We start from the raw sequence: 258,643 nt of genomic DNA on the forward strand, positions 1-258,643 counted from the left end.
AAAATCTAAGTGAAAAGAGGCAGACAACTTTCATTGATCTCATATTTGCTGATGCACACAAACAAAGCTAATAGATTGGTTTTGCAAATGTTCTTCCAGAGTCCCTGTTTTATCTGAATCTTCCAGATATTTTGTCATTCCAGTTTTGTTTTCATCACAAGTGAGGAGCACACCCCGCTCTGCTCTCCCAAACACTCATCTCAGAGGGCTGCCCCCAATACTCCTTAGAGCTGATATCAGCTGGGCTGCATGCTTTCTCTATCATCTTAACAACTTCATTCTTCGTTTCCTTCAGACCATCAAATGTACTACATGACTTCTGTTGCATTGCTTAACTATTCTGTGTTGCTTCTCTTTTTTACCTTCTTTTTATAATAAGGTAATAGGAGTTATCTCCTTCACAGTGGTTTGAGGAAACTTTGTTCATTTTTGTAAAGTCCTTTGAGTCCTTCAGAGGGAAGTAGCTACAGAAGTGCAAAATACTATTATTCAAGAACTCAAACAGTGTTCCTAAATATGCATATTTAAGAAAATTTCAGTCCACCTTTAAAAGTGTGTCTGAATTCTGTATAAAATGCTTCTGTGATCAGCCCTATTCCTAATGTATTCCCATGACAATACACATAGGACAGAACTGTCTCTCTCTAGATGGATGCTCTAGATTTATTGTTTTATCCTATCTTTTCCCTGCATTCATTCCTCACATACTAATATGTAATAACGAAAGGATTATGATGCCAGGCCAGTTGTAACCTCTGGTTTCAGGTTTTCTTCATGTAATCTTCTTCACATATTTTTTTTTTTGTTTGTTTGTTACAGTACCATTTTTAATGCCTCTCCTCTTTTCTTCATTTCTGTTTGCTGAGTAGAATATGTGTTTTTTCCCTTCTGATTTTCCAATGAAGCTAAAACTAGAATATTATTTTTTGACTTTGCTTATTCCCGTTTTCACAGCAGCATCTGTGACAGCATCCCAGCTCTGGGAACAGAGCTTCCCCTGCCACTGCACACACTGCTTCTTGTCAAATAACCTTGGACCAAACAACCTCTCTTGCCTAGAATCTTCTCACATTTTCTTTTTGTTCCTTCGCTCCTAAATTCTTGTTCCAGTAATCCCTCTTTTGCATTTACTGATTGCCAGGCAGCTACCTTTTGACCCTCAAAGTGTTTCTTTATTTTCTGTTGTCATTTCAACCTCTCTGATAATTGCTGTGACATTTTTTTTTTTTCTGAAACACCTTCTTGCTGCATGGCAGAGATACCAGTGGCCATCAGGTCTGTGAAGCCAGAAATCCAGTTAACCAGATGAATGGGCCTGTTGTCATTTTCTGAGCCTCAGACAGGCACTGAGTCAGGACAGATTATTTACCATCCAGCTCCTCCCATCTCTGGGGTTTCTTCCAGGAGTCATTTTTTTTTTAAACTGTAAAATCAAAGGCTCATTTGCCTGAAGTCCACCCATTCTTCTTGGACTATCTCCCCAGCAAGACACCTGGCTGTCAGTGCCATTAAAATATGTTTAACTGTGCTTAACAAACTGTATCACTTCTGCTTCACTATGCAGCATTGCCCAAGACCAGATCAAGTTATAAGGATTTTGTTCCATCCTCAGTACTTACTTTGACCCTTGCTCCCACTGCAGCTCTGCACGTTCACCTTCCTCAGTGATCTGCAGCAACATCCCAAGAATATGTATTATTTAATATTGCTTCCCCTTGCTGGATAGGCAAGGATGTAGAATCATAGAATAGAATTGCAGAATTGTTGAGGTTGGAAAAGATCTCTAAGATCATCTCATCCAACCACCAACCTATCCCCACTCTGCCCACTAACTGTGTCCCTCAGTGCCACGTCTAACACGGTTCTTGAACATCTCCAGGGACAGTGACTGCACCACCTCTCTGGGCGGCCCATTCCAACACCTCACTGCTTTTTCTGAGATGAAATTGTTCCTACTATCCAACCTAAACCTTCCCACCATGACTTAAGGCCATCACCACTCATCCTATCACAGTTACCACAACTTCCTTTCAGGCAGCTGTAGAGCGTGATAAAGTCTCCCTTGAGCCTCCTCTTCTCCAGACTGAAAATCCTGGTTCCTTCAGCTGCTCCCTGTAAGACTTGTGCTCCAGACTCTTCACAGCTTCGTTACCCTTCTCTGGACACACAGATCTCTCTGCAGGTCATCCTTCAAGGGTTTATAATGTCCTCAGACGCTCGGTAGACAGACCAGGGACAGGGCAGCAGAAAGCCCCTCTGCAAAGCATGCTCCTGCTCACATCCAGCCGAGATGTGTCATTCTAGGGGACTGACTAGCATTAGTTCAGCAGTTGCCTTTCATAGCTTTTTCTGGTAACTCAGTAATTGATGACACAATCCAGGCTTCTCAAAGAGATGTTCTCTGCTGCATCTATCCCTCTAGCGAGAGGAATAGATGGGAGCAGGAAAAGCCAGGTGTCTGCAGCACCAAAGGGAATTTGTAAACTGTGGGCATTCTGTCTCATTACTTGAAAGCACAGAATTTGTCACTTGTGTGAGTAATTTACTTCTAATTATGAGCTTACAGTCTGCAGATAGGAAAATCAGAGCCAATGTGCATTTTCAGAGGAAAAGGAAAATTACCCCAACTACTATATAATTATACACTTAGCTGTGACTTGCTCTCAAACCTTTCAGAACATTGCTTTTCAACGTGAGCAAGTTTCCATACAATTGCATTAGTGTGTGCGTGGATAGGGAGGGTAACATGCATGAGGGAGAGTGAAAATCCAGAAGAGTAATGGCAGAAAGGAGGATGAAATCCAAGGTTAAACAGTTAAAATTTCCTTTCTAAAGCCCAGAAGAATGGTAACTATTGGCCAAACAGTGCAACATTTACACCTCTTTGTTGTAAGTCCTGGTCTTCCTCCTCTTATCCACATCAAAGCCTGTCTTTTCCCATCCTAGGCTCACAAATGCTTTTTGTTAAACTCAGACCCACAGGTCATATTTAGTAAAGTGAACACAAACAATAGAAAGGAAAACTTCATTTTCATTTCTGACTTAATGTAGCGTTGGAGCTAGGTCACCAGAGCTGCCAGGCAAGTGTACAAAGTTCCTGGAGCATACAACTGTATGCCCAGCAGCTGTGGGTAGAGATTTGCTAATGCAGTACTCTATACTTCCTTTTGTCTCCTTTGTGAGGCCATGAAAACACAAAATGTTTCAGAGGATTAAGTTGCACAGTTAGTGAGTTAATGGTGTAAAGGCAAAGAAATGGGAGCCAAAGAGGTAAGAGAAGATGTCAGCTGAGACCTGAAATGGGATGAAAAGTCAGTGAGGCAGGAAGCTGCAGTAAGGAAAATGTTAAATACTTAATCGAATTTGCATAAGTGATTTCTTAATGATAAACTAGGGATAGGTGAAGCAGAGAAATTAGAGATGGAAAAGACTTATTAGGTCATCTAACCCATAAAGCAGTCCAGATAAAACAACAATCTCCTGCTCACCAGCCTTCTATTTCTCATTCTTTCTTGCTCTTTCTCTCTTATGTATATACACATCAACTCCCTTGATTTCACTTGCATCCCAAACCTAAAGTAAATATTTGCAGGAGTTTTTATTATTTTTAATAAAAAAATATTTCTCCTCCTTTGTATGAGGAGAAAACAGTGCAGAATCAGTTAGGCTCTGGGTGTTCTTCTCTTGATCCTGCTACAGACAGAGCAGGAGTACTGCGCAGTTGTGTTGTCTTTGCTGACTGTCCCTTCTGCTGCCCAACAGCCTTCTCAAGATATGGAGCATAAGATGGCCATGGAGACTGAGCTGAGCCCTTAGGTTTCCTGCTCAGATCCCCAGCTTGGCAGGCACTCCAGCACCAAGCACAGCTTCTGTTTTCATTCCACAGGCTTTCATCTACCTGGGAATGAGCAGACACCCCAGAAAAAAATACATTAGGCACAGGCCTCTAACAGCCATAAAACAATGACAGTCAAGGCTTCCTACTGAGTCAGTGTCAGGAACAGCTTCTGGGCATCCAAGCTGTGCTCTTATACAGACATCATCATCCTGAGATCAGCACCCCCTCCTCTCACCAGAGAAATCTGGTTTACTTCTGCAGCTGGTTTTATCTAGGAGCCTGTGGGATGGGCTGCGCCAGTTCTGAGCATCTGTGATGAGTCAGTGTGTCTGGGAAGCTCTGGGGCTGTGGAGAAGAGCACGTCTGTTTGGGCACTTAGTAGGATCTACAGGGATTATTTGTTTTGCACATGACAATAATCAGCCCCTGGATAGAGCTTCATCTGTCAGGTTTCAGCACAGAATTATGAATGAATTAGGTAGTTCTTCTCCTTCCCACTCATCAGAAGGTTGGTCTGGATCAGTGCCAGATTCACTGGGGACAGGCTAGTGCAATTAACTAATTTTTCATGAATAATGATCTGAAATTTTTTAATGACTCTGCTTCATCTATTTTCACTCCCCTACTTTCTACCCACATTGAATGAGCTGGGTGAGCTGGCAGGTCTACCTGTGGAAGCAGAAATTTTAAGCAATTACTACAGGAGAAATGTTAGATTCATTGCAGAAGGTATTGGAGGAGCTGTTCTGAGATCAGAAACCCTCTGGGAGTTGACATCCCCATCCAAACCTGCTTCCTTTTAGTGCAATGACTACTGCAAGAAAGTGGCCACTGAAGGGGAGCCATGGACCAGATTTATTCCAGTGACTTCAGACTATAAGTGCATTTGCAAAAAGAGCAATCTGAGCATTAATGGCCTGAAAGAAAGGAGAGATTAATCAAATAAATGATTGAATATGAATAATTCTCCAAGTCCTTCAAATCTCCAGAGCGCAAGTCCCTTCTAACCTAACCTCTTCATTGAATCTTCTCCCTTCTAAAAAGCTGTTGTATTATTTGCCTAAATTATTCATATGCTGAAATAAACGTGTTGGCTGCGGAGTTGTCCCATCTCCCTTTCCTTTTGCTGAAAATGTTATTTAACTTAAAGGTGGCAGTTATATAATTTAATCTTGGTCTTCCATTATTGATGAATTTTAACATGAAATATGTAAGCATTTTCCCTATTCTGCCTTATGGACTGTTGGCCATAATTATGTCAAATGGAATTTTTTTCTCTTTTTTTTTTTTGAGGAAGTATTTATTAGAAACTGTCCTCTGTGGTGCTGACAGAGGAAGTTTAAATGGAAGAGTAATTTCTGCCTCTTTATTGTTAGTCTTCTCATGGGCCATTTTCAAAAATGGAGTTTTTCCAGTGCCTTGTGGCCTATTGGCTTGAATGCTTCAGTGCTTTCCTGTGTGATAGATCTCTGCCCTTGCAAGTAATTCTGATAAAATCAACAGATACAGTTAAAAAAATAAGCTTGGCCAGACCCATTTCTGAGTTTTCTTATAAATTTTCTCTCTTGGGAGAGTGGTATAGTTTCAGTTTTGCATGTCTGAAAACGGAGACAGAGTGCAAGGAAACGACCATTCATGAAGTGATTGTTGGTCACAGCATCCAGAGTTTTTCTTTACCAGCACCCCCTCTTCTCACAAAGCCAAAATCTTCCTATTGGCTGCCAGCCCCCCAGCACCCAGCACAGCCCCTGCTGGCAGCCCCCCTGGCTCCCTGCGCCTGGACCACAGAGCTGTCACTGTCTCTTCTGCTTTCTGGTGTGATTATTCTCACTCCTGTTTGCACACACAGATGGAGCTCAATGGATCCCTAATAGCATCCTTTACTTAATTAACATGCAATTAGCTTAATGAATATTTTAACCTCATTATGTAGTTACTCATCTTTATCTGTTGTGGGTAAGTCTAGTGCCCAGCTCTGGCCTGTTATAAAGACAAGCCAAATTAGTCTAGTTCTTCAATTATGTTCAAGGGGCTTATTTATACTGTTCTTTCTCCCTCTCTTTATTTGGAGCGTCTAGACTGTAGAAAGTGAGACTTATGCAAGCAAAACATGCTTTTTAACTCATCTTCCACTGACATGACTTCCTTAAAGATGAGAGAGATACAGGGAGTGGTGACATTAAATCCTCATGGGTGCATGGTCAGTGTATTCTGTTCACTTGATCAGAACAAATGCTATTTCTTTATGCATGGTACAGGATTTCAACAATATCTTGGCAGGGACATCTCCAGCTGTGTGTCTTTTCCAGCTTCAGCCTTCCATGCAATGTGGTGCTGTGGTAAATGCATCATAGCATGACAAATGCCCTTTTCCTTCATTCTCTTAGTTTTCTCAGCAGAAGTAATAACTGTACCTTGCAAGTATGGGATGGTGGTCTCTCAAGTCACTGGCCAGCTTGTGGACAACTCTCCTGAGAACAGTATTTGAGACTGATCAGTAAGCTGTGGTATTTTGTGCCAAAAAAGAGGAGGTACATGCTGGCCTAACAGTATGGTAAAGGCAAGGGCCTAAGGAAGGGTGTCTGCTTGCCTTGATGTGAAGTTACTGTTGCTTCCTTCTCTGGGCAATTAATTTGTGAATGCGGGGCCAGGGAAAGCAAGTGTTGGGGGTGAAGAAAATTCGCTTGAGTGAACTCCTGAGTGGACTGCAAAGCAAAATTAAAGAGAGCCTTGCTCAGCCTCACTAGACCAGCAGAGTGATGGCCTAATAGAACTCAACACAGCTCTATGGTTGGGATGTACACGTCAGAGATCTCACTCCCACCATTATCTGTGAAGAAAATCAACCACATCTCTGTGTTGACTTGTTTACTGCTGGCATCTAAGCAACCCCCGCACTGCCTTTTCCCTCTTGTTGTGACCTGGGGAATGCAGTCATGCTTCCTAGCCCGTGCCTGGGAAAGCAAGCTGGTAAGAGCCATTCAGTCTCAATGGGAATCCACACAAAAAGAGAGGAACAGACTTCAAAGATCTTGACAAAAATGAAATATCTCCTGTAAAATGCCATTGGAAAGTTAAGAAAGCAGTGAGCACTATTTCCTTCAGGCTATGCTTTTTGTTGTTTTGAGTCAGCAAGGTTAACCAGAGAAATAGAGCAGAAAGTTGAGATTATTGGGAACAGCTGAACTTGGGTTTTCAAAGCTTTCCTGCATACTTCAAAGGAAAACAACAAACTTTATTTACACAATTCATACTCCTGACTTCCCAATGCAGAGCCAGGCATGCAATGAAGGAGACAAGTGAAATACTGATGGGGTGTGAGCAAAGAGTAAGTGTGGAACTAATGAGGGATGTCTTAAAATCCATGCCCCTGTTTCTGCAAAGACAGGAGTCCCATCTGGTAGGGCTGCTTTGAGCTCTTCTTCAGCCTGTGTATTTCTGATGAGGCACACCTCCCTGCCAGACCAGGCCCAGAGCTTTCCGTCAGCAATTTCCAGTTCTGACTTAGCATGTCATGTTCAAATTCTGTCAAGGTATCACCCCGCTCCTGTCTTTATGGAAGAACAGCCATGTTCAATGAGGTAATGATCTGAGAAGATTCGTGGGTGTGCATATTGCAGCTGGGTCAGCCCATGCAATCCATGTAAAGAGCACTAAGTCTGCATCATTTCCCTTAATCTGGCACTCTTTCAGAAGGAGCTGTTACTGGGGCTGAATATTTATTGACAGGACAAATAAAGCTGGAGCAGCCATCCACCCCAAAGTCAAGTGGACATACTCCTGTCACTCAGTGCTGTGACTGCTTGAAGCCTAAGGAATAGAATTAACATTAATTAATACTCATCCTTGGGCTTGGCTGAAGCAGCCTCAGATGTTGGGGTAATCTATTGGTAGTTTACTCCCCATCCCATCCTGCAGCTGCTGTGAGTAGATCCCTGTGTTTCCTCAGCACTTGGGAGGGCCTTGCTTCTACTTGAGTTGGAAGAAAATCATCTTTCCAGACTCACAGGAGGCAAGTGATGAGATCAATGGGTTACAGAACTAAAAGACGACGATCTTTGGTCATCACTAATTTCTACACAGGGCTCCCAGAGAAACTTCTGCTAATGTTGGAATAGATAAGCCCAACTCATAGCCAGGGTAAAATTTAGTCAAGCCATTGATTCCCGTGGAGCCAAGCCACTCCAACTGTTGGTAGGTATTTTGCCTTGCCTTGGCACAAGGCAGGACTCTCTCTGACAGTCAGAAAAAGGACCCAACATGTTGCTGCTGGAGGCAGGGGTATATCTGACTGACAGCATATGCATATGTGCCGAGGAGAGCAAGTGACTTCACTCCTCTAGTTCAGCAGGGCAAAGGCTTTCATTTTGGACTTGGAGATCTCACAGTGTATACTTTCTTGTGATCCTTGGGTGTGACTTGAGAGCCTGCTAGGTACTGTGACATTTTGTGTGCTTGGAATGAATGTGAAGTTACCCCAAGAGACTGGCTGATCATTTTTAGAGGATTTTTGGTGGTCTTTTATAACGTTCACATGGATTCCATATGTACAACCTCCCTTTTCATTAGCTAGCAGGCTAAGAGGAGATCAAGGGCTGGCACCCTCACTGGTGGCCTAGGTTTAGGAATAATGGCACGGAAAGCTGTTTTTCTTGTGCTTCCTAGTTAGAAAGATGACTTTATTCACCAAGGCTGTCAATCCAAAACCTTTCAGCAGCAGCAGTTCTGTTTAGAATAAAACAATAGACCCAAAGTTGATAATCAGATGCAAATTAAACACCAGTATGCAGAAGGCAAAGATAAGATTTGCATAAAATGTTTGCATGACAGCAGCTAAGTATCCCTATTTTTTTCCCAGAAGGTATCAAAGCACGGTGAGTGATAAATCCTCCACCAGGTCATCTCCCCTCCTCCAGGCCAGCCCTCAGCCCTTAGTCTGGTTGGTGGGGCAGAGCAGATCACCAGAGGGATGTCCCTTCCCTATAGCTGCTGGGGCAGCAGCCTGCTGCTGGGGGCCCAGGGTGGGCTTGGGGGCAGATAAAGCTCTGCTTGTTTCTCCTCCTAGAAATCTCTTTTGCAGGAGGAGAAACTGCTAGCTATGAAGGTGAAGTGGATTTGCTGCTTCTTTTCTTCAACAGCAGAACTTGTTCCACAACTGCTCTGTATGGTGCTTAAAATAGTCTTATCAGGATAGGAAACTGCTTGCCTGCTTCAAACCAACAGCTACCTCTTGTGTAAAAGAGAGCAACCCAGGGTGCCATCTCTGTCTTAGTTCCTCTTTTGCAAGCAGCTGGCACTTTCTCCTGCGGTGGGACACACTGGATATGTGCTCACACCAATCTCCAATTCAAAATGCTATCTCGTTCTTCTGTCTGCTTGGGTGGGGGCCGGCATTGGTCAGTGGCTGTGATGTCTCCCAGAACTAGCAAAGACTTTTTGGCAGTGTGTAACCTGAGGTCTTAGGTGGATTTGCTAAATCTTTGCAAAAAACTGAAGCTTTGCAACACATCCATTACCCATCCCTGTGTTTGCAGGAGGAGCCTGCAGATATTCCTAAGAAAGGTGACCTTGTGCAAGCAAGGTGGCTCGCAGCAGTGTCCTCACCGACCACTTCTTCTCATCTGGGCCTAAGTTTGGGACTCTCTGTGAAAAACACTTGGAAGATTCTAATGGAACCCTTGGTTGGAGACTGGGTCAGGGACCCATCCTGCATGATCTGTGGGATGCTCACTGGGGCTGGCCATGGCTCAGCTTCTTGGGAAGGATGCTCGTAGTGTGTAGGAGCTGAGCAACTTACTTTAAACCCTGAAGCTGTGTGACATAAACGGATAAGGAAGAGGGGGTTCTCTGGAGACATCTGTGCAACACACGTGAGTCTGACTCAACCCTGGCTGCCCAGAGGCCCTTCTGTCAGATGGGAAAGAGCTGAACTGTGGCAGTTGCAGCAGCGGCTGCAACAGCAGCAGTGCCCTGTCCTCTTAATACACTGCCATCTGCTTCTCCCAGCTACAATTTATAGATATCTTCCCCCTCCTCACCCCGCCTCAGCCAGTAAAATAGCATGCCTTGGTTTTCATCTTCCATGGAGTATTTTGTTTCTGATGGCTCTGGACTGATCTCGGCTGCCATTCACTGAGAGAATTGTGGAGCAGACCCACCTTGCTCCAGCCCCAGCGCTGCGTATCAGCTATTTTTGGCAGCAGTCATTGAGATGTGCAGACGTGGTCTCTCTCTCTCTTTTTCTCCATCTTTCTCTCTTTCTCCCTCTGGATATGTGTTTGTACGTGATCCAGGACAAGGAAAAAAAAACCAAAAAAAAACCAAAAAAAAGAAAGCTGATTCTTGGATCAGATTAGTTTGCATTACACAGGCGATAGGCTTTCTTGGAGAAGGCAAGATGCTGGGAATTCAGTTTTTCCCCTTCATCGGTGATTGATTGTCTTTGAGTCTTGGAGGGATTAGAATTCTGCATTTTCAGTCACTCTTGGCAAGTTCAAAAGTATCAGAAATGCACCTGTGACAGGAAATCAGGCATAAGAAAACTTACTGTTTCTTTCCTGGCTTCGTAAGTGTGCCTCTCTCATCTCTGTTCTTGGCTACTTCATTTAAGCCGTACAGAAGCTGAACCCTGTTTCATTCCAAAGCACTGAATAAAGTACTTTAAAAGAGGTAAATGCAATGTTCGCCTGGGCTGGACAGATGAGCAGAGATTAAATCCTGCACTCACACGCCCAAGACTACAAACATCCCATTAAACGTTACTGTCTTCCAACAACTGCTGACAATGTTTCTGTGTTCTCTGTGCCATTCAAAATAATTTTAGATTGCTGCTAACCTCTCTGTGCTCATGTGGGTGGATGCATATGTGTGTGTATATTATCACCTTTAGTACTAACAAGTGAAAAATGTACCTGCTTGATTCGCTCTAAAAAAAAAAAGAAAAAATGACAACAACAAAACAGAAATTATTGAATATCAATATGCTTTGTGCTGAATATTGGATAGACTGTACACCTATGAGGAATTCCAGCTACAAGGAACGTGTAAGCTTTCATTCATGTTATTGCTTTTAAGATGTAAGAATAAGGTTACAATCTGTTTCTGTGTTAAAGACCCATTATAATTCCTTTACAGCTTTGTCTTGTGAAATGTATTTGACTTGAAAAAGACCAGAAAGTGAGTGAGTACAGCTGAAAACGTGAAGAAGAGTATATCAAATGATTCTGAGGCAGCAAAATCATTTTCCCTTGGACATTTGACTTTTTGTTTACTGTTCATATCCCCCTACCTTGCAAATACATTGATATCGTCCTTCATAATTTCCATATCATTAATTCTGGCTGGAAGCACCAGCAACAGCTATATTTGAAGAAAGAAGATTATAATTGAGAGAAATTTCTTAATGATTTTGTTGATGCTTTCTACCTTTCTTATTGATTTCACTGGAAATCATCAGCTTGCTTACATCACCACAGAGCACAAATGAGGAGCACGTATATGAATCTTATGCTTCCCTGAAGTCCAGATATAGAAGCTCATGGCACAGGAGACACTCTGTCTCAGCTTGGGATGGGTGATCTGCCCTTGTTCCCAACACCCTGTTGGCTCAGCCTTTCCCCTAAGCTGTGCAGTATCATGGACCTAGTAGGAAAGGAGAAGTGCATTCCAGGAGGTACACACCCTGCTGTCACATGGCTGAATTATGCCTGCCTGAGGATGAAGAAAAAATCCTTAGGCTGTGAAATTAAATTCTCCCTACCCTGCCGATAAACCTTGAACCAGTGCTGGTGATAGAGGTTTATTCTTGATAGGACGAGAAGTAATGATTTTAAGTTGTACTAGTGGAGGTTCAGGTTGGATATTAGGAAAAACTTCTCCTAAAGAGCAGTGAGGCACTGGCACAGGCTGCCCAGGGAGGTGGTGGAGTCCATGTTCCTGGAGGTGTTCAAGAACCATGTGGATGCGTCACGGAGGGTCATGATCAGTGGGCATGGTGCAGATGGATTAGTGGTTGGGCAAGATGACCTGAGAGATCTTTACAACCTTAATGATTCTATAATTAGATGATTCACCTCCTTCTGTTTTGGTTACAAAGATTCTGTAGGCTGATTTTGATCCCTGTTAAGAAAAATAAATAAATAAAGAGGGAAAAAGACAATAAAACTCCTTTCGCTTTCAGGATTTTAAATTTAAGTCTCAGTGACAACACAATATTTTCTGAAAGGGTGAAGTTACTTGAGGAGGAATATTTTGAATCTGAAATCATTTACATTACCTCCATCTCAATATGTTTGCAGCACTGTTGCTGTTTTTGTGACCCTCTCTGAGTTCAACATAAACACATTATCCTGAAAAGACTTAAATAAAGGTAGGTTAGACACCTCTCCTGCAAGAGGTAATTTACCAAATCAGGGATGATAAATGTAGAACTGTGGTTTGAAAATGAAATGTGATTCTCTACTGAGACAAGAAGGGCAAAAAAAGAAAGTGTTAATATGAGAAATTTCTATTGGTAATTTCTTGATCAGACAATGCTCATTTTCCAAAGAGACAGGCATCTCTTGTTTTCAGTAAAATGTTATTTCTCAGGCCTCTCCCATCAAAAGCTCCCTTTTCACAGACCTTTTTCCAGGTGTAGGAAATTGAGGAAGCGGATTTGGTAGGACAGCTCACACAGGGTTTGGAGCAGGGTAAGCCACTTCTCTGTCCTCTCAGGTTGACTCCATGCTGCCTATAAGGACAGCCATGCCTGGGTTTGTGGGCTGGCTATTCCTCCTTTGCTTTCCCATTGGAGCCTCCAGCCAATGGACAGGAGGGATAGGATGTGTCAGGGAAGCTGAACAGGATGCCAGAGGTGGCATGGAAAAATAGGGCAGAGTGAGCAGAAAGAAGAGTCAGAGCCACCAGGGCCCTGGACACTGCTAGCAGGGCTAGCTGGGTTCCCTAACCCTGCCTATGGCTCAGGACCCCATTTCAGCCCTCAGGGTTGTCATTCCCAGCCCCAGGGATTCCCTAGCAACACAGGCTCACATCCTGTCTTTCTCCAAGTTTAATTTTTCCATTCTTTGCAACCCCAAGATCCTTCCCACACCCCTTGCTTCTTGACCTACACTTCGCACTGCCCCACTGTCCCTTTTTCATCCCTTCCCAGCCAACTTCCTGCACCTTTTTTTATACCTGTCCTTTTTCATTCCTGCCCCCATGGCTTCTCCCTCCTTCCCGATTCTCACTGTTCCCCCCATCCCTCCTGGAGCTGGGAGCAGAGGTGGCTTCTCAGTGCCAGTGCTGTGACATGCCATGAACAGCCCTGGCAAGTCAGATAGTGTGGTCTACCTGTAAATGTGAGGACTACAGAAGAGCTGTAAATCCAATCCCCATTGCATATTGCTTCCTCAGAATACAGGTTGTGCATCCTGATGAAATATGGCACTACTCTGTATGAAATACAAATGAATGGTTTATTATTGGCTTCTTAGAAATCAGGACTGGAGGTTTCTCCTCACAATGCACTCTGATTAGACCACAGTAGTGTTTCCTTCTGCCTCTGTAACTTGTGAACGATTTGATCCATATAAAAATTGCACTATTTTCCACCAATTTTCCTGCTTCACTTTGCTAATAGGAAAGTCTGCTGCTGTTACTCAAAAACCTTACCCACTTTTTCTGTTTTTTTTTTGTTTGTTTGTTGTTGTTGTTGTTGTTGTTTTTTGGATCGAGGTATCAGTCTGGTAATGAGAATGGCTCCATCCTGGCACGGGAGTGCATCTGCCTGGAAAGCTGCATGGAGAAATGTCTTTGCTTGAGTGTGCCATGCTCAAATCATGAGGGAAGTGCATGAAAATATTCCAGAGCCTAATAAGCCCTCAGTGGGAAGCTGCAACAGCTGGAATTGCATTTCCAAGATTGAAAAAAAAGTGACTCATATACAACATTTGGCTTTACATCAGACTGACACTGTTCTACTCCCCCTTATCCTCGTGGCACAGTGCAAGGTCATGCATGCCCTACACATCACTCTGAGAATGGTAACAGACACAGCCATCAGCATCTATGGCTCTAGCAGCAAGATTAGCTCTTTTTCTCTTTCTTTTAGGGCCAAATGTATCCAAGAAATCAATCAAACTTCAGCCTCTGCCAGGCTATAAGGGGTGGAAGAGGTAGAGGTTCCCAGCAGGTCACACGATCTGTCGCTTCTTCTCTGGTCTGAAAGACAGAGAGAGAAGAAATGTCTTTGCTTTGTGTTCCCACTAACTTTCTTGGCATGGTGAGTTATCCAGCTAAGCAAGTAATTATACATAGGAATACACAGCTCAGTGACAGTGTTTGTCTGCCGTTGCACTTAGAAACAAGAGAAAGAAGCATTCCTTTCCGATTCTGTGCATCTCCACTTGGCTGCCTGGAGCTGCATGAGCTGCTCCTCACCCCTGCCTTCCTTTAGTGCCAGCCCCAGCTTTCTCACAGCAATGAAGACACCTCAAATGAGCAACAAGTAGATAAATGTGGTCAGTACCTCTTTAATTTCCTCCAACTAAGATTTTTCTTGTATGCACCATCTCATGTTATGTGGTTGTACAGTAATAGTACTTCTAACTCTGGCTTGCTAGAGAATTGGGTTATAAATAGTCATGGTCAATAGAAACAGAGCCTTTTGTCATGGATTTTCTAAAATACAACAATCTATCAAGTTACAGATGGAAGACATCTGGATTTAGATCCATATTCCGGATTTGCGCAAAGAATTGATTAAGATATTTTGGCTGTTAACAGGTGGCTTGTTAAAAATGTATCCATAGTGCATCATTGGACAGGAGAAGAAATGATAAGTGTGCTTGTATGTGCATAGAGATTCATGCAAGAACAAAAGTCACTGGATCCTTAAGTCAAGAGCACTCCAGCAATGGTCAACAACATTTGAAGATGAAAAGGCAAGAGTAACACGAAGGTAGGTCATGGCCTGTGTATAGCACCCAACAAGAAAACTACCTCTGTGCAAGTTACTCATATCGGCTTTGTTCTCATACACACTTAGAGGAGCTGAGCCTTATGGATGGCTTCTGCACCCTGGCTGGATTTGAGTCTCAGGAGGACAGTGGCTTTAGGATTAAGTCAGAGAGGCCAACTGCCCTAGGCTATGCATGCTCCACATGGCTCTTGACATTCTGACTTCAGACCTCCACATTTTTCTGAAACTTTCTACATGCAAACCACAGGTGCTCACCTTCCTGCAGCGACAGTGTCTCCGTCTGGGGACAAACAGGGACTGAAGAGCATCTTGTGTATAATTCTAAGTTGATGCATTGTAAACAGCTCGGCTCCCGTTGCAAAGATTCTCCCGAAAGAGTATGGTCCATCTGAGTGAGATGGTACCAGCTGGGGTGCTTTCTCACCAAGGAGTGGTCTCAGAGCATGTGAGACCACAGCCTTACCTGAGTTCTCCCATGCAAGAGACTTCAGGATGTCCTTCTCATCGTGTCAGGATACAGAAGATTCAGTGTGCTATCTGCAGCCAAAGGCTGCCTCCACCAAGGCCTTAATGGCATGGCTCCATCCAAGGTTGTCCTCTGTAGCATTTTACATTGGTCCCTGTCAACCCACCCCATGCTGTGAGCTGAGTTGACAACATCCAATGGGAATTGGAGTAGCGCAGACTTGTGGAGTGCTGCTTGAATACACGGCTTTGGCTGGAGGTGCCTTCAGGAGCAGCTCCTTTACCCTGTTGCTATTGCAGAGCACAGATCACACACTTCACATCATTTGCCCAGCACTGAAAAGAACAGCAACTGATGCACCCTTTGCTGGCGGTAGCAGCAAGCACCGGCAGGGGAGAATCATGACCCAAGCCTTTGTATCTGCTTTTGTTGAAAAGCATCTCTTTCCAGTGCACTCTGAGAGATGTGTGCTTGGAGAAGGGGGCTCAGGCAATGAAAGGAAGTGTAAGAAAGAGAGAACAAGCTCCTTTGACCAGCACCAGTTTGACATTTTTTCAGCTCACTTTTTATACATGAAAGGGAGGGTGGGAAAGAAGAAGAAAGCATGAATGCAGGAGGAGAAGAAGGCAGAGAGGGAGAAAAAAAAGATCAAAGAAAGGGCAAAAGAGGAAAAAGATGCTCCTGGTGATGCTGAGGCACTCATCTGTACCCCTGCACCAGCTCCATTCTATCCGAGAGCACAAGAGCAAAAAATCAGCAGGATCTCTGTCAAACTAAATGTACAGTCTAAAAGGCATAAAGATTGTTAGGAAATGTTGAGTTAAAAGCTTGTGGTTCCAATGCACAAGAAGTGGGATGTTGTGTGTGTGTCAGCACTTGAGCTGAGGGAAGAAAAGTGGCCCCACGTGGAGATCACAGAGGAAGGAACTGAGATGGGTTTTGGATAATCCTGCACCAGGAAATGGAAGTTTCTCAAAGTATAGCTAGGTAAAGGCAGGAAAAGCAAAATCCATTACAACATCAACCAGCCACCAGAAATCTTAACGTGCTGCAGAGACGGCTGCATCGCAAAGCATGGAGAGGGAGGGCAGTGAGACTCAGGCAGCATGAGCGCCTCAGGTGAGGGATAGAGGTGGAGTTCCTCTTCATCACTCCTTCCATCCCCAACACTGTGATGAGGAGGGCTAATCAAACAGTAGAGAATACACAGGAGGCTCAGATGTACTACTAATGCTGTAAAATGCATCTGAGAAGAAAGCAAACGCAGCATAGGTGTATTCCCTGGAGCAGCATACACTGGAGAGCTGAGAAAAGCAAAGCAGAGCCCTTGGGATTTATAGCCCTACCTCTGCATGCTTCATAAGGGGAGCAAGTGATACCCAGGAGGATCCAGGGCAGAAGCAGCACCAGCCTAGTGTTAAGGATGGCAGAAAGCATCGCTCCAGGCTTGGAGATTTTTTTCCCCAAAGAGATGCTGATTCCAGCACTTCAGGATGACAAAGTCACATTTCTTTATTATTATTTTTTCTACAGCTTTCCAGGGAAGGCCAATTAAACAGGGAGAAGACAGATGTTGGCCAGTTTGCCTCCTGGTGTCGTAGTTCGGCCTGTGCTTTCCTATATCCCAGTGGCTCTTGCTTTGCAGCATCCTTAGTGCTCTTCCCTGAACGCATTGATAGCAGCCCTACACAGCACCCCACCAGCTCACCCCTGCTGGCTCTGTTCTGCATCCCACACCTCAGACCAGGCCCTTGCATGGTGTCAGCTCTGCAGCTCCCTGGTTCAAACCTGATCCACAGCTACAGCTCCCCAGGTCTCCCGTCTCCCTGCTAGCATCCTTGGTGCAATGCTACAGAGTCCCCTGGCTTTCCCTTCCCCAATTCTTACCTCTCCTGAAGCATTTACCCATTGCCTTTAAGGTGCCCTAATGCTTTCCTCCTCCCTTCTGACAGTCTATTTCTGCTCCCTTTTAGTAAGCCGTAGAAAGAGAAGCTCTGCAGCAAAGCACCCAGCTGGGCTGCACTCACGTCCATATGCGTGCTTATGGAGGGAGAGAGGAGGAGGAGATCCCACTTGGAGGCATTCATGGATGCAGGGCTGAGAAGAAAATGAGCGGAAAGAAGCGACCAAAATGTCAGACCACAGGCTCAAGAGATCACTGAGAGCCACAAATGGTTGCATCATCCCAGAGAAGAAATAAATGACTGGCTGCACTGGATTAGAACAAGAAAACACTGACAACAAAGAGAATTAATGTCCTCGTCACCAGACTTTGGCCTCGCACGCTACTTCAGCCATCTCCTGCCTGGGGACATTGTGCTGTGCATGATTTGCTCTCCTTGAACACCACATCTGTCCCGGAGGCTTCCTACCTCAGTCTAGCAGTGAGCTATAAGTGCCGTAGCACATAGAGATATTTCAGACACAGGACCCATTTGACATGCAGTGGCTTGAGAAGGGACCAGAGACACTGACTCCCTGCTGGAGAGATAGGACAAATGCATTCTGCAGGAAAGACCTGTGGAGGGGAAAGCCATCCCTTATCTGTCCTTCTTGACAGGCAGAATCACTACAGGGCACAGTTTCCTTATGACAAGTAGATTGCTTTCAAGTGTGATGGGAGTGTCGGCTTACTGGTGTCCATTGGAAATACCATAATTCTGAGCGTTATGATTTATTAGGACTCAACAACCTTATTTAGCAAATGCAACCACGCACTGCGATTTTGGCAGCAGTTTTTCTCAGAATATCCACTGACAGGTGACAGTTCTTTCTCATTATTTATTATCCAGTTATTTTTTTGAGGGCAGTGAGGTGCTGGCACAGCTGCCCAGAGAAGCTGTGGGTGCCCCACCCCTGGAGGTGCCAAGGCCAGGTTGGATGTGGCCCTGGGCAGCCTGAGCTGGTGGAGGCAGCCGTCCACAGCAGAGGGGTTGGGGCTGGGTGGGCTTTAAGGTCCCTTCCAAGACAAGCCATTCTGAGATTCTATTTACCCTTCAATTTAATGGCCCACTCACATTCATTTACTGGTTTCTTAACTGTTCCCTAATTGGCTAAGTTCAAAGGTAACTCTGGCACACATGCTTTTTCTTTGCTAAGAAGAAGCTGGGTCGTTTCACATACTTTGGCATTTTACTTTGAAATTCAGTTTCCACAAGCCTTTATGCCAGTAAAACATGAGCACGTGCATTGGAAGTTAACACAAGAAATGGGTGTGAAGAACACATTTTCAGGATTGTTCTTTTTGTAAGACTCATTATGTAGATCTGAAATTCATAGTCATGCAAACTCTGAGGTGTTACTTCATAACCAAATGAAAATCCAGGAAAAAAAAAAGAAAGAAAAAAAAGTACTAGGAAGGCTACAAAATAAATATAACAAAATTAAGAGTAGAAAAAGCAGGAGTAGAAAAAGCAGGAATCGTATCTCACTGATTTTTATTTCTTTTTTTATCACCGTGGTTCTGCAAACATCTCCTCTCTTTGTTCCCTGTGCTGCTTTCAGCCTGCTTTGTGCAGATGCAGGCAGTCCTGCTCTGCTTTGCCCCATCGCTGCCGGCTCCTGCCCATGCCCACGCCCGAGCAGAGAGGGGCTGCTGTCGGTGCCGCCTCTCCTTCAACCTACACGCCATACTGCCACCACCCACCGGAGGAAGGATGGGATGAAGTCTTCCTCAACGATGGACTTACTGAAATCATAGCAATAGAAGAAAAGAAAAATGAAAAAAAAAAAAAGGAAAGGAAAGGAAGAAAAGAAAATTTGTTCACATCAGACAATTCATAAGCATCTTGCTCCGAGTCATCATCTTTGGAAAGGACACCTTGGAGTGTCTCAAATGTTCCCTCAGATTGCTTATAGGGAAGATGAGAGCTGAGATGGGTCCGTGGGAGCTCCGTGCCGCTGGTTGCAGTGCTGCTGCCCGGTCCCCAGCGCTGTTTCCCTCCGCCGCGTGGTGCTGCTTTTCCCTCCCACTAAGCACCACTTACAATAGGAATAACCGCTTAATTAGCGACGATATCTATTAACTGCTTGTTTGTTAGAGCGTGAATTAGCAACCAGCCGCATCTCTACATTCTTCTTCTTTAATTACATTTTTAGCCAGGCGGTGCCACGGTCACACGGCAAGCGGATGTCACCGGGGGTGTCCCTCCCCGCGGCGACGCGGGGCCGACAGCATCCCGAGCCCGGCCCACGCGTGATCGCGGCGTGTCTGGGGGGGAGGAAGACGCGAGCGGCCTTCGGCAGCCAACCTGCTGCGGGAGGGCAGCCCCCACCCCTCCCCATCGGGCTCCCCCGCACCCTGAGCGCAGGGGAGCCCCCCAGCCCGCCTGGAGGGGGGGGCACAAACTTCTCAGCACCGCGGCAACCTGCTCTGCCCCCCCCGCCGCCCCCACCCCCGGGAAACGCCGACCTTGCCGGAGGGATCCTGAGGATGGGGGAGGGGGCGGGGGACCCGCGGGCTGGCGACTGATTCCTGTGCCCGGAGCGAGACCCTTTTCTCCCAGCCCTGCGGCGCTGCCCGTAATTGGGCCGGGCCAGGAGGAGGTTCGGCGAATTGGGCAGGAGGCAGGGCTCTGCCGAGCGCGGCCGCTCTAATTGGCTCCTTATTTTTTTATTATTTTTTTTTTCCTTCTCCATAACCGTAGGGGAATGAAATGGTGAGGAGAGGAGGGAGAAAACCTGGAAAGCCGAAAGGGAAGGAAAAGACGGCACGTTCGGCAGAGCCAGCGAGAAGGGAGGGGTGAGCCAAGCCCCGGGGCGCCCTGCCCCCGGACGCACCGTCGGAGGTCGGCGGAGCGCAGCACAGCGGAGCGCCCGGAGCCGCTCCGGGCAACTTTGTTGCGGGCGCTCGCCGGCTCTTGGAAGGAGCAAATCAACTTCCTCAGGCTCCGTGACCCTCCTCGGCGGCTCTCTTTTAGCTGCAACCCCCGCGGCAGCCGTCGAGGGGGAGCGGCTCGGTGCCCTCTGCGGCTGCAGATCGTCTGCGCGGTGCGCGGAGGAGAAGCACCCGGCAGGGTCCAGCGCGCAACATCGCGGGGAAAGTTTGGAAGGGAGAAGGAGGCGGCGGGGAGAGCCGGGCTGAGCCGCGGGGCGCGTGGTGGGGCTGCTCCTCGCCCGCTGCTCCCTTCAGGCTGGCTGGGGCGATGCGGTACAGCTGGGAGAGCTCTTGGGAGACGCTTTAAAAATAAAATTGAAAAAGAGGGGGAAAAAAAAAAAAGGAAAGAAAAAAACACAATAACCAACCCTTTCTGGATTTGATTAACTACAACAATCCCCTCCCCAGAAGATTTGGAGAAGACGATACCTATTCCTCCCTCCCTCTTTCAGCAGCTGGCTCCTAGTCCCCCCTCTTCGCTCCCCCTCCTTTTTTTCCCTCCACCTCCTCTTCCCCCCCGTTCGCTCCTGGGGCTGCGGCCAGAGCCTCGTCGGGAGGAGGAGGGCGGGCGAGGCTCTCCTAAGTTGGCCCCAGTTGGCAGCACTCGGGGTAGCCCGGGACTCCGGCGGCTCCCGCTGAACAAAGGAATCCCCTTTCTGGGAACAGCGCTGGGCCGGCCCGGCTCCTGCTTCTGCTCTGCCCCTCCGGACCGGCCTCTCCCGTGCCCTGGGCATCGTTTTCCTGGACATCCTCGAGCAACCTGGCAAGGGAAAGAGGGAAGCAGCGCTCCGCTTTTCAGCTCTCCTCGCTTCCTTCCCTCGCTCTCTTCTCCGTCTCCTTTTTATTTTATTTTCTTCCCTCCCCCCCGCCTTTATTTCTTTTCCTCTTGTTTTTAAATTCCCTCCCGGCGGCCCCGCCGGGGGGGGTCCTTTCCTCCGCCCGAGGGGCGCCGGTGCCCGGCGGAGCGGGCGCATGGGGCGGCGTTCCTGGAGGCTCTCGCCCGCTCCCCCGCCGGATGCTGCCGGGGCTGCTTTGGCTGCCGTTCTTCGCCGGCGATGAAGGCGCTGCCTTGAAGATGGAGATGATCTGCGTTTTATTCCTCTCTCTGGTGCCGGCGTACAGCGGGGGACAAGGGGTTTACGGTAAGAGACGCGGCGGCTGAGAGGGAGGGAGGGAGGGAGGGAGGAGGCGAGGGCGCGGACGGCTGCGATGGGATCAAAGTTAAAAAGCACCTGCAGCAGAAAGTAAACGATGCCGGCGGAGCTCGCCGCGGCTCGAGCGGAGAGATTGATGCGGCAATAGGGCTCCTGGAGCTACTTCGTAATTCCTCGCCGTAACCCCTGGCCGCCACGGATTGACGAGCCCGCCGGGATGCTCGCCCAAAACGCCGCCTCCGAGCGGAGCGGGGCGAGCGCTGCCGCAGGGAGCGGGGGTCGCCCGGCCCGACCTCTCCCGCAGCCGTGGGGCCGCCCCTCGTGGGAGACGCGGCGCCCCCGAGGTGCGTTTCTTCGGGCAAAGCGGGGGGACGGAGGCGGCCCGGGCCCGACCCCCTCCATCCCCACGGCGCGCTCCCGGGAGGAGAGGGGTGATGCTGCCTGTGCACCCTACGGAACTTCGATGCTGAGGGGGTGGTGGTGGTCTGTAGCAGAGCTGGTGGAGAGCTGCTGGATTTTGATTTTTTTTGTTTTCCATTTCTTGTTTTTATTTTATTTATTTATTTTGGACAGTGATGCGTGCTTATTTTCTCCCCTCGTTGGTAGTCTACGTGGCAAAACCCGAGATCCTGCAGCCCCTCAGCCTCCCGGGGCAGCGTACCCGTACCCCTACTGAGCACCAGCCCTGGGAGACAGCCGGACTGTGCACCCCGGCCCTCTCCCCACCCCTTCCCCTCTCCCGGCTCTCTCAGTTCCCTCTTTACAAGCTCTGCATTTCCAATACACTGGGAAAAAAATAAAGAAAAGCAGCCCACAAGCCTTGCCTCTCACAACAAGCCGGCTTTATCTTGGCGTACAACTCAGTTGTGCGCTGCTGTAAAGTCCTTCTGGGAGGCACGGAGCTGCCTCTAACAAGCCCGGCTCTCTGCGCGCTGAAGAGAGACCCCAGTGAGAGCAGCCAGCCCCCTCCTCCCCCTTTTAGCAGTCCCTTGTGTGAGCCCTGGCAGAGCTTGGTTCAGTCTCGCTTACTATGGGTAAGTCTTTGTAGGTCACTTTTTAATGATGTATTTCTTCAATGGAAACAATTCCTCCTTTCTCCTTGAGGGCCGGGATGTTAATTTGAGCGTAGGTCTGGTTTATAAAATAACCATCTTAAATAAAGGGTGGATTGCTTCTTTTTTTTTTTTCCTTTTTTTTTTTTTCCCCTGTCTCATTCATCCTCCCAGATTGTAAGTCCAGAGGAAAATTGCAGGGAAATGAAGAGTGGAATGGGATTGCAGTGCAGAAGCCTGATGGGGATGGCTTGTTTGATTCTTCTAGCAGGCAGCACACTCTCAGCTGAACTTTCTTGGTTTTGTTTCAACATGTTTGCTGCTGAGTTGCAGTCTCTTGTGCAGAGTGGCCTCATAGTGAGAGGGACGGAGCATATACCTGTTCCTGCTCAAGTGTGCCTGAGGGGACTGTGTGTTCCTTCATTACAGTGAACCCACATTTGCTGGAGTTGTTGCAAAGTTAAGATTTCAAGAACAACTTACTGATGGCTTTGTCTTCTTCTCTCAGGAAGACTAGAGAAGCTGCTTGCAAATAAAACTCAGTCTGGTGCTGAGATGAAAACATCATCATTTTGAGTCAAAATGGTACTTCTCTCTGTTCTCATCCTTAGCTACACAAAGGAGGAATCCACTCCCTTCCCTGCACTCCCCTCCCCGTGTCTCCATCTATCTCTGAGACTGGGAGCAGCCCCTACCACTGCCAGGGCAACTAAAGCAGGATTAGGGAGTGGTGCTGCTGCCCCTCTGGTGGTGCTCCTGTGTGCCCTAAATGTGTGGCTCTCACCACAGCTCCGGGCTGGCTGCCGTTGGCTGTGCTGTGTTGTGAGCGATGCTCTTACCGTGGCAATTTTGGGAACTCAGGTGTCATACCTCAAGTCCATCTTTCTGCTTTTGAGCGTTTTATACTGATGGGGAGGGGGAGAAGCACGTATATTGGTCTATAAATATATTTTGCTTCAGTAAATCTGCTGAGATTAAATCAGATTAAAGCAGATAAAGTATCCATGTGATGTACTCTTTAAATAATACACCCACGTGGATGCACACAAAAGACTTCTGTCTGGGAGAGTGGAGTTGTTGGAGAGCTTTATTGAGGGGAACGGCATAAATAAAATGTGTGTAAAGGGGCTGCTGGGAGAGGAGCGATGGCACTGGAGGTACGATTTAATTAGGAGTCAAGGTGCTGTCAGCTGCCACCTGAAGAGGCTGTTGTACAAATTGGCATTTCTTGTGATGACTGAATTGTGTCTGATGCCCTTTTCTCATTAGCTGATCCCACCTGCCTCCTTGGTTGGAGCAGGATGGCACTGGCCTGGTGCAGAGAGGGCAGCTCACAGGCTGCCAAGAGGCAACTCCTGTAAGGCTTTTGCTGTGCCCTGTTCCCAAATGGTTTGTGCCCATTAGTGTTGCTGTTGGCATAGGACTCGAGCTGTGATGTGTGTATGGGAAATGCCACAGTTTGTAGAGAGGAAGAGGTAGCAGGGAAGGACTGCTGCCCTCCCATGCTTGAAGTTAACTGCTTCAACACTGAGTATTAGTGGAAGGGGAGGAAGGGAAGGCTTCCAAGGGGATGAGCATGCCTCTTGCCTCCTCTTGCAGCCTTCAGAACTTGCATAGCTCTGATGCAGCACACACAGGGCTGTGGCTTTGCTTACGGCATGTGTAGCATACAGCTAACGTTGCTGGGTGTCTGGCAGCCAGCACAGCCTGGCTGAGCAGCAGCAGGGCAAAAGAGGGCAGGGTGCTCTGCACCTGCCCACTGTAACTCACCTGCTAAAGGCCGCCTGAAGAATCCTTCAGTGCTTCCCATGCACTCTGAGATGGGGCAGCAGGTCTTGGGTAAGGCATAGCGGGGCTGGCTGCTGCCTCTTGGCTGGTCTTGCTTGGAAAAGGGATATGTGAGCAGGAGGATGAGGACAGCTTTCCCCCAGGCTGTTATATAGCTGTGTCATACATATGTTCACAATATAGTGTGTGTGTGTGTGTGTGTGTATATATATATATATATATATATACACATATACATGCATCCTTCTCTTTGTGCTAAGCCATTTCTCCTTGTTGTCCATCTCTTAAATCTATGTTGACTTAGCTGTACCCCTTGGTTCCAGGCATTTTATAACTGGAGGGCTACACCCAAGGACTGGGATTGTCCAGGAAGTGCATGTTTCTCCAGAAGCTCTTTGGGGTCAGGGCATTAAGTCTGTCCACCCCGTACTCCTCCTTGTAAGGCATTATCCTTCTGACAGGTTTGCTTGCAACTTGCTGGTAGGAGTCAAAATATTTCAGTATAGGTGTCATCAGAAACCACCATCCTATGCTAATTTTGGTGAGAACATGAAGACAGATGTTGGATAATTTGACATGAGCAGCGCAGCTTTTAAAATTATCACTGTGTCAGCTTTGCACTGGATTTATCTTTCTTTCTTTGTTTTCTTTTTATTATTATTATTATTTTAGATATAGATATATATAAATTTCAGATGATTTTAAGAGATGGAGTGGAAAATGCATTAAGCTCTCTGAGAGAAGCTGAGGGTAGCCTTGGAGGTTTACCAGACAGCAATTCAGCAGTGGCAGTGAGGGATGCTATGGTGCTGGGACTGCTGTTCTTATTTTAAATAAGAAGACAAAGAGACTGGAGAGATGGTGTGAGGCTTCCCTCCAGCCAGAAGCCTGAGTGTTTTCTTAGATTTGGATTGGAGTTGCTGTTATTCTGCTGTCTTGATGGGTGAGGTCTTGGTTTTCCAGTCCCTCCCTCCTCCTGTACTGTGTTTTTTTCGCTTTGTTACAGTTTATGCTGAAGAATTTTGCCTGCACAACAACTCATGGAAATGTTGAGGGGTGGGATTTGTGCCCCTGTCCCAGGCTAGACCAGGCTCTGAGCAACCTGATCTAGCTTAGGTCTCCTTGTTCATTGCAGGGGAGTAGGACTGGATAGCCTTTAGGGGTCCTTTCCAACTCAAAAGATTCCATGATCCCAGCCACCTTCTGCCAATCTCCAGCTGCTGGCTTTAATTCAGGCTGGGAAAATGTGTCAGCATCCCCCGGGTTTGTGGAAGACAGAGGGGGTTGTGATGCATCTGTGCTGTGCCCTGGGATGCACCAGAGTGATGCATGTGGGGAGAAGGGACCGTGTGTGTTTTGTGTCACTATGCTCACGTTTAAGTGGTGAGATTTCTTTGCTCTCGGGATCCAGAGTGCTTGCTTTGAAAGGAAAAGAGCTTTCATCTGCCCTTTGTGGAGGGGAAGGGGCTGGAGGAACAACAGAGGCTTATTTTTATAGCCAAGTGCTTGCTTAGTGTTCAAAAGAAGAAATTAAATGTGAGATACCCTGTGGAGTTGGTGATCAAAAAAACACCCCACCCCCCCCCCCCCAAAAAAAAAAAAAGAAAAGAAAAGAAAGAAAAAACACAGACAACGTGGTTTTAAAGATCTAGGAAATAAATTAAGGATCGGAGCCAAGAAATGGAAACCTGGGCATCTCTGATCTTGGCTCAACAAAAGTTGAGGCACAGAAGGGCTCAGCTGGGCCAAGACCTGTCTGAAAGCAGAGCGCCGAGACCCACGTCGCGGCTTTTCTCGGAACAGCGGCTCCAGCTGTGCCCGGCTGCCGGGGGAAGTCGCCCTGCCCTCGGGCTCCGGTTCCAGCTGTGGCACATCTGGGCGCGGGGCCGCGCCGCTCCGCCGCTGCCCGGCAGGGGGGGGTGTTGCAGCGCCCCAGGGCCGGGGGAGCAGCGGGACGGGCGGGGGGAGCGGTCCCGTTCCCCCCCCGCCCCCCGGAGTAAGGGAGGTGCGTGGGGGTCGGATGGGCAGAGCACTTCTGCCTCCCGGGCTATTGCTGTACTGCTAACATCTGCAGTAAGCTTTGTAGTCTAGTTGTGTTTAAACTCCTCTGTCGAGGACGTTTCCTCTGTACGTTCTGTAAAGCACACCGTGTTCCTAGCATTGTGCTCATCGTCAAGGGCAGTGCGGAGGCAGTTCGGTGTTTCAGTGGTTGAAAATAAGGCAGAAGTGGTGACGGAGTGGCCTGGTGATAGGGGGTCACCACTGCTGTCATGGGAGCAGGTTGCTGCACCGCTGGGCTGCAGGGATATGGACAGCATGGTTCCAGGTAACTCTCCATAACCTCTCTCTTTCTTGTCACTGTTCTTCCCTGTGCTGTGAGTTGCTCATGAGGTGTTGGCTGCTGTCCCTCTGCTTGGCCTTGCCCAAGGGAGAAAGAAGGGGCAGACTCTTTAGTAGGATTAGCTGTGATAGGACAAGGGGGAATGGTTTCAAACTTAAAGAGGGGTGATTTAGGTTGGACATAAGCAAAACGTCTTTTACGCCAAGGACAGTGAGGCACTGGCACAGACTGCCCAGGGAGGTGGTGGATTCCCTGTCTTTGGAGACACTCAAGGTCAGGCTGGACAGGGCATTGAGTACCTGATGGTGGCCCTGTTCATTGCAGGAGAGTTGGACCAGCTGATCCTAGGGTTCCCTTCCAACTCGAAACACTCTATGATCTTGCAGATGTAACAGAAATCTGGCTGTGATGTGTTGGCTCGTGGCTTCTCTCCACTGTGAGCATGGTGTAGGATAAATTGCATGCAGGCACTTTTGCTGGGTTTTGTGTAAATGGAAACGGTGGCAGGGTGAGGATAGCAATTGACAAAGGTGCTCTAAAGACTGTAATTTCCAAACAAATATTAGTGCATGTTGCATAAAGAAGAGCTTTCTTCACAACACTGAAAGCTAAAGTCAAGCTGTGAGGAAGGCTTTAGGACGTCTGCAGGTGGACATTTAATGTCAGAGGAGCTGCTTGCTCCTGTTTCAGAAGGAAATGGTCCTTCGCTAATTGGCATAAATTGTTTTAAGATAAATGTGGATGGGAATCTTGTGTGTCTCTTGCGTACCTCCATGATGGAATAAAAAGAAAAAATGAATGTGTGATTCACACAGATCTTTGAGAAACACAGCAAAACGCCTTTTGCTTACAGTTGCTATTTTATCTCCTGGTGCTTGTTTCAAGCCTTGTATGTTGGAAGAGTTGTCTGTAGAATTACACAGTGAACAGTGTCTGTCTCTTGCTAAGTTTAGTACACGGACCATTCCAACTCAGCACTGCTTGAAACAGTGTGGATGTGAGAAACGGAGGCTCACAAAGTAACTTGACTTTAGCTGGGGATGGGTGGCTGAGCTCCCCTACCAGTTGAGTGTGTATATCTGAGGTGTTCTCTCAGCTGCTCTGGAGCATCTACACCACAGTTGGTAGACCCTGAAAATCCTCTTGGGACACACAAGCAGGGTTGGTTCTCAGGGTTTCCCATCACTATAATAAATAGGAATATAAAGCCTACAGTTATTTGACTGTGCCTGGGAGAAAATGAGATGGAGATTGAGTGATTCACCCTATTCAGGATGGAGAATCGAACATCACTGAAGTTTTAACCATTCTTTTCTACCAGGTAGAGTGCAGTTGGTATTGAGTGCAACCCCTGCAGCTGACAGGTGCAAGATAAATACATTCTCAAGAAGAAATAAGTTTGTATATTAGGAAAAAAAACCTTCTCAGGAAGAGTGGTCAAGTGTTGGAATGGACTGCCCAGGGAGGTGGTGCAGTCACCATCCCTGGAGGTGTTCAAGAACCGTATGGATGTGGCACTGAGGGACATGGTGAATATTCTTATGTTTATTACAAGTGCAAAGATAGAGAGAAGAAATTGCCAACTCTTGTTTCACAAATGCTAAGAAGGGGTGAAAGGAACTGATGTTGCTCATTTTATTTTTCTTTAGAAAAAATGTTTTTCCTATTATATTCATAGCAATTAAAATTTCATGTGAGTTTGTGAGAAGGGGTAATCTTGATTTGTGATTAAAAGCAACTGCTGAATAAGAACACCTTATCTCTGAAAACATAATCAGAAGAGGGCAGTGGTGACAGCTGCTGCACATCGAGAAGAACCCCATGTAAAAGTGCAGTGATAGACAGCAGCTTGCATTTACAGGAGAGAAATGCTTGGATGCTGGATGGGAATAGGGGCTTTCCAGTGTTATGAGACAGTGGGATCAGTGGGTCTTTGCAAACAGGTTGACTTGAGGTGGACATACACTGTGCCTGCACAACGTGAGAATGTAACCTGTGCATGCTCCTGATCTGGCTTTTGGCTGTTGTGAAGGCAATGCTGCAGACAGCAGGCTTAAAATTAATCATTTTGATTTTTGACTTGAAAAGCTCTCCTTGCACAGCTCCCCACAAAGATGAGCCCTGCATTTAACTGCCACTGAGTTCCTAAATTGTTTTTTTTCAAAATGGGATAGTCGAGCTCCCAAACCACACAGCTGCATCTGAGACGTTACCCATAGAAACTAAGCTCTGCTTTTGGTTAAAATAGCACAATAATAGTTTGTTTTCTGGTCAGTCAAATGATTCAGCAGACCAGGACTTTCATCCTTATTCCTGCGGAAAAAGGAAATAGATGGTAGAGAACGCCTGTTTACTATGATGCACATGATTAATACCATAAATCTTTCATGTGGGGCTGCCGGGTGAAATGAATGAGTATTATCACAACAAATTGGAAGGAGCGGGTGGCTGCGTGCTCATGCTTGGTAATCAGGCAAAGTAAAAGGAGAAATTAGTCGAAGGTAACGGTGGTTATCAAAGCTCTCTGTGCCATTTGCTAAGCCTTGGCAGAGCTGACATGCTGCTTTTTGCAGATCACAATGAGCATATGTACCTACTTGTGGCTGGTGGTAGTTCCAAGTGGCCAGCAGCAGTGTGTGTGCACTACTTGACAAACAGTTCTGCTTCTCAGATTATTGTGGAGACATCTCCAAGTATGTTTGCAGCATATGGCTTGCTTAAGGAGATCACTTTGGATAAGAGACACCCGATAAGACACAGCAGATCAGCTGCATATCGTTCGGCTCCTGGGGGGTCAGCAGGGTACACAGTGCAGACATGGAAAAGAACAGTGAAGGGAAATGGGGAGCGAGCCCCACAGCGTGGCATTGCAGACTCCCTTGTGTTGCGTGGGTCAGCAGCACCCAGCGACGTGCGGGAAAGCCCCAGCACAGCTAATCATAAATGACGTTTTAATTTAGGAATCACACTTGATTATTTCAGAGCAAGTTTAGAAGAAGTGAGTGAGGAGGTGGGGGAAGGAAACCCCAGCACAAGTTCTTTGCTCGTTAGGCCTAAATAAAAGCTTTGCAGAAGGAGGAAGCAGAGGAAGGTGCTAAAAAGTACTATGATCTGCAATGTGCTTGGAGATACAGACAGGGAAATGAGAAGGAAATGTCTAGCTATTGCTAGATTTAAAAAGAGAGAAAAGAAATTGATGTCGTTGACAGCGTGTAAATTGTAGGAGGAAGTGTGTTTCTTTCTTTCATGGCGCTCCTGGTAATACCAGTGACATTGTTGCTGTTGGAAATGAGGGATTGAAGAGTGAGTGAGAGGCACCATCCTCAAAAGGCAGGAGCCTTGATGGAATGGAATCACACCTCTCCCAGAGTGCAAGAGCTAGAGCTGTAGGGCCATGGAAAGCAGGATACTCTTAGCACCCCCTTGCAAGAAACAGGAGGATATGATGTACCTCTTGCATATATATTCCTGTACTTTTTTTTTTTTTTTAAGCTTTGTGAGGAAGAATTGCTTTTGCCTGTAGAAAACAGCTGTAGTAACACCGAGGCTGAAGCATAAATCCCAGAATGCTATAGAATGGGCAGTAGCTTGTGCTTAAGGGGTTCTTTTACTGAACTAACACTTTGGATTTTTATTATTATTTTCTTTACCATGTTGTCTGATCTAGTTAAAGTCACTGAGATTAGCTTTTGCAGTATATTTGGCTGATTGCACATCTGTTGATAGAAGGTGTAACAGAAATGCTAAGTCACAGCCTGAACCAGTGATGGAGCACCTGGTGGGAAGGCAGGGCCAACCCAGGGGAGCTCAGCTGCATGCAATGTACCTGAATGACCAGAAGGGTTGCAGCCAGGATCCATCCCTTCCCAGACCTCATTTAAGGGCTGGCAGAGGAGGCAAGGGTATTTTGCTGGAGATCCCTGTGTACCTGAGGCCTTCTGAAGGTAAGCAGCTGCTTTCCTTTATTTCTGTGCCCGTGGCTGTTGCATTTGAGCAAATTCTCACTTGTTGTAGCCCAGGACCTTGCTGCTCTGATGTTATTGCTGTGCTTTCCATTGTGTGATATAGGATTTTTGTGGGTTTTTATTTGATATTTTGTCACACCTGCTCACCTTACTGGTACTGATGGCTTTCCACCCATTAGTCCAGAGGGAAATGATGCAGCTATGGGGGAACAAGCAGACAGCCATTGTGTCTATGCAGGAGACTGCAAGAAGCTGCTGTCCACAAGCTCACTGTAGCCTTTATTACTGCTTGGCTGGGAGGAATGGTTGTGTTTCTTCAGCTCCTCTGTGAAAGCAGAAGTTAAAAGGAAAAAAATTAAATACTGTTGGAGCAACTGATATCTATCCTGGCTACAGTCTTTGGCTCTGCTGTGGTACTTCTGTAGCTGGTACTTAAGTGAAGGGAATTTAATGTAGATGAACTGTTGCTCTGGTAAAATAGTTGGCCCGAAACGATACAGTGACTTGGATCCTGTCTTTGTTAGTCTTCATGGCTTTTTTGTTTGTTTTTAATTTTTACTTAGACTTCAGTGGAAGATGAGTATGTCAAAATAAATACAAAAAGCATTAAAACAAAACATAAAATATGTCATGCCTGCTTGCTTCTCCTGGTGTGAACGGAAGGTGATGCCATGTGTCTGCATCCAGTGTTTTGAAGGTAACGCTGGTGATTTCGGTGAGGGCATAGGATGCTACATAGAAACTGAAATTGCTCGTCTGTCTTAGTAGTTCAGAGGTTTCCAGGGATGTAATTTTATTTTTTTCCCCATTGGCACTAAATTTTGACTTGCAGTCTGGTAGCTGCTTCCACTTCTATGTGTTGGTGGGCATCACTTCATTGATGGCAGTCACTGAGCTGCTGCCACTCCCAAGCAGTCCCTGAGCTGCCTACAGCAAGGTGCTGCTGGAGAACCCATGTGTGATCAAAGTGCAGGAGTCCACATGTGTGAACCTGCTTTTTGAAGCAGTAGGGTGCTTGCTTTGCACAAATGGAGTGCAGTGCCTCAGGATTTGAGCTAACTACATGCAATGCTTTTATGCAGCCCCGATCTGTCTTCCTTGGTTCCTGGTGTTCCACCTTCAGGATCCTAGCTGTAGTCTCTTTGCCTAAAATAATATTTGTTTGAAAAGCAAAAGCTATGCTAAAAGGACACGTTATCAGCTTAGTTTAAATACACGTTGGCTCTGTAAGAGAGTGCTTTGCAAAGGAAGTCTGACTGTATGCTTTTGCACATAAAATGAGCATGCAATTAAAAGGTCTTAAACAGAAGAAAGCCCTTTTTCTTCATGACATGCAAATGCTGGCATGCTTCTGCTCTAGGATTTGTTGCAAGGGAAGACCAAGGAGCAGTGAAATCATGCTGGTATTACCTTTATACAGAGCTAAAAGACTAATGGCAAACAGCAGCTGGAAGCCTGGTTTTGATCTTCCTGTATCATTATGTTGGAGTATGGTGCTGGTGAGAGGTACTTTCCCAGGCTCCTTTCACAAAGGCTTTGAGCAGCCATCCATCTCCAGTGCTTAGGGCAGTTCTTCAGGACTGGCATTGTGGATTGCTTTGCTACAGTGTTTTCAAGAAGGCATGAGGCTGCTTGGTGCATGCTGTAGGTTCTTTCTCTGCTTCTTTCTTAGGTTCTTATTTTTGGAACACCTTGTGTGCTGTGGAAGCTGGCTCCAGGGCTCTGAAGTTGCTGAAGGTCTAGGCTGTGGTCTTTTCCAACCTTAACGATTCTATAATTACATTATGTAAACTGAGGCAGGGTTGGCAGTCTCCAAGTCTGCTTCTGTAGCTGCACTAACAATCTCGCTCTTGCATTTTCTCTTCTAATCTGAATAGTCATCACTGTTTCCATTTTTAAGAGCAGGAGTGTAAGAGTGACCTTTTTGGCTGTAGTGTTTTTCTTGTCAATTTGCTTTTCAGATTCCAAGTGCTTCCTTACTTTTCATTCTGTTCAGAGGTATCTTGATAACCTCTTCATCTTCTGTGTAGCTTCACACATGTGGAATCTGCCCTAAATGTCTTTAACTTCCTCAAAACAGAGGTTGAAGAACAGACCTTCTTTCCTTCTTTTTCTGTGTGTATTCTACCTTCTTGTATTCTTATCCTGAACAGCAGGATATCCTTTCAGCATTTCAACAGGTTTAGCTGAATGGACATCCCCATCTTCTCTGGTTGAGTAAGTGGTGCTTAGGGAAGCAGGTATGTTCTCAGATAATTTGTCCATCTTCCCATTGCCCTCTAGGAGAAAATCTAGTTCTAGCTGTTCCACTGCTTGTGTGTTCTGGGTTAGTGCATCTCCTGGAGCGATACTCTTCCTGATGTGAGCACCAGTTGGATCAAACTGCTTATCAGCCCAGTGTAGATGCTGAATTGACACCAAAATGCTACTTCCCCATGTTCCAAGATCAAATACCTCCAGGGAAGGAACTTCCCAAGATGGAAAAAGAAAGCTGTACACTCACGGTACTCCTGTGCTTAGTACACGTATCACTGCTGGATCATTGTTCTGTGGTTTCCTCAGTAGTGTAAAAATACAATGCTTCTACAGCACCTGGAGATGGTTAGGTTGAGAAGAGATGAGATCAGCCTCCTTTGTATCAAAGATGAGGACATCGTGCAATTTTTTTCTAGTTAAAATGTACAGTGACCTTTCTTCCCTTCCATTCTCTCAGGAACATGTCTCCTTCTAGAGCTGGTCTATTCATCCTCTCCAGTACCTATTGGCTCTTCCCCAGGAGTATGCATGCCCACAGACTCTGCAAGGAGATGTCTTAGGTGAGCGGTATGGTTGTAGGTATTACAACAAATCCATTGTTCATCCACCTAGGGAGAACTGCTTTCATATCCCCGATAATCTTAGATTCCCCTGGAATTCCTGCCTGGGGAAAGTTGTGACATTTTGCATTGTTCTGGGAGCTCTGCGGGCACTATCCAAGAAACACTTAATTTCTGCTTTTTATGGTATTCAGACAGAAATGGTAAAGATCAATGCAATATGCAGAGGTGAGAAGAAAATCCACATTTCTTTTAAGGGAAAAATGATACCCTATAGATCTGCTGGTTGAGAGGGGACCTCTGGAGTAATCTGATCCAGTTGTCTGCTGCAGGCAGGGTTAAGCCTGAGGTTAGAGCCAACTCTGAAGTTAAAACAGGTTGTTTAGGACATTCTAAAGCTATATTTTGAGCATCTCTAAGGATAAGGGTTTCATGAGCTCTTTGATTCCCTTTGCTGGTGTCTGACAAACCACAGGATGAATTTTTTTTTTATGCTAACGGAAATTTACTATGTTTCTAAAGTGCTTTGATTAACTCTGTTGTAATTAGCACAGTCCTGATGTAGCTTGTCACAAAGAGAAGCAGAGGAACCGGAAATGCACTAGGAGACATTCCTACAGTTTCCATGATGTGCAGCATACTCATAGAGCTCTCTCTCAGTCTGAATTATTCTAAGATCACCTAGTTCAGCTATCAGCCCATCTCCAACGTGGCCACTGACCATGTCCCTCAGTGCCATATCCACACTGTTCTTAGCATCATGGTGACACCACCACCTCCCTGGGCAGCCTTTTCCAATGCCTCACCACTCTTTCTGAGAAGTTTTTTCCTAACATCCAACCTGATCTATGGTAATAACAATATTTAGTATTCTTCTGTGGAAATAACAAAGAGATTAAACAAGCATGGGATTAGAGATGGTGCAAAATATCAACAAACCCATAGAATAAAAGCCACAGGGAGAAAATCCTTTATGTGTGTTTATAGAGGCGTGTGTTCATATGTAATATTATATTATACGCACACATTTTGCAGTGAGTTGACTGAGGTACCCAGTTCCAGTTTTCTTGATCAGAAAGCAGTGAATGTCCAGCAGGTGTCCTGCATTGTGTAACTTGTCAGCACAAGCTGGTTACGTCCCCAGGGCATAGCAACGAATGACTGGGTAGGAAGAAAGATGTGCAGTTTCTCAGAATGCTTTGCAAAGGGAACTTCAGGTCCTGTTCAGACTGCCTAGTTCAAAGACACTTGCGGTGTGCTAATGTGACAAGGGGACCTCGTCTCACGTTGGATGCCCTGGGGTTTCTTTACACTTCGAGTTCTCCATGGGTGCCCAGTTGGCAGCCTTGCTTCACAGCATGAAGTGTTGGAGCAGGAAACTGAAGATTCGGTTTTGCTTTCTCTTTTCATTTGACACAATTGTAGGTGGCATGGCGAGTGGGAAGCTGGGGTAGGAAGTAGGTTTTATTTTTACGCCCACTGGATTTTATCTGGGCAATGTGCCTTATCTGAACAGTTGGTTTGGTAGCATTTTATTTTCCTAATGTGCTTACTATCTGTTCTTTGTCTCTCCCTCTCTTGTAGAGCCATTTCCAGATTAGAATGAATAAGCTTGCAAAAAGGGACTTGGGGAAATGAAAGGTCTGTGTGTCCAGCTGTCAAAAACACAGCTCTGAATTGGGGTGAAAGGCATCCATGTTACTGGTTGCTTCCTAGAGAAGTCCCTCAAAGAAGAAGGATGACTTCTAGTGTATGTTTCACCCTCAGTGCATCTGATATCTGTCCCAGGTGTAGTTACATATCAGATATCTGAAGAAAACAATTCTTTTCCTTTTTTTTAATTGTTTTTGTTGTTTTTTTTTTAATTTCCAGCATAAAAACCTCATTGGTGACCTCTGGGGTTTTCTGAGAGGGAGTGCAATGCACAGCCAGCCCATGCTTTGCAGATCCCCTCAATTGCTTGCCTACGGGTTTTTTGAGAGTGTGGGGGGAATATGTATGTATGTGCAAATCTCAGTGCTGCTCCCAAGCTGTCTCCTCTGAGGGAGTGGCAGTGCTGCAGCTTCTGTAGAAAATATTAATGCATGTAAACATTTTTCTAAAGGCATTACATCTTCCTGCACGTACTTTATTATTTTCCCACAAATCTGACTAGATGTGATAGATAGGTAACCAGGGAGCAAGGCTGGGGAAGCGTGCTAGAGAGGGAAGGAGAGAAACAGGAGTGAAATAAACACAAGCCTGCTGTAATTCAAAACAAGGCAAAATCAGATTGTGTGCTTTGGCTAATTTTCTTATTCAGGTATTGATCCAATGGCTGCTCCAGAGTCTATTAGCAGTCAGCCAGTGAAAATATTTCCCATCGGGGGCTCTGACCTGAGACGGGGGTGAATCTATAGCAATTTGTTCAAACAGAGGAAAGCTTTTTCCTCTGATTTGTATTCCAATTTGCACAATATATGGGGGGGGGGCATTGTGGGGGTTTGCAGGTTGGTGCTTGTCAAGTGGGAATCGAGCTTGATCCAGGCAACTTGGCTGAACGAAATCCCTGATTAAACTCTGGGCTGGGTACCCTCTGTCTGACTCTTTGGGTTACCTGAGAGCTTTGCAGGCTGGCATGTCAAGGGGAGTGAGACAGCTATTTGCATCCCCTTGGTAGGGAGGAGTTCTTGTGCCATTACAGTATATTCATTTGCATGTGCATTTCCCTCTATATCTTACTGAATTTGCATGGGTTTCAGCCTGGACCAGCTGGGCTCACAGCTGGTTTGACCATCATTTCCCCGGCTGGGGAAGTTCAGTGTGGATGTTGCAACTCTCAAGTGAAAAATCCACTGCAGGAGTTCCTTGAATCCCAATGCTTTATTGGGGTGTGACAGAAGTTGCCTGATAACAAGCTTTGGGACCCACCTTCCATCCAAATGTTCCATGTCCCTGAAGACATAATGCTCACCTTCTTATCCTCCCTCCCTGTTATCTTCCTGTTGTTTCAGAAGCTTTCCAGACAAGGAAACTGTTTCAGGATCCCTTAAATCGGGGCTTGCAGCTATCAAGAGCTACTGAAAGTTTAAATGGCAATAGAAAAACCTGACAAGGTTAGCAAGGCTCATGGTTTCCATTGCCTGTTGAGTGACCAGCAGCTCTAGTGCCAATTGCTTCCTGACAGTTCCTGTCAGTCTGAAGACTTCCAGGTCTGGGGTTTAGACCATCTGTCTTGGTAACTAATTGTACAGCTGTAAAACTGTGGTTGGAGAGGTGGGGAGCTAATTTGGAAAGCCCCAATTTGCACATGGACTGCATTCTGTATCTAAGAAGACCATAAAATAAGTGGTTGACTTGATACACATCATTCTGAAATATATAAGAATTGGAGGAGGTGTCTGAACATCAGCTGATGTTGAACTTGCATACTAGTCTGTGATACCTTGCTGCCTGTTTTCCATTAGTTGCCCAAACATAGGAGCCTAATAGGGAAGAATTCTTCATGTAAAGAAGACAGGAGAGAAAAACCTTCCTTTGCATAAAAACACAAAGAGTAGGGAGAGTAATGGGATGAGTTTATTCTCTGTATGCTGTTTTTAGCCTTTGAAATTGGCTGGAATTCTCAGCCTTGCTATACTTGCTTTAATTTAGTAATGGTCACAGGAACTCTTACAGGGAGAGAAGAGGGGATAGGAAGGAATAAATAAACTAGCACCTTAAGTTTCAAGTCTGTTCAGTTTTTAGACCTCAAACTTATTTTTTGACTTGGTTGTAACCTTCAGGGAGCAGGCCTGGATCCTGAGGAGAGCAGTAACTTCAGCTTTGGGAAAGAGTGTGAAAGTTTATGGGATTTTTTAAAGCAGCCAAGCAGAGGTCCCTGCAGTCAATAGCATGAGTGGAGTCTGTGTGGGGATGATGACAACAGCATTTTATAATATTTAGGAGACTATTTAATGGTATCAGAGCTGTGAAGCATGCTGTTGCTGATTTTATGGTTAGCAGAGGGCTTGTTAAGAAGCTGGAGACAGGCAAGACACAGGGCAGGCTCCTCTGCTGGGGCACCAGCTGCTGGGGAAGGGATTCTTCAGTCCCCTGCCCACCTCCTTCCCAAGGGAAGGAAAGCCCCATTCCTCCAGCTTTCAGCATCACTTCTAGACAGCAGAGTGAGTCCTGTGCTGGGCTGCTGGAGCAATGCAGACTGGGGGGGGGCAATTAAAATCCAAGGTTCCTCTTCTTTGATATGTGCCATTGATTGGCTCCCATCAGGTGATGGATTTTAAGCCTTTTGCACCAGCTAATTGGTCCAATCCCTGCCTTAAGCACGAACGGTTCCCAGGGCTTTAGCAGGAAGAAGAATGAGTCATGAAACAGAGTTGCCAAGCTGTGGGTCCTTCCTATTGCTTCACATGTGCTGCCCTTTCATTCCGCTGCTTCCTCCTGGGGCTGTGGCTGTAGAAGGGAGCTGTACTGTTCCTGTTACGATTTTAACACTTCTGCCTGTCTTCTGCAGAGCTGTGTCCTGCAGCAAAGAAAGCAAGTTACTGTGCTGAGATGGATCTAAGCTGGTGTTGAGATGTGTGCTGCTTGCTCCCATGGGGATGCTATGCACAGCACTGAGTAGCAGCCCAGCAAGAGGAGACTGCTGGGGCAGAAGCACACAGGAGGGCTATTAGTGTTTCTCTGGTTTGCTTCTAGGTAGAGAATGCTGTGGGTAATTCTGTCCCACCCGGGGAAGCAGAGGGGAGGGATGTACAGTATCCATAAACTATCATAGAGAATGAGACAAGCTGTTTCATCCAATTGATGTTTAAAGTTTTATAGCATATATTGCAGGGGAACAGCTTGGAAAAGGATACTGAGAAAGTACACAAAGTATGTGTTGAAACCCAGCATGTCCCTGATGCGCGGCAGTCTGTGACAGGTCCCAGAACCATAGCCCACCATGCTGTTGCGCAAGACTGATACTGTGTGTTTCTCCCAGTGATTGTACCCAGCTCCTATCTGGTCCAGGACTCTGAAAAACAGCACCTGTTTCTCTCTGCCATCTTTGTTGATGTGTATTGTTGAGTTCCCTTTAGTATCTTGCAAAGTGTGTTTGTTTATTTTGTATTTTTTCCAAGGTAATGATGCTGGCAGGGTTAGTTCCCTTGAGATGTTAAGTCTATTCCTTGCAGAGCTCACTCATCTGCCTATGTGTGTGCCTCCTGCCTGTGTTTCTGTAGTTCAGTGTGACTCAGAAGGGGAGGAACTGCTCCATTCAGCATCTTCTGCAGCTGTGAATCTCATGCTTCACAAGCCTATGGGCATGGGCAAGCTCCAGGGGTAGTGTCTCCCCCTAATGTGAGGCTGATGCTGTGAAGAACGAGCAGCTCTCTTTGACCCTAGCTGGTGGTCCACTCTGAGCTAAGGATTTATTTGTGTGCAAAGTGGAGGGGACCAGTGGAAGTAGGTTTGCTGGGCAGATGTGCACTGTCTTAGCAGCAACACTGTGGTCACTGTACATTGCAAAGAACTGAAGCTTTTGGGCTCCCAGCTTTACTGCTTTCTCATTCTTCACAGCTTTGTACCTGCAGAGGAGGTACCACTGGCCCTTTCTCACAGTTGCAGAAAATCTGAGTGCTGGGGTCTCTAACTCGTGCCTTTCAGTAGGAACCAGTGTAAGCACATTTACTCAGCAGCGCTATTGCCACTGTCACATGTGCAGGGGCACTGTGAGCCCTCTGCCATTTACTGCTGCTTTCTACTCTCGTGAAGCAGGGCCATAAGCATCAAATGACAGCAGGGCTGTGGGGCCCAAGCAGAGGATACAGCAGATGATCCCTGTTTTGTGAACAGGTGGAAGCACCTATCAGTGCTGGAGTAACACTGATGGGAGGTAAATGGCAAAATGCTGTCTTGCTGCACTGGTGTCAGTATCTGGTATTATGGTAATTTTTGGACTTGCCTTGTTACCTAGAGACCACACCCTCCCCCCCAGGGGAGAAAAACAAACAACAAACAAACAAAAAACTACCATGGGCTTGTTGTTCTGTTGTGGGCTTTTTTATGATCGTGGAAGGTTTTAGTGTCTGGTGTGAGATCATATTTTATGTTCTTGTTTCTCTTGCCCTGCTCAAGTGATGCTTGATGCTGTAATGCGTCATTAAACTGGTACCAGGTTCTGTCCCCACATGGATGCATTTCTGTGGCAAGCAGACTGATTGTGGGAGAGACAGACCATGAAACAGCCTACATGTGCTTAGTTTTATGAGGAAGGAAGGAGCCTGTGAAGGGAGAAGTGGTGAATGGTAACCTCTACTGGGAGGGTTCTAGCTCAAGCAATGAGTAGGATATTATTGCAAATTGTATGTTCTGAAGCCTGAAACCTGTTATTGATGGTTATGTAGCAGTCCCTGTGCCTTCCCCATTGCAGGATCCAGCCTACCATATTCTGCCCTGTTTGGATAATGGGAGGGTGGTGCTGGCAGTTGCTGTAGTGCAAAGCCTCCCCAGCTGGTTTTCATGGCTGTGCTGGCCCCAGGTCTGCCATCCAGTGTTTGCTCTGCTGCTGGATCAGCCACATCCTACACTTCTAGCTTCCCTTTGTTTCCCTTCAGAAGACTGAGAAGCTTCACGCATTAGATAGTTTAAAAACAACAGACCTGCATCTGAGGAGGCAGCTGGTGAGGGAGATGACATTTGCGAGTGCTCCCAGTGCAAGAGGAGAGCAGAGGCTATTATGTTCTTCAAAGGAAACAGGTTTTAGATGCCAACACCTTATTTGAATTCTCTTAATTCATCTTTAGGACTCTGAGTCTGCCATAGGTATGGCTGTAGCTGGCAGTGCCAACACGGGGAGGATTCTCAATGCTGCTGGAAGATTATGAGGCCATGGGAGAAAAGGTGTCAATGTTTGTCCTCCTGTCTCAGGACTTTGTCCTTCCTTCTTCATCAGACTCTCCCAGCTGCCAGGCACCTGCTTACTCCAGCACAGCCCCTTGCCCTTGGAAGCTCAGCAAGAACACAGAGGAGAGCAAAGCCAAGGGAAGGCAGGAGCATCCCTGCTTCCCAGGGATGCTTGGATTGAGGTGCCAAGACCTACTAGCGAGATACATATCTGTGACCTTCTGTTGCTCCTGTCACGCACTTCACAGTCCTCAACATGACACCAACTAAGTTACAAAGCCATATCTCAGCAGGCGACAGCTGCTCCTGCTGTCTTTCTCACTCTTTCTGTCTGGCAACAGGATCTCCTTAAATACATCATTGCATTTGCACTGTGAGAAGCAAAGCTTGCAGAGTAAAGTCAAACAGCAAAGCTCGGGTTCAACTCTTAGATGGGGATTGTAGTGCTGTGTACACATCGTTCCCTTTACATTTTGCCCAGGAGCAATGGAGTAGCAATAAAAATATCCCTTAGGTAGCAATTCTTATGACATCAGTCTCTAGCCTGGCTGGAAATGTCCTGATCCGCAATGTTTCTGGCCCAAGGTAATTTAGCAAAAGCTCATGATTGCATTGAGCTATAGCCACCTCTGAGCTTTGCTCAGTAAGGGAGTGTTTGTGGAATCTCAAAGACTTCATTATCTTGGAGTTTGCAGGATTTTTATCTAAAGTTATGTGGGCTGGAAATCTTGCATGCCCAGACACCCGAGATCACAAAATCAATTCTGCCGTCTATTAAATAGGTGTAATTCCCATCGACTACAGTGGATGTTACAATTTTGCAGCGGACGGTGGAATTGGATCTATACGTATTAGAGACAGAAAACCCATCACCAGTTTCCTCTTTTTCCAAGGTCAATGGAAGACTCTTCTTAGGTGCTTGTGACCAGCACTTCCCCCAGTCTGCAGTGGACTTGGAGATGACTATATCTCCTACTGCAGTGCTTTACCATGCGTCCATTAAGGATGGACACATGACTGAGGGTGTAAAGCCAAGCCTGCTGCCAACTGTTTCCTATTTTTGTGGGTTTTTTTTTAAATGTTTTAGTCTGTGACACTTTTATTTTTGTGAAGACTTGGGGATTTTTGAAATTGGATTATAATAAGCACTAAAGACAATGAAATGAATTTCTCCTGGCAGACCTCCCCGTTGTTTTGCCTCTGTTTCTGGGCAGGCTGGAGCAGAAGGGCAGCAGTCTTGTGTTTATTTGTTCACAGGTGCTTGCTAGGTTGGAGGCGGAAAAGAGCCAGCCTGGTATTGCTGGCAGCATTCTATGAGTGATGTTTTAGCCATTACTTGTTCCCCATATGGATGTTGTGTGAGCTGCAGGCAGCTGTGTGGTGTTTCAGACCCAAGTGGGAGTCGGGCTGTCCTTTAATGCGAACCAGATTTGGCTTGGCTGCTTCTCACAGCTTGTGAAATACCACGGAAGCTTCAGCACAATGGTGTGCCAGAGCTAGTGAGATGAAAGGCTTTTACTGCTTTGGTGATTCACATGTTCATTCCTGATCTCTTGAAGCTGTGACACCAGGACTGTTTGGAATAGCATTGACATGGACTTTGGGGATGAAGCATTTTGAACTGAAAGTCAAAAGCTTCAGCCCTTCACATCCAGGTGCCTAATCTCAAACACTGTGCTGGTGCTCTTGGACTGAGACCTATCTGTTACTGAGAAGGGACCCAAGTCCTGTACTCTCTTCCAGGCAGAGATGGGACTCCATTTGATGCCCTGACCTACCCAGCACCTGGAGTGAAGGAGGGACAGTTTGTCCCAAGTAACTGTGGGCTGGAAAGCAAAGGAGCTGGTGCAGAGCTTTATTTGGCTCAGTAGAATTAGATCAAACCCTCTGCCACTGCCTAGGATAGGAGGACCGGAGCTGTGCATCAAACCTGCTGTTCATCCATGGGTGCTTTGTGAAGGGTTCTTGAGATGGCATGTATGGAATATTCTGAAAAACATTTGACTGCAGTTAGACAGTAGTCTATACTTTACTGAGAATCTTCTATGGGGATAGAAGTTGGGTGAAGTTCAAGGACTGAAGATCTGCATGTTCTAAAATTAGAGGTCATATGTATGATGTTAGACATTATGACCACTGTGGTCTCTTCAGCACAGTTCCACAATGCAGTTGACAGCTATGTTGCTGTAAATCCAGTGAGTCTTTCTTCAACTCAAAGCTGCTTCTCAAAGAGCAGCATTACTGTGAGTATCAAATGCACACCTGTATCCCTCTGAAAAGGCACAAAACTAAGTTGCCGGTTGCTTGTGAACATTAAAGTACACAGTAATTTTTTTTTTATTCCCCTCCACGAGCTCTGGCCAAATTCCAACTTGGGTAATTGTATTCTGTCTCTCTAATTCCCCCTGAAGCTGCAAATCAGTTTAGATTCCTTTTTGCTTTCTAGCCTGAGCCTTGTTAACCAGTTATGTTCCCCCTCTGAGGAAGATGCACTTCATTCCTTATAGAAGCAGTCCCTTCTCTCACTTGGGAATTTTATAAAGTCTTTTTGATGTGACAAATGACAGCGAAATGTGAGAAGTGACTTCTCACAACTGGGGTGTCTGATATGTCCCCCCTGCTGAGGGCACGCTGCAGAAGGTGCTGAATTCTCCCTTGTTCTGCAGCACGTGAAGCTGCCCGGGACACTTGAGTGAGAGCAGCACGCTGTGCAGCAGTGCAGAGGGGAAGGGAATGGTGCTCATGTTTCAGCAGTAGAAATGCTGCTTGGAGTAATGGGCTGCAGAGGAGATAAGATAAAGGCTGTGTTGCGAAGGTGAGTGTGGCGGGCATAATATGGAGAATTGTGAACAGCAGTGTGGGGAGGGGAGGTGTCTGAGACAGTTCATCCTAATGGCTCCACACTGAAGGTATGCATCCAGTGTTCTACCTTGCACTTCTCAGCGGAGCAGCTGGTGATATTAATCTTTGCTCTCATCAGTCTTGTGTAGCAAGCATTAGCAGAGTGTCCTCCAATGAAGTACATGCCTTCAACTCCTCCCTTGTAGAACTGAAGATAGGAGACATTTGGCTTGATTCTTTGTGCTGTGCAGAGGAGAGCAAAGAGATGTGACACTGCCACACAGTGCCACATAGATTTATTTTAGTTTTTATCCTTATTGAGTCTGAAATAACTGAGTGCGGAGGGAAGGTGGCTTTTGAGGACTCAAATTTGAGTAGTGTGGAGTCTTTTCCATAAACAAAGGTGTTTGTTCAGCTCCTCATGCTCCCACTCCATCCCACGGAGTCCTTGAGAAACTGTTGTCCTCGTGGTGGTGCAGTCAGATTTCCCCCCACCATGTGGAGCCCTCAGCTGAGAGTGGATGAGTCTCCTCTCTGCTGCGCTGGTATGTCAAGCCTGGTCAAGATTGTTAAAAATCACACCTATTACTGTGATATTTGATGTGAGCTCAGATTCCCTCGCTGGATGCTTTCAAGTGACAAGCAAAAGCAAACAGCCTGCTGCAAGACAGGCACTTTGGCTGCTGCTTTTCCACAGTCTTAACCTCCCTGTTTATGGACACAACTTGGGATGCACTTCAGGACACGCTGTTTGATTCTAAAATGAATGCAACTGTGGAAATGCTTCTCTGGGAACACTTTTAAAGTTTGATCAGGCTCAGTACTGTAAAATGGGCAGTAGGGAAGACTTGAAGATGACCTGGCAGGTACTGCAGGACTCCTGTCCTTAATGTGTGTGGTTGCTGGAGCTCTTCCAATTTTTGCTGCTGATCCATTTTCCTTTGGAAAGTGTATGCAGGGCAAAACCAGTAATGCTTTTATTTCTTTGTTGTAAACCAAACAATATGAGAAGTTATGTGGGCAAATGCACAGAGTAAAGTCCGATCAACAGGTTTTGCAAAAAGTCTGTATTCCTGTTGACAGCTGGCAACATCCTGTTGATTTCTGAGTCTGCCAGCAACTTGCCTTTATGCACACAGGTTTTAAGAGTAAGATAGCTTTGTGCCTTTACTGTCCAGTACCAGGGCACGTGACTGGGAACTCAGATATACAATGCATCTGGAGGGTTTTTATGTTCAGTGAGATAGGAGGTAGTTTCTGTGCAACTGCTGTGGTGTGCAGAAGGCTGGTATCCAAGAAGCTAAGGCAACTGCTCACCATTTCCCTTCTTTGATTGTAATTGTTATCCAAGAAACTCTCTGCAGGCCTTTCCATGTCTGTTGCCCGTGGGAAGTAGCTGCACTGCAAAACGCTTCTGTAGTCACGTTTCTGGGCTTCATCAGAAAGCTGGACTGGCTCCAGTGTTGAAGAACGAATCTTACTGTTTGGAGGGGTCTGTTGTTGCTTTGAAATTATCACATACTTGGTGCTTTCCAGCCCAGTTCTCATGTGTGCTTTCTCTCCTTACCCCTCATTTATTTGCTTGAAGAGATGCTGAGTGCTGATTTAGCCTTTAGCTTCCACACTCAGATTATCCTTGAGTGAAGCATCATCCATCCTGATATGATGGATACCATGTTCTTCAGCTTACAGTGCCTAAGCAGTGGCTCTGAGTCATTTTCCTAGAGAGTGGTAGACTTGATGGCTATTGGCCTAGGAGCTATTTGAGTATTATTAGACCTTGAGTGGCAGATTCCTTATTGCAGTCATGGAGGCAGTATGTAGTCTGGGCCTGGGCTAGAAACAAAACATACTCATTGTTGGACTTCTGTATCATTCAGTCACTGTAATTGGTTCTGTGACTTATTAGCTGACTGAAGGATAAGTGATCCCATTTTGGGCCAGAAGGCTGCTGTGGTCAGCACTGGAGAGACACAAAGCAGTAGTGCGCCTTCAAGAATTTACAGGAAGGAAAAAGGCACAGCTGATCCTATGGGAGGTTTGGGAGCATGAGCAGCCAACAGGTGATTTAAGCTGCTGAAAGAGACTATAGACTCAAGCATTTTCACATGGAAGAAACATTATGTGACTGGTATCTATCTCACACAGCTTTTGAGCTACTGGTTCTTGGTGTGCAAGATCACTAGCTGCCTGTGCACTTGGGGACCTTAATTTCTACGCAGTTGAAGGAGCTACTCCTTTATCTGAAGGAGTTAAGAGATGCTTTACTCTTTCATGCTAGTAAATGCAGACCAGGGACTTGGAATATTTGGGGCTGGGACCCTGCGGGTGAGTTTAGAGATTGTTGGTGTTCTTTTCCCCACTCTATTCCTGCCTGTTTGTGGGGGTCCTTAAAAATGAGTGCACCTGATTTGTCTCTATCCATTCAATTTCCAAGGCACCAGTTGCCACTGAAAGGGTTGTGGGGCTCAGAGCCATGCAGCTTCAAATGTTTGGTATTCCTAAATGCGCTGTGAGATTTTCTAGGGTGCTCAAGTGTATCAGATACCCCAAATCAGCTTTAATGTTAATGTAGCTATCACAAAGAAATAAGAAAGCACTTGGCATTCTCTTCTGGACTGATGGTATTTGGCTTAATTAACAGAGAGCAGGCTGTCCCCACATGCATTCAGCTCCACCTCCTCATCCTTCCTATCAGTATCAGCTTAGATTTGTTTTTAATTACATTTTATTAAGTGTTGCACAGAACAGTAAAACCGACATCAGATTACTAAGGATATTAATCCTCTGCACTTCTGTAGCACATTCCATCCAGTGACAGAGGATTGTTTTACAAACATCAATTACAAAGCTGCATAACCCCCCTGTGAGATAGGTAATAGCCACAATAATACTTAGCACTTATACTGTGCTTTGCATCTTCAAAAAGCTGTATAAACAAGCTTTAAAGTACCCTGGATGGCAAAGTAGAATAATCAGTCAAATGACACAAAGGGAGAGAAAGGTGTACCAAGAGGACAGCGTGCTTGCCCAGGGTCTCACATCAAATCAAATGCTGACTGCTACTGGCTGAAATAAATTCTCTGATTCTGAATTTCTTTTCTTTCTGTCTTTGTGTTGTAGTTGAGCAGCGATGTATGAGAATGGTAGAGGGTTGAAGACCAAGAGCTGAAGAGCATTAGGTGCATCTAAATGAGCATAAAAATATAGGATGCCATCTCCTGGGTGAAGTTGGGGTAGTTTGGCTGGTTAACTTTGTGGTTAACAGCATCCTGAAGAGCCATTTGCAATCAGTGCTCAGTGGTGACTGGTGGTTTGGAACATTTCAGCTATTGCAAATGAAAACCTTCTGTATTTAGCCATTAGCTCCCCAGACGTTTGAGTTGGTTCATTGTCCCTGTCCTTGGCAGGGAGCAACAGGGAAAACACTGCTAGGAATTGGACTTTCTGTTCCTCACCTATTTTAGGATTTGATCAAACAAGGAGAGAAGGCTGAAGCTTGGTGATTGTACTTTATGACTGAGGGTCTCATTTCTGCTTGGGTAGACATGCATGTGTTCATTGGCCTGGGCAAGAGCAGCTGCCTGGTTGCACCCATTGTGGGAGCAAGGCAGGGCTTCTCTTCCCTGCTGACAGGAGAGTTTGCTTTCCTCTTGTTCCCTGCAAAAACCAAGGGATTGTTGTGTTCTCCACGGGGAGGGCTGCGAAAGGCCTGGGAGTACTTTAAATAAAACAATGTTTCTTAGTTAAGAGAACATCAAGTGAAGCTGAGGGTTAGTGATTTCAAAATATGCTGAGGTCTTAGGCTGCTGCAGCCTCACCTAAATAGGCCAAAGCCTTTTCTCTTGTAGAGGAGTCTGAGAACAAAAGTCTTTAAAGAGCTTTCCTTTTCAGACACGCATCCTCTTGGAGGCTGATGTCTGTCAGCATTTCAGTCTCTCGGAGCTTTATTTCCTTGGTGTCAAAGATCATCTTGCTTCCTTTGCAAGGCTGTCAGCAAGGGCCTGGCTGCTTTGATATGGTTGTGTTCGTCCCTGAATTCCCTGTAGTACAAGCACTCAACAATGTTTGCACAAATGCAGGATCTCAGGCAGGGAATTAATCTCTGTCCTTACCACCAGTGCAGCCAGCCAGCTGAGAAATTGTTTTAAATACCGTCCCATGTGCATTAGTGCTTCCTCATTTCCCTCTGAAAATATCTGGTGTTTCAGATGATCTTTTGGCTTTGCACAGATGCGGAGCAATCAATTCATAACCTTGCATTGTGGAATTCCTGCTCCAAAGTTCATTGCTATCAGACTCTCACTAGGGAACAGCTATGCCAGCATCAGCCTGCCTTGCTTCTCATTGCCTGTAGTTGGTTTTTTTTTTTTTTTTCTGTGAAACTCCTTGCCAGTCTGTTTTCCATCAACTCCCTTCTTTTCTTATCCCCCCCCCCCCCCCCCCCTTGCAATAAGATAGAATTTGAGGGGGCACACAGTTGGGTGTGTGCCAAGATGTGGTAATGCCAGAGCTACTCTCATTTTGAAGGGGCTGGGGAATGATCCTGAGACCGACAGCTGGCACTTGTGGTCAAGGAGATCACATCCCCTTCCAAGGAACAGTGTATCAGTGCTCTGTTAGGCAACCTCATGCACATCCAGAGAGCACCCTGTCTGTGCAGAGAACAGGTGCAAAGAGGATGACAGAAGGGCAAAGCAGACAACTGCATGCTGAAGAAGCTTCATTTTATTGTTTCTGAACACTTCTGGAAATGCTACCCATCTGTGGGGCATCTACTCCTCCATCAGCTCCTAAGTCCCTTGCGTAACAATAGGCGGAACAGTGGGCTGAGGAGCGTCTGCCTAGGAGAAGCAGCATGGCCAGATGTGCTGCACAGCTGGAAAGGAGCGGATGGGTAATCCATTAAAGGGAAACAGCACAAACTGTTTTTGCGGTGTCAAGAATATTTCAGCATGTGGCAGATGTGGAGTGACAGAAAATGTTCCCTGCGTGCAGAGAGCCTGACAGAAGGGGGGGAGGAGTTCCCCCACGTTCTGCTAAAGTGGTTGGCAGGGGATGCCCTGAGTGTGAGACTCTCTTCTAGCACTTGCGTGTAAGGGGAGTAGCTGTTCCTATGTCAAAACTTCTGCACTTTAAAATCAGTCACAGAAGTGCCTTGGGCTGACTCTGCTTCGTGCACCACTGCCCTCTCCTGTGTGTGTGGGGGGATGTTGGCTGTGCAGTAGGCTGTGCTGCACACCTCTCTCCTTTCTGGGCAGCATCCTGCCCCTCCCATTGTCCTGGTATCCCCAGGTGCCACTGCAGGTGAGATGCCCCTCCCCACCGCTTTTCAGGTGGCAGCTCTGCTGCTGAGGATGAACGCATCTTTGTGCACAAATTAGGGATTTGAGCTCAGTTCTGTGGATAAAAAATGCTGCTTAGTTTCTACAGAATTGCAGCACTTAGTCTTTGCTGGGAGAGCAAATTTGCCGAGAATTTGCAAGTCAATTGGCCCAAATTAAGAATATTTTTTTCAAGTGTCCTCAGTAAGGAATTTAGCTTTTGTTAGTCTTTTTATTTGTCTGGAATTAACTTAATAATGTAGAAGCACACGCCCTTCAAACGTGGCATGTAATTGAAATTCATTGAAATCTTATACCTAGGCTAAATTTGAAGAAAATAGGTTCTGATTAAACTAAGTTATTAACAGTTACTATATCTAATTGTTGTGACGTTGTGGTTCTGCTATGGGTCAGGTGGGACATCATTATCCCAAACTCAAACAGATTCATTACTTAAAATGAGAGCTAATCAAGAGGGGAGGTCTGAGCACTTAAAGCACCCTAAATAGTACTAGTTCTTTCTGTGGCGATGCCATTAAACAGCATCATCATGACAAAGATGTATTGCTTTCACTGGCTGAAGATGAGGTGAAACTGAGGCTTAAAAATGTCATGGGTTTTTTTCCTCTCATTCTCAGCCCTTGGCATAATGAAGAGAGGAGGAATAAATGTGGAAACCTTTATTTTGCTGGTGTAATCTTCAATGAATTTTCTGGGGTATAACTTTTACCCCAAGGAATAATCATGAGATTCCTGTGCTGTCTGTATCTCTTCAATTCACAGTATGTGTTTTTTCCATTTAACTCTGTTTTCACCTGGCTGTGGGTCTTGCTGTGGTATGTAGAAGTGTTCAGACATCTATGTCTGCACTGTGTTACCCAGTGTGCTGCTGCTGGTAGTGACACTTCTTGCAGGGAAGAGCCTTCTGTCCCTCCTTTCCCTCCCTTCCCTCTTTATCACCGGAAGAGGGACAAAACAGAGGGACTAACAAAGATGATTCTGCTAATCAAATTCTCTGAAACACTGGTGTGGGTTAGTTACCTTCCTAGTGAGAGTGGGAGAAATTTTCCCTGAAATGTTCCTTCCCATTCCTTAGAAAAAATGCCAAAGAACTTGGACAGCAGCATTTTAAATTGCATCTCTCTAGGACTCCTCTGTTGCCTATTTTGCTTCATCTAATTAAAAGAGAAAAGTCTTTTAATATTTAAGCACCATTAACTTGGCTGAATTATTAAATGCCAATTTGCATTATGTGCATAAACGAATCAATAAGCAAAGAGAATAAAACAATGGATGTGGCTGGGGTTAGAGAGATGTCAGCTCCTCTTATCAGACCCAGTGGGAATCGCTGGCTTGTCTGCCAGGTTGTGGTTATTAATTATTGGTAGTTGAGAGGGAAAGAACAAGGGACTTTCTAGTCCTCTTCCCACCAAAGGCGCTGCAGGGATGTAGAGGATGCTGTCAAGATAAAACATCACTGGGCTTGATTTCCAGGGTGTCACGCAGACCCAGTTTCCCATGCTTCAGCTTTGCTGAAAATCTGCTGGTGTTTCTTTTCTGTTCTCACTCTCTTCTTTGGGCATGGAGCTGAGCTACCATACTTGATTTCCACTCTTTCTATGTTGTTTTGCTTGCTGGCGGTAGTCTTTGGCCTTGAATCCTCTGCTGACAAGAAGAAGGGATACAGGGGGAAAAAATCAAGTGCAAAGCAGTTTGTTTTAAATAAGCTCTTCTGAGTTGCGCAAGGTTTCCTTCCTCCTCTAGCAAGTGTAGACTTAGCACTGTGCTAGGCAACCATGGAAGCTTAGAGGCTGGCCTTGGCCTCACAAGGTGCCAGACTGGAATTAGAGATGGGACTCATAGGTGCCAAGTTTTGACCATTCCCTGGGGCCCTGGCTTCGCTGCCAGGGCAGAGCTGGGCTCTGTATGCAGCTGCCCATCCCCATGGGGTGGACTTTGCTTCTGATGGCCTGGGAAGACTGCGTGCTTGTACTCTCAGCACAGAGTTTCAGGCAGAGAGAAGTCCTTGTTGCCTACTACTGCTCTGTAGCAAAATTTGATTTTTTTTTTTTTTTTTTAGATAACTGAACTAAAGTTAGCCTTTGTACTTCCAGCTCTTTCTAACTATGTCAGGAACAAAGCTGTTTCTCAGTGAAATTGTATTTCATTCTTTCTCCTGCTGCTCTTATCACCTTCTCACTCCTGCAGTGATTTCCCCTAGCCCTTTTCTGTTCCTTTTGCTTTCCATGGAGACTGGGCACAGCAGCAGGTAAACACGGACATTTGTTGAATCCTTCCTCTTCTGTGTAGAGTCAGTGTTTGCACTGTCGTCGTGATGTGATTGCCCTCACGTCCCCAGCTCCCTTTGAGCAAGCTCATTGGGCTCTGGAGCAGCTCAGCCATGACAGGTGAAGATGTAGCACAGACTCAGGGCCTGAGTATTTACTCAGCTCCTCACATGGGCTTTGTGTCTGCACCAAGCTCTGTGTGTTGGCAGAAACTCTTCTGACAAAGATGGATCTGGCTGTCAGGAAAGCCCACAGGAGAGTCTGGACTCTGCCCTAGGTCCTAGCCATGAACCTGTCTGCTGGGGTCAGTGGCCCTGAGCATGAGATGACCCCTATGGCTCTCCATGTAGCAAGAAGTCATCTCTTCTGCCTGCCCTTCTGATGCTTACCACATCTCAGTTTTCACCTCAGCACTGCCTCTCCTTATTTTTCTGGTTCAGGAGCCACAGCTGTTGTCCATCTGATGCTTTTTTTTCCTTTTGATATGAAAAGGAGCCTGTAGTTACTCATTGATAAGAGGTCATGCACCTTTGCTCCCAATGTAGTTGACAGATTAGCAGATTGACATATTTTAGACCTTTGGAAGGGATGAGGAGTCTGCGTTGTGCTCTTCTTTCATCTCCTGTGTTAAATGGTCCAGTAATTAAACTGCAGCTGAGTTTCAAAATATGCTGGTTTATAGATCTGTGTATGTGAATCTCTGTTGTTGAAGAGTTACTATTGTACCAAGGTGACTTAGTATAAAAAGGGAAAGGATGTAGAGTAAGCAGTGTCAATGGTGACTTTGGGAGCGAGCTGATCTTGAATTCAGGGAAAAGAGGAGAGTGTCTAAACCCATTTTCTTGTGAAGTTTCTTACCAGCAGGTCCTGGGAGCATCACTCATGGGCTGTGCTGAGAAGCTGCAGCATCTCTATGGAAAGGCAGTTTTCCTGTCTCAATGGGGCTATGTAGCTTCAGAGCATGGGAAAAGAGAAATGAGAATAAAGAGCAGAAAGCACAAAATGCGTGGAGAGTAACTGAGTCCTGTCTGCACCCAGGCCAATCTTGGCTGTCTTGCTGTCTGGGTGCTCAGAAGCTGCCTGGAACACAGAGGGTGAGGGGTGTTCTGGAAGCTGAGAGCACGGGGGCTGTTTCTGCAGCTGTCTGTTTTCTAATGAGACTCCTTCATTTTTTTGAGTGTTCTACCAGCTGACAAACAAGTCAGTCTGTCCGTGATCCCTAGAAGAAGGGATGCTTGATTTCTCCTCTAAGCTGCTTGCCTTGCTTCTGTTTTACCCAAAAATGCTTATGAGCATTAAGTAGCAACCAGACAAGAAATGGGCTTCGAAAGTGCAATGCTCTGAGCACTCAGCCTGCCAGGATCACCTTGCCTGAGTGTGGCTCTGTGGCTCATTGGGTTTTGCAGCAAGATTTAGAGATATGGCACAGGCTTTGAAGCTGGTACTGCGGGAAGTGGGTTGGGAAAAATAGTCTCTTTTATGACTATCATGAGGCATGCTTATTTTATAAATTTCCTAACCAAAGCTGGAAGCTCCCAGGACAGTATCACTCAGGTACAGCACAGGCTCTGATTGCCACCATATCTGGAGCCCCATATGGTTTGAAGGCAACCTGCTGCCTATCGTTGACATTAAATCATCTGTACAAATTCCCCTCAGGCTCGAGTTAGGCAGTGATTCAGAGTTCATGATGGTGTAATGTTGTGTGTGAAACATCTATCACTTGATACTTATCAAACAAAACATTTTTGATCTTTGCTCTGCAGCTCAATACTTTGCAGTTAGGTAGACCAATATAAGAAACTTTGGGGAGCATCATGGAAAGTTAATGATCTGTTACAGGCAGGGGAGTTGGGAATGAAGAAGTTAGTGATGATCTGGTGGCTCTGAAGCTTCAAATAAAGCACACAATATCCTTCTTAGTTTTAGATGGAACAAGATCTCAGCAGCTGCTGCAGTCACTGGGGGGTGTACCTGTTATTCATAATATCTCACGTGGTTTTGTTGCTGATGTTTTACTAAAAGAAACAAAATTATACAGCTGCTTCAAGGAAGTGACACAAGATTTAGGAAAAAGTTATTTTAAGACCATGCAAATCATCTGGCTGAGCTTTATGACAGGGATCTCTGTTTTTTGATATGCGATCATCCGGAGTTGTAAAGACTGTCTTGGCCAAGTTTCACGTTCTGTGAATGTGTTCCCAAACTCTGTGATTTCTGTGTTCTTACCATGAAAAATTATATTCTTCCCTTTATACTCAGGAGTGCAGTGAATTGTTCTGTAGAGTTAGGCATGGTTGCTTTGCATATCTCAGAAGTGTTTGTGTTTTTGCTGTGGGTGGATTGATGTTTGCGTTCTAATCACAGTAAGGAGCCAGGCATTTTGCTGCTGAAATACGACAGGTTCCCTGCTGCAAATTTAGGCCATGAGTCCAGTAAGCAGATTTTTTATTTTTAAGTACGTATGCTTTGGACTGCTGTGAGAATGCTGATACACAGGGAGCAAGAGAGTCTCAGTGAAGATCTGTCTGGCTTGCAGCTGTAATCCTTAGTGCTAGCATGTCATTAGGGCTTCCTGAAGGCTTTTGCTTTAGGACAGCCCTTTGGTATGGCTGAGTCACCTGGGCAGCAAGCAATGTTAGCAGAGCTGACAGGAGGAGCTTCAAGGGAGAAGCATTAAGCTTGTGGAAGGCAGTGCTGGGGGCTAGGAGCAAGGAGTGGGAGACCTGAGAGCATGGGTGTGCTTTCCTCCTCACAACTATCTCTGGGGGCTTCTGTTTCAGCCTCCTAGGGCAGACTGTGTGGAGACATCAGGTATGTGAGCTCCTTTACACCTGTCTGCTGTCACTGCCTCTCCCTCTGCCACTGTGCTGGCCTGAACTGCTGATGAGTATGGGCGGTCTTTCTTCAGTCATTAATACACTATTGATCCACAGCCCTCCTGACAGTGTTAATGGACGCTGATTGTGTATTATTATTTCCATAATCAGCCTCAAACTAGAGTGAATTTTCCTTTTCAAATGGCCCATCAATATCACGACTAGCATTGTGGGATAGAGCAGGCTTGGTCAATTTGTATTGCTGGAAATTTTGTCAGAGCCTGTGGTCTTCATCCACAGCAGAGCAATCAATGAGACCAACTGAATAGCAATGGATCACACAACAGTATAGCTGCTATCCCTCCCCAGAGCAGGTATAGGCAGGATGTTTTGTCTAAATCTCAGGATCCTTGCATACCCTTCCCATCCTGCTAGGCTTTCCTCACTTTTGTGGGGAAAAAAACTAGGTCTCCTTCATACTCCATTCCATTCCTTCGTACCTTTCAACAAGATCTGGATGAGGTTTAACAAGAACAAATGTAGAGTCTTGCACCTGAGGTGGAATAACCACATGCACAGTACAGGTCAGAGGATGACCTGCTGGAGATGAGTTCTGTAGAGAAGGACCTGGGTGCCCTGGTGAATGATAGGTTGGCCATGAGCCAGCAGTGTGCCTTTGTGGCCAGGAAGGCCAATGGCATCATAGGGTGTATTAAAAAGAGAGTGCCCAGCAGGTTGAGGGAGGTGATCCTTCCTCGCTTCCCTGGTGAGGCCACATTTAGAATACTGTGTCCAGTTGTGGGCTCCCCAGTTTAAAAAAAGAGAGATCTCCTAGAAGGAGTCCAGCAGAAGGCTGCAAAGATGATAAAGGGTCTGGAGCATCTCCCCTGTGAGGAAAGGCTGAGTAACTGGGTCTGTTTAGCATGGGAAAAATAAAGACTAATGGGGGGATCTGATAAATGTTTATAAATATCTAAAGGGAGATTAAATGTTTATAAATATCTAAAGGGAGATGGGAGACAAATGGATGAGGCCAGGCTTTTCACAGTGGTGTGTAGCAGTAGACAAGGAGTAATGGCCTGAAACTTGAACACAGAAAGTTCCAGGCTAACATGTGGAAGAGCTTCTTCATGGTAAGGTTGATGGGGCACTGAAACAGATTGTTTGAAGAGGCTATGGAGTCTCCTTCTATGGAAATGCTCAAGAACCATCTGGATGCCTACCTGTGTGACTTATTGTAGGGTATCTGCTTGAGCAGAGGGATTGGACTCTGTGACCTCTTAAGGTCCCTTCCAACCCCTGCAATTCTCTGATTTTCAAAGGCCTTCATGTTTGTGTCTGCCTCCCCTTCAAGCAGAGAGTTGTGCATTGAATAAACAGAATGGATAAAACACTGAAGCAGTGACCTTGGGGCCCAAGGCATGCTCCTTTTGCACTGTAGTGCCTGTAACTAATGGTGTTACAGGGCAATGCCACATGTGGGTGGTCCTACTGTGAGAGTGGCTATTCAGCAACAAATGCCACACACAGATTTCACTAATGAGATTGGAGCACGTGGAATTGAATACCATAAACATGTTTTACCCCTTTCTGAAAACTCCGTTCAAGATGCATCTCTTACATGGCGCTTGCTTGGGACTGGAAAGGTGAGGGAAAATGCCTGCAGGTTCTTGACGGTTTTCAGCAGCATACTGGCAACCAGTGCCCCAGCTGTGCTCCACTGTAGCTGAGAAATGCAAGTCCATGGCTTCTTTGCCTAGAGCTTGCTTGGGCTTAGCTGGATTCTGTGAAACCTTGTCTGGAGGCAGCCAAGGGACTGAATTCCTGTGCAGATGAAGGCATTGTTGGATTACACAGGGATTACGAAGCCTTCTGATGTGGCCAGAGGGCTTGGCTACTGGGAACATGACTGTAGGAAGTCTGCAATGCTGGTAGACAGTCTGAGAAGAGGGTAAGAATTGAAACAGGACTTCAGCTATTTCATTTTTCTCTTTGTTCTGCTGCAGCAGATCTGTTCTCAAGGGACAGTCCTCTAATTTCCCTCCAAAATTTAGAGCATGTAATAAACTGATACAGACCTAAGAATGCCATTGCCTATTTGTCTTTTTGCTTTCTCCCTCTCTCTCTGCTCTTCTTGTGCTATAGATTTTCATTTGGCTCCTGGCAATGCAGAATCTGTCTCCTACCACCCTCTCTGTGAAGGCCTTCTCATTACTGTCAGAGATAGGGAATCTCAGGTTCAGAAAGATGAAGTGGCTAGACCTGTGAACCAAATACATGTTACTCAGTCCTCTCCAAGAAAGAGTTCTCTCCTTTTCTACTTTTTAATGATATTAGCAACCTCTAAGCACCAAGAGTGTCATAAACTTTCCAGATTATAGTAATAATAACATTGTACAGTACATTGCACTGGGAATAAAATTATTTTACCCACTCCAATTTCCTTTTGTTTTAATGTGTGAATATATCAAATGAAAGCATAGTAGGTAATCTTGATGCAAGGGCCAAATGTGTTATAAGCCAGCTCTTTTCAGTGGAAGGGCTTAATGCTTCTGGTCCAGAGCTTGAATTTTACATTGTAAAGCATCTGGCTTTGAATATTTGGCTCAGTTTCTCTGGAGCGCTTTGTGCAGTCCTGCTCCTGAAAAGTTTAGTAGGACATGCTGTATATGCAAGACTCATTCTTTGTAGGGCACCTCTGAGAATGGCTGAGATTCTTTCTCCATCTCCAGCACCTGGCCTGATGCTCCAGCCTTTCTTTTTGCTCCCAAGGGCCTTTTTGAAACTTGTTTCCTCTGAGAAACAGGTCTTGCACATTGCTGGGGCAACAGGATGGCAAACTGTCAGCATCCTGAAATCCTCCAGAAGACCTGGGCTGATGTCAAACAATAATATATTCCTTCTGTTCAGACACATTAGAAGTACAATTAATCCTCACCATGGAATGAAATGGCTTTCCTAGCCTCTGTGTGCTGTGACAGGCTGAGCTTGGAACCAAGACTTCTAGAGTCCCATCCTTTGATTTAACACAATCCTTTGGGAGCTGGATTCATCTCTTGCTCAACCCCCATGCCTTCACTGCTATCAGGTTGAATCTAAGGCTGTTTTCTCAGCCTCCTATGCCATCTACTTGAGCACTTTTCTCTCCAAAACAGCCCTAGGCTTTTTGGTCTCCCTTTTGAGAGATTTGGTTCATATGGGGTTTAAAACATGGCAAAATGATTGTTGGTCTTGTGGGAGACCTTGTGGTGTGATTGCAAGAGAGATGTTACAGCTTGAACAGTAGTGATTCAATTAAAGTGACATCCCTTTCCACTAAATGGAGCTTACTGTATTCCTGATGGTAACACAAAGCTGAATGTACATACCCTTGCTTCTAAGCTTTGTGACAGCCCAGGTGGCTCCAAGGGGAGAGAAGAACAAAACTGTGACACAACGTATATCTCCAGCACTGTCATTTTGCTGTAGGTTAGTGCCATATATTGCTTTGCACTGCAGAATAAGAATTAGTTTATATAATATTTCTATCAAACTTGGGCAACAATAATGACAATGAAGTATTTTGGCAGCACAGTGGCTGTGCAAAAAACCTCTTGTACGGTACAACTGTACTTAAAGTTTTGCTGTGGAAATTCCCTGTGTAGAAATGCCTTCAGGCAGGTGGCAGAGAGGTTACAGGAGACAGGTGAATGTATGGCAGTGGGATGGCCAAAGGCAGAAGCGTGCAGGTTGGAAGGCTTAAGGCTAAAGAGATTGTGCATCATGTGGGGCATAGCTGAGCAACTCAAAGCAACATTTAACTGTGAGCGAGAGCTGCAGATAAATATTCTAATTCTCCACGGGGTGGCTGGCAATTAGGTTTTGCAGTAAGGTCATGTTTGCAAAGGGAGAACAGAGCCACCAGCCGGCAAATGTAGCCCAGAGAATGGGAAGAGAGATTTCAAGAGCTTTACTGCTGCAGGATGTCAGGACTCCACTGAAACAGGAGTGGCATAGGTCAGGGGCAGAATGTGCTACAGGTTAGGAAGGGACAGAGTTTTTCTCTTTCATTCATTCATGGTGCAGGAGGCCTTCAGCATCATGGAGAACATTTTGCTATTGTGAGCAATGCTCTGCAGTGCATTTGGGTAGAAGTGTTACGGTATGTCTGCAGAGGGCTGGAGCAGTTGTGATAAGAGGTGATGTTTTGGATTAAAGTATACTGGCAAAGGTTACGTGGGCATCTGAATTGCTGCTCTACCATTGTTGAATTGACAAGCAATCATGCAGTCTTTTACTGATAAGTCACTGTTTTACTTAAGAAGAATTCAAGAATTTTCTGCCATCTGGGCAGGGGAAGGTTTCTCATCTGCTCAGTTCTATCAGTGGAACATTGACCTTTGGTTTCAGAGATGCCAGACAAGTTCATACAAGTCCAGCAGATGAAAGAGATTAAAGGAATTGTATATGTTTGTGCCATCATACTGTTCAAATAAATACATTGCTTCTCCTAGTCAATAGCTCAGGTAGTAATGAGCCCATCATGATTTTGCCAACCAAGTAACACCAAACTGGAAGGGCAGTGAGGCACCAGCACAGGTTGTGCAGAGGTGTAGTGGAAGCCCCATCCCTGGAGACATTAAAGGTCAGGCTGGACACAGCTCTGAACACTGATGTAGGTGTCCCTGTTTGTTGTAGGAGAGTTGGACTAGGGAAACTGCTAGGGTCCCTTCCAACTCAAACAGTTCTATGATTCTTAAAAAGAGGAAATAGCTTGCTGCCTGAGTTCTGGGTGACCATGATGTGCTGGAGAGCCCAGCAGCAAGAGCAGCTGGTGGCTGCCCACAGAACTGTGTCATATGCCACCCTTGTGTCATAGCTGCTCAGGGATCTGCTTTGCAGTGACACCACTTTGTACAGGTAGACCTCACAGGCAGATCTCTGCTGCCCAAGCCCAGCCTGCCCTAGGTCTGTGCTGCTATTAGATGAAACCAGCATAAATCTAAGCACTTCTGTTTCCCATCTGGATGGGTGTAGAGCATTTTGATTATGCTTGTAGCAGACTAAGAAACGGCTCCTAAAAATTAATAAATAAATAAAGTAGTAGTTCATCTAACCTTGAGAAAGATGTGGGTGCTCAGTTCAGCTGTAACATGTTGTACGAATCAGTGTTTGTTTCAGAAGGCTCACTAAGGCTCTTTGCTTTAAGCCTTTGGATTGCCTGTCTTGTAATGGCCTTGTTTGCATTGTATTTCACTAATGGCAGCTGTAGCTGTGACTCTGGAGTCACCTGGAAGTGTTGCAGCATGACAGGGCAGTGCATCCCAGGGGCACTCTCGTGGAGGTGGTGGTTCTTAGACACATGTGTGAGTTTCTCTGTTCCTTGAAGTGTGACTGGAGTTTTCCCCTCGAACAAGCACAGGTGTCTCATTGGGCTGCACAGTCACTTTCAATACATCTCAGCCGCTTCAGTGATCACACAGATGCTTTTGGAGTAGGGAACCAAGGGCTGCTCATACAGACCTCTAGAGTTAAGGTGGTTTTCTTATTAGATCCTGTGCTCTCGCTGTTTCTCTCTCCCTTTCGTTGATGAGAGTTACAATATTAACTGCTGGCTGGGGACTTGCAGTTTTCAAACTCTGCTCTGGGAACTTTCTTTCCATTAATTTTACCCCTGCACAACTTGCTTGTTTTCCTGTCTGGACTGCCAGTCACTGGTCTACTTCAGAGAAGAGTGAGAGAGTCCTAGAGGTAATGGGTTTTCTGGTCCCACAGAGTCTGCTTCCTCTGGCACAGGGCTGCAGTGGGTTGCTGTGTAATTTGGGAAAGACTTGTTTTTCCTGTAGCATGTACCGTGCATGTTCTAGCGATATGCTGAAAGCCATAAAGAGCTTCAAGGCCCTTTCTGACTCCACTCAGCAGTTATCCTAGCCCCCTGCATAGTAAATCATAGGCATCATGCCTGTTTTAGACAGACATAGAGCAGCTGTGATTTGACCAGATCCTTGCTTTAACCACTTGTGTATGCTCATTTTTGGGAAAATTTTTGGGAGTTCTTGGTCCTCAGCCCATTCACAAAGGTCTTAAAAATACTCCGTATTTTCCTTTCAGTGCCTAGAGCTACTAATTTCAACAGCACCTAAGGACTTAAAGTAGCAGCTGATACCAGGCTCCCAGGAAATAAGGGTAATTGCTTAATTCTCCATCTTCTGAGACTTTTGTGTCTCATACACAGCACTGTCTGGCTCTTCCCATCTATGGTTCAAGTGGTGGCACTTCCACCCTGCTGTGGGAACAGCTGTCAAGAGTGGAGTGGAGTCAGGAGATCGAAATGCTACTTGTTTCCTTCTTTACCTCTTCTTTCCTCTCTGCAGCTCCTGCTCAGGCCCAAATCATCCATGCTGGGCAAGCATGTGTGGTGAAGGAGGACAACATCAGTGAACGTGTGTACACGATTCGGGAAGGGGACACACTGGTCCTGCAGTGTCTGGTCACAGGACACCCCCGGCCACAGGTAAGACTTCAGTCTCACTTGTCAGCAGGATGCCCAGCTTTCTCCTGCATGTTGGAGCCAGGTAGTGATGTCCTTTAGCACAAATACTCACTTTTCAAACTGTGAAGAAGCCTTGTTTCCAAAGAACTTGGTCCAAACCGCTTTGCAGGAGCCTACCCAAAACTTCTAGTGGTATTCAGTATGTGAAGTTTCCAACAAAATGGGAGAACAACCCATTGTACAATCAACCCTTGAACTTCTTCCTGCAACAACCTGAACAAGAACTTTGTAATACACTCCACAGAGCTTTCAAGGAGTTCACTGGTCCTTGCTTTAGAGCTGCCAACAAGAGGCAAATTCAGACCTGCAATGCTGGAGATGTTCATGCTGGTGGTCAGTCACAGCTCAGTGAGGAGAACTGGAGGTGTGAATAAGGCTAACTGTTAGGGTCCCTGGAGGGCTGCATAGCCTCAAAAGTGCTGTGCAACCCCCTCCACACCCCTCAGGTACTCAAAGCAGGCTGTTTCTTCACTGATGTGAATGTGTTTATAAAGACCCTGAACCAGAGCGTGAGTCTGCCTGCTCTTGGACAGTGTGACAGGAATGGCAGCTGGTGTGTGCTGGAAGGCAGGGTGTACCAGAATACCCTCAAGGGATCCAAGTATAATACATGCACCTTCTTGGCCCTCATTTTCAATCTTGGAAGTCAAAGACATTTGTGCTCAGCAGCTCTACGTTAGCATATGCCAATCAACCCCTCCATGGATTTGCTTGTGAAGAGATGCTTGACTGAGAGGAGATGACGAAGGAGAAGGAGAGAGATTCAAACAGCAGGATTTGAAATGAATTGTCCATCAAAGCATATTCCTGGAAGCTCTACCTAAGGTTGTTGAACATGTGGGAAGATGCTGGCAGGTTGTGGAGATTTGAGCCTGAGAAGACAGATTTCTGTAGGACAGCCTGATGCACAGCATGCTTGTGGGCAACGCTGAGTTGTGATATTGCCCAGATGCACAAAAGGGATGCTGTAATGTAGAACGAGGAGTGATGAGGGAGGTTGGGACCTGTGTATATTAAACACGGCACATGTCCTATTTCTGCCCTGTCTCTTCACAGATAGATTTCTTCCCCAGCTAAGCTCTTCTTCTAACCTTTGTTTAATCTTTTCTTTTCTGTCCTATCAGCCAGTCATTAAAGTATGAAAATGTGGCCAAAATGCTTAAATGAGATTGAAATTGAAAAGATTAAAGAGCTGGCTGAAGTCTTCTTGCAAACAGGAGACTTGATGCCCTCAGACAATTTCATAATAAGCCTACAAAGGCCAAGTAAATCCTAGATCATTAGCTCCAAAAGTCTGCTCAGCCTGGTGCGCTGCAACTGTGATTTAGACATGCCTGTCATTTCTAGAGCAACAGCATCAATCAGGTGATAGCAGTGATCATTAGGTGAAGTCTGGGGTGGGGGTCCAGGTATCCAGTCCATCACCAAAGTTGACTGAAAGTCTCTCTCCTTTCTGTTGGCAGATCCTGTTGGATCCCAGCCCCAGAATCTAGATGGCTTAAGTGTGGGGACCATCAGAGTCATCAGCCCTCAGAAGGGTAGTTTCTGATATAGGCAGCCAAGGGACTGAACTAAGCCATCTTTCCCTTCTATTGTCTGGGCAAGCTTGTACCAGTATTGCTCAGACTGTACCTCATTACAGACTTTAAAATAACATTTCAGTCTTTAGAAGTATCGTCCTCTTGCCGCCATTCATTGTGAAATACCATGTTGCTACGTTGCACCCATCAGCCAGGACCTTAAGACATGTAACACATGGCCAGAAATGCAAGATGCCCTGTAATCTGAAGGGATTCTTGTTTCTTTTCTTTTTCTGTTGTTTTAAAATCAAATTTTGTATACTGCAGAAGGATGACTTATAAAAATAACATACATGGGGGTTTCCTGTGGGAAGGAGGTGAAAGCCAGATAGTAACAGCAGTTTCAGCTGTTGGAAAAGCAAACAGCAGAAATAACCTTGCTGTCCAGAAAAAGATGAAAGGGTGCTGACTGCAATAAAAGCTCTGTAGTTGTAAGTTGATGTGTTCTATAGCTTCATGGCCTGCTAGCCACGTGGGATCCTGAGGCTTAATGATGAAAGTCCTGTGCTCCTCATATAGTGATATTAAACCAAGCAAGTTAGAGGACTGTAGCAGGAGCGATGGGGGTATGCTGTGTCTGTGTGATCTGAAGGATTATCCCAGTTTCCAGAACATGGGAATTGGTGATGGCTGAGAATCGGCAGCTGTTCTCCAGAGACATACTGAGATCAGCAACTGAGCTTTGGTTAAGTCTAGTGGTACTCTAGGGCCTATTTCTGTGGATGACTGGGGAGGAAGGAGAAGGGAGAAAAGGGAGTGCTGCTGTCTGCTGAGATCTCTGGTTTGTGTCGCTGGTAGACTGTGTTTTTCTTGTGCAGGTGAGATGGACCAAAACAGCTGGCAGCGCGTCGGACAAATTCCAAGAGACGTCAGTGCTTAACGAGACCCTTCGGATTGAGAAGATTCAAAGGCTGCAGGGGGGTCGCTATTACTGTAAAGCAGAAAATGGGGTTGGGGTCCCTGCCATCAAGTCCATTCGAGTAGATGTGCAGTGTAAGTCGTTTAGCGGCAACCCAGATCTTCCCACAGTTCTACTGCTTGTCTCTGTCTTGCTGCGGGGCTGGTAGGTAGCTGCATTGCTCTAGGGCCATGTGCACCCAATTCAGAGGCAAAGGGACTATTGTACTGCCTGTTTTTCCTTACTGATCAGATCTGTGTGGGAAAAAGATGGCTCTACCTGTCCATGCCAGCACTCTCTTTTAGATAGTGTGATGTCTGTCACTGCCAGAGGTCCTAGCACTGTTGTGGGATATAGCATTTGTAGATGGCTTCCGCTTTGTCTTCATTATGAAGCTGGCTTGGTTTGTTTCTTTAAATCAGTAGTTCTTCAGATGTCTGTTTCTGAAACCCCACGTAGCTAACTGTAGCGTGGTGGAAACAGCAAAAGATTCTGGGATGCATCTGAAGAAGCTGAGTTGTGAGAGGGTAAATGTGAAGGAAACTATTGAGGATCCTTTGGTTTCAGAAGTAACTCAGTATTTCTCTGCTCTTTGCAATGCCTGACTGTCTAGTGTTCTGGAGGTGCTATTAAAAGCTCTCCACCTTTGAAGATTTCTCATGTTGATTCTTGGGCATTCTTATGTTTATTCTTGGGCAATTCTGTCAAAAGGGAAGGAAGTTAGACTTGTCCTGTACTCCTCATATAGGATGAATTGGAGATATAAGTTCTAAGCAACTTTTGAAGTGATTTGCCCTCTAGGGGAAAATTCTGTTCATTGCTCTTGGCTGTCCCCTATTCCAGATTCCTCCAATACTATTAACACCACATCTCTCTCCTCACCTCATCTGAGAAGGTCTAACCAGCAATGGACTGATGCAAAACATGCAAATATAAAGCAGCTGGAACTCTCATCTCCTGTTCACAAAGTCTTTCCAGCAGTGCAGTCTCTTGTGCTGATATGTACTGTGGCTGTCTGTCAGTGGAGCAACTCTCAGGCTTCAAAACCCCAGGACATACCTGAAGTCTGGGCAGAGACTTTGCTTGTAGGAAATGATGCCTGGCTGCATCCTTTTACTCCCACTATGCAGTCTTGAGATGAGTGCTAGTGTGTTCAAGCACTATGCTACTGTCTGTTTAGACTTTGTGACTCTTACAAAGCATGCTGCAGACTTGAAAATCCTTGGCTTTGGTAACCTTGTGATCCACAGTTGTATTATCTAGTTTGGAGTGGTTTTCATCTCCCTTTCTTCCTTGGTGTACCCTGTATTGGGTGTAACAGAGTGTGAGCACCATCCCACGGATTTGGAGTATATGCATGAGGTTCCAACCTTTTGGCTTGCCTGGGCCACACTGAGTGAAGAGGAATTGTCTTGAGCTATGTGTAAAATGTATAATACAGTTAAGGTGTGTAAGTAACAAAACCTTTTCTTCGTTTGTTTGTTTGGTTTTTGTATTTTTCATTAAATCATTTTATAAAAAAAAGGCAACAAAAACATAAAACTAGCAGTTAGGACACGTATGGCACATTGCTTCATCTGAGCCTCTTGCCACTTTGAATCGGATGAATGTTTCTTCATAGGCATTGCATAGCTTTGTTGGAGAAGTCCTGACACAAGCCAAGCGCTGCTTGGCTTCTCTGACCATTTCCTCTCATGCATACATACATACAATAACTCTCTGTATCAAAAGAGTCTTGCTCTTCTCAGTCCTCAGTATGGCACCTTGCCAGAGTCTTTGTCTCTAGGAACTGTGCTGTTGTGTGAGTCTCTCTTCATGGGCTATGGGCATTCCCTTTACTTCTGAGATGCAGACTGGAACTAGAGTGATGTAGTGTCCTGTAGTCCTTCATGCAGCTCTGACCTGTAGAACTGTGGGGCTAATGGGATGGCCAAGGGCTTTCTCATACTAACATCTACTCTGAAGATGGACTTGGTAATGCACCTCTGTTCTGTCCACTTGAATTCTGGGGAGGAGAACCTATTACCTGCTAGTATTTGCATTAGGTATAAGGGAACACATAGGAATAGCCACAGATTTTGTTGAACGCTCACTCAGGCAACCTTCATCTGAATGAACCAGAATTTGAAAACACAACCCTCTTTTCCCTACATTCCTGTTTGTAGTTAAAAGGTAAGTAATCACTCTCATTTGGACCTTGGTGCCCTTGACAGTGGGTGGTAGTCACTCATACTATTAGATAAAGGTTGTATGGAGAGCACCAATGCTACCAAGAGAATATCAAACTGGAAGCACTAACCTGTGCAGCAAGTTATTCCTTTGTCCCAAGCGTGTGTTGAGTGAGACTTTAAAGTGTTGTTCAGGTGCTGGCAGAGATGCAGCTGCAGTGTAGAGTATTTTTATGTGTGAGAGAGGGAAAGAAAAAGAAAAAAAGAATAGATGTTTACAAGCTTATATTGCACATGAAACATCCCATGTGATCTTCTCCATGAGCTGCCTTGGGCCAAATTTATCATTTGTGGAGCTCACTGACATCAGTGGCTTTACTCGTACATCAAGCACATGTGTATTGTCATAGGTCTTATTTTAGCTTTCCTCAAGAGGACTAAGCTTACAGCTGACTGCTATTAAAGAAGGATGGAAGATTTGAAGGAGGAAAGGTCTAGCAAGGAAAAGGAAGGTAATGTTTTCTATTTGGGGAGTAGCTGGGAACTGGCAGACTTGAATAGGGAGCGTTATCTTTGATGGGTAAGGGAAGTGTTTTGCCATGCATCCTGTGAGAAAATGGGGCCTCAGAGAGGTGGTAGCTACTGAGTTATTCATATAAAGTGTGAATGAATAAATGGGGATTAAGGAATGCAGAAGAGGAAAGACAGTGCCCGAAGTCCAGATTCAGGAGAATTTGATGTAAAATTGTTGTGGCCACATGGAGACAGCCCTTCATCGAGAGGGGCTGTTTTTCTCAACCTGTGCATGTTTTTCTTCAGTCTTGGATGGCTTTTCTGTGTGTTGTTTGTTTTCTCTTGCCTTGTCCACAGCTCTACTCATCTCTCTGAGCTGTGTTATGGTCAAACCAACAAGTCTCAGGTCTCATTTCTAGTGCTGTCTACCAAGCATACAGCTTACAAAAATATGCAAATCCAGCAGTTAACACTTGTGATTCAGTGGAGAACATACGTTATTTGGATGAGTCGTTAGCAGAAACTCATCTCTTCTCCCCCATTTCCTTCCTGGGAGCCAGACTTCCAAACTTGCAAATCTCTAAAATGATTTATCTTGAAAATTAGGTGACGCAAAAGAGCTGGAGGTGATGGGTGCATGTCCTCTTCCTCCCTGTTGTTAAAAGCAGGAGACAGCACTGGCAACAGAAGGGCATTCTGGATGAGTGTGCCTCAGTTATTTTTCAGTCGAAGATTGGTTCATAAAGTTTCTGAAAATACAGAAGTGCTTCACTGAGTTCAGTGGACTACTTAGAAGACATGCTTAAGGTCATGGGGCACGTTTCAGTTTTAGAGAGCCAAATTGTCCCAGCTTTTTCAAATGGGATTTTTACATTTAATTCTACTCAGTACTGAAGTTGTTCTGGAAGGGGAAAGATGCATCTAACAAGGTAAAGATCTCCTTTTTAGCAGGAAGGCAGCCAGTAGGGAGCAGTGTGGCCTGGGTGGAAGCAGGAAGTAACCTCCATGTACTCTCTCTGAAGGGCTGTTGCTTGTGTCCTTGCAAGTGAAGTTATTTATAACCATTGATGCAATGACGATAGTTGCCCGGTATGGATATGGTAAAGGAAGATTTGGAAGGACTATTTTGTGTAAAGGGAGAGAAAAAAAAATCCCATCAGTTTAGGAATGGGTGATAGAGATGCAGTGAGTAAAAATTACTGAAGTCAGTGCAGACATTGGGAAGGAGGAAATACAGGCAATATTTTAACTGGGAATAAGTTATACACGCCTATCACTATGTTTTGCCTCTCGTGTTCTTGTGGCCACCCTATCAAGACTTGCTGCTGTCTAGGACATTGATCTTGTCCTGGTGTCTGTTCTTACCCCTTCGCTTGTCAGCAACTCACAGCCACAAGCTTAGCCCTGTGATTTCAGAAGAGGACTGGAAAGTGGGAGCAAAGGAAATGAGGACACGGTAGAGTTTCCTGGAATCTTTCTGACTTCTCACTGAAGCTGATAATATTGATTTTGGGTTTGAGGTGTCATTGATGGTCAGATGACAGTCCTTCTGACAGACAGATGTGTGGCAAACACAGCTTACTGGGAGGCTGCACGGAATCTGCATACTGGAGGGTGCTTTATATTCTCTGAATGTTGTGTGATGAGCGGGAGAATTTTGGCTTCTCCTGTCTGTTCCCTTTAGATGCTGCTAGTGTTACCTGTCCTCAGATCAGCTCTGACTTCAGCAGTTGTCCTTGGCCAAATATGTGGGAACTTCCCCTCTCCCCTGCAGCCCCTGGAGCATCATCTGCTCTGCAGGCTGTACATGCAGACAATGCTTCACTAACAATTGCTGCGGCCCTCCTTACCTTCATTCCAGATCTAGATGAACCTGTGCTCACCGTTCACCAGACGATCAGTGATGTACGTGGCAGCTTCTACCAGGAGAAGACTGTCTTCCTCCGTTGCACCGTCAACTCCAACCCACCAGCTCGCTTCATATGGAAACGGGGAGCTGAGACACTTTCTCACAGTCAGGACAATGGTGTGGACATTTATGAACCCCTCTACACACAGGTGAAAAGAGACAAACCTCCATAAGCTTGTGATGAACACCTTGGTGTGTTGTAGTGCCCTCTGTAGTGGATGGTGTTTCTCTCTCTGTGTGGGTTACAGCTGTGGGGAGAGGGTGGTGGGCACTGCAAAGAGCACCAGCTCAAAAAGGGTTGGTAGGACATTCTTCTCTTTGCAAGTCCTTAGGGGGAAAGAGAAGCAGGAGAGCAGGAGGGAATGTGTCCTTGGCTTGCCATTTCTTCACGTTTTGGTACTGTCCCTGACAGCAGTGCACAGTTTTCCTAATAAGTTTACGTGGCTGTGGGGCAGCTGAGACTGTTCTCCTAGCAAAAAATTTGAAGATCAGGTCTCCTCTAAGTCTGTGTTGCTTTTTTCTTAAATGAGCACCCAAGTTTGATAAGTAGGAGAAAGTGCTTCCTATTTAGCAATGTGAGAGAATGGCAAGGATTGTAGTGGGCTTGGTGAGGTAAATCATTGAATTTTTTGGGCTTGAAGGGACCCTAAAAGACCATCTAGTCCAAGTCCCCTGCAATGAACAGGGATGCCTACAGCTAGTTCAGGGTGCTTAGAGGCCAGACCAGCCTCACCTTGAGCGTTTCCTAAAGATGCAGAGATTTTCCTAATGGCCACAAGGAACAGAGGCTGAGCACTTTCTGACTTTATGACAAGGTGTAGTTCCACATGTTCCTGTTCCCCTTGCTTGCCTGTGCCAGACTTGCTCCTGCACAGCCATGAATTCCACTTTCTTCACAGTCACTTTCCTGATGACTCAGTGGGTGATTGAGGGGATTTTTTTCTAGCTCTTAACATGCTTCAGATGTCAGTTAGCACTAGAGCTTATGGAGGATGGCTAGGAAGGGGAGGGCTAGGAGAACAGCTCCCGAGGGTACCCATTTCATCCCACATTCAGTTCTGCTCTCAGGCACTCCCAAAGCTGGGCCCTAAGCACATTGTGACTGAGTTTGATTTCTGAGCGATGCCCCAGGCGACCTTTCAGTTAATGCAGTCGTGTTCATATTTTATTGAAACACACTATTTCTGCAAGTTGTGGAAATGGCCAGTCAGATGGAAACACGCAGGAAGAGTAGGAGAGAGCACAGAGCTGTAGGTTCCCAAGATGATCTGCAGAAATACTGTAGGTCAGTGCTGGTGTTTGATCCTGAGGAGAGCTTTGTCTTGTCTGGTGCTCTGTGGCATCCAACCAGGATATCCTTGGCCTCAGTGAAAGCTAAACATGCAGATTTCATTAAGCTTACTATGGTTAACAGAATACGTTGCTTAGCAAGGAAATGTCCTAGGACTTGAGATGTTTTCTCTCCAGCCAGATGAGGTGTTTGATGGAAGTTCACCGCAGCACCGTACTAACATGTAAATGACCCTGTACCCTAGAACTCCATCAGGCAATGTTCCTGCCCAGATGGGAGCTGAAGTTAGGTGAAGTGCACCTCTACAGCACATCTGGAGAATAAAGCCTTCATGGAGCTCAAATAAATTGTGCTTAACAAAGCACACTTCACAGGGCTTGTAGAACTGTCTGAGACAGGCCAGATAAACTGCTATCAGTGTCAGGTTTGTGTAGCCCTTTGCACTAGAAAGGGGAGAAAGATTTTGCTGTTTAAGCTTTTATAAACTTATTTACACTGAAGGTTTGTACACATTTACTCAACATTTACTAATCAATAAACTGGATACGTATGACTGTATAAAGTCACAAGCTGACACACACGTTGTAAATGCCATCATTTGTGCAGCATAGCAACAAATCTCAGGGGACAGGGCTTCCATAGGGTTATTGGTCTCTTAGGTATTTATCTTCCTAATTTACTCAGTTCAGATCCTTGTTCTCTGCATATTAGCATGCCTGAGCTCATCGTCCAGTCCCTTGAGGTTGCCTCAAGAGGATTTGTCATGCTGACACCTTCTCACATTTACAGGCAATTACGGAATGGTTTCTCCAAAAGAGACTTAGACAAGCACAAGGAGCACAGCAGCAACAAGCTGTCGTGGGAAGACGTATGAGTTGCAGGGTGTGCAAACCACAGGATGCATCTCTGAGCTTTCTGCATTCCATAAATAAAAATTTACAGAACACATCTATTGTTAATTTAACAACTTTATTCTGCTTTTATAACATGATAGAGTGCCAGCAAGTGATTCTTGTGTTTGTTTGTTGCCATAGCATGAGATAAGGCTATCAAATTCAGTGTGGACACTCTGGATTTATGCCAGCATAAATGAGATAAGAATCTAGAGAAAGATCGAAAGGGTTGGGGAGGGATATTCGAGTATGACTCTGAATTACCTTTTTTTTTCCCCTGTACTGCAATTTTTTTTTGTGGCTTACCTATTGATCATGTCATATTTAGGCCAGCACCAGTCCTGGTTTACTTTGTTTTTGCAATGCTAGACCCCTCTGACTTTATTTAGGTTCCCACTGGCATCTCAGCATGAGCTCAGGAGCTATTCTTGGACATTTAAGACTTTTTCTTTTGCTTCCACAAGATGATTGTGACAGCAGCTGGCAAGAAATTATGCCTAGACCCATTCGGTACTGCTTCCAGGTTTTGTGGCAGTCATTTGCAGGGTGTTTTGAGAAATTCTGGATGTGGAGCTATCCCTGCAAATGCTTTGTGTCTCCATTGTGTGTAGCTAGGAGGGTGTGGAGTCTGCATGGCTTCCTGAGGTTTGAATGAATATTACTTGCAAGTCTGGGGCCTGGTGATGGACTTGCAGAGATGTGTTGTACTTCGTGCACATATGTGTTTGACCTCCTTTCTCCCTGACCCTCAGGGTGAAACCAAAGTCCTGAAACTGAAGAACCTGCGGCCCCAGGATTACGCCAGCTATACGTGCCAGGTGTCTGTCCGCAATGTCTGCAGCATCCCTGATAAATCAATCACCTTCCAGCTCACAAACACCACAGGTAATGCAGTGACCTGCTGAGCAGCCATGGCCTCTCCAGGCCTACAGCCTTTAGAGGACCACCTCCAGTTTGCATGCGTGGCTGATTGTTGTAAATCTGTACGGCAGGAGCTCTGTGGTCAGGGATGCTTTAATTTGTTGCAGCCAGTGCCTCAGCCAGGCCTGCTGTGTGATCATTAAAGCAGACAACGTGTAGGTGTTGAGGCACAATGGAGTTTTTAATCCAGATGCTGTTTTATTTATTTATAATTCTAAGTGATTTTAAAAATAAATTTAATACAGTCTGGAGCAAGGCAGCTGCTGCAGAGGTCCTTACAAATAATTCATCCACATGTGACTCTGGGCTGCTTTGCAGAGCTGCACTCAGAGCACTCCCAGCCCAGGGGTCCCATGGGTACAGATGTTTCTGGAAAGCAAATATCTCTGGTGCCTTCCCAATAAATAAATCCTAGAACTGCGCACATGCTGATATCCATGCTGGCAGGGTCTGAGTGCACCTCCAGTTGCAAGCAGAATCAATTTGGTGCCTCTTGCTTGACACACAAGAGCTGAAATCATGTACCAAATGCTTGCAAAGCCCTGACTGCAACCAGTCTGTTTAACAAGGAAAAAAAGGAAAAAGTATGACAGAGTCCCCACTTGTCTTGAATATTTTCAAATGATAAGTAAATGCCAGAAAATTGCTTCCAGCTCTGGGGTATTCCATGATCAGAAAGAAAGGCAATGTAGGTGTTTGAATTATTCACCTCTCTCTTATGTAGCACAAAGTAGTTTGTATCCCTGGTGTCATCTTTGTGCAGTGGAAGCAGAACTCTTTTGATGTTGACAACTGTTGATGGGATATTGTTGATACAGTATAATTTATGTTTATTGATCTGACTTGAGCCCAGGGTGCTGAACAATAGTGGCTTCATTTTATTTAGAAAGGAAAAGAGAAATAAGCTTAAGAAAGTGAACAATAGCTCATCTTGGAATAAAAATATTTTTGTGGTAAGGTCTCTGTGAATACATCTCAGGCAACTCAAGTTACTTCCCAAGATTGTCTCAGAATGAAACACAGTGAATGCAGGAAAAACCCTTTTAAAAACCTGTGCTCATAGTGAGGAAAGGGATCTCAGTCAGCTGCTCTTCCCTGGTGTGGCTTTACCTTTGAAAAGTTTTAAAAAAGGACATTTCTCTTCATGTCCTCTCCCTCTGGTAGCCCAGCCCTTCATTTTGGCCCAGTCCTTTTATTGAGTGAACAGGGAAACTGTGTTTTCAAGTTGTTGCCAACCACTACCATGCCTGCTAACCATGTCCCTCGGTGCCACATCCACATGATTCTTGCCCACTTCCAGGGCCAGTGACTGCACCACCTCCCTGGGCAGCCTGGGCCATTGCCTCACTGCTCTTTCTGAGATGCAATTTCTACTAATATCCAAACTGAACCTCTCCTGGCACACCTTAAAGCCATTACCTCTCATCCTATCAAACACCAGCTTCTTAGGTACTTACCAAACTCTGAACTTGGTTCACCACGTATCTTATGGTGATTTTTTTTTTCTTGTGTTTTAGCTGTAAATGCACGTTCATACATAGTTATAAAAGAGCCTTACACCACAAGCTCAAAGAGACTATGGGTAATGTGTTCCAATTAAATTGTTTCAAAAGCTACCCATGAAAATGAAGCTGACATTGCACTGATAGTAGGGTTTGTGTTAAAAAGCATAGGAATGTTTATTTGGCTTACTTACCCTGTAGGTAGTGTTGTGCACAGGTGAGAAAATATCGTAGAAAGAAATCATAATTCTCTCCTTGTTTTGCATATATCTTTTCTTTTCCTCTTCTGTTCATGCATTAGCAACCTCCATAGCCTCCTTCTCTCAGGATGCTTTTCCAACTGAGAAGGGTGCAGAGGTGCATGGAAATTGATCTTTCAAACGCTTACAGACCCAGCTGCAATTGACTTTGAGAGGAGCAAGTGAGTCAGGCCAAGGGAATCTGCTCTTCTCAGTTTGTTTGCTTCTCCTTGGGTAGTTCAATTGGGCTTTTTGGGCAGGCCACAGTGCCCAGTGTGAAGGTGTGCTTCTCCCTAGCCCATTATCAGAGACTTGACCTTCACAGCAGGCAGTGAGCTCTCAGTCTGCAGCCTTAGCTGGAAGGGGGCTTTCCCTGCTGCTATCCTGTGGCACTGGAGCAGCAGGTTGGATCCAGCAGAACCATTGGGCCAGCTCAGCACCAGGCTGTCATTGTCTGCTCCAGCAGGACAGGGGTGATGTTTTCCCTTTCCTTGATTTCTGCAAAATTAAGCAGCCCAGCTGGTTAATTCTCCTGCAGTTTTACTGCAGCAAATTGGACTTCAAAGGGAATTGAAAGCGACTCTTTGTTTTTAATGGTCCCCTTGCTTCTCTGCAGACTCCGCCAGCAGGTTTTCTGAGCCAAGAACAAAAGGAATTGCCACAGGTTACAAATAAATGAGATTCATCTCATGCATAACAATGTCTGCAGCTTGTTAACCCCTATCTGCTGATAGGAGGGTGAGTGGGAGCCCCTGCAGACTGCCACAGCCAGGGTTCCATTTTGGGACTATGGAAGCTCCCTGCCTCAAGCTGTGTGGGTGGCAGCTTTGCAGTCTCCCTGTTTCCAATCTTACCCGCACACACAACCTGCCCCAAGGCAGTGCTTGCCCAGCACATTACTTCATTTCCGTGCTTCCTTGCCCAGAACATGTTACAGCTTTGCAAGTTGTGTCGATCCTACCCTGCACATCAAGCAACCCAGGATCCCAAAGTCTTAACAAAAAGCTGCAGAAGTTCTGGATTATGCTCCCCAGCTCTGATATCTGCTTTCTGGATGTAAACACATTTTAACCTTTCTCTAGATCTGATGTAGGTGCAGGGATGTTCCCAGGCAAGATGCTGCATCTATCAGTTTGTCTTGACTGAGACCTGTTCAGTGTCAGAGGGCAGGAACATGGTATCAGCTATATTCCTTCTTGCCACAGGGTAGTGTCCTGCCTGAGCACAATCTGTTGAGTTATTTTGTCCCTAAGTTTTACAGTTTCATGAGGTCATCTGGAGCCCAGAGGGGACAAGTACTTGCTTTGCCACTCAGTGAGCGTTAACCTTTGGGCATGGGCTTCTCTCCTGGAATGCTGGAAGCAACCATATAGGCCCTGAGTGCAGGCTGTGGACTCACAAAATCCAAGGGCTCTAACCACAGGCCTCAAAAGGGCCAGGAGCGCAGGAGGCAGAGGAATCACCCTCATCCTTAAGCACAGCTAGCCACATCTGGCACAAAAAGCATAGTCCACAGCCAGGGAGAATGCACTGGAACTGGTGTGCTAACACAGTATTCCAGTGTAGCAGTAGTTGTGCTGCTAAATTACGGTGCAGGTGCTGAGGAGAGAGCACTCCTCCTCGCCTTGTTTGTACAGACTGTAATTCAGAGATCCAGCACCAACCCAGCACAGCTCATTAACACAGGGTCCAGGGAGAGGGAGACTGAAATAATGATGCTGTTAAATCAGGCTTCATGAATATGGAACAATGTCTTATTTTGCATTATTATGGCAGTTACTTAAAACATACTCCCCGCCTTTGTGCTGGGTACTGCTACTTTCTCAGTTCTGTCTGGATGGAGCCAGCAGTGATGCTGACAAGGGCTTTAGAAAGCTTGTCTTGGGATGAGGCAGAGAATACAAAGGAGATGATGCAATGAAACTGAGAATATAGAGAGAGGAGTTTGGGATTAGTTTGAGGAGAGAGGTGTAGTGAGAAGAGTGCAGAAATAAAATAAGCCTAAACCACGTGGTAGGTTACCCAAAGGATAAGTTGTCTAGGCATTTTGAATCATTCCCAATTGTTCAGTTGTGCGTGAAAAGAGTATCCCAGGATTTGGTTTATAGAGAAATCTATTTGGCACCTGTGTGATGGGTACAGAGTTGCAATTCATGGTCTCACTTTCCAGTTTTCTAAACTGACAAATTATGTCTTATTGTCTTTCCTACCTGCGCAAGGAGAGTTTGTTAGACTTTTCTTCTTAACTGAGCCCTAAGCCTAGAGAACTTGTAGTGAACAGTCTTAAAATACTATACCTAGCTGTGTCCCTCGTCTGAGCAATGGCTGTGGGGTTTAAGTATGACGTCTGGTCTGGGTTGTTTGAAGGTCTTGCTTGCAGTTTCCTAACCATAGAAAAGAATGCTTTAACTCAAAACAAAACAAAAAGTTAATGATACTGACTTTTATCTGTAATGAATTAATGGGTCCCTGCAGCTCTCCTTTCTCAAACACCTAACTTCAAGAAGAAATCCTAGAAAGCATAAAGCTGCGCGTGTGTGAGCAGACAGGTCCTTTTCAGGCTTAGAAGTGTCCCTCTTTGTCCTCTTCCAGCTCCACCTGCTCTGAAACTGTCAGTCAATGAAACATTGGTGGTCAACCCTGGTGACAATGTCACTATGCAGTGCTCTCTGATAGGCGGTGACCCACAACCAGAGGTGCTTTGGTCTCATTCTCCTGGCCCGTTGCCTCCTAACAGCCTTGTGCAAGGAGGCAACCTCACCATCTGGAGGATCCGTGTGGAGGACTCGGGCTACTACAACTGCACAGCCATCAATAACGTGGGGAACCCAGCAAAGAAGACGGTGAACCTACTGGTGCGATGTAAGTTGCTCTTTTTCTCAGAGCGTGGGTTTTCAAGGTGGAAGGGCTAGATTTGCATTCCCCCTGAGTGTTCTCATATAGCTAAGGGTGAATGGGATACTTAGAAGGAATAAATACTCAGGAGAAGCTGTCATGCAAGCTTCTGTGCTCCCAGATCAACAGCTATGCTTTGGCTGCCTGCAGCCTCATCCCAGGCTATATCACTGCCTTGGGCTAGACAGGGCTCCCAGACTGCCAGTCGTGAGGCCTTGGGGATCTCTTGTGGAGGGCTTAGCTAGGGAAGGTCTTGGGACATATATATTGTGCAGAGATGCTGCCCTCCAAAGGAACAAAGGGCTGCTGTCTTGTGCCATGCTCTAATGTCTACATTGCTCTACTGTCCCTAAATGGTTTTGCACTTGTCTTTATCCCAGCCATGAAGAATGCCACGTTCCAAATCACCCCTGATGTGATCAAAGAGAGTGAGACCATCCAGTTAGGGCAGGACTTGAAACTCTCATGCCACGTGGATGCTGTCCCCCAGGAGAAGGTTGTCTACTCTTGGTACAAGAATGGGAAACCAGCCAGGTTCTCAGACCGGTTACTCATCACCAGGAATGATCCTGAGCTCCCACCTGTGACCTGCAGCTTGGAGATTATCGACCTGAGATTCAGTGACTATGGCACCTACCTGTGTGTGGCCACCTTCCAGGGAGCACCCATTCCTGACCTCAGCGTGGAGGTGAACATCTCCTCAGAGACAGGTGAGCTTCTCTGTGAAATCTGGGGACCTTCTGAGCTTCATAAGTTGTCCTCTGCCTCCAGCCCACGGTTTTAGAGTAAGGCTGTTCAAAGAAGTCACTAATTGTGCAGAAAGGAAGGAGAGATGGTATTTCACCAAATTTCAAATTTTGCTTAGAAGTAAGTAAAAGAGAAAGAAAGCTGTACTTTACTTTCTTTGAGATTACTTATGAAGAATATCCCTCTTTTCAGAGCTATGACCAGAAGATTAGTATCACCTGTCATAACAAATTCTGTGAAAAGTTTTAATGTTTACTGGATTGTAATTTCAGTCTGTCATGGGCATTTTCTGCAGAACTCCATATGTTATGAATGCCTTTCTCCTTTAAAACCAGGGTCTAAACGTCACCCTATGGCTTGGTGAGTATGGCCCTAAGATATAGGTGAGTTTGTGTGTCTCCTTGGGAACTAAAATTCAGGGTCTCAGATCTGCAGTATTGCTTCTGGAGAAGTTGATGGATCCAGGTCTACCTTCCAACACATCTGTGTCAGCCTGCTGTCTTTCCAGCTCCTTGAGAGTATGGCACAACACAAGTAATCTGTTGAGGGCAGCCAGCTGCGTGTAGAGTTTGCCCTGACCCTTTATAAGAAGCTTATTCTCAGTTTCTGGTTTTGTGGAACCCATTATTTGGGCTGGTCCTGATGTTGTTTCTGGCCCTTTATTGCTTTAGCACCCCAGCTGAAAGTGTTATACTGCTTCTGCTGATTCAGGAATCTACCTCAGTAGAAATGCTGGGACCAGTCTGCTCCCAATGGGACTTAACTCACGTTCATTAGCAGTTTGGAGACTGAACCCTCACCTTACTATGGACCTAAAAGACACCAGTGGCTTGTGTTTCCACTCTGCTAGCAACCCTTCAGTCCTGGGGGTCTTTTGTGGGGGTCACCACCACTGGGAGTAATTATTTTTGTCTGAGAGCAGTAGACGGCAAAGTGATGTTGTGTTTAAGAATACGGAAGATGGGAGGTAGCAAAGAGCTGGGAGACCCTGGATGGTCCCAGCAAAGAGCTGGGCACATCTGTTGGCACAGGGGTTGGCTCAGGCTCCCAAAGGAGGAGTCTGCAACAGCTGCTCTGGGCTGGTGGGGCGAGAAAGCCATGCACTCACACAAGTACCAGTGGAGATGATCCTGCAGCGTTTTGAAGCCTCCCTTCAGCAACTTGGTCCAGCAAAGCCACTTTTGTGACCCAGGGAGTGAACAACAACGTCCCTCCTGGAGCAGCCCTCCACACAGCATGAGCCCGCTAACAGCAACCGAACTTCCAACACATGGTAACTGCATAAAATCATGGTGGGTTTTCCCTAGAGTGGAGTATCAGTGCAGAAAAGCAGCAGTGTCAGTTTCATGTTTCACCGAGAAAGGCTTGAGCTCTCCAAGGTGGCAGCTTCCACAGAGTGGCTCTGAGGAGACAGCTTTAATTAAAAAAATCTCCAAATGCAATTTTCAGCTTTTCCCCATGGAGAAAATTACCTCTCGCCAGGTGAGTGTCTGCTAGCACTGTTGGTGATGAGAGCGCTTTTGTCCATCGCACTACACAGGACAGGGTGTGATGAAGTTCCCCAGCCCATGGGAGACTTGCAAATTGAAAATATGGCCTCCTTGTTGCGTTAGGAGGTCACTACTGAGGAAGATAGAGCTGAAGCCATCCTGAATTGGCTTTAAAGCAGCTGTAGCCTATAATGCGTGCAGTTAGTTTAGTATGCTCTCCTTTACTGGATCTGAATTGAGCTAGTATTGGTCAGGCCTGCTTGTTACAGCATCTGTAGGCCTAAACTTTGCTTTAAATGGGAATGAGTTACGTAGTCCTTGTGGTTATGTATGTGTCAGTCTAAGTGTCACCACTGTCAGCTGGAAGGGCTGAAAGAGGAGCTTTCAGAAAACAATTGCTGCCCTTCCAACTCAAATGATTCTATATTTACTTCAGTTGAACAGTTAACTCAGAAGCCTAATACAAATTAAATGTCAACATTACATGGGTTTTAGCATGAGCTTTCCCTTCCTGGGCTTTTGGTGAATGTGGGGATGTGAACAACAATCTGCCCCTGAAACCTCTCCTCACTTCAGCTGGGATTTCTTTTGAGCTCTGTTTGTCAGCAGTTTTGTTTGCTGTCTGAGAGATGAGGTTTTCTTGAGCATTTCAGTGCCGTTAGCTCTAGCTCCAGCTAGGCAGCAGTTCTGCTGGGTGAGCTTGTGATGCACAGGAGTGATATTTGCTGAGACCCCTCCGGAGTGAGCTAGAGATAACCAGCACATTGTGAATCTCAATGTAAAGTAAACAAAGACACTTAACAGAGATGGCTCCTTCCTGTGGTTTAGCAGCAAACAGAAGTCCTGGGTGCCTGACAAGGTTGGAGGTCTACTAAGCACTAATCCTATAAATTTCAGTTTCAGTCTAACCTCTGTAAGAGAACTAGATGCCTTGGCAGAGACAGACATCTTCTATGTCTTGGTCAAAAGTTTGCTGTTTGATTTAGGAAATTTAACGGCCAGAGATAGACAAATAGATGGAAGAGGCTTTTGCAGTGAGAGATGGGAGCTAGCAAAATGTTCCAGGAGAGCTGGCAGTGGCCATTGACACTGGGGTAAGTTTTTGGAGAAGCTGGGATCTTCCTTGGTACCCTGTAGCTTCAGACTCTGCAGGATGGCTTACGTGGGCAGTGTGTTCCTGTAGGGAGGGTGTGGTGATATTGCCAGTGTCAAGTTGAGTTCAAGGTTGTTGGTGTGATGCAGACACAAGCATCTTGGGAATGCTCCTTGCTTGCTGGAAAACAAGTGTAAAAACAGTCCCTTCTTATCTCTCTTTTAGTGCCACCAACCATCAGTGTCCCCAAGGGGCAGTCTACCATCACCGTTCGGGAGGGCTCCAGGGCTGAGCTGCAGTGTGAGGTTCGAGGGAAGCCTAAGCCACCCATCATCTGGTCCCGAGTAGATAAGGAAACCCCCATGCCTTCAGGAACAATGATGGTGGAGACGTATGATGGGAAGCTGCGCCTGGACAGTGTCAGCCGAGAAATGAGTGGGACCTATAAGTGCCAGACAGCCAGGTACAATGGCTTTAACATCAGACCCCGGGAAGCCCTGGTGCAGCTCAACGTGCAGTGTGAGTATAACATAAGTGGGACGCTGGCCTGAATGCCTGCACGAATGCAAGCCTTTGGGCAAAGCATCTCTGACACAGAGTGCTGCCTTTCAGGCAGGACTGGCATTTTTTACTTGGCTGAGATGGCATCTCTTTTATCTGGGGGCCTCTGAACAGTTTGTTTTTAACTGGCCTGGCTGCAAAGGCAAGGGTAGAATTGTATGTGGGCAGTGTGTTGCAAGTGGAAGAGAAGGGTGTTGTCTGTGTTACTTTTCCACTTTTCCATTTCCCTGTCAGTGCATTGTTGCAAAACAGCAGCTTTGCAAGAAGTTCATGACATATGTGCGAAATACATTCTGGGCATGTTAAAAAGGCTGTGAAGTCAGAATTGTTCAAAAGATTGCAAATGAGTATCAGTTGCACTGTTTCTACCTCATAAACTTTTCTGGCTCTTAGTTTCCCCAGTCTGAACTGTTTTGCCTGAAAAGCAGCACTGGGCAGACCATCATATGGACTGCATAATCCCAAACAGCTTCCATGCAGAGCGTGTGAGCAACAGAAAAATGATTCTTAGCGTGTGGTGCATTGAGTGATTTCAGTGATGGGTTTTGACCGTGATACTTATGAATAAAGGGGAGTGCTGCCACACTCCTTCCTGGATCACTTTCCAGGGAAAGAAGCAGGATTGGATTAGTTAACCTGGATAAAGCCAAGCAGGCATGCTGTTGACAGATGTAAGCTGTAACAAAAGCATGCCACATCCTTCATGCACATGGAGTATTCAAAGATTCCCCTTTAAAAACAATCTGTCTGTCCATTTGGGAACGTCAGCAATTGAATTACAGGGATGGAGATGTGGAAACATGTGCAGGTTTTCATAAAGTGGAAATGCGTGTGTGGAGAAGCTTTCCCTGAGCAGGATGGTTATGGGTGCCTTGATTTAAGTTTCTTTGGAAAGCAAGCTGGGGCAGGCATATGGTTCATGGAAGGACACAGCTGGGGGAGTGACCCTCATCCCAAGAATGGATGGAGATGCAGCAAAATCTCTCTCTGGACTAAAAGAACAATCAGATCTGCTAGCATTCCCAGTTCTGTGTTGATGTTTGAAAGTGATGCAGTCTCCACTGCATGTCATTGCAGCCTGGGATGAATTCAGTCTTTATAGGTAGTCTGGAGGGGAATCACAGCCCTGTGTCTTGAGTTGGAGTGGATAAGCATGGCTCTCCATGCAATAGATGGTAGGTGGAAGCCTTAAGCTGTTGTGGGGCAGGGCCCATGATATGACTGACCCACAAGAAGACAAAAATTTGATGAACTTCCATGTAAAAAGTAACTCAACATACTCTTCCTATAACTTTTCCCAAAGCCAAGCAATGTTTTGTTATGATGTAGCTCAAGTAACAGCAGCATGATAAACAAACTGTGAAACAAGATAGTAGGGCAAGAATTGCCCCCATTGCTTTTATCTCTCCTTAAAAAAAGTGAGAAAAAAAAAGCCAACAGCAAACAGCACAGTCCCTGTTTATGCCTCTTGTCCTTGTTTGAGCATCTGGAAGGAGGTGGGCGTGGTGGTGGGGTCACAGTGGTTAATTGAAACGCTGCTCTGCAGTATGAGGAGTTCATTAGTCCAGTTGCTTGCTCTGGAATTCTAATCTTGTCGAAAATGGGGATCGTGTGGCTTCTGCAGCCTCCGTGATGAGTGCTTCCCACAAGAGGGCCCGGTTAGGTGATATGCACCCACAGAGCTGCGTGTGCCTGCCTATGTGTGTGCATGTGCATGCGAACGTGTCTCTCTGTGTGTCTGGGTGAGCTCCTTTTGAACCAGCTCGCTCAAGGGAAGAGCGAATTCTGAGTGATAATGTGGCTGTTTCTCTGATTTGCTCCAAAGCTAAAGTTGCAAAATCAATACAGCAGATCTGATTAGATGTCAGAACCTGTTTTTGTGTTTCTTTTTTCTTTTCCTTTTTCTCTTCTCACCCTCATGCATATAGTTATGTATTGTAGCAAACAGCCCAGAAATAAGCCTTGCCAACTGCACTGCAGTATTGGGAAAGAGAGAGCAAGAAGACAAAAAGAACGAGTCAGCTGTCAAAAAAAGAAGTGTTCTTATTATATTTTATGTTTTGCGAGCAGAAAAAGATGTTCTTTTATCTTATGAGCAGTAATTGTCTATCATCGACACTCTGACAGGCTGGCTAGTCTGCTCCCTGGACTTCTTGGTCTGAACTGTAGGGGGTTGGAAGATTAATAAGTTCATGAAAGTCCTTGCAGCCTCTTAGGTCTGTGGTTAGGATCAAGAAATGTTATATACTGGTTAGTGGGAGAGATTGGGCTCTGTGGAACTCCTGGGGATCTAGCTACCACTCAGAGTGATGATTTCTCCTATTTTCCCATTTCTTTAAAACAGGAATAAAACTGCCCTGTCTCTTCAAGGATTTGTGAGGCATAGTAAATATAGCACTTTGAAATCTTGGAACAAAAATAGCCATGGAAGGGCAGAGTGCTGTTGTTAATAATATCAACGCTATTGTTAATGCTGTTGTCAAGCCTTTTTCTAGGATTAGGTACTCGCTCAAGAAAATCCCAGCAGAAAAATGAATCCTCTGCAGAGATGGGTTTGAACTGAGGGCTGGGTCACTCTGCACAGATGAGATCAGCATAAGGCTGTAAAACACACTCTGGGCTTGAAATGTACAGCTCTCTGTGCATTTTGGATTAGAAAGTATAATTTGAGCCAATATGTATGGAAGGAGGAAAGAAAGTCTCTGTGTGGATCAGTGAAAAGGATGCTGCCTAGATGCAAATTTAGCAAGTACATAATAAAAAAGGAAAAAAGTAATAATAAAAGTCCATGCATTTTGCAAGCCTGGTCAAAATAGCATTTCCATAAGCTGCAAAGAACAGGAGTAATGCAAAGCTCTAGCTATTGCAAGAACTGCTTTTTGGGACAGCTTTCTCTTATTGTGGTGATGTTACATAACTGCCTCACATAACAGCATGGTGCAAATTGCAATCCCAATACATTATTCTGCTTGCATGCTAATGTGCCAGCCCTAATGCTTTGTCACTGCTGACTGTAGTGTCACATACCACTGGACAGCTTTGTCAATGTGCAGCTCAGTCCTACCCTCCTCTTTGCACCTGATCCTTGATTCATCTCCTTCAGGGAATATTTATGTAGTTCAGTCTGAACAGTGACGCTATTTCTCATCTTTGGGTCTGCAGATGATATCTTGGCAGAAAGAAACACTACAGAATGAGTAAGATGGCCTGAGAATTTGACCTGCTCTGGATCCAGAATAGTAGTCCACAGTCATCTGGGATTGATCTCCAAAGAACTAAGACTTATTGCTCTTAGGTAGTTTTGCCACATTAAGGAACAGGTGGATTGCTGTGTTTCATCTTCAAAGCACAGTTAACGTTAGGTGCAGTCAGGAAAGAAATCTGACAATCTCTTTGGAGAGGTGTCTACCATAGCTAACAGGACTTCAGGAGATTCTAGAATTCTAGAAATAGGCGTGGCCGTAAGGTTAGTGACAAGGATAGTGATAGGATGAGAGGCAGTGGTTTTAATTTGCACCAGGAGAGCTTCTGGTTGGATATTAGGAAAAATTTGTTCTCAGAACATGGTAATGCATTGAAACAGACTGCCCGACAAGGTGGTGGAGTCACTGTCCCCGGAGGTGTTCAAGAAATGTTTAAATGTGGCAATGAGGGATGTGATTAATGGGCATGATGGTGATGGGTTTGTGGCTAGACTAGGTGTTCTTAGAGGTCTTTTCTTAACTTAATGACTCTATGATTCTATGATAAGCAGACCTGGCTATGCCTCCACCTGAAAGGCAGCCAGGATACATCCTGGGGGGGCATCTGTTGCCCTTGTTACTGAAAGAAATATTCAGGTGCAGAAAAATGTTTACCCATCCAAGTCCACATGCTATTGACTCATATTTCTTTAAAATCTTCCTGAACCCATTGGCAGTGCTATACATCAGGCAGGCAATAGTCAGCATCAATTCTCCCTGTTATCTATGTAGCAAACAGAAGAACAGGGAGGAGAGGAGGGGGTGATTCTGTAAATAAGAAGCATTACTGGACCCATGCAAGTGGAAATGGAAATGCATTAAATGGTTTCAATCAATGTCAGTGCTCTTTGCGGGTGTCCTACTCTCTCTGAACATAAACATGGATATTAACTGCTGTATTAAAAGTGCTCTTGAGAAACGGTCTTGGCATGGAGATGGTTCCTTAGAGTGGTGATGGGGTTTTTGGCTTCTCAGAACTCCCTGCAGCTCTCCTTGCTAATGTGAAGGGAGTCTAAGAGAAATGAGACCATCCCTGACTAGTGCTGGCTCATATCTGTGACTGAGTTGGCTTATGCATCTTGCTGCTTGGGCCATGTGAGCTGGAGTGTGCAGCCATCTGCTAAAAGTTTTGGACTTGGCTGGTTTAATTTGTGAATTTATTAATAGTATCTGTTTTATTTTTTTTAATTGTTATTTTAATCAGGGAAGTCTCGTCTGATACTCTCCTCCAAGCTGTGAAGTGCAGTTCAGAAGCTATATTGGGAGCAGTAGGTAATTTTTCTACTCTTACAGTGGCTGGGACTTTCCTGCCTTTCCATTCACGTTCCAGTATTGTTGCACTACATCCCGCAGGTCTTGTTCCTAGGAGAGGGAAATCCTAGGTTCTTGTAGTAACCAGAGCTCTGGGATGCTCAGGGTGATCTTAAGGATTAACTGAGGTTCTTCTGAAGGTGTCTGTATTCAGAGTCTTGGGTAAACTCTGCCTACTGTGAATTCAGTGTTTGCCAACCTGGACACCTTCATTAGTGAGAAGAAAATTATTTGTGGCCACAAGCATGGCCTCAGCCCACCAGTATGAATGAACAAAGCCTGACTCTGTCACCTGGTCCCACTTCAATCAGAAACCGTCCTTATTTCCCTTCTAATTTGCTACACCAGGGTTTGTGTGACTAAGCCAAAAGCATATATTATTTCTGTTTTTCTATCAACATACAGAACCGTCCTCGTTAAGAGCTGAGAGTTTTGTTCCTGTTTGTCAACATGCTTTCAGCTAGCAGCACTGTGTCTAGGATTACGCTGCTCTGAGTTTGTGTTTGCGCATGCAGCTCTGTCCTCAGAGCTACAGCGTGAGGATTGCTCACTCTGCTGCCCAGTGCCTGGGCTGCTAACAGCTAATTAGAGTTGTCAGTCTAAGGACGGGCTGAAGAAGGAATCCATTTCACTCCGTCATGGCTGTAAACCCAAATGGCTATGGTTCAGAGCACAGTAATGACCACAGAGGATTAGCTGGCCTTGGATTTGTTTTAACAATTACCACTTCTTGGTCCCGAGACCTGGCAGACAGAGACTGTGACATCACTTACATTATCCCCAGATTGAATCTTAAGATGGGGCTGTACCAAATGCAGCCAAAGAGGAGAGGATGGCTCCTGTTTGTCTAGGTCCTGTCACTTATTCTCCTGCCAGCCTCATGGCATTGAGGGGCAACTAGTCTGACATGCCAAAGGATTCTTGGCCAAAACTGACTACTGCCTCTGTAGTCTTTATCTTCATGGATCAAAGCCTCAGGACACCTAGAGCTGAATTTTTGTAGCACTTGGTATATGCAGCTTTGAAGGGGAAAAAAAATATATTTCACAGAGTAAAGCTGTTGTATGTATTTTGACCTGCCAGAATTTTTTTCCCTTCAGCACATGGAATTTGTTCCGTAAGACCCTGGTCTACACTTGCTGCCTGACAGGGAAGATTCTTGTGTGCTGCAACTCACTGAGATTTTCTTGGGCAGTCTACCATGCATCTTGAGAGCTTTCCAGATTTACCTCTTTGATTTAAAATGGTCTGACAGAGCATATCTGCATGCTGTGGTGGCTCAGGAGGTGTATAAGACTTGAGACGTAAAGAAAAAGGCCTAGATGGTGGGGAGAATTCACTGGAGCAGTAGTGACTGAGGAGCAGATTTGGGTGCATGTTGGATGCAAAGCACCAAGAGGCCTGTACGCTACATCCTGGAGAAATGGCCATGAGAGAAAAGAAGGCAACATCCAGACATATGCTGCAGGAAGGGGGAAGCTCTGGGTCTGCTGCCTAGATTGCAGCCTGCTTGTGCTGTCATTTGGCCTTCCAGTGGCCCGTTGCTCATCTCTAGACACCTCCGTAGTTGTAATGGTAGGCTGAAGTAAAAGCCTATGTGAGAGCTCCTCATCTAGAGAGATGAATTAGTTTTTTCAGAAGAGAACTGGTTTAAATCAGCTAATCTGTTTCTCAGTTATTGTTGAGAGAAACAAATACACTTTCTATAACCTGCTGTTATCCCGTTTTTAGCCAGACTCTCCAGAAAGAGCAACTTAATTTTATCAAGTGAGAGTGATGTCCAAGCTATACAATTTTGGCAGGAAAGGAGAGACAAGTGCTGCATGCATACAGTGGATGGCAGACAGCCTTGGTTATCTCTCTTTGGGAAGAAATTGCTCACCTACTGTGGCCCTCCCAGGGCTGAACACATCTAGTGCTGTTTAAATTCAGATACTTCTTTTAAGATTTTCCTGCTCTGGCAGCTATTTTCCCTTTAGAACCTAGCTCTACATTAGCTTGTTAGGTTAAAAAAAATACATATCTCCAGAGTCCCCTCTTTGTGTTGGGCCTCTTGCAAGGCTGTGAATGTTCATGTCTGGTCTGGTTGTGCCGTTGTCTTTAAGCCATGGGAGTGTATATCCCCAAGTGTTCCTTTGGTTTTGAGCCCTGTTGTTGATTTTAGGCCATGGGTTAAACCATCTGTATCAGAGATCCCCAAGCTATGATGCAGCTGGTGGTACCCAGTCTATATTGAGGCAGCCTGGCTGGTGGGAGATAATGTCCAAGTTGTCTGATTTGCATGGGGATATAATGCAACTTCCTTCTGTATCAGACAGTGTGTTTACTTCTGCCACATGCTTATCACTAGTCAAGATTTATCTCTCAGTCTGCACAGCCCCGTAGGCCTGTGGATGAGTTCAGGATATGGGCACTTGTCCAAGGCAGTGAACCAAGAACCATGAATCCTGAAACATGAGTTGGGGGGATATTCTCTACCAGAGATGGAAGAGGGAGCTGGTACCTGTTTGTGTGAATTGAGTGTAGTGGGTACATTTGAAGGAGAGAAATCTTAAATTTGGAGACCTAAATTGGGGTTACAGTAGCTAAGAGAATGGGAAGGCTTGCATGTATATTCTAGCAAAACAGAGCTACTGCTAGCACTTGAGCAAAATAGATTCAGGGATGCACGTACTATACTGTGAGCTGTGTGGTACCACTGGCAACAGGAGACATGGAGTAAAGGAAGTGGTGGATGAAAGGAGTTAGAAAACTGCTGTAAGCTCAAATTTCAAGGCTGGGATCACAAGATGGGAAAAAAGGGAATGTCTTATCCCTATCAAATCCTGTTTCTTAGTGACAAGGGCACAAACATGTTGAGTGCCCAGCAGTGGGAAGAGATGCCATGGATCAGGGCTTACTGGGAGCAAGAAAGACATTGAGTACTCCAAAAAAATCAACTCACTTTCTTGCAATAATTCAGGCTCTGCAGAAACATCTGAGACATGGAGAGAGGTGGAAACAGCTGTCCATGCCTGCCAGGGAGCATACAACATCAAAACTAACACAGGACCCATGCCAGGGGAACTGAGATGTGCTGTCCCCAGCCTCTTTGACAGAGAGAAATGATGTGGTGTCATGGCACTGTGCCAGTGGCTTTGTTTTTTTTCCCATGATTTTTTGTCCATAAACTGCCTCAGGCTGCACCAGTGAGGGTACTATACCTCACCTCCTCTCTGTGCAGAGCTATGTCCTTCTAATTCACTGGAGGACTGCACCAGGCATGAGGAGGCAATGCACAGAACAGAGATGCTATGTTGAAGGAGGGATGTTGTGCAGGGAAAACCCCCCTGAGACCTCCATGGTATGAACAGAAACCATAACGGGAAACTGAGCATCCCAGGGAGGGGTCTGTATTTTAATTAGCTATGACCATACTGACCCTGAGCTCTGAAACAGCACCAATTACAGTCACTCCTGCAGGGAAACTGCTTGCATGTAAATTATATTTCAGAGGTTCTCAGACTTTCCTGCAGCTTAACAGGTCTTTCTGCCACCAGATTTGTTCTGGGACACTGAGGGTCACTCAGTGGGAGGCTGAGGGTTCCGTTTTTAGGAAGAGTGTGAGACTTTTTGGAGCTACCTGTGGGGAGAAAAATTCTCAGTTATTGTTTGTGCTTTTTCATTTGGTTCTATCTCTGAGAAATAATCTGTGTTTTCTTTGAAGCTAGAAAACTGTTTTCTCGTTGCACAGAGATCGTATTTCCAACATGCACCTCTCACCCTATTTCACTTCATATAGTTTCTGATTTCCATCCCTCTTTGCCTCTTTATTGCAAACACAAGAATGTGTGCACACACTCCTACCTTACCTCAGCTTTTGCTTGTGATTCAGACTTAATTGGTCTCCAGGACTGAGAAAAAAAAGTTTTATTTTATGAACTCAATGATGAACCTGTGAAACCTTTATTGGCCCCAGGAATTTACAGATGTGGTTAAATTTCCTAGTTGCATGCAGACTTGTTGCATTTTGCATGATTTTGGACTCTCTGTTTTCCGAGCTTGCATGCAATCACAGGAAACCATGGAAATTTTTCATTACTGTTGACTGTGAGGAAGCTGACTTCTGAGTGTTCACTTGCTTGATAAGATGCAAGGGGGTGAATGAAAAGCAGAAGAGATTGAAAATTACTGTTTCTGTGGGGAAGAGGTATCTGGGATAGATCCCTGCTGGTAAAGAAAGAATGCCAATTGAAGACCAGTTCAGCTGATCCTCTGTAGGCTTTTGATCTGTTGTGACCCACTCATGACTGATGAAATGAGTGCTGGAAATCTCATCTGTTGCAGATGTGCTGCAACTCTAGGCAAAACTCAGCCACGCATTTGATGGGAGGGATTTGCTGGTACACCAAAACTTACAGGTTCCTGATAGCGGCTAAGATTGAGGTCAAGAGAACAGTAAATAACAGTGGCATTTGCACAGAGTAGGGATTTTCCTTACCAAGTGCTGATTGCAAGGAGATATTTTACTGCCCTAATCATAAGCTAGAATGCTGTAGCTCATAACAACTTAATGCAATATAGATGGGCTTAATAGTGCTAGCTCTGCTGGGATTTTCTTAGCAGTTCATATCATATGCACAGAACAGACCCTTCAGCCAATTTCTTGCTATGCTGTAAAATGGGGAACTGGGGCTTGAGGGAAAGGGAGCAGTGCTCCATGTTAGGTAGATTGTTGGAAAGAATATAAAGTGTCTAAAGCCATGTTGTCTGTCAGCTATCACTTCCTCACTTTCCATGTGCCTCAGAGTAGTTTACAGGAGAATCTGTTCCATGGCCTTCCTGGCACAGAGGTGAGACTGACTGGTCTGTAGTTCCCCAGGTCTTCCTTTTCTCCATTTTTAAAAATGGAGATTATGTTTCCTCTTTTCCAGTCAGTCAGAACTTCCCCAGAATGACACAACTTCTGAAATATGATGGATAGTGGTTTAGCAACTTAAGTCAACTTAGTCCCTCAGGAAGTTGTTCCAATGAAATTTTACAGCCATGGTTCAGTTGTCATGACTTAATGTAAGCCTGTCTCTTTTCAGTTTCCAGATACAAGCTCTGTTTATGCCATTGTCTTCTGACATAAAGAACTATTTGATATTAGCAGTTTCTTGTGTAGTCTGAGATACCAGAACCGGTAATCTCTTCTTTTTTTTCTTTATACAGTCCAGAATCTTCTCTGCCATTCGCCACAATGCATGTTTTCCAGTCCTTTTATCATTTTATTGTCCTTTTTTTTTCCCAACATAATTCTGGTAGCATGTCACCCCTATTAAACAGATTTTCAAAAATGATCTCATTGATGCAGATACAGCAGTGCAGTAAAGCCCACTTCACAAAACTTTCAGTTATTCTTGACTTAATCATCCAACAATTTTGACACCTTTGATCTACAGAATTATGCAGCAAGTTGACATTCACTTGGTTATATTGACTCAGGCTCCCCCTGGAGTCATCATCTCTTCCTTGACAAGAGTGAAACATTCTCTTCCCAACAGCTTTTTTCCCCAAGTCTTTACATTTTCCAAGGAAATGAGTGTTCTCACTATAGGCCCATTCTATCAAGCAAACCAAGCTGTCCTTTATGAAGCATCTCTGAAATATTTTATTTACTACTACGTATTTTCCAGGCTGGATGGAGCTGTGAGCAACTTGGCCTAGGGGGAGGTGTCCCTGCCTGTAGCAGGGGGTTGGAATTAGATGATCTTGAAGGTCCCTTCCAACCTAAACCATTGTATGATTTTACATTATCCACAGACTGTAGTATCTTATTGTGAATAGGTGCTTACAGATGGTGATTGTGTTACTGCATGTGAAAATGCTGTATTTCTGTGGGAGGGAAGGAGTCCAAGTCCAATCCACATCCCAGAGCTGTGCCAAAATCTGCACCCAGCCACCCCAACCACAGATGGGTGCAAGGTCATTAAGACATCAGAGATGGTTATGTATGATACTGGATACACAGCCAGATCTGGGGAGTTTGTAATTGATATTCTCTAGCTATGCCAGCCTGCTTGCTGGCTCTTTGACCTTGGTGGTGATATGAAGTAGCGTAAGAGGTTCATATGGAATCTCACCAGGGATGTCTTTCTAGGGAAGATCTTTCCTATCACTACAGAGAGCTCAGTGGTGCGTGCACCAATGTAAAATCTCTTTTTGAACTTTTTCACTGAATGTGTTTTTAATCAGTTTAATGTGGGTTACATTTGAATAGTATTACATCTTCAATTAGTCTGTTGTGTGGAAGCAAGCCAGGATCCTTCCGATGCCTGAGGATGTTGTGACAAGATAGTTACTTTTCTTGTTGCCTTCTCAAACACTACCCAGTTTGTCTGCCAAGGACCCATAAAACCATATTAATCACCATTCATTTTTTAATTTGTAGAGTTGCATCCCACATTCATCTTCCATGAGCTCTTTTTCTGAAATCAATGAGGAATAAAATGGTTGATTGCTGTGTTTTTTCTGAGTTTTTCTCTGCTTACATTGACCCAATGGTCTCACATTTGTACTCTTATTAGGAACAAAATCATGGATGATATAAAATACTTTTATCCTCTGGTGTTTGCAGATTGCTATCACATACTTCCCCTTGAAGGCCTGGCTAGATAAGCTTTTCTCCCATGTTTTCCTGCTTTCTATGGCATTTTGGAGATTTTGCAATCGTTAGTCCATAATCCCACCATTTTTCCACAGTTGAATTCAGACCAGGATTTTCAGATCCAGCTACACTCTGAAAGCGAGAAGCCTGTCTTTCCTTCTTCTCTGGCTTTAGTCACAGTTTTAGCTACAGCTATTCCCAGATTTGAGTCCATGCAGATTTTTCTTGGGCCTCTACACGGAATTATACCCTTTCTCTGCCTATCACAGTGGGATGGCTTAACAACTACTGTTGAAACTTGTTTTAGATGTCCTTTGCATCTGGTTCTGAAAGATGCTGCTAGCTATCACAGAGAAGATGGAAGGAGCAGAATATGTTGCAGTGTATACCATCTCAGTTCTTCAGGCAGAAAACTGATGATGGACCAGCTCAGGACAGGATCCAGTTTCAACCCTTCATGCAACAGGTATGAATTGAGAATACAATGGCCTTTTTGTGCCCCAGAAAAGCTGGGAATGAAGGAAACCTTACGGAACAGATTTCAGGCATGTATCTGTTGGACCAAAATCCACTCTGACCTGAGGACTCACAGTTGATCTGCAGAAAATCTTCATGAATATCAAAATTCTCATCTGTCAACATGAAAAAGTAACTGTGTGAGATAGACATATGCCTGTTCTCCGAATGGTTCTTCTAGTGCTGGCCCAGAAGCAGCCTGGAAAATCAAATGTCAGAGCAGATTTATCCAGAGAGTGGGCTTGCTAATGTATTTCCTTCTCTTGCTCCAAGTCCAGAGGAGATAAAACAGAGCTGGTAGCCAGGTGGGGAAGTCAAGGAATCAGGCTGCTGTCCTTGACTGATTGCTCGTTTTACTGGCCTCTTTCCTATGCTCTCTGCTTCAAGAGGGGATCGTGAACCCTGGAGAGTGATTTCTGGGAGGCCACCTCCATGAGGGCTGTCAGGAATGATGGGTCTCGTTCTAATGCAAGGTTGAAGAGAAGAGATGCCAGGCTGTGCGTGTGTGCTTCTGCGGTGAGATGGGTGAGCTGCTGGTATGGAAATAAGGTGGCAACACAGAGATGACATCAGGTTTCCAGCGGAAGAACAGCTCCTCTGTAGCTTGAGCCTGGGCCCTTCTCTGGTTTTGCACTCTCTGTGCATTGGATACTTGGCTAACAGCAGAAGCAGATCTCTCTGTAGTTCAGCATCTCTTACTGTTAATGGTATGAGGTTGTTAAGTATGTATACGCTAGGCTCAGCATGTGAAACTGTAAGACTAAATTATTGAAAAAGCTGAGAAATAATTCTAAAATGTGAGACTAGATGGCTTAGAACCCATTTTTTTCTTAATCCATTTATGTCTGGGGACAATCCCAGAATCTTTTACTATCCTGCCATTGGTGTTATCCTAACTTAGAGGCAGAAAGCTGCCTTCACAGGGATATGGGTCATCATCACTTTTGGGAACGAGGTGCAGAGAGATTATTTTCTGTGACCAGCAGTCTGCTAAAGGTGCATTTGTGAGAAGAATGATGGTTACTGATATGACTGATAAAGTGTTGTGTGTTTTTTTCATTTCTTTTTTTTCCCAGTCTTTTGTTTTTCTTTATAATTGTTTAATAGAGCAGGAGTTGGTCACAGTAACTTAGGAAATTCACTCTTTAAAAGGCATGCAGTAAACAGTGTGAAGGACAGTAGGTGAATGCAAAACTTTTAGATGGCAGAGACTGGTTATTTGGCAGTGGATGTTTTGAAGATGATCACTGTTCAGAAAGACCCTAGCCATTTCCTCTGATGCACCACCTGAACCTGTCCCTTTTTCTTTAGCCTTCGTCTTTGATTGATCTGATCAATCGTGATTCATTTGAAGATGATGATGACAGTGATGAACAGCTAACCATCCAAAGAGAGATACAGTAAAAATGCTAAGTTAAAAATGTTCTTGCTTCTTCTTTCTTTATTCTACCTCTGCTGACCCTGTGTTTTTAAATTGTGTGCATTTCTTAAGTTCCTCTATGCACCACCCGCCTTGTTATATTAATTCTTGTGGGGAAAATTGCTTTGATATCTGTTGACCTCGGCTGCTTCATCTATGAGACTGAATGTCTGACATAAATCTTTTCATTTGAGCATCCTTTCAGCCTCCTTCTGAATGGTTACGTTTTCATTGTCGTCATCTTCCTCAGATGAATCAAGATCAATCAAGGGTGAAGGATGGAAAAATGGGATAATGATGACAGTTAGCGGAGCAGGATATTAAACAACTGGCAGCAGAACTCAGAAGCAGCAGATAAAGAAGTGATGGAGAACTCAGTGTTTTCTCTGTGCTGGGTTCTTCCCCCTTGATTCAGATCTCCTACTGGCCCTGAAGTCTGAGAAAGCGTCTGGTTTGTGTAGGCAGTTTCTCCACTCCATAGATGAAGAGCCATGGCATTGACTACTAGTCTAGCTTTGCCCCATGCATCCTTTTTTCTTAATAGCACAGACTGAAAATTTGAAGTAAACATATTAAGGAGTACTGGTTAATATTTGATTATCTTAATTGCCTTTGGTGGCCCTCTTTTCCTACCAGGCTCTTTCTGGTTTGGATCTTTTGCCCTTCCAGTTCTGACTCCACCTTTGCATTAAAGGACGTCTCATTTATTAATCAACACTTTTGCTCTTGGCTATGCTGCCTCTTGCTGTACCTGCCTGTTCTGAAGGCAGCTGTGGAGGGATCATCTAGCACTCCCAATTCAGCTTTCAAACTGAAAACAGAAGGTGAGGTAAGGCTTGTAGCCCAACTCTGAGCAGAAAGCTCTGACCACCTGTGGCTCTGACAATCCCTGCATTTCTAAAGAAGGAACTCTCTCCCCTTTTGACAGGATTGTAGTTCTCAGTGGCATTTTCTTCTGCAGCTTCCCTGCCCTTAACTTTCCAAACATATGGAGGTGATTGAATTGCTCCGGTAGCTTGTGATGGAATAGCAGCCTGTTGCTATTGGGCTGCTGCTTGGAGCCAGCAGTCAGCTCTGCCTGGTAGCAATTCTGGGTGTGGGTGAGATCTTCCCTAAGAGACAAGGGGAAACAGACAATTCCTTGCAGGCAGCTGCATATTCTGGACATGAGCCCTAGCAGTGGCGCTAATTGGAGGCTGTCTGGAGTCCAAAGATTTATCGCTTGATTTGCTATAGGGAAAAGTGCTGTCTGGTGTCTGCTCTGCTTTCCAGGGCAGCTCCGCTGTGACACAAAGCAGCTAAAGCACAGGAGGTGGCGCCTGTCCAACGGCAGGACATGCCGCCCAAGTTTCACATGCATGTTATGACTCAGCTTATGGATCAGCTTACTAAGCAAGGCGCTGAAAATTCACGGAGAGGCTCATATAGAGGGAAAGAGGCTGGACATTTTAGGGCAGCTGTCCCAGAGGCATTTACTTTGGTCTGGATTTATCTCACACAGCAGAGACGTGGGGGTTGTAAGCACCTTAGTCTCCCCGTGCAGTACTGGTAGGAGGGAGGTAATGTCAAATAGGGATTCCTACTGCTGGATTCTGGAGATGTACCTCACACTTGTTGGTTTTGGGAGAGGTGGCCTCTACGGAGAGGTGATGTTCACCTTGAGTGCCTCAAAGAAGAACCTGAAGTCAGATGAGATAAATTTGGCCTTTAAAGTCCTGCTCTATCTAGATCCAAGTTTGACAGTAAACTTGGGGGGATGATCAGTCCTTTTTTCAGTTTTTCCAGGAATGTGTAAGGCCTGCCCCGGGACAACAAACACCACAGATGGGCTGTTTTTCTTCTGTTTTCACTTCCTTATATTCTGGATGCAAGTATAGAGAATGTGTTCTGCTGAAATGAACCAGGCAGATCTGTTTCTGCTTACAAGGTTTTAAATGATACCAGTTGCTCTCTGCCCTATTATAGGTCTTTGTGCCCTGCTTGTTTTTTCCAGGCATATGAGCTGTATATTCAGATTTCTCTTATACTTTTCTCCTTCCCAGAATTGTTTGTCTGTGATTCCTCTGGCATTTAAAGTTCTCAGGCAGTGTTTCTGCCCAAAGAAAACAGAAATCTAAAAAGAAACCAAAGCTGTGCTACTGCCAACTGAAGAGCAGAGGATGGAGAGAATGGGAAAGCTTGTAGATATGTATATGTATCAAATGCCAACATCATTTGTCAAGGACTCCATGAGGAGGATTCGGTCAACATTTCTCTCCTTTTGGATATTAGTTCTGTTTGGGAACTACTGGTATAGGACAGAGCTGATTACTGGAATGAAAACAGCTATGGGGACAACTTGCAGTAGGCTTAAGCTGCAGCAAGGGAGTGAGGTTAGATGGTAACAAAAACTATTAACTAACCATTAAAAACCAAAAACTATTAACTAACAAACTCATTTTTGCTTCTTTTTCTTTCCCCCCTCTTTAGTTTGCACTGGCAATGAGTTTCTTTATTCCCAGAACTACCCAGTTGAGTAGCTCACCTATGAATTATTGATTAGTAAGATAACTGGTCTTCTGCCAGAAGTTAATGCATGTGGGATGCTTTTGGGGAGAGAGTATCATTGGCTGACTGTTAGTGAATGTTTGCATCTAAACTATTTATATGCTCTTGGGAGCAGGATGTCACTCTCAGCCCAATTTGTTAAACAGAAGCATGTATTAATGGATGCATGCATATGAGCTGGCATCTCATTATCTTTTAGGAGACAGAAGTATAAACCTGTGTAAAGAGTTGGTGGTCTGGCAGTGCTCCAAATGGGAGGACTTCCTCCTTGTGGGTATGTGAGTGGGCAGGAGAAAAACAAATCTGGCATAGCTGTCATCCTGTTCCACCATGCTACAACCAGCAAAATTGTGTGTGAGTTAAAGACAGTATTTTCTAGTATCTCTATAATAAAATACTTGACATGGTTTATGCCATTGGCTGGACAGTAATTGAAGACAGCTCTGAAACAAGCATGTTCACTGTCTTACTCTCTTTACTTCTGTGAATAACTTTTCTAACTGGGAGATGTGTGGGTGAAGAGAGGGTTAACAGCATGCCTTTCACATATGAATGTGTATGTGTTCTCTGTACATATACCATCCTTTCCCACTCATCTTTCTCAATTAGGGGAGCACACTGTTTTGAAAGCAGGCACTCGAAAGTAGTGAGGCATGGGAACGCTTGTCTTTGTAGTGTCTTGTTAGCACAAATTAATTGGGCTGTGACTCTGAGTGGAGTTGCAGCATGTCTGGGACAGATCTTTTTTGAGGAGTCATATATGTGAGGCAGAAGGCCTGCATATTCCCATCCAGGATGGACTTCCTTGAAACTGCTTTACAAAGTGAGCTAGGGAGATCTCATGTATTAGTCATCACAGCTCATCATGTAGGAGAGGAAATTCTTTAGCAAATCATTCTTTATTAGAACAAGGTGAAGATGACTTGAGCTAATTGGCTTGGAAAGTTCAGAGAAGAAGAAAGGAGAAAAGATGGTTGTGAATATATTTTGTTTGCTCTTCTTTTAGAACTAGTCAACCAGCACGCAGTTAAGCCTGCTCTGCTCAGAGCCCTGGTCTTCTGGTCCCTCCACCCACTTCTCTAGCAGAAAATGTACTCAAAGGTATTTGTTTTGTTTGAAATAACGATACTTGCAAGTTGGCTTTCAATCATTTTGCAGAAATAAATAATTTATCTCTTTATACATGGGGACACTGAAGTGCAAAGACAAAAGGCATAGAAGAAGGAAAGATACTCTGGCTTTTAGCTCAGATTGGTTGAGCAAGCTTTTCTCCATCCCTCTCTTCTATCTCGGAAAGAAGCAGAGGAAACTGAGCCTGCAAATGTTAGTTGGCTATTTGTCTCCAAATGGAAGTCTGCTTTGGTTGATGCCCAACATGCATTATTGGGTTGTGGATTATGGATGCTATTTTTGAGAACAGAATTGCTCAGCTGTGATTTCACAGTCTTGTGACAACAGAAAAGCTTCCTTCTTGCTTGAAGGGAGAGCTGTGGTCTCTCCTAGAACTCAGTGCATGGAGTTTTCTACTTTCTATGAAGACAGCATTGTGACATATTTAACATCCTAGATTATGAGACAAGTTGGATGAAGAAGGCACCCTCTGCAAGCATCTGGACAACTCTGGTATGACTTCAGGAGGGTACCTACCAGAATTTAAATAAATTTTGGCTGGAGTCATATATATCTCATAAGGCCTTGACACAGCCCACACTCACTTCCAGAGACAGATTGCTGACTAATATATTTAGCCACTTTGGATAACAAAATGCAGCTAATATTTATGACTAAACAGAAAGCACAGTTTCATACCAGATTTACTGTATGTCCTTTGCAGTTTTAATCCTGTAAATGAGCGGTCGATTATCAGCTCACACACACAGGGTGAGTTGAAGCCAATGAGCAGGAGTCCCACTGATGCTGTAATTGCGTGGATTGGCTTGAAGGGAGTTGTTCTGCAGAGTGGCTGGGAGCTGTAGAAACCTAACCTAGCAAGGCTGCTTGTGATACATGCTGCACTTTTTAGACTTAAGTAAGAAATGTAAATTTTTATTTAACTGGACTGGTGCTGGAGGACAGAGTAGAGCTTCTTAGTTCGCAGTTCATTGCTGCCTACCTGGCATGCTCTGACTTCATCAGGAAGAAAGCACCCCCAACAGCAGTAGGTGCCTTCTAGAGGCATATGAGCTCGATAGGAACATACAGCACTCAGTTGGCATCACAGAGATCACAGAATAGCCATCCCTGAGCTGTGCCTGAGCATAGTGACACCTCATTGTAACACTGCACGGAGATTGTGGTCTCTCCAGCAAGTACTTCAGATCTTGCGAGGAAGAACTATCCTCCCTTCCTCGAGACTAAAATGAGAACAGACTTTTTCAACAAGTATTTGCAGACTTGGCCAGAGCTCAACAGCCAGTGCTTTTCTCTCTCATCTGACAGAACAGTGCTTTTTAGTTCTGGTTATTCCCAATGAAACCAAGAAAACAAGAGGTTATTGGAGCACAAAGTAACACCCCCTGACACTTGACGTTTCTTTGTGGTGCTTCCCTCATCCCTGCTCTTCATCATCGTGAACACCATGCTAGTTTAGCAGCCCCATCAGTGCAGAGCATCTGCTCTGGCTCACAGGGAGCTGCTTGCAGCCTGGCTTTACTTTAGGGTGCCTGACATGCTGGAGTATGTTGCCTGTGTTGGGCTGATTTGATTTGTTCCTAACAAGCAGGTGAATGATTATGTTTTCTTCTGTTGCACAATAATTCTGCTGTGAAGCAGGCTGCCCTGCCTGTTGTCTCACAGCAGCCGCATCTTAACAAGGTTGTTGGAGGAGCCTTGCTCCTTCTTTGCTGCAGAAAGCAGCAGTGCTCTGCTCTCTTCACCCCCTTCATCTCTTCTCCTGCTGGCTGGCTCTTCTAGAGCTAAACTGAGTGCTGAGAGAAAACAGTAATTGTCTGTATTTGTTTGCCCTGTTTACTGGGAAATCCTGGTGCACTGTGTATGCAAAAAGGTTGGTTGTTTTTTTACCTTCCCCTTGAAGCATATCAGCCTGCCTTCTGGGATGTTACTGCTGTTTAACAGAGCACTGGAGATCAGGGAAACATGGGAAGGTGTTTGAGAAGCCTCTGTGCAAGGACCCTCCTTTGGAACCAGGGCAAAAATAAAGACCGATTCCCAAGCTCCCCAAAGAGCACTATGTCAGCATTGCGAGACAGATTCTGCCATGGAACAGATATCTCCCATGCAGCTAGAGTCATGTTGGAGGTCTCTCCTCACAGGCGGTCAGAATGCCAGCTCATTTAGACAAGCACTCTTTTGTGCTTAAGCTGGAGATGATAAAAGGCCATTTGTTGATCTGCTAGGATGTGCAGTCTGGATCCCTGCCTTGGTGGTGGGAGTCCCCTTTATGGATAGCCTACTTGCAGAAGCGTGGGCTCCCCAGCAGGTGTTGGAGGCCAGAACTGATATCTGGCACTGCAAATTGCTGTAGACCATTCTTTCCTATCCATCCCTCAGCACTGCCCCATGCCATGGTGCTGCATCCATTGTGCTGATGCAATGACCCACTTCAGCTCTCTACTGAGAACTCAGGAGCTTCAGTGCCATCAGCAGTCAGTGTTTTGTTGGCTGTTTCCTTGTGCCAGAGGGGAGAGAAAATGTAATCAGTGTTTACTGTATAGGCACTTTCAGACATTCTGTTCACAAGGTGATAGCATGGTAGCATAGGTCCTGAGCCTGTCCCAGTGCAAATCAAGCAATTCCCATTTCCCAGCTGAGGAAGATTGAATATTTTCCGTATCCTTGGCTGCTGTGCTGCTCCTGTGACCTAAGGAAGCAACTGGACTGTCTCAGCCCCAGGCCCTCCCATGGTGGAGCTCAGGACATATACTTGTGGGGAACTCTTTGTCCTCTTTCAGACTTTTTCTGTTCTTCTGTCCCAGTTCCATGCATGAGTGCTGCTCTCCCATTCCCCTCTCTTCCTCTTATAATGTGGATCATTTTGAGTATAACCAGAGCTGTTGTACCATAGTTTTTTTTTAAGCCTTCCCTTTTCTTTTTTTTCCCCCCTTCTTTTTTTTTCTTTTTTTTTTCCTCTATCACCATCTGGCTTTGATTATAATGTGAGACCCCACCATCTTCAATTAAGGAGCAGATGTGACCCAAAAAATGGGATAGCAGCTAGGGATACAGATGACACATTCATGGCACTAGGTCTAATCAAACAACTTCTCACATAATTCTCACTGTGAGGTGGGAGATGTGTGAGCCAAAGGCAAGTCAGTGCTTGGAGCACCCGCTGAGAAACATTGCTAGCAAAACCATCTGTAATGAGCTGACCACGCCACTCAGCACGGCAACGTGAGTTCAGACAAGGGTTGCTTTTAATCCACTTAAGCACAGTAAAGGGCCCAGAAGCTGAGAGATGAGAGCAGGTATCTAGAAAACAGTTGACCAGGGCTGCCAGGTGGAAGGGGTGTTTGTGTGCTTCATACTCACAGAATTGACTGTGTTTGTAGTAGAGAGAACAACTGTGCATGGCAGAACTATAGGGTGGTTGTGGTGAGGATGGAGAAATCACTTTTATTACAGAGCTGTAGGAGTGTCTTGCTGGGGTTGGGCTGCTGCGCTGGCTGGGCCTCCAGGCATGGCTGTCTCTGGACTGAAGGGATGCTGTAATACCTGCATGCAGCTGAATCTGTGGCATGGTGTGCTGCAAGTCTGGGGACCTGGCTGTGTTTGGCAGCTCTGTGTATGTTTAGAAGTGGCAGGTGTTTTTGTAGACCTGTACTGCAAAGAACTTGTCAGTGGAAGGGCAGGTACTTTGAACTTAGAGGTGAGTTGTGACGGTGCTGGAGCTGCTATAACCTGCTCTCCCCCTTCCATTTGGGCTAACAGCTGTTTTGTTTTCAGGTAGCTTTCCTTATTTTAGAGAGAGCTTCTGTTTATTCCCCTGTGTCAGCGTTTTAATTAAGAGTTTATTGCAAGTGAAACGTGTCCATAAGATGTCTGCTGAGACTGAAGTCTTCTGCTATTGCATTAAATAAGGGGTTGACCCAAGCAATACTAATTCAGACTTTCTCCTTGCTTTACCTCAACCATGCCCAAACTGTGAGATTCCTATAAATTTTTATAAGTGCCAAAGAACAAGACTTAACCTCCTTTGCTAAGGAGGTGTCCACATGTCATTTTCGTGTTACTGGCAGAGAAGCTGACGTAGAGAGAAATGACTTGCCTCAGGGCATTGTCGGCAGAGATGAGAGTAGGACTCAGAGTCCCTGTAGCCAGTTTCTGAGGTATTGTATTGATGTACTTGGGAGTGGCCCTCCAACTCCAGGGTGGCAGAGTCACCGTCCCTAGAGGTGTTCAAGAAATGTGTAGGTGTGGCACTGAGGGACATAGTTTACACAGAATACTGGTGGTAGGTGGATGGTTGGACTAGATGATTCTAGTGACCTTTTCCAACCTTACTGATTCTGTGATTTTATGATCCCTTGAGGTTTATGCTCTGTAAGGACAGGTAGTGTTCATCTCTCCATTTGAAAGTGGTGTCTGTTTGATAAGCCTGGTAGTTGAACGTGAGTGTAATTGCTTGGGAGCATGCTGAAGGGGTGCACCTTATGCTGGACGTGAGGAATAAGGACTATGGATGTTTTGATTAGGATCCCAGTGTTGAAGCCATGCTGTGGTGAGCAGTGTTGCACTTCTCACATGATAGAGCAGTGCTTGATAGCTCCCCCAAGCAGTGTCTCACTGTGGGATGAATATTTGCTCAAGACCACCCCTACCCAGTAAATGGGAAGGAAGGAGTAGGTGGCTACAGCCCAGTCAGAAGGAGATGCCTGATGCTTTTTATTCAGCAAAGCCTGTCTCCTGCTAGATAATAAATATCCTCAGAAACAACAGATTTCTTCAGAGACAGCACCGTGGTGACAGTGCTGAGCACTGTCAGCTGTTCCTGACGACATCGTTGTCTGTCTCTGTTTGGTCCCCAGTTCCGCCGGTGGTGGAGCCAGCCTTCCAGGACGTGCGCCAGGGCATGGGCCGCAGCGTCAGCCTGCGCTGCACCATGCTGAAGGGCAGCCCCATGAAGGTGGCCACCTCCGTCTGGCGCTTCAATGGGACCCTGCTGACGCAGCCCCCGGCAGAGCAGCAGGACTACTCAGAGCTAAAAGTGGACAGCGTGAGCCGGGAGACCAGCGGCAGCTACGAGTGCAGCATCTCTAATGATGTGGGGGTCTCCGCCTGCCTCTTCCAGGTGTCTGGTAAGTCACAGAGTGCACAGTGGAGTGAGCTGTTAGATGCAGTCATGGAGGAGGGAAGCTGGCTCCAAATAAACCAGGGCCACTACAAGCAACTTTGTCTGCTTGTACTGCTTCCCTAGCACTTGGCATTGGGTTCGAATGGGATGACTTTCTGTTAGCTAGAAGGCCATCTGCCTTCTATGCTTCTAGGCTGTATGGAGTGTACTAGTACTAGTAGATTTTCTGCCCAGTTTTCTTTTTCCAGCATGCAGTGGGACTGGTTCCTACACCTGCAACTGCAGTGAGGGGTGACACAGTTATAGCAACTAAAACAGCACATCTGCCCTAGCCTCTCTGGCTGATCATTACATCTTTTTCCTATGACCCCAGCATCAACTTGGGCACCAGATTCTAAACAAGCTCTCAGATGAGGTTCCCTTAATAAACAAAAAAATCAGCCTTAACAGAAACCAGTAGACGTCTCTATAGAGCCCTTGCCTGGGAAACTGCAAGCATTTGTTTTTCTGCATGTTTTTTCTCCTTCCAAGGAATTGATAGCTGGTGCTGCCTTTTCAGCTCCAGTCATCTCTGTTTTGTGTCCTGGGCAGCTGCAAATCAATTGGACCTCCTGAACCTGTAAAGCAACCAGAAAAATAACTCAGTGGCTAGACTACAGTGCTTAGGCTCAGATGTGAACTAAAACTCCAGCAGTTCTGCTACAGCCTTCCTCTGTGAGCTGGAGGAACCAGCACTGTTTCTTTTTGTTTCAGTTTCTTTCTTGTGAAAGATGGACTGTAAACCTTCCTATCTGATGGGCAGGCAGTGACTCATCTGTGACCATGAGGTGTTCAGATGTACTGGAAGCAGAATACATAACCATGCCCAAGATGGATAGGTCTGTGTTGTGAGATTAGTTTCTTCTGTGCATAGGAGATAAGCTTTTCTGTGATATTTTGGAGGGATGGTGAAACATCCAGTCCACACCTAGACCCTCCCATACTGCTCCCCACCTGCTCCCCACTATCTACTAGCACAGAAAAGCCCTAAAAGACTAAGTGAATAACCTTTAGCTCTTCCTGTCAGCTGGAGAAGAAAGACAAACTTTCTGGCAGTGGTAAAAGTTTCCAGAAAGGAAGTTCCAAAAGTATCTTGATGTGCTTCCTTTCTATTAAAAGGATTGCTTTTAGCTTCTATTTCTATTTTAGAGTCAATTAATAAGGAATTAATATCATGCAAGATTATGATTACAATCAGTTCTGATTTTATTTCTGAATCCATTATGAAGCTTGACTTCCACAGTCAATACAAGTTGAATAAGCAGCAATTAGTCTCTGAGGTGGTTCTGAACTTCTTGCTTGTGCAAAAATTCAAGTCAATAAAAATAATAAGGAAAAAAAGACTTGGAAATAAACATCAATATTATCCATCTGAGTTCATAAAAAATAAAACGTTGAATCCTTTCAAGCCTAATTATAACCATACTAAATGGCGGGGCCCAGGATTCAAGAGGCAAGGTGGACCACAATACTTAGGAAGATCATGGTGGGGCTTCTCTGCTCTCCTGTACCCCTCTCTGCTCATGAGTGTGCAGGCCTGGATTAGACCTGTAGTGGAGATAAGCATGCCTTGTGCATTAGTCCACTAGCCTTCGAGCCCTGATAGTTACTGGTTTAGGCCAGCAGTGGCTGGTGAAATGACAGAAAAACCCTTGTTCACTGAACCATCCAATTTCTCCCCAACCCTGGAAGTGTTCAAGGCCGGGCTGGACTGGGCTCTAAGCAGCCTGATTTAGCAGTCCTGTCCAAGGCAAGGAGTATGAAGATCTTTAAGGTCCCTTCCAGCATAAGCCATGCTATGATTCTACTACTCTCTCCAGTACGTTTTTCTTCTGTGTTTCTTTTCCTCCTGCTCCCTTCTGGTTTTTTAGAGATGTGGGTTTAGAAAAGCCAACTGTGTCCCTGCAAAAGCTCTTGCTTTTTTTCACCCCAGCTGAGGTCAACACCCCTTTTGCTGCAGAGTTGACAGCTATGCTACAAACAGGCTGGAGCACTGTGTTTTCAAGGTAGGGGAGATGCAGAAGAATCAAGGTCTCCTTTTGAATGCCATGGTCCCCTGTGTGATAAATAACACTTTTCCCATGACCTACTGGCCAAATGATCTTTCCTCAGGGATTGTTAGCAGGATCTCTATAAAGCTGCAGATGAAACAGGAGAAATGCCAGTTTAAAGTTACCTCAAATCTAAGCTACAAAAATCAAGGCACAAAAGATTAGAGCTGGTTCCAGCTGGAGAACCAAAGCTGTTTCCACCTTTTCTTGTGTCAGTTGTGCCCCACGGGTGCTGCAGGTCTGTGAACCCTCCCAGTAGGTTAAGCTGTGAAAGCAGAAGCAGTCCACAGAAAAAGATGCCATGAACTGTTTGACATGTCAGTGCAACAACAGCTGGAATATTGAAGGAATCTCTCATGACAAAGGCAGATGGTAAGTTGGGTGAGCAGAGCTCTTCCACTCTTGCCAGATATCTTTGTAATTTATATTCCCCTCCATCCCACCTTTACTTTCCTCCCTTTTCTTTTTCTTTTTTTTCCCTTCAGCAAAAGCTTACAGTCCAGAGTTTTACTATGACACTCCAAACCCCACTCTGAGCCAGAAGCAATCCAAGAATTACTCTTACATCTTGCAGTGGACGCAGAAGGAACCTGATGCTGTGGATCCTATCCTCAAATATCGCCTGGAAGTCAGGCAGGTAAGGTCTGCTCCCCTGGTGCATGATTTTGAGGAGAGGACCTTGAGGGCAGTTACATCAGTGTCTCCCTGCTGATTAAGAGCTGTAGTTGGTCTTGTGCCTTCCCAGCTGAATCAGATACATGGGCTGAGTACACAGCTCGGTGTTCATTAAATTAGGTGTTGGGTACAGCGGGGAGCTTTGAGAGCATTGCTGTCTCCTGTCAGATTGCTAGTGCTCAATGTTCTGGAGGGAAGTTAATATGAACAAAGGTCCACAGTCATTAGTAGGTTTTAGAGATTTCATAGGCCAAAGATTCAAGCAAGTAGGCTTCTACCCTCAACACTCATGAAATAACAGAATAAGCTGAAGAGCTCTCCAGGAAGGAACTGCAGGAAAGTCAGTGTCTGTTTGTGTTGCAAAAGGGCTTTCATACTGTCACAGTAATGAAGCTATTGGGACTACATAAAGTCTGCAGGGAAAGAGAAGTGCTGAATCTGAAGAGAAATCACACCAGAGTATGGAGAGTGGGCTGAGAGGAGAACTGAGGGAAAGCTGAAGAGGGTGCTGGTTGGAGAGGGATAGGGAAGAGTTTGATGTTTTTAAAGAGCACATTAACCAATAAGGATTGTAAGATACTTTCATCCAAGCTCAGCAAAGTGCCTGTGTTCAACACATTTTTAAAATGGGGGATGCTTAAAATTGATGGTTCTTGCCACTCAGTGGTAGCTTGGAAGCAAATGCGTTTTGTAAGAAGTTTGTTTACTGCAGATAGCAGATAAAATAATTTAAAAGATGCAAGCTTCTCTCTCCTGTAGTTCTGCACAGTAGGCTTTAGTTTTATATCTCTTTTTGCTGTGAGCTCTCTGGGGTGGGACAGCCTTTGTTTGTTCCTCATACAGTGCAGAGCGCATTGACAGTGCTTAATAATAATACAGGACGCAGGGGAGCCTCTAATAATGAAAGCAGTTTGTCACAGTACCCCTTCCCTGTTAGCCAAGTTTTGCTATTACCAGCACTGCAACTCAACAAACTAATATGTGATTTTTATCTTTCTCCAGTGATGTCGTGTTTTTTCCCTTTTGCACAGTGCCTAAAAGTAATCTTGGTTCTTGTCCTCATTGCACTCCTAGCAAAAGGGTTTAAGTGAAAGAAAAGCCAAATTTCTACTTTAAGTTCTAACATAAAGGAAGCTGACTGCCTGTGAAAGCGTAACCTTCTGGTTTTGTTCATATCCCATTTGTTACTGCTGCTAGTGTTTCTTGTATGGCATCACTATGTGGTATTGACTAGTGAGAGGTGTGTTTTGGAGTATTGTACCATGACCCTGTTGTAGTCCAATGTGATGTATGATCAGGCTCTTAGAAATCTCTACAGGTCCCATCTTGGTAGTCTGGGTCTGAATAATGAATGACAAGGCAAGGAGGCAGCAGGGGAGTGTTGTTCCCATCTGTCTAGCACAAACAGGAAAGCCTGGAAAGGATGTTCCCAGTATTGCCTGGCCCTCCTCCTGCGAAGCCTCTTGCATCACATGATGAGGTCTCCATACCTCCATGTGCTATGCTGAGGTTTCACTGAGCTCTCTTCCTTTCCATGCCGCAGAGGATCATTTCCTCCCTCACTTCCTGGAGTGCTGCTGTGCTGCTGTCTCCCTGGTGTTTTCCTTATGCCATCTCCCTCACGCTTCAAGTGCTCTTGTGGGTCCTCCTGCTCTTTCCCCTGCACTGTCACCCTCTTCCATGTCCTGCAGGATTTGCTCCTTTGTCACATGTTCTCCATACTGGGAGGTGTGAGCTGAGCTTTGTGTCCTGCTGATCAATTGTGAAACTGCAGAACATGGTGTTGTTACTGAATATAACTGTAAAAAGCTCAAAAGCTTAAAAGTGTTGGCGTCTGAAGAGCTCTTAAGAAAGGGGATTTGTCTGCCTGAATGAGGAGCTACTGGTTGCCTGGGCACCCTCCTCACAGGATGCACTGGCTTCCAGACTTTAGTTAAGGTGGCACAATAGTCCTCCTAGAGAGCTGCTGTTGAAGTGGTATATTCTCCTCAGATTAAAAAAAAAAACAACAACAGGCCTTACATGTGGCCAGTCATGATTGATTTATTGCCAGCATCGAACAGATGAGAGCTTACTCAGGCAATCAGCCCACTTCTTCCAGCCCTAGGAGCTCCCCCGCCTCCAGGGCTGAAGGCTCTTCAGCATCATAAGGACAAATGTGAGCAGGACAGCACACCACCTCGGTGCCTGCTGGGTGGTGAGGGGCTGTCTGGGAGAATTTTTAGCTCTTGTTTAGCTGAAGTCCAAAGGGCAGCCAGCTGGGATGCTCATTGGTTGCGACATGCTTTGCTGGTTTTCCTCTTGTTTCCCCAGTCTGCTTCAAGAGCTCTTAGCATATGTAATGTGAAGATTCCTAAATAGAAGGATGCTTTTCAAAGCATCTGGGAACTCTTGAATCCAATTTACTTGCTTCAGCTGCTGAAAATGGGGCTGGGTGAGGGTGAAAGTGTTGCTTATTAATTGGCTGTTGCTGTGACCCTTCCAGTTCTTCCTCTTCAGTGGCTTCCAAGGGCTGGTTGGGTATTCCTGGGGAGATTGCAAGCAGGCTGGGGGAATTTGTTTTCCTAAGCAATGCATGGGCTCCCAGCAAGACAGGCAGGTGCATTTCCATAGGAGCTGATTGTTTCCGGCCCTACAGCAGAGGCTGAATAGCACAGCAGACGTACCAGTTCCAGGAGAATAAGAATTAACCTTAAATTAAAACCCAATAAAACAGCCTGACAGCTTGGAGCCACTGACCCAGGCAAAGCACATACAATAGCATTGTGGAGCAAGTTTTTTATAAAGCCTTTGTCTTTGCAAACAGACTGTTATTTCCTGGAGTGTGTCGGCCAGGTGGGCTAGGCAGCAGCATTGCACTGAGTGCAAATTCAGTGGGGAAGACTTTAGTGGGAGACTCACAGATGTCTGTTCTGGAGGGCTGGGAGGTTTTTTCTTTCTTGCTCTAAGGCAGCTGACCTAAATGCCAGCCACCTTATCTCAGTGTGAGGTGGTGATCTTAATGAGTTTTCAGCCTTAGATCATTTGGTTGTGGGCAGATCCAGCAGGCTTCAAGGTGTTCACTTGGTCAGCTTTTCTCTTCTGCATGCTCTCGTAGCATAGAAAGGCACTGAGGCACTGTGCTTCAACTGAAAGTATTTTTCATTGCTTGGGGATTCAAAGCAGCATCCCCAAACCAGATCTTTGCTTAAAAAATAAAAAGCCTTTTAAGTTGCTTATTTCTCTCTGTGTATTTTATCCCCTCCCAGTGCTCTGCTCTAACATTAAAGAGAAATGAGAAGCCATCTAATATTGCAAGCAGGTCGCATCCTGGAGGAAAGATCTGAGCTGGGCTGGTGGTTGCAGGGGATAGCAGCAGAATTACTGTGCACGTAATGAGTTGGAACCCATCTGTGACCTGAGGCTGCAGGAGAAAGAGGAAGGAGAAAGTATTGGTGCAGAAGGGGAGTTTAATCTTTGTTGTACCCCTCAAGGAGACTCGAGGCTGCTGTTGCCTCTGTGCCGTCTGGTACTCAGACTCAGGCAGGGAAGGCCCAGCTTCACGCCTTCCTGCCTTCCCCCCAGCAGAGCAGACCCAGCCCCACCTGGCAGACAGGGTCCAGAGATTTGCACTGGGCCAAGCCCCAGACCCAATTGCTAAATTAGCTCACTGAGTTGTCATTTCAGATTAATTCCTGTCAGGGAGACTGTCTTTAATGAGAGTGGCCCTGTGCGATGCCTGAGTAATTGTGTGGCCTCTCTTTGTTTGTACTTTCATGCCCCCCATGCTGGATAAACATCCCCTGCTGTCTACAAACCTCATCTGGGCTGCAGAGCCGGCTGCCACTTGCCTCATCAACCAGCCAGAGCGGCATTAATGAGAGCCACGGCCGTGGGGAGCCAGCTCACCGTGCAGGGAGGTGGCAGATAACAGAGCTGTTTGGGCACACATAGGACAGGGACTTTAGCAGGGATTTAATGATTGTGATTAGAGCAGAAGGATAACTCTGCTGATGGCCATCGCAGCCCAGTGGGAGAGGTTTTACACTGAGGCCCATAGTCTGTGGATCCATGTCACTTCCTTTCTGCCTCTGAGTTATTTGTTTACTGTACTCTTGAGAGGAGCACACATAAAGCTGCACACGTCTCCAGGGCCTCATGGAGTGGGGCAGGGTGTCCTCATGCTCCAAGCAGGGATGGCGTGACTTAGAACAGAGAAGTGAGTCATATGCTTGGCCATATTCTTCTACATATATCGAAATCAGAATACTTAGCCCACACCACTGTCTTGCTTTCTTCGTGTACCACCACAGCTTGATGAACCCACATGCATGGCCCTTGGCACGTGCAGAATCCAACCTAATGAACCTAGATGCATCTTCCAGTGCATGCAAGCAACACTGTGATCTTATAAACTACTGGTGTGTGCAGTTAGGGCAGAACATGCTTCCAGAGCAAAGTCGTCCTCCCGGCCTTGTGCTCATGAGTGGCAAGAGCATCCATGTGGGGCCGAACCAAGAGGCTGACTCCTCCCATCTTCAGCAGTATCCAGTGCCTGTAGAAAACTATAGCATCAAGACAGATGCATACAGAATTGCTTTATCTGCATTATAAGCCCCACATCAGGAAAGGTTCTGAAGATGGCAGATGTCACTCTTGCAGCAGCCCAGCCCTGTGCTGCGGAGGGGAATGAAAAACCTCATCTTCTGCTGATGCAGCCGTGGCTTCAGGTGAAGCTGCTTGAGAGATAGAGCAGTCAGCACCTCAGGGGGTTGCCTGAGGGCTACAGAAGAGGGAAGCTCTGCATAAGGCAGACAGGAGTGACTGAACTCATTTTACAAACAAATGGGCTAGCGTTTACCAGCTCCCAGGGACTGCATGCTGTCTGGGCAACACTGCCATTACCACGGTAACGATGGAAGATGGGGTTGCAGATAAGTCTGTGCTCACAGCCCTCATCCCAAGGCCTATTGTGCCCTACGCTCCCATGCTCTTCATGGCCTGTCCTTTGTGTCCCCCCTACTAGTGCTAAGGAGGAGTTTTCAGTTGAGGGATTGATCAGAGGTGATGCACTGAGGTTTCAGGACAGCTGAACTTAAATAGCTCCTCGGAAGGTCCTTGTGATTCCTTTTCATTCTGAAAGATAAGATTAAGGGATGGAATTGTGGTTTGTGAACTGGGAAGGCTCCCATAGTACTCTGGATAAATCGTGAGCTGTGCAGCACTTACCTGGTGTTACCTGGAGGATGAGAAGGGCTTGCAGTCCATGGGCATGCTCAGGGCACATGGAAAAGAGATGTGTGAGCCCCTTTTCCTTTCTTCCTCTCTGCTACAGCATGACTGTCTCAGCCTGAGGGAGAGGAGTGTGCCTTCCCGTGATGCAGCAGATGGTGCCCCTGGCTGCTTGTGAGATGCTGCATGGATCAAAAGACTTGTGGGGTGGGACATGCAGCACATCCCTTTTCTGTTCATGTCACTCGATATGGGTTGTGCTGGTCCCATCTCGCTGGTGTTAGGACCGTGAACTGCAGTGACTTGGCCTTGCAGTGTTTGCCCAGGACTGAATTTCAAAGCAGACCTTCTATTGTGGGATGGCTTATAAGTCATGCCCGCTGGAAAGCTTCTGTAGTCCTCTTTTCTTTTTGCCTGCCCCGGCTGCCAGTTTGATGTCTGATCACAGACTGCTGTCATATGGGACAAAGTCAAATCAGCACAATTCCACCTACCTGCTGAGCTGTCCTCTATAGCAGGAGGAGGCTCTAACTCTCCTCTCTCCCCTACTGATGCAGGCTTTTTTCAACTTTTGTTCAGGCAGGGGGAATAGGCAGATTGCATGCGTGCTCTCATGTCAGTTGCCTTCAGTTATGCTAGTGGCGTGTATGATGCTGTGCAGAACTCAGCTCTGAGGGGAGTGGAAAAGGATACAGAAAGAGTGTGTCTGGGAGGTGTCTTTAGCAGATGGATCAAACAGCCATCAGCATGCAAAGCCAGGGAAATCAAGGGGAGGGAGAGGTGATGCTGCCTTTACAGGCTGTGACAGGGAGAGTTTTGGGACGTGTGGTGGGATTGAGTGACAGCCATGTGCTGGTGAAAGTTGATCAGTAGCATTTGATGGACAAGCTCTGCTTGAAGCTTAATTAGATTGTTGGGAGGGGCTTAGGGGGTAAAGCAGTAATGGTACCACAGGCATTTGGGAGCAGAGAGGGCAGTATCATGCCTCAGCTGTGCACCCTCCTGCCTGAAAATGGGACACAGCATCCATCCCTGAAGCTGACAGCAGATTGAGCCAACTCTCTCTTTGTCCCCAGCAATACAGTGTGGGGGGATAGTGTGTCCACGAGGCCAACTGCTGAAGCAAGATCCTCTTTACCTGTGCTGGAGAGAAGACTGCAGACCAGGTGGATGTTTGGTGGGGGTGGGAACCAGAGAGCCTTTTTTCTCATTTCTTGTATGTATTCTTTATTGACCAAGTCAGCAACAGCAGAGTTTCCTCCCAGTGCAAATGAGGCAGATTTTCTCCTGACCCTTGCTCACTGCAGGTGGAGGTGTCTGCCTGGCCATGAGTGTTGCTTGCTCTGACAGCCAAAGATCTGAGTGGTTCCTGGAGGGTATAACTAGCACAGATGGGTCAGCTGAGTTCAGTGGAATTGCCCAAAGCAATGGACAGTAGGATGAAGTTTCCCTTAGGTCCGCCTAATATCTTTCAGTTCTGTTACTGAGACTTCCCTTAGCCTAGAGGATCTTAGCAAACGATGCCTGACTAATGAATTAGCCTGACTAACTCTGTCTTACTGCATTCACACATCCCTTCTCAGTATGATTCGTGGTTTTCTTGAGCTGTTTATCCTTGGTCCAGATATCATTTGCAATCAGTTAATTGAGAAAATTAGCAATATGAGCAGTGGCAGGTTAATCATGCTTCAGTCTCTTGCTGCCATTTATCTTCTCTGATTATCTATAAAGTAACCTGCCCAAAACAGGGTAGCTGAAAGCATTACAATGTGGTTCACTCTTTAGAAGGTGCAGTGCAGATGAGACTGCACCTTAACATTCAATTTTCATGAACACTGCTCCTAATGCAATTCAGGCATTTGACTGAGCAAGAGAAAAAGCATGATTTTGTTTAGCTTTTCTGGTACAAGGGAATAATTATAACAGTTTTCTCACTCTTAGCTGTGCTTGGAGTAGTCACAGTGCCTGAGAAGAGCTGTACAAATAGTCTTGCTAGAAAGGCTCATATGCTTTTAAAGCACATCTAGTAAGAAAATCTCATCTATCTCTAGCTCCTAACACCACTGTTCAGTGCTCATTCAGAGTAAGGAGAATGTGAGAGAAGAGATAATCACATTCCCCCCGACCAATATACCCCTCATATCAGCCCTGCAGGCTTGAGATGTTGTTTTCACACCCTTGTGCTTGTTCGTATCCAGCAGGCTGTTGGCTTGTGTTTTACAAAGCTGAGCACAGGATGAAAAATGCTTGCCAGGTCTCAAAGATAAAAGTGAGTTCTTTATGCACATCTCTTATCCATACTCCTCCAGTGGCTTCAAGGGGTACATGTCAGTTATTGAGTCTTTCTGAGACTCTGTATCGATAGGCTGTGATGTAGCTTCCTGCCATTTACTCTGCTCATCTGTTGTTTTCAGTAGTCAGATCCAAGTTCCCTCTACTGCTTTTCTTTGTGAATCTTCTTCCCCTTCCTTTCCCCCCTCTCTATTTTCCTCCTCTTCATTCTTTTGTTTCTGTTTCCTTTTTTGGTTTTGTTTCCCTTGCTCTTGCTTCCTAGAACATGTTGAAAGTGTATGAAGGAGGAAGGATTTAGAAGGAAGGCACAGTCTCTTCTGTAGCTGGTAACAGAGGGATAGGAGTAGGCACTAGGAAGATGTTTTGACTGTGTTTCATGAAGGAATGAAGCCTGTGTAGTCTTGCTCCTAGCACAGGCAACATGGAGAAACAGGAAGGATTTTATGGCTCTCCCTGTACATGCTGACCTGTCTGCCCCTTCTTTATTAGAAGTAGGACTGCAAGTGTGGTGGAGTCAGAGGTGGCCCTTAGACTCTTGGATGATACTTGTACCTTCACTATGTAGACCAGATTGGGAAGTCCAGAGTCCCACACAAAGTAAGGAATTCCAGTAAGGGATATCCTCATCCTTTATCAACTGTTGTTTTAAGATTAAATGCCCTAACTGCATACTCTGCCAGAGTCTAAAAGAAGCCTGCGGAAAAGGGCCTGGAAGGTGACAATTCCTGTTGGTGGCACAGTCTCATTTAGTAAGTTTCAACCATATTGTAGACAAAATGACTCAGAGCTCAGTCAAACTGAAGCTGGAAAAGTTGGGCTGTGCAGAGCTGACCTGCATTTTCTTCTTGAGCCAGAATGGTGCGGGATGGTGCACTGTCATGTCTTGCTGAAGGTTGGATCCAGTTCAGGGAGCTGGGAAGAGGCACATGCACTCACTGAGGTGAGGGAGGGTAGAAGATAGGATCCAGGAAGGTTCTGAGTAGTGCCAGTTTTCATACGTGAGGCTCAAAAGTCATGGGAACCATTGCTCTGGGAAGGAGGAAGCAATATGAGGAATCTTGTCCTTCACTGACTTTATGCACATCATGCAGACAGGACAAAGAGGTAATCCTATGCTCTGCAGTGCACAGAAGAGTACAGCTAGGATCTTGCAGCAGCAGTGTAGAGCTCCTTTTCTAAAAAGAAGGATTCATATGCCTTCAAGATTTAAGGTATGGTTGTGAAACAGTAGGAGAGAGATAACAAGCAAAGCTAGGTATACATGTAACCCATCTAACTCAATACTAGCCACCGTGACACCAACACAGACTCCTTGCACAGGCTGGGGAGTACGTGGCTCTCCCTTCCTTTCCACTCATCACCAAATTCAGGTTCTGTTTCACTCCTTTCCTTCTGCACTCCTGGGTGCTTCTTCCTCAGGATGTGCAGCATTGCAGTGTGTACTACTAAGCCATGGATCATGAAGTTGCCAGTCATGCTGTGCCTCAGATAAGGCTTTTGCTTGACTGTCTCCCTGACAGAATGAAGATTAGATCTCTTCTTAGACTGGGGAACATATGCTAATAAAATACATATTGCTTTCTGATCAGCCCCTAATGAAAGACATTATTGAAGAGTGTGGAACAAGCACTTACAGTAATTCATGACAGCACCAATTTGGTTTCTCTAGGAAGCTGTAAACTGCTGCTCTCTGTACCTAATGAGGATGGGCAGCTGATTGCATGTGTGTGTGTGCGAGAGAGAGAGAGAGAGAGAGAGAGAGAGAGAGGTGCTCTCCTGGCTCCAGCTGTCCTCTGTAGCTACTGAAGGTCACAGTTGCTTCTCTCTTTAGAGATGGGGGTGCCTCAGCCTGAAAAGGGCTCCTCGTAAGAACAATTCAGGAGGAAAACCTTTCAGGACTCTTCATTTAGACTGAATAATGGATTTGCTTTGGCGACTCATGCTTGCTTAGCCTCAGGATCTGAACAAGCGTGCTTGATTGATGGACAACGTAGGCATGAATTTCAGTTCGCTGGTCTGCTTCTCTGGCAGATGACAATTTTATGTTTCCGATATGATTATTTGCTCTGAAAACCCCTAATAAGCAATGGTCATCAAACAAAGCAAAGGAAATGAATCCACCTAGCGCTTTAATTGATGCTGTTAAGGCTTGACATCATTTCTATTCAAGGTGGTGATAAAGCATAAACCCAGGAACCTGTTGCAATCCAACGTGACAGGCACAGGATGTCTGATGAGAAATTACAGAGAAATGTCTCAACTACTGTCTGTCTTCATATCCAAAGCAAATTTCTCTGCTACCCAAAGCTTACCCAAACGGCTTTTACAGATAGTAGCTACACTGCTGAGTGAGGAGGCACCTTCACTGAGGCTAATACCCTATGGTCAGATCAGAATCCCCTGTCAGGAGGATTCTTCTCAGAAAGAGTGGTGAAGTGTTGGAAGGGTCTGCCCAGGGAGGTTGTGGAGTCACAGCCCCTGGGGGTGTTCAAAAGCCATGTGGATGTGCCACTGACAGACACGGTCAGTGGGCATGGTGGCATGGGCTGGGGTTGGACCAGGTGATCTTTGAGGTCTTTTCCAAACTTAATGATTCTATGGGTGTGCTGCTGAATTGAGAAGGCAGTGCCATCACAGTGAAGGATTTGGATATTGTAAAGAAGATCCTGAGGGCTGAAAATGACTTCAGTGGGTCAAGTGGGATGAAATGCAGCAATACAAGTGGAGAGTGCTGACAGAGGAATCTGCTATAAGCTAGGAAAGCTTATAGCATATATATACGTGGGAAATGACAGGATTGGAGGCATGATGTGGGTGAAAGAGTTGACTGCAGGGAGCTGCTGATAAGAGGTAGGTGTGAGAAAGCAAATGTACTCTTGGTGAAGTCTGAGGTACTGCCAGAGGAGGTGGAGAGGACCTGCTGCATCCTATATGCCTACTCTAACAAGTGAGATCACGCAGGAAAGGATTATGAAATACATAGGGAAGGTGAGAGTGTTAGAAGAGGAGGCACAGAGTGCTCAGCTTGTTTAGCCTTGCAAAGCAAAGGCTGAAAGGAACATGATTGCTGTCTATAAAAACAATGGGGGGTCAAGCAGCAGGGAGGGAAAAGTTAAAGGATAATACTGGCACAAGATCAAGTGGGTGCAAGCTGCTTGTAAATAAATTCAGGCTGGAAATGAGAACATTAGGGTGGTTAGGTTCCAGAACAGCTGTCCAGCGGGAGGAGCAGGCCAAATGGGAATGACTTCTAAGACGTATATGGTGCATTCATAAAACAAATGAGCAGAAATAGCCCCTGCAGTGTCAAGGGTCTGGGCTCTGTGAGGCAAAGCTGTACCGCCCCTGCTTTATCCCTGGAGGCAGTCGTGCTTTCTCCTTAGATAGCAGGTTGTTGCCAGTGTGCAGAGGTGTCTCCCGAAATACAGAGAGCAGGAATCAAATCTGTGCAGTCCAAGTGCAACATCAAAGAAAAACTTATCTTCCTCTGCTCTGTCCTGTGGACCCAGGGTGAAATCAAGGACTAGAATCTCAGTCCACTGCTGTGTACAAGAAAGAGGATGGGGCAAGGTCACTGGGAAATACTGTAGCTTCATATGTTCAGGAGTGGTTCTTAAAATTCCGTATCCCCACCTTCCTCTTGCCTCTCTTTTGGAGCATTTTTTAATTTCTCTTTTCCCAAGGAATCATATCTTATTTTCAGTCATCTTCTGGACTCTCATTCTTCAACAGCAGCAAGTAGAGGATTAAATACCTGAGAAACCTTAGCAAGGCCGCAAGCAGTGTGAACAGCTCAATCCTAGTACCAGGAAGAGTGAGAGTGTAAGCCCTGTGTGGAGGCAACTCTGCTTGGTGCCCCAGCCTGACTTCCGCTCATTTCAAGGGGAGGGGGCACTTGCCAACCCCCTGTCGGTTGGGTCTTGGGTAATTTGCTGTCTTTGACACTGTGATCATAAATCCTGTCATCTCTTCTGTCCCCTCCTCTCCTTTCTTCTTCTGTCTTCTTTTTTCAAAATCTCGAGAAGTTCGTGGCATCTAAACTCTTGGAAGTTACATCTCTTCAAGGGATTCTGGAGCTTTGGAAGTGCAGTTGGTGCAAAAATTGAGGGCAAGACATGTCTGCTACATTAGTGAGGTGATTTGCGTTGCAGGGCCTCATGTTCATTCCATAATTTGCCACCAGTGCCATAAAAAAGCTCAGCACTTTCCAGTCCCAAGGATGGGGTGCTTGGGTACATCTTTCATGACTGTCACCAGTTTAAGGCCATAGATGCTGCCAATTGTTTCATATTGAGGGCAGTGGTGTGATTGTTCCTATTGAGGTCCTGGTCCCTGCAAGAAATGGTCTTTTTTTGGAAGGGAGTATCTCTATCTTAGCTGCATTTAGATTGGTTTCATTCATGGCAGTCTCAGCCACAGGGGAAATTCAACATGAGATGATGTCTGCAGCCCCCTAGGACAGTGCTATATAACATGCTCAAGACTCCCGGCAAATAGTCTGAATTGATAAAAATGGAAAGTTCTTTCATGTCCTAAGTAGTATTACCTGTCAGAGGAAAAGTGCCCTTCTACTGCTGTCACCTTCACCTGACCACTAGACCATGTTAAACTGGGACATATCTATGCCAGAAGATTAACCAGGTGGCTTGGCTGCAATTGGAGTGAGGCAGAGTAAAAAAGGGAGAGGGACAGAGCAAGTGCATGTAGAAGGAATTTTTAGAGAAGATGCTGGAGAGCAGAGCTAATGCTTGGCGCTGAGCAGAAAAGTTGTTGAAGAAGTGGGACAAATAAGGGGAGAGAGCAGCAGGAGTGAACAGCAGTGCTGGGAAGCAGGATACCCACTGAGCAGTTCCTTTGCTTGCTGGGGAATGTGTGGGACTTTAATGTATGTTTTCCTAGCTGGTGTTTGCAATGATTCCCCAGGGCTCAGTGCTGAAACAGGTTTTCATTCTGATTTCTCTTTCTCCCTTAAGCATGTAGCCGTGCAGTGTGCAGCTGGTTGTGAGAGCGTGTGCATGGCTGCTCAGGTCACACTGAGTCCCAGCACACATGGGTTATCATGCTCCTCTGAATCCCTTGTGAGGGTTGCTGTGCAGCACTGCAACAGTAACTATTGACAGATGCGTTTGTTAATAGGCTTTGGCTTTATTATACCTGATAGCTTATACACACCTGGCTTCAACATAATTCACTCTGCAAACAGCATCCCTTTTTATTCTGATAAACAAAAAGAGACATGGTGATGTCACACAGTGGTCCTTTTTGGAGAGATAGCATCCCAGCTGGGAACAAAATGTGGTGAAAGGTAGTGTGGCTCTTCTCTCTGAGTCTATCTTCCTGGGCCATGCACCAGTTGAGCCTGGTCACACTGGCACAAGCTCTCCGGGTGGACCACAAACCAGATTACATGATAAGTTGTGGGACTGGGTGGACAAGACCTGCCAGCAGGGTGTGAGGGTGAGAAATGAGAAAGGGCAGACCCAGTTTGCAACACTGGGAAACTTCATGGCTAAGTACACATGTAAGTATGTGTGCTCTCTCTCTCAATTGCTAATATTGCTTACAAGTGACAGACAAAAAAGAGACAGCTTGCCTACTGTGCGTGTGGATATATACATGCCACCTGGGGTGATTTTGTCCTTAGTAGGCTGTTTCTAGAAAAACCAATCTGCAAGAGCATTCCCACCTCTGCATCCTGTGTGATATCCACAGCCAGCTGGTAGAAATAGTGTGTTTGTTTGTCTTTTTTCTATTCCCATTCTCTCCCTGTCGTTATTTGAGATGGAAGGAGGTGAAGGCAGAAATGAGGCTGCGCATTGCTCTGTGCTCTTGTTCTGGCCCCACTGGCGGCATCCTGAGCCTGGTGATAAATGAGCTCAGTACCTGAGATCCTCCACAGAGGCTTCAGCAAATCAAATAAGGTGGCCAGTGTTTCACTGTCCTCTGTGCCTGCCTCTGCTTTAGAAACTTCACCGCAGCAGAGTTACGCTGGAGGACCACACCATACCCATGATCAGGAGGAGGTGGAGGGAAGAAGATGCCAGGGTAGCGTGGGAGAAGAACAAAAAAGGCATTAGTAGGAGACTGGAGCAAGAATTTAAAAATGAGTTCCTGCTGGACTGATGCATGCAGCTCTGCACAAAGCTGCTGCTGGCAGCTGGGGAAGCAAAGGATGCTTGGGGAGGGAGAGGTAGAGCCAGACCTTGGCTCTAATTTTGCTGTCTGCTGGACCTGTACTCATTGCTACAAGCCCACAGTAGCTGTGCACTCACAAGGTGAGCAGCCAGCTGGAGCCAGGCCATTGCATTGGTGTCACACCTTCTAAACTGTGCTGAACTCCATTCTGTTTTCTCTGTCCCTCTGCCTTCCCAAAACTTTTCTCCTATGGTGCAAGAGGAATTATGTCCAGCATAATTGGAATAATTATGAATTATTGAATAATGTCCAGCCTTGCCTATTGCCTACTGATAGAAGTTTAACCTAGAAGCAGGACAGTTGTGATCCACGGGACATAGGTGCTGTTCTTTTCTGATGTATAGACAAACAGAGGTGGTAGCCAATATTTATTTGCTTAAAGCCACGTGCCCCTGTGGATAGGTTTGACAGGGGCATCAGGAGTTTTGCAGTCTGGACTGGAAGCTGGTTTCTTGTCCTGGCTTAGGTGATGTGGGAGAATCCATAATTTCACATTGTTCCCAGAGGCTTTAGATACCCAAATTCCACACAGATCCCAGCTGAGGTGGAATTTGCACTGTCTGGACCTCACCTTCAGGCTTCTCTTCGATTCTCCATTTTGTTTCTCTTCTAAAGGTTATGTCTAGACAATGGAAATGGCTCCTGACCCCCTCCTATTTGCTGGCTGCCTTCCCATCACCCAAGCTCTGAGACAGCCTGTGAGGAGGAGCTGCCACCAGCACCCTGATCAAGCTGTACTTCCACAAAAAGCCTCATGCCAGGAGCCATGCCACCCCCAGCCCCCTGCTTCTGGCTTGTGCCTCCTCCTCTCCTTTCCAATAAATGGTGGTCTGGTGCTAATGATCCTCAGTGACATTACTGCCACCTGGATCTGGTTCCACTCTTGGCAGAAAAGTGATGCTGCAGACTGGCAGATGGAAGGGCTGAGTGATGCTGGTAGGCATGCCAGTCGGACCTGCACCCAGCTTGCATGCATCCATGCATGCAGATGGAGTGGTGTTTATGCAAAGGGAACCTGACAGCACACCAGTGCCAAGCGTGCTTTATTCCTAGAGTTACTGCCCTCATCCTGCCCATGGGGGGCTGCTCTCTGGGAGGCACAGGAATAGGAGAAGGCACTGGAGGCACAGAGGTCGCCAGTTCCTCAAGCAAGTTGCACCCTGATCCTTTTAAGGCAGCACATCTATTTGTTTACTGTGAAAACAGCATACAGCCACAGCTCTGCAAGGGACCCTGCACAGTACCATGGAGGGGTCTGGCCCAGCCCTGCCCTTTGTGTGGGAGCTCCATGCAACCTGTGGGTAGATCTGCTCAGTTGAGGAGGTGGGTCGTGGCCATGTTGGAAAAGAATGGGGCTCTGGCACTGGCAACCATAGCTTCTCAGCTGGAATTCAGAGTTGTGTATGCTAGGGTAGGAGGTGAGCAGAGGGGTTGCATGTGCTTGTTTTGCTCGGGTGCTCTGCCCACATCCCTCCTTTGCCTCACCTTTCTGCTGGCCTCTGCTCCTGCCATACCCTCAGTTTGTGCTCTTGCCCCACAATTTCCACACTGATGGATTTGCTGCAAACCTTCCCCCTGCATCCTTGTTTCAGTTCTGCAACTGCAGAATTCATGATGATCACTGAGCTATCAGGAGAATTTTCTTTGCAGTGAAACTTGTCAGCCTAGAGAATGTATCAAGGTGAGTTTGGTGTCTGGGACAGTGAACGTGGGGCCATAGAAACCTCTGTCAAAGGCCTTATTGCCAGGAACAGCATCCCCAATAACATATCAGGACCAAACCTTGCCACAGGGATCCAGACACTGCACAGCAACAGGCAGGAGGTTGTATCTTTACAGTATAATCCTTGTTCTTGTCCTTCCCCTGCCAAGCAAGCATGACTGTGGCAGTGAAGTTTCACTGACACGTAATTCATCATTTTTAGTGGTGGCGATTTTGACAACGATATTTTTCCCATCGTTTTCATGAAACTTCCCTGCTGCCTTAGTGTATGAAACTGTTCAGCTGATATGATTCAGATAGTATGGTTCACATCCTCAGTGGGCTTTAGAGAAAAAGGGAGCCAAGGGGTGACTGCAGAGGATCACTAACTTAAGCAAGGCACCTTGCCCTGGTCTGAAGAGGCAGTAATGGCTAGGCTTCAAGAGCAGATCCCATGAAAGGGTGCTGAGGAAGCATGGCAGCAGGTAAGTTCCACCAAGGCACCAAATGAAATGCTACAGGATATAGATGGTAAATGAATTCTGCAGCAGTGATTGTGAACTCTAGGGTATCTTGGCAAAATGCCATGCTGCAATGAGCACAGGGCTTTGGTGCACTGATGCGGGTGAATCAGGTTTATTTCTCCCATCTTGGAGCCATTGGTCTTGACATGGAGTTGCTCCAGGTGCACATTTCAGGTTGGACCCCTAATAAGGAGGACCTGACAGTTTTCCTTCAGTGAAAGCTCAGGGTCTTGATCACTGTTCTGTGATAGGGAATTTTTAGCCAACTCTGCATGATGATCTCACTGACAAACCAGGCATACTTGCCTATATAGGAAGGGAAAAAGCAAGGTGTTAGATAGTGAATAGGATCTCTCTGGTTTCTAATTTCAGGGTTTTCTTGACATTGTGGGTTCTCTTTTCATGCAGCTGGCTCAGCGAAACAGCATCCAAACCTTCATTCCTGTACAGAAAATGGAGAAAGGCCTGTTGCTGGAGCACATCCTGCCCAACCTGAAAGTGCCTCAGAGCTACGAAGTTCGCTTGACACCTATCACCAGCTTTGGGGCTGGCGATATGGCTGCCCGCATCATCCGGTACATGGAACGTAGGTGTCTCCTCCTCAGTCCTGGCTATGAGAGCAGGTCTCAGCCACCTTGGGTGCATCTCTCAGCTGCATACAATTTTGGTGGCATGGTATTATTTAATTTGGCCACTTTTTGGCTGCTACCATCAGTGCAGAGCATGAGATAGAGACCTACACAGCTCCAGCACACACTCTCCTCTGTATGGGAGCTCAAAACCCTAATCCTTAGTCAGGCCGTGCTGCAGTCACCTGTGGTTCAATGACTTATTTTAGAAGACAGCCAGTGAATTCTGCATTTTAGCCACATGCCCATAAATGCAAGAGGATTTCAAGAGACTTCATTCTTTCCAGAGCTGAATGCACAGTTCCTTTACCAACCAGCCATAATAAACCTGTAGCTCTGTCCAACACCCTGAATCCCAGAACATCCCATTGACAGACATAGACCATGCTTCTTTTTCCAGCATCCAAACAGCTCCCAGCTCATCCATTCTTATCACCTTATGATTCCATTACTCCCCTCAGCAGTTTGGACCCTGTATTTTAGCATAAAGTACAGAGCTCCTTCCTCCTGTGTTTGCATGATTTCAGACAACTTTCTCGACCTGGAAAGTGACACTGATGCTCTTCTTAGATACCAAGCTTTATCTCCTAGTGAGTGCTTCAAGAAAGAAACTGCTCAGGAGGCCCAAAGGGACTCCCTGTGCAGTTCCAGGATCACCCACTATTAAGATCTGTTGGTGTTTGGATCAGTGAATCAGCAGCTTGTTCTATCACCAAGGCAAACACTGAGCAGTGCTGTTTTGCAGCAATGCTGCTAGGAGACTTGTACAACTCTGACCTTTCTTGATGTGCTTGTTTTATTTTCAGACTTTGATTATGATTTGTGATTTGGTGGAGCACTAGCTGTTCTGACGTGTTGTTTTTCTATTTCCTTTTCCAGCAATCAACTATCCCAGCCCAACAGGTAAGCAACAAGACCTTTGTATTTATGTTTTGATTGTAATGCATGTAAGTCAAGTGCTCCAGGAGATCAAGCAAGCTGAAAAACAGCACTAACTTAACAAAACATTCTTCCCAAAAGAGCTTGAAATTGCATAGACTCATAATGATTTCATTAAGTAATGCCATTTTTTGTACCTTGAGTTATCAGCAGGGGGTATATGCCAATATGTGCCTCCCACTTACATCCAATATCTCTGACTGAGTAGGTTGATACAGAGTCTACCTTCCCCCTGTTAGCACTTTTTGTTAGATGCACAGTTAACTAACAACTAGCAGATTATTAAATGTTCTCCAAAATATCTCTATTTAAGGAGTGTATAACCCCCATATTCTTTTTGACACCTCTGCAGGCTGGTGTGGAGCAGTCTCTAGCTCTGATATGGTTCCTCTTGCAAGCTCCACAAGCACAGTTCCTTTCTTCTTTCCCTCTGGTGTCATCACTGTTTGCTTTCTCATCTATCTTCCAATCATTCCTGCTGATGTATCTTAATATTTAGATGCAGGCCCATCATTTCTAAGTACCCAGAGTTCCCACTGATTTTGAGATCACAATCATCACAAAAAGATTAAAAATATTAATAATAATCCCAGAATGGTGTTCTTTATCAAGAACACAACGATGTCCATTTAGCATAAAATGGGATTTCTAGCATACTAATCTCCCAGACATGAAACAAAGTCCCTTTGCTTTGGTTGTTGGATATGAGCCCAGGCAAAGCTCTTGGGCAGAGGTGGGCAAACTGGTTGCTGGTGGTACACGGAGAGCAGGCTGGTTCCATTTAGGTGTTTCTTTTTTTTCCTGTTTTCAACTAATGAGTAAAAATCAAAAAAAGCTGAAACAGTACTCAGTCATCTTAGATGTCACTCTTCATGTGGGCAGGCAAATGTTTCTGCTGCCCTGCAGGATACCAGTGGGATGGAGCTGCTAGGACTGGGCAACAAGCAGGAAGCAGAGAGCATGGGATTATCTTGTGAAGGCAGCCGTCAAGCATTCGGTTGTGCAGATTCACAGTCCAAGGATGATTAGGTTCATCACACTCTTCCCGATAACAGGAAATTCTCAGGGAGTCAGCAGAATTTTGTAGTTGTAACTCCTGATTCCTTCTTCTTTCCTCTTCTCCGCTTTTTGATCCTCTTTAAGCATCCTCCAAAGAGGACTCACTGGTCCATTGGGCTGATTTCCACCAGGAAACACTGAACATATTGCCAGGGACCTGCACCGGGATGTGTCCCTCCCTTGCTGGAGTAGGTGAGCATTCTGGCTTACAAGGGAAAGTGACAAAATCTGTCCTTTTGCCACTTGCTTTTACACCACACGTATCTCTGGTAATGACAGAGCAACTTTACTCTTAATTATGTCAGTCTCCTCAGAGTCTTTGTAAGCTGAGCCTTCAGACTGCTCACCTGGGATTGCTTTGGCAGCTTGACTGAGACCAGAATGAAATTTGCCTATATCAGAGAACTCGGCCACGCTTTTATTTCTGTGCAGTAAACCCAGCACTTAAGAGTTCTCCTTGTTATGATTCATCCAGACTGTGCTGAAAATTGGAACTGCTGAGCCAGCCATCAGGGTCCTGCCTCTTGAGTTCACGCCTTCAGATTGACTGCCTTATAACTTCAGCCACTACTCTTGCTTTCAGAGATCTCCCTTCCTTTCAGACCTGCTGCCATTACAAATATGAGCCCATTGCAAAAGTGAGCCCAAAGCCTCATAGCTCTCTCTCCGAGCCACAACTTGCTTCTGAGCCTCAGTTCAGCAGCGTGGAAATCTCTACTCCTACCTCTTTTTAGCCCCACTTCCCTTGCTACTACCACCTCCAGAAAAAAAAAAGTGTTGTGATTGCAAAGGTATCCTCACGCTAGACTGCCCAGCCAAATTCTGGGAGCAAACATTGAGAGCTCTCAAGTGAAAGGCAAAGATTGGATGATTAATGCCTCTGGCAGCCTGATCCAAGGGCATGCACAATGGTGATTAATTTACAAACTGTGAGAGTCACTTAATACAATTATTTCTTCATGCATTTTCTCTCTCAGCCTAATAAGATGTTAATGACATTGGGGCAGGCATGCATGTGCCGTGGTTACTGAGCCAGGTGCTGAGATTATAAGGCGAAAGGAAACTGAAAGCACAGGGAGTGAACAAAAGATATTGAATATTTCACTTATTTAGAAATTAGCAGTAAGACTGACTCTTAAAAATCAGTTAATCTTATTCTAGGTACTAGAATTTATCTTAAAAAGCTGTCTTTGAGTAATATTGATTCTAAGGTATAATTTTAAGTATCTCCTAAGACAACTGACCATTTTAATGTCATGACTAAAGTCCAGGGGAATCTGTTCTGTCCTTCTTACTTTCACCCTGCGATTTCATTTGGATATGACCTTCACTTTCCAACCCAAACCCTGCAGTGCTGCCCCTAAAACTTCCACATCTTATCCACCACGTTGTCAACGGTTTACGGGCAGGTTCGGCCCGGTTCCGTGACGATTGGTGCGGGGGACCCACGGACCCACGCCCCAGGAAAGGGGAAGGGGGAAAGGGAGAAGGGAAAAGGGAGATGGGCCTAGGAACAAAACAGCGGCAACGATCTGAGGAGGAAAGCTAATTTACTAAATAAGATATCAGAAAGCAAAATAACACAATATAATACAATATAATTGGAATTAAATCTAATAAATCAAATAAAATGAGCAAGAGAGAGTGTCCGATAAACCGAAGGCCTTACGCTAACGCTGAAGGCGGACGGCAGCGAGCACCCACTGCTGAGTCGATCCCAAAGGAAAGAGAGTGTCCCGTGACCGCAGACAGTTTTTATCTTTCCCTCTGAGCGTAAACACGTAAGAACGCAAAGCATCGCAAAGTCCTCTGGGGAATGGAGTTCTTCTTCTCTTCTGAGACAGGTATACCTGGAACTATCGATGATCCACAGAGCTGGAGCATTAACTCTTTAACTCTAAATGCACTACATGATGTTATGATGTGGAATACCAGTACCAAAAATCATAAAACCATGACACACGTGTGGTTTGGTTTCTCTGGTTCTAGCAGATGTAGCCTTGCAGCCTTGGTGATAAGGAAATTTAAAAACATATGAGATTGCTATTTTATTTTCTCACTTGTCCAATGTGTCTTGCCCCTCCAGAGCAGGAACATTATTCCTTGTGTGTCTGCAATCTGAATGGGATGGAGCTAAAATGTTTTGGTATTGTGGACATGTACGGTGGGTGGTGATCAGTTCCAGTTGCTGGTTGTTATAGATGAACCTGGCTCATTACTTACCATCCAGTGCTTGTGCGTCTTGTCTCTCTTAATGCCTCATAACACAGAGGGATCTGATCTTGATGACCCAGCATGAACATGAGGGAATGGGTTGTAATCCCAGTGTAGAACTGGATTTCTCAAATCTGTGCCCATCCCTCAGGCACGTGTGTAATGCAGAGCTCAAAGTAGGTGACATGATGGAAGAGGTGATTGGGCCATATTATCCCAGTGTCATAGATGGAGATATTAGAGCAGATGGTGCTCCAATATGACACAACAAGCTAGTATATTGTAAAGCTTTCTCCCATTACTGATTAGAGATGCTTTAGAAAATGATGGAAGATTTTGTTACGTGTTTCTTAAATCCCAGAGTACTTTGAGGTCACAATCCAGTTCGCATTGTCTTCATCTTTTACGTGGGGGAAGTGATCTCCAGTGACAGGCTGTGGGTCACACCATGGATCTGTAACAGAGTTGAGGCTTGGATTGTGGTCCCTTGTGCTCCAAGTCAGTTTCAGCTGTCACAGCACAGCTAAATGACGAAGGCAATTTTATTTGAATGTGCTTCCATCTGCTATTTGCCCATAGACTGCAGCTAGGATCATCTTATTATTTTTTGTATGCATTCATTTGGCAGCTAGAATTTCAGGGCCAGGGATGGCTTACCCCTGAGGACTTGAAATGAAAACCTCTATTATGTTTCTTGAGAAGGTGAAGCAACAAGAAATGCTAATAGGCACGGCTGAGGGTCTCTCCTCTGGGACTGCAGGGAGGTGTCTATAACCAGGAGCAAACATCTCTGCACTTCGAGCTGCTGCCACTGCAAACCCTGCCAAGGAAATCTGTTTGGTGAAGACAGCGCTAACTCCAGCCTTTGAGGAACCAGCTCCCCTGCTACTTCCACCTCGCCTCTAACAATCCAGAGAACAACTTCTGTGTTCAATATTTAAAGCTGCTGTTTAATTTTTCATCAGGAAGGTTCCTTTGCTCCACAGTGCTGAACCAGGATCCCAGGCAGATGGTGCAAGTCTGAAATAAGGTTTGCTTCACACCGCCAAGGTCAGCAGTGAGATCGCTGCCTGTGGCCTCTGAGACGCAGTGGGTCACTTAAAGGTTTGGTTTGCAGCTGGATCTGCCAGGTTTCTCTCAGTCAGCCTGATGATAATCACCCAGAGGTGACATGCTGGCTGTGTCCCAACTCTCTGAACATACCTGAGTTATTGTGGGCACCTCCACTTCCAGCTCAGAGGAGCAGCAGAGCTTCTCCCTTCCTGTGGTTTTCTTTAAACCAAACAACCAGCAGCCAGAACGCCAGGGTCCTGCTTCCAGCTTTGATGCTGCCTGCTGTGACCTTAGATGTGTCTGACTGTATTTTGGTGCATCTGATTCACCACGTGTAATGCAGGAGATGTATAAAGAGAAGTGTTGATGCTTCATGGAGGTATGATAAAGCCTTGTTCATTAGTTGTTGCAAAGTGCCTTGGGATCCCAAGTTAGGCAGAGGCAGCCTGCTGTAGACAAAATGGCACATCAAGTAGTGTTACATGTCAGCCTGACCCTGCTGTGCGGTGCCCAGGAACTTCCTCCAGTTTGTGCTCTCTGCTAGAAGCTCTGTCTTCTGGAAGCAACTGCACCACAGTGAGAGGAGAGGACAGAGGCAGGGCCCTTTTCTGACATGCAAAGACCCAGAAGGCTGCAGTGACCTGTGCCTTGTGCTGTAGCAGTACGAGCAGCCTCCTCATACAACCTTAAAGCTTTCAGGTCCTTTTCCAAGGGTGTGGGGGACTCCTCATGCAGCAATTTGTATGCCACCAGGACTGTGTCTCAGCTGTAAGCCAGGAATACTGTCCTCTTGTTTTGTATAGCTCCCTGTTTTCCCCTATCCCTGCACTGACCTCTCTGGTCTCCACCTGAGCTTGGGCTTTCTCCTCAGCCTCTGCCTTCTTTAGTTTCTGTGCCTTTTTCTTTGTGGATTTATTCCCTCTCAGTCAGTTGCCTGGCAGGACTTCGTGTTAGTTTTCAGCTTTGTTTTCTGTCTGATATTCCCAGTTAAGGGAATTTTGTGCTGGGGAAAAATGTTAGCTTTCTCCTCCAAAGGCACACAAGCACAGAAGAATCAGGGATACAAACCCTCCCTGTCCTGGTTAGTCCCTGTGATTGCGAAAGGATGGTCATAGTGGGTCCTGTTATGTGGGATAATGCCATTGCAAGAGAAAGCTTGTGTCTTCCATGTTTCAATGAGCAGCAGGTGACTTGTACAGCCACAAGCTACTCCTGTCAGCCAAAAGAGAAGAGAAGGACCCTGAGAGGCCTTTTTCTCTCTGTTTTTCTTTCCATCTCATGGTCCTGGGCCTGGCAGACCCCCTAACTGATGTTATTACCCAGCTTCAGACCCTACAGATGTCTGCCCCATCTGCTCCCTCTCTTGCCTCCTCCTTGAGCTCCCTGTGCCCAGCCTTGCACTATGTAGTAGTGACTAATTTGGATTAGGATGCTAATTAGAAATGAGCAGATTCAGTGGAAAGCACTTAGGCAGGGTTAATCAGCAGTTAAGTGACCAACCCAGTCAAACTCCCTATGGCTGTTCTCAACTCACAGAAGCAGTGTTTCCTGCTGAGCTAAAAGAAAAGCCAGCTGCCCTTCTCCATAAACCAAACCCTTGGCTTGCAGCATAATGTCCAGCCATTCTGTGGGTGATGGAGGAGGCTACATCCTTTTTCCTGACTGCTTCGGTGAAGAAAGCACATAAGAATGGGGAATAACAGCACAGAACCCCCACGTCCCTGCTGCACGGGGCTGCAGGCTATTGCTGTCTGTCTGTATGGCAGACAGCAGTTTCCCTTCCCAAATGGGAGGGGATGGTGCAGGCTATAGTGGGAAGATAGGTGCAGCATCTCAAAGACAAAATGCTGTTAGCTTATTACATAATCATTGAGGTTGGAGAAGACCCATCCCCACCATGCCTACTGACCATGTCCCTCAGTGCCACATCCACACAGTTCTTGAATGCTTCCAGGGACAGTGACTGCACCACCTCCCTGAACAGCCTGTTCCAACACCTCACCGCTCTTCAGAAGAATAAGGTTCTACTAATACCCAGCTTGAACCTCCCCTGGTACCATGCAGGAGCCCAGGTAGACCCTCAGGCTGCTCTTATCTGTCCATGATATCAGGTACTGTGCTTGGGGGTAAACCAGAGATAACTGAGTCATGCTTCATCGCGCCATGGATGAGTTTCTAACACATTCCGAAACCTTAGCAAGAACATGTTTTTCTCTTCTGTATGTACTTTCATGGATTTAATTACTTCATTGTTGAGTTCCATAGCACAACCCTTTGGCTCTAATGTAAAGGCAGAAGGTAAAGAAAGACCTCTTCTTGCTATGTCTTCACTACTTGAGAGCTTGAGATCCCACTCTCATTTTGTTCTCTGGCTTTGATTTCACCCCAGGGATCTTTTAAAAAAAAAAAGTAATTTTCATAGCGAGTCTTGGACTTGTTTTCTCTTTCTTTTCTGCCCATTCTTTCTCTTATCCAATTGTATCAGTAGTGAAAGGCTTTGGTTTTTTGGCTGAGGTACTACCCTTCACCACAAAGGTTCAACAAAAGACTATCTTAATTCTGGTCAAGTTTGATTTGCTCCATTCTCTGCAAGTTCATATTGGGCTATGTCTACACGCAAGATTTTTCACCCATCTGATATTGCTGTAGGCTGTGATTGTCCTGTGGTAGTAACATAAGCTCTTTTGCATGTGTAGTTGATTCTACATAAAAATCCTTTGCCAGTATAACGTATCTTGTTAGGAGAACCATTATAAGCTGCAATAGCAAATACATGTCTGAGCTGGTATAAATTGAATATGCTCTAGCTAAATGACAGATCTTATAGCACTGAGCTGACCTCTTCTCCACAGCTGATTTTTTCATGTGTGCCATAGTTTAATGTAATATATAGACCAAAGTGGGGTTCACCTGCTGGCACTTTCTTCTCTTTCCTGGGAAAATTATTCTATCAGGTTATTCTGGTTTAAAAGTCCTCATTACCTGCTTGCCTTCTGCACTCCTCTTTTTATCATCTTCAACATCATCTCTCTTAGACCTGCCAGCAGAATCTTTCTTTAGTCCTGTTAGGTGTATTCAATTTTGTCAGATAATTGCATCCATCAGCCTGGATTAACCCTTCTTTAATCATAGCCATCTTGGAAATATTCCTTTTCAGCCTCCTCCTGATGCTGGGGGCTGTCCACCTGTGCTGCATACCCTCCCCAAGCAGCAAGGCATCCCAGGAGGAGATCTAAAGAGTGGCATTCCCTGTCCTTCCCTGCAGATAACACCTGTCGCTTTGAGGATGAGAAGATCTGTGGCTTCGTGCAAGACAAGATGGACAACTTTGACTGGACGCGGCAGAACGCCCTGACCCAGAACCCCAAGCGTACGGTCAACACAGGGCCACCCACGGACATCAGTGGTACACCAGAGGGTAGGCACACTTCTGGGTTTCTTGTGGCTCAGTTTTGGAGGTGAGATGCAAGCCACAAGGCGTCAAGGTGCTGCAGCTGTGTGAGATGGTGGAGCATTGATCTGCTTCCTGTACGCACGCTTCTCCTCCGTGCAGGGTGCAGGGAGCGAGCAGTTAATTTGCATGTTACTGATTGGCATTAAACACACAATTAAAACACCCACGACTGTGTTTAAGGGAATAGTGTGAGCATTCGTTCTTGTTACCAGCTAATTGCCTGCTGCCTAATGTCCTTGCCCCATTTGATGCTTATTATGAAGTCAAAAAAGGGATAAACAAGTAAGAGAACATCTCCGACACCTGGAAATTTCCCTGCTGGGTTTAACCAGCTGCTTCCTCAAAGAAAATCTCTGTGGGGTGACTAGATCTCCTCTGTACCAAGCAGCAGCAGGAGGGATGAGGCTAGGGGACTGACTCTGGGGGCCCCAAGCCTGACTTGAGGATGCTGGTGTTGTATATTTCTCCTCCTAGCTGTACATAGGGCACCCACACCAGATTTAGCTGGATATTACTTTCCCCTTTCTCTAACGAGGAAAGTAAATTCATATGCAAGCAGAACTCTGAACTCAGAAAAAAAAAAAAAAAAAAAGGGGAAATACCCAATGGCCAGCTATGGCAGTGGCTTTTCCAATTATTGTTCAGTACACCAGCCAGACCTAGCGCTTAAAACGATGTCAACAGGTTAAAAATGTCTTCTTCCTTGGGTTGTTAGCATGTAGTTGGTATTGTTCTCTTTAGATCAAAACAACATTGCTTAGGCCAGATACACTGAATCCTTTCTGCAAATCCTCTTTCTGCATATGTTTCTGGATGGGATCCTATGGGATAAGAAGAGCAAGACCATGACTCTTGGAAGGGGAGGAGTCTCCCAGCCTTCTGCATCCTATTTCCCCTCCTGCAGGGTGGGAGATGCAGTGCCTTTCCCCACCTTTTTCTCTCCTTGTGTAGGTTATTATATGTTCATCGAGGCCTCTCGGCCCCGGGTGACAGGTGACAAAGCCCGGCTGATCAGCCCACTGTACAACATCACGGCCAAGTACTACTGTGTCTCCTTCTACTACCACATGTATGGCAAGCACATTGGTGAGTACCATCTGGGGACAGGTAACCCTGGTCTAGTGCAGGGTGTAGGGGAAGACCTCCAGTCTCAGTTTCCCAGCTATGACTGCAGCCAGCAACTTGAGTGGCTGAGTCTCACTCCAGTACTCAAAGTGCTGGCATGGTTCTCAGAGATCTGTCCTGTGCACCCAGCATGTTGTGAGGCTGTCCTTGTAACAGTATCTTGAAGTCAACCATCACTCCTTGCCATGTGTCCTCTAGCACAGGGCTCCTTACCCTCCACAAGAAAAAACACTGTGGCCATGTTCATGTTTCTCCTTGTCGTGACCACAGCCACCTTGCTCCAGCTAGTGTGACATCAAAGGGGAGATGGAAGTACTTTGTGGAACTCTGGTGGGTACAGCTACTTTGGAGTGTTCCAGATGTGTGTGCCAGGGCAGAGCTGTGACAAGGGGCTCTCAGCCCTGCCTGACTCCCTCCTCTCCAACCATACTCGTACTGGTACAGTGAGTGCCACAGCAGCGCCTGGCGCACTAATGAGTTTCCATATCCAGTCAAGGAGCAATTGCTAATTCGTCACCTCTTGATTATAATTTCATTAATTTGAATAATAGATGCACTCTTTCCACAGCACGCTAGGTTATTAATCACCTGCTGGACTGGAGCCTGACTGAAAAAGCAGGGCCCAGGCAGGAATGTGTCCGCCCTTCAATAAACGGGGTTAATTAACAGCTCTCTGCCTCAGTACTGTTGATGTCATTGAAAGGAAACATACTCCTGATTCCAACCACCACATCTCTGTGCATATGTGGCACAGCGGAGAGGTTAAGCTGAAAGACTTGAGACCTTTTCTTAGTGGGGGCTAGTCTGAAAGCCTGACCCCATGAACGCTGGTTGGAGTAGCTGGGCAGCAGTTCACTGAGCAGGTCTCCTCTGACTCAAGTTTGCTGTCTGCACTGAGTCCTGCTAGGTCAGAAGTGTTTCCATGCACCTGTATTTCTCTTGCAGATGAGCTGCTCTGTGTTGTCTTCACACTAGCAGCAGCAGAAAACTGTAGGTACACGTTGACACCAGGTTTTCCCAGGATTGCTGGGCTTGCTTAGCTGACAGAGTCCAGCCGTTAATGCTGGCTGGCAAATTCCCTTCTTCTCAGCCAATTTCCACTGTGGTCAGTTGGCTTTCCTGCCTAATGTCCATAAGCCTTTTCCTGGCGTTTTTGAAAGGGATTTGATCTTTTATGATTGCAGTTGAGGGTGGCACAGATCAACAGGGAAAAGTGCGAGACTGACAGGGGAAAAAAATGTGAAAGGAGGAACACAAAGCAACCTTTTCTTTCTTTGTTTCCTTTAAGAATACAGCTGTGTCCTGTTTCCAATTTCATTTCACCAGGAAAGTAAAAGCCCCTTAGCTTTTGCTCTGTATTGGAAGACAGCTGTTTGACAGCACTCCTGTGGTTTCTCAAGAGGTGGTGTGGATTGGATGTGCTGAGGGATCAATTCCTTACAGATTTTTGGCTTTTTGTATTTTAACTCTTTATTCATTTGCTTCACCTATGAATTACCCAGAGCAAAAGATACAGTTAAGCCAAAGACCTAGGAAAACCACTAAGTGTCATTTTATGTTCATCAGCATCAGGTGCCTTTTATAATGATTGTTTGTCATCCTCAGTGGCATTGTTCCTACCTGCTTCCCATTTCCCCTTGTTGCATAAAGGGGCTGTTTCATTTTTGTGAGGTAAACTGGCTCTTTCATACCATGAGATGATTTTCCAGGATGGCTAAGGCTGAGCTGAGAGTGAATAAATTACTTAAAAATTAGACTGAATAGATAGAGTCAGAGAAAGAGAGAAAAAGAAATGAGAAGTTCTTTTCTCTTGGGCTTTGAAGATGTGGATTGGTCTAGGAATCCCACAGTATATCCATCTGCAGTTTGATATTTAGTCCCTCATATCTGCTCTCTGTTCTGTAGTTTCTTTCAGGGCTAGTCATGATATTCTGTAATTATTTTGAGTTCTTTTTGATATTTTTGAGCAGTGTGATGTCCTTGCTGGCTGAAGTCCCCTGATAGTCCTGTGTAGAACTAGCAGCCTGCCTGATGGCAGAGCAAGCTTCTTCAGCTTGTGGTCTCGTTCCTCTTTAGTTCCCACTTGAATAAGAGGGGAATTCTCAAATACAGGCCTCCTTGCTAGGACTCCTCTTGACAAATGAAGAGACAGACCCTGGTGTCCTAACTGTATCGCATATATGACAATATTGAAGGTAAACATGAGTGCCTACCATCCTGTACCATGTCAACATCACTTCCCATATAGCCACCTGTCCCCAGTACCTATGAGCACAGCTCTTACCCTGGCTCACCTAGCGTCACTCCAGTCCTATCAAGCCAGCACTACTGAGCCAGTCATAGCATATCAAATGGCTCCTGCTGGCAAAGTGCCAGCAAGAGGATATCTCTGAGCCTCTCCTAGAATCTCCAGCTCCATCGTGGAGCCAACAGAAGCTCTGTCACTATGAAAGGAAGCCATATAAAACCCCGACATTTATTTATTTTTTTAATAACCCTTTTATTACCTTTTCCCCTCTCTACAGAACTTGAAAGCTGGTTTACTCTTACAATTTGACTATAAAATATCCATAGCCATCCAGGCAAATCTTCCCTGGGAGAGTTCCCAGACACTACTCGTTTATAATAGATATGACGAAAGAGAGAAACTGAATACAAATGGAGCATTTGTAGCCATGGTATAAAATATTCAGCAACTAGCAGAGCAGGATGATGTTGAATATCTCTCAGCTGATGAGAGAGCAGGGTGAAGGGGAGCTCCCTGGAGGCAGTTCCCATTCTTCTGGAGTTATTTGGTCATTGGTTTTTCTTCCTTTACCCCCCTCTGGAACGAGAGCTTATATTGCCCTACAATCCTGCTAGCCCAAACATAAAAAATCAGGAGGAGGAGTAAGAAAGAAATACAGTTTCCAGCAGACATTCAAGAACTAGAGTGTCTTGACTGTGGCAGACAGAGATACATCAAATGAGGGACTGCTTGCCTTATGCCCTCCTTCAGAAGAGGAACTAGCAATGGTGAGCAGAGACCTGTTATTGAGTGCATCTCCTTGTCAGGTTGGCCTGGTGAGTCAGTGTTCAACTGGGAGCAAATCCTCCAGGTCCCTGTTTCCACTGTCAGATTCCTTTTTCTCTCTTCCTGGAGGCTTCCTGGGAAGGGGATGCTGTGAGGGACCAGCTTGCTGGGGATGCCTATATGCAAGCAGTGACTCTGAATGTACCCAAATGGGTACTTTTTAGCCTCTTTCCAATTGCTGTCCAATTGGCTGCCTTGGCAAGTCCCTCTTCCAGAAGTCAGAGAACAGGCTTATTTTCTGTTGTGTGTCCAGCATCTATAAAAATCTTGGAGAATTAAAGGTATTATTGTTCCAGCTCAGTGCTGACAGAGACCTTATCTGATCACACCAGCTATGTCTGGCCTGTGTATAATCAGGATGGGAGACTTTCAGTGAAATAACAAACTACTGTGAGGAACCATGCTTGGTACTGTTTAGGAGGGATTCTAGATCTAAGTAAGTCAGTAGAATCAGTGAGCCTTGATCACGTGTACTGCTTGCCGGAGCATCCAAGCCCAAGAAACCCAAAAGCTGTTTTACCAAAGTTGGTTTATAAGGAGTCCGCTTATGCTGGTAGTGTCACCACCGGCATTCTCTTCCTGATCAGGAAACACAGACCAGGAAAGCTTGTCGTAACAAATTGCTGTTTTGCCTCTTCCACTCAAATTATGCAGTTGGTGCAAAGGTGTGTCTGAGACATTGTGGTGGATGATCACAGTAGAAGCCGATGTTCGCAGAGGTGCCGGAGTTGCATCTTGTCTCTGACAAGTGACAGAAGTAAGAACTGTTGGGTCATGCTGATTGGCAGGTACCAGCTGTGCCAATGTCAGAGTGATGTGAACCATGAAGAAGACCTTTGTGTAATATTCAATATCTTAGCGCCCTCTTTCCCACCCAAAACTTGTGGATATATGTGTTCTGTTGGTTCAGGTGCTACCGCATGCAGTTATGCAGCTGCCATCCTGGAGGTAGGTGCCTTGTATTGGAGATATGATGTTTGCTTTAGGTACAAATGTGTAGTTCATGTAATCCATGCCACTTTGACCAGTGTAATAATTCTGCACAACAGAGATTACATCACTGGATTGATTGAGGGGAGGCTGATTTTCCTAATGAGTGTGATTCACTTCCCTCTAGGCTTCTGAAAACAAGTTGCTGTTAGAGCTAAGTGAACAGTTTGTAATGGAAAAATGTATTCAGTTTATATATATATATAAAGATATATATATATATATCCTTTCTTTTTCCACTTATTCAGATGGTTCTTGGCTTTATGCATTCATCTATCAATAGATGTGTATTTAACTAATGTTCTGTGAAGTCGTCAAGCAGCTTGCTGTGGGCTATGGTATGGGGCCTTGGATAAACTGTAGTCTCTTCTAGTAGTATCTGCTTGGTTCTTCTGGAAGTCAGTCAAATACCATGATCATGAGCAAAGATTATAAATACCTGGCAAGGTAACTATATATTTGTAAAGTGTCATTCAAACTCTGTAAGTTCAATAGAGTGACTCTGAACCAAAGGCTATTGAATGTCTTCAATAGAAGTCTTTGCTTTTCTAAGGACTCCAGTGAGCTTTGGATTATAGCCAGATGGGACCAATACATTATCTAATCAAAGTTTCTGCATAACAAGAGGCAGAGAACTCTCTTCTGTTACTCATCTTGAAGCTCAGTAAATAATAGGTGTCTACAGCTAGATTGGATGCTTGGCACAGCTTGCAGTTGAGGGATTGAATTGTCCCTAACCCAAGGGGTTTGGTTGAAGACTGCTGTAAAAGCTGAAGAAGACATGAAGAGGAAGAAAAGGGATTCATATATGGGTTGGCTGTATGCCCTTTCTGTTCTATTAATAATATGTCTTCAGGTCCATGCAGGCATTCTGTTATTACCTTTAATCCAGGTGCACTGATCCTTACCTTTTCTTGCTCCTACATAATATTGTGCCTCTAAATCAAGTTCCTACTACAGATAGCTACTCATACGTTGCCTTCTTCAAAAATCCTCTTCTGCTATTTTACAAGTCATCATCTGACCATGTTAATGCTGCAGAATTTGTTGGAAAGGATGGCGGGCACAGATGCCCCGAATGCCCATAGACAATTTTTACTTCTGCTCACCTAATTTGAGTCCCTGTTATTTGTCATGTGGGAAGCTACAACTACTACAACCCCCTTCCTTTCCTCCCAGCTCTGAGCAAAGTTTGTTTCCATTCAAACTTGGCTTACAGCAGCTGTGGCCATGTGCAAAGTTAAATGGCAGTAAGGATGTACTGCAACCCGATTGTCTCCTGGGACAGTGGGTGCTACATCAATTATTCAGGCCCTGAAATCACTAGATAGAAAAACTAACAGACACTTAAGAGAAAATGCTTAAGCTGTAAGTGCCTATATGGATTTTTCTTTAGCACTCATGGGTCACTCTTCTGTTCTCTTCATGGAGCAGTTTCATAATTGTACGAGTAAAGGTTGAAGTTGGTGTACCTCCAGAGACATCCCCCTCCCCCCCACCAGGTGCTCTAAAGTTGCATGGCAGGGGACACAACTATCTTGCACTACTTGTGCAAACATCTCAGCCTCTCTTTGAACTTCAGCAAGACATGACTGCACAACATGCATTGAAATGCTTCCCAGGAAGCTCAAAAATTCTCAATGTCAGTCTTCGCCATTACTTCTGGGAGTGACTGCCTCTCCCAAGGAGAACTCTTCAGGAATGACAGGCATCCCAGCACCTAAACCATTGGAGTTTGCACATCCCGGCTGGGAGACTTACTGTCTCAGCCAGTCTTCTGGCAGAGCCAGGTAGGAAATGGAATGGGATTCTCTAGTTACAATCCATCCTGTCTTAAAGCTGGGAACACAGAAAGCTCTAACAGCCTTCCTGCATTGCACAGTGTCCATAATTCTGCCCAGTTCCTGGATCTGAAACATTCAGGATGGATATTAGGAAAAAATTCTTATCCAAAGGAGTGGTGAGGCACTGGCACAGGCTGCTCAGGAAGGTGGTGGGGTCACTGTCACTGGAAGTGTTCAAGAACTGTGCGGATGTGGCACTGGGGGACGTGGTCAGTGGGCATGGTGGAGATGGGTTGGCATTCGGACTAGATGATCTTAAGAGGCTTTTTCCAACCTTAATGATTCTACAATTCACCTTTCTTTGGGTCAGGCAGAGGAGGAGGTCAGAGACCAGATTTTGTGCAGTGCCTTCAGTTCAACAGGAAGAATTCATGATCTCAGCTGCTCATTCCCGCTGTCTTGCCTGAATCGGCGTTGCACTAAAATAGCCCATCTGCTCCAAACCCTGCAGCTGTGCAGCTGCCCTGTGCTTGGCTCCAGGGGCTGGGTGAAGATGGGAAAATAGTCTGTTAACAGGGATAAAGACAGCGTAAGTACATCTGCTTCCGCAGGGTTTTTGTCAGCCTCCTCCTGACACCACTTGTATCCAGGGGGCTCTGCAAGTCTGCTTCCACTCTGACCGAGGTCTTTGCAAAGACTGCCTTCAGAAGAAATGCAGGCAGGCTCACCCTGCCTGCCTGGTGTGCTCTTTTAAACCTGGCAATATGTGTGAAGCAGACCTCTGTTTCCGCTCATCTGAGAGCAGAGCACAGTGCGTGCTCTCAGTCTGAGAACTGAGAACAAGAACTGCGCAAAGGACCCAGCTGTCTCTGGTGGCAAAGATGAAAGGGTCAGTTATCAAAGCTGGGAGAAGATAGAATGTTTGCCTAGAGGCATCCGAGCATGTCACAAAACAGAGGGTGAACGAGGAGCACGAAGACCTCACAGTAACTGCGCTTCACTCTGCAACTTGAATCTGCAAAATTGGTGGGAATAGTTACTTCCACATGGCCTCCTTTTCGCTCTGCTCCTTGAATCCCCATTCTCCCTTGTGTCCAACTGAGACAGCGGTAGGCACTGTCCTCTGTTCCTCTGCGTATGGAGGACAGGAGTTCTCTAGGAGGTGTGGAGAAACTGAGAGCCTGAGTGTCTGGACTGAAGGCAGCAGGGGGGTCTTGGTGCAGTGGGAACCTTGGCAGAGGGAAGATGCTCCCAGCCTGATACCATAGATATTGTAGCCAAACTGTCCTGTGGTGAAGGATATAGGTGTGTTATCCCCAGCAAAACGTTTAAGTACTGGAAAGGGGTGTGCTTAAGTAAGCTGGCATAATTAATCAGATGTGGAGTTGGTGAAAAGCCTGATAACTCCTGCTTCTTGTCTTTTTAAATGCCAGACTGTTCTCTCCCTCTGCTCTGTTCTGGCTGCATATCTGATGGGCCTTTGTTCTTCTGAGACAGCATTAATTTAACATTATGGAATGTGGGCGAGTTTTTTGTTTTGGTTTGGTTTTGAATTTCTTAAACCATATCTTGTTGTCCATGGGCAGTAAAGCCCGTCACTGGTCAGAGAGAACCTCCAAGGGAATTTTCCTTGAAAAGGGGTAGCAGGATTTTACTTTGTACACACAGCATCAAAGATGGATATCTTATATTGTTCATCTCTGTATGCCAACACTTTCTCTAATTAGACCATGGATCAAATGAGCAAAGTTGCTCAAGCATAGCTCCACTGCAAGTCTGCTCCTACCATATCACCATCTGCTCTCCATGTACACAGACAGGTGGGGATGTCCTAGAGGAAAGGAGCTGTAGCTATAGTCTGCCTGCTTCCTTCCCATTAGTACTTCCATTCCTTACCATTTAAGTAAGGCATGATGGTGCCACTGCATTTATCCCACTGCCCACGTGACCCAGGTCTCCCCCAGCATGTCACCCCAAGTTGTCAGCCACTTTGCCTGTCACAGTGGTCTCCCTGCTCACTCCCATCCCAACACTCATCTACATGCCAAGCAGGTCAGATAGTGATGGGTTGTAGATCGGTCTGTGCGTATGGCTTTGTTGTGTCAGGGGATACTGCTTCAAACCCATCCTCATTTGATGTTGGTTTGGAAGGTCAGGGTTGGAAATGTGTTTTTTCTCAAATTTTTTTATATCCACATTAAAATCCAAGAAAGTTCTGTGCAGTAAGATTTAAATGATTTTCACAGGTTTGCTACAGGGGAAACATTGCCAAGCAAAATCTACCATATTGCTGTTTATTCTCAGAAAGTCCCAGCTGCAGCAAGGAGCTGGAGACTTTGATTCCCCTGATCCCTTTCATCAGTCTCTGCAGCATAGCGCAGCTGAAAGAGAATCCCATAGCAATTAGCAGGCCTGTGACATGGGGCTGAACATGCCTAATGTCTCTCTGAAGCCAAAGGGGATGCCTTGCAAGTACAGCTGGAATAGCTGCACTTTCCAAACTCTGACCAAGACTCTGCTTCCTCGGTATTAATGAGCTTTCTGAACTCTCCCGCTTTGATTTTGCTGAAGCAGTGGAAGGGGTGTGGGTAGTGAACCTGTGAGTAGTCACAGAGGACCCTCCACACCAAGCTGGGATTAGTTAAAGACATTGAAGCAAAGTTTCTGTGCAACCAGGAGTGTAAAGCAGCCAAGGGGCTTTAATTGCCGTGTTCCAGATATATTAATGTACGAAGCATCATTAGGTACCATGAAAGAATAAATATATCCTATCATGGCACAAAGACAAGACATTCTTGAAAATTATGACTCGATAACAAGCTGATATTATTCCTCTGTCTCTGTCAGTGCCACAGTTGTTTTTCTGCTCTCTGCTTCCAACTCTCAGAGCAGTAACTTTCCCCCACAGCACTGTAACTGAGAACACGAGCCTGGTACTGACTGCTCTTCATTAACATCCATTTAAATGAGAGAGGGAGAGGGAGAGGTGGGTATTTGTTCCGGGGATTATGAGCAGTAATAGATTCTTTCTGGGGACTTTCATTCGCTTCTGGGATTTGCCCGCGCTAAGCTTTGGGCTTGTAGTTTGTGATCAGTGGTATTACACTAAACCACACTTAAGGAGGTGCTCAAAGTCCCTGTAAGAAAGATAAGAGCTCTTTTCTCCTTGGCCTGGCTTTAGCCCTGCCTGACATCAGGTCTGCAAATGACTCTGCCAGGCTATATAAGGACTGAGTTGTCTCTGCCGTAGGCACTTCCTGTCACAAATCAGTTTCTTCTCATCTCAGTTTATCTTGCCTACAGCTGCAATGCCCTGGAGACTCTCTGCTCTGGATTCCCCTCTCTGGCTGGCCTTAGCTGAGTGCCAAACCCAAACTGTGGCTGCAACCAGAGCTCAATAGGTAGCTGATCCCCTGGGATAGCCCCCATCCCACAGCAGGGACTTTGCAGGAAGGCAGCAGGGAGGTGTGGTGGGATCAGCCTGCAGCCACCTCAGCTACCAGCTGTGAATCCTGGCAGCCTCTCCAATGCAGCCCACAGAGCTCTGCTGCCTGGCACAGGACTCTGCCTCCCAGTGCACAGCATTGTTCCTCCCTTTGTTTTCTGGTTGTTCCCTTTCTGGCTTCCACCCAAAATGAGCTGTGTGCCCACCTCTGCACACAGCATCCTGTCCCCACCCCACTTTCACCCTCCCAGCTGCCCTGCAGAGAGCCCTTGAAGCCTGCTTTGCCATCCCACACGGACTGTGCCCATGGTGTTGCCCTTGCAGACCCTGCTTCCCTCCCAATGCCTCCTGTGCTGGTTCCTCCAGATCCATGCTGCTATTCAGCATGACAGTGAAATCTCCATCCCACAGAAAATGAGAGGAGACCTTTTCTTCTCGTGAGAAGGTAACATTTAAAGGCATCCCTTGGGCTACTCTATCTGGCAGCCCAGCTGGTGCTCTTTTGTGTGAGTGCCACTCTTGAAATGCCAGCTTTGGTCTTAAAGGCAGTCAGCAGAAGGCAGGGCTCGCTCCCACTGTAATTGATTCCTCACTGGCCTTTATTCTCTCTTTTGTTTGGGAGGAAGAAATAATACAGATTGCAAGAGAAATGTGAATATTGTCTTGTTTGGGGAGAGGTAACAATAGGATTGTCAGTGTCCTGGAATTTTTCTTGTGTTTCTCTGTCTCTGGTCAGCTGGAGAGATTCAGCAGCAGATACGTGGCTTGTCTTTGTGTGTGCCTCGCCAGCAGGTGCCATTAGGAAATGCCAGACACATCTGATAGAGGAGATGGGGAAAGTGCAATGACTAAACAAATAGGCAACAAAACTGCCAGCTGGCTTTGGACTCTGATACAGGAAACTGGGTGTGATTATAGCATAAAATGAGATGGGGCTGAAGCTTCATCCATATTTAGTCTGAAGAGCTGGTGTCTTTGCCATTCCTTTCAGAATAACATTCTCTACGGTGACATTCCTGGAGAAGGGAGGTTTTGTGGTCCTTTCCCAGCCCTGGAGAAGCTTTGTGACTTAGCTGGGATTGTATGTAGGCTGTGAGCAGCAGATCTAACCCTCTTTTGCAATTCTTACTGATTTGTAAGATAGTTGCGGACACATTGCTTGGCTGTTTTGACCCTCAGTTTTCCATGTGTAGACAGGTATGGTGAAACCTGGCATGCTGTGAGCAGACAAGGAAGCTACCTTTCCAATTTCAAACTCCTTGAAGAACAGCTGCTTGTGTACAGTATTGTTCTGCTGAAGAATTTGGGGGCCAAAAGGTTGAACACTGCAAGGACAGCAGGCAGTCAGCGAGGACGTGCTCAGGCTCAGTTTGGATTCAGGCCAGGTATTCACAGCCAGTGCTTTGGGGGCACTAATTTGCATTCCAGATGCTTTTATGAGTACCTTTTTATCTCACCTTCTCTGTTATCCTAAGGCAGACCAGAGTTCATTTGCTGCTTAATTTGTCCCAGTGCTGGCTGCTCAGCCAGGCTTTGGTGTGGTGGATCCTAGCTGCCATCCCTGAGTAAGGCTAGAATGGGCAGCATTTGACTTTAATCCTTGCTTGCTGGCAGCTTCATATCAATTCTTCATTTAATCTCAGTCCCTCGACTCACCAGCTCTGACCGCTGTAATTGGCTTCTCTTTACATGCTCCTGTTGATCTATGGGGTTATGTAGATCCTGTGTGGGCTATCAGTTTGGCCTTCTTTTTGAGGCTTCCCTCGTAGGTTGCTCCTGAGGGTAGGGAGGGCACCAAGCCAGTGACTCAAAGCTGGTTTTGCCAGAAGACCCCATGGCAACCTGTGTTACCAGGAGGGAGATCCCATTTACTTAATTCTGCCTTCCTGAGGTTGTGCAGTGGCAATTGATCAAAAGAGGAACGAGTTATGTTACTCCCCATTGGTCATGGTGTGTATCCAAAGTGGGAAACTCAGAAGCACTGGGGAAGGAATTTGGTATATTTGATTTCCTACTATTTACAGACTGAAAGATGTTTTCCTATCCTTCTCTTATTCATCTTTGAGTCACAGGAGTTTGAAGGGAGGTATTAGCTCTGCAGGCTGACCAGAGTGCATCCCAGGTGGTGGGATGTCCCCCTCCCTTCCTACTATCATGCCTTCTCTCTGTTTGGTTGGGTATTCATCCATTTGTCTTAGCTATCCTTAATGCTAGTGCTTCTGAATGTTTCCAGTCAATAACCATGCCCATCTTTTCTCAGTTCACTAAATTATACACATACTTCATTCTTTTAACCTTTTCTTGTAAGTCAGCCACTCAGAATCTAAACATTCCATCATCTTTATTATGCATCTCTGAACTCCTTGTGATGTATCTTGTCCTCTGTCAGCAAAGCACTCAGCAGGAGTACTTCCAGGTCCCTATCCTTCACACAGTGCCCTTAGGGTTGATGTGCCAGGAAGGAGGGATTTCAGAGTATTGTATAGGAAGGAGGTTATCTAAGAAAGTCTCTCACCCTGTCCCTTTTCCTGACCTCTCACTGCTCCCAGAAAGCCATACCCATGCAAGAAGGCAGCATCCCAAGTGCAGGTAGGCTATGGATGTTAAAGTAAGGGTTGTTATTGCCTCTCTGCTCTCAGGGGTCTGTGTATGTCTGTGTATCAGAAACACTGATGAACAAGAGAGTGACTAGAGTCCTGATTGATTTTTTGGTTCATCAGCCGAATAGAAAAAAAGAAACTGTTTCAGTGCAACCCTGAATGAATGTTTAAAAATGTGTTTTTATTGAAACAAAAAAGGGAAAAAAAAGTCAACCAGAAAGAATTACTAAAAAGATACTGTAGGTAGACGGTTTCATTTGAGGGTAGAGGGGGTTTGTGACACTTTGAAGTGAAAACTGGAAATGCTTTCAGATTTGTTGGCTTTGTTTTTGTTTTAAGTGGCAGACAAAGCCTTTTGGGATTTCTGTGATGGAAAGGGCTTAACTCCAGTGCTGATTCACAGGGTGTTTGTGTCCCTCTGAAAACATGGAGGTGGGCATGAGAGGCAATGCTGCATGGCACCGGCAAAGCACAGCCGTGTGCTCCAGGGCAAGTAACTGGGACGAGTGGCTGCTGAGGACACAGGTGATATTTCTAATAGTCACGGTCAGGAAAAGGCTGTAGACTAAATATGCCACGTGACAGTGATGGGAGAGGGAAACGTGTGTCCTAGGATTCCCAGTTCAAGTGGGGTGTGGACAAACTGATGTGGATCCAATAGAGAGTCATCAGGTTGGAACAGGAGAAGAAATGCTAGAGAAGAGAGCTTGAGGGAGCTGGGCTTGCTTTATCGGGCAACAGGGAGGCTGCTATCAGCCCTTGACCACCAGCTGTTTGAAAGGCAATTACAGAGGTCACAGACCCAAACCCTTATCATAGAATCATAGAATGGCCTGGATTGAAAAAGACCTCAAAGATCATCTAGATTCAACCACCCTGTCATAGGCAGGGTGGCCAACCAGGCTGCCCAGAGCCACATCCAGCCTTGCCTTGAATGCCTCCAGGGATGGGGCATCCATAACCTCTCTAGAACTGAAAACAGCTTCAGGCAAGAGGTTGGACAGGACACCTGTGTATATTCACACAGCCATGCTACAGATTGCTTCTTCATTTCCTTTGTCTTCATCTGGGTATATGTCCTCCTTTGGAGCACCAAGGTAGATGAAATACTGCCAGAGAAACGTTTGTCAGCTCAGGAGAAGGAACTATGCCAAGGGTCAGCCCAGCAGATTGGGTTTCCTTCAAGCCCCATGTCACCAGCACCCAATTTCTCTCCTACAGGCTCCTTGAATCTGCTGGTTCGCGTGCGGAACAAGCGAGCCATCGACACCCAGGTGTGGTCACTCAGTGGGAACCGGGGGAACATGTGGCAGCAAGCACACGTGCCCATCAACCCACCTGGGCCCTTCCAGGTAAGTCAGTGCCACTGCCACTGTGCTGCGGGAGCTCTGCACCCCCAGGGTTGCTGAGGCAAGGCAAGAGCTTAGTGCGTGCACAGAAGTCAGAGATGACTTTGAGTGCTGGATGCTCATAGCATGTTCTCCAAGAGCCCACACACTGGTTTAGGACTGTAGGGTGTTTTGCAGATGTGTACTGGGCATGCTGTATATTCTTACTGAGTTGTTTATGAGCACCAGAAAGGTGTGTGGCTTTGTTGTCAGATGTTTTGCTGTGTCCGATGGGCTACTTGGCTGTTATAGGGTTGTTTGTGAGATGTGGGACTGTGTAGGCTGGTGCAGTACTGTGGCAAAATGCCCAGCATGCTTTTGGGTACCATAAAATAAATAAATAAGAATTTAGTTACTCTTGCGAGTGCTGTTCAGTGTTGGTTTTGCTAGTGCAAGGTACTTAATAAAGCAGAACTCTGCATGCTCATTTATTACACTGCAGACAGTACACAGAGGTTGATTCTCTATTCTGTGGGGCTCAGCACTCCAAATCCTATGAATGCTGGAGAAACAGGGAGAAGCCATTCACAGGGGAACCTGGTAAGAGCTGGTCTGCACCTTGCATGGGAAGGAAGCAGGTCCTCCACAGCTTCACACTGGGCTCTGCCCCATGCTCTGATTGCAGATCATCTTTGAAGGTGTTCGAGGCACAAGCTATGAGGGAGACATTGCCATCGATGACGTCACTCTAAAAAAGGGGGACTGTCCGAGGAAGCCAATTGGACCGAATAAGGGTAAGAGTGTGCACGCCCCAGAGGAAAATGGGCCCGTGGGAGTGCACATGTGAATGCTTGTGCTAGAGATGTTCCCCTAATGTTCTAAAAATTGTTCTAAAAAAATTGTCGAGAAGGAGTTCCTGTCAACAATTTTCATAATTCCAATGGTGAAGGTGAAAACAAAACATCAAAATAATCAGAATAACCTAAAATTTTTCAAATTTCCAACAAGTGAAAGATCTTTAGATAGCCAGAGTTTAACCAAAACACAAAGAGAACTTTTTCCTTGGCTAAATTTGAATCATCTAGGGAAGAAAGGAGGGTTAAGTTGCAAAAGTAACCAAGATTAAGCATTTTTGGCCTGGAAAAGAAATAATCTGGGGAAGCCTTGAAAATGTCCAGGGCAGAGTAGAAAGACCTTTCATTATATCCAGGATGTGCTTCATGGTTTGGGATGTGAGGAAGGACAATGACACTGCTGTGCACTGACTTGTTTGATGAGATCTGTGTCTTTCCTATCACTAATTCTCTCTCTCTCTCCTTGGCTGGCAGCGGTTGCTCTTCCAGGAAGTGGGGTCCGAGCCCAGAATGGCCCTTGTCTTTGTGGCCCATTGACTTTCTTCCTTTACGTGCTGCTCAGATGATGGCAAGTGAGCGCTCCTGTCTTCAGACCAAGACATTCCTGCTCTTTTCCTACTCAGCCACCTCTGCTCCTCTTCCTCCCCTCCTCACTGGCACACCAAAGTGTCCATACGTTACCAAAGACTGACAGGCATGACCATGCAAAGGGATCTGGTTCAGAACTGAAGCACTCCTTGAGAAAGTCATAATGTCTAAGACAAAACTAAAAACTGAAGACATAGTTTTTTAAAAAGCATGTGCACAAGACAGTGAGAGAAAGAGGGAAGGAAGGAAAGAAACAGAAACACAGGAAAGAAGGAATTAAAGACAAAAAAAAAGAAGTAAAAAGGAAGAAATGTGAAGAGCAAATGAAGGAGGAAAAAACTACCCCTATAGTTCCTTGGGAATGTCGGACAGGGCTTCCTCAGGGAAGTGGGAACTTGTTTTAAACAAACAAACAAAAATATATTAAAGCACAAATTTCTACCAGAACAGTTACCTTCTTTACCGCAGAGCCCGCAGCTTAGTGGACAATATTTTGCAGCCTTCTCCTCAGCCCACCGTGCTCTCCCACTGGCTGGGGCTGTCCTGCAGTGACACAGCAGCTGCCCCACAGGCCAGTGGCCAGAGCACCCTGCCTCGTTCGCATGTGCTTCAGTGTCTCCATCCATCCACCCTCCAGGCTCTCATACATTTAATTGCCCCTGTACAGTTTGCTTTGGCCCGCACTGCTGTCCTCTCCCCAGCCTGAAGAAGATGGAGCAGGAGTGGACCCATCCCATGGATCCTGCTGAATGATGGAGGAGTCCTGACTGGATCTGGCTGCAGTGCAGGCCCTCACATGCCTCTCTCTCTGAAATTTTTGCTGGGTGGAGAAACTATGAGAGCAGATCTGAGCTGCAGGCAGAAAGGTCTCGCAATGTGATGGGGTGGGAAGGGAAGGGGGAGCAATTATACATTGGCTTCTCTGTATTTGTTGGGATGAGAGCTGTCTCAGCCCTAAGCCCATCATTGCTTCTCTGTCTCATTAGTTATTTATTCTAGTCTTTAACTCCATTGCTAGCTTGCCCCAGATCAAGCTTTTTGAATGATGGAAAGAGTCAGGCATGTCAGCCTCCTTCAGCCAAACAGCAAGTCCTGTGCCCACATCCGGCCTCCAGGCCAGCTGTGCACACGGTGTTGATATTGCCACCTCACTTCTCAGGCCTTTAGCTGCAGAGAGGGGGAAATGTGGCACAGCACTACTGCTCAGGGGAGAAGTGGCTGAATTCCATCTTATGTGCAGCCTTACAGACCCCAGGAGAAGGGTCTGCCTGCACCAGCCAAGCAGGAGCCATGATATCCTTGTTGCAACTGGAAGCAGCAATGAGCATGACTTACCTCCCTGCAGAGGGCAGAGTTAGCCCCACATGACGGTGCACTGGGGGTTACTAGCTCCACTAGCCTCCTAGATGAATGGGACTCTTCCCCTTATGGACCCATCTGAGCTCTGTATCTGGGGAGCCACAGGTGTTTGGTGAGCTCTCTCACCATAACCCCCAGTATCCTTGGCCCTTTCCCCATTTCTGAAGATGTCAGCTTCTCTGAGGCAACTCTGTTTGTCCAAAATCACTTGAATGTATTAGCTGCCTCTTGCCATTGCTCAGCTTCTGGAAACAGCTGGTGCCTCCTTTCCTCCAGTGATGGAGTAGGAAAGCTTTTATTTAACACCCAAGAGATCCAGTCTGAATTCCTGAACACCAGCTCTCTTTGCTCCTTGGTGAGGGTTCTTCTGCATTAAAACTCCACAGCCACCATCAGAGAGAAAATACATCTGCTCTGAGGGATGAGGGGCTTCCTCCATACAGAGCCTTACAAGACAAGGGGATGATGCAGTTCTCTCTTGCTCCTGTTGCTGTTCTGCACTTCCCAGAAAGAGCCCTATCACTCTTCTATCTCTGCAAGGTCTTTCTCCCTCCAGAATGTGGATCTTGATTACACTGCCTATTTGACCAAGAGACCTGTGGCTGTCTCGCTGGGCCAGGCAGTGCTGAGGGATGCAGTGGGTGAATGGAGCAGCTCTGCTTCTTGCTGTCTGTTGCCATTTTGACTGACAGACAATGCCCTCAACATCTTTGAACTGAGCCCTTTCAGTTCAGTGGTCCACTCTTCTTTTCACCTATGTTTGCTGGAGGATAGCAGTCATCACCCTGCCAAGAGCCTGCTTTCAGTCCTAGCAGAGAAGTGATGCTTTCCAGGAGCTCTTGGGTGCTACATGGTGACTCCTGACCTGATAGCAGTGTTATGTTGCTGACTCCAGGGCCTTCCACTGGGCAGAGTAGGAAATTTGAGTGTTTTCCTACCAAGAAGAGATAGTCCAGGGCAGCCATCTCACCTTCTTCTGAGCTTTGAGGCAGAGATCCTTGTGGTCTTGCTTCCACTAGCTGCTCAGGTCCTTGGGAGAAAGTTGCACAAATGCATTTTGCTGATGTTTGGTAGGCAGCAGTGCTGCTCAGAGGTTGGGGAAGTGGAATCCAAAAGTTCAGGTCCATGGATAGAACTACACCTGTGTGGTAAGTGTCCGTGCCCTGCTGTCAGCCCCGAGCCCACGAGGAGGGACGTAAGTGCCTCACAAGCCAACCCACAGCTCAGAAAGCCCATCGCAGCCATGAGCTCAGGGCAGAACAAGCCGTCAGCAATGAGGTCTTCTCCTCCTTGCTGTCACGTGCCCATAAGCCGCTTTGTTGGCCCCTCAACTCTGGTAGAAGTCTCAGGGAGCCCCTTCCAGCATAGAGCTCTGCTCTTTTATCTCTGGCTTGAACACAGCTGGTGGTGAGTCTGGTGGAAAGTCCTTAACCCAAGTGCCTCAGCTTGTCAGAAGTACCAAGGAGGAAGGCAAGGGCCTCATTCCCCTGGCAGGCGTGCAAGGAGAGCGTGGCAGAGAGAAGAGGCACTTCAGCAGTGAGGACAAGGAGCTGTGCAGTGACGGAGGCCGCTGTTTGTGTGTGTGTGTGTATGCAGCGGTGGATGGGAGGCTCTGTCCGCCTTCCCAAGATCAGCAGTGCTTGGGGTTTGCTGCCCCATCCCTGTGCTTGAGGGGGCAATTCTCCTTGAGGAGGTAATGCATCCCAGGTGAGATGTAAAGCCATGCTCCTCACCCTTTGCAATTAAAAGCCCCCTCACACTTTTCACAGTGTTCTGGCTAAATTACCGTCCTTAAACTTGATTACAGACTATCGTCTTAAATATCTGTTGCAGTCCCAACTGGGTACATTATGTTTCCCTTCCTGATGTTTTATGTTGCTCCATGCTTATCGAATAGCTGCTTTATTCCACTCCAGAAGTGGCTGCATTTCAGTGATGGTGGAGATTATTCTGTACATAGAATGAAAGTCCCTGCAGAAGAAAAGTGCAATATAAATTTAAGAGACTGCTTTTATTTACAAGGAGACCTCTGCTTGGTAGTTGTAGAAATACATTAGGAAGAATGCTGTGTGGGTGTTAGCCGATATATACTCAATTTCTCTTTTTTTTTCTTTTTTCTTTTTTTTTTTTTTCAGGGTATAAAACAGAAAATATGTGAGTGTGCAGGCTCCTGGGTATAAGCTGTAGATATTAGAAGCAGTGACTGCTACTGTGTAGTTACAAGTGGGGCTTACAAAGAAACTTTCATTTGAAACCTCTTTTTGTAGTTGTTCGTTGTATTCTGAAAAGAAATATATATATATACATTTTTGTATTATAATTTTCCATGTTTTGGTGAAAGTCCCAATAGTAGGACATCAGTGAGACGTTAATCCATAGGTTTTAACAACACAAATGTAAATTCCTACCCCAGCTCTGAAAAGCAGCTCCTGGCTGGTAACAGTAATAGCCCATTTTCCTCCATGTAGATCAGCTGCTGGAAAACGACAGAGCTAATGTGTTTCATTTGATGTGAAGTTAAGTAATTTGGAATGCCTGAGCACAACTCTTCCCAGCCACACAGGAGCGAAAAAATATTTCATCTCTGTGACAAATCACAGTGCAGCGTGCCAGCGGCTGGGGAGCTCCTGAGCTGCGTGGCTGGGAGTGAGCTGCATGGGTCTGCACTGCACGGCATGCCATCTGAGAGCAGCCCTAGCAGGAGCCCTGCTTCGGGAAGTAGTGTTCTGGAAGAAGGCAGGGTGGTGATCAGGGCGAAAGTTGGGGGGGGGGGGGGAGGAGGAGGGGAAGGTCAAATGTTTAGGTGTGTCTTACAAGGATAATTGTGGATGTATGAATGAGCGTAGTAAATGCCATACAAATTGTATTCTACTCTCTATTGCTGTTCAAAGCATGGAAATCTAATTTCTCTCTATACAAAAGTCCTGTGGGTACGCTGTTTCAGAACAGCATGAAAATGCATTGGCTTCAGAGACAACCAGGGTGCTCCCTCTGCAGCTTGCCTGTACCACTCCACGCCGGGAGAACCACCTTCTGTTGGCATCTTGTGCACCGCAGCTGGGCAGGGATGGTCACCAGGAGCAGGCAGTAGTGCTGCTGGGAGAAGCACGGCTCCATCACTCCCTTATTAAAAGGGAGACCTGCAGGAAGGGTGTCCGAGCACGCAGACGAGGCAGGAGCACAACCCAGTACAGGCTGTTGGGGAAGCCAGGAGCTGCCTTTGTTTGTGTTTTACTTTGGCTCCTCTGTTAACTGCTCGTCCCACTGAGCCTGGGAAGGCGTTTAATGCAGACAAAAGGCATTTGCAGAAAAACAAGTCCTGGAGAGCTCTGGAAATTGCATTTTAACAGGACCCAATTTACACTCCGTGGTAATAACTGGCAGCTGGTGGCTTCCAGCCGGGAGCTGAATAGCCCCAGTACACTCAGCATCCCAATTGATAGCTGTGATAGATACGTGTTTTTCAGCAGTCGCCCCTTTGGTGTAAGACATGTGCCAGTTTGTTTGACAACCTGCCACCACCTGGCACACCGCAGTGGATTTGGGGCTCTTCTGATGGCTACTCACAGCCTGGTGTGGTCACATCAAATTAGGGACAGCTATTTGTGCCTGGGAGGCCATGCTTATCCCCAGGAGCACTGCAGAGAAGCGTGACCCTGGGCTGGGTGTAAGCTCTGCCATCAAGTGTCCTTCCTCCAATGGGGCAGCTCTCTAGGGGCTGACTGCCTCCCTGTGGGGACAGGGGCATGCATGCCATTCATAACTGCCTCTGGCATGTTCTGGGGGCTGGTGGGCTTCTCGAGTGCTGGTGATGGAGCAGGAAAACAGGAGCACTTCTTCAAGACGTGTTGGCTCCATCGGAGACTTCCTGTGGGTCACATGGTGGCTTTCCCTGTGACACAAGAGGGCTCAAGACAAACCTCATGGGCAGCTGAGAAGATGGACGTGATGGCATTGTTCTTGGAAGAAAAGAAGGCTGTGCTCTGTGCTGCATCACCCTTCATTCCACAGGGGGAAGGCAGGGGGCTCTGCCCTGCAGCTGCTTGGATGCTGGGTGATGGAGAATAACATAAAGCCATTAGACCTATAAACCATTTACTTGTATGGAAGGAGGCACAGTTTTATGCTTCCAGTAAGTCTTGTCCTAAAGGGTGATTTAGCTATGAACGCTTGGCTTACAGTGAGATATTTTACCCCCAGGGTAGACTCAGCACAGCATAACACAGCTGGACAACCCTTGCTCTGTGCCAATAACCATGTCAGAGCTGATGCCCAGACCTCATTGCTTTGCTGGCTGTGTTTGAGGCTATAATGGCCAACCCTGGACTGAAGCACTAAGCCAAATGATGGGTAACTGGCTGCACTGGCACCCTGTGTGTATTTCTGTGTTCCTTTAGCATACTCACCAGCCCTGAAGGAAGATACAGGGCCTGCTGCTACCATAGCCAACAGATGTCTCCCTAGGCTGAAGGAGGGGCTGGGCTCTGTTCCTGCCATTTTACCAGCAGGGAGGCTTTCAGCTGCATAAAACCCAGCTCTTACAGTGAGTATTTACTCCTGGATGGTCAAAACTTGCATAACTACAGTATCAGATAATCAGTATGGGCACGCTATGGATAGGAGCTGAAATATGCCAGGCATTGGCAGGGAGAGTGAGCAGCAACTGCTTTGCCTTCAGCATTACAGCTGCTTTGGGTACACACACTGAGCCCAAACCAGCTCTAAGTGAGTGCTGCCACACATCCCTATTTGGTTCATATCTTGTCTCACTGGGTCTTGATCTCAGGAACCAGTCACTGGTGTCACTAAACACAGAGCAACAACCAGCAGAAGCTGTAGTGGCATGGTCAACTCAGGCAGCTCCTAACTTGTGGAGAGAGGAGAAAATCAATTGCTTGCTGTCTTTGAAGTGCCGTAAGCACTGACCAGGGGCAGTATGGTAGGTTCTTCGTATTGGTGGCAGCACACACCTCCCAGAGGCTGGGCAGCCAGGGAGCCCTGAGCACTGGGAGAAGGGGAGCAAAGGAACTTTTTTGTGATTTTATTTGATTGTTTCCTAGGGGACGCTGGTATGTAACATCCTGGGACAAGAAGACACTCTCTGAGTTTGCTGGAGGTGACCTATTGCTTTCATCAAGCCTTGCTACTTGTCTTCTGTTCCTCAATCCTAGCTTTCCAGTGTACTGATGTAAATGCTGGTATCAACTCTGGGTAAAGTCATTTGGGGTCAGTGCTTTCAAACAGATGATCTTGGCCTGTTTTCACAGCTCTTGGGACTGTCTGGATTTACCATCTCAGTCCACAGGGCTCTACGACATGCGTTCATCTCTCGGGACATTTCCAAAATGCTGGAGATGCTACAGACAAATAGCTCTCCTTTGTGTTTTCAGTCATATCCCTTGCCTAATGTCATGGAGACAGGCTCCAATGTCTACTTGGGGGCAAAAAACTGGTATGAGGATGGTTTCACTTGGGTCTTTTTTCCCAGCCAAAACCATCCTGCCTGTATTGCACTATGCCTAGTGAAGGAAAGGAGCTGTCACTCAGTATGAGACTGTCTCATAGGGCAGTAGCTGTGGCATCTCCTGCCTTTGGCCAGAGGTGAGCATCAAGTGGTGTGTTCCACACTCTTTCTCACTCCATCCCCCTGCCCCATATTCATTCTCATTGGGCATTTCATTCTCAGCAGTAGATCATCCCTGGATCCCATTGAGGGGGATCACACCAAAATCCCTCTCTCAGCTTGCAAGGGGCAGGGAGAATCAGCTCAGGTGCAATAATGAGCCACTTCAGTGGGATCCAGCACCAGCGGGACATCGCCAGCCTCATGCTTCCAGGTTGCCAAGGCCAGTAGTCAGTACATGTTGACCTGATGGAAGCACTCTGAAACATCTAGAGCTACAGGAATACTGTGAAGGGCAGGGGAGTTTTCTGATGTCTCCTGTTTCCTTTTGCATCAGTATCCTGGGTGGGGACCCTTGGGCAGAGTCCACCCACCTCCATCTGACCACCGTCTTATCTTGTCATGTCCTGCTCCACTTCTCATAGGGTGACATCACGGTCATTGAGCAGAGCTGGGACCCTCTCACCCAGCCATCCACTATGTTAAAAGCACAAAACACAAAGGGATTGAACTGAACCTTTTGAACAGGGTGAGATGTTTTATAAGCATTGCCTCATCCACCCCTAACCCTATCATGTAACCTATAGACTCTCAACATGGATTGTTTCATACAAATAAAGCTGCAGTACTCAAGTGGGTGAGCCTGCGTGTTCCTCTGTGCTGGGTTGGGATGACAACCAGGATGCAGCTTGCAGTTTGGGAGGGAGAAGTTGGGATGGCAGCTTAACAGTGAGTGGCACACCAGTGTGTGAATGTTGGCACTTCCCACCTCTGGTTAGGCCCCTGGGGAAGGCTTCTCATTGTTGCTCAAACCCCACCATGCCTGGAGACAGGGAGAGACTCCAAGCAAGGGAAAAGTGTCCTCTAAGTGTCCTGCTGCTTTGTACTTCACTCATTAGTTGTTAACTCCATGTGTTCTAGATGCCCTAACAATGAGGCTTTAAGAAGCACTCCCAACTTTCAGTATGTTGTCTGGTATAAAAAGAAACACACTTTGAAGGCAGGATTCCTGGCTCTCTCAAATGGGGTACTGCCATTTAGAAGTTGCTCTGTTAACCCAGACTTCTTGCTTTAACTTCTGTCCAGGCCTTTACATCCCACCTGCAGCCATCCTCACAACCTCCATGCTAACTTACACCTGGACTTCATGTTGCAATCCTTCCCTGTGAGAGGAGGATGTGCCACTGAAGAAGGCTGAGGCCCAGGCTGTTCCTGCAAGGTGCTCTGGATTGTTGATTGCAGAGCAAATATAGTTCAGCTCCTTTTGCGTGTGCTGGAGACAATATCACCCCCAAATGTTAGAACGATGCTAATTTTGTTAAAGCTTGCAGTCACTGGGAATGCCCACTGCAGAAGGCCACAGGGAAACGAGTCTGTTTTGTTTTGGCTTGGGGATTCGATGGTGAGCAATAAATAAAACCTGGAGACAGACAGTGAGTGATGAAGATCAAGAGGACTATTGACTGCATGCTCAAGTGAGTACAGTCCTTCACGGGAAGCCTGCAGACACAGGTTGCACAGTCATTAAGAAGAGGATAGTAATGCAGGCACACAAGAATGCCTGGCTGCACTTTGGGCTCCCAGCTAGCTGAGTGTGGGAGCACTGGCTGTGCACTGGCTCCATTTTTGCACACACTTCACCAGCAGCCCCCGTGCCTCACAGGGCTGCCCAGGTGCCTGGCCCCCACTGTGTCAACACAGAAACACAGGCTCCCACCCCAAACTGTACTGCATGGGCAGTTTCCCAGAGAAGAAAATACTTATTTGTGAGCCAAACCAGCAGAAAATGCAGCAATCTAGATTTTAAACATTCTGACCCTGTTATTTTAAAAAAGACCAGAGGAAAAAAAATAAATGATGCTGACTGGAGAGAAAGATTTATGGCTTGCATAACAGGGCCAGGATTTATAAGCAGAACAAAGTGACCTAAAAAGCCGAGAAGATTTAGGGATCCAGGCAGTAGCTACAGCCCACCACAGCATCATCCTGCCAGCTCTGTCAGCCCCAGAGCAGTCACTGCCTGGACGGCCCTGTCCATCAGGTTGTACTCAGGCAAAGGGAAGGCAAGTTGGATTACCACTGCCATGCCTCCATGTGGCAGAGCTGGAACTCCTTTGCTGAGGAGAGAGAAGGGGGATTAATTAGCTAGTGACTGTTCATCACCTTGGGGTGCCTGATACCTCACAGCAGAGGGGAGCATCAGAAAGTGCTCGACCCAGCCCATGCCTGGTGGTTAGGCTGCAGCCCCAGCCAGGCTCCTTCCATGTGTCAGCTCGTCTTCCTGATGTGCCAGGGACAACTTTTGTCTTTCCATGAGCCGCTCAGGCTGCATTCAGTTTTGTCTGCCTCTGGAATGAGCTGGACTGCCGAGGGGCCTCCACCTGCAGAGAGATTTAGCCATGGGTCTGACAGATGTCAAACCTGTTGTGAAAATGGCCAGGATATGCAGTGAGGTTAACTGTCCCTTTCACAGAATCCCAGAGTAACAGGATGGCTGAGACCAACAGGGACCTCTGGAGGCCAAGCAGAGACACCCAGAGCAGATTGTCCAAGACCACGTCCAGGTGGCATTTGAAGATCTCCTAGGAGGGAGAATCCACAATGTCTTTCCTCACTGAGGAGCTGACATCAGAGCACTGAAGGAGTCACTAAGACAGGGATCCTGGTTTCCTCCCCTGAGTTTCAGGCCCAGGTTCCGGCTGTCTCAGATTCAGCTGGTGAGTTGTCCTCCACATACTCTGGTTCTATGGCACTACAAATTTCTCTCCTCTGCTGTGCTCCAAGGGCAGTATGACGAGAAGAAAATAGTGACACAGACCTCCAGTGGGCATCTCCAGACTGCAAGTAAAAAAGGTATTTCCTCTAATGGAGAGCCAAACACTGCCTTCTTCTTTTGGCAGTGAGAGCAGTGCCATCCCCAGTCCCAGCCATTCCCTGCCACAGAGACAGTCTCTCCCAGGTATTGTGGTACCCAGCCCATCCCCACCTCTCACTCCTGCTCTGTACCGCTGCAGATGCCACCATCCCTCCTCCCCAGCCCTAGCTTTTACTTGTGAGCAACTTGGCATTCATGCCTGGGTCTGCAGCAAATCAGGGAGCCTGAAATCATTTGGTTCCATCTTCTGAGAAAGCTGACAGCGCTGCCGTAAAAAATGAAAAATTCCTAAAATAACATGCAACGTGGAGAAGTCATGTGCTTCTGATGCCCACCGCCTCTCCCTCCCAGCATTCCTGGCTGCGTGTGCCTGCCTCATCAACCTTCCCTGTGTCTGTCTCCATGATTTATGGTCTTAATAACTGAGCCCAAATCCAGCTGCCCCCCCGGGGGCTCATAACCAGCCGCCACTCAGACTCATCGCTTGGTATATTTTGGTGCAGACCAGAGCTTATCCTCATAAGAACTCCGTCCCTTGCTCCTCTACTCAGGAGTAGACACTTTTCCTGGAGGCCTCTGGACACTTTCACCTTTAGATGAAAGTCCCCATCAGCCTCCTCCAGCAGCAGGGAAGTCATACAGCATGTTACTGGACTCTGTGGGCAAGTGGAGGAAATGGATGAAGGAGCAGTACCCTGAGGACATGGGTATGGAGGCTCTGGAGGTGCCAGTGTAGGGTCTGGGAGCCCCATACAGGCACTGTCCTGCCCCATAAGGGTCTGGTCCCCACAGCAGAGCACCTGCAGCCCATTTGTCTCCCAGACTTCTTTTTCCAGGTATCCAGGGCACTGGTAAAGCCTCGCTGACTTTCAGTGTCTGGCAAAGTAAGTGCCTTCTCTCCTGCTTGCACTCCAGAGCAAATCATTCATAAGCTGCTAAAAGGAGGTAAAAAGACCCCAATTAGTCTCCTAAGAGTCTGCCTGAGGTTTTCAGAGCTGCTCCAAGGTCTCCCAGCTCCTTGGAGGCATGGCTAACCTCTTGGACTAATTGACTGAAAGGGAAAGGCACAAGCCAGTTTCCAACCTCTAATCCCCTGAAACACCACGCTTCAGCCCTGCAACAGTAGCTCTGCAGCTGGTGCCCATCCTACCCTCCTTTCTGCCGATTCATGACTCTCTAATTGCTCCTTATCTCACACTGACAAGGCAGGGAGGGGTGCCAGCCTTCACTGTCACAGGGGAAAGGGAGCAGTGCGGGGGCATCCCCAGAAGAGCAGAGCTAATGACCCAACTGACTACAAGCATGTGCTTTGTGCATAATACGTTAACAGGCAGTGCCCCTGGGTCTAGCTGAGGAGTGAGCTCCACAAGGAGGGGGCAGGAAACGTGGGGTGTGAGTCAAGCCAGAAGAGCTCTTCCTTTGGAGCACATCTCATTCTCACAAAAGCCAGCTGCCCACCTAACTGAGCACAGAAGAGCAGCAGAAACAGAAACACCCCAGCCACAGTGTGGGGAAGTAAGGACAGGTAGGAAGGGATGCTCTGTTGAGGAGCACACCATGGCTGCAGCCGGGAGACAGCCAGCCAGCTCGAAACAGTTAACAGCTCTCCTCAGCCACAGCACGGTGATGGATGAGCCTTACCCCGTGGAAATGTCACTGTCTGAGCAGAGCGTGAGCTCATTCCCCTCCTCCTCCCATCTCAGCCAGGGGGGCAAGCAGCTCCCATAGTGGGCACTGCAGGGGAGGCCTGCCCTGGCCTCCCACCTTTTGGTGACAGCATCCAGACACGAGCAGCAAACAGAGCCACAAATCCTTGGGGTGTGACCCCGCTACCCCAAAGCCTGCTTGATTTATGTAAAAAGGGCTCCACTCCTTTGCCAAGGAGAGGAAGAAATGTGAACGGATGAGGGATGGTCTGGTCAGGCCTTCAACCTCGTTATCTAATTTGAAAAATGGGCAAATGAGATAATTATGGTGAGGTATCGATTCATAGCAACATGCTTCATAAATACCATAGCAATAGCTTCCTACTCTGTCATGCAGCCCCCCCAGCCCTTCTTCAGCTGCAAAGGCAAGCACGGGCTCTTTGCTTCAGCCTGCATGTGTGCCTAAGGGCTGGAGCTAGCCGGAGATGGAGTGCCCTCATGGTTTCTGCTTTCATGTCTTCCCCACGTGGCTTCAGGACTGTGCAACAGGCACCCCCTCCACACTCCCTACAATGTCAAAGGCTTTCTTCTGCAGCTGAGGCAGCGTTTACCTCCCAACCAATGACTGGGGAAATTGATGCTGTCGGAGGAGCACAGTCACAGTTCCATTCACACAGCTCAGCCACTTACCCTCGGTTTCACCACGTGTAAAGTGGGTGATCATTATAATCCCCTGTCTCCCAGGGGACATCAAGAGTCAATGAATAAGTCATAAAAAGAAGTGCTTTGAGATCCTTGTGTAAAAAATATTCTAGGGCTGTTATTGTTATTGGTAATGGCACATACTTATTCCACTTATTGGCACTTCAGGCTACATTAAAGTCATTCCCTAGATGCAGGAGGCTTCACACAAAATATATGACCTTCTGTTCCAAAAACACAGACACCTGCCTGTTGCAGTGAAGCAAATGCTGCTGCTTGCCTGTCTGCAGGCTTCCCCACAATCATTGCCTTGTGTGTCCATTTACAGCAGCATCTCAGCTCCCTCCTTCCCCTCCAAAGGGCCCTACTCCTATTGCCATGGCAAAACCTGAAAGCCATTCCCCTTTCCCCATCCTCCCAGCTTTATCCACTGCATCCAGTGCTGTTACACTCTTTCTCCAGGTAGTGTTTCCCTCAGCTTTTGCCCTGGCTATGTGCATCCCATCTTCTCTGCTTCCTCAGTAGTTTCTTTAACACATATACCTACACCCTAGCCCCCACTCCTTCCTTCTGTGGAGGATACGGAAGTCTGAGATAGTTCATAACTCAGTTTCCCCACTCCATTCTGTCCTGCTATCCCACTGGATGCAAGGGGAGATTTCTTTCCTGAGACAGTAAGTAGGAACATCTCTCAGGACATGTTATCACAGGCATAGCATTATCTCGGAGCTGCAACAGAAGACCATCATCCAGATCATTAACTTTGAACTGCCAGAAGGAGGGGAAAGACGCAGGATGTGAGAAGATAACATGACTTGTGCCTAGAGGCAATCCAAGCTGCCTGGGGAAGGTGCTGCAACTATATGCAGTTTATGCTTTGCTGCTCTGGCATCACGCTTCTGCCCTCCAGAAGAACAGATCCCATAGCTCCCACGGGGCTCCTCCATCGTCCCTCTCCTCTAGTGAAATCTGTTCTGGCAATCTCACCTCTTCATGTCCTCCTCCCCAGGTTCCACATCTGTTAACCCAACTGGACAATGACAGTGTGCCTCCAGTTTTGAACATGTGGCATGTTGGAATAGTTGTGGTCCCTGTCCCTTACATCCTTCCCAGCATCCAAGTCCCAACTTCGTGAGCCCTGTGTCACCCTCTCAAGAAGTGGACGGACAGCACAAGTTCTCCTCATCAGGTTCTTTCAACCCCATCATCACCAGGACAGCCAGAAGTTGGACTCAGTGATCCTTCCAACTCAGGATATTCTATCACTCTATCATTCATTCTCCCTGATAGCTCTTCTGTGGACCATTCTCTGCTTTCAGTGCAGGGACACCTCAGTATAATCACATGGATCTTCATCCCTTCCTAGCAGGGCTTTCTTGGAATTCAAGGTGGGGAAAAACCTCTCTCTTGTCCATAATCAAGACATTTAGTCTGGCATGGGCACCAAGGAGCTTTGTCTTGATGGAAGAAGAGGAGAACCTGTGAGAGATGGTTCATCTCACCTCTTAAGCATGTATGAGAGGGCACTGATCACCTTCTCCTCCCCTATCCATGGCAGGAATGCAAGGAACCAGTTTAGCTTCTGGACAACTGCTGCAAGTATGGAGTCCACCTTAGATGTCCAGCAAACTTCCTGTAAATACAGACTGCAAAGTGCTTCCTCCAGGAGAATTAAACCTTCAAAGGGGAAAGGATGGGAGCTGGTACACTGAGCATGTCCTTATAGAGGTGAGCACAGTGTATTTCAGGTTATACACAGATGTCTCTTCAGGTTCTCCAGCCACTGGATGATGTCTTCTATCTGAGGTGTTAAACATCCAGACACCAATGAAAAACTACCCACTGTCAGAGAAAATATTTGTTAGTTTACTCTAAAGTTTATTACATGTTAGACCTAATTAAAAGTTCCAATGCGTGGTAAATGCTTCTTTAATTACAGTGAAACAAGAACATTAGAACTGAGGTTTTGTAGAGAAAGTACATCTAATTATGCTAGTATATTTAGGGCATTATTTCTATCTATCTGAAAGGCACTGCACTTCATGTTGCTTATTCCAATCAGAGCTCTACAGAAATGTGTTCCAAACAAAACAAAAAAATATATAAATAAAATATAAAAATATCTTTACATTTCCTCCTCTACTTTTTTTTTAATGTTTAATTTAATCTTAATGAAAGAAACTAGACTGAGAGTCCCCAGAGGATGCACTCCCTTGTTTGCGCACAGAACAGATAACCGGCACTGCGTGGATCAGCACTGGAATCTTTGTTAAGAGCAATTGGGGAGCTACGAAGCCGTTGTTCAGTCCTTCATCTCACCGTGTACATTAGCAACAGTGAAGTCGTGTTTTTATGACACGGGCACTTGTTCTGTGAGACAAAGACAATCTTACTCAATTTATCCCGCCAAATGCATCTCTACATAGTTGCATTGCCAGAGGCGCAATCCTGCTTTTCACCCATATGCCTTCCCTCACTAGCGGAGTACCCAGCTCAAAGCTAATAGACCACTTGCTCTCAGCTACATGAGACCCAAGCTTTATTTCAGACATTTTGCATAGGAACAACCTTCACTTCTCTGGCTTCCCTGCCCCACAGCAAGCTTTGATGAGCAGCCATGCAGAACTCTTCTTCTTGTTCCCTGGAGAGTCACTGATTTATCTTCCTGAGGATGCTGCCCTTCTAGTGGACTCGTGTGACACAGTGACAGTGGTGAAGCCACCACAGCCCTGCCCTCATAACAGAGGGGTCAGGGAGTAAAAGCCACCTCCTGGGGACTGCAGGAGGGCGTGAAGAGTGTGGCAACAAGGCCAGATGCAAGAATTTCATCACCCTGTTTTTGTAGAAGGCCACCTAAGCACCTGAGAAATCTTCCTGCGGAGAATTCTGTGCACACAGCCCACAGCAATTGTCACTGACAGCCAAATAAAACACTAAAAGTTCTTCTACACTATTTCATTCCTCTCTTATTGTTTGCTTTGCGTATGAACACATGTTGTGGGTTTCCCATGAAGAGGCCTGCACACGTTAGGTCAGCAGGTGCATCTTACAGACCCTCTGAAGGACTCACACTCCAGCAACTGGCTCAGCAATTGTCAGTCAGTCCCAGACGCTTGCCATCTGCTCCTGGGATCTCCTATTCCTAAGTGCTGTCAGAGGCAGCAGGCTCAACACGATACCAACACCTGCAAATGCTGGTGGAGACCCTCCAGCTGGGCCATATAGCATTGCTGCACCTTCTAGGCTATCTGTGGCAGCAGCACTGGATTGTCAGGACACCGGAGCACAGCTGGGATGTAGCTCTGGGTAGGAAAGCAGCTGAGCTTACAGGTCACATGGGTGAAAGTCCTTCTGGCTGCAACATCAGCCAGAGCAAAGCTGACATAGCCCTGAATCTCCTCATTTCCATGTGTAGGCTGAGCTGCAAATGGGCTCTGGCAGGAAGAGCCCCCCTGGGAGTACTATCACACCGATGCCCAGATGTGTTATGAAGATTGTTTTCGCAGCTTTCTCTGGAGCATCTGATAGCAGCCATTGTCAGGGTTGAGATAAGGGCCTAAAGGGACGTTCATTTGGTCTGTACAGTATTTCCTGTGTTCACAGTGGCCTTCTTTTCTCCTATTCTTCATGCATATATATACATACTTTTTTATCTCTTGGCTTCACGGCTCCCACGTATTCCCAAGCAGCAACTGCCTCTTTGTGTACAGCAGGGCAGGGCTGAGCACACCAATACCATTACTGCCATACAAGTGCCCCTCCTCCCAACACAACTCTCCCCACCCCACAGCTGCCCCGAGCCAAGCTCATCAGCCCCATGAAGAAGGTGGCAGCTGCCCCAGTGGTCCCTGCAGGACTGTGCAGACCTTTCTACATCCCCACTGCTGCCTTGTCCCCCATGTCTTCCAACACCTCACAACATCTTCCTCTCAGATTTAATTCCCCAGCAGCACAGTTCTGCACACAAGTCCCATGCTGTCTCCTCTTACATGCCAGGGCAGTGGCATCACATTCCCCAACACTTTCCCAATAAAGATGGCTCTGGTCAAATGCTACTACAACACCTTCCCCAGCTACTTGTACTGACTCTGCAGGTTAAATTAAAAAATAAAAATAAATTAAAAAAAAAACCAGAAATGTGAGGTTCAAAATTCTCCAATGGACTGACAAAATACCATTGGCTGGAAATTCACTCAACACAGTCCAAAGGTCACTCTGTGAGCTGATTTCCCATCTCTGCTGCCCTTCCAGTGAGAGTGCTTGGCCTCCTCATTATGGTTGCTCTTCCCGTATCAGACATACAACCCCCCTTCATCTGGCAGCAGCTCATTCTCTAAGAGATATCATTTATTTTAAAGACAAGGCACTAAATGGATAATGCCCAGCTTTGACAGTAGGCTCAGGACTAGAATGTGTGCTATAAAACACTCAGCACACTCAAGAGCTGCCTGTTTGCTCAGCAGCACCATCACCTCAGCACCTCCCCAGCTCAGAGATTCTCTGCCCTACCCCACCTCCTCCAGGACTTTGAGGATCAAAGTGGCCCAGGAGGGAGTGAGGAACCCTCCAGAATCCCCCAGGGGGAAGCTGGGCCCTTATCACCCCACACAGACAAGGCCCAAGGGCCTTGGAAGAAGCCAGCATCTGCCTAGGGAGGATCCAGCCACATGCCTCCTCTTATGACATAGTAAGGGGTGGAAGGACTCAGAATGATAGAACTGTTGAGGTTGGAAAAGATGAGAAATAATGGTTTAAGATGCACCAGGGGAGGTTCAGGTTAGATATTAAGAGAAATTCCATTCCAGAAAGTGGTGAGGCACTGGCACAGGTCGCCCAGGGAGGTGGTGGGGTCACCATCCCTGGAGGTGTTCACAAACCATGTGGATGTGGCATGGTCAGCTGGCATGTTGGCGATGGGTTGGCAGTTGGACCAGATGATCTCAGAGGTCTTTTCCAGCCTTAACAAGTCTATGATTCACCAGACAAATAAGATGGAGGGAGGCCTGAATAGCATGACACAAGCTGGTGGTTCAGCTCTTCTTCTGGTACACATGCACAAAGCCTTTACAAAGCTGTTGCTCTCACAACTTACAGCCCCTTCTTTCTCTGCCAGCTGTCTTGGCTCAACTCTCCCTTGTCCCCAGGCATCAAAAGTACAGATACTGAGGTCATCACACAATTGAGCTGAAGGAACAGACCCAAGTTACTCCAAGCAAAGCATCAATACTGGAAGGAGAAAAGAAAGAGAGCTTTCACACACCTGAGGCAGCTGAGCTGTGCAATAACAACATTAGGCTTCCACCCCAGGTGTTTCATTACACGTTCAATGCATTTACCAAGCCTGTTCACTGATTTTCATTCCTCCAAACAAGCAAAACAAGACAGGGAGAGCCGAGCAGCAGCAGCAGAGCTGCTGGTGAGCAAGGGGAGCAGGAGAGCTCCTGCACTGCACCAACAGTGGCCCACTCACAGGGAAAAGAGAAAGGATAAAGCACATCCATCTGGCTGGGAAAAAGAGGGGATCCTGCAGGCTTGAGAAAACCGTCCCCTAAGCTGGACAAGTGAACATCTGGAAAAAAATAGCAGCTTACTGATCATAATAGGGGCTGAAATTTATAATCTGCCATGTAGCCTAACGGTGTCTGTTAAATCTGCAGACAAAGCACTTGCTGAGATTGTGGGAAATCTACAAAACCACCTATCCTCGGGGTCACTGGCAATGATAGAGTGTTTCTGTTTTTATAAAGAGAACGTGAAAGAAAATGAACATTTCTGAATACGTGGCTGGAATAGAGAAATGTCCAGAGATTTCCCAGGGTGTAGGGAATATAAATGATGCATGAAGGAATCGGGTACTCTGTGTTCAGGGAAATAAAACAACCCCCAGCCAATGATTATAGAGCAAGGCTGATTTGACCCCACACCTGCTTTAAAAATTGGAATATCACTGGAAACAAGTATGGAGGATGCCAAGATTTGTGACAGCATCTCATGAACCATGCAACACATTAACCAAGATCATCACAAAAAGCATAGTGAGAACAACTATCACAAACAGAGCTCTCATAGCAAGAAATGATGCCGTAATGGAAATGTTGTCAGCTCATGTAGGAACAGCTAGGGACCATGTCCAGGTAAGTACAGCAAAGATGAGGTGATGGAAAAAATTGACTCTGATTACAGATCCCTGCACTCTGCAGTCAAGCATCGTCCCAGGCACATGACATCTTCTAATGGCAGCAGCCTGGCTATAAGGAAGGGAAACACTCCCGGCATCTCACTGCTGAAATCCCAAGCCTGAAAGTGATGTTGGGAGAAAACAGGTGGCTTCTGGTACTGGCAGCTGGGCACAGTGAAAAGGAATGAAGCAGTCAGGCCATCCTCCTGTGGAGAGGACTGCACCTAGGAGGTGCCATGCAGAAAGGAGGAAGCTGGAGTGGGCACTGCTGGAATGGATGAGGTAATGTCTACGCACTAATGATTGCCCTTGTCTGTCTGTATTTGGAAATAACAATTAAGTACACATCAAGGTTGCCCAGTACATGGCACTCAGCAATGAGGCATGTCCGTGGGGAGATCCTGGCCAGGAGTTTGGTGCAATAGCCAGACTGGTGCATAAATGGAGGAGGTGCACTACTGAGGTCTGGGTTATCCACAGCATCCCCAGTCAGGACACTGCAATTTGTGCATGCCCTGATCCACACCACCTCATCTACCAAGACTGCACTGGATATTTCCAGGACTTATGTCCCTTGCTGCTGCTGGGCGTCAGGAAGCTGCCTGGGTTCCAGCAGCACGAGAAACTCCAGGAACAGGGATTTCTTAGTACACTATCAGTGACAAAAACAGCAGGCTCCCTCTCCTAGCAGATGGCAATGATAACATCAAGATGAAGACAAGTTCAGGTGGATGCACACAAGGAATGTGCAGACACGCTTCCTTGGAGACCCTTTCTCCTAGTCCCAGAGTCCTGTTCTCTGATGAGGAAAGCAGGCAGCAAGGCACAGTTCCTAACCACACAGCCAAAACCTCTTCCCCTGAAACAGGATGGCCTCATCCATGCAGTCCCTAGGCCACACTGTCCCTTGAACTGAGCACAGAACTGCTTTAACCTAATGACTCCTGTCAACTAAAAATGTGGAAAAGATAATATCTAAGAGATGTTTGGGCTTAAGAAGCCAGAAGTCAAAACAGAGAGGGGAAGCAGTGCCTGGAGCTGAGGTTGCTTTTGGAATCCAACCAGCTTTCTGAGTTTTATTCAATTAAATACATTGTTATTTAATAAGAAGCATTTGCACTCAGGCTGCACATGGACAGACATATGGCAGAGGGAGAACAGATAGACCCTAGCAGTGGCCTCTCTCATTCCACCACCAAGACACTGTGACAGCAGCTTCACCCCTATGGACTCAGGCAGGCAGGGGTCCCTTACTGCTATGGTGCAGCTGCACGTGGTTGGGATGTGGCAGGAGGCAGCACTGGAGGAAATAAGGCACAGAACAAGGAACATTGTCCCCACCTGCACCAAGCAGCCCAGCGCAACTATTGCACAGCAAGATGCCTCCAATGAATGGTACCCTTAAGAGGATCTTGGGAGATGCTCTGAAGCTCTCTTTGCTTCCAGTAGAAGTTGGAATCTCTTGAATCAAAATGAGGATCTGAAATCAATGCTCTGGTTCCCACAGCCAAGATATTCCACCATCAAGGAGGGAAGCGGGCAGAAGATCTAGGTGACAGCTGTCATCTCTATGATTTGGTCCTGTAACCAGCTGCTAGCTTTGAAGGAGGCTGCAGGAGTTGGTTTGAGGTCCCCATCAGGGCACATTTTTGTGTTCCTTCTGGGCCCAAAATTTTTGTTCTAAGCGGCTTAAATAGCTGGCTTACCTGAAAGGAGCTCAGCTGATGAAAAAGCCTGCAGGAAACACACACCACTGGGAACACAGCACAGCTGGCACTGATATAGTGGAATAACACAATGACAAATGAATTTTCCTTTATTGTTACTGCTTAGGTTTTGTGATCAAGAACCATATCCTCATTTAGAAAATATAACTAAGGTAACTAATAAGCCAGCACACAGACATCCAGAGGGACTTTATCCAGAGGAACTTCTTTGTCCCGTGCACATGAACAAAGAAGCACAGGCTGAGGGTTTTCAACTCCTTTGACCTGTAGCAAGAAGAAAATAAGGGAAAAAAAAAATACCGAGGTCCCTAACAGCCCAAACTCAGACCTGCCACCCAGCAAGGGGGGCTGCTAATATGCTGGAGTCATTTGGGAAAATGCAATGTAACGTATCTGAATCCCACACAAAACTGTTAACTAAATTTCTGCCTTATCAGGCTCTGGGCTAATCTGTTGCCTTTTAAGGGGCTGGTAGCTGGGCTCCTACCTGGGACTACCATATCCTGACAGGACACATGGAGCTGGGCTCCATCCTTCCCAGCAAGAAAGCATTTCCAAATCAGACTGTAGAGCGCAGAGGTCAGCACACACCAGGCTTTCATTAACCTGCTGTAACTTGGCCTCTGAATTCTGAGCTCCAGCAACACTGGTTTTTATATTTTTCCAACACGGTGTGAAATGTGCAGGTGTCGCTCACGCACCCTTCATTCCATGGGCTGTTTCAAAGCAATCTTCACTCCCAGTCTCACCTTGCAATTCTATGGATTTTAACCTTAATGCAGCATCAGAAAGAAGATTTCTTTCTAATTTCCATGGCTGCTGTGGTATTCACTCCCCATTGTTCCCCGTTGCCCTTGAAAAATGATTCAGGCTCATTGTGAACTCCCAATCTCCAAGCAGACTCCTGAGCTCTCTCCTGGTGCGTGCCTGCTTAAAAGCAAAACAAACACCAGTCCACAAAAGCTTTCTGTGTACCTTGCTACCTAGAAAGCAATTCAACCCATTATATCTCCTCCAGTAGTTTCAACACTCAGCGTCTCAGGGGTTAGTGCAATGAACGTTAGTCATAAGCTAATCAGAAACAGGTGCTTAAATAATTCATAGGTTTCCTTTCTTCCTGCAGAACCTCAGTGCACAGCCCTGTCATGCCATCCATGCGGAGCTACCAAAAGGCAGCTCACTTCACAGAGGGTGTCAGTCAGCTCAGAGACAACAGGGGCAATTGCTGTGAGAAGCCACAGTCCAGGAGCCGTGGATCATCCTGCTTAGGGAAGCACATCCGGATCCCAGAGGAACAAGGGGAAGGCTCTGCTGAACCTCTGCTCTCCCAGGTACTTGAGTAACTTTGTGAAATGCAAATCCAGAACAAAAATCTTCTGAGAAGTGCCAAGCTTAAGACCATCCAGTGTCTGAAAGGTTGATAAAGGGGAAGAGAGAGAGAGAGAGAGTTCAGACAGCACACCCCATGGCTGAGCGTGGAGCTGCTCTGGAAGCAGAGCCACAGAGCAGGGAGAAGGGAGCTGCAGGCAGCCAGCAGGGCAACACTGGGCCCATCAGAGATCCACATGTGAGCTCTGCCGTGCCAACCCAACGACCCCAAATCACTGCATCCCTGCTGCCTGATGAAGGCTGCTTTGTTCAGAGAAGGTTAGCTTGCATGACTGCAACATATCGGCACACTGCCAAGGGAGTAATTTCTCTGACAGGGCAGGGACTCTGCAGACCTTCTGCAAAGAGTAGCTGTGATGCTAAAATTAGAGGCTGACTCCAAACAGAGCGGGGCTGCCAGTGACTCGCAAGGGGAAGTCTCAGAAACACTCATTAGCATTAGACTGTGTAAATGGAGGTAGTCCAGAGCCTCTCCCAGAAAAGGCATCTAATGAGCGGTCAGAAGACAAGATAGGGACACAGAGATGATGCACTGCGGAGGGGCAGGAGCCCAGCTCACACCAGGAGCCACAATGATCTGGTCATGAAGGAGGCAGGCAGCAGTCTGCGGCAGGTGGGCCACGTTTGAGAAGTGCACAGGTTGGACTGAGGAGCTGGGATGGAGGTAGGGATGGACAAGGGCAATCTCCTAGGAGAAGAGCAGAACGTGCTCTTGGCTGTCAGCACTTCTTCAAAAGGTCATGAATTCTCCCAAAGAACATTGGGCTGGGTGAGAGACCTGAACTTCAGGATGGATTCACAGTTACTCTCAGGGTAGGGAAATGCATATACTCCTGTTACCTCTATCTAAACAAGCCCACTTCTCTGGTTCAGGGTACGTCACTCAACCAGTGTCGCATCGATGGGACATTTGCCACCTCTCTCTACTCTCTTGCTACAGAAATGAGTGCAAACAGAAACACACCAACAGCAAAGATGCATTTATTCAGTACCCTGTAAATAGCAGGGAAAGGCCTCCAAGGCTAATAACCAGAAGAGAAACTCCTCATGGCATGAATCACAAGACAGTATTTCTCTACATACTTTTTTTGTATAACCACACATGTCATCAAGCTTTGCCTAGTTATCCTCACCATTAGCAGGATAATTCCTTGTGGCAAGGAGTTCCACAGCTTAGCACGTGCTGTGCAATCAGCACAGCTTGGTTTGCAGTATTACATTGCCTTGAGGAGCTGAACTTGCTCCAAATCACACTGCAAATTCTCTCAAGAAGCTGGGAATAAGGGAGGCTGTGAGATATCCATTAGTCCACAAACCTTGTTGGGCATTCCATTTAATCCCCTCAGATCCATTTCCTTTCCAGCGTATGCAGAGCACAGACAGCAAAGGATTTTTGCAGGCCTGTAAATTTGTCTCTTGTTACCTGAGGGTGCTACGTGCAGCTAGATAAAAGCCTTCACGCTAAACACCTCACTCTAAGCTAATCACTCCAGACAGACAGTATTTCCCCAATCCAGCCTGTAAAAAAGCACCTTTCAGGTGTTAGGCTTCTGCAGACTCCTCTATAAATATTGCCTTTTCATCAGGCATTCACATCTGAGCACAGTCCCCAGTTTTTCCCACAAGTGAGCTATGTACATCTCTTCCCCAGTGCCAGCACACTGGTGGAGAAGCTGAGCAACCCCATCCATATCTTCTCACAGCTGACTCTGATGCTTCACAGTCTAATCAGAGTTGGAAGGGACCCATAGAATCACCAAATCCAACTCCTTAAAGGGAGTTCTCACCCTCCCTTGCGCATCCCAGAAGCAGAACAAGTCTCTACCTCCTCATAACAGCAGTCTCTCCAGAGTCCAGCTTCCTCTCTGCCACATGTCAAAACCAGATGCATATTTCAATATCCACACAATCTGTAATGGATCATAGTAAAAAAAAATTTGAAAAAAAAATAATCAATGTTTTTCCTCATTTCCTCACATCCACCACTTAATGGAGGAAATAGCTGCTGACCAAGACCTTGACATTCTACAGGCCTTTTTTACATTATGCAGATGTACTTGACAATGACGTTTTACAAAAAAAAAAAAAAAAGCACAAGCATAAAACAGTTTCAAAATGAGAGCACTTTTTCTGTTTTTCAATGGGAGAAATGAGTTTTCTAAGTGTCCAGCAGAGCAAGAGCGGGGAGCTTCACTGGGGACTACACTGTGGTTTTCCTCAGAAGCCAAAGCAATGAAATTGCAGCTCCTCGGGGATTTCAGAGAGCTACTAGGACCCCAACAATGAAGAACAGTTCACCATTTGCCTCCTCTCTTTTCCCACTCATCTCAGTACAGTGAGTGGAGAAAGGTATTTCCCTTCCTATTTAACAGTGTAGGAAAGAGGTGTTCATAGGGATGGAAGATAGGTTCATAGCCCTGTCACTTTCTTACTTCTTATCCTCTACAACTTAATTGCTAGGAAGGTGATAGAGATCCCTTTGCCCCTTCACAAATATACAGCTCAGTGCCAATAACTGTCAAAGTGAAGATATGAGAGCAAACCAAAGGCCACGAGCATTTGTCATCACACAGTGCTTTGCTGGAATGGTCTTATATTAAACTGAGGGAATGTGGGATGAGAGAGGGTACAGACAAACCTGGCAGATCTCTTGAAGAGAAGGAAGCAAGTTCCCAAACATTTGGAAAATCCAAGGGAATTCCATAAAGGACAAATGCTAGGCCAACATGCTGGGCCACTTAGTAGGCAGTACAGCAGACAGTACAGAAACAGCAGCCAGGACAACACCGGTGCTGTGTGTTGCAGCTAGGGCACCAGGCTCTTGTATTCCTATAGCAGCCGCACTTTCCATGCTTTCTCTTCATCATTTGCAGTGTGACCTCTCTTACCATCCCCTCTCTAGGTCAAGAAATGCTTTATTTATCCAGGGCCAATTGATGAACTCATCTCCATAAATTCAGTTTCCCTTTATTCCCTTGCACTTCAGATTCCCATTAACGCAGGTTTGAGGCAGAACATTAGCTCTTACGGCCCTTTACCAAGCTGTTTACTACAAGATCTCTCTGAAGAAACTGCAGCTCTGGTGTCAACTCCCATTTTAACAACACAATCAGTTAGCTGCCCCATTACCATAATAAGGAGATTAAAAATGCTGAGAAATGCACCGTTTTCTCAAGACTCCACTGCTGCCTTCCTGAGGCCCTCCTGTCACTTTCCTGTGGGGGATGGAGACTGTGAGTGCAGGTGATGGACACACCATCTGCCTGTGGAAACAGCTGATTTCTCATCCCACCATCTCTCAGAGGAACTGAGTCAGGCCATGTCACTTGTTAGTCACCAGCACCAGAGGCAAATGCCTCACTAAATGGAAAGCAGTAGCTGTACAGACGACAAATTTATTCACAGAGCACCGTCAGAAAACCTTCTGCCACTACATTGAAGCCTAGGTGTTCTACAAACGCAATTATTTAACCATCAGGATGCTACTATTTTATGTAAGATCACTAAAAGCTGGGGTTGATTCCCCCCCACCCCAGGCACTCTGGTTTGTTTTCTGATGAGCTGCTACCTTTTACTGCTGCCTCCCAGACCTACTGCCATGACTTCAGCGTCTGACTTGGGGAGGCAAGGAGCCCTCGCCTCTGGGTTGATACAGCACAGATGGTCAGATCTCTACTCCCTGAGCCTGTGAACTGCTCAGCTCCCTGTCCATGCCAGCCAGGTGAGCTAGCAGCAAAAGTGCTGTAAGCCATGGTCCTACTTCTGCCCCTTGGGTGTCCTCAAATCAGGCAGGAGCCTGGGATGGGCCCAGAATAAGATGCTGGGGTTTGCTGCTCCAGCTGATCTCATCCCAAGACCTTCTGATTCATTTTTTGGTGACCCGAAGCAGGCTGTAGGAACATGTGAAATGTCTTATTTCCCAAGCGCCGTTTTCTGCTTGCACCCTCTGAGCATGGGAATAGAAGCTAAGGGCAGGGAAGAAGTTAGGAAAGGAGAAGGCATTTACCAACATCCACATGCCTGCAACTGAAGTATTAGGACAGTGCTGAGAACGTAGGAGAAAATACCTTCTCCATATTTACCTTGTGTCTTGGATCTTCCTTGTCCCGTAGATGCAGGGTACACTTACCTCCTACAGTACAAGAAAGGTCATAGCCACCCCAGGATCCAGATCCTGAGCTAGAATGGAAAACTGGCTTTGAATCGTAAATATGAAAGAAAGCTTTTTAATACAGGTTGTTTACTAGCAGCATTCTAACAGTGCTCCGCTGCAGAGGAGGCACAAAACTCCAGCTGTAGGTGATCATTAAATCTCTCTCTCCAGTATTCCATTTCCCTTCCCTCCCCACACCTGCTGCCCCTTCCTCGCTCAGTCATACTCCCCACCTGTGCTCCTCCAGGAACTTCCAGCTTTACTTACTGCAGTGTGACCCTGTAAGCACTGATCCTACTGTGTATTTCTATGCTCCCAGCAGTAAAGGCAGCAGGAGCCTCTTACACTACAGTAGGTGACCCTGCAGCTGGGTACGACTCAGGATGGGCTGCATGGAAAGCAGAGCTGTGCCCAGCAAGGCAGCAGGCATGCAAGCAGCTGGCAGTGTCACCTTGAACACAGGGCTTCACCATTCTGGGCAACATTTCTTTTAAACTAATACTCATTTTCAGCTTGCCCCCAGCGATGTTTGTCTTCCACTACATGAGTGAATGCAGAGTTTCCTCCCCAAAATATCCTGTTATGGTTTGGAGTTTGAAGTATATCTATGAGTGCAAATGCCACCTGAAGGCAATGAGAAGGAGAACCACCCTGGTGAGGGGAGCAAGCACAGGGTCTGTCCAAGCTGCCAATGGCTATGCACATTGAGAGAGATGGGACAGCAACAAGTCAGAGGGAGGGGGAATGCTCTCTGGGGTCCCCAAAGAGCATGGCATCTGCTACATCTTCCATCTGGATGAGCACTGCCTGTCCCAGCAGAGTCTGGGAGCTGGGCTGTGCATAGGGATGGTGCTCTCAAGGGGTCCTCCTGTCACACCTCTCCATGAAGGTCTCAGGAGTGAGATTTGTCACTCAGTCATCTGGAAGAGGTGATCACAGGAGGCTGCTGCTCTTCAGTCTGTCACACTCTTAAACTGTGCTAATGTCATTCAGATGTTTCACAAAGCAGCCCTGACAAGCAGGCATGAAATTAAGATGTTTGTGGAGGTGCCCAAGTGGGAAATAACAAGAGGGCAGCAGGGAAAGAGAGAGGGGGGGGACACATCTAAAGGCAGGAGGCTGCACTGGGGAATACTGTTTCCGCAGGCTCCCATGGCTGTAGTACAGGCCAGACCAGCTCAGACAGCAGAGCTGACACAGCAGCACTTCCAGGCCAGAAAAAGCCAGGGAGCATTTCCTCCCTTTGCCCAACACCAGGATAGAATCTACAACCTCTCATGTCCTTGCTGAGCAGGGGTCCAGACATTGATTCCAGGTGGGAAAGGGATGGAAGGTGGGGCACCTGCCTGCACACCGAGGACCCCATGCTACTGCCATGGTCTTGGCGCAGGGACAAAGTGCTGAGGGCAGCAGGTTCCCTTGGTGCTGCACGGCAGTTTCATCAGCAGGGAGCTGTTAGGGGCTTTAAAACACTTCCTAATTAAGGAGCTGGCCAGCCTGCACAGCAATTAGTTTTGATGCATCCATCCCCTGTTTGAAAAAGTCTTTGTTGGAAGATGTCCCAAGTTTCAGCAATTAAATAACCTCCTTCCCACTCCTTCCCAGCCTCCCCATTTGCAGAAATGCCCTTTGTGCACAGCTCTTTTCCAATGTGCCTAGCACTGTGAGCTGGCACTGAGATGGAGCAGGTGTGGGGCGCACACACTGCATGTAGCAGGGGGAGAGCACTCGAACATTTAGGCTGGGAGGAGGCGGATGTTTATAGGGTAACTAGTCATGGCCACCAAGGTTAACACAGCCCCTTCCCATCTCCCTGTCCTTGGGAGGTAGCCCTGTGCCTCTGTTTCCCCTACTGCAAAATAGCAGTGAAGTAGCAGGAGTGAGGATATTGCCCTATGGCTATTCAGAATCGTCAAATTATTAATGTTGGAAAAGACTGCCAATATCATCTAGAATTTATTGGAGCAGTCTTTTTTCTCTTTTGCTCTGTAACCACAAAAAAAAAATCACTTTCTTCAAAATAATCCATGAAAATATTTCACGCATTCAGACACATCATTTTCTATTTTTCTCTTTGTATCCCACATGGAAAAAGAGAAAGAAAAGAAAGTGTATCATTGTTGTACATATTTGTTATTTTTTTCCATCTATCAAACATTACACTTGACAGAAACAACAATCTGCTACCCTAAAGAAGTGCCTAGAAAAGAGGCTTTATTCTCAAACCAGCAAGTATAAAAATACCAGCAAGTATATAAATAAGCCAACCATTTCCAATCAGAAGTTGCAGGGAGCAAAGCCCATGCAGTGCCCTTGTCCTCCTGCCGCGAGCTGGCCACTGAAGCACTTCTGTTCTGCATCCTCCTACTCCATGGTGCCCTTGCCATGGGCATCCCATTCCCGTAGAGACAACACAGATCTCCTCAAGTTCTCTTCCTCCAGCACAACCCACCTCCCTCTCCCACACTCTCTGCTCTCCCCTCTTCCTTTTTCTTTGTCTTACTCGCAGACAGTGTCACCTATTTCTATCCCATTTTGCCCACACTTTCCTTCAATTCCTCCTTTCTTTGCTCCCACCTGTCCTGCCACCTCACCCTCCTTCTCCCCCTTCATCTCTCTGGCTCCCCAAGGATCTCCCTAATGACTTAAACGCAATGCCAGCCTCCTTCATCTTTAGTAGCCCTCTTTGCTGGATCCCCAGGAGGATTCAGCCATGCACAGCAATTAGGAAACCAGAGCCTGGGGCTGCTGAATTTGTGATGTCAGCATGGAGATCCTCCCTGTCCTCTACAAAACAGAGGAGAAGCTCTCCATGAAGTCAGCACCACCAATACCCACACAGAGGCTACTGGGAGCCACCCCTGGGTCCCTCAGCACCACTTCTGGATTTCCATGGATCTCAGAGAGTACAGCTCTTCCTTCTGGTGCTCTCTCCAAAACCCCAGCTCTTCTTCCCCTCCTTGCACTCACTGAAACATTCCAGACACAGCCAGACAAAGCCAATGCCACTCTCATGTGCTGATGAAAAGCTTCATTTTGAAGGGCCTCTTGGGAAATGCTTCCCATTACAGCTAATTCTGTTGTTCCTTAATACTTGCTGCTCCTTGCCTCAGCTTTGTCTTTGTTAGCCCTTATTTGTGGGAAAGAAAAATCTCAGAATGGGATTCATTTCACTACTTTTTTCTCTATTTGACTAAGACACCCTAGGGTCTCTGCTTAGTCAGTGAAGAAAACGGCCTCTTCCATGACGTAATTTGCTTCATGCTGCAGTCAATGTCTAAACCAAGCCAGACAAACCAAGCCCTCTGAGCACCTCATCCTTTTGCTGTCTGTGAGACAGCAGGATCTCATCTGGTGGGAGTTGTCCAAGGGGAGGAATGAGCTGTTGGCTTCGTGTTGGCAGGGAGGGACCTGCGAGGATGAGGCAGGGCAGCAGCGTCACTGATGAGAAAAATGCCTCTTGTTGTCCTAAATCTCAGTTTCCACAGCTGATGGGGGGAGCCTGCACAGGGATAGAGAAGGCAGCATTGCTTTCACTCAAGCTACAAAGAGAGAAAGACTCTCACAAGACACCATCTGTTTTTTTTCTTGTTTTTTTTTCTTTCTTTTTTTCTTGATCCTGAAGGGTCATTTCTAACTGATTGCAGGTTTTAGAAGCCCTCTTTACAGCAATGTTTTATTTCATGCACACCCTGATGCACAGTGGCAGCAGGCTCACTGCATGTTGGCTGTTCCCAAGCAGCTCAAGGATGGAGCTGGAGGAGGGCAGAGGGGGAATGAAATCCCAATTTCAGATGCTCATTGCAGGGTAATTATCAAAATGCAACAGTAGGCTGGGATGCTTGCTAATTAGGCCACATTCTTTATGACTCGTTATTCCAAGATGTCATTTGACAGACTGGGATGGGGGGGAGAGAGGGGGGTGGGGGATAGAATGTGCACATAAAGTTGTTTTTAATTACATTTGGTATGCTAATTTCTGATATAAAATAAATATTTACCAGGAGCAATATTTCTTCATTTCACGCTGACTGCACTGTGGCATTTATCGAGGGTTACAAACAGGCTGCTATCACCCGGCCCTGCCTGCTGGCGTGTCATCCCCTTTCCCCTCCCTTCAGAGGGACAGATTCAGAAGTAAGGCAGGGGAGGAACGCAGCAGGGAAGGAGCTGCAGCATCTTTCCCCGTGCCTGGTGGCAACGTGCCATTTTCCATCCGAACACCCTGTGGAAGGAGGTAAAGTCCACAGCCAGCAGCTGGCTAAAATTGGTGGGCTGATCACTCCCAAGCCTGTTCCCAACCTCTGTGGAGGTGTAAAGCATTGCAGTAGACCTCTGTCCTGCTTTCAGTGTTATATCTGTGTTATATTTCTGCTCCTAGTTATCTATCAAGGGAGAAGGTGGATTTCCTTGGGCTCTGACACTTTACCAAAGGACATGGGTCACCTCCATCCAACCTTCCCAATGGATTATTTCCATCACTGTGATCACTTTGGTCTCTTTGATACATTTAACATTTCTATGGGACAGAGGGAGCTCGTATTACCACTGTGTCTTGTGAAGAAGTATGTCAGATACTTCCAATTGCCCAGCAGCTGGAGAAGTAAGGGTGGTTGCCCTGACTGGTGGTGGATGCCCCAGCCCTGGAGACACTCAAGGTCAGGCTGGACGGGGCTCTGAGCACCCGATGGAGCTGTAGGTGTTCCTGTTAATCACAGGGGTGTTGGACCAGATGGTCTTTAGGGATCCCTTCCTACTCAAATGATTCTGTGATGCTATGATAGTAGAACCACCCTGTGCTAACCAAACCATTCTTCTGTGTATCTGAAACTCATGCCCCTTTTGATGCAACAATATTTGAAGTTAAAGCATTCAGTGAGTCACCAGGGCAAAGCCAAAGAGTTTTTGGGGCTGGGAAAACAGACTATCAGAAAAGAAGGAAGGAGCCCATGTGAATAGCAGAACTCTGGGGATTACTTTGCCTCTTACTGCGTGTACACACATATAATCCACTCTGTTGTTGTGACTACCATTTTGCAGATAATACTTGGCAGTTAACTGTTTTTACAACCAAGCTGAAATTTCTCAGGAGTGCCAAATGCTACTTAATATTTAACACATCCTACTCCTCCCCTCAGGTGCAAGTTGCATTCAGGACGGCAGCACAAGCAGTCTGCCCTTAGTCTAACACCCAGGGTATGGGTGCTCAGTGAGGCCAGCAGCATGGTGACCTTGTCTCTGACCTTGGTTGGATCCTTCTGCTCGTGGTAGATTCCACCCTCTGATTTCTTCCCTGGTGATATTTTGGGTGTCATTCGGCACACAAGATGGAGGGGTTCAACCCGATTCTGTTTTATCCACACCTTTCCAAGTGCAGCTCCATATCTCATTTGCTGTGTTTCAGCTAAACCCTGATGGGTTTCCTCAAAGCCTTTTCTAAGCTCTGCTCATGATAGCATTCGAGTGCCACAGGTACTAATGAATTGTTCATCAGCAGCTTCCCAGCTGAATTAGGTGTTTTTATTATCTTCATAACTGAGGAACTGAGGGGCAGAAACAAAGCCAAATTTATTCAAAATCCTCATTAATTTGGCAAGCTAGGTTTGCAATGATCTTAAAGTCTGATTTTTCAGGGTTTACATGGGACTTTATGTGTCCAAATCACCAGTTCATTTGGGTATAAGGGACAGCACAAATAAGGCTTGTTCCTCGTAAGAGGAAAAATGAGTTGCTCCCAGTGAGCAGCGTACCTCACAGCCTGTCTGCTGACACCAAAGAGCTCTTTCCCATCTTTCCCTCATGTGCAGCTCTCAAAGAGGGAGCAGCATCCCTCAGAGGGCAGAGATCTTCCAGCAGTAGTGTGGCAGAGTGCTCTGTGGGACGGAAACTGCATCATGATATGGCAGTGTAAGAGTTGCACAGAACTTCCTCTGTAGATACAATGCCAGACTGGATTGTAGGAGCTGTGGGATGATAGAGCAAGCTTTAGGGAAAAGAGCAGCCTGGTTGCAGATGGTGCCTATGGAATATACATGGGCTGGGGAACGTTCAAAATGCACATCTTTTCACTGGGGCAGCGTTAGCTAGGCAGGGTGGTATTTTACAAACGTTGAATCCTCCCTCCAACACACAAGCTTGCATTTCCCAGACACTCATCTGTCAGAATTCTGTTCTGTGTGGTCAAAACAGTGGTGTTTATTCTTCCCCTAATCTTCTCTTCAGGAATGAATGGCCTGCTTTAGTTGAAACATTGAAACAGCCTGAGGCGTATTTCCAGCTTTGAATACTCCAGCTTGCACAGTTAACATATGGATCAACCTTGGAGCAGGCACAGGGGAGTCAAGGTTTGGAAGCTAATGTCTCTAGTGCAGCAATGGGAACGGTTTTAAGCAGAGCCATGCTGGCAGTCAAGCTATAAGCTTTCTAGCTTCATTCTATTGTGGGTTTCATAAAAGTGATGTTGTGCTGCTGTTGGAAAGCCCAGAGATGGCACCAGACCTGTACTGAACCAGAAGGCTTTGCTGATATAGCACAAAGATCCCCAAACAATATTCCCTTAATTCCTCCCTCTCCCAAGGCTAAGACAGGCTCAGTCACTCTTGTACTTCATTTCCAGACTAGCTTTTATTTCTTTCTTTTGGAGAAGACTTGAACATGTGGAAGAAGCCTTACCAAGCAGACTTCTGTGCTCACTGGGAAGCAAAGATCTGCCACCTGCCTTACAGTTTGGGAGGACAAAGGAAATCTAATCCTGCTGATGGCTTTCTTTGTGCTCCAGGGATGGTTTCCCTTCCTCTGGAGGTTCTCCACACACCCCTACCTTCTTCTTCGCTTCAGTCTCTGCCAAGTCTCACTCCATTTGAATTCACTTTAAAGGCACTCTGTAAAGCCTCTCACAAAGGGCTTCATAATGTGTTCCAACAGGAGCCATCAAAAAGAAATCCCTTCCTTTATTATCCCAGCTGGAGAAAGCTCTGTTTCAGTGCTCTATAAAACGGTTGTGTATCATGCCCAGAGGGTCTTTGCTGTGCATTAAAGCCCAGGGTGGGTGAAATGTCAGCTACAGTTCAGCCAAGAAGGGGTCTCTTAGGCTTTGAAATGCAGTCAGAGGCTCCCTTAATGTCACCCTGTCCTCCTAATGGGTATAAAAAAGACACAGGGGGCACCAAATGATGAGAAATTAACATAGAGGCTGTGTTCATCCTTCCTCAGCCTGGAATGTCATCGTTCCTAAAGCATTACAAACTGGCAGGAAAGCCAGATACAGTGGCCAACTCTGTCAGTAGAAGCCTGGAAAGCACATGGAGAGGACACGTATCATTGCCCCCACGTCTGCTGGAAGCTCATTTATTAGGAAATCTCAGAGGAATTTACAAGCATACGCTGGCTATACCTAAAGGTTGATGGCTGGGATCAAATCCTGCTGCGACCTCAGCCACTCCACTTCCCAAGCAGGATTGTTCCCTGAGGACTGCATAGAGAATACAAAGCACGCTGAAAGGAGATAACTCCTCCGGACAGCAGAGAAGAAATGCAAAGACTGACAAGAGCTGAGTTCTTGTCCTCATTGCTTAGACTGTGGCCAAATAAGAGCCTAGGATCTCAGTCCCCTGAGTCTGGCCCTGACACTGTCCTATGCAAAACCTTGTCCAGTGCGTTGCCTCGCACGTGTGCCAGGTTAATGGATGAGGCCCACCTTCTCTGATGACAGGAGACAGACTTGAGGGATGAACCTCACATGGCTAATCCTCTACCTTTCATGTGAACAAAAAGCTCTGTCAACAGCCCTCAAACAAAAGGAAAAAATAAAACGATGGCTTATATTTAGCTGATGCTGTGTAACCTGTGGGTTGCATGCTAATTAGCTGGGGAGAGTAACGAGCTCAACCTGAAGCAAAGGGAAGAAAAGTGTCTAAAAACAAAGATTTTATCCTAATCGTTGAGACTGCAGATAATTATTTCTTCTGGGATCTTTGCTTGTTTTCTTGTTTTTACAGGGAAAACCGTATGGGGAACTCCAATGGATAATGTCAGTCTGGTAAACATCCAGTCTCCAAAGAGCTGCTGCATTTAATACTCCGTGTTCCTGTCTGGGATTGCTGGAGCAGCTAGGACATGAACTAGCACTACTGATTGTGACCCATGAAACTCCATATCAGGGTCTACTGAAAATATCTTTCTCCCCTTAATTAGGAAGGACAGAGGGACAGCAAGACATCTGACTCCAGTCAGGGTCAGTGAGGAGTTTTAAAGGATGTTGCCCAAAGGGATGGGAAATTGATTTTCAGCCTTTGGTCCTATCCAAAATGTCATTCAAGTTTCAGGCTTTAGCTTTTCTCTTCTAAGCTCTTTTCTCAAAGCATCCAAAGTAGTAGACAATCTTCATCACTCTGTCTCCGTTGAGGTCCTTTCATTTCTCCTCTCCTCCACTTCTCCTAGTCCATGGGGCACACATTTTGCCCTCATCCATTTGAAGAAGATGAGAAGCAAGTGAATCCTAATCAAGTCTCTCAGGACTTCAAGTTTTCTGACATGCCTTGGGGAGTTTCTGTTAGCTTTTCCAGGCCTATCAAGCACCGTGCTAAAATATAGGGACCCTAAAAGTCCCAAGAGTTCCATCTACAGTTGGAAGCACTTGGGCATCCCAAGCTGCCAGGGTTCAAGAGATCCCAATTGTCCCACTTGGCCTTTGAAGCTCCCGCCAGAAATAACAGCTAGGCTGACAGTTTGTAGCAGAGGATCTGAAAGGGCTGGTGTTGCTTAACTCTGCGGAACCAGAAAGGTCAAAGCTGGGAGCTGTGGGCATGGGAAATGCTATCTCCATGGCATGAACATGGCAACATTGCCTAGGAAACTCTCCCCAGCTCTATTATAGCCTTTTCCAGTTTGATGTAGTTGATGAGTGTTGAGTCTTCGCAGATTTCAGTGAATTAGATGGTTTCAAGTGGCCCATTTTACCTGCTTATGCCATCTTTTCTTTGTCTTGGATGTTGGGTGGCAAGCTGCTAGGAAGGTATAACACAGTATCTTTTAATCATGGGTCTGTCTCCCGGTGACAGGATGAATTTCAATGAACAGAAACCCTTCCTGTTCCTCCATGTTCCAAACATACTATGCAGCATGCAGGTGCTCAAATGCACGAGCTTAAGGACTCAGATAGCTCTAAAGTCTGCTATTTGTACTGTGTGAATGTGAGCCACATCTTAGGAACACAAGCTGAGGAGTTTGGAGTGCAGCAACCTTGCTGGCCATGAGACCAGAGCCCCAGCTCAATTTGAGATGTTCTGGCACTTTGGTTGCTGGACCAAAGGAAAGGGAATTGCATCTTAATGAATCCCATTGCAAGTGGGATGCTGCTTAAGGAGGAAGTAGGCAAAGGAAGTTCTGACAGCAAAAGGCAGAGGTGTAAATAGGAAGAACAGCAAGGCAAAGTGACTTGTTGCTACCCCAGATAACAATGGGGCAAGAAATGGAAGATGCAGGAATAATGCTATAAAGGTGGATGTAAACAGGATGCTGCCTTGCACAGATAACATGGTTAGAATCAAACAAGCAGCTCTAGAAATCCCCACGATGCTGAAATGAGAGGCACTCATTTCAGTGCTGCACAACTGGCAGCTGATCAGGCTGGATTGTGCTCCTCTTGGTCTCTGCTGGATGCTCTGCAGATGAAGGAATGGGTACACAGCTTTGGGGGTCCCCCAAAAGACATTACTAAATACGTGGGCCAAAGGGGGAGTGCTAAACCCACCAGGCAAATCTACTGAGTGCAGACATCCCATGAGGGCCTTCTGCAGCACAACAAGGGTGAGGGGGCAAGGAGCTGGGATAACTGTCAGTGGGACTAGCAGAGATCTCACTGTCAGTGCAAAGAACTGAGGTGTGAATGGAGAGGTTTGGGTGAGGCAAGGGACAGGCACATTTAGGATGGGGGCTGCACTCATGAGGCACAGGATCCACCCTGCTGCCATCTCCAGCTCCTGCAATCCCAAAGTCTCCTTCCCAGTCATCCTGGGCCAACAGGACCCAGAGGAGAATTTTGTCACAGCAGATCTTGTCTGAAACAGCACCCGACCCTGGGGAGCCGCATCTGGCCTGTGACTGTCCCCACGGCACTTCTCCTTCCCTCCACACTGCTTCTCCAGTCAGCACCCGCTCCCTCGCTCCTTTCCTGAACAAATCATTTTCTTGAGCAAACACAATTTACGGGGGAAGTAAGGGGGGGCTGCGGAAAGGGAGGCTATTACTGTTCTCTCTGGCTAAAGTGGGCCTCATTACGGGCTCTCTCCATGGCTGGTCAATACTGTTTCCCTGGAGGCTGAGGGACATTTCATTATTCTTCACATTACCTTGTTCATCTCTTCCATGTTTCAGGGGGTATTTATCGAACGCTTTGCATAAGCAGCTTTGAAGCAGAACAACAAGGGGAAGCATGGACAGAAAACACCGTTGACAAACATTCAGCACCAGTGGGTTCTCCCGGTCCCAGCCCTCCCTGCCAACAGCCACCTCCTCCTGCTGCAGTGCCACTGTCCTTCTGAGACATCACTGGGGGAACGGGACACCTCATTCCTTCTGCCCCAGTGCAGTGCACAGAGGCAAAGGTGGCAGTGAGGGTGAGGGAGTGGGATCTGCTTCTGGCTTCACTGCTAGCTGCAGAACAAGTGTTTTGTCTATGCTGTAGGCAGTGTACCACAAGTCCCAAGATGGAGCCAAACACAAACTCATGAAGCAACTTCTGGTCAAATTACAATAAAATGTGTTAAACTGCTGCTCACCATGATTATTTTCCAATTACATTTAGTTTAGCTCAATTACTTTCCCAATGCTGCTCAGTGAATCTTCTCCTAAACAACTGCCTCAAGTTTTTCTCTCCCCGAGGCCAGTCCCAGCCCTCTGACAGGTCATCAGATACCCCCTCCCACACAACCCATGGCTCTTCACAGGGCTCGAGTGCCATGCAGACAGACTTACTGGAGAGGGAGCTTCCTTTATTCACCTCCACACAGACCCTAAAACCCTGTCCTGGATCCCTCTTTCCCTGGCATTGCACCCATTGGGGTGGCTCTTCATCCCAAAAGGATTCCAGCAGCCCTTCCTCTCACAATGCAGCAGCAGAGCTCAGGGGACATTAACCCCTCATTCCTTTTGCTTCATAACCCTCACTTCTGGCCCTGATTTTTCACAGGCCTGAGAGACACAGGAATCTCTCTTTGTTTTGGAAGTATCCCTTTTCAGGAGGTTAATTATGAGCACTGTTATTCTATGGCCCTCCTAATGTTAAATGGAACAAAGGTTAATTGATGTGATTACAGCTCATGAACTGAATTGCAGTCCTTAGTGGGATGGATGATTTCAGGCATATGGGCTGCAATTATTTCTCCCACTTGGCTCATCTAGGTTTTGTGAAACCCATTGTAGGGACCTAATGATACTTAATGGCATGAAGATAAAGCGGTTAATAGTTACAGGACTCCGTAAAGTTTAGTGTTCCTAAAGCTGAACTGCCTGCCAAAGGATGTATTTTGAGCAGTGGACATGAACGTGCAGTAATGGCTACAATGGGTAAGGCCAGAGGTTCATCTGTTTGAACAGCCTGCCTCCAAACAGCAGCACAGAACAGGACAGGCACACTGAGGGATTCCCTCAGATTACTCTCCCAGCCATATTTGCCTTAGAGCTGTCCTAAGTTACACTTGGCATTCCCAAGCTTCACAGTGGAGTTTTCCCCCCTGAGCTGTCTTGTTGCATTCAGGTCCTACAGGCTTTCACAGCTCAGAAACGTTCCTGGGTATGGAGCCATGGAGTCACCTCCCCTGCTCTCCTCAGGACCTCTGTCCTGATGCCGGGAAGGAAGAGTCATTCCTTGTTCTCCTTCTCCACAGCACTCACGATTTCATAAATTCCACTTCTCACCTATCTCTTCCAGGCAGGGGAGTACAGCCTCCATCAGTCATTTCCCAAATTCAGTCCACCCCACACCTCTGTCCATCCTTGCCACCCTGCTCGGAGCCTTTTCAGCTCTGCTGTATAAAACACACTTGAGCTGTAGAAACCAAAACTGTGTACCCAACTCAGAACATGGGTGGTGACATAATGATGTGCTGTGCTTTGCTTCATTTTCCTTCTTGTGAGCTTCCTTCACCTCCCAGCAGCCCCATTGAACTGCCAGACAACAGGCTCAGAAGATCACAACAGGTTTGTGGCAGACACACAGCCTGCTGTGGCCTGAGGCACAAATGAAGAGCTTCAAGAAACCTAACAGACCCTCCGAGTACTCAGAGATGAAAAGACACTCCCGCATTCAGGACTTCCAAGTCACTTAATAGTGTCCTCACAAACAGCTCATTCGTTACTGTCAGGTCTCCATAAGGGCTACAGAACAGACTGAATTAGAACAAAATACTCCTGAGTAGTGCTGAGTTTTGCCTGCATGTCATTCTTACCACGTACATAAAACACGGTTACAGAAAAACCTACAGATTTTCCTCAGTCCCTTCCTCTTCACTTTAACAATCCTCTCTGAGCAGAGAACAAGCACAGGGACTGCGAGCCACAAAGGGAGAACTAGGAAGAATTAAGAAACTGTACTTTCTCTCAATGTGGGCATCCTCTGGCCTTACATCGCAGTCAGTTATCCTTCTTCTAAAGGAATTTGTGTACTCACTCTGGATTGAAATTCCACACCACATTTCCCTGGCTTGCTGGAAAGGCCGTTTCCTCCAGCCATGCACTAGGATTTTAGATGTGTTCTCTGAATTTCAATGGTGACCATGCAGATGAACGAAATAATGCACATTTTTGATGGCACATTTGGCTAGAATGACATTAAATTTACAAGAATAAATTCAATTAGGAGAACCATTCATGCCCCAACATTTAACTTATTTACACTGAATAAACACATCAGACAAACCCCTCTCCAGAGATTATTCACAAATGCTTGGCATTGGGAATGTACTCCTTGGTGCGTGTGAGTATAATAAAAGGAAATGAATAATTGTTGCAAAATAATAATTATTTTGCATTTATATCAAATGTTCTACTCGACGATCTCAAAGCACTTAGGTGAAGATTGATGTGAAGATGCCTTTTTTAATATTAAGCATTTATCTATATCAACTAACATGTACAGTGTCACTGTGTTATCAATTATACCGTGGGTATCAGGATTCTCTCTCTGGATCCAGCCCTAATGCCCAAGCAAGGCACAGCAGATGTCACTGAAAGAGCAAGAGGACCTGAAGGCACACATTGGGTCTTTGCTAGTGGCTTTGTACAATGAAATTGAACTGCCAGATCCCATTTCATAAATGGCTGTGGCAGGGTGGTTGGCTGTTCTATGGTGAGAAGCTGCTCAGCACAGGGCAGCTTTTCCTTCACTGTCCTCCACCACAGCTCCTTTTGTTTTCAGCACAACAGGCCCTCACTTCCAGCTAAGGGCTTCTCCAGCAAGTCACTTTAACAGGTTGCTTTAAAGCACAGCCCTGCAGCAGTAGAGAGAAAATGAGGTTAAATGATGGGGAAAGACAGGAGAGAGGACAAGGAAGGAAGATCAAGGAGATCAGCAGAGAGATGGTGAGAAGAGATGGAGGGGTGAGATAGATTCAGGGTGGATATTAGGAAAAAAAAATCTTAGAAGGAGCATTGGAATGTGTTCTATTGATGCACTGGCACAGGCTGCCCAGGGAGGAGGTGGAGTCATCATCCCTGGAGGTGTTCAAGAATGGTGTGGATGTAGCACTGAGGGATGTGGTCTAGGGTAGTCAGGCATGGACTGATGATCGGACTAGATGATCTTAGTGGTCTTTCGAACCCTAATGATTCTATGATTCTATACTGTTGTAGGCTGATAACAGCACAGTCTGAGCATATCTTCCTCAGCATGGCCACCCACACGAGGACTTTGCCATCTCTGCCATGAGCAGAGGAGGGGGCAGGTGGACAAGCTGTAGTCCCAGAGGCCAGACAAGGGGAACCTCTCACAGAGAAAGAAGCCCTTCTCATTCCTGCCAGGAAGATGCCAACTCATCTGTGCTCTGACCTCCCAGATGAGGGCTCCCTTCCTCCTCCTCCTGATTCTCTGCCTGCATGCCCAGTCCACCACAGGAGGGTACCTATGGGGACACTTGCTCCCAACAGGGCCTTGCTTAATGGGAAAGGTGTGCAAGCACCTGCTCCCTTGGAGGTCGGCAGCATTTGGAGGGAGGACGGCCAACACAGAGCAAATCCCTGTCCCTTTCTTTTCTCTATCTGAAGGTTCATTTGCTCAATCAAGCCTTGGCCACGGCTCAGCAGAGATGCCCAGGGTCACTTTATCTTGCCTGTTTGTTTGGGCAGCCAGTCAAGCAGCTAGCAGCAGAAACAATGGGATTTTCTCTTCTGTGCATGTAGGCAAAATTAAATGTGATTTGAACTCGCTGTTGGCTCTGCACCAAATGAGCCCCCCCAGGGCACAAGTTGTCAGGCAGCTGAGGCGAGGCAGCACTTCCCAGCAGAGTGAGAATTTTTCCCTGCCACAGCAGCATGGGGAGCATGGCTGGGAGATTGCCTTGCACTTTGAGATCGTTTGCTGGTGGGAAGGTGGAGGTTAGAGCAAAGGCTGGCTGCCTCCATCCCACCACTCTTCCACCTGCAGCCACAGCAGGAAGCACAAATGGATGCACCTTACCCCAACAAGCATGCCCATGTGTTTGGGCGTCACTCACTGGACTCAGATGCTTACAGAGACCTGCTTTGGATGGTTTCCAGCAGCAAGGAGGTGTCCTTGGTGCTCTCCATCATTGTCGATATATAACACCCCCCCTGCAAAGAGGCTGGTGGTGGCTTCCAGGAGCCTGAAGCTCTTATCTTTCACCAACTGCCCTGGGAAATCCAGTCCCTGGCTGTCTCAGCAGACAACTGATGCCTGGCACCTTGAAATCTGTAGCAAATGGAGGTGACTAAATACAGACACGACTCACATTCCAGTGGGGTCATTCTGGTCTTTCCATGTGCTCAGGACTCACTTAGCCTGCTGCTTTCCCCCACTGTTGTTCTTCCTATCCATCCACATTCCTGCCAGGGCTGTTGAACATTACCATGAAGATAATGAGATCTGGTCCAGCTGTTAAAATCACTGCCTGCACACAAATTTCCTGATCAAAATGCCACCAGCAGGTACCAGAGCTTGCCTTTTCCAAGTCAGGCTTGATCCAGAAAATGATCACTCCTCATCTCCCTCCTCCCTGCTCCGCTGGCTCAGATACAGAAGCCTGGGACTAACATCCACAGGGCCAGGCTCACCATTTGCAGATGAAGACTGTAGTTAGGAACACCCTGGTCTCTCAGCTTAGAGTCATTCTCTCAATTTTGTAGCTGGAGCATCTCACAGTGAAGTAACAACAACACAGATACGCTGCACCCATTCCTACCGGAAACACTTGTTCCATAACCCCAGCCTCATGGCTGTCCCATGCCCAAATTCCTGTATGAGGTGCTGGCCAGGGGCCCCGAGGCCACTCCAGTCTCTGGAAGTGCTGACCAGAAACCAAAGATTGGCCAACTGGATGGCTTGGTAGGGAGAAGAGTGTGCGTAGCCTGTTCCATCACCCAGAGAAGCATCCCCCTCCCATGGCCAAGAAGCATCCCATCAAGGTGGCTTTGGGCTCCGAGGTCCTTCCCTCCTCCCAGAGCCATCCACAGGAGGGGTTTATGCATTTTGCAGAGGGAGAGAGGCAGCGAGAGAACTCATTAGGAGAGAAAATCAAAGCCGAGTGTATGCTAATGGGAGGATTAGGTGAGGAAGGCAGCATCCCAGGCAGCCAGGACGCCCATCCTGCCAGTCCCTGGGGTGTTCATTATACACCAGCATCTGCGAGGCTGCACAGCCATCCCATCAGGTGTCACTCCCCACCACCCTTCTCATCGATGAATCCCCTCCCACGGGAGCCCAGCTAATTTGCTCACCGTCTATTGATCCCGGTGGCAAGTCACCATTAGCAGCAGCTCCGCCTGCCTCCTCCTCCTCACCCGAACCCAGGAGCGAGGGGAGCAGCAGGCTCATTACTGGCATTATGGGCAACCAGAGATGAAAGGTGCCCAACGCTCCCTGCGCCTGCCCCCCATCGCAGGTGGACCCTCCTCAGCTACAAGGCTGTCAGCATCCCCCTGATTAGTGAATGCTTTCAGGCGCCTTCTCCCCCTCGCTCGGCATATTGATTAGCCTTTGTTTGATGCTTTATGAACCCGTGCATTAATGGGATGGGAGCTTGTAAATGAGCATTGGATTTCCTTTTAAATCTGCCCAAATGAAGGAAGCGGAGAGTGTTCACAAGGGGGAGGGTTCCAGCCCCTGCCCACTCCCACCACTGGTGCCAGGAGAAGGTACCAGGCCCCACAGGGAAGGCAGGTGGGAGCCCTCCTGGGTGGCAGGCACTTTTCTACGCAGAAAGCATTTGCTGTAAGGCGGGTACTTAACATGACCTGGCAGCTCTATGCCCCCCTGGGCACAGTGGGAGAAGTTCTGGGGGAATGCTGGAGCCTGGCCACAAACCATGGCAGGTTGATCCTTTTGCTATCTCTTACAACTGTGCTTATCTCACAGTTTTCCAAGCCACTCCCATTATTCTGAATGCAAAGTGGATTCAGTGAAATGGCAGATGGCTGGCATTCTCCTCAGGAGGAAAAGAGGTTGAATCGCATGAAAGATATGGCAGGTCCAGTCCTATTAGCTCAGCTGTAGGTCTGCCTGTCTTAGGCTTTCCTTGGCCATCCATTGTCCTGCTATCAGACAAAGCCAGGACACATCCTTTACTCCTACCAGTTGGACAGACCTGACACTCATGTGAAGGTGCTCCTTCCATTGGCTAAACCTCTCAGTTTCAGTTCTGCACCCTCCTCTTGCTTTCCAACCCCAGTTTGATTTATGAAGCTGTGAGGTTTCATTTCAATGTCACCGAGCAGGATGTTTCGGGGTCATTTTGTTTGCAGGTTTTCAGTTGGCAGGTACAGATGGGAGCGCCCTCATGAAGCTCACAGCAGCCACTAGTGTTGGAAAGAACATCTTTACCCAAAGATACACCTCTGTTGTTCCATCTAAGAGTCATTCTTTCAGCAGAAAGTCAGCAGAAAGCTATTAGAGTTGCTCGAGCTGGCTATTACAGGGAAATATTACTGCTTGTACTAAACTAATGAATTGCTTTTCCTTGCAATACTCTAACGTATTGCTTTTGCTTGCAGTTCCCAGGGAGCTGCAATCCTAAAGTAACATTGCAAATACACCTTCCACGATGCCCAAAGCCTGTTAAGAGTCCCAGCTCACCCTGAAATCCCACCAGAAAATCTGACTTCAAGAAGCTTTGTTGATCAGCAGAAAATTAAGTCATGAGGAAGCATTCTGCTGGACCAGCAGTGACCAAGAGTACATTTTGAAGACTGATTTTCCAGAGATAGACCTTTGGAGCTGGAAACCTCACTAAGGGATTTTTCAATTTCCCATCTGGACAGATAACAATAGAGTGGAGAAGATCAATGGCAATTAATGTAAAGCTGGGACAGAAATCACCAGCTAACTGTATCAGACACAAAAAATTGTTGAGGAGGAAAGAGAATGGACTGGTGGCTCTCACCAGTGAAGTTTTCCTGTGTTTTTCTGACTCAAGAAGTCCAGAAATCACAAAATCAGCTGCCACCTAAATTTTCCTTCTCAGCAAATAAGGCATGAGGAAGAGGCATATTTGTGCACACAGTCCACAGATAACCCAAAGCATCCTGTGATGCTTTCCACGGGATTCCTGGCTGGAACAGAAATGCATCTCTGAGATGGGAGGCTTTACCTCCTGAGACTATAAACTTGCTGTATTCCCTCAAGGGTAAATCCTTCCCTTGAAACTGCAGCAAGCTTTCTAGAATAAGCTCCATCAAAGAAACACTGTTATTTGTCAGTGTCTTCCTTCCTGTTTGTATCCTGTCCTGCTGCAGCATCCTAATCCATCCACCCACATATCTAGACACAGCAAGGCAGTAAAAAAATTACACAAGTTCAGGGGACCTTTGGAGATGACTTTCTGAGAAAATAACTTTGCTTATTATTATTATTATTACTGTTGTTGCTATCTATTTCTTTGTCTGCTGCAGAGCTTTTCCCTGTCCCTCAGTAAATCTGTCATGGGCCTCAATATTGCGTACTTGTTATTTGTGTGGTGACATGGGCAGACCTCAGACCCAAGCCAGGACTCCAGTGCTCTATGCTGTACCTAAAGGGGGCATGGGGATACAGCTTGGTGCAGCCCTTCCCACAGCACTCCCTACCTCCAACTCAGGCAGCTGGTTCCAGTGCTCCAAGCCTGTCTATGCCATCACATCCAATCCAGGAACAACAAGGGAGATAAGGAGCAGCAAAGAGGCAGGTGAAGAGGATCAGAGCAGGGCACAAGTCAGACTGAGGTAACACAGAGGCACTCTGAGCACTGTAACACACCACAGGTGGGAAGGCAGCCACATAAATGCAGCGGCAGTGCAGAAATCAAAGTCTGGCACTAATGCTTGTGATCTTTTTTAATCTATTGATTAGCTCAGTGATCCTTTCCAGCCCTAAACACTGCTAATCTGTTACTCTGGGAATAAACTGGGAGCAGGGAAGAAAGATTTTTTCCTCTCGGGAACACTTCTCAAGGCTTTAGTGTTTCTATTATGCTGAAGCAGACTTTTGAGGTTCCTCATAAAGGAGAAAGAAAAAAGAAAAACCCATGGAGAATGTGTCACTCTTCTAACAGCTGTGGGATCCAAGTACGTAAGGGGAACAGCACGTGCCAGGTTTCAAATCCATGAATCTGATGGGTCAGAAAGCTCACTGAGGCAGACTTAACTTATGGGGGCAATTTTGATGTACCAACTCTTACTCTGTGCAGCTGCCATATCCAGGTGGCTGCTGGGAGGATCTGTCTCCTATTACAATGGCACTTCATACTCAGCCCTGATATTGGGGGCACTGGTCACCCTCACAGCAGCACAAGATGGGGATGCAGCTGGGGCTGCAGGGGAATATAACCAGCCTGAATGGTTCATCTCACCCAGCCAGACCATTGTTGCATCTGCACATCAGTAGGAAAGAGACTACAGTCATCTAGGAGTGGTGCTGGGGCCTGAGTCCCCATTCCTACTGGGATCACCCTTCTGGGTGCCAGCACTGCTGGCCACACCCCTACAACACAAAACACAGGAGCTGTTCAGCCCCAACATCCCTTTTGCTTCCTCATTCCCTCTGAATCCCACCCCCCCCCCCCAGATATCCAGGTTTTCTTTCTTCCCCTCCTCCTTGTTCTCTTTGAAGTCTCCAGTCACCCCAGCTCCCTTCTTCCCCTTACACCAGGGCCAGTTTATAGTGTTAATTAGTGATGAATTAGCAGCACAAATCCCATTCAAAGCCCCAGGCCCACTATGATGGATTCCCATGAGTGACCTGACAAATCTTATGTTAATATCTTTCTTTTCTTCATCAAGCAATTACTTCTCACTTCATTTGCCAGCAAAGGCTGAGCCTATACCCTCAGCTCACGTGCTGGAATGTGCGGTTTGACTTTGTCAATTAATTATTGAATGGCTTGTATCATGCTGTTAGACTACTAAAAAACAAAACAAAACAAAAAACAAAACAAAACAAAAAAACACACTTGAAAGTAGCTCCTTAATTGTTAAATTTCAACACATTGTGCATTAAAGTTCTTAGAGGAAATGCTGACACCAGCTTTTCCCTTCCTAAAACTTCCTGCCATCCCCACCTCTTCTGAGTCTCTGTCTGCTTAATCATGGCAATGTTGCACCTTGCCATGAGGAATCATAGAGTCATTACAATTGGAAAAGACCTCTAAGATCATCTCGTCTAACCACCAGCCCATCCCCACCATGCTTACTGACCATGTCCCTCAGTGCCACATCCACACGGACCATGAACACCACCAAGGACGGTGACCCCACCACCTCTGTGGGCAGCCTGATCCAACACCTCACCACTATTTCTGAAAAGTTCTTTCTAATACCCAACCTGAACTTCCCCCCATGCAAGTTGAAACCATTGCTCCTTGTCCTATTGCTATTACCTGGTAGAAGAGTCCAACTCCCACCTCACCATAACCTCCTTTCAGGCAGTTGTAGAGAGTGATAATGTCTTCTCTCCTGAGCCTCCTCTTCAGACTGAACCATCCCATCTTCCTCAGCCATTCTCCATAAGACTTGTGCTCCAGACCACTCACAGCTTTGCTGCCCTCTCTGTGCACACTCCAGGGCCTCAGTGTCTTTCTTGCAGTGGGAGGCCCAGAACACAGCACTCAAGGTGCAGCCTCACCAGTGCTGAGTTCAGAGGGCTTTGATCCCTAGATTCAAAGCCTTCTGAAGTCAAGGAAAAGATTTATATTGTTTACTTTGAGAATTGAGTTCTTCCCAAGGACTGTTGTACTGTTAAGACATAGGTGCTTTAGGGATCTACTGATTTTAGAATAAAAATTTAGGAGACAAACTAACACAATGGAAACCAGAGATCCTCCTGCCACCAGGGTGATGGATGGAGTTTCAGGGCAGAATAAACAGCCAATTATTATTGCTTTTCTCATAGCATAGTCTCCAGGGATGTGGCATCCACCACATCTCTGGGCAACCTGTGCCAGTGACTCACCACTCTCACTGTAGAAGACTTTTTCCTTATATCCAATCCAAATCTACCTTCGGGGTGAGGAAAACAGCCACAGGGCTCATGTCTGGGAGAAATGGTCAGGAATGAAGCAAAAGCTATCTCAGCTTCAGAAATGCCCCTTTTCCTCTCCTCAAAGAGTTAAGGACTTTGGAGGTGCCTGCCCTGTAGGCAAGAAGCTCCCATCACAGGCATGCAGAGACTGCAGGGCCCACTTTGGCTGCAGTATATGGAGCTCGAGGAGCCTTTTCTTCCATTTACTTCCAGACTGAAGCAATAAAAATGCCCCTCAGTTCTCTGCAGCTGACTTACAAACCGCAGCCTGGCATGTCAGAGAGAAACGAGCAATTAAAGAGACAAAGTGCTGAAAAATACATAACAAAAGCCCCGCAAATGGATACTGGGAGCCGGGAGAACAAAGGCAATGCTCGTTAATGACGAACATGGTTTAGTTAATTTTTAATAGTCCATAACAGAAGAGAGGGATGGGAGAAGCATATTGGTGTCAGGCAGAAAACTCTCTTCCCTATGACAGTGAGCAGGGCTCCGAGCACTCACTCTGTAAACTTGTGAAGCTGCTCTTTCTACACTAAATCCCCAGGTGAAAATCCCAGATAAGCTGAAGCAAGCCATATCCTACACACTCAAACCCCCACCCCCAGCAGCACCCCATGCCACCAGCCCCTGCTGCAGTGCACAGAAAATACAAATTTGCTCTGTGTGCATGGACCACGCTGGTTCCAACATCCCAGAGAGCCATGAAATTCAGCATCATAGCAGAGCCATCAATAGCATCACAGCGATTACAGAGAGCAAAGCAATCATGCAGCACTAGAACAGCACCAAGCACACCTCACTCCTGTCCCCAGTGCTTCCAAGGTTTGGTACCACAAAGGCAGAGCTGTCTCACCCCATCTCCCCAGCCCAGCATCTGATGTCCCCAACAGGGTCCACAGGTCCCAGCCAAGGGGATAGCAGAGCGAGGGAACGGGGTTTCTCCCAGGAGCTGCAGATTGCTGAGACGTGGAGAAGGAACTGTCAAAAACTAATTTAAAAACGTAGTGTTCCACTTGATTTCATGTCTCAACATGTCTCTTAACAGCAATTTAGTCATCCCCCCCCTTCCTTTCACAGAGACACTGACACTTTTTTAATAAAAAAGCATGGAGGAGATTCAGGCACTTTATTAAGTGCACAGCAAGGGTGCCAGCACCCATGCCTCTGCCCCATGCTCCCTATTAGTGTAATGAGGACTTGAGGAGCGTGGCTGCCAGCAGAGCCCTGTCCCCACCTCCAGCTGACCTGATTTCCCACAGCAAACGCTTGGCTTCCTCTGGAAATCACATCCACAACTGGTACCCATGGGTGGGCCAAGCTGGGTGAGAGGCATTCAGCACACCAGATCTGCTGGCAGGTTTAGAGAATTACCACAATTTCTAATTTTTTCTTTTTTTTTTTTTTTTTTCCGGTCCTTTTTCTCATGTCCCCAAGCCACACCTCAATGCAGAAGCTGCTGCTGCTGCCATGGTTACAATCCCAGCTCTCAGCCAGAGCTTCCGGAGGGTGCAGAGCCCTCGGTGCTGTATGCCACACTGACCCCATACAGGAGGATGCGCTGCCTACCAGTGTCCCCAGCTGGCTCATTCCCCAGCCACCCCCTGTGTTGTGTCTCCCTTTCTCAAATGTCATGGTTTGGAGCTCCCCAAGGCACTTTTACAGCACACTAGCTGTGGTGTTGATCTATGACATCCCAATGGTGGGCCCTAAGCATAGCTGGAGTTTGAGTGCTTGCTTTGGGACTGGGGACCTCAAGAGCGCACAGAAAATCCATACAGCAAGGTGGGCAAACAGCCTTTGGGAACCTCCAAGCAGTTCCTCCCATGGTCCTAAGGACATTTGAGCTCAGTTCCCAAATGGACTAGGAGCAGCCAATCATCCTGGAAATCCCTACCTGATCCCATCACAGGCATCTCAAGGGAAGCCTTCTTTTTCCACAAGCATAGTAGAACCGCATCTACACTATAGGCAGCCTTGCCAAGCCTGCCACCAACCTCGGGGTGCTCTTTGCACTCCTGCAGCTTTGCCAGTCCCTCAGCACAACCCCAGCCTCTGCAAAGGCTGCAGGCTATGGAGCTGCACCTATCATCCCAGGCTCCAGCCGTGGGGAGGCAGGGAAGCTCTCCTTTCCCAGATGATGTCAGCAGCAGCTACCTGTGCTCAGGGTGCCACAGCAGCATCCACTCTGTGCAGGGGTGTGAGTAGCCATAGTAACTGGCTCGAGCTGTATCCCAGCTCCATGGTTGCCTTGCCCTGATGCTGCTTGTGTTCATCTTCGATGCTCCTTTTGTGACTTGCTCTGTCTTTCTCCTGACAGAAGGTGGAAAGCATGGTTTTGCAATGGTGAGACTGCTCAGAAAGTGCAGTGCAAGGGCTCACGGCTGCCCCATGGCACACACCGACGAGCCACTCGGTTGTTCCCAGAGCCATCTTATAAGGCAGCCCAGGCACCACACTTAATCTCCGGATAACTTCATTCCTCACCCGTGCAGTTGGGTGATTGCACTTCCCCCAGCACCTTTTGTAGCATCCATCCAACCCTTCGGGGCACAGCAGCTGCTCAGTGCTGCAGTACCAGGCACCAAACTGCCCGCTCAGCTGTGGCTGCTCAGGTAACACATTTCAAAAGCTTCCAAATGACTCAGACACCGATAATCGGATTTGGGAAGCACTTCTGAGAAGGGATCTTGGGCTCTTGACACTTTTGAAATGTTCCTCGCAATAATTTAAGAATGTCTAAACTACCAATTATAGCTTGATTAACAATGGTAAATAGGAGCCCTGCGTTCTGCCATCCTTCTCTCTGCCTCAGCTAATAATGACAACTGCACCACAGGCTGCCAGGGGAAGCATTTAATATTGGAAGCCATGATTTATTTATTTATTTTTCCTTTTGTGCTTTAAAAACAAGATGATGACACTTCTTTCTCCTTCTTTCTCTCTGGTTTTGGCTTCGTTGTGCAAGTGGCATGTCTGACACCAGCTGAAAACACCTGGAATGGTTCTGAGAGGAGCAGAGCCAACTGTCTTTTCCTATTTATCCAGGACTGGGAGGTGTATATCAGATGTGAGCGTCTCTCCTCGCTAATAATGTTATCTGAATAAATAACCGGTGGTGGCTCTGACCTAGCTGAAGTGTTTGCTCTCTGCTTCCTTTTGCAGGATTTGATTTACAGGGTCTTCCCTTGCTTCACACTGATTTTTATTTCACTTTAGCTTTCTTTTTTTATTCAATCATTTCTTTTCTTCTCCCCATCTCCCTTCACTCCCCTACCCGGGCTCTCAATCACAGCTGCCAGTGGGGGGGCTGCAGCCGATCTTTTCACTTGCTTGCACTGTAAGCAAAGAAAAACTGGGAAGCAACGATGAACATATAAGAATCTGCATGCTCAGATCCAGCCTCACCCTTTCTGAGCATTGGGAGAGATGGAAAGTGAAGCAGCACCATGCAGGGGATGCTTTGGGTTGAGAGATGGTGAGACATGGTGTGTTGGTCCCGGGTCATCCCGACTTTATCTTTCAAAGTCTCCCAGCCCGGCCCCCTTCCTTTCTCAAGTCACCCTTTCTTCCCATGATGAAGGTCAAGGCTGTGTGACAAGCAAATGGCAGTGATGGATCCCTCTTCTTGAGGCACCAGGTGTGCTGCCGAGCTATGGCAGCACCCATCTGCATTGGGCCGTCACAGAGGCCCTCTGTTGTTTCCTCATCATCAGTGAGAGGAGAGCATACCTTGGGATGCCAAGGGTGTTCCTGGCAGCAGCAGTGAGGAGAGCGAGCTGTGTGACAGTGATGAAACATGAAAGCAGCTGCTTTTAAGGCCTTTCATCCATCATCCTTGTGAGCCCGCAACAGTGACAACAAGAGGGCGGGTGGGACAGAGGGAGAACTGAGGAAGACGCATGGAGTGGGGAGTTGGCTCTGAAGGCTTGGCACATATTAAAAACAAACAGTTCTTCCCTCTGCCTATGCATTTCAGCATCTCCTCCTGCCTGCACAAAAAACCATCTTTGGCCGGTGGTGGGGCCTGCTGCTGGTGGCTGCCAGAGAGGTGACTGTGGGTCCATCCCTGCCACCAATCCAGGCCTCAGCCCCACAGACAGCCACACACCACAGCAGAACGAAGCCCCCTCTGCACCTGCTGGGAAGGGGGGACTGCTGACAGTGCCTGTGATGTGCTTGGGTCATTGGCTGAGACCACCCTCAGTGCCACTTAATGAGCTTTTTCTGGAAGAACTGGAAGAGCAGAAGCTTGAAAGCAGAAGCTGTTTTCCTTGCTCCCCAGAGAGCAGGGAACAGCCAGCCAAGGGGCAGCCCACTAGATCCTAGTGAAGGGCTGCGGATGAGAAGCAGCAGCGGAGTTGTAGTGCAACTGTTTGCATTATTTTGGGCTTGGATGTTTGCAAATACAGGCTGCTCAAAATTGATCTCTTTTTTTTTTTTTTTCTTAGACAGTGTGTGATAAATGTGTTAATTTTGCATTCAGCTCTGGGAGCCGAGAGGGGGCTGAGAGGAAGAGCAGCCTGGAGAAGTGACTCGCTCTGTTAGTGCAGAACTAGGTGAGTGAGCACCCAGCTCCCCAGGAGCGTGGGGGTGTGTGCAAGTGACTAATCCACACCTCACTGTCCCCAGGGTCTTCCCATCTGCACCTCCACACTCCTGGCAGACACTAATGAATTCAGCCCTGCAGCCCCCAAGGAGATGGGCTGTTCTCTCTGCACTCCACTCACAGAAGATAGAACCAAGGCACAGATGGAGGAAATCACTTTCCCAAGGATGCGTGACCCATCTGTGGAGTGGGGGTGGAAATCTCCCTCGCCCATGTGCTGTTTCTCAGTGGACCTCCACATCCACGGAACCCTACAAGTGTTCAAGAGCCACACTCTCTTCTCTTCAAACAGCCATCCTGGGGGCCTGCAGCAAGTCCTCAGTACAGGAGAGACATTGACCTGTTGGATCGTGTCCAGAGAAGGGCCACAGAAATCATCCACAGAATGGAACACCCCTCCTACAAGGACAGGCTGGGAGAGCTGGGGCTGTTCAGCCTGGAGAAGAGAAGGCTGCAAGGTGACCTGACAGCGGCCTTTCAGTATCTGAAGGGGAGCTACAGGAAAGAAAGGGGCAGACTTTTCAGCAGAGTCTGTCCATGATAGAACAAGGGGAAATTTTCAAGCTCAAAGAAGGTAGATTTAGGTTGGATATAAGGAAAAATGTTTTATAGTGAGAGTGGTGAGGCACTGGAACAGGTTGCTCAGTGATGCTCTGTCCCTGGAGACCTTCAAGGCGAGGGTGAATCAGGCCCTGGGCAACCTGATTCTATGACCTCAGGCCAGATGATGCACGTGGCATAATTCCTCCTGAGCAACATGGTGCTCCTCATGGTTTCCGCAGCTTTTGCTGCTCTTGCTTTTTGTGCAGCATCACTTTCCATCCCAGAAAGAAAATCAAGGACCATGGCAAGCACTGGGCTCCTCATGGCAATGTGGGAAGCTGAAAGCGTTTCTGAATTCCCAGTCTCTTCAGAAGCAAAGCCAGAAAGACCCTTGAGGAGAAGATTAAAGTGAGGCAGACAACCTCACGAGGGCTTTTTTTCAGAAGACCTTCATCCATGGAAGGTCAGGGACAAGCTGGAGAACTCATCAGTGGCAAGGGCAGCACTGCAGCAGCAGCAATTGAAAATCAGTGTGGCAGGAGAAGGAGTGCATTTCAGGAGTGGTCCTGAGAAGGAGAAAGAGACAATTTTCAGGGTCACTGTCTGTCACTGAAGTATCCCTTCTGGGGTTGACCAAGCTGAGCCACTGAACACTGTGAAAATCAGCAATTTATTTCAGCTGAGGAGAAAAAAAAAACTGTGAAGTTCAAAAGCTCTATTTCAACATTTTCTGAATAACCTGTTTCAGGTTTTCTCACTGAAATAACCATTTATTTTTACAGATCTCTAATAGTCCATTAGACTTTTTATTTTTAAATCCCTGAGCAGAACATTTACTTTCAAACTAAGTCATTTACTCAACACAAGACGATTTTTCTGCTTTTCATTTCAGCAGGAAACAAAAAAATAATGAATTTCACAATGACCCCCAGTTTTTCTTTATGTTCTTTTTTTCTTTTTCTTTTCTTTTTCTTTTTAATGCTGCTATTCCTGTAGCAAACCGAAGGAGTGCTTATTTGCACAGCTATAGTGAAATGTCACTTTCCTCAAAATCTCTATTGACCAGAGAAGGGCAAAAGGCTACATAGCTGCTTAGGAAAGCATGTGGCATGCTCTCCTGACACAAACATAGAAATCCAAGCTACTCATAGTCTTAGTTGATTGCCAGGTGGAAGATGGTTGCAGATCTTTTGTTTGTAGTTCTGGTGTGGGATGAGTTCTGCAATGAGGACAACACCATTCCCTTCATAATGGACATTCACATAGAGTCCTTCAGCATCCCTGGATCTGGTCCCCTCAGTGGCCAAAGTAGAAAAAGGCAGGCATGCACAAACCCTGCTCTTAATCCCCTTCCTCTCCAATCATTTTCAGCACAGGGACTTCCTGAAACAGAGGTAATTTCTCTGTGTTTAGTAACTACCAGTGGGTTTTCCTCTTTTAGACTTAATGGAAACTTTAGCATAATGTCCTGAAGCAATGAGTGTAGCAGAGTAATTACCTTTCCCAGGAAGACGCATGCCTTTTTGCTTCTTTCAGGCCCAGCTGTTGCTATATTTGTTTGATGGCTCTTGAATTTGAAAAACAAGCCGAAATCTGACGGCACTTCAATCCTTGAGGTATTTTGGAGAACTCTGTGACCTGATTCCCAGATCCACAAAGCTTCTAGGATGCCAAGCTGGAAAAACAGAGGTCTTACTTGCAGTGAAACATAAAATTAAGGTTGGAAAAGACCTCTAAGACCATCTAATCAGCCCATCCCCACCATGCCATCAGCACCATGCTGACCATGTCTCTCAGGGCCATATCCACACGGCTCTTGAACACCTACAAGGACAGTGATTGCACCACCTCCCTGGGCAGCCTGTACCACTGCCTCACTGCTCTTTCTGAGAAGTTCTTCCTAATACTCAAACTGAATCTCTCCTGGTGCAACTTGAGGCCACAACCTCCTGCCCTATCGTTAGTGTATTCAGGAGACCAACATTTAGGCAGGATCCTAAGAACAATTCTGCTCCCTCTTTTTGCAATGATTCTTTTGACAGTCAAAGCCTCCTTGCTTCTTCAGACTCCTCTCGCACACCAAGTCCACAGCCAACAGCTATCCCAGCATCCCCTGTCTTGGTTTATTGAAATTGGTTTGTTTCCCTCCCCAGACTGACCCCGTACTCCAGATGCAGACTCACAAGTGCCCAAGAGCACTGACTGGAGACTGTGCACCTTCCCTGAGTTTGCAAATTTTATCTTCATGCTTAACATGAACTTCCTGCTGTAGTTACTGCAGCTATCATCATAGGCTTTGCCTGGCAGCTCTACACTCGCTCTGCCTACCTCCTGAGCTCTATGCAAGCCAGCCCTAATCCAAAAGCTGAGTAGCCAGGTTGACAGTGTGTGAGACAGAAATCATCAAGATATGCTGAGGAGATGGGGACACAGCAGCTGAAGCTCGATGCTAACAGTAGAGATTTAGAACATGTGCAACCAGAAGGGAAAACTGGTAGCTCACATCCATCTGCAAGAGATTGCACAAAGCCCCCTGTCCTGTGGGTGTGCAGTGGGATAAAGATCTCATCCTGCCTCACCCAGGGTCTTTCACCCTCTCAGTGTTGGAGATCAGAATATAATGCAAGAGTGGAGCTTCTGGCAGGGGAACTGGGGTTTTTAATGAGTCACTTGAGATGCAGAGCCATGAATGTCCATGCATTCCTGGAGATGTTTTAATAAATAACAGTGAAGATAACAATTTAAACACTGTGAGCAGGAAATGCATTATTGAACATGCATAACGCAGTACAAACTTAGAGCCTATTCAAAACCTTCAAAAAGCAGCCAAGCAAAATTCAAAGAAACAGAAGCAGGCAGGAATGTTTGTGCTTTAAAGGCTGTCTGTGGGTTCCAGAAAATGAGCACCTCAACCTTTACATGCAGCAAATTATCACATCCATGTGCCCACCTGCTCTCCCCATCTTTCTTCTGGAGCTGACTTGCTCCCTGCAGGGCAGAAAAGAGGGACATGTGCATGGGGCAGCTCCTGCTGTCTGCAGGTCTGTACTGCCCTCCATGCTGCATCATCTGAGCCAGCAGAAGTGCTCTCCCACAGTTCTTCCCTGCTTTGGGTCTGCCTAGAGAACAGATGTTTTTCCATTCTTCCTGACAGCGTAGGATCTCTGCCCCTTAGATGGGTGTTCCTGAGTCATTCTCAAAAGGACGGAAGGTTTGATATCAAAATTCAGGAGGGTTTGAGGATTACTAACTGCATGAAAACATCTGTGGGGCATGCTGGTTCTGAAGAGCATCACTTGGACTGTTTGGCCTCTTAGGAGAGGGAAGGACCCAATGAATGGTGTTCTAAAGAGCCATGGCCATAGCAGAGAGTTGCTCCTATGACCAGTGTAGGACTACAAGGAGAATTCAAGGATTGCAAAGAGTGCCAAGGGAGACGCATTACTGTGCAACAGCCATGCCAAATTAGAGCATGATCCTTAGCTTAAGGTCTCAGTTTTAACATCCAAAGATCAGTGCAAAGCACAGAGCGAGATAATTAAAATTTTACAGTAACTCAAAGGGAGGGGAAATCTTGAAAATGTCTTTAGATGTATCTTTTTTTTTTAATTACTATAAAGCATGACCCGAGTGATTTAATTCAATACCTGTTGTAGGCTTAAAGCTAAAGGCATTAATGAAACTGAGCCAGGCACGTGATCTTTGCAGCTTTTCTTGTTTGCATCGGCTATGACAGGAACAAACAGTTTTCCTTCCAGCTTTCTGCTTTTGATCCCATCACACTGCTCCCTGCCCAGAGGGGACAGAGCAGAGAAGGGACAGTGTCTCCCAGGAGGAGCAGTGGCTGATGGAGTTTGGAGGTGAGGGACAAACCAGCAGCTGGGTGATTGCAGGACATGGGAAGCAGATGTTGGTAGCCCCGAGGCAGAAGTGAACAACGGGGTGTTTCAGCTACAGCACAGTGTGCACAAGGCGTTGTGCACAAGCGTGCCCAACATTTGAAGCCCAGCACTGTTGGGTTTCTCAGATTTGTGCTGAATAGCTGAGGAAGTTTTTATTTAAACTTGGTTTCTACTGTCAAAGGCCCTGCTGTCTGGGTTGACAGAGAGTATTCCTCAAGTAGCTACTGAAGCAGCAATCTCCGACATGCTCCCAATACCTTATCTGTGCCAATTCTGTTTAGATGGGGCTTGATTTTCCTCTCACTTACACCTGCTTCACAGCAGGGTAACTCCACTAAAAAGCCTCCTCATTTACGCCTGCAAGAGGAAGAGTCAAGGCCATCCCCTGCAGGAAGGATGCACACAAAATACCGAATGCACAGTGTGCTACAAAAAACAATCCCTCAACTGCTTCCACCATCTCAGAACAGAAGCTCCTCTCTCCGATGCTGTTTTTAATAAAAATCTTGTGGAGAGGAAACTGCCTTCCTGAGCCATCACGCACAGAGACTCATGAGAACTGTTGGGTTGGATCATGACAGTATAAACTGGTTTATTGCCAGAATAAGCAACAGATGCCAGCAGTGTGACACGGAGCGAGTATTTGGCAGTTTGTTCAAATACCCTGACAGCGGCAGGCATTTTAGACTCCGACAGATAAGAAATTGGCCAGCAAAATACATTGATTGAGTATATGGGCTGCAGAGTCTGCCCCGCCACCTCCCTGAAATAATGCAGGACTGGTTCCAGAAGTGTGTGCAGCTCCTGCAGGGCAAAGCTACTGCTGGATGCCATACAGCCAGTAACTTCACTTCTGGCCATTGTTCAGGGAGATGGCATTTGCTGTGGACTTCTTTCTTCTCAGAGAGAGAAAATGGTTTGCTGCCATATTTCACTGTCTGAGCCTTTTCTTTTGCAGATAGACAATGCCTTTTTTTGTGACAATTGGCATCATGGAAACACCACCTTGCGAGGGAGATGTCACTACCAGGCAGGATAATGGGGCATTCCTCTGCTAGAGGGAGATGGATGAAGCAGTGCAAGTGTAGAGTAAGGAAGACAGGGGTGAGAAACTAATATGTAGGCAGAGAGGCAGATAGGTAGGTAGATAGATAGACAGACAGACAGGTGGGTAGATAGGTAGGTAGATAGATAGACAGACAGACAGAAAGCCATGCTGGTTCACCAGCACCAGCACCGCCTTAGTAGCATCCATCTCATTTTCACAGCTGGAAAATGACCAGCAGGGTCAGGGGATGGAGTGCAGATGGCTTGTTCTGTCTTTCTAGTTTGAGTCCGTGCTTCTCTATGAGTAGAGAGTAGTGGGGGGTTTGTAAGTGAGCCTTCAGACCCCCTCTGAGAGGCTGAATCCCCACCACCTGTGGGCTGTAGGATCACATGGGGACACAGGGATTGGGCAATACCCATCTGGGGATCATAGAATCACCGAATTATTTGAGTTGGAAGGGACTTCTAAAAGGTCATGTAGTCCAACTCCCCTGCAATGAACAGGGACACCTACAGCTAGATCAGTGTGCTCAGAGCCCTGTCCAGCCTGACCTTGAAGTCACTGGAGCCTGACCTTTGGGATCACTGGAGAAGAACAGGGACAGCAGATTCTTGAACTACATCTCCACAGAGTGAGGAAGTTGAGAGGAAAAATGCAATACCCTGCTAAACAGAACTGCGTTTGGAAGGGAGAATAATCAGTCAGAGCAAGAAAAGCTCCCTTCTGCCTCCAGCCATGGATGTGATCAATGACTCTTGTGGAACAGGGCACCCCAGGAAGGAGGTTTCGGTGCTGCTGGGGGAGAAGTGCATCTGCCATGACACTGGGCTACAGCTGAGAGCACGAGCACAGGAGCAAAGAGTATCCCCTGCCAGTGTGGACGATACAGATATCATGTGGAACAATTCTGGATGGTGCCATCACCCCCTCACTGTCACCACTGCCTGCCCCAGCCCCCGCAGGAGCCACGTGTCACATTTGTGGGGGTTTCCTTTTCAGACACTGTGATTCAACTTTTCTCTCCGGATAAAGTTATTAAGGCAAATTTGATCACAATGACACATGGATTACAGTGTGTGTTGCAGACTCTAATTCTGTTTACTGTTCTGGGGGAATGGGCAATTATTACAAAAGCCGGGACAGAGTGTTTTTAATAACATTTCTTGTTAAGATTTAATTACAGGAAATTGTATTTTCTTAATCACTGAAAACTCAACTGCCTGGGAAAATTTTTTATATAATTTCGTTTGCAGTTTATTAAATCCTTAGGTTATTTCTTTTCTGCGGCTTTGTTTTAGTCACTCACTAAGTGCTCCTTAACATGAGTAGGAGCAGATTGATCAGAAGCACAAAGAAGCGGAATGGAGCAGAGTCTGGGAAGGTGGACTGGCCTCTGACAAAGCAGATTTCTGAGCAGGATTTACAGATCCTAAGGTGTTCTTTAAAACAAAATCCAATTCAACCACTTTGCTGCCCAATCCCTGGCCCCTGCTGCCCGATATGGTGCCTGGGATGCTCCTCAGTCTCCTCACCTCTCCAGCTGAGCTGTCACTTCCCAGAGTATCCAGGGAACAGACCTACAGAAGGCATCTCCATCCTGCTGGGCAGCCACCTCATCTCATCCATGCTCATGGACGGTCTGAATGTCCACCTCCACCTCTCTGCTACTGATGTGCTCACCCATCTATCTCCCTTACTCCAGCTGTGCTTTAAGGTGCTGTTTTCCTAAATCTTTGAGGGACAGAAGAGACAGTTAGGCATTTCTCCTCTGCTCTTTGATGCACTCCTCTAGTGGTCTTTGTTTTCTATTCCCAAGCGGGAGTAACCCAACTAGAGAGGCAGAGTGCTGAAAACACTGCACCCTGGCCCCAGCCCAGCTCACTTTCACAGCCACTGCAATGCTGGTAGACTGACAGAGGGTCTCTGCCAGCCCTGAAGAAAGGAACCTGCTGAGAAGTTTGTGCCCAGCATTTTGGGAGAGAAGAGCACATAACTGTCAAGGTCTACTCTCTGTGAAAGATGAAGCTGTAGGGTGATGTTTGAGTCCAGAAAACCTGCAAATCCCAAAAGGCAGTGCACGCTCCACACACTGAACGTGGCATCCCCTGGCACCTGTTTCAATGCTCTGAGTACCATTAGTTCAGCACTCACAGCTCTGTCCCTGCTCCACTGTGCAATGACGAGCAGTGATGTGACAGCTTTCCCAAAGCACTGTACCCTGTATTTCAGGACATAAGTGTTAAAAAGCAGCACTACATGCAAACTTGCAAGCCAAACCCTTGTGTTAAGCCTCTCTTGTAATGTTGTTCAGCCCCAGCAGATCCCAGCACACTCTGTTCTTCATGCTCTGACTATGTGGATTTCAGTCAGGGCTCTTTCTTCCAATTCATCATCACCTTACTTTGTCTGGTTTCTTAAATCAGAGCAAGTAATTTCCCTCATTAAAAAGCTTTTGTGTTCACAGATCAGAGACATGTATTAACTAGACAAGGTGGGCTTATGTGGGAAGTGCATAGGGAAAGGAGGAGGTAGAGCCCCCATCCCCACTGCTTGTTGCAGGTGACAAGAGGAGAGAACAGCTGCCACTAGAACAATTCCTCACCCTCATCCTGCTGCCCATGACCTTCCTGTCCATTCCACGGGGCTGAGAAGCCCAATGATATATGGCATGGGGAGTGCTGATAGAGGAGCTTCTCCAGTGGCTGTGTGTGAGCCTGGCACAGGTTGTATCTCAGGGTGATTGCCTTTGAAGGGTCCTTGCTGCTAAGGTCTTGCATCTGTCACAAGGAGTATTTCCCATCTGCTGGGATTTACTCCGGATTCCTGGACCCAGCTGATTCCTGCCTACCCTCCCTCAATCAAAAGCAATCACATCAATCTCTAACCTGGCTTCCAGCGATATCTGCAGGGCAAGACCTGTCAGTGGGAGTGCGGGGGCTTGAACATCATGAATTTCAACTGAGAACTCGGCAGATTACTTTGCAGAGCGACAGCAGTCTGAGGTCAGAGTTATCCTCTCTCATGTCACCCAGGAGTACACACAGTGCTGGCCCCAGGGCTCACTCCTAAGGCGCACCCTTTGCCGGGTGCTCTGGACTTGCAGGCTTCCCTCTGCGAAAGCTGTGCTGGGAGACTGCAGGCATGCAGCAACATCTACAGAAAATCAGGGTGTACTGCAGGCCTGAAAGAGGAGTAGAACCAGCAGGAGCTAGGAGCCAATCAGTTCTTTTCTAATAGACATCAGCCTTCCACATCACCATCTTCCCATGGCAGCCAGAAATGTGAGAGACACATCTCAAGCGCCAAGCAGTAATTAGAAAAGGCGAAACACGAGCTTGTTTCCATATCTTGCTTATCACAGCTCTGAAGTGAGGGAGGCTGTGGTGCAATGAGTCTGGAAATATTCCCTGCAGATTCCTGAGCCTCAGGAAGCTGCAGCTTTGCCTGCTTCCACAAGAGAGGAGGACACAGCGGGCTTGGTGTGACCCATCTTTGGCACTGGCCAATCCCAGACTCTTCCAAGGAAGGCAGAAAGATGGCTGAAGTTGTAACCTAGTCCTGGGGAAGCTTTCCCCATCCTAAAGCAGACAGTGGGCAAAACCTGGAGCCACTTGAGGCCACAACTAAGCAAGGGCACAGCCAACCCCCACACTCACAGCTACCAGGCCCACTGAAAGGTGATGCCCCTGCACGTGAACAGCTCAGCCACCACTGCTGGTATTGGTCTGCTGCAGGACACACGGCCCTTTCTGGCTCTGGGTGCTCCCACTAGCACTGGTACGCTGAGCCAAGGCCGACATCTCAGCCTGGCTGAGCATCTATCACAGCCAGGAAAGCCAACACATTCAGCATATTCATGGAAAGGAGAATAGCTTTGAGTAATAGCCACAAGTGCATTGGCATCATTACTCTAAGCCGCAGCCTCGGGGCTGCTGCTGCAGTGGCTCTTTGTTTGGCTGGGGAGATGCACTGTGACACTGCTGTTTATCTATGATGCAGAGAGCAGAGGAGCACAGATCCCCAGCATGTCACAGATTCTTGTCTCTTAGCACAAACATCCTTCTGTTGTTCTTTTACTGCTGAAACTGTCAATAAAATACACACCTCTGTACCAAAGGAAAAAAAAAGAATGAATGAATGAAATGACACTTCTCATCAGACAGATACATCAGTGTTTTGTTGTTCCCTTTGGCTTGACATTAACTGTGTGCCATAGCTCCTCCATTAACTCATAATGAGATGTAATAATGATTAGCATGGGCATGCCGGGCTGAGCATCATGTCTGGATGAAGGCACCAAAACTTCCTCTGCCTTTGTCCTGTGTTTGTACACTTCCAGTAGTGTGAGCTGGTCCAGAGCTCAAAGCAGAGGTTGGGATGGATACATTCAGGCCTGACAAGAACCACTTTCTCAGTCAGAAACCTCAGCTCTGCAGAGGCACAGCCAGGAGGAGGAGGAACAACAAACACATCCTGCTCCTCACTCTAGTGACAGCTGCAGGAAAGCAGAGCAAGGCTGAGGCTGAGCAACCTGCAAAGGGTGTGAGCCACCATGCCTAAAACAGAAAGCTCAGTGGGAACATGGACATTTCCTGGTCCAGGATGAAGAATGGGGGACTTTGGTCCATTGTCCGAGCCATCAGGGGGCTGTATTTCTCAGCTGGTTCCCAGAGGTGTGGAACAGCTGAATGGAAACATTTTCTCAGAGAGCGCAGTTAAGAATATTTGGTATATTATGGGAAAAGATAACTCTCCAACAGCAGGAAATGCTGCACAAATCCCCAGCAGTGAGAAGGGAGCATCAGGGAGGTAGCCCAGGCCAATTATAGTGACACATTTGATTTCCCAAAACCTAGATTTACAGCAACTTAGAAAAGTAGGGAGGATTGTATTATAAGTCTGCTATGCCTGTGCTTCTTTTCCAATTTGGGAAGCCAATAGGAAAAGTTGAACTTTCAGCAAGGGTTTAAAAATGATGATTTAGAAAAGGAAAGGATATAAAAGAGAACAGTGACTTGTAGATACCAAAAGACCCTCTCTGAATCTTGGGGTTTGAAGAAATACTCTAAAAGCTGGATTTGTCCTTGTCAGTTTAACAACACAGGACTGCAACTGAAACACCTGAGCCCAATCCCCTGTTGCCTCTGGCAAGCAAATGACCATGTCCTATCACATGTTGACAAGCTCCTTCTTAAATCCCACTAGAGTTTCTTTTCTCTGTTACATCCATTGGGAAACTACTGCAGAAGCTCACAGCTTTCTGATGCCTACAAAGCCTTTTCCAGCCTACTGCTATTTGAAAGCCCTCTTTCCAATGGCAGTAGCAGTTCCCAGTCTTTGCTGGAAATACCTCATTTGAAACTTTCTCCTGGCTGACACATTTTCACAGAGAAACACAGAATGGTTGAGGCTGGCAGAGATATCTGATCTGTTATGCCCAGCCCCTGCTGCAACAGGGACACCCAGAACAGGGCGCCTAGGGCCATGTCCAGGTGACCTCTGAAGATCTCCAAGGAGAAATCTCCACAGCCTCTGGGCAGCTTGTGTCAGGGCTCCCTCAGCCACACAGAAGTACAGAAGTACATCCTGGTGTTGTCTCTGAACACCTCCTGTGTGCCAGTTTAGCCCATAGCCTCTTGTACTGGCACTGGGCACCACTGAGAAAGGGCTTGGCTCTGACCTCTTGGCATCCTCCCTTTAGGTTTCTGTACACACTGCTGAGAAACTAACTTTCCAGCAAATACATAGACCACCCCCTCCCCCCCCCCCCCCCCCCCCCCCCACACACACACACACACCGGTCTCTCTCTTCCTGGTCATTTCAAAGACAATGGAAACCCACATTACAGCTGAGCTTTTCATAAGCAGTTCCTAAATATCAGACATCACTACCACTATACTGTTCCACTCATCAGAACAATCCAGTTCATTCTGCGTGATATTATGATTCTTGTGTCCTGTTGATGTCTCCTGCCTTTGTGTGAATACCAAACTCCACCAGAGGACAGCTACGCTTTCATTAATGAAAATACTAGATCAGTCTTCAGATTCATGCCTAAGAAACACATCTAGACCTTTAAGCCTTGTCAGTACACTCCTGTGAAACACACACTGCTGTCATATCTCTCTTGAGACAGTTTTTCTTTTTTTTTACTCCACTTGTCATCTCAGCTGATCTCAAAATCCTTCAGCTCCACTGATTTCTCAGTAGCACCCTATCAAAAACATATTTGAAGTGTACAGAGATCTCCCACATCCCTTTTGTCTAGAAAATCAGCTACCTTCTCAAAGAAAGATATCAAATTGCTCTGCCATCATCTGCCCGGGACAAAAGCAATTCTTCATTGTATGACCTTTTCACTTACCTCTGCTAATTTGTCCATCCTTTACAAGTTGCTCAAAAGCTTTAAATATTGCTGAGGTCAGACACAGGCATGTACATGTTCAGAGCTTTATTAACTAGAGCTACTACCTGTGTTAATCTCTAATCACATGATGTGTCAGCTGCTTGCCATTTGCATGTGAGTCCTCACAACATGTGGAAATGCTAATTACCTGTGCCTCTCAAACTGACTGCATCCAGCACATGAAGTTGGCTACCACCTTGGGTGTGATCTGGTACCTGATGCTCTCAACTGGCCTTCAAAGGAAGAAAACACGCTAAAGAAAACACAGCTGCCTCCAGTCAAAAAGCAAATTGAGAAAGACTGGGGTGGGAATGAGAAAGTAGTAGCATTGGTAGTCAGTGTATGGTGTGTGCAGGAGGCTCAAGGGTCCTCATGGACCTTTTCCACAGGCATCATCCCCAGGTTTTGTCTTGGGCTGAGGGGAGCCCCAGGACAGAAGGAAATGTTTTATTTTATGTCCTGCTTTAACAAAGGCTGTTCAGCTGGCAGATGGGTAACTGTTGTGGTGAAAGGTTGTGTTAGAAATTAAGTAGGTTAGGAGTAGCAGATCAAATTAAGAGAAAAGCATGCTAGTAGCTTGGCTGAAGAACAAATGAGGACAGCATGTAGCATCGACAGTTAAAATTAAACATGCTGTCCTCATTTGTCCCTTTGCTACCCAGGCAGGGCTTTGTAAATGTAGCTGTTAGATTATCTTCTGTGCACATGTAGAAAGAAAGTCCAGAAAGTATCTGTGTGACTGTCCAGCTCTCTAGAAGTTGTGCCATCAGTCTATTTCCTCAGGACCCTGGCTGTGTGTAGGCATTAGGTAGATAGGTATAAAAGAGGTGTCTGGCATCGTACTGGGGATATCAGAACATGCCTTTGCCTTTATGTTTATTTCTTTCCCTCTCTTCCTCTGCTAGAAATCCTGTTGAGCAAAGAAACAGTTTCTTGTGCATATTCAGTGCCTGTCACAATGGCTGTTTGTCAACGGTTTACGGGCAGGTTCAGCCCAGTTCTGTGATAATTGGTGTGGGGGACCCACAGACACACACTCCAGGAAAGGGGAAGGGGAAAGGGAAAAGGGAAATGGGCCTAGAAACAAAACAGCAGCAATGACCTGAGGAGGAAAGCTAATTTACTAAATAAGATATCAGAAAGCAAAATAACACAATATAATACAATATATTTGGAATTGAAGCTAATAAATAAAATGAGCAAGAGAGAGTGTCTGAAAAACCGAAGGCCTTACGCTAACACTGAAGGTGGACAGCAGCGAGCACCCACTGCTGGGTTGGTGTCAGGAAAGAGAGTGTCCCGTGACCTCAGACAGTTTTTATCTTTCCCTCTGAGCGGAAACACGTAAAAATGCAAAGCATCACACAGTCCTCTAGGGAACGTGGTTCTTCTTCTCTTCTGAGACAGGTATACATGGAACTATCAACGATCCACGGAGCTGGAGCATTAACTCTTTAACTCTTAATGCATTACATGATGTTATGATGTGGAATACTGATAACAAAAATCATAAAACCATGACACTGTTTCTAATGACATCCGTAAGGACACTCATTTTTAAGTTTGACAGCTCTCTACAATGTAGTTGGGTTTTCTTTCCCTCTCTACACTTAAACCAAACAGATATCATGCGCAGGGAGAAGATTTTCAGGCACCACTGTTGGATTTCATACCCTGAGATCACAGCAGTGCCTTCTAAGCAATGACTGTGACCACTTAGTATTCAGTATTAATTATTCTCCCATTTCAAACTTCCAAATCAGGCTGAACCCAGCATAAGATTTCAGTGCTTCCCACGAAGCACAAGATGTCTGTATTTAGGCAGACATATCCACCTTTGACAATGCCTGACATAGGCACTTCCCTCTGTGTTGCCACCTGGGCTGTGCTGGCTGCCTTGACTCCATGTCTTCTGGCTGTTGTAGGAAGACTGGAGCCTGGCTCAGCATGGAAGGTTCAGGACCTCCTCCATCCCATCCCAAACCACGGACAATACAAGCTGGATGAGCTGGGCACTTCTTGTAGAGTAGTACATATCACAAAGCCATCTTAGTTCCACCTCCAAACAGGTTTGGACACAAAGGTATGTGTCTATGACACTGCTGATGAAAAGGGGGTAATTAGGTGTGATTAGCCATTATAGATTATCTAGTGCCAGCAAGACAGAGTATATGTTTAAGTGCAGTACTCAGATCCATATATTAAAGTCCCTAGATGCAACGTTAATGGGAAAAAATAGGAGAGAAGTCTGCTGGGGGTTATGAGAGTCACTGCTAAGAAACCACCATTGGATTTCTGATATAGCAGCCTACAGGTACAGAGAAGGCTGCTGAAAAGCAGACACATACACACATAAAATCAGTATATTAAGCGGCAAAAGACTCATTTGACAGATAGCAAACCTCAGAAAATGAAAAGGAAATGGGATGCTAAAATGTTTTACGTTACATACTCATCACAGAGAAGGGGAGTCGTGTTTTTAATGAGCAAAGATGTATCATTTCACTTACCGAGCCTTCCAGCTGATGAAAAAGAGACTTGCTTTAGAACAGCAGGATTAAACAAGGTGCAGATATGGATTATAAATTGCTATGTACCAAATGTGAACAGATTGCCCTTAAATGTCATTCTTACGTAGATAAATCAATCCTAGTCGAGAAGAGCAATTCAGCATGGGAGGAGGTGAAGGAAAAGGCAATGTGCCCGGATCCTCTTATACCTGCCACAGGATCTAGCTTAACTCAGAAAGCTGCTCCAGGCTTTATCCACCCATGAGGTCATTCGTAAGGCCCTGGCACGTGTGATACCCCCTCTGTGGTACAGAAGGAAGCGGGACAATAGGAGTTTCTTGTGTTAGCCTTCCTGCACAGACAACATTAAGCTTCTTCAGCCTCCTGCACCTGGGCTTGAACTACACACTATGCACTAGATAAGACAGCAGCAGCCTGCGTACCCTTAAAACAACTTCACACAGTTTACCCAGTCAACGCAGAACTCCTCTTGTTTGAAATATAGGCCCAGGCACCAGCCCACAGCAGTTCTGCCACCCTGGGGGAGCTGCCCTGGGAAATGCAGAAACCCAGAACCCCTCTCAGAGTAACATTTACGGTGAGAAAGGGAAGAGATACAGCGCTGAAAGAAAGAGCTCTGCAAAGAAGTAGGTTCGCCCTACAGCTCTTGCATTGGCCCTGGAGGTGCAAAGGGCAGCAAGAGGTGCACACACAAAGGCTTACATCTGGTCAGCACGGCTTGTGCCCTATCTAGGGGCCCAGAACTGCTGGTCTGTGGTCCAAAAGTGCTGGGAAACTTCTGTTTGAGGCACTGCCGAGAGTCAGCTGTGAGGGACTGCCAGAGCAAGGACTGACACTGCAAGGAGAGGAGGCTCCTTCTGAGCACCCATCTGAGCGCATCTGGGTGGCAGGAGAGCATGAGAAGGCAGCTGGGCCAAGATTGCTCTTTTCAGGCAAAATGGTGAAGTGATTTTAGAGGGCTGAGAGAACAAGTGCAGGAACAACATAATGAGTTCACAGATCAGGAAGGAGAGCCTCAGCGGCTTACCCTGCTCTTCTAATTCTTATGATATTTCATTAATATAAGCAACTGTACCGAAGGAGGATTAGAGGGCAATAAAAGCCTATCTATCTTTAAAATTGGCATTAGTGGTGATCCTGGGAATTACAGACCAATGAGCTTTACTCCGAACTAGGCAAATTAGCTGAGAAGATAATTAAAGCACAAAGAATAAAACATCTAGATGACAGTGATGATATAACAGGAACAAACCAACACCACTTCAGCAAAAGTGTTCACGCCTCACACATGTAATAGGATGCTTTGTGCATGTCAGCAAAACACCAGATAAAGGGAGAGTGAGGTGGTGGATTATTTGCATGTTCAGAAAGCCTCCATCCATATTCCTTCCTCTGACTGACACTGTTTGAAAGCAAAGCAGTCAAAAGTAAGATGTAAGCAGCTATTGAAGATCAAAATCAGGTTCAAAGAGGTGCTAAAACACAATCAGTGGTCAATCTGGTGAGGGATTTCAAATGCACCAGCACCTGAATGGGTAATAGAATTAATAAATGATCAAAGAGGTAAGACTTTAGCAATCTCTTCTTTCTGCAGCTTTAATATGACAGTACCTCTGTCAGCTCTTCAGATCGCACAAGAGTGATCTGCCTTGGAGAGGTTATCCATGGACTTTAAGTTACTCCAGCAATATGATATGACTTAAGAGGCAAGTTTACTTTGGAACTGCTTTCTAACTTATGATATGTCAGAGGACCACAGCCCCATAAGAACAGGGCACAGATAGGAGGTCCTAATGCAGCAAGCAATGCTGATGGGCAGTGCACCATTCCTTGCTAGATGTGGCATCTCAAGAAGTGTCCATAAGGCCTGCACTCCCCAGGCTGTGTGCTGCCAATGTCAGCAGTGTCTGGATTCAAAAAGGATGGGATTAAAAGAAAAAATAAGAAGAAATCTTATAACGGCCTTTACCTTGTTCATCACTTTGTCATTTCAGTGTAATCCTGCCTGATCTTGCAGGACTGAAGCCTGGGACAGGATGAGTTCCATCTCCTGGGTTTGACTATGACATCTCAGTGGCCAGTATGCCACAGTAGAAATAGGGCTGGTAGAAAAACAATTAGGAGAAGTGAGTATGACCTCGTGAATGGGGAGAGAGAGAGACTGAGGAAGAGTGACATAGAGAAGAATGAATACAAGAGATATGAAAACCAGGTACGAAATACCTGGAAGGGCAGAAGTAAATCATTCCCTCACATAGACTGTCCAATAATACAAGAACAGAGGACACACAGCTGGAGTAAAAGGCAATTCATTTCAAACTGATAAAAGGAGAGACTATTTTTACACAATGAATAATTAACCCGCAAAGTTCACTACCACAGGATTTTACCGAGGACAGAGGCTTAGCAGCATTCAGAATAGGAAAAGCCATTGATATGAATAATGAAAATATCCACCGTTACACTTGACAGAATAAAATCTCTCTGTAAGGGCTTTTAACTCATCCTGACCCAGTGTAAGCCTCTGCTGCCTGACTGGCAGGAGAGAGAGTAGATGTCTCCTGGGTGCTGATGGAGGCTGCCATGTCCACCTCTGCAGCTCTTGGTGCTGGCAAGAGAAAGGGGATGGAAACCAGGCGGAGGGAGAGCAGAACCTCTCTCATATGGTAATTCTAATGTACTGGTAGAAAGGATTTTAGTTGCTTTTCATTTCTATCTGTGCTTTGTTCAGCCATCTGCTGGTTCCTGCAGCCTGAGAAGCCTAAGGTCTCTGGAGGAAAGGAGACTGCAGCCCGCTGTCTGCCAGATGAGGCTGTTGCTTTATCTCTTGCAAATTTGACCAAAGCATCCCTCTTTGACAGAAGAGTTGGCCAGTATTCAGCTAATCATCTTGACCTCATCTGTTCAAAGGAAAGCCAAAGTTATAAACTACTTCAGTTATTGGAAGATAGCAAAACAGTGCAAATGACCATTTAATGGATTTACAGAGGAGACTGGACTTGTTTCTGTGCTGTTTTGCATCCAGCTTTTACCCTTTCTCATGAGAGCTTGCCTTATACCACTGCTCAGCAAAGATGGCTCCCAGTGAGAAGAGGTGCACTTTCCTTCCTGTCCAGGGCAGAGCATACCAGAGGAAAGTGGCCCACCTGCCCCAAAGACGAAAGCCACTATGGATCTTGCAGGCCTTCACACAAAGGCTGCAACTTCCTGTCAATAATATGTCAGCTCTTGCCTCTGTGGATCATTGTCCACCTCAAGTACACAAAACATTTCATTAAGATTACCTAGGCAGTGCAACACGACAAGGAAGCAGGTGGGTGAATACTATCTCCATTTGGAAATGAAAAATTAACCATTTGAATTAAGCAGCATGGGTGAGCACAAAATACACATCCTTAAAACATCCCTACAGAGCCTGCAGGCTGCAATTACTGCTCCATAAGCCGCTAAAAGCATTGCAATACATAAACCAGACATCCTTCCACCTGCATCCTTCCCCCTGCAAGTCCTCCAGCACATTCTGCCAAAGCACAGCTGGGCAAATGGTGCTGGTACCCCACAGTGCCATAGCTCAACAGGTAAAAGGCACAGCCCAGCTGTGGCACAGCTGTGGCTTCTGCCCCAGCAGAAAACTGCCAATTACCTCCAGCTCTGGAGTTCTGTTTGGTGTCTCCAGTGAGATGTGGGCTTGACTCCTGGGAACTCGGTTTGTTTCCCCCAGCTGAGGTGAGGACATGTACAACAGCATCCTGATACCTTTGCTCCCATGTATTGCTGAGGGATATACCCTGTCACATCACAGGGTCACCTGTAGCATCAAGCCTACACAGTGCTAGGGAGTAAAAACAGGCAAAAACAGGCAGGACCTAAAAGCAGTATGGAAAGCAAATAAAAAGTAACTTTGCAATAGAGTGTTATAGTGCTGGAAGAGCTGCTGAACTTCACCTCAAAGTACTGTGCTGTAGGTAACAGGCTTGGGGAATAGTCCAAAACCCACGGGGTTTGTGATAAACCCATGAAATTATTAATCTGTTTAAAGAAAAGGAAGAGATAAAAGCATTCTTCCTACAGAGGATGAAGTGGATTTCTTTAACTCAAGTAGCAAGGTATCAGTGCTGTTTTTGTGGATTACTACAGGAGATTATATACACGGCTAAGCAGGATGAAGTCAGACAAGGATTGACTGTCTTCTGGGAAGACATGAATTAAAGAGACTTTTGTAAGATGAACAAAGAACTCCAGATAAGGCTCTAATGGATCAGAGAAGACCACAGCCATGCTGTTGCTACTTTAGGGTAAGAGCTACCTGGGGGAAGCTTTTCATCAGCAATTAACCCTTTTGTCAGTAAACCTCGCTAAAATGGGTTGCAAAGGCATGGTGCTATTGCACTGCCTACAGACTGTGCCTTGCAGTGCCTCTTCTCATATGAGCTTTCCTGTGTTGCCCAGACAAGGGTAGCCAGCTGAAACTTCACGGAAGGCCATGATTTGTCCTCAAGAAGAGCACTGCTGGTGTTCCTCCCTCTGCCTTGCTTTACATTGGATCTGGCCTCAGTTGTTAGTGTTCCAGTTCCCAAAGGATACTGGATGCCTTGCAGGCCACAGCCAGAAATGAGATAAATTCCTGGGTTTTGATACGTGTAACTACATCCTAGTGTGTGAATTACTCAGCTCACTTCACACAGAAGCTGCCATGCATTTGCCAGGTCTCAATAACATTTTGTGACAAAGATTTGGCTATACTGAAAGCTGTCTTTTTCAATAGAAGTTGTAAGACCTGAATCTCTTCTCACCTGAACCTCTTCTCACCTGAACAAAGCAGAGGACAATTAACTATTTTTTGCATGAAGAGTTTCCGTTACCAAACTTCAATAGGACAGGATACATAGTAAATAAGCTCCAGGCTCCCCACTGTGACCAAAACCCCTGTCCAAGCAGGACTTGGTCAGGTCTCGGAGTGGCTATCTGGGCAGGGTCCCTGCGTAACAGATCCTGAGGAAGTCCTGCTCTGCAGAAATGCCCATTCTTGTGGAGGGGAGGACACTGAGAGCCAAAAGCCAGGAACATTTCTGCAGGAGAGACAAAGCCTCCTGCTCTGCAGTGAGGAACTGAGCTCAGTGGAGAAGAGGAGAGAGAGGTCTTTGACAGCTGATGTGTATGGCTGTCCCCTCATCCAGGAACAGCATGAAGTCCTAAGGCTGCAGGCAGGATGAGCTAACGCTTTGTCTGGCCCACAAATCCCTGTCTGTGCCTGCAAGACTCTGAAAGAGCCATCTTTAGAGTGGCTACAGAAGAGTCATCATCTGCCTCCCACCCACATGTCCCTGTCCCAGCCAGGTTGGAGCATGACAAAGGTCACATCCAGCCTGGCCACTCTCCAGCCTCCTGTGAAGACCAGTGCCTGGTCACCTGCAGAGCACAGTCCTGCCAGCACTCTGACAATGAGAACCACCAATACTACTGAGAGTATTGTGGTGTGTCACATAGGCATCAAGTAGGAAATGCGCTGCGCTTGCGCCTCAGTCTCCCTAGGTACAAAAGACCAATCTTTTTGCTATGTTTCCCAAGCAGTTGCAACCCGCTACTAATTAGTGTCTGCAAAACGCTATCAAGCTCCTCAAAGGGAAGGTGCAAAAGAAGGACTAAATATCATTAACAGCTTTACTTTATACGCAGCAGAAATTTAATGAGGTGTTTGCTCCTTCTGAACTGCATCTCCTGCCCTGCTGAGAAAATTCTGCTTTCATAGCAGGTATAGCCCATATCTGTGTTCCCAGAGTGCTATTGTTTGGGATGCCATCCTGCAAACAGAACCATACTAGCTCCTGGTGGTTGCTGTCCCACCAAGGCTGTGGAGCTGCCACTCACAGCTCTTCTGTTCATTTATCTGGAGTTCCTGGGGTGCTAGTGACAGGAGATGGAAACTGGAGGGGGAGAGACAGGAGATACTTCAAAGGAAGTGAGGTGTCTGTATCCAGGCTAATTATTATCCAGGCTATTTATTATCTAATAATAAAATGCAATGGGAATCAGAAATCAGCTAGTATCAGTATCTGAACTGAATAGTTCTGAAGACTTCTCCAAGCAGTTCATCCAGGCTGTTTCTGTTTCCAGTCTCTGTCGCCAGAGCTTTCAAATGGCAGCTTTGGGTCCTGCTGCTTGCAAGTGCTGGCAGACATTCAGGTCTGCAAGAAAAGTCATTAAAAAAAATTGCTCTTGATAATTTAAAAGTCAAGTCTCCTGTTGAACACCTTTGGAGTTGGAAGGAGACTTGCCTCAGTGCACACAGTTCACAGAGTGGGTCTTACCTCTGCTGGCAAACCTACTGCCTTTACATGCCAAACACGTGTGTGCTGGGGACAAGGAAACAGTAGGTCCCAACCAGTCCCCAGACCATTCCAGAGCAATGCATCCAGGGCTGGGTTCTGGAGACTATTCCTGCAGCGGGGCTCTGCTGCATGCTCTGCACCCCAGGGCCTCCTTATCCTCTCTTTTACCCCAAGGCTGCAGCTGCCACACAATGGACTCCCAATCACATCATCTTTTCTTGCCCAGACACAGGGCATCATTGGAAGCAGAGGGCTTAGACAAAGCAGCCAGGGCTGCTTGAAGCCAGGACAGTCTATGCAGGAAAGTGTTGCCTTCAGTGCACCTCACTGGATGTGCATATGGAAAATCCCAGCAGAGTGAGGATCACTCACTGGGTCCTCGTCTCTGATCCACTGTGAGTTCTGTTGCTGGCAGGGACCTCCAGAGGCTTCTAGGCATGCTTTCCCTACATCACACAAGCAACGTGGCAGGATGGTCTGGATGTGCACTGAGGAAAAGACCCAGACTGGGTTTTCTTTCTTTAAAAGAAGTCACAGCAACCCTAATGCAGCAGAAATTGGTGCTCTGTGCCGACATTGCAAGATGTTCCAGGGAGATACGAGTCGTTTTATTTAGAAAGCCCTCAGAAGAGCATTTGTCAATGCAGATGAGGTTGGTAAGGTATGATGTTGGCTAGGCTGCGTGTGAACTGAGAAAAAGCAATCCCCTTTGAGATAAACTGCAGAGACAAATGCATGGAAAACACTCAGAGCTCCCCACCTGAGAGCAAAATATGGCTAAGTCGTGTTTGTCAGTCTTAGCAGCAGCTGGTATACGAAAGGGCTCTGTCTAATTGCTTCCTTTTTCAGTGCATTCCCCTGTTTTGTGGCACTTCTCCAGTCTCTCCCAAGCCCCTGACAATGTTTCTGAAGCAGTACACCTGATGTCATTTCAAGGACTGGCCATTGGATGTTGCAGCTCAGTAGTGTGGCTTATTTCCTTCTTCCTCCAGGTTGTGAAACCTGGGAACAGTTGAGTTCTTTTGTAAAGTCGTCAAAAAGCATTTAAATCCCAACAGCATGTGCCATGCAGGTTTCAAATCCCAAATTAGAAGAGAAAATGTGTGCCTTGTGATGCAGCCACCTTCCCCTACTGCCTCCCTTCATGCTCTGGTCTCCCTCCTGTCTGCCAATGCTGCTCCCATGGCCAAGGCATTGGCTGTGAGACACAGCCCAGGGCAGTGCAGCAGCCCCTGGTTTCTGGCTTTGTCCTAAAGATGTGTGTTCTGCCCCAGTTTCACAGCCATCAGAGGAGCATGGAGCAGTCATATTCTTCCTGGGAGAGAAATGAGCCAGCCAAGGTAGCTGCTTTATCCCTAATTTGTGAGGTGGGAAAATTGCTCTTCCAGATGCTCTAGCTGCTCTAGCTGGAAAAGACAGATTAACTTTTGGGCGTTTAAACCCTTTCTCAGTTCTGAGATACATGTAGAGAGAACATTGGGCAGAGGATGGAATGGAGAAAATGGAAATGATTTTTAATTTCTTTCATTAATCACTCAGATAATCTGAGAGGAAAAGGCAGTGAGGCTATTAGCTTGCCTCACACAGCCACTGCCCCTGCTGATTGCAGAAGGAAAACCTTGTAGAAAAGAGAACTCCCCTTCCACACCAGCATCCTGAGAGCTGAGACTCCACCCTAGAAATAAGCCAGGGGTCATAGGTTCATAGGTTCATAGGTTCATAAGGTTGGAAAGGACCTACAAGATCATCTAGTCCAACCATCCTCCTATCACTATCCCTACCCAACTACTAAATCAAATCCCTTAGCACCTCATCTAAACGCTTCTTGAACAGCGCTAGGGATGGGTCCATCAAACTGTGCCTGAAGCACCTCCCAGCTGAGCTAAAAAGCGGCTCAAACTGTATTCACGCTGCTCTGTCAGAGCAGCTTCCAAAACCTGCAACGATAGGGAAGGGTACATCCTGCAGCCAACCAGAGCAGCTTGGATCCAGGGCTGTCAGCCCTCAAGTAATGCCAAGAGATAGGCTGCAGGGGTGAGCTGGAATGGGTTCCAGCACAAGCACTGCATCTGAGCTGGATTCAATTCCCGCTCCTGCAGTCAGCGCTGTTCCGGACCAAGGAAGGGCACTGTTGTCCCAGTGCAGCCCACAGCTCCTCCAAACGGACAGGAATATGGCTGATGCTTTTTGCATCAGAAACACAGTCTTTGGGGTTTGCACACAGATAGTGCACCTGAGCAGAAGAGGAAAAACACTCCGTACTCAGCACAGATTTTAAGATACCTCCGGAGGCACATCCAGCAGTGTTGCACAGGGGAGAGAACTGGGGGTGCTTGACTATGAGTTCCTCTGACACCTCCCATCAGGGACCTGCAAAAGCTGAAGAGGTGCAAATCATCTCCGAAATGAGGACAATGTCACATTGCCAGCAGGCGGAAGGAAGTGGAAACACAGCCCTATCTTGCTAGCAATTTGACAAGAAGTACGCTCATGCTGTGCCGGAAGAATCCCAGCAGCAATTGACAGGGAGGATTTCAATCAGAAATCCATCTCCTATAAGGACTGCTCTTGGGGCCAAATGGAGAAAGCAACCTGCAATCTACTTTGTATTGCTAAGCAATAATGGGGCCGGCTCAGATGGAAAGCACAGCTCAGAGAAAGTGAAGAAGGCTCCCGGACACTGGGGAGAGTGGAAACCATCAGAGCACTGCCTGCTGTAATATAGGCCAGCACCACTTCAACCAACTCTGTGGTAATCAGAGCCCAGCTCTCTCCCCCCTCTCCATTTGCCTTGTGACAGTCAGCTAGCAAGCAGACATTTTCCTGACCACAGACTAGATTTAAAACCATTCTGGCTCCAGTTTATCCCAGCAAATAAAAGAGCAGGAGTTGTTCTGAGTGTGTGACTCGGCTCAGCTCTGCTGGCAGACAGCTCAGTGCAGAGCAGCTTCTGCTCTGAGCAGGATTAGCACCCAGCAAACCCACGACATGATGGGTGAGGCACTGCCTGACCGTTGCTCTGCGTGCTTCCTAAACCATTGGAGGACTTCTGGCCAAACCAACAAAGACACAGACCCATTTAAGACTCTGCCACGCATCACTTGGGAGGAAGAAGTACCCAGCTCTTCTCACCTTTCCTTCTCCATCTCCATTAGGCATGGTGAGTGCCACAGCATCCCCTCAAATTCAAGGCATGGTCAGAATGGACTCCCAATCTGCCTCAGGACCTCTGTTCTTCCCGAGGGGCCTTGGCAGCCCGAGTGATACCTCTGTATACGCAGGTAGTCTCAGGAAGTTTTATATAGCAGTGGAACTGTTTCCCAGGAAATAGTATTTGTGCCATCTTTTTATATTTCAAGCCCGTTCCAGCTCTATTTATTTATTTATTTATTTATTTCGACGCTAGCAACAGCAGTGTACTTAGCCTGGTAAATAATGCATACTGCTCTCGCTGCTATGCAGACAGACAAAGGCAGGTAGTGTATCAAAGAATAAAATTGTACAGCGAATTGCAATGTAATAGCTGTAATTTAGTGCCCTGTGGGTGATCAGAGATTCAGAAAGTATCAGAGACCCATGCTCCGTGCTGACTGGCAAGGTGACTGGAGATACAGCACAGTGTTTGACCCTTGGATTGTTTCCAGCCTAAGTGAAGCCATAAAAAATTCAGGAGACCATGCTGTCTCCCAGCAAAATGGTTTGTGGGGTGGATAAATAGATGGATTTTGTGTGTACGCACACACAGTATTTTTATGTGGGAGCACAGAGATAACCAAAGAAATGCTGATCAAGACCCAGATTACTTATACAACAGAAATGCCTGGGGATGCTAGGGGTGTACCTGGGCTCGTTTTTATTTTCTGCTTGCAAGAATGAAAGGAAATCTTCGTTAGGATGCCAGCTGGATCCCAGCTCAGGAAATCTCAATTCATTTGACACAGGCTAGCAGCTAATGATGTATGCAAGTGTCTCTCTCTGATTTCGGCTCTTTGGCCATCCCAGTCCTGGGGGCATCCAGCTTCCTTGTCAGGTTCCAATTTCTGGAGCATCTGTCTCCACCAATCACCCAGGAAGTCATTTAGGAAGCATAAATGATGGCAGGAGACATAACGCTGCTTTCAGTCTCCCTAGTAGCCCCTTGACCAGAGGCAGTGAGATGCATGTTCCTTTGGAGCTCAGCAGATACCTGGAAGGATGTAATCATGCTCCCTTTACCTGAAGAAACGATGAGCATGAAGGGATGCAAAGTGCTGTCACCTCTCATTTGCAGACAGCAAAGGAGCAAACTTCTTCCTTGTGCCTGTTTGGGGCACCCCTGTCTTCATAATCCTTTGTTTCGTTGCCAAGGGGAATAAAAAAGCAAGGGATGGGCACATACTCCTAGGAGCATGGGGTCTGCCCACACACAGTGAGCACCAAGCTGAGCAATGGGGCTTCAAGGCAGGACCAGGGACAGCAGTTAGCACAGTTACCATGCCCTTTCTTTTCAAACATCCATCCTGAAAATCACAGAATACATTACAAGGCAAGTCCCTCATCAGTCCTGCAGGAGAGAACGGACTCAGCCTTACTTACGCTCAGCAGGTGGCTGAGCCAGGGAATACATCCTACACAGTTGTCCTCTCTCATAACAAGTGACAGCTCTGTTTGCTTCAGCTGTGGCACTCAGCAGCCTTTTCACCACATAGGCTCTCGGGAGAGACCGTGTAGTAAGAAGCACAGATTTGGCTTCTCCCGCCTCTGACAGCGATGCTACAAAATCTCTGAGCATTCTGCTGCTCCAACAGTATCCAGAATCTCGTAGGACAAATTTCCCATAGGATGCACACAGAATGTGGTGCTGTTGATGAACAACTGATGTGGTTCAGCTTCCTTGTGCCTTTCACAGCATCATCAACCAAGATATGAGGTAGGGCAGGTGAAAATGGGGTGTCAGGAGCCAAGAATGGAGGCTATAGGCACTAGAGCTACAAACCATCCCAAGACCAGAAACGTCACTGCTGTCTCTGATGCCGAGACACGTGTGAGCTCCACCTCACCAGGCTCAGCAGGCTACGTCAGTGCAGCCCATTTGCCTAATAAGTAATTTTTTATTTTCTCGAGCCCTTTCAAGTGGATAAATCTCCAATAAAAGCTTAAGCTCCCATGCAGGAACCCCATTGTAAAACACGGCTATGAAGTCAGTCACCCAGTTTTGAACTGGCACGGATGCCAACAAGGTCTCCTCAAATGACCCTCCAAGCTTCCCCACATATCAGAAGCAAACTCATCCTGAGGGGTTGTGACAGTCACGTTTTTCCTCATCTGATGCTTGCCAAATGTTAAAAGCAGGGCAGGCTGTTCCACTCAGCCACGTCTTGATTCAGAAATACACAGCTCCCCGTGACTTCCCGGGCAATCAGTGAGGCCCCGTGCTGCCTCTGCACCATGGCACGCATCTCTGTGATGGATGCACCTCTGCTGGCTGCAGAATAAACTCAAGTCACAGGGTTGCGGCCCCAATAACACAGTACTTCATAAAGCTGCTTAGGTTTCTCTCTCTGTTCTCAGATATTTATAAGGAACTCATCCCCACAATATATCTAAGCACCTCACAATCTGTCAGATATTTCTTCCTGTAACTGTGCTCTTATCCATGCTCAATAGATAGGAACTATGCCTGCACAGCCTTTCAGACCCATGAGGTGCTGCAGCATGCCCATAGAAGGATAGCGATGCTTTCATAGAACAAATAACACAAGTGGTGAGGGCAGGCTCAGAAATATGCCTGCAAACTAGCACCTGGCACAAGAAAACTAGGGCTGGTACATCATGGGTGAACAGACAGAGACTAAAGCAAAAGGGCATCTCCAATTTTCAGTAATGCATTTGGGAAAATCAGTAGATCCACAAACTGGACCCCATGAGTCCCTCTTGGATCACATCTCCAAAGGCCATTGTTCCAGCTCTCCTGCATTCTCCAGACTAACACAGCATGACTTGGAGTTCATCTTCATTCAATATCAAACTGAGATCTATGGTTACTTGCTGTGTGTGGCTTTGCAAAAAGCAGGACTCCATCTGTTCCCTGCAGCAATTACTGCACTGCGTGGATAGTCAAGATCTCGCATGAGGCACACAACTCCTCAGAGCTCTGCATGTTTGACCAAGACATGTAGGAGACAGGATTTCATCCAAACAGAATCTATTGATGAGAGCAAACGTCATCCCTGGCTACAGGATCCCTTCTTGGCCCAACTCTGTATTTCACCAATGCCAGTTTTGTCTCCGGGTAGCTTGTTTTGATTAGTTTCTTTTAATTAATTCCATAATCTCAAGCTGTTCCCAGAATCTGTGTGGAGCTCATCAAGGTGGAAGCGGAGAATATAATGCACACAAGCGAAAGATACACTCCACTGGATTCTCTCTATATATCTTCCAAGAGGAAAAGAAACACCCCACACTACAGGAGCATCTTTCAGCCTGCAGAAGCCTAGCGGTGCTATCTGTCACTCTTCTGTTACCTGGCGGCACTTAATTCTGCTGTTGTCCCCACAAGGAGCAGACATTTCTGCACTGCAATTCACCACCTGCTCATTATTAGAAAATAGCAATTTCATCCACGCCTATAGGAAAGGAGGGAGAATATCTGAGTTGGTCCTATAGGAGGGAGATAGGAGAAAAGCAAAGCTCTTGTTGACACAGGCACCTCTAAGGGCAGGGATAGACATCTGCTATGTTAGGGGAATCTGTTCTCAGAAGATTTGGGGGGTCCCCTCCAGTTCCACAGTTCACAAGGCGCTACCTGACAACATGAGAAAGGAAATGCTGGGAGAATGGAGGAATGCTCTCCTCCTATCCTATCAAGGATATGAGGCCAGGACTCAGCACTAGCTCAGCTACTTACTTGCTGTAGAGACTGAGCCAGATATTGTCTCACTCTTCGCATCTATTAAGCGAGGTGTCTGGCCCCAGCTTCCTCCCAGACTTGTCAGAGGACTGATTCATTTGTGCTTAGAGAGCACAGTGAATCTTGCAGATGGAGAAGGCAAAAAGATGTAGGAAGGTTGTAAATCAGGAGTGCTCAGGAACATTCTCCTAGACACATCCTGCAAACTAGCACTGAATGGCTCACATCCACATTATTAAACTCTCTTCACCTCTGAAACAGAGTGACCTCATGCAAAAGCCTACTGGGAATGGTGCTTTGCCTGTGATAACATCCAAATCATGACTGAATGTTGTTTTGGAAAGTCCTAGTGGGACCAAGCCAAATCGTGCTGAGGGTGTGCTGACACTTAACACAGACGATTGAGTTTGCATTCTGGGAACATTTCCTGACTCTGTTTGATTTACTAGTAAACTCTTAATTAGTAGCGAAGACTTAATGTCTGTTCTATTAAATTACCCTCAAAGTCAGCACTGCCCTGATAAAAATCAAGCGTCCCTTCATGAAAATTTTGCTTCTTCAGCTCTCAGTCATTAACTTTCCCACCGTCTGAATGAATGTGGAACAAATTTTTGAATAACCCAAAACAAAAGAGGCAGCTGAGTGAAAACCAAGAACAAATCATGTCAAATCAGTTAACTTTTTTTTTTCTTTGCTGTAGCAACTAGAATGGTGGATAGAGCAGGAGTAGCACTGAAAGCTCCTTTGATGCATAGCAAGGCTTTTTGAAACAATCCAGTATGATATTTGTTATGGGTATGAACTCTGAAAGAAGTTGCTAGTGTTCTACACTTAGAACAAGGGGACTTACTGAGATCAATTCCAGAGATGCCACACCAGAACTACTGAGCATTTTCTTCAATAACTTAGACAATGAAATACAGGGATGTTCCAGTCCCATGTCTGGAAGAGCTTGCAAGATTCAGCACTGCAATTCAAAAGATCTTGACAAAGTGGAGAAACATCTCACAGTCAGTCAGCTAAAATTCTGTAAGAGTGGTATAAAATACTGCATCGAGATGTATGAAAATTAAATGCATCAGTAAAAAAAAAAAAAAAAAGTGGGAGAAGAGGTGACTAGACCACAGCACTGAGGATTGAGGAGTTACACAGATCAAGAACTGAATACCATCACTGTGAAGGTGTTGCATAAAAAGGCAAATTTCATTCTTGAGTATATTAGTAGGGCATACTTTATAGAAGACAAGGGAGCAAATTTTTGTTCACACTTTTACAATACCAGCAAGTTGTTAGAGAGGCTTAGTGCAGATCAGGGCAGGAAGAAGGTAACAAATTCTAATTGTTACTCGTCTCCTGAGAACAGGTCAAGATGCAACAAACTCAATTACATTATCAACAAGAGGGAAACCTTCTTGGCCAAAGAGCAGCAGAATGGGTATCAAAGAAGTGGTAGCATCCCTGGTGTGTAGTAAGGGGAGGTAAACACTGAGTTGGGGAGCATCGGTAGAAACTTCTCATACCTCATAGAAACTTCTGGTTTCCAGTTTAAATATACATGTGGCTTGTCAGCAGCCACTTGATATGGAATCATTCAAATTCATATTCATATGTGTATGTATTAAAAAAAAAAAGATTATGTTATTGTATGTGAAAAACTTCCAGAGCTGTTCTTCGGGTTTCAAGAAGGAAAAGATTAAAAAATTGCAGAGGAAAAATAAGTTTCTTTTTTTCTTGTGTTAATGTGTGGATGACCTGAATGATATTACAAAGGAAATGAAGATGTAACACAGGAAAAAATAGCTGAAGAGGGGGTGCCTGCTCAGGGCAGAACAAGGAGATCCAAGACCATGAGAGTGGCATAATGAGGTTATCAGCCTGATGCATTCAGAAGAGTCAGGAGGTACAAGACGTGAATTAAAATCTACAGCTTGTTCATGGAGAAGGAGCCACTTCCTCCCTTCTGTCTTCCCAAAAGATGTGACAACAATGGTCACACTCATCTGAACGCAAAATGGGGTGTGTGTATCTGCAGAGAAGCGCGTGTGTGAGAATTGAGTGCTCCTGTGAATCAATAGTCACCTTTGTAAAGGAGAAAATGCTTTCTGCTGAACTGATGGCTATTTCATCCCATTGCAAACCATAACAGACGGGTTTTCTTCAAGCCTCTGTGCATTTTAAGATTGCCTTTACACTCACTAAGCAGCTATTCTGTCTAAGAGGAGAAAAAACGACAGTCTCCTGCTTCTTCATTTTCTCCCCGCCCCAGGGTGTTTTTTGTGTGTTTGTTTTTCTCCAGCGGTGATCCCCCCCACCCCCGCCGCCATCTCTGAGCTAACGGGCCGAGAGGCGGGCGAGCAGCGCCCTCACCAAGATGGCGGCCGCCTCACGGAGCCGCCTCACCAAGATGGCGCCGCCCGCGCGGACGTGGCCGCAGTCGGGCGGGGGAGCGGGGCGCCGCTCTGCGCATGCGCGTGTGCAGCCGGACCCGGGACCATGGGCAAGAAGCGAGAGGGGCTGAGCGTGGCCCGGGAGGTGAGGGGGTGCGGCGGAGCGGGGCGGCTGTGGCCGGGCAGTGTTATGTACGATGAATGCAGGGCTTGTCCCTGTTGCAGCCACGTGGTGCAGGTGGGGGGTGGAAAATAAAAGCCATTCAAGTTAGAGAAAGCGAAGGTTGTGTTTCGGTACCGATTTTGTAATTTAAACCGAAAGTTCAGCATTACCTTCTGAGCTGTTGTGATGGATAAAAGCTTTCCGGATGAGTCTCCGTGTGACATGATGCATGCCTGTCTGGAAGGCCTCATCCCGACCGAGTCACACTTGTTTAACTGAAGTCACAATGCTAGATGAATGCAGTTTTCTGTGTGGACACTTAGCAGATTAGCTTGTGCTTACCAATTGCAGGTGCAGTTGATGTGACCTGTTTTAAACTGATACAAATGTGCCTCCATAATGTTGTGGTTTAGACTCCTTTCTTACAGCTTTGTGGAGCCCGCCTCACTGACAATCACTGAATCGTTCAGGTTAGAAAAGACCTCTAAGATCGTCTCATCCAACCACCATGCCCATTGACTGTGTCCCTCAGTGCCACATCCACACAGTTGTTGAACACCTCCAGGGACGGTGACCCCACAACCTCCCTGGTGGAGTTTTTAAGCAATCACAGTCCCTTCAAGACAAAAATGAGGACTCTCAGGTGAAGCTAGCACTTGACAAGGTCAGAACGAGCAAGTGGGGTTGGTTCTACCTATAACCTGTGGATCACAGGATCATGGAATGGCTTGGGTTGGAAAGAATGTCAAAAATACTATCCAGTTCCAGCCCCATGCCATGGGTAGGGCTGCCACTACCAGCTCAGGCTGCCCAGGATCCCACCCAACCTGGCCTCGAATGCTTCCAGGGATGGGACACCTGCAACCTCTCTGGGCAGCTGTGCAAGCACCTCACCACAATGTGATGTGTTGTGCAACTCTTTGCCACAGGATATTGTAGGCCTTAAAAATATTCTTGGGGTAAAGACAACTGAAAAAACAAAAACGATAGGGAAAAAGGTAGAGTTACTAAGTACAAAGGGAACAACATCCTGAGCCCTAGCAGTGCCTGAGCTGCAAAATGCTGTGTGCGTATTTGGAGAAAGTGATATTATTAATGTGTAGTGCCTGAATCCTGCATTTGACAGTCACTGATTGGTATCTATGCGAGAGACTAGGAATAAGGCAAAGACCTGTGCAGTTCTTGTTGACTGAAGCTGTTGTTGCTGGGTTTTTTGAAATGCAGTGTGGGCACGTCTGAATGCTGTCCTGCAAAGCTTTTGATCATGGCGGGCTCATTAACTGCATAGACTCATGGCTGAATGAAGGAGGAGACCCAGTGGTTTAAACAGGATCCAGCCCTTTCTCCTTTACCAACACAGGGATCTGACCTGCTGGATCTATTTTACATTCTGTAGTATCTCGCCTTGTGTATATTTTCTAGCCTGCTGTGGGTACAGCATTTGTAAAATGATTTGCCATTAAATGAATGGTTCTAAGAGTGTGGTGAGAATGAGTGTACGTCCATGAACCACAAGTTAGCATTTAAATGTAAACAGTTCAAAAAAGTAATCTCTGGTGGACCTATTTTAACAATACAACCTAATTTGTAGATGTAAGAACCACTAATTCCTCTGTGAAAGGAACTGCTAAAGTGTGCTGGCAGGTGACAGGGCATGAGAAGGCTGCTTGGGGAAGGTTTTTCTTCTTTGCCCCCTCCTCTTCATTTGGCTTTGATCTGTTCTATGAGGGTCAGAAGACGAAAACCTCATTACCTAACGCTGCTGGATGTCAACATATGTGTGATATGGCTCTTTGCCAGTATCTTAATTAGGAAATTCATAAAAGCAGAGGGTGGATGCCAGTTCTTGAAAAGTGCTTTTAGCCTTTCTGCTGGAAAGCAAGCTTTTATTAATTCATTACAAAATGTATTAAAAGGGATCTAGCTCAACTCTGTTAGCAAAGCTGCTTCCCTCTCTCTTTTCATCTGCCTTTATGCAAGCCATTTTGGGCTCCCTGCCCAATATGGTCCTGACAAATGAGATTTGTAATAAGGGTGTAAGTCAGTTTGGACTGAAATGCACTCTGGGTTCCTCTGTTTTAAGGTCTCCAGATTACAAGCAAGCATTGCCAGAATAAAAAATAAAAAAAAAGTGGCTCTAAGCCTCATCATACCTCTTAAGTGAGGGAGGCAGCTGGTCTGAGATGGCTGTATGCACGTGAAGCTGCTAGGACTTGACTTTCCAGAGTTGGGCAGAGGGAGGGCAGCTCTATGTTTCACCTTATTTTGCAAATAGGGAAACTGAGGCACTGTGAGTATGTAACATCTTCAAATCCTCACTCTCAATCTTCCTTCCAACCCCTAATGCCCCAGACCAGCCTGAAGAAAAGAAACAGCAGGATTTCAGGGGGGAAAAAATATTTTGTTCATTCAGCAATCTGTTCCTCCTTCCTTGTTTTTCTTCTGTTGTTATTGTTTTCTGTCCCTTGTGCCCCTAGCTCAGCAGAGCTGATGGTGCAGTTCAATGGCAAGTGGTTTATTAGCAAATTATTGTTCTCTAGCAAGGGAGCCAAACTTTGGGTTTGATTTAAGAGCAGTAAAAACAGCTGCATCTTTTAAAGCATTGTGTGGAATCTGGAGATTTTTAGTCAGCAGAAAGTAAGAGCATTGACAGAGTTGGGCAGAATATCCCTTTATTATGGCTCATGAAATGATGAAACAATGGGCAGAGAGTGTACTATTGTGAGCAACTGCAAACTGAGCAGGAAGAAAAGTTCTGGTGCAGAGGATGGGGAGGGCAGTGGCATGGGTAACTTATTGGTGGAGCTAGCAGCTTGCTAACCAAAGCTCTTGTTAAATTGTATTATTTAACGTGATTTTTAAGCACTGGTTCCAGAGAAGGCATGGTGTGTTGTAATAAGTTTACTGTCTGAGCTGCATTCAGGTGCCATACACAAGTAGTTCTTGTTGGGTGTTTGTGAGGGTTTTGAACAGAAGTACCTTTTCCTTCTGAATGGAGATAGAACCATTTTAGCTAGGAGAGGAAATGACGGTGACCACTGTGTTTTCCAGATCGATGAACTGGAGGAGAAGCTGTCACTTTGCAGACAGAGCATGGAGGAGGTAGATCTCAAACTGCGTAGGGAGAAGCTGAGCCATGAAGGAAGGTATGGACGACCACTTCCATTCACAGCTGTGGCTGCATGCTTCAGTTAGCCTTCATACTGCTGTGGTGCTGAGCAGGGAAAGGAATTCATGCTTCCCCCTGATGAGACACTCCTCCCAGCTTGGAGAACTTGCCAGTGTTAAAAGTTCAGTGATACACAGAGAGAGCTTTATCTTACAGGCAGCTTCCCTCTCAAACCTACATCACACTCAGCCAAGCAGTGCCCAAAACTTACCTGTTCTTTAGCAAAGCTAGACCCTGTCCTGCTAGGAAACAGCTGTGTAAGAAAAGCAGAACTTGCTGTACACTGCTGCTCAAGCCTAGCCAAAGCTGCCTGAGTTCAGCTGGGGGAGATGTGCAGCAACTACTGGTGGCCCCAACCAGGTTGTGATGCAACTGGAAAAGGGGCTGAGGGAAATTAGTTGTGCTGGAGTTGAAAATATATCTGCATATAGGGATGCAATGACACACTGGTTTTCCTTGGGACAAATGCTATGAGATCTGTCACTGATGTAAGCGGCAGTTGTAGGCTTTTAAAACACTCAAACCAGGACTTTCACCTGGATTCTATAGCAGACAAAGGCAGAACCTGGTCTTTCTCTGGAGTGTTAAGCAAGAGACAGTAATCTCCCAGATGGTTCTCAAATTTGTGTGCCTACAGATGTTCTTCCAGCATCCTATTGCTCTGCTCCTGCCAAAAAGGCTGGCAAGTCCCATTGTAGGCCGAGGAAAGGAAAATTCCTGTTGTTTGTTTAGTCATACAGAGCCCAGATACAAATCGTCCTTGTAGTGATAGTGTTTTCACACCCTGATATTTACCACCCTCAGCTTATATTCCTTGTTCTTCCTTTCTACTCAGTTGCCTTGCTCTGCCTGTTTATTAAGCCACTGTCTGGTTTTTTTCCCCTCCGTTATTGGATTTTCATATCCTTCATTTGTAATTGAACAGAGCATCACCCTGTCATTCATCTCTAGCTCCCTATTTCACCAGTCTGTTATCTAGGCTTAATTTTTTTTATGCTTACTGTCTGCAATCATCTGCTCCTGAAGCAGCCAACAAACCAACCTCTAGTTGTGGTATGCTGACAAGATGGGATATAGCTGTATGATTTCTCCTTGAAACATAAGAGAATTAAGATAAGGGAATCCTGGTACCTTCTCTCAATTCTGTAACTTGTGTGGAGCTGGAAGTGGAAATTCTGTTGCCCTAATCCAGACCATTTACAAACCATGTCAGAAGACACCACGGTTAGAATTCCTGATGCAGCATGTAGTTCATGAAGGAGAGCTCTGCTTTCCCACTTAGGAAGAAAACACGGATAACTGAACTTCAGCAGCTCAGCCTTGTTGGCAAATGTCTTCTCACTTCCTCCTGGGTGCACTCTGCATTTCCTTTCCTGACTGCATGTGAAAACCCTTTACTCTTCAGATGCTGATGAAGCCTGCTTTCTTGCCATCTCTCACTTAAGAAAATGTTCACATAGGTTTGGAATCTATTTCTACAACAGCTTCTTGCTCTGCCCCAAGGGGAACAACAGACTCTATTATGCTTACTGCCTTCTCTGTCTGCGGTGAACCAGAAGATGATTTGTTGGTGCACGTTTGTTTATATTCACAAAGTCTGAAAGGAGTGGCCATGTCCTTACTGCTGTAATGGAAATGCTGCTGCTCTCAGGCAATTTGTTTACTTTTATACCTTAAATTGTGTATTAATTAGCCATCTTCTGCAAAGGCTAGTAGGCCTGAATTCCTGAAAGATACACAAAAGCAGCTTGAAAGTAGTAAAAAGTCATCTAAAACTGCCTCATCTCTTCTCTTGCTCAGTTGGGAGGTTCTAAATTATCACCTACCCACAGTGAAGGGTGATAGGCTCATTCTGTTAGCAAATATTCCTGCTAGTGGGACAGTCTCTCTTCCATCATATAAGCAAAGAAATAGGCTGTGTTGTGCCTCACGGGTAATGAACTTCTCTTCTCATTACAGAAAGTCACTGGAGAGAGAGAGAAACCTACTAATGACCAAAGCTGACAACTATGGTAAGAGCTTCATTAAAAATGGTCCCTCTGGGCTGAATAGCATCAGTGCTGCAGCTTAGCTTCATCTTCAAGCTCCTGTCACCTCTAAATTCTGCCACTGAATTTAGGCTCAACCAAAGGGAGTAAGACTGGGGGAAATCTCGTTAGCCTATTTTGCATCTAGATCCTCCCACTTGAGCTGTGCTATCATAGAAGAAAAAAACAAAAATAGGTATCAGTTGATGAGGGAGGTACAACATTCCTTTCACATACCCCAGACTACCAATATTTATAAAATCTTAGCTGAGAGATTGGCTTGAGAGCCTTTTAACAACTTTCTGCCTTCCTTTAAAATAAAATAATTTCAAAAATAGAGGCTTGCTGAGCAATCCTTTAAATTCTGACTGGAGGATAGCCAGATACAGTTTCCTTGGGGAAGCTTCTCCCTGCATGGGTGTCTGGGGGCTATAGTGTGCATCAGCATAAAAGTTCACATTGAATTGCTGCCTACAGTATCAGAGCACCGGGGCCTTTCCCTGCTGCAGACAGTTAAAACAAGAGTTCCTCTGAGGTCCTGCATGTTTGACACTATTTCTGTGCTGTTGGGGTTGCTGCCTTGCACATTGTCACGCTTCTGTTGTTTACAGCCCAAATTTCATAGGTGAGCATCAGGGCAGAGCTGCAGTTGCTCTTGGAGTGAAGGGAAGCATTGGACCCCACTCCCCAGGTACTCAGCCCACAGCACATATGCTTATAAGGGAAGATGAGGGTTCTGCCTCCCAGGATAGGAGCTGAAACACTTAGGTTGCTCAAGGGCAGAAGCTGGGTGAAGGGGGTCTGTTCAGCATTGATATCTTTGAGGGAACCCAAAATAGACCAGATATAGCAGAGTGTGTACTTCCACAATGGCTGTAGCCCATCTGCGTGGAGGCTGCTCTGACAAGGTAAGTACATTCATGTAGTAAGCTAGAGGAAGTGTAATCACCTCCCGGCTCAGTTCACCAAACAGATCCACTCTGCAGCAGAGCAAGCACCAAAGCTCACCCAGGGGAGAGAAGCAAGCACGAGTGTTCTTTAAGACTCAGAGAGTTGAAAGTCAAGGTATGGCCACTGAATTTGAATTTAAAATTGTAATTGATGTTAGAGGACTGTTTCCAGAAGAATAACAATTATTTTAAACACATTCAAACCTATTCCCTAAGGGCCCAACACTAGGGCTGTGGCTGCAGCCCATTTACCAGCAGTCAGCTATCAACAGAGCAGTGTAACAGGTTGCTCGGAGAGCAGCAACAGCCTCACCTAATGGTGATGGCTGCTCCTCCTAGAACAGAACAGACAGGGCCTCTGCACACAGCCTTTTTAGGTCATCACTCTGGCCTCTAATTAAATCCATGCTTGTTCCAGCTGAGATACTTGTGGTTATGATAACAGTGGCTGGGTGGGTGTATGGACTTCTATCAGGTGAAGAAAGGGGCAGAAAGAACTGCTAAAAGCCTCTTTTGATAGCAGTGCTGGTTTGTTGTATTTTAAGTTAGCTAAAGCACTGGGAAAAGACTGGATTGAGAGTCCTGAAGTTACATCTAGAAAAGAGTGAAAATAATTCTCTGCCCTCTCTGTTAGTATGGTCTCAGAACAAGGTCATTTGCAAACAGGAACGGGACAGGGACTGAAGCAATCCTAAACATGGTTACCAAGATTGACAGGGTGAGTGTTAGCAGATGAAAGGAGTTCCTGCTAGCCTCCTTCCCACCCAGCATATTTTATAATCAGCAGACCTAAGAGTTGTCCCTGGGCTAAGGTAGCACTGTGCTCGTAAAACAACTTTTAAAGGAGATAAAGCAGCAAAACACAGAACAATGTTCACAGGCAAGGGTTTTGTTTCTGGTTTTTGTTGTTTTTTTTTCTTCCAGAAAAAGAACTGAGTGTGCTTCGTAAGGAAAATCGCAAGAATGCTGCCCTTGCTGTGGCCATGGTCTTGTTGATTGCTCTTATTTACACCTGCTGGACAATGTGATTGCACTCAAGAATTCTCCCTGTGACCAAATGATTCTACAGCAAGGAGATCTTCCTTCTCACCACTGCACATCTCCTAAGGAGGAGGTTCAGCATTTCAGACTGCTGTTTGTCTTTATCCTCTCCCAGCCTCACCGTGGGGAAGCTTTTTCTTTGAGAACCGAAGGAGCCAGGAGGCAAACTAGAAATCACATCACACTCACACTGGGAAAACAGTCTGAGCAGAACTCAAGCTGGAACTCTTACCCAACACACAGTCGAGACTCTCAGGCCTGATGCAGGAATGCAGTATTCTCCCTTTTGAAGAGGATCTCTCTGGTTACAGACAAGTGCTCTGCCCAAGCTAGTCGTAACACGTGCCACCTCCCTGGTTGTTGTGTCTTAACCTGAAGTTAAAGAGACACCAAGCTCTTTGAATCGTATAACGGTAACCTTGGGTACTGTGACATGGACACTGTGTGTCCCCAGAACTGAGCTAAACAAAGATGGTTCTTCTTCCATTCCAACTCAGAGGACCAGAAACACCGTTCCTCCATAAATACAGATGGAAGGTAGCTTTCTCTTAGGCAGGCACACAGCTGCCAACTTGAGATCTTCACACTTGGGCTTTGAAAAGATCTTACATACCTCTCCTGTGCATCAGTTCGGTAACCATTTTGTGCCTCAGAGTCAACACTTGCAGAAAAGATTTTATTGTCAACTCCTCGGGATAGAAGTGCCTTCATAGGGCTTTAAATAAAGTAATTTGATGTTGTATCTCTCAGCTTTTCCTTCCCATTTTTGTTACCTCTCCAGTTTCTTAGCAGGCCTCCTCTTAGGCCACTGGTTAGGATCCTGTCACCTTGCAGTCTCATCTTTTTCTGGTCCAGTGTACCTCGAGTACCCATGAGGGAGCACTTGTCAGGAAAGCCTCTGGAAAGGCACTACCTTCAAAACTCTGCAGGGTGTTTCCTGTTGCCACACTAACACAGGCTGCTGGCCCAAATTGTGTGGGAAATAAAGTAAACAAGCAGTGAGGTGAACTAAAGGGGCTGTATTAGTAATAGAGACAACAAAAGCAGAGAAATCAACACAAAATGATACACAGCCTATTAACAATACATTGTGCAATTCACATACATAAACATTCCCTTCAGCAAGATGTTCATTGGCCTCCTTTCCCAACATAATCCCTCTGTATTTCGCCTGCACCAAAGAAGCGAGTAGCATGGTGCCTCACGCTTGCCTTCTTGAAGGGGGATTCAGAATCAAGGTTCAGTGCATCAAAAATAAAAATAAAAGCAAATTAAAACTGGGAGGAACTGGAGGCAACAGGGCAAACAGGAAATATCCATAACAAACAGCCTGCAGCTGATCAGGTTTCATTTGCACCCTTGGAAGCCTACAAGCTCTACAGCACGCTTCTTGTCACCCTTCTGCCTGCTGGCCTAGAGGAGACAGAAACCCTGAATGGAAGACATAATACTTACCAAAGCAGCCTGGCAAAGGGAGCAGCATGCTTTGCTGGTATTACAACAGCCTCATGGCAGTCTGCAAAAGTGCCAGAACTCAAATTATTCATTTAGAAAGCCAACTGCTCACAGGCCTGGAAACCACATGGTTGGAGATGCTTTTTTTTGCCCACTGGGATAGAGTCCTCTTCATCCCTTGCAGAAGTGCTTTTGCCAGCAAATACTGCCAGTTACAGAGCTCTTGTTCTCTGGGTGGGGGGAAGGAAGTCTTCTATTTCTCTCTCTTGTATGTATTAGCTATACTTAAAATAGAGGGCAGATCATCGTCCACAGGATGAAGTGATGCAGTCCATCAACTGTTCCAGTAGACCTGTAACTAGGTATTAAAGACCATCAACATGGGAAAAGATCCTTTTATCTACTTCCATCACTTTAGGTTGGAACTTGAAAGAATAACTCCCTTGCACAGTATTTCAGGGCCACCTCTCCACAACTTAGCCTCTCATCCACTCCCCAGGTTTTGCTTCCACTTTTCACTGAGCAGCAGACCATGCCAGCTTCTGTGCTGCTCCCCTAGCCAGGAGGTGTGGTTCTGCAGTGACTGAGCCTGCATCTAAACTTGTCAGGTGCAAGGACTTGTATCCGTTATTTATACCAAACTGTTAAAAAAATAATAAATAAAATCCATGGTTTTATGGAGATGATGCATTTGTAAAGATATGGAAATGCTCTAAGCATGGCCACCTTGTAGCATGACATTCACTGCATGCTGATACTGAGGACAAAACTTAGGCGTGATGCTGGACCTCGGAGGAGGGTGGAGAAAAGCAGGACTTCTACAACATGCTCACCTTGTAATGGCCTCTTTGGGAGCGGTGCAGGGCACTCATCCTATCTATAGGACTGTGAGTGGAAGTTTCCATGTCTTACTACATAAAGCTCCTTAAAATACTACATACAGATTTGGGGAGAAAAATAAGAATCTAAGGAACTGCTATAGTTCCAAGGAGACCTATAGCTTTCTTTAAGGCACAGTTCAGACTACTTCTAAATCAGTTTCCTCCCTATTGTCAATCTGTGTTTAAAAACAAACAAAAAAAGGCAACTTTGCTGCTTAGCTAAAAGCAGTCAGCTGTGTGTCAGATTCTGATTTAAGTGGAAGACCTGGCAAAAGCCCCACGGAAGCCAGAACCGAAGGTAAATCATGCAACAGAAGAATACTTTCAAACTCAGCACAAAGTAACGTTGAGAAGTCTGTTGAAGCAAGTTCCATGCTGAGAGTGTCACAGCACTGTGTCTTCACCCCAGGTGTAGCTCCAGGGCCATATGAAACATGGAGAGTGTCAAAACTCACTCTGACATTTAAAAAGGAAAGTCATATAACCTTTCCAGTGGGCACAGTCAGGGGACAGGATTTCTTCAAATTAACCAACGTGGTCAAAGTCAAGATCTCTCTTCACTGAAACCCTGGGTCTGTTAACAAAATCAAACGTACCCATGATTTCCTCTAAACACTTCCAGCATCCCAAACTTCCTATGTCTTCTCTCCCACATCCACTTTCCTTCCCAAAGATCTGGGTAATAGTATAAAGTACCAAGAACCAAAGCACCTTGGTCTCAGAATTACCACGAGGCACAAACGCTTTCATGAATTAACTGCAGGCTGCTGGTTCAGGATCAGTCACTGACCTGCAAAGGAGAAATCCTTGCAAATGCAGCTTGTAGACATCTGTGAAAACCCTGGCACTGAAAGATCAAATTTGTGCCAGGAAGCGTACTCATCACCTGTGCTGGCTTCTGTCCAACAGGATACCATCACATAGGAATTGCTGTTAGCAAGACAAGTGTCTTGGTAGCTGATGTGTTGGAAACACCAAAAAGAATTCGTATTTGTGCCCCAATGCTAACATTCCCCAGTGAATTAACAGCCCCCACTGGGCAGTGAAGGCCTTTGACAAGGCCAAGGGAACATACAGCTGCCAGGTACGATGGAGGGTTGCATTGATGCGCTGTTGCCCAGCCCAGCCACTTTCGTCTGCTCCTTCCCACTGCCAGGGAAGCACAAGCCTGGAGAGTCCTGACACACGCGCAGAGCTCCACAAACCTTGCTGAACACTGTAACAGGAGCAAAGAAAGCTGCTAGCCCCTTGGCCTCATGCATGCAGTTGGTCAGGACAAAAGGGCGTTAGGCCTTCGCTCCAGGAGTCACCAGAAGCACTCCAACAGCTGGCACTACCTGGGTCATACTCTTATATACACTGCCAAGTTAAGAGTCTTGTCCTATGCCTTCTGCATATCATTTCCAGGTTAGATCACCTCCAGGGAATCAGCTCTGGAAAAGTCTAGGATAGTTGGAGTCTCGCAGTCTTGTCAGCCTCCGAAGAATCCGAGCTGGGTTCAGCCTCTTCCCAGCGCCCTTCAAGAGAGCTGGGGTTAGGGGTAGTGTGCTTGGATGAAAGACAGGACATCCTCCTTTGATAACTTCTCTGGATCTTGCCTTTTCTGAGAGTCATGCACTTTGACACCATCTCCCCACTCCCAGAAGAGGCGGCTGTAATGACATAAACTGTGGACAGAGAAGAAAGCAAAATTAATATGGCAAGAGAGTGGAAGAACACTCACCATAGCCTGAAAATGCAGTACACAGCTTCTCCTGCACTGGGAGTCACACAAAGGTACTGTAGATCTAAAGAGTGTCTTAGAGAAAGACCAGTGCTTTCATTCATTCACCTTACAAACTCTATGGCGCATAAGGTAAAGGAATTTCCAAGCCAACAAGATTTCCATGGAAACAAACTTGTTAATTTCTGGCTCCACTCAAGATCTGGTCCAGTATTTGCTGGAAGGAGACAGATCATTAGGGAAAACATACCTTCCTCCACAAGTTTTTCAGAAAATGTCAATGCAGGCAATAGAAAGGCCCTAATGAAGAATTTAGAAAGTCTGCCAGCAGCAGCAATCTAATCACTCACCACAAACCTACTAGAATCAGTAATAGCTGTCCTACAGATCTTTGCAAATGAGCAGCTTTTTGTGCTGTACAAAAGCAGCTAGGATCATCCCTCCCCCCCCCCCCCCCCCCCCCCCCCGCAAAATAACCAAGCTCCATCGGCAACTGAGAGTTCTGATCCTACAACACCATCTCTCACTCCACCCATCGAGCACAGCTCTCCCTCACTGCATTGACACAGTCCCAGCCATAACGAAAACAGAGCTGCTAATTACTGCTGACACAGCAGCCTTGAGTTTTGTACAATTACCGACACAATATTCATAGTTTATTTAGTGCTACTGTTCTAACAGTACTAGCACAGTGACAAGAGCACATGTCAGTGGCTAACTACAGGCACATTAGTATTCACTAACCACAATACAGCACAACTCTTCCTACACCTACACAAGCACTCCAAGTCCTCAGCCATTCATGCAGGTTCATACTAGTCTGTTTCTGAGTACATAGACCAAACTAACTCCACCTCGAGGCATGGAAGGAAAAAGCACCATCTGCCTCTGCTTTTACAGTTTTAAGTCCCTTCTTCTATTTAGCTGGTTAAGGGAAACTTAAGAATTTTTAAGAACACTACTGAAAGGTAGGTAAGGAAATTCACTGAGAGAATCAAGAGCCCTATTTCACATCAAGCTCTCAGAGGCAAAGTCCTCGATAGCAGCAGGCATCTCCTAAGACCACCTGAAGGCAAAGAATGCAGAACATCTCCACCCATAAGCTGGACAGACTCAGAATTTGCTGTACTCAAGAGACTGTCTTGGCATAGTACTCAATAGATACCAATGGCATTCAGCAGTCACAGTGCTGACTGCCCAATGACAATTCTTTCCCAAGGAGACACTGCTTTTCTCCCTCATTCCCTCATTGAACAACTCTTAGTTACCTACAGCTTGTGCCAGAGTTTGGGCTAAATCAACTGAGACTGACTTTTCAATTAACAACTTCCAACTAAGTATTTTAACATACAGACATAACAGATTACAGTTACTGGACTCAGCTTCAATTTCCCAGCATTCCAAGAGGTTCTGTCACTTGCACTCCACTGCGGACAGAGGAAGGAGGCTGTGAGAAAATTTGTGTTAATAATAGCAAAATCCACAGATTCAGATCAGCAGCTTCCTAAAACTCTGAGGTGTTGGTCTATGCAGCATGCCCTGCTGGTGACCAAGCTGTGCTAACAGTACAAACCTAAACGTATCTCTCCTTCCTCAGCCTCAGCTCTGAAAATTGCCGTAGCTTATACTCACTGAAAAGGTGCGATGGATTCAGGTGGGATGTCAAACGTTGATACGTTGGTCATCTTGTTGAAGAAGAATTTCCTATTGTAGTTTTTGCTGTGTGCCATTGTCCAGGGATCTGGCAGAAAAGTGTCACAGGGATTAGACAGAAGATGGAATGGGGAAAAAGGCATGGTTATAAATGCACATGTACTGCAAGCAGGGACAAGGAATCTACAGTAACTGTAATTCTCCTCTTACTTCTTTTTCCTTTCCCCCCTCAAAATTGCCTATTTCCCAAACTATTTGCATTTACTGAGAAAACTCCGTTCTCTCTGCATTTAAAAACTGACATTCCAAATAGGATATTTTCATGTACTATTATATGTTTTCCTAGTCAACAATTGTGATATTAAAATAAAAGTCAGTCTTTTTAATAAATGGAATTACCCACACAATAGCTAGTCCAACTGCAACAGAAAAAACCATCATAAAAATACCCCAAACCTTATGTTTCACTACTAACAAAACAGTTCATCTCTAGCCACTGGAATACCACCATTAATTTTTTTTTTTAAGTTACAGAAGGAGTAAGCTTCATCAATTATTCTTTGCTTGAAGATACAGAGAAAAGCAAGAAACTCTCTCTTCCTACCATTCACAGTCCGTACGATGTAGAGTCCTGTAGGCACAAAGTGCCGGTCATCTCTGCCTGTGTAGGATAGCCGGGGTATTCCCCCTGAACCCTTGATGACTTTCATCTCTAACCTGAATGTTGAGAGAAGGCAATAACAGAGTGGTGCCAGACACAGCATCTTCTGTTTCTTCTTTCACAATCATCTTGCACACAACATGCCATCTGCACACTCTTTCACACTCAGTGAAAATACAACAGGATAAATCATCACATCCCTGGAGCCTCTTGCCTCCCCTGAGTGAATAGGGAAAACAGAGCTGTCTGTATACATCAGGTAGCAAATCTAGCACTGCAATGAAGGATCTGTGATGATCTACCAAACTTAATCTACATGGGATTCCCATTTCAGGTTTGAACTCTTCAACTTTCAAGCCACCGATAGTTCTGCACAAATACTGAAGTGCAGTTGCTACTTCTACCACTATAAAACACACTGGCTGTGTCCGTGGTGTTAGAATTCAGCAGGAAGATTCTCTAAATCAGCAGCATCTCAAAAACAGCAGCCACTAGCTGCAAGAGCTGTACAAGCTCTTTCTCCAGGGCTCCTCAAGCACACCTCTCCTATGAGGTCCACAGGCCCTGAAGTGTTTCATTTTTGCTGGGCACTTACCTCACAAAAATCTTCTCCATCTCTTCCAGTCTGTATACTTCCTTCACTCTGGGGGGAAAGCAGAAGCAAGACAAAAATGTGTTGTAAAAATAAAATGATAATAATTTTTGAAAAAAGAATTGTCTTTTTCTGTCTCAGCTGTAGGGAGTAGTCAAGCAGTTCATTCTCTATAGTTCAAGGTGGCCAAGCATGACTAAGGTCAACCTTTCTCCTCAATCTAATGCTTTATTTCTACTGGTTTGAGAAAATGTGACATCTGTATGCTCACAGCCTCTCTTACACTATGAGCAGGCAAGGACATAGAAGACTTCGAGGATAATGTTAACTGGGCAGTATATCTAAGACAACACACCTGAGACTTGCACCAACCAGTCCACCTATGACAAAAGCATGAACACCTGAAAGGTGAAAGGAGGGTAGAACTTCTCCACTACCAACTTAGTTTTAGATCTTTGAAGAGCTTTCAGTCTTTTTCCAGTGAATGTTAACAGAAATATGCATTCCATTTTGAAATTTAACTCCTTCAGCTCCTTAGCTTCATCCTCCAACACAGTGAAACCAAAGTGTGAAAGGCTAAAAGAAGAGGCACTCACCGGATTGGGTTCATATCTGGTCGGCTAGGTTTGGAAACTGCTTTGACAAACTTCTCTGCCAGCTGAATCCTGAACAAAAACAGAAAGAGAATCCCACAATTTAGCTAAACCTTTGGCACACACACAAGGTAACAGGTCGATTAGACACTTCAATACTTGCACACTGCCTGCTCCTAGCCAAAGAGGTACTGAGCAACAGGGTTTTTTCCACTTCACTCTCCCAGTTCAGTGCCCACTGATTCTGGCTACTATCCACTAGGAACATGTCTCCATAGCCTCGTCTACAAGCCCACGTGCTGCTGAACTCATTGACACTTAAGCAAGAAAATAAGACTATTGGAGACGTAATGATGCTAAGGAAGGAAACAGGAGCTCTTTCCTTCTCTCTAAGCCACCTACGAGCTATGCTATACATACTCCCAGGATGTTCTGTTTATCCATATTGTGCCTCACCCCAAAGTTACGAAAGGAGACCTGACCTTAATACACAGGGACAGTATAGACAAAAAAGAAGCTCTACGTACTTCGCTTCTGAGAGGTTTCATTCACGGCACGTCCTTACAGAAGTGATTTAACCAAATGCACTCATCTACCCATGCTCAGCTCTCTTTCATTAGTATGAACAATGTTTCTCAGTCATTCCTACTCATGTAGGAAAAAGAAACTTCTCCAGAGATGACGTACCTCAGGTTGAAATGCTGGTTTCGGACGTCGTTGCCATTCAGCACCAAGACATCAAGTATGTGGATAGCACTGATTTTTCGCTGGGCTTTCCCCTGCAGAAAGGAACAGACTACTCAGATTGCAGTCTGTTGCAATTTCAGTTTTGGTTTATAGCCTGTTTTTTTGTTGTTGGTGGTGGGTTTTTTTGCCAGTATATCATTCTTTTCTAGCAAGAGAGCAACTTCCCAGATATTAGAAGCAAGCAAATTCCCTGCAGCTCATTGTACATTAACATGCCATCCTCCAAGAACTGGTGCGTGTCAACTAAAGAGCTGTCTTGATGGAAGGAGAGACAGAGACAAGACCACACCTCATATCATTAACTCCATGGCACAACACTTAACAGGGAGCACAGCACAAAGCCCGGCACATAATAGGATCCTCATTTGAGGTGCCAGAAGAGAGGTGAACTCCCAGGTAGCAGTATCTCGCATTGTGAATATACCTCAAGGATGTTCTTCCAAGGCCTGCAACCGTTGCTTCGCAGTTATGTACCCAAACAGACTCATATGACATTAAGTCTTAGTGGCAATGTCATGTTCTGTTGCATGCAGGCCAACAGCATGTCAAGTATAAAGGGATTTCAAAACAATATTAAAAGCTCATCCCTCTGACAGTGGTCACAAAGAAGGGACTTAATCCAAAGTAGTTTCTCTAAATAACAAATGCAAAAGACTCTCAACCTAGCATACATGGAATGTACAGAGAATAAGTGAAATTGCATGTTACATTTGCAGCTGCTCAGCAAGAGAGAGAATAGCTTCCTACCTCTCCTTTCAGCTCATGAACAATCTCCACAGAGAGAAGGGTATCTCGTGGCAGCTCTGTTTTCAAATCCAGCTTTGTCCAGCGGTCTGACTGGCGACCATCCCAGGTGTAGATCTGTGATTTCTGTGTGTAGAAGGCATAGTCAGATTCAACCAAAGCTTCAGGAAAGGATGTGGGGAAGAGAGGCCTCTGACCAACTCCAGAGCACCCCTCAGAGTATCTTTTCATCCTAGGCTGTCACACACAATCTCTTTGTGGGAAATTTTAAGGAGGAATCTTAGTGTCTACAGCAAAGGAACAAAAACATTGATTCTAATCTTTCAGTGTCTTTTCATATCTACACAATGAATGAAAAATAGAGCATCTTTAAAAAGACAGTGAAGATAATTAGAGACACTAGCAAGAGTACAGGTCTCTTGTGTAGGCTGGAAGTACAAAAACGGGGTTAATTACTGTGAACAGCACTGAAGTCAGGAGAAAAAATACATACAATAACTAGCAGTGTTCAGAGCTGCTGATGAGAATTCTTCCTGACCTTTAAGGTCAGGAAAGAATGGCATGAATCTGCAAGGCAAAATAGTACCACTAAAATGAACCAGCAGAACTCTTATGTATAAGTCTGACTGTCCTTACCCCTAGCCCCAGGAGGAACTTCTGCTCACTTCCAGACACCATACACCGGTAATCGAACACTTGGCGTATTTTCTCCAGCGTAGTGGAATTCAGAGGAGTGGGTTTGTAACTAAAGGTATCAATGTCTGTGCCCTGAAGAGAAATGTATAGAAAGGCAAGTTAAGCAAAATACATCAACAGGCAGGTAACTGCAATTTTTGCACAAAACAATAATCCAGGACTAAATTCTTCATCCTTAATTACTGCAGGGAAAAGGTTTTTGATCCAGATCTTAGAAGAAACTTCCAGGTAAGGTCTCACCTGGATCAGTTCAAAGAACTTGGACTTGGGGTCTGAAGATGAGGGAGCAACACGAGCCTGATCAGGAATCTGCAGAAAAAAATCCAATCAATTGAGAAAAAGGGTTATTCTTCTGCATGTTTACACAAACCTTTCTGGTTTCAATGTGTGACAGACCATCCTACCCCCTGAAACTACTGCCCTTGGGACTCCAGATACGAGAGAAGTTACCTGGCAGTTTCACATTTTTCTCATATTTAATATTAGGCATGCCAGGTTTCATAGGAAACAATGGGCAGCTTCCAAAAATTTCAGGCAAAATCTTTGATTCCATCCACGTTTCAATGAATGCTACAATATGTATGATACAACTGCAGTCGAAGGCTCAGGAAAGAGACTCTTTGGCTAGTTCTACCACCTGGAAACCACTAGATGCTGAGTTCATTCAGTATTCTATAAAATCTTCTCAACTGCAGCTAAGGAAGACAATCAGAAGCCTGCTCTGTTAAGTCATACACCAAATCCACAAGCACCATCCTGTTTGCTTACGTGAACAGCTTCAAATAATCTTTGACTGTCCTAAAGGACAACGTATTAAATCTCTGGCTAGAAAGCTTCATCTGCACTGCAGCTCCACTCTTATTTCATCACAGCAAGGATATGGCCATGATCTCTCTGCTTTGCAGCTTACTTACCCCCCACAGCTGAAGACATTCCTTTCGGATTTCAGCCTGTCGTGGCTCAATCAGTGTCCTCAAGAGAAAAGCAGAAGACTATTAAAACAGCAAAGTCTCTTCCTTGTTCTTGCAGCATTAACATCTCCCAGCCCTATCAAACCTGCATCTTTCAGTGTCTGGCTTGGGAATAACAAACAAGCAGTGCTCCTCAGAAAGTTATTCTCAAATAGAGGATCTTGCTTCTCTCTCCACACATTTCCAACACACTTGTTCAGCTTTGCTTTAGCATGCATTACTGATATGCAGCCTTTATCTCTAAATATCACTGAGGCATCAATACTTTCAAGAAGTGAAGTGTTAGTGTGAATTTATGCTCATCTCCAAGAGCTGGAACCTACCTAGCCCTACTTATGAGGAGCAGTGAAGACCTGCTCAAGGCAACACTAAAAAACAGTGTTAACATTAGGATTAACTCTTAGGACAATATCCAGCTTTCAGGCTCATTCAGCTTTCTATAATTTCTTTTCTCTAAATAATACCCAAACTTAAAAGTCATGACAGGGAAACAGCTATACATTGCAATGGCTTTAGCTTTACATGAAAGAAATTTTTGTCACGTGCTTTAGGCAGTTCTAGGCAGCTTAGTTAGATATACTGAATCATCCCTGGAAAATTAAGAGCTATGGACCACACTGATCTTGGGTGTAGAATTGAATGAACCAGCCAGGGTGGTACTGCTCACATTTCCTGCTCACAGTCCTGCTAACAAGCAGGCCCACTTAAAGTACTCTGAAAACATGCAGTACATGGAAGCCATCTCAGTAAGGGTGGCAACAAACCATCAACTTTCAGGACCCCAACTATCCGCACCATTCTTCAAGCAACTAAGGCAGAGACACAAACAGAGCTACCTTAAAGCACTATTAATTTTCCTGGCTCTAAAGGCCAAGCAGTGTACCAGCTCAAATTAAGAACACATTAAAGAAGGGCAAAGCAATTTGTTTATGGTAGGTTAATTCAATATCCACCAAAAGACAGAGGAATATACTCACGTATCTTGAACAAAAGCACGAATTTTAGCTAGTGCCTTTATCTGAATTTTGCAGTGGCTGAAAGAGAAGAAAGTTTCAGTCAGCAAACAAGTTGATTATCGCTATCAACATTATTCTACATGGAAGATTGATGGAACAAATGAAGGAGAAATGTCTGACTGTCAAAGCAGTGACTGATCATCATCAACATAAATCAAAGTGATAAGACCACCACTGGAAAAAACTAGGTAGTAGCATCCTTGCCACTCTACATAGGAGAACAACATTCAGAGGCCAAACATTCACTAACAGCATAAAGCATTTCTCTCTGTGCAGTATCCCTTTGCTCTGCCAAACCTCTCAGGCAGCAAAATCAGAGCAGTGTAAACAGCATCAACGAGCACCACCATGAGTGCAAGCAGCTGCAACTGAAGAGACATTTTGGCTGATCTGCCTAGAGGCAGCAGCCATCACTGCTCACAGGCACTCACCTTTCATTGGACTGGACAATATAATCATAGAAATCTTGGTCATCTTTGATCACATTCAGTGGGACGACTAGATTCACGTCCACATCAGAATTGCGCAACTGGTTGAGTCTGATGTTCACCATGAAGAGATATTCCCGCACATCATCAATCCCCAGCTTTAATCCTTTGCATACCACATACCTGCAGAGCAAGCCAGAGAGACAATTTGGGCTCAGCTTTTTTGACAGTCAATTTTCCTGCCGTGCTCTCACTCTCAAGACAATATTCCAAATCGCAGAAAATCTTCCCCCTCGAGTATCCCCAAGAAGTTCAAGTCTAACCAATCACAAAGTCATTATATATCACTTTCTACTCTCTGAAAAGAGAGTAGAGAACCTTTTCAACCCTATTCAAAAATCATCACAGAACTCCCTAAAGTAGTAAATCAATCGTGCTAAACTTGACAGGTATAACAATACACACACTAATTTCTGGCTTCAGTAGACACTTAATTGCCTCATACAAAACAGAATTAGCTACATACTTAGTTCCAGTGTTTTCTCTATGCACAGAATTCAGTGCAGAGAAAAGCAAGCATGCTTTGGCAAATAGCTTCTTTACCTTGTCAGAAATCACAATTTGCTATCCATCTTAAGTGTTCCTTCCTACAAGACAGTGGACAGCTGAGTGAAGTCACAGAGCTTTCATTTAACCAAAGCCATCTGTCATTGTAATTAGAGATCAAGCTTTGTTCAAGTAACCCCTCATGCTCAAGAATCTCACCTCTCTGAGTTAGCAGGGCGGCTTGTCACAGGTTTAAAGATGCACACACGTTCAAAACAACAATACAGCAGATAAACAAGCCCCACACTGAATGGAGTAAACAGGTCAAAGGTTTTGCAGACAAAATGTCCTCCTGGAGCAAAGAGAACACCAACATCAGCAAACTATAAAGGTACAAGTTGATGTCAAGCATCTCCATAACCTTATCTTGTGCAGAAAAAAAGATAGGTGTTTTCATACAATAAAAATGCACCTAAAACACTTTCATGAAGTAGGCCAGTGGGGCTCCATGAACCATCTTTCCCAAAACTCTTCAATAAAGGGAAAAGCAGTTCTCTGACCACGCTCAAATCAACATGCATTCTGCCTCAAGAGCAAGGTTTCTATCCACTCTGCACCATCCCTTCCCAGGCCCAAACTGTATCCTATGGTACTGCAGCACGCTATATAAAGTTTGTGGACAAAGAGCTCCGACATGTGGACCAAGAAGCTCCATGCTGGAGGAAAAAAATTAAGATACCACCTAAATAGAATAGAAAAAAAAATGTCTATGTCACCCTTAGCACTCAAACAAGTTTCCTACCTACGCTAAAGAAAAAGCAGTCAATCTTACAAAGCTATATCTACCCAGAGAATAAAGACTTCAAAAAGGTCGCTCCTTTTACCGTTACCATGCTCAAGACTACTGCTAAGAGGATGACTGGCTCAGGTATTTCTGAGCACAAGGCACAGGATAAATGATAACGTGATAATTATTTTATCTTCTGCTCTTGCATGTATCAATGCCAAATGCTAACTAAACTCCACAGAAAAGAGGAACCATCAAAACCAGATGCAACTATAACCATCACTTGGAAACAACAGGGTATACCTAAGACAGTGTGAGACATCAGCTGGTGTTGGCCACAGAGATGACAGATTTAGAGGAGAAAAAGCCACAAACTAAAGGGAAAATGAACTGAATTAATACTGCTCTGCTCTAACCAGCCTGACAGAATATTCAGAAAGCAGTTGGTCCAGCTGATGCCATAAAGCTCAGATATAGTGTCTAGCAATCACACTAGTGACCTTAGCCCAAGACAGCTACATAACTCACTGTTAAAATGCATTAGTTCAGAGCTCTTACCTCCTGCTTGTAAAAAAGTTTTAAAAAAAGCAAAATAGACAATCTTATATTTCTGTCCTAGTTCATTTAGCTTTGTGACAACTATATTATGACAGTGAATATACACTCAGTCTCGTGCAACTTAATCTTACAGCACAGCAGACATTATGGCACGTTAATAAAAGCCAGCAGCATCCTTCTGCAATACCATGCACACCTTAAAGAAGGAGGAAGAATATTAATGGATAGAACATACCTGTCCGGACAATGGACAGTGCCATAAGAAACTGACAAAGCATCAGCTGTTTGCTTAGGATTTCTTGCAAGTTCTCCTGACCCTCCACAGAGAAGCCCTGCAAAGAATACAGCATATAATTAGCATTTTTATTGCTCAAACAAACTATTCTATATGGCTGACTTGTGGAGTCAAGATAATTTCTTTCCTGCCACCAGGAATTTTAATGGCAAGCCTAAATTAATTTCAAATTGAAAATACAAACACATCAAGTATCTTAACACACACAGACTGAAGTACTAGTTTTGGCCATTAGTGCAGGAAGAAAAAGAAAGGGACCGACCCCATCAGCCATTAAGAAATGCACTCCTTTGTGATCAGTATTGTCCAAAACAAAATTCCGGAAAGCAGTAATGTTCTCTGGGCGAGTGATATCTCCATCTCCATCAATCCCTCCTTCTCCTAAGGGGAAAGAGGAGAAAATTGCTAACATGTTTGCAAAGTAGACTAAAAGATCAGTACATGCAGGTGATCTATTGTATTCAATTAGTATTTAGTCAAAATCTACACTGACCTTCATAGGTCAGTGCATTAATACATACATTCCCTGGCTCACTACTAAAGATGCTTGTCATTACTTTAGGAAAGTTATTCAAACATTGTGGTCAAGGCTAAACAAAGCAATGTAACAACCATGCTCAAAAGATGACTTCTACATTAGCTGCAGCAAACGACAAATCCCTCACTGCCCTCCTCTGAGTCAAGAGCCGTACTACAACATAATATTCTCAACCAAGGAGAAATGGCAAATAGCAGAACCTACTAAAACATAGGAGAAAATTTCATCTGAACAGTTCACCTGCCAGTAATATGATTTTTTTCAAGCAAGGCAAAATTATTCACATGGTGCATTGTTAACCTTCAACTAAGTATTAGCATCAATCCAAAGAAACCTAATTATCTATGTCCAAACACAGTCTAACCTAGAATTTTAAAAAGCAGCCTTGAAAAACTTTCACATATAAACATGTTTGTAAAGGACATAGGAAAATGGAAAAATGGCTTTAGATGCATGAATGCTTTTTTTTTTTTTCTTTCCATATAGCTTTTTTAAAAGAGACATACAATGTCCCCTAGGCTGGCATTTTAGAAAGCTAATCTAAGGTGTATTCTAGAGGTTACCTATCCTCACTTTGAAGAACTCTGAACTTCTGGTTGGTATTAGTCCCTACAAGTCTTCTACAGCTACAGCTTCTATTATCTGAAGAACTGCAAGACTAGAAAGCAGAAAGATCAAGATGCACGGTTGTGCTTTGATGACTAAATTCCTCATCAATCATCCTGTCACTAAGCAAAGCGACACTAGAATTTGTTACCATTCTTTACAACACAAATATCACGGCAGCCTACTTCCTTCCCATCACTGAAAGAGAGTTTGTACACATCTCACTAGACTTTACAGCATAACAGACAGAAATGGAATCAAGAAAATGCATCAAAGTCACCAGGCTACTCACTTCTCCATGTATCATCTCTCCCTTATAAAAGCACCAGTCTGCTGTGAGTTATAAAGATTCAAACAGTGCAACCATCAGAGCAATATGTTTTTCTGCCTTGCTACCCTTGCCACAAACCTTCTCTTTAACAGATCTCTTTAACAGATCTAATCTTGAAGCAGTAACTATTCTCTAAGAGCTCGTGATTACACAACAACAATGGCAAACTGGCTCCCCTTTTCTCTGCAGAACAAACACATTTGAGTTTCCTTTACATAGTCCGAAATAAGAAGCAGCAAGACTATCAATCCTTGTATTTCCCTTCCTACTCCAAGAGGCTATGCAGGAAGAGGGCACAGATATATCATACAATGATAGGATAGAAGGAAAGATGCAGTAATTGTCTGTGTACGCACTCAGTCTGTCTCAAAAACACAGTAACATCTTAAACCCATTTAGACTGAGCAGGTCATTTAGTCACAGTGATTCAGATACAGCTTCTAGCTTTAATTTGCTTTATTTATCTTTACCAAGTGTTCACGATCAATTATCAAAGTATAGTTACAGAGGTCTGAAACAGAAGCATACTCTCAGTCAGGTATGTAAGGCTTCTACCTCTGGCTTTGCTACTATCCTTTGGGCAAGTCATCTCACTCCTTGCATTTCAGAATTACGTAAGTCAAGTGAGAAAAACTATTGTCAAACAAACATGTACTCTGCAGCTTTCAGACTGAGCATTTCAGCTCAAGCACTGACTGTTACAACAGGACACACTTTCTTGGCAGAATGGAAAAAAGCATAGAAATGTGACTCGATTTGCAAGTTCACCAATCTCAACTCCTCTCTTACAGGACAACCCCCTCCTACCTTGCAAAATGATTCTCTAGAATCGGGCTTCTCTTAAATCCCCATGCTGGTATCAATACCAGCTGCACTCCTGATACAGAAGCCAGAGCACAAGCAAAAACATCAGATGAAATTTATGCGTGCACTACATACCGTAGTAAGGCTCAAAGAGCTCACTTGAAGCAGAATAGAAGTCCTCAAGTTTAAAGTCATTTGGTCCTTTCAAGGTCATGCCAAATCCTTTTGCATGCCACTTCCGCCTCCACAAGACGTACTCAGAGAAGCCCCCAGGACCAGCACATACATCAGCAAAGTAGAGCAGCTCTGGATCTCGCTCCTTTATCAAAGGCTTCTACAAAAGGAGAAACCAAAGAAATTCTACTCACCCAGTAACAGCTTCCATCAGTCAAACCTATCAGCTGTACTATTCAGCCAGAAAACGTCTTCCAAAAACTTGGTTTTGCAGCTACTGTTTTAAGGATTCTCCTTTTTCCCCAGTTTCTCCACTCAAAGAAAGCACTGCTTTGAAAGTCAAAAAGGCCCTCACCCCCTCAAAGTCCTTAGGGTTTGTAAACATGTAGTCAAAGACATGGTCCATATTTGCCATCTTCATTGCAGCTCTGTGAACACAAAAACAGGGAGCTGTGAGTTTCAACCTTGGCCTCCACAACTGAAAGCAGACATAACTGGGAGAAGATCTACATAACCACAAGTGCTACAGACCTGTTTAGAAAGAAGACTCCACGGATCATCTCATAGGGGTTCGATCTTGTTCGAGCTCTGCGCATTTCTTCTCCATCCAGCTCATCAAATACACTCTGCACAAACAGAAACCAAATTAACCCGGACCTGACGTAGGCTTGAGGGAGAGAAAGGATAAGGAGATAAGGACATAAGGAGAGAGAAACACGAGGATAGGATGCTTAGCAGCTTATGCTATTGATTCATCAATACAGAATCTTTCCACCAATATAGAATCAAAACCCTCAGTGTTGGAAGGGACCTCTGAGGGCCATCTAGTCCAAGTCCCCTGCAATGAACAAGGACAATTCTTACTCAAATTCAGTGAGAGTGAAGAATTCTATGTCTGGTAATTATCAGCCTGATAATATGGAAGCTATCCCAAGAGCAGTCACAGGTGAAAGTACTTCTCTCACACATACATACACACACACTGAAATTCATAAGGGCGTGATTAAATCTAGAAGGAAAGGTAGAACACAAGAAAAGAAAGGAAGCTTAATTCATTCAAACCTACAATCTTTTAGTTGAACTGACTAATAAATGGACGCCACTGTTTTTATTCATCTCTTTGAATGCTGAGGTGAAAAACAGGTCACTGAACAGACAGTAGCAACAAAAATTCCAGGTCACAGCAGTGGCGCAGATGTAAGAGGATGTGTTGACTCCAGCTGATTAGCAAAGTAAATTACTCAAATTCCTTCAATTATTTATTCAACTTGCTTCCATAAAACTTCAGTTCCTCTCCAAGAAAGGGGACTCACCTTGCACCGCAGGACATTAAGTAAAAGCTCTTCATTGCAGAACTCTGTTTCATCTTCAATCACCATCTTCCGCTGGAGCAGGATGAGAACACAATTAACATGAGTCATTTCAGGATGCAACATGAACTTGTGATAGATTAAGCTTATCAACCACATACTAGGTGTTATTAGCAAGAGGACAACCAGCAGGTTGAGCTACTACTCTCTCATATTTGGTATCTTACAACCACACATGAAATACTGCATCCAGTCTAGCATTGCTCAGCAACAAGACAGATGCTGACATACTATAGCAAGCCCAGCAAATGGGCCACCAAAGTGACAAGAGTGTAATAGTTGTAGTGTGTAAGAGACTGAGGCTAAGAACCAGGATCTAAAAAACTACCTTCCCCACAGTCATCCACTCCTTCAGCTCCTGGGCATCAGGGATTTCTGTGGTACATTCAAGGCACCAGACCACCTCCTCATAGGCACTAGGCTGCAAACACAAGACACGGGAAGAGTCAAGAAAGTTTTTGCTAGAAAAATATAACAATAAATTGTTTCCCAAAAGCTTGCCTCCCAATCCTACCATAAGGGGTGAAGCCGTGACATGTGGGACAACTGTGTAGGTTGTTTTTTGTTTTTTTTTCCTTGCCTAAAACATGCTTCATTTCTTTGGATCAACAAAAAGACCACAGACCACTTTCCTCTCACCTGTAAATATCAATAAAGCTAAAGCCTAGCATTCTCAAGGTCAAGAGACATTTGTCAGAAAAAATGCTCATGGTGCTTAACACATCTGTTTTTCCAGTTCTCTCTGAAATGCTCCCCCCATTCCAAGACTTCAACTCAAGGCTTAAATATTTTGAACAACTTAAAGAAGGAATTGTTTTGGCAGTAAAATTCATAGCAATGCCACTTCTTCAGTCTGTTACATCTGCTTGCCTTCTTATGTTATAATAACATCATCCACAAGGGATATACAATAATGATAAATAACATCTAATTGCTGTAGGATGCAGAAACACAGTGAAGAATTACTCTTAAACAAAGAGCCTACAGAAAACACTTCAAATTCCTCATTCTAAAGGAACAACCTCTGGTATTATTTCTGATTACTGAAAACAGATCAAAGAAAGGAGAGCAAAGTACAATCGAGTGCAGCACAAATGACTTGATAGCACCATTCCCCTTGGCTAACAGTGGCTGGGGCCTTTGTGCTGCTCTCCAGCTCCTACAATCCCTAGGATTCCACGCTGTCATTTTTTGTTGTCTTTTTGTTCATTTGTTCTTGTATACAAACATATAGCAACTGTTTCATATCTAGTAGTATCAGAACCAGGCTTTACTTTCCTGACAGCACCTGTTTCAATTTTCTTTCCTGCTGAGGAGCTTGACAAGACACAGGAACGGAACATATCAACATTATTTTGAGGATCATTACACAAATACAGAATAAGATACTTAAAAACAGTGACATGCGGAACAAAATAAAACAGCTTAGTAACAGTTTTCCATCATGTTCACTGCTACAAATTCAGGAACAAATCATACAGATCACAGCAACAATCCACCTGAAACTGATTTGGTGCCAGAAAACCCACTATCCCTGAACAAAACAGAGTCAGGGTCTACCCAGCTGAGGCACCTGACAGTAGTAGTACATCAGCACCAAAAAAACATTCCCAAAGGGCAAATCCTAAACACAGCAATGGAAAGGTACTCAAAACAGCAAATACTTACCTCTGGCTCATCCTGCCAATCAATATTCAGCTCTCCATCAAACCCTTTGAGAGTTAGCCCAAAGCCTCTTCTCCCCTTCTGATTGGAGGCCTCAACAATATCCTTCCTACCTTGGCCATATTTTCCCAAACCTTCTCCTTCCCGGAAGCCCATCTTGGCCTACAAAGATAGAAAGGGGAATATAATGAGGCAAGTGGATTTGAGCCTGGAAAAAGAGCCTGGAACAGCATGCTCTAACAGACAGAGACATTCGTCACTGTGTTCAGTGGGTTAATAAACCAAAAGATGCTGGCACAAGAAAAAAAACACATACTGTGATATTTATTGTAAACAAGCTGTGACATATATCACGAGTATCAGTTACAATTCACCTAACACTCAGAGGAGGAATGTAAGACATACTAACCCTCAAACATACTTCCACCTTTTCACCTAAAAGGAAGATGTTCATTCACTGATAATTTAACAGCTTCATTAATTTTAGCAACAATAGAACAAACAAAGCATGAATGTAGTCAGTGTCACTCCCTCAAGTATGTATCCACAAGACAAGAAGTAAATAACAGACTTAAGTAAAGTTTCAATGGATGAATAAGTTATCCATAAACTCCCTCTTGTGAAAACTAACAAAACCATTGCTTATTATCAATCTATATGACAAGCAACACAGTAATACCAGACAGGTTTTATACAAAGGTACATAGTGTTTTCCCACTGCCTTTGTTACCTGGCTTAGAATTCTCCAGGTTATTAGTCCTTGAAATATATACATCAAATGTGACAGCCACTAAGCATGGTATCATGGTAATACTACAGTTCTGAGGACAGATAACGAACAGAGTAAAGAACTATTCTCCTTTTACCTACCTAATGCTACCAACTCATCTAACCAGACATCCAATCCTTGTATTCAAATTTATGAAACCTTAAAAAGAAAGGCCTTCTGAATTCAGAGAGAACCCTCCAAGAGAAAGACAGTCTTGTGCTAGAATTAGCAGTCCAGCTACAAAAACACACGCGGATGGATTCTGAACGATCGACAATCAGCAACAGGATTTATTTACAGAGAAGCACGATCAGCAACCTCCACTCCACTGAGTTTTTAATTCATATAGCTTGCAAGCAGCAGTTCATCTCCTGGAAAGGCAGAACCTCCCCACTGCTACTAGTAAGAACTAACACTTCCCAGCTTCTAGAAGCAGACTGTTCTGACTTGGCAAAGGGCAGTACGTGCTGGCATATCTCTGCGGAGCTGACTCCCACTCCTGAGAAAGAAGCAAGAAACAGAAAACCCCACTTTGGTCCTCTTTTGAGTCCTGGACTTCCTATCACATTTCAAGTAATACACAATTGTCTCACCATTCCCTGCTGCCCCAAGACTATAATTCTCTTATCATGAATAGAAATTCTTTCACAGTTATGAGGTACCCCCAATACCACAGTGAAGGAGTTTGCATAAAGAAACATGTAAAAGCAAGGACTCAGAGAAGCTTCACTTCTCTAGAGCTTACTACTGCCTTTACAGTCTGAAAAAAAGTTGTCAAATTTGTAACTAACATGAGAAATAGTCGATGATTTCCTTAGAAGTTCCTAAACCTTTTTTCTCCCCTGCGGTATCACTATGAACTAGCGGGCTTGTGATCATCCCAGTTTAGCTGTTACAAAGTGTAGCAGTTACAGTTACTATTGTGCACAACTCCATGCACTTCCAAGAAACTTCTGGCCCTAAATAAACTGGAGCAGCTCTACTTGAAATAAACACATTAGCAGTTAAGGTAATTATTCTAAAAGGGCGTGCAGGCCAGCTTCCAAGACCAAAATGAATTAAAATCCTTGAATTTCTTAAGGTCCTTCTGACAGAATGTTTGTTGACTTAAACATATTTGCAAAATAACTCAAGGTAGGAACTCTTTTCCAGCTCAGCAAAGTGCCTTTTTCAAAGATCCTTTTCTTCACATTGCCCTGTTACAACATCTGGAACATGAACCATTTCTTCTATTTAACAAATCCCCTTCAACAAAGCTCTTTCTGCCTCCCTGAACTGCTTACTAGACGAAGCAGAGAACCCTGCTACAATGAAGACCAGAATCAGATTCTCAGAAAAAAAATTGGTCTTTTCAGTTTGCTCTCCTCAGGTATTAATACACTGGTCCAAAACTGTTTTGACTTACCATAAGCTTTTGGGAGACACTGTTATACATTGAGTACCGGGACGAAGTACCCTCCACGAGAGAGTCTTGCTTGAACTCATTATTGAAGACAAGTCTTTTTTCATCACTCTCACTCTCAGACCCACTGCTACTACTGGAAGACTCTGAAAACAAGAAAAGTGAAAGAAATGTGAAAGAAATGAACACACACAAAACAAAACAAACAAACAAAAAAAACCAACCACCGAGGCATCTCAGTAATCTCATCAGGAACTACACAACATTACAAACCAGGTGAGTAGGGAGGGAGGCCTTACAACCCAATGAGTAATTCCACTTTTCCTCTGCTCTGATAACGAGGATGAAGCAATGGCACAAATTTCTTTCCAGAAATTTATCTAGCACCACAGCAGTCTTACTAAAGTCAGTACTGTGAGGCAGGTCAAAAAGACCACTGAAGCAGCAATCCACAACAAGCATTGCCACACTCTTCATTGGACCTCTGCCTCTTGAGCCTCTCTTGTTCACTAACTACTAGAATTCATTCTATGCTTCTTTGCACAACTAGGTGTTGAACCATAGAACTTACCTCAAGATAACTGTTGTCAGCAGAGATTACTTCTCCTTGTTTATCACTAAGAAGGAATTAAATAGCTGTGACCACTCACCTTTCATACATCTCCCCTTCCACTTTTGCTTCTTTCTATGTTAACACCCTTTCCTTACCAACACTTGATTATAATGAAAATACCAAGATGAAGAAGTACAAAGAGTGTGAAGTAACGTGAAGTACCACGCTGGAAGAGGTTAAAGCACCCCACAACAGGCACAGCAATTATGTAACGCACTGTCCTCATCTCTGGCATACTGCAAGTAGGAAAGCACTCTCCAACTTCGGGAGGGGGGAATGGAGGAAACAAAACACTAGGCAATTGACTTAGGCAACTCTGAGACAGTTATTCTTTCTGAAACCAAATAAACCTGAACTTCCACAACTTACAAACATTCACACTGATCCAATAAAAGAGACGGCACTGCAGTACAGGAGAACGTGATAATGTCACATTTGTTTGTTTAAAAATTAAAAAACCACAAGGTATTACACATTATCATTATTGTTACTCTGTTACTGCACAACACACAACAACTCACTAATGAAAGATTCCAAAACAAAAATATCTCCTGAGGCTGAAGAGACTAATGCTGTCTACACATAAACAGAATTTTACAGCTTTTGGCCACGCACTTGTCTATTTTCTATGTCTGCATTCATAAAATTCCCAGACCAAAGTGTTAATGTGAGATCTTTTTCTAAAGTTTAAAAAAAATGCCACCAAACATATTTGTGTTGTAGAAAACATCATTTTCTACTAAAGACAAAGTACAGCCTTGAAGCTCTGGCCACCAACCAGGGGATGCCAACCACAGTTTGGGTTGGAAGGGGCCTTAAGGGCCACCTAGTTCCAAACCCCTGCTGTGGACAGGGTTGCCAACCACCAGATCAGGCTGCTCTGAGGCCCAAATTACCTGCCCTTGAATGCCTCCAGAGATCCAAAGTTTCTCTGGGCAGCCTGTGCCAGTGCCTCTGAGTGAAAAATTTCCATTTAACATCTAATCTAAATAACCCCTCTTTTAGTTTAAAATCATTCTTCCTTGTCCTATCACTATCAGACCATGTAAGAAGTCTTCCTCCTGTTTATAAGCTCCCTTTAAGCATGGGGAAGCTGCAAGAAGTTGCCTTTTTTTCTCTAAGTAAAACAAGCCCAGCTCCTTCAACCTTTCTTCACAGGAGAGGTGCTCCAGCCCTCTGATCATCCTCATGGCCCTACAGTTCCTACTTGTTAGGTTCCCCACAGCAACACTTAAAACCTCCAACTGTACCTTGAGTAGTATGATTACTAAGTTGAGCTTCATCGTCTGAAGTAGAACTAAGAGTTAAACCCAAGTCTTCCACCTTCTGCTTCTGCTTCTTTTGGGGGCTGCTAAATTCAGTCTCAGTTCTTCTTTTCATTTTTTCTGAAAAAAAAAAAAAAAATCCAGCTTGGTAAACACTACACAAATAAATATTCCTCTCCATGCTGAAGGGTAAAGCACGCAACTCATCCCTGTGCCATGGCATCACAGATCACTTCGTGGATTATTCTGTATTATGCTTCACAACCTGAGCTGTCTCTTCAAAAAAAAACTGGGTTTTTTTGAACCTACCTAACAGTCTAAGTAAATAGAAATAAGTAAATAAATATAATAAATATCTATCCAGAAACCCACTTATTACTAACAACTTTAGCTTTACATCCTTTCTACAACCTACTTATTATTAAACACTAGTTGATGAAGACAACCCAGATGCCAGCACGTAAGTAAATGAAATACATGACAAAAAGCATTACTCTGAATCAAAGATCTGTTTAATGCAAACATATAAAAATTGAGCAAATAAGATCAATCTAATGGAAAACACGTAGGGTGAAATCAGGTTCTCACAAGGAAATTAGAACATTTGACCTCTTCTCTACAAATACTGATTTAAAAAAGCTTTTCTACGTTACACCTCTGTACGAGAGCACTAATAAATGGGGACTCAGGGGGTGTTTTCCACCAGGAAGCACTGGGAAAGTATTAAGCTTCTGGATGTGGCAGATAAACTGGCATAAAGACATAAGTAACTCTTCAGGCTGAGTTAACAGAACCTACCTGGGAAGGCCCACAGATGAAAAGAGCCAAGAAACAGGCAAAGAGATGAAACGCTTGAAGCACTAGCTGAACTTTCATGCTATCGACACAGACCAACACAACCCTACCGGCGGTTATTACCCTACAGACAAACGCCACATCAATAAAAGATGCCCGAGGTCACTGCTTACTTCCACAGACGCACACAGCGCAGCTTAACACCCATGTCTTTATTCATCCCCACGAGCAGCACTCGAAAACCGCCCCGCTGCGCTGCGGCACAGTCCCCTCGCTCTGCCTCACCGAGGGGCCGCGCTCTCACTCTCCCACCCCTGGCACCGTCGCTCCCCCGATCCCGTTCCCCACACACCTCAGGGCCGACGAAGGAGCCCGAATCCCCCCTGCGCCCGACCCCACCGCTCCGCGCCCGCCTTCCGGCGCGCACCCGAGGCCCGGCTGCGGCTCCGCAGCGCCCGCGTTGGCGCCTCCCCCGCCGCTTTCGTTTCCCCGCTGCCCCCGCCCCGGCCCCTCCCGCCGGTCCTTCCGCGCCCGGCGGCGCATGCCAGTGACGCAGCGCGCGGCCGTGCCGGCACTGAGGGGCGCGCTCCGGCAGGCGCTCGGCGGGCAACCGCGGGGCCGGAAGTGGAGCGCCTCTCCTCACAGCCCGCCTGCCCCCCCCCCCCACCCACCCCCCGTGAAACGGTGGCAGCTCACTGCCAGAACCGGCTCCGTCAGGGCAGCGGTGCTGCAGTTTCTCACAGCGTAGAACGCTGGTACATTCATGCATCTGTGTAATACCTCCCTTATCCCATGCTCTGCAACTATCAGGTAGATTTTTTTTTCAGCCTGACTACAGGAGTGCAGAGGTGTGAAACTTGATGCTTGATCGTAGCCAACTACATAGTCAAAAAGAGAAACTTCTGCACTTTAAATCTTTTTACCACCAAAAACTCATCTATGAAAGGCACTAAGTTGTGAACAAAACTTCAGATTAGGTTACCTTTCCACAGCCTCTTTAAGAAGCAGTATCAAAAAGCACACACAAATTTCAGATACTTACAGTTTAACTGGTCCTCTATCAAAATAACACTGTATCAGCATGTTTTCTTCCTGACAAATAGGATAGTGGAGCTTCATCATAGCTCAATAGTTGGAACTCACCTCCATACATACAGCTAACAGCTCTGTACGAGATAATACTTTTCCTGAGGAACTTACACAACTGGGAGGGTTTGCTGTTGTCCAT

At 45.9% G+C, this 258,643-nt stretch overlaps 3 protein-coding genes across 3 annotated transcripts; 2 read left to right on the top strand and 1 right to left on the bottom strand.

The window, feature by feature from the left end:
* The first annotated feature begins 20,702 nt into the window (after positions 1-20,702).
* On the top strand, positions 20,703-145,062 carry MDGA1 (MAM domain containing glycosylphosphatidylinositol anchor 1). Its single transcript, XM_065736267.1, has 17 exons — positions 20,703-21,285; positions 59,752-59,891; positions 62,329-62,503; positions 66,951-67,147; positions 69,935-70,067; positions 74,437-74,706; positions 75,120-75,449; positions 78,295-78,588; positions 100,282-100,551; positions 103,123-103,274; positions 119,645-119,822; positions 120,745-120,768; positions 128,396-128,548; positions 129,536-129,670; positions 142,823-142,953; positions 143,615-143,723; positions 144,258-145,062. Exons 1-17 carry the CDS (start codon positions 21,159-21,161, stop codon positions 144,347-144,349), a joined length of 2,910 nt encoding a protein of 969 aa, XP_065592339.1. The 5' UTR covers positions 20,703-21,158; the 3' UTR covers positions 144,350-145,062.
* An 80,407-nt stretch (positions 145,063-225,469) lies between these two features.
* CCDC167 (coiled-coil domain containing 167) lies at positions 225,470-233,479 on the top strand. The gene is made up of 4 exons (XM_065755354.1): positions 225,470-225,532; positions 228,602-228,696; positions 230,679-230,731; positions 232,621-233,479. The coding sequence occupies exons 1-4, from the start codon at positions 225,494-225,496 to the stop codon at positions 232,722-232,724; spliced, it is 291 nt and encodes a 96-aa protein (XP_065611426.1). The 5' UTR covers positions 225,470-225,493; the 3' UTR covers positions 232,725-233,479.
* Positions 233,480-233,736: 257 nt separating this feature from the next.
* On the bottom strand, positions 233,737-257,912 carry CMTR1 (cap methyltransferase 1). The gene is made up of 24 exons (XM_065755341.1): positions 257,768-257,912; positions 256,606-256,740; positions 254,746-254,888; positions 252,575-252,733; positions 251,235-251,327; positions 250,850-250,921; positions 250,068-250,162; positions 249,892-249,964; positions 249,498-249,696; positions 247,346-247,464; positions 247,024-247,120; positions 245,663-245,795; positions 244,901-245,080; positions 244,431-244,487; positions 243,397-243,454; positions 242,723-242,791; positions 242,423-242,554; positions 241,790-241,912; positions 240,983-241,074; positions 240,299-240,367; positions 239,706-239,753; positions 239,054-239,166; positions 238,429-238,537; positions 233,737-236,740 (listed from the first exon to the last, which is right to left on the bottom strand). The coding sequence occupies exons 2-24, from the start codon at positions 256,733-256,735 to the stop codon at positions 236,608-236,610; spliced, it is 2,496 nt and encodes an 831-aa protein (XP_065611413.1). The 5' UTR covers positions 256,736-256,740; positions 257,768-257,912; the 3' UTR covers positions 233,737-236,607.
* Between the last annotated feature and the right edge of the window lie 731 nt (positions 257,913-258,643).

Source organism: Cyrtonyx montezumae, unplaced genomic scaffold (assembly GCF_038088225.1).
Source record: "Cyrtonyx montezumae isolate F1298 unplaced genomic scaffold, pur_monq_1.0 scaffold_0, whole genome shotgun sequence".
Taxonomy (NCBI): Eukaryota; Metazoa; Chordata; class Aves; order Galliformes; family Odontophoridae; genus Cyrtonyx; species Cyrtonyx montezumae.

What these genes read in the sequence shown, in the direction of transcription:
- MDGA1 (XM_065736267.1), top strand. Translation starts at nt 21,159, where the DNA reads ATGCTGCCGGGGCTGCTTTGGCTGCCGTTCTTCGCCGGCGATGAAGGC. An exon ending in CATCATCCGGTACATGGAAC is followed by an intron (nt 119,823 to 120,744) that starts GTAGGTGTCTCC and finishes TTCCTTTTCCAG; the next exon opens with CAATCAACTATCCCAGCCCA. An exon ending in GCCAATTGGACCGAATAAGG is followed by an intron (nt 143,724 to 144,257) that starts GTAAGAGTGTGC and finishes CTTGGCTGGCAG; the next exon opens with CGGTTGCTCTTCCAGGAAGT.
- CCDC167 (XM_065755354.1), top strand. Translation starts at nt 225,494, where the DNA reads ATGGGCAAGAAGCGAGAGGGGCTGAGCGTGGCCCGGGAG. An exon ending in AAGCTGAGCCATGAAGGAAG is followed by an intron (nt 228,697 to 230,678) that starts GTATGGACGACC and finishes TTCTCATTACAG; the next exon opens with AAAGTCACTGGAGAGAGAGA. An exon ending in GACCAAAGCTGACAACTATG is followed by an intron (nt 230,732 to 232,620) that starts GTAAGAGCTTCA and finishes TTTTTCTTCCAG; the next exon opens with AAAAAGAACTGAGTGTGCTT.
- CMTR1 (XM_065755341.1), bottom strand. Translation starts at nt 256,735, where the DNA reads ATGAAAAGAAGAACTGAGACTGAATTTAGCAGCCCCCAAAAGAAGCAG. An exon ending in ACCCTAAGGACTTTGAGGGG is followed by an intron (nt 249,697 to 249,891) that starts GTGAGGGCCTTT and finishes CTCCTTTTGTAG; the next exon opens with AAGCCTTTGATAAAGGAGCG. An exon ending in AGTTCCTCCTGGGGCTAGGG is followed by an intron (nt 241,913 to 242,422) that starts GTAAGGACAGTC and finishes TTCTACACACAG; the next exon opens with AAATCACAGATCTACACCTG.